Source organism: Lontra canadensis, unplaced genomic scaffold, assembly GCF_010015895.1.
Source record: "Lontra canadensis isolate GAN:19392208 unplaced genomic scaffold, GSC_riverotter_1.0 scaffold148, whole genome shotgun sequence".
Taxonomy (NCBI): Eukaryota; Metazoa; Chordata; class Mammalia; order Carnivora; family Mustelidae; genus Lontra; species Lontra canadensis.
The window spans coordinates 2,638,279-2,926,636 of NW_022631142.1; the positions used below are offsets into that span (position 1 = coordinate 2,638,279).

At 42.4% G+C, this 288,358-nt stretch overlaps 8 protein-coding genes and 1 pseudogene across 21 annotated transcripts in view; 3 read left to right on the forward strand and 6 right to left on the reverse strand.

Annotated features, from left to right (window-relative positions):
- Positions 1 to 9,123: 9,123 nt before the first annotated feature.
- Positions 9,124 to 52,100, reverse strand: NDC1 (NDC1 transmembrane nucleoporin). 2 transcript variants are annotated; one of them, XM_032844115.1, is made up of 18 exons: positions 51,702 to 52,100; positions 50,062 to 50,182; positions 47,626 to 47,727; positions 45,235 to 45,409; positions 43,379 to 43,517; positions 39,119 to 39,227; positions 36,700 to 36,751; positions 34,214 to 34,349; positions 33,335 to 33,427; positions 31,543 to 31,624; positions 29,127 to 29,282; positions 27,113 to 27,358; positions 26,895 to 27,010; positions 24,552 to 24,602; positions 22,754 to 22,817; positions 21,860 to 21,960; positions 12,109 to 12,269; positions 9,124 to 9,442 (listed from the first exon to the last, which is right to left on the reverse strand). In XM_032844115.1, exons 1-18 carry the CDS (start codon positions 52,062 to 52,064, stop codon positions 9,379 to 9,381), a joined length of 2,331 nt encoding a protein of 776 aa, XP_032700006.1. In that variant the 5' UTR covers positions 52,065 to 52,100; the 3' UTR covers positions 9,124 to 9,378. The 2 variants fall into 2 exon arrangements, with proteins under 2 accessions (XP_032700006.1, XP_032700007.1); XM_032844116.1 differs by lacking the exon at positions 51,702 to 52,100 and adding an exon at positions 51,319 to 51,494.
- Positions 52,101 to 59,148: 7,048 nt separating this feature from the next.
- Positions 59,149 to 97,737, reverse strand: YIPF1 (Yip1 domain family member 1). 2 transcript variants are annotated; one of them, XM_032844109.1, is made up of 11 exons: positions 97,689 to 97,727; positions 97,340 to 97,411; positions 96,888 to 96,967; positions 91,906 to 92,066; positions 87,960 to 88,040; positions 87,630 to 87,717; positions 81,766 to 81,882; positions 78,157 to 78,323; positions 77,616 to 77,798; positions 72,683 to 72,778; positions 59,149 to 59,678 (listed from the first exon to the last, which is right to left on the reverse strand). In XM_032844109.1, exons 3-10 carry the CDS (start codon positions 96,916 to 96,918, stop codon positions 72,695 to 72,697), a joined length of 912 nt encoding a protein of 303 aa, XP_032700000.1. In that variant the 5' UTR covers positions 96,919 to 96,967; positions 97,340 to 97,411; positions 97,689 to 97,727; the 3' UTR covers positions 59,149 to 59,678; positions 72,683 to 72,694. The 2 variants fall into 2 exon arrangements, with proteins under 2 accessions (XP_032700000.1, XP_032700001.1); XM_032844110.1 differs by lacking the exon at positions 97,340 to 97,411 and having other exon boundaries at positions 97,689 to 97,737.
- A 15,311-nt stretch (positions 97,738 to 113,048) lies between these two features.
- DIO1 (iodothyronine deiodinase 1) lies at positions 113,049 to 127,544 on the forward strand. The gene is made up of 4 exons (XM_032844151.1): positions 113,049 to 113,416; positions 120,703 to 120,846; positions 124,373 to 124,572; positions 126,760 to 127,544. Exons 1-4 carry the CDS (start codon positions 113,095 to 113,097, stop codon positions 126,844 to 126,846), a joined length of 753 nt encoding a protein of 250 aa, XP_032700042.1. The 5' UTR covers positions 113,049 to 113,094; the 3' UTR covers positions 126,847 to 127,544.
- Positions 127,545 to 138,304: 10,760 nt separating this feature from the next.
- HSPB11 (heat shock protein family B (small) member 11) lies at positions 138,305 to 172,629 on the reverse strand. 5 transcript variants are annotated; one of them, XM_032844125.1, is made up of 7 exons: positions 172,573 to 172,610; positions 160,447 to 160,517; positions 158,918 to 159,029; positions 145,458 to 145,564; positions 143,571 to 143,639; positions 140,273 to 140,316; positions 138,305 to 138,521 (listed from the first exon to the last, which is right to left on the reverse strand). In XM_032844125.1, exons 3-7 carry the CDS (start codon positions 159,013 to 159,015, stop codon positions 138,408 to 138,410), a joined length of 432 nt encoding a protein of 143 aa, XP_032700016.1. In that variant the 5' UTR covers positions 159,016 to 159,029; positions 160,447 to 160,517; positions 172,573 to 172,610; the 3' UTR covers positions 138,305 to 138,407. The 5 variants fall into 5 exon arrangements, with proteins under 5 accessions (XP_032700016.1, XP_032700017.1, XP_032700019.1 ...); XM_032844126.1 differs by lacking the exon at positions 172,573 to 172,610 and adding an exon at positions 172,031 to 172,057; XM_032844128.1 differs by lacking the exon at positions 160,447 to 160,517 and having other exon boundaries at positions 172,573 to 172,629.
- Positions 172,630 to 172,732: 103 nt separating this feature from the next.
- Positions 172,733 to 193,845, forward strand: LRRC42 (leucine rich repeat containing 42). 2 transcript variants are annotated; one of them, XM_032844117.1, is made up of 8 exons: positions 172,733 to 172,917; positions 178,336 to 178,822; positions 184,733 to 184,864; positions 186,031 to 186,149; positions 187,346 to 187,434; positions 187,604 to 187,717; positions 191,446 to 191,530; positions 193,345 to 193,845. In XM_032844117.1, the coding sequence occupies exons 2-8, from the start codon at positions 178,350 to 178,352 to the stop codon at positions 193,617 to 193,619; spliced, it is 1,287 nt and encodes a 428-aa protein (XP_032700008.1). In that variant the 5' UTR covers positions 172,733 to 172,917; positions 178,336 to 178,349; the 3' UTR covers positions 193,620 to 193,845. The 2 variants fall into 2 exon arrangements, with proteins under 2 accessions (XP_032700008.1, XP_032700009.1); XM_032844118.1 differs by lacking the exon at positions 172,733 to 172,917 and adding an exon at positions 174,200 to 174,238.
- Positions 193,846 to 209,846: 16,001 nt separating this feature from the next.
- On the reverse strand, positions 209,847 to 218,083 carry LDLRAD1 (low density lipoprotein receptor class A domain containing 1). 3 transcript variants are annotated; one of them, XM_032844165.1, is made up of 6 exons: positions 217,961 to 218,083; positions 217,385 to 217,436; positions 214,775 to 214,900; positions 212,659 to 212,796; positions 211,102 to 211,230; positions 209,847 to 210,291 (listed from the first exon to the last, which is right to left on the reverse strand). In XM_032844165.1, exons 1-6 carry the CDS (start codon positions 217,979 to 217,981, stop codon positions 210,143 to 210,145), a joined length of 615 nt encoding a protein of 204 aa, XP_032700056.1. In that variant the 5' UTR covers positions 217,982 to 218,083; the 3' UTR covers positions 209,847 to 210,142. The 3 variants fall into 3 exon arrangements, with proteins under 3 accessions (XP_032700056.1, XP_032700057.1, XP_032700058.1); XM_032844166.1 differs by lacking the exon at positions 214,775 to 214,900; XM_032844167.1 differs by lacking the exon at positions 214,775 to 214,900 and having other exon boundaries at positions 210,194 to 210,291; positions 212,659 to 212,765.
- Positions 218,084 to 225,831: 7,748 nt separating this feature from the next.
- On the reverse strand, positions 225,832 to 254,634 carry TMEM59 (transmembrane protein 59). 4 transcript variants are annotated; one of them, XM_032844161.1, is made up of 9 exons: positions 254,309 to 254,634; positions 250,662 to 250,694; positions 249,539 to 249,644; positions 246,807 to 246,901; positions 243,602 to 243,754; positions 241,981 to 242,062; positions 241,093 to 241,177; positions 237,261 to 237,369; positions 225,832 to 226,478 (listed from the first exon to the last, which is right to left on the reverse strand). In XM_032844161.1, the coding sequence occupies exons 1-9, from the start codon at positions 254,495 to 254,497 to the stop codon at positions 226,323 to 226,325; spliced, it is 1,008 nt and encodes a 335-aa protein (XP_032700052.1). In that variant the 5' UTR covers positions 254,498 to 254,634; the 3' UTR covers positions 225,832 to 226,322. The 4 variants fall into 4 exon arrangements, with proteins under 4 accessions (XP_032700052.1, XP_032700053.1, XP_032700054.1 ...); XM_032844162.1 differs by having other exon boundaries at positions 241,093 to 241,174; positions 254,309 to 254,630; XM_032844163.1 differs by lacking the exon at positions 250,662 to 250,694 and having other exon boundaries at positions 254,309 to 254,619.
- Positions 229,334 to 232,191, reverse strand: LOC116859123 (annotated as a pseudogene).
- Positions 254,635 to 254,946: 312 nt separating the features above from the next.
- The window catches only part of TCEANC2 (transcription elongation factor A N-terminal and central domain containing 2), a 36,307-nt gene continuing 2,895 nt past the window's right edge, over positions 254,947 to 288,358 (forward strand). Inside the window, exons 1-5 of one of the 2 annotated variants that reach the window (XM_032844114.1) lie at positions 254,947 to 255,046; positions 255,661 to 255,805; positions 266,402 to 266,543; positions 283,228 to 283,421; positions 283,532 to 284,372. In XM_032844114.1, the coding sequence (XP_032700005.1) occupies positions 255,704 to 255,805; positions 266,402 to 266,543; positions 283,228 to 283,421; positions 283,532 to 283,606 (513 nt within the window). In that variant the 5' untranslated portion in view covers positions 254,947 to 255,046; positions 255,661 to 255,703 and the 3' untranslated portion in view covers positions 283,607 to 284,372. Of the gene's footprint in view, positions 255,047 to 255,660; positions 255,806 to 266,401; positions 266,544 to 283,227; positions 283,422 to 283,531; positions 284,373 to 288,358 lie in introns of those variants that run through there. The other variant, XM_032844113.1, reaches the window with a different exon arrangement.

The window sequence follows — 288,358 nt, forward strand, 5'->3', positions numbered from 1 at the left end:
TTATCCATTCCACTACAGTGATGGGCATTTGAATTGTCTCCAGCCTGGGCTACTGTGAAAAATCCTGCTACAAGCAACCTTAGTAAACGACTTGTGGTGGGGACGTGCTCTCATTTCTCTCAGGCATATACCAATTCGTGGAACGGATAGATTCTAGAGTAGGCCTTGGTTTCGTTTTAGTGGTTATTGCCCATTTCTTCACTTTCCAGCAATTCTATGGGAATTTTAGTCCTTCCATATCCCCAACACCTGTCATTGTCAGTCTTTGGAAGTGCTTCTGCTAGGTGTGTAATGGGATGTCAGTGTTGTGTAAATTTTTATTTCCCTCATAACTAACGGCACTGAGTATCTACCTCCTCTTTCTTATAAGCCATTTGAATACCCTTCTTTTATAATTACCTGCTGTACAGAAGCATTAAATCACTATACTGTGAACCTGAAACTAATATTAACACTGTCTGTTAACTAACTGAAACATAAATAACAACTTCATGGATAGGAAAAAAAGTGCCTCTTCATCTTTTGCCCATAATTTTGATTGAATTTACTTTGAGGCTGTTATGAGGTACATTAACATTTAGAACTATATCTTTCTCATGAACTGAATCCTTTACTTTGAAGTGCCCCTCTTTATCTCTGGTAAGTTTTTTGGCCTTAAAGTGGACTTTGTCAAAAATTAATACAACTAGGGCGCCTGGGTGGCTCAGTCAGCTAAGTGTCTGCCTTCAGCTCAGGTCATGATCCCAGGGTTCTGGGATAGAGTCCTGCATGGAGCTCCCTGCTTAGTGGGGAGTCTGCTTCTGGCTTTGCCTGCTGCTCCCCCTGCTTGTCCGTGCGCTGTCAGATAAATAAAGTCTTTTTTCAAAAAATTGATACAACTAGGTGAGCTCCTTTTTTGTGTTTGCATGTTTATCTTCTCCTATCCTTTGTTGTTCAACATATCTATATGTTTTAAAGTGGCTCTTGTTAGCAGCAAACAGTTGAATTTTGTTTATTTAGTTTGATAATCATTGTGTTTTGATTTAGTCCATTTTCTATTTAATTCAATGACATATTGGGTTTAAATCTACATCTTACTATGTACATTCTCTTTTTCCTGCCTATTCTAGATTTTCCCCCTCCTACTTACTTTTATATTTATATAAGTACATATTTATATGTATTTATATATGTATATATACATATATATGTGTATTTATATATTATTGGTATTCCATGCTTTTCTTGCCTGAACTTGAAAATTTTACTATTGTTTCAGTGGCTATCCTGAAATTACAATTCACATCCTTTAATATACCAAAGTCTACTGCTGGCACTTTCACTCTCTTTCCAATGTAAAGACATCAGGCTCCCTGTTCAGTGGGGAGTCTGCTTCTCCTTCTCCCTCTGCCCTTACCCCCCTGCTTCTGCACTAAGTAAATAAATAAAATCTACTAAAAAAAAAAAAAGTTAAAAATAGAACTACCCTACAATCCTGTAATCCCACTACTGAGTATTTACCCAAAGAATACAAGAATACTAATTCGAAGGGATACATGCTCCCCTACATTTAGTGTAGCATTGTTTACAATAGCCAAATTATGGAAGCAGCCCATGTGTCCATCTGTAGATGAACAGATAAAGAAGATGGGGCATATATACACAATGGGATACTACTCAGCCCTAAAAAAGAAGGAAGTCTTGCCATTCACTATGACAGAGCTAGAGAGTATAATGCTAAGTGAAATAAATCAGTCAGAGAAAGTCAACTTACAATCTGATTTCACTCATGTGGAATTCAAGAAACAAAAGAAATGAGCAAAGGAAAAGAGAGAGCAAGAGAAATCAAGAATCACACTCTTAACTACAGAGAACAAACTGGTTATCAGAGGAGAGGTGGATAGAAGGATGGGTTAAATAGGTGGTAGGGATCAAGGAGGGCACTTGTGATGGGCACCAAGTGTTGTATGGAAGTGATGAATCACTAAAGTTGTACACCTGAAACTAATATTACACTGTAAGCAAACTATACTGGAATTAAAATAAAAATATACATAAATAATTCAATTTAATTAGTCTCTTAACTCTAATCTGGAGCCCCTGTGGGTCTATTCTATTGTCTCTTGCTTTTGTTGTTCTCATTCATATTGTCTTGTCTCTTCCTGTGCCTGGTTATTTTTAATTGTGTGCAGACACTGTATTTGAAAACTCGTTTGTAAAAATAATTGAAGCCTAGGATGTTGTTTTTCTCCACAGAGGATTTATGATAGTTTCTCCCAGAACCTAGAAACACTGGCAAACAGGGATTACCACAAATCAATTTAATGAGAATTCTAACTCAACTACAGTTCATTCACTCTATCTCCTCTTCACCCTTCCCTCTAGGGTGTAGACTTTTGGGGTCCCAACCCAAAGCAAGGGGACTTAACTCCCTCTTTTTAGGCCTTTGCAGGCCCAAATTGTGCCCCTATCTTGGGAGGCTCTGGTAACTGCCCCTACCCTCCTTTCTCTCCTAATCAACAAAGGTAAGCTTGCAGAAGCTATGTTGGCACTGTGTGACCTTTTCCCTCAAGCCTAATTAGACCCTTGAATACTTGACCCATCTGGGCTAATTTCTTTCAATGTGGAATGTGGTTGGCCTTTAGAAATGGCCAGTCTCCATTATATGAACTCAGAAGCCAGAGGGCAGCTGGAGCGAGTGGTAGGCAGCCAGTAGACAGGCAGACAGAATAAAGCACTGAAGTGGAAAGAAGCAGAGAAGAACCATTTAGAGATCCTTAAAACTCTCCCGGTTCTTCATGGGACAGAAGCATATCTCTACTTGTGCTCACCAAGACTTTCCCCACGCCCTTAGGATCAACTCCCCTTTTTACACTTATGCTAAACTGAGGTGGGGATTGTGTCCTTGCAGCTAAGGGCCACAATGTTAGGGAAGGACTAGTGTTTCATACATATATATTTAAGATTTATGTATTTGAGAGAGAGAGAGAGAGAGCGTGAGCAGGAGGGACAGGGAGGAGAAAGAATTTCAAGCCCCTGACTCGAGGCGATCCCACGACCCTGAGATCACAGTCCAAGCCAAAACTAAGAGTCAGATGCTTAACCAAGTGGGCCACCCAGCACCCCTAGTGCTTTATATTTTGTCAAGACTATAGAATACTAGGGGCACCTGGGTGGCTCAGTGGGTTGAGACCTCTGCCTTCGGCTTGGGTCATGGTCCCAGGGTTCTGGGATGGAGCCCCACGTTGGGCTCTGCTTGGCAGGGAGCCTGCTTCTCCCCCTATCTCTCTCTGCCTGCCTCTCTGCCTACTTGTGGTCCCTGTCTGTCAAATAAATAAATAAAATCTTTTTTAAAAAAGACTATAGGCTACTGTTACTAATAAGCTGAGAGACAAATCAAGAGTCAACATATCTTTGAAAGACTTTCAAGGTAAAGGCCTGTGATTTCGAGGCCACCTTCTAATGTTTCTCTGCCAGGGACACCCCACAGGTCTTCCAGAACTGCTTTACCACCAGGATCACTTGCAAGGCACAGTCAACAGTATCTGATAAGATATGTGCGTGCAGGTAGACTACGAGCAGTTGGAGGCAAGGCAGAGCCATACAGCTCCTGCAAAATAATGCAAGCAGTGAAGTGGGCTAGCACCAGGACACTAAGAGTATGCTGCATTTAGTGCCGAAAGGGTCCATAAAGGAGGTGGGCATGAATGTTAGCAATAACTATTGCTTGGAATAGGCTAGGAGCAGAACAGGTGCTCAATAAACCACAGCAATAGCAAGACACATCAGTTGTGTAAATACAGTTCTTGGCAAACAAGGGTTGCCTCCATTTACTTCTCCCACGCAGGGTGGTGAACCCTTTGAGGACAAGGTCTATGACCTTGTACTATCAGTGCCCATCACAGGGTCTGGTATACAGTAGGCAGTGAGTGAATGCTGAATGAGTGAATGGAAGAATTAATAGCATTTTACAAGAACCGGTCTACAACACCTTGTCTTAAACTCCTGAGGCCATATGTTTCAGAATAAAGAACTTTTCAGATGTTAGAAAGTTAACAATGATGCATATTACATAACACCCTCGTGGGGTCTGGGGCAGCACTTCATAGTCAAATATGCTACGACTATAAGCAGAGTCATATTACATGGAATAAATTAAGTCTACAAATAGCCCCACATCCATTCAGATCAGGTTTTGCTGCCAAATACATTTTGTCACCAAACTTAACCAATAAAAAAATGCTCTAGATTCCAGAATTATAAAGATCTGCTAAAAATGAAAACTCAAGGAACCCTAGAAAGGACCGCTAATTTTCACTTTTTTATTGGGAAACTATTGTTAGCGGCGCTCATAGCCTACATGAGTTCACAGGTAAGTTTAGCTGCTGATTAGACCTGGTTAAAGAAAATGAAAGGTCAGAGGGCGTCTGGGTGGTTCAGTCAGTTAAGCAGCTGCCTTTGGCTCAGGTCATGATTTCAGGATCCTGGGATCCGTGAGGAGTCTGCTTCTCCCTCTCTCTCTCTGCCCTTCCGCCTGCTTGTTTTCTCTCTCAAAATAAATAAATCTTAAAAAAAAAAAAAGCGGGGGGCGCCTGAGTGGCTCAGTGGGTTAAAGTCTCTGCCTTCGGCTTGGGTAGTGATCCCAGGGTCCTGGGAACAGCCCCGCATCGGGCTCTCTGCTCAGCAGGGAGCCTACTTCCTCCTCTCTCTCTGCCTGCCTCTCTGCCTACTTGTGATCTCTGTCAAATAAATAAAATATTTTTTAAAAAAAGGGGGGGTTGAGAAGGAATTATCCAGAATAAAGCTTAGAAAGTAAAAAATATTAAAATAAAGAGACAAGACGCAGACAAGACTGGAAGGAGAGGGAGTTCATAGTCTACAAGAGGACACGAATTTGTAATCGGTTAAGGTCCAAAGAGGGATGACAAAGCACTGAAAAAAAAGCACTGAAAAAAACACATGGAAATCTATGTGAGAGGATCTGGAAAGGCTAAGCTCATTGTGAAGGATGGGAAGCGTGCCAAGACAGACATTCAGGCAAGGGAACATGAGCACAAGCACATAAAGGCATGGCCGGGCGACTCATGATCTATCACCTGCTCCGATTTCAAGGTAGGTCTATGAAACCTGACTACTTCTCAGCATTTCAACCTTACCTATGGGGTCTAACCAGATTCAAGCTTTCCAATAAGTGCATCGGATGGCAGAAGTCTACCCTATAGCAAAGGATAATTTGTGTGCTTCAGACACTCATCTGAGAGCCCCACGTGAAAGAGAAAATCCACCTGAGCTGCAGTGCAGTCTCCTAACTGGCAGCATTAGCCACCTGACACTTGCTGGAAATACAAACTCTTGGGTCCACCCCAAACCTACTGAATCAGAAACTCTGGAGGTGGGGCCCAACAATCTGTGTTAATAAACTTTCCCAAGGTTCTGAAGCATGCTAAGTTTTGATTAACTCCTGATCTAAAGTACACCTTTCTCCCAGTACGATTCAGACCACCGCTTAGAATTTGTTACAAACATCTCTTGGGAAGCAGTCCAGACCTCCTGAAGCCACTGTGCTGCAGGGGAGCCCGGCCTCCACAGCTCCAACAGGCACTCCCTGTGAATCTCGTGTGTCCGATTCCAAGTTTCCAATGTCACTGCATTAGATTATCAACTCCTCAAGGGCAAGAACTGTCTTGTTCACAGTTCAGTTTCTTTCTAATAGTGGGGTGGTAACAGACACTCAGTGACTGTTTTTAAATGATTAGCTAGCTCTGGATCAACAGGCACATTATTACAGCAATGTCAAGGTACCGTGACTGGGAACTACGGGGGTATGTGCTTGTCTGACCTTGTCTTATTTCCCTTAACACACAAAAAAGTTCAGCTTATTTAAAATGGTGGTCAGCAGCTTGTTAAGAATAGCTGGATTACTGGGGTGCCTGGGTGGCTCAGTGGGTTAAGCCTCTGTCTTCGGCTCAGGTCATGATCTCAGGGTCCTGGGATCGAGCCCTGCATCAGGCTCTCTGCTCGGTGGGGGGCCTGCTTCTCCCTCTCTCTCTGACTGCCTCTCTACTTGTGATCGTTCTGTCAAATAAATAAAATAAATCTTAAAAAAAAAAAAAGAATAGCTGGATTGTTAACTGTGGAATTAAAGCTATTTTTGTTTTAAGTTCTTTGGTTTTATTTTTTTTATTTTTTTTTTTAAGATTTTATTTATTTATTTGACAGAGAGAGATCACAAAGCAGGCAGAGAGGCAGGCAGAGAGAGAGGAGGAAGCAGGCTCCCTGCTGAGCAGAGAGCCCGATGTGGGGCTCGATCCCAGGACCCTGAGATCATGACCCGAGCTGAAGGCAGCGGCTTAACCCACTGAGCCACCCAGGCGCCCCAAAGTTCTTTGGTTTTAAAGAAGACTGTGGGTTGGGAGAGCAAAAAAGGGAGTTGAGGGCCTTCGTGCAACACCTCAGCTACCTTGAGGTGAAGTTCAGACTAATTAGAGTAAAGCTGATAGACATAACTGTTAGCCTGGGGGAATATGATCCACTCAGAAACACTACTCCGGCCCGAAAAGAGATGGCTTTCAGCACCGCATCCTTTGTTTAGATTTGGAAGAAAGAGACCCTCAGAATTCAGGCTCCTTAGTTCTTACTAAACACAGGTCACCCACCAAATCAGTTCAGTTAGAGGCAAGAGCTCCGCATTTCTCAAGAAGTTAAACATTTTCAAGTTTTGTAACCAACTGAGACTGAACTGAAATGGCTCAAGAAACACACACACACCAGAAATTAAATAATTGAACTCGAGGATACACGTATTTTAATAGTCCTGTTCAGAAAAACTGTCTATTTTTCTACCCAATTCAGTGTCAGTGATATACAAAAATATAAACAGATTACCATATTTACAGGAAGATATACAAAACAATCACCAAGGAACAAATCCGGCAAAGTGTCAAACTGTTGCTTATCCACAGCCACTCAAGTGTACGTGGTTTATTGTAGGACAGTTGCCCGGGAAAGATGCTATGTGAATTCATACCTTCCATAAGCTCAAGCAAACACTACAAGAGCTGACAGAACCATGCTTAGCACGGACAGTCAGAGAAAAGCTTTTAAAGAACATGCTCTAATTTTCAGGCCAATGTTATAGCAGGAGCGGGCTCACAGGCAGGATGTGGCTTCATCAAAGTAAATGCTTCCCTCCTCTTGGCCTTCCTAAGATCCTCTTCCTTGTATACAGGAGAAGCTCTCTTCGATAACAGGTGATTGAGCAACACCCTACCCAGAAGATGGAGCGTAGATTATCAACACAATGGGGAAAAGGAATAGACTCTCTTCTCAACTAAATACAATCCAGATTTGGGGAGGCAATTTCTAAATCTCCAGCAGGCGGACATTATGTGACCTGTATTTTGTACACAGCACATTCCCTTGAGAGAAAATAGGACTGAGCACCTCAGAAATGTTCCTATTGCTCATCAAATAGATCTTTTCCCAAAGTATATGGGGAATGCAAAACCCTAAACCAAGCCAGATATTAAAGGAATCATCCCATCGTCACTCTCAGGAATCCAATGGGTCACATAGCACAATTCTTCTTTACTGGAAGCAGGTTAAGAGTCCTTTTCTCCCAAAATTCCTCAGCCAGGGGCAGCCCAGAGAGTGGAACACAAAAAGCTCAACAACATGGAATGCAACAGTTTTCAGTCAACCTCGCCACAATCTTCTGGTCATCTCCAAGACACTACCACATTCAAAATTCAAGTTCATATTCAAAAAAGAGAGCATTCTACTTCAGATGACAAGAAAGAGAAAGAGGGAGAGAAAGAGAAGGAGGGAGGAAGAAAGAGAAAGAGAGAGAGAAAGAAAGAGAGAGAGGGGGAAAGGAAGAAATAAAGAAAGCAGGAGGGAGGAAGAGAGGGAGGAAGGAGAGAAAGCAGAGAAAGAAACAAAGGAACAGAAATTAGCCTAACTACTCCAAATGCTGGACAACCGGGGAACAGCTTCCTGAAGACACTCAAGGCCAGCAGGATTCACTTATAATTTGGCATGTGCTGGCTGAAGGGGCAACAAACAAAAAGAATAAAGATATAATGCATCAAGTAATCAGACAAATGGTAGACATACATACCACATTAAAGATTCATATACAATACTGTGCTGATTTTAAAGAAGAAATTGGGGGAGAGGAGAGGGAACAGACAATAGGAAAAGAATTACAAGGGAGCGTTTCAGCCCAATGCCAGTCCAGTGAATACTTACCAGTGGGACTTCCTATCTTTCATCTCCAAAGAAGTCGATCTAGTCAATTATAAAATTACCTTCTCACTTTTGGGACATACAACATACTCCCAAGTACAGTAAGCCCTCCAACATTTTGGTTTCACTTGCTATATGACTAAGTTGTTTCTGATTGTAAAGATTTTCCTAATATATTTTTATTAGCCAGTTAACACAGTAAAGGCTGCTCCCTCTGTGAGGCCAAGCAAGCTTCACCAAATAATTTGATCTAATGAAGATGAAGGGTGGGGACTGGGGGCATGAAGAGGAAAAAGGGAAAGTTTCCTGGTTTTAGTTGCAAAACTTTTTCTCTCACTTGAAAACCTCTGCAATCACTTAATGTTTTGTTCCAGAAAAAGAAAGCAAAACTACTTGGGAAAATACCCATATACTTATTGTTTACTAGCATGATACAAAACAAATTCATAGTTGTTAGTCAATCATCTTTCGAAAACCAAATGTGAATGTTTAATCTTGTAACTTAAGAACTGAATTTTTCCACATTCCTTTATATAGAGTTAGCATCTGTAAATTGAGATCTTTTTTGGACAATCATGCAAATTTAATTTGTCCCTGGAAAGAAAAACACAACCTACCAGATTAACAAAATATGTCCTTTAAACAATAATTTTTCTGCGAATTTTTCTGCACTGTTACCACTTTTATCCTTCAGTAAACAGAAACTACTCTTAAAAGGCTTATGGATTGCAAGTGTACAGGGAGTTAAAACTCTCCGCACAATTAGGAAGATTGAATCAAGTCAACCTATTTTACCTTCTGAGCGGGCTCTACTCAGTTCAAAAGTAAATTCTAAACATTTTCCAGCTATTATTATTAAGCTAGAGAAGCTAGAGACATTTTTACTGCCATCGAGGCTTCTGTAAAATTGAATAAAGATTTTATTATACCACACACACAAAAAGCAATCGGTACAGAAAAGGCAGTTTTCGGTTATTCTGTTGAGAATTTCTTTCCATGATTTCTCCCATTAAAGTATAGTTTTCAAAGCAACCACCATGACAAAGGAAGCATCTAATTAGTCCATTTTCTTCTGATCCAAGAATGCTGAACATTTACTGTCCCATCTGTAGCTGTATCAGCAGTGTAATGAACACAGTTTATATTACTGAGCTATTCTTTGAACTCCAAGAACTGTTGAAGTCTTTTCTGATGTTCTGCAGATGCTTGCACAGCACTAAATGAAACATAAATTCAAAGCATAAGCTTTATTTTACATTAAGCATATTAAGTGAACCACAGAGCACAGAGTCAATATTTTTCAAAACAATTAAAAACAAATAGAAATCTTCACTTATTGAGTACTTCTGAGAAAGCTGGATGAAAACCCTCCTTAATTTAATGAGGAGGAGGGCTTGCATTCAGTAACGGCATGCTTCTACCTTCTAAAAGACCAAAGCAAATTAAGACTGACAAGGGAAAGCATCGATTTGAACCTGCTCTGCTGTGGAACCTGCTGTGCAGAGTTCCAGGCCTGGCAGCAGATTTTCTGGATTTTATTATTTTATTTAAACCAGATTCCAACATTATCTTTGAGTTGTGGAGTATTTGAATTGCCTTTAATATAAAATCCTTTAAACTAAAATGTTTGGTTAAAACACAATGGACTCCACTAATCGTTTTCAAAGGTAACAGCTTGGTGGTTTAGATTTAGTTCTCCCTTTGAACGTAGTCGTGTCTCAGATGGGGAAATGGAGTTCTCTCCCCACGCTCGCCCCCACTAACGTACACTACCTTGATGAACTTAGAGCAAATATATCCCGAAACTAGTATAAAACCTCCTTTTAAACTTTTGGGCAAAAACCGAATACAGTGAAAGATTCTCGTTCTCTGGCTGTTGAAGATGTATTATTAAATGATAAAATTCCAGATTACAGAAAGTCACCACTTTTAAAAGTGCCAAAAAAAAAGTCTTATTATAGTAATTTCACTACAAATCATCCCCAATTGCCTTACAAATACACATCTCTGCTAGATTCAACCTTGCAGCTGCCTCCAATTGAACCATTTCAAGTACTTTACTGTGTGGACTGGTGAAGCCGGATTACACACCTCTTCCATAGGAGGGTCAACAGAGGTAAACAGACCTTTTGTGAAAAGGCCAGAGGTCAAGGAGACAACACCGCCTAGCAGTATAGTACAGACACCAGTGGACAGGCTCTGAGGTCAGAGGATTTGAGTCTGAATTCTGATTCTGCATAATCATGGGAAAGTTAAACCATTAGGTAACTTGACCACAACCACAGATTGTTAATGACGTAACTAGACATAAATCCAAATGTTTTAACTCCACATCTTCTTTTCCCACCATACCATTCTGTCCTAGACGTACAAAATAGTCTCTGCTGACCTCATCAAATTTCAAACATGGCTCTTCCATGTTTTAGAGAAAAGAAACTAAGGCAGAGTTTCATCCTCCTAATTTTTTTATCAGTCATCTATCCCCCTTTCATATCTAAAACTCTCCGCGCCCCCTCTCCCTGTTCTCGCTCGATCATCGGTACCCATATCCCAGGTTCCACAGCCATCCAGCATCCCCCACCTGACATCTTAGAGGCAGTCCTAGGCACAGGAAGAAAAAGAGGTGTTTTAAGAGTAGGAAGATCGGATGTCAGGTTCCCGTTCTAACACCAACTAGGTGGGGCTATTAGGCAAGTCCTTCACCTTCTTGAGCCTCAGTCTCTGCATCTGTGTGGTTATGATAACCTCTACACTTCACAGACTCTTTAAGGAAATGAAACGAACATGGATAAAGTGCTCAGTATATTGTCCAGAACAGTGCTGTCCCAATAAACTTCCTGTAATGACAAAAGTCTTCTAGACCTGAGCCATCTAGTACGGCAGCCACAAGCCATATGTAGTTATGAAGGACTTAAAATATGGCCAGTGTGACTGACCCACTGAATTTTTAGTTAATTTAAATTTAAACTGCCATATGCAGCTATCATATTGGAGAACACAGATCTAGAAGACACTCAATAAAATTTTGTCTGTTTTTAAGCAAGTGAATAAACCTTTCACGGCTCTTTACATTCCCACACAGAACCAAGTGTTCCATAAAAACCTACTATTTCTGCTGTGTATTATGGAAGTAAAAGCAAATATCCTGCTGTTTCTAAAATCGGGCAGTTTGAGGAAGCTCTGAGCTATTTATTGATAGTTCTGCATACAGGAAAAGCAATCTCTTGTGTCTTCTAAAGTTCATTTATAATTGTGATAAACACAGTTAATAAACTTGTATCCCTTATCCTGCCTAACTAGATTGTTTCATGAGAAGAAAGCAGTAAACATGAATGAAACTAAATATAAACAGGTCTGGCATTTGTGGTTTTCTCTCCGGTTCCGTTTCCGAAGGTGTTACGATCTGTCACTATTTTTCCAGCATGATTCACAAAGCACCAAGGACTCGTTTATGGAACACTCTGCTCACCCCAAGTCTTAACTAGCTAACCAAGATGTAATATCAGAAGTATTTTTACTATGCTTTTCTGTAAAGGTACTCCATTTTTTGCCTTTTTTCTCTCATAAGGATGTTTTGGTAATTTAAAAAAATTATATACATAATTCAAAATTATATAGAATATAATGAAATTACATTTACTGCTTTTATTAACTTTCTATATCCTCTTTTTTGTCTGTATGAAAGAAGGCCCCAAAGCTTATATGACAGGTCCAATTTTAAAATATAAATATTACTAACTCCAAACTGTTAATTCCCAGTAGGAATCATGAAAGCCCCAAAAGAACATGTTCAACATGTGAGCCTTTATAATTCTCATATCTATTTCTCAAGGGAACTCCCGAAAGTGGATTCTTATCATGGATTAAAACAGGTAAACTTACTTCAGATGTTCACCAAATGTAGTAGTTATTCGATAGATGGCAGTTTTTAGTGATGCTCTAAATGCAAATCTTAATGTTTTATAAGAAGTGTCCACAAGACTTCCGGAAATCCGAGGCGGTTTACTGGAAGCGTGAGGAAGCTTGAAGTACTTGTCCACTGCCTAGATCAAAAAAGAAAGAAAGAAAATAGTTCAGAATATCAAGGAAGCCATATTTAGTCCAAAGGATTAAGGAGATTTTATTTCAAATAGATGGACAGAGATACACACATCATACAGACATACTAGACAACATTTATTCTGGATCACAATCAGAAGTTGGGGGGGGGTGGGAAGCAAAAAAAGAACAGTGTGAGAAACAGCACAGTGGAGGTTCAGCCCCAATAGCAGTTAGCAGAGAAAAGTCCAGACCCGTCCTCTAAAAAGGAGCTATACTCCAATGGCCTTGAAAAAGCAAAGCTGGGAAGTGAAACACAGATATCCTACTCTGCTTACGGTGTGTGACCACTAAGAATACTTCTATTATAGATCTCAGCAAAAAGAGAGACAAGACCAAAACTATATGTAAATCAAGTTACTTACTAAACTAGCTTATTTTCCTTTTCATTTCTAGATGATAAAGCATCTCTGAACAAGAAAAAGTGGGGAGAACTGACTTTATTTATCCTTGATAATGAGATTTAAGTATATCTTTTAAAGGTCCAAGGTAAACAATACAATTTTTATATGATATAACTACATTTTAAAAAGGGAAAACTGAAGAAACAAAAGTTTAAGTGGATTAATCTAGTATAGGAAGATCATTTCTACAGGGAGAAGAAATAATAGTAAAAGCTTATTCTTTATAATTATGGATATAACCATCAAAAGAACTAAAAACAGTTAAAATGATTTCTGCCATCAAGTTTTTTTTTGTTTGTTTGTTTGTTTTTAAACTCATTTGACAGAGAAAGAGACACAGCGAGAGGGAACAGAAGCAGGAGGAGTAAGAGAGGGAGAAGTAAGCTTCCCACCAATGCAGGGTTCCATCCCAGGACCCTGTGATCATGACCTGAGCTGAAGGCAGACCCTTAATGACTGAACCACCCAGGCACCCCTGCCATCAAGTTTTTAATTTCAAGAACATTTTTGTATCATCTGAGTGATCCTGTTTATTTTAGCATCCTAGTTTTAAGGACACAACATCTTCTCCTATTTCTGAGGATTTTGATGATTTTTGTTGTTTTGGTTTTTTGATTTTGGTTCTTTCTTCCCTTCCTTTGCTTCTTTGGTCTCTATCTTCTGCGTTAGAGATTCTACTCAGAAATCTAGTGATCCCTGGCTCAAGACTGAGGGTGGGACCTCTTAAAAAATCTGACCGAAAGCTGGGTACACAGAGATTACCGACAACAGGCTTCACAACAGGTGATCTGCATGGGTTTTTTTTTTAGGGTGGGTGCCCAGCTCAGTCAACTTTTTCTTCTTGGATTAGTCAGAGTTCCCAGAGAAGAGTGTTCCAGTACCCTGTCTGGAGAGCCTGTGCTCAGGTGAGTATACCCCTATGCTTTTCAAACAAGACCCACAACTATGTCTGTTGTTATCTACTCACAACGCTGCCAGCCCAGAGCCCCCGGTGTTCTACCTTCTCTGAAGAATAAACCTCAACTGCTGGAGGGAGAAGCACCAGCAGCAGAGAATCTAGGGACCTAACCGATTTTCAAACAGCTCTCAACTCTCCTTATTCTGGTACCTGTCCCTTCACCCTCGGTTCCAGAGGCACTTGGTGCCTGTCCCACTACTGACTTCAGATTTGCCTCTGAGATCTGTTAAGTTAGTTATCTCAACCATCTGCTCTCCAGCTTTGAAGACTCTGTTGCTGTTGTCTCCTCTCCTGTTTATGGATTTATGTCTTTTTAAAAGTCCTTTTACTGTAGTTTAGCAGAGCTTTGAGGGGAAGGAACAAGATTTAATGCGTGTGTTCAGTTTGCCATGACAAGTTCAAGTCCAATTATTTATTCTTTCAGTAGTAACTTATAAGAGTATTTCCCAAGACTGGGACATATTTGAGAAAATTTTAGGCAGTATGGGAGGTAGTATTCAGTGACACACTTAAGCAACATTAGATAACACTGAATCATAATGGATAAAGTTACTTCCTTTTCAATTTTCTTGTAAACTTTCTGACTAACCCTCATCAGACAAGGAAAAATAGTCATCATCATTTACCACCTGGGTCCAATAGATCATTTCTATAATTTAAGGTTATCTTATAAAAAATTTACAAAAGAATGATACCATCAAAATGGAATATTTTAAAAAACTTTTGACAGGGGTGCCTGAGTGGCTCAGCGGGTTAAAGCCTCTGCCTTTGGCTCAGGTCATGATCTCAGGGTCCTGGGATTGAGCCCTGCATCAGGCTCTCTGCTCATCAGGGAGCCTGCTTCCCCTCCTCCCTGCCTGCCTCTCTGCCTATTTGTCATCTCTGTCAAATAAATAAATAAAATCTTTTTAAAAATTTTAAATAAAAAATAAATAAAAACTTTTGACAGCTCATAATTTTGTTGAAGAGAGACTAGCCATTTTCCTTGCACCGTAACTGGAAAACTCTTCATCCTCAGGTTTATAAAGAAAAATTCAGTGACCAATCCAGTGAGCTTTTTCATTTCAAAATCATTTATTCCCTTCCAATTACCTTTGTATACACCTTTGTGTACATTTAGCACTTATCCACTTATAAACCATATAAAGTAAATTTTGGGGTAAAATATCACAGAAAATGAAACAATACCATCACATGTACTTTCGACCAAGTGGGATGATTCACAGGTTCTTATTATAAAATATTGTCAGACAAGTCTTTCCTCTTGAATGACTTACTGGATGGGAATATTTCCTTTTTCTCCTAAAAAATACACTGTTCTGTCATTTATACTGGAGTTTGAGGAAATATACCTAGAATATTATCATCTGATTCACAGTCTGAAATTCCTCTTACATGATCACCATTAAAATCTAGAGCGCTGCTATCCAGTATGGTAGCCACTGAGATACATGTAGCTACTAAGCACTTGAAATGTGGCAGCTCTCAACTGAGATACGCTGTTAAGTGAAAAATACATATCAGACCTTGAAGACTTAGTGTTAAAAAATATGTAGATTATCTCATTAGTAATTGTGTATTGATTGCATGATAAAATTAAAATACTGTAGATTTACTGAGTTAAATAAAATATTATCATTAAAATTAACCTCATCTGTTTTTTTTAAGATTTTATTTACTTATTTAAGAGAGAGAGAGACAGAGAGAGAGGGAACAGAAGCAAGGGGAGTGGGAGAGGGAGAAGCAGGCTTCCCGCTGAACAGGGAGCCCCATGCGGGGCTCGATCCCGGGACTCTGGGATCATGACCCGAGCTGAAGGCAGACGCCTAATGACTGAGCCACCCAGGCACCCTCATCTGTATTTTTTTAATGTAACTCCTAGAAAAACGTAAAGTTACACAAATGTATTGCATTATATTTCAATTTGACAGGGCTGTCTAGAGTTCTATTTGCATTCATGTTCTGATTTACCTAAATAATTACTGAACATACTGGTAATTGTCTTCCCATTACCAGTGTGAACAAAACATTTTAAAATTCTGAATTAGCAACCATATTCAATGAAAGCTTAAAATTAAAAAAAAAATACTATAAAAATGTGTATCTAGGCCTTTTCTTGAAAGATGACATAATACTATGTGATTTCATCATTCTCCTGTTTTCTCGTTGGTCTTTTTACCACAGTTGGAAATAACTGATGAGTAATGATGAAATAATTTCCTAGGATGATCAAAGAGTAAACTGTTCCAAGATACTGGAAATGGAAAATCACTAAGATTCCAAAATACATCTTAGATTTTAAAAGGGTCCTAAGGGTAAATGCAAAAGAATGAATTTTATTGAATTGTTTCTTCTCTTTGTTCTTCAAAAGACCTCTAAGAATAAAAGTCATAAGATATTAGCTCCTACAAATAGTTAGAACAGCTCAAACAAGAAATGCAAAAAAATTAGTAAGGAACAACAGACCCTAAGGATACAGAGTTAAATGAGGAAGAAAAAATCTGAGTCTGGAGCTGGTATGTCCACAACGCATCTTTCATCCTCCTTAATCTCCTTTTATGACAAAGGATAAACAGGTTTCAGGTTCAGGGACTTCAGCAAACAGCAGTATCTACTAGCTAGAGCTTTCACTTACTGTCTTTTCTCACTTTGTCTTATCCCTAATAATGAAATCCAAAGAAGTCCTGAAAACAAAAACTTCTGTACTGTTTTGGTGGCAAAAGCTGACCTCACCTCATCGAGCAGTAAAGCCTGACCTGAGCTGACACAGGCTGTTTAGTCTTTATTTCACTTAATTTCACTTACTATGAATACTCATATATTTCACTGGTGAAAATATTAATGTATCTGATTAAAGGGACTCTACCCCAGATTCCAGTAGTATTATGTAATATATGGTATATATACAATGTTATATTCTTCAAATTTTTTAAATCTGAATTTTGAAATATTTCCTAGGGTATGAGATAAGGAACAGTACACCTATATTCTATTTGTAGCAACTCAAGTTAGTTATCCTTTTACAAAAGTAATATAAAATTTCCTTTTAAATAAATTTAAGTTAAAAATGAAGGACTTAAGGGGCGCCTGGGTGGCTCAGTTGGTTAAGCCACTGCCTTCAGCTCAGGTCATGATCCCAGGGTCCTGGGATCGAGTCCCACATCGGGCTCCTTGCTTGGCAGGGAGCCTGCTTCTCTCTCCATCTCTGCCTGCTATTCTGCCTGCTTGTGCATGCACTCTCTCTCTCTCTCTGACAAATAAATAAATAAATAAAATCTTAAAAAAAAAAAAAGAATAACTTAAAATACTAAGAAAATAATAGTTCAGGTGGCATATGACTAAAATTATAATAATATATGGTTAGTAAAGTTATAGCAAAAACTATGAAAGTCTTACATGAATAACTTAAATCTAGGAAATACCAGTTTATAATATTTAATGATGTGCCCCATGGTCAGAACTGAAGTACTCAATTAGCTGTGAGTTTAAACAAGTATCTCTGAGCACTCATTTTATGCACCACACATGGTTCCTGGCCTGAGGACTCAGATCACGTAACTGGGATCTCAAATACCTAGTTAAGGATTATCCCAAATAATTAAAAGGGTAAGTGGTAAGTACAGTACACCACTGAACAATACACTCTTCAGGAAAAGTTAAAAATTCCAAGAAGGACTTACCTTAGCCCTTACAGAAGCCTAAAAAAGGGCTATCCTATGAAAATAGGCACTTTGGGCCCATTTGGATTTATATGCAGTACTAAATACACAAAAGCCAAATGAAGAGAAAACCATAGTTGCTATCCTTTGAGTATTTATCTGTCAGTATCATTAACAAATGTCCACTGTACAGAGCCTTCAAAGTTCCTGGTCTCAAGGATCCTACGTATAACCCAGTTAAAACAACGGTTTATTCCACTAAAGCCAGAATCCCAAACAATTGGTAAGGATAACAGCTTTGTTATGGAATTTCCTTAATGGAAATCATGACTGCAGAGCAGAGTTTCTCAATCTCAGTACTACTGACATTTCGGACTGGGTGATTCTCTGTTGTGGCAGCTGCTCTGCACATTACAGGCCATTTAGCAGCATCCATGGTCTCCACACAACAGATGCCAGTAGCCCTCCCCTCTCTCTGTGCCATCACAATGTCTCCAGACGTTGCCCAAAGTCTTCTGGGAAGCAAAACCACCCCTGGCAAGAACCACAGCTACAAAATAATAAAAATATTAGATGACGATGCTGATAGCTACATTTACTGATTGCGGTTACTGTGTGCCAGAAACTGAGGTAACTGCTTTATGTATGTAATTTCATTTAAATAGTAAAATAATTTGCTAACAAAGCCATCATGCGAACATCACAACCATTTCATTTAATGAGATGTTTTTATAATATTAGCATCTGCTATGTATTGCATACCTCTCTTACGTTCTCTGATCATCCTGCATTTCTGTACATTGTGGTACTTATTATAATTGTAGTTAATTATTCCTATTTGTCAATCATCTGTTTTATACTCTGTAAGCTCCTAAAGGGCAGGAACCAGGTCTGTCTTTTTCTATTCTGTATCTTAGCACATGGTAACTGTTAGATAATTGCCAGGCAGTTGATAACTTGGCCAGACACCACTCCAGGCTTTTTACAGATATTATCTCTAACCTTCATAATAACCCTGCAAGGTACTACATTTTAAAGATGAAGACACAATGGGGTGCCTGGGTGGCTCAGTGGGTTAAAGCCTCTGCCTTCAGCTCAGGTCATGGTCCCAGGGTCCTGGGATTGAGCCCCACATCGGGCTCTCTGCTCAGCGGGGAGCCTGCTTCCTCCTCTCTCTCTGCCTGCCTCTCTACCTACTTGTGATCTCTGTCTGTCAAATAAATAAATAAAATCTTTAAAGATGAAGACACTGATCTAAAAGATATTTCATAAGTTACCCTCGGTTACTAAGAAAGTACTGGAGGCTGGACTTGAACTGGGCAACTGCCTGACACTCTGTCTCTTGGAATGCTTGCTTATAGTTATTTTTTTTACTTAAATTTAAATTTGTTTGCTAACATACAGTGCAATATTGGTTTCCGGAGTAGATGTTAGTGGTTCATTGCTTACATACAACACCCAATGCTCAAGTTTGCTTACAGTACTGACTGTAATACCTTTTTTTAAATCTTGAAAGACCTTTTCTCCTGTACACTATAAGAACACTGTCGTACAACATGGTAATAATAACAAAGTAATAAAACCTTATATTTGCTGGGCACTTAATATGGCACTTAACCTTGGGTGCTTTACAGAGATGGTCTCATTCAGAATTCACATCCCTGTTGTCAGGGATGAGGTAAGTACCGTTATCACTCCCTCCAATTTCCAAATACAAATGCTGACATTTAGAGCTTCCTGTATTTACTGGTTATGTAACATACTCACCCCCGTCATTTTATAATTTCTGAGTTGGAGCTGTATCTTCTAATTAATGATATCCTGGATTCAATGAACTATGATAAACGTTTTTCCAAGGTTGCAGAGCTAGGAAGTAGTAGGAACTAGGATGTAGACACAGGCAGAACTGACTGTAGCTCTGTCTTTGGTCCTTCTGACACACTGCCATTCCATCTTAGGAAAGGAGGTTAAGAAATGCATACCTCTCCAAGCCCTCACAGAGGCAAAGGACTGGGGGTCTGAAAGCCTAGTTTTCAAATCTGCCTCTACCATTTACTGAGCATGATCCTGGATAAGGCATATCAATAGATACAGACTCTTTGAGACAGACACAATCCTATAGTGCGCTGGGTAGAGCAGCACACAAATCTAGCAGAACAGAGAATGAACTATGACATATAAGAGAATATTGGTCAAGGGTCTCAGAGCCTTCAACCCCATGGTTCTCCACTGCTAATGCCCTGCAAACAGCTCAGGGTCAAGTCCTAGCTCTGCCACCTACGAGACTTGTATGTGAGACCTGAGGTATGTCACCACGCTCCCAAGCCTCCCTCATCTGTAAAATAGGCCTAAATATCTCTGTCCTACTTCCTTTACAAGACAGTTACGAGGATTAAAAACAAAACAAAACAACAAAAAAAAAACCAGAACCACCAAGAATGGCATGAGTGAAATCATATAGCATTTGTCTTCCTCTGAATTTCACTTAGCATAATACTCTCTAGATCTATCCATGTTGTTCCAAATGACAAGATCTCATTCTTTTTTAGAGCTGGGTGATATTCCTGTGTGTGTGTATATGTGTGTTTGTGTCCCCATGTCTTCTTTATCCATTCATCTATGGACAGAAACTTGGGTTGCTTCCATATTTTGGCTGTTGTAAATAATACAATATACATAGGGGTGCATATACTTTTTCAAATTAGTGTTTTCATTTTCTTTGAGTGAATACCCAGTAGTGGAATTACTGCATCATACAGTAATTCTATTGTTAATGTTTTGAGGAACCTCCATACTGTTTTCCAGGGTGGCTGCACCAGTGTGTATTCCCACCAACAGTGCACTTTTTTTCCAAATTCTCGCTAACACTTGTTACTTCTTGTGCTTGTCATTTTAGCCATTTGGACAAGAGTGAGGTCAGATTTGAGAAACAAACAAACAAGGGGTGCCCAGGTGGCTTAGTCAGTTAAGCATCTGCTTTCAGCTCAGGTCCTGAGATCAAGTCTGGAGTCAGGCTCCCCACTCTGGGCGGAGTCTGTTTCTTCCTGTCTCTCTGCCCCTCCCACTGCTCTCTCTCTCTCTAATAAATAAATAAGATCTTAAAAAAAAGAATAAGAAAACAAAGAAAAAAAGAGACAAACAAAAAAACCCAACTGACTCTTAGCTATGGAGAACAAACTGGTGGTTGCCAGAGGGAGGCTGGTGAGGGAATGGGTGAAACAGATGAAAGGAATTAAGAGTACACATATTGTACGAGCGATGAGCAATGTATAGAACTCTTGGATCATTATATTGTAAACCTTAAACTAATAACACTGTATGTTAATTATACTTGAATTTAAAAAGTTTAATAAAATTTAAAAAATAAAAAATCCCAGAAGTTTGGTATTTAGAGAATTTAAAATTAAATCTCCCTAATTAAAAAAATAAAATAAAATAAAATATAAGATGAAATCGGTCCATAGACTACAAACTACTGTCCTATTATTATTTTATTGTAAACTACATTGCCAGGATGATGAAAAACAAACTCTGCTATGAATGTCAAAGATACACCCAAAGCCTGGGAACCCGACAGTGTGGTTAGGCAAGGCGATTGTTAGATGGTGTGCAAAATACTAGGAAATTCTTTCATTACAGAAAGGTAGCTGGGTAAGAGTACAAATAATAAAACTATTCACGTGTTCCCACATGTCTTAAAAAGGTACATGAGAAAGTGAGCACAGAAAGAATTCAAAGGGGGAAAAACACAAATCACTGGCTTTGATGGGTAAAACTTTCTAAGAGGTAAAATAAATTGAGAGTTGAAGAAACGAACGGCAAAACATGTTTTCTTTTCAGGCTTCCCAAGACCCAGAGATGCACCAACTGCCCTCCTTTAAACCTACTTCAATACCACTGCCCCAGAAAACCTAGTGTGCAGCCCAGCTCCCACCTCAAGATGCTTCCGGCACCCAGTGCTCCTATTTCTCATCTCTCTTACAGCTACAGTGACAAGGCACCCAACATGAAGTCAGGAAAGGCAGCCTGTTCAAAGGCAAGAAACAGGTTTTCTCTGTTTTTAGATCTAGGACTAAAAGGATCTACTACTTTAAAATTGTGCACCCGGTCTGGCAGCAGGGATCCACCAGGCTCAGCTCTATCCTCTTGAGCCTCTGGCCAATAGGTAACTTTTATCTGCACAGATAACTTAACTACAGGTCACTTTTAGTAGCTGTAAGTTGTGTAAGGAACCAAATTTATATCACTGAACAGAGTCCTAATATCCTAAATAATCAGATTAATACCAGAGGGTTAGTAACTTCCTTTTTCTATTTCTATAAAATTATTATTAACAAAGGAATTAGTTTCTCTTCCTGGTTTCTCTTAGATTGTTGATTTCCCAAGGGTGAGAACAGTACCATATTTAACTTCTAACATATGCTTTGTCACTCAGTAAACATGAGCTATAAGAAACCGGAAAACCTGGGAAGGAGGGAAAGACACAACCTCTCCCAAACCCAAATACTGCTTACCTCTTGCAGCGTCAACAAGGTATTAAGAATAGCTGGTAGTGTAGTCTGGACAACTCCAAATCTGTCTTCGGTAAACGATGCTGCTACTAAGTGAGACAGACCTCAAGAGGAAAAGAAAAAAAAAATTTAAAGGAAATCCAAATTAGGCACATCTATTTGCATCAGCCGAGAAATGATTAACATCCTGAATATGTCAAGAGCTTAAAATATTGGTGGGGTACAATAGAAAAATGGGCAAAAGACTGGAACAGGCACTGGAAAGGTGCTCAACTATATGGAGTCATGAATAAGATGACAGTCTGCATTCGAGCATGAAAAAAAGCTTTTAAATAATATTGTGTTTGGTAGTGATGAGTGGTAGAAAGAAAACCAAAGCAGAATAAGGGAAGAGAGTGACAGCTGTGAGGACACTTTTCACAGGGGGTCAGGAAAGGGCTCTCTGAGGAAGTATCATTTTAAGCACTCAGAAGGCAGGATCTAGGAGATGAGAAAAAAAAAAAATCCACTTCTTTAACAACTAAGTTTTCATATTCAAGCTAAATTAAACACGTTCAAATGTTAAAAATGTTATGTCAATATAAGTTGACAGTTGAAAACATTCTATTAATTGCAGTTTTTTGAAGTAGAAAAAGACAAGCAAGAATCCCAGGCTCAGTTTCTCCGCTTATATCCAAGGATAATTTCTGCCCAAATTAAAGTATATTTAAATATCTAAGAAAATTGATCCATATAAAACAAAGACATAAAAATGTATCTAAAAATTCAAAGACTGAGGTCAAGATCCAGACCTGACCTTTCATGGATGTGCTTCAGTAAATACTTTTTTGGAGACGCTTCAGTATTTAACTGATAATTAAAGTCAGAGTTGGATTGTAGTTCACTGCGATTGCTTACCTTCTAATGCCCAAATATGCATTTGGGCATCTGAAAAAACAGCCTGAATAGAGGCCTCTGGGTGCTACGAATACAACAGAAACATTTAAGTAAGTTCCGCTGGGCATTAACTCTGTTATTTCATCTAATCAACTAGGCAGCCTATCACAATAAAAAATTCTCAGCAGCCTCTCAAGACTTAAAATCTGAAATTCTTATATAATAGGATTTAACTGCAATAAAGCATTCTGCCACCAACTTATTGTGTGACCCTTGCCCAATCTCTAAATCTGCCTCAGTTTCTCATTTAAAATAAGAGTTACACACACTCAACTCACCTCAGATTAGGATACAGATCAGAGAATGGCTACAATGCTTTTTTTTTTTTTTAACCCCAGAACTGCCTAAATACGTATTACCTCTATTAATTGTCTACCCTCAGCCCCACTCAAAAGAAACACCATCTAACCTTTAAGATAGCAAGGTCAAAGAGTAGGGCGCACCAATTGGCCCATTTAAACGAATGCTGATTTTGTGATGCACCCAACGAAGCCTATTAAGTACATCGGCATGTTACATTTCTCGACACCAAACAGCAGCGTGTACAACTCCTTATCATAAAATAGATCCCCACTTGCAAAACTAGAATCAAAGGCAGCCATTCACTTCCACGGAAAAACCAGATCTCGTTCAGCATCTGCTCTGCCACTTATTGGCTCCGTGCCCTTAGACTAGTTACTTGACCTCTCTGAGCCTCAGGTTTCCTTATCTATAAAATGACTACAGAGAGATATCTCAGAGGAATGCTGTTATTATTAAATGAGGGAACTTAAGAGGAAACAACACAGTGTACATAAGACACAAGGATGAGTCCTCTTCCTATCCTCTATAGTAAAACTTCGGACAACCCTTCTTCCTCTTGGTGGAAGACAAGACACCTTCCTCAGGGGGCTGATGGTTGTCCCAAAGCTCTGATAGAGAGCCTAAGGTAGACGCTTTTTGGTAAAAGTCATTGCTAGGTGGGTAGATCTTCTCTGCCACCAAAGTAAGAAAACAGTTTCAAGCGCCTGAAATGATTCTTTGTTCTGTGCACCTATATTCTGTCAGAGTCACTCTTACTCAGATCTCTCTCCCCACAGAATAAAAATGAATGATGCATGCCAGGGCCCTTGGAGTACAGTATTAGCTAATACTGTAATATCTTCAGAACGAAAGAAGCCAGACTAAAGTAACTAAAACAAAACAAAAATTCTTTCCCCTACATATGGGCAAAGGTTTTGCTCATCAAATGATTAACATACAACAGCTGTAGTGAGTGAAAAAAGGAAGGATTCTTTAGCTTCTGCCATTCAGTTACTCTCCTATGACAGCTGGAGCAGCTGACACACAAGTTGGAAAGTCATTTAGTTTGTGGCCTGAATTACAACTTTTTATCCCACACAAGCTTAACATCTGCAACTTAATCCAGTCATCTCTCTTCTGAACACCAAACTGGCCACAAAGATTGTAGCAAGACAATGAGCCATGAGGGACCGCCATGGATTTGACCATTTTGCAGGAAGGGGTTTCCCATCCCCACAAAGCTGCCTGCAACCAGGAGACTCAGAAGTCCAACAGAGTCAAGCCACAGGAAGTCCCTGAGATGAGCTGGGGGTCTAGGGCAGCTCTTACTCACACAGAGGTTCAGCGAAGCACTCTACAAAGCTGTCTGGCTTGCTAGGATTGAGCTCAATATTTAGAAGTCAAATCCAGGCTGGTACTTCCTTTCTTCTCTCATTTCCTCTCCCCCCATTCCCAACACTGAACTATATATTCTTACCTTACTGAAAAAATACATTATCAGCACCCGTTTTGATAAGAAATTCTTAACCTAAGTTGGAGAAAAGGAAGAATGAACACACTTAAAGTTTTCAGTTCTATTCAAATACAATGTTAATACATTCCCAGGTTCTTGCTGACACTAAATTAAATGAAACGCTTCACATCTCACAGAGAAAGGACAGTATTTGCAGTAAACCACATAAGTAAATACCTTTTGTACGTAAGTTGGATATCCAAGATGGATCGTCTAACCTAAACTGAGTCTCCATGTATACATGCTAACCCCCAAATTAGAGTTCTATGATAAAAGGAATTCAAAGTGGTTCCAGGGGTATTTTCTTACTCAGTTCTTGACAACTGTCTTGAGCTTTAGCCTCTTAATACCAAAAAAGTGTGTGTTTCCCTTACCAAGGGAAAAAAAAAAGAATCTTAAGATAGGAAATAGTTTTCTACTAGTTGACATTTACATGGGAAACAATTTTCTTAGTATTAAACTGAAAGCTACATACCCCAACTGACTTGAAAGTGAATTCATGATATGGCAGGATTTATGACATGTAAGGCAAATGGGATCCCAAAGTTTGTGAAATACCCACAGTGCCTCTATTAATCAATCATTCCATCAGCAAAGATGTTGTCATTCCTCCCATCTTAAAAAATAAAACCCTTCCTTGACCCCTCAACTCCCTCCAGCTATTAATTACCCCATTTCTTTGCACCCCTAATAGCAAAACCCCTTGAAAGATCCAGCTTTCCTTGTGGCCTCTGATTCCTCCCCCAATCTCTCCTGGCCCCATCCAATCCGCATTCGTCCCATCTGCTCCAGCCAGAAGCTCATCAAGGACTCAATGACCTCCACATTCCACCCCGCCCCCCAGCAGTTCGTCCTAGAGCGGCTCTCAGGCTACCCATCAGCAACATGTGGCACCACTCACTTCTCCTCTTCAGTTTTCTTCCCACCTCCACAGTCACTTGGTCCCCTCTGCCATTCCTCCTCATCACCCAGAACTGGAATCACTAGAGGATCCCGTTCTTGCATCTTTCTTCTTCTGTGTACAATCCCAAAGAATTTTCATGGAGTCTCATGGCTTTAAATACTGCCTGTATGCTGATGACTTCCAAATTACCATTTCTAACCCAAAACTTTTCCCTACGCTCTAGATATATGTCTCAGTTCTTACTCAGTATTTTCAATTGGTTGTCTAATAAGTATCTCAAATGGACATAAACCGATCTCGTGATTTCCCTACCTCACTCTATCAAATCTCCTCTTCCAGAATAATCAGCTAATTGCAACTATACTATATCAGAAGATCCTCAGGCCAAAAACCCGAAAGTCAACATTAACTCTCTTTTTTATGTCACAACCAGACCACAAGCAAATCCTATTACACCTACTCTCAACATATACCCAGACCTTGATCACATCTTGCAGTCCCCACCACAACCACTCTGGTTACCGATACCATCACCTCCCACTAGATTACCTCAACAGCTTTACAACTGTCTCTCTGCTTCTGTTCCTGCCCTCCGAGAATCTTACCTCAACACAACAGCTAAAGCAGCACTTTCAAAATGTAAGGTTACATCATGTCAGTCTCATGAACAAAACCATCCTGTGCCTTTCCATCTCACTTAGAGAAAATGTGAGTCTTCAAAACAACTAATGTGCCTGATAAGCTCTGAGTGCTGCTATCTCTCTGACTTCCCCAACACCTACCAGTGTCCACGCTATCCCTCATCCGAACCAAGCCCACTCTCACCTAAGACCTTTGCATTTTGCTGCTCCCCGCCTTCTGTTCAGGTCTCTAATCAGGTGTCACCCAAGCAACAAGACCTCTCATAACTGCTCTATTCTGTACAAAACTTAAGACATCAAATTTCTTCCCTTTTAAAACACATATTGTTCATATTTTGAATATAACGTATTGGGATCCATCTTATAATCAATAGCATGACATGATTTAACTGGCAACTTTTTCCTAATGGTACCCAAAATAAGTCTTACCATTAGTAGAATTTTTTAATACTGAAAGAGATACAGTTTAATACATTTGCTTATTCATCTATTTCCCTTCACTGGAATGTAAACAAATAGTCAGGGGCTTTAGTTCAGCATTTTCCCAGTGCCTAAAACCACACTCTGCATATATAAAGAACTCAGCAAATATTTCTTAGATGAAAGAATTCACAGAGCAAAGGCATCGCATTAGGTGAAGTCATATGAAGTTGCAACTTACATAGCTCCAAACCAGTCAAATACCAGCAACTTCATATGAGTCAGTCCTGGATGCTCTCAATGATACATGCAAATATAAATCCTATAATCCTATCACCCTACCTGTTCACGTTTATTCTGAATCCATGAATAAATCATACTGGGCTGTCTTGCTGTCTTACCCTCAGCACTAACAGAGGTACATGGAGAAGGATTAGAAAATTCAGTCATTTGCTGATCTAAAGAAAACAAAAAACAAAACAAAAAACCAAGAAAGTGAAAACTCGGGTTATCTGAGTCTCTGTAACTACATTTCAAATTTTAGAAAACAGTCCCCTTACCAGAAGCAGAAGTCCACAATCTTGGCCCTCTTCTTATGAGCTGAGAACTCTGAGGGGACCCATAGCAGGTATTCACATCAAAAATTCCAGCCATCCGATTCACCACACTAGAGCCAAATGGGCTTCCAAGGGGACTGGCAACATCAGGCGTAGACAATTTGGAGGAAAATAGTGACATCTTAACTAACGGTGGCACTGAAGGCCGAGGCATCTGGCTGGATTTTGGGGTCTGAAAAGTGGTTTCTTCTGTAAAAGAACAGATCCAGTGCTGAAGAGGCAGCCCGAACAAACTGTACCCATCTCGGGTTTTGGTTTCATGCATTTACCCAAGGCTCAGGAGCGGGTTTCCTTTGGGTTTACATCCTCAACATCCAGCTTTCACTGCCGCATTCTCTCCCCAGAGAATATCTTCAGCTTCAAGATTCTCTAAATCTAAGCTGTGTTGAATGAACTTACCAATTTATATTTCACTTTCAAATGGCAACTTCAATCACTGCACTGGAATATGCCCAGTGCTACCCCAAGTTCCTACAGCAGCTGTCACTTGACTAAAGCTGTGAAAGTGTACTGATAAAGGGTGCACACTCATCCATTTTCTACAGCATTTTTTTGAGTTAACAAAAGTCACACCAGAGATGAATTTGCCCAGGATCATCTACAAATATGATCTGTAAACACCTTGCTCAACAATTATCTTATAGTTGTATCTTATAACCAATTTATAGATTCTGTTGTATAAAAACAAAGGAATATTTTTCCAGCCACTTCAGTACAAGGCACAAAGACAAATAAATTACACTAGTATTCTATCTTCTTAATAATACCTTCTTAATAATACCTCCATAATACCTGGGTGGCTCAGTGGGTTGAACGTCTCAGTGAGTTGAGCATCGGCTCAGGTCATGATCCCAGCATCCTGGGATCCGGCCCCACGTTGGGCTCCCTGCTCATCAGGGAGCCTCCTTCTCCCTCTCCTTCTGCCCCTCCCCCTGCTTGTGCTCATGCTCATACTCTCTCTCTAATAAATAAAATCTAATAAATAAAAAATATATATATATCTACAGGTAGACAGAGAGAGAGGAGGAGGAAGTAGGCTCCCCGCTGAGCAGAGAGCCCGATGCGGGACTCGATCCCAGGACCCTGGGATCATGACCTAAGCCGAAGGCAGTGGCTTTAACCCACTGAGCCACCCAGGTGCTCCCATACAGGGATTTTTTTAAATATCAAGATCAATTGCCAACATTTAAAAAGTGGAAAATTTCACCCACAATATTTTTAGCTTTCAGGCTTCACCTAATGGCAGGGAGGGGCGATGCGGCACAGAACACCAGGTCCAAATTTCCACAGGGGAACAGTGGCCTGAAGCTTACCCCTTCCCCGTCGAGTGAAGCCAGCGCTCTCAAGTTTACCACATTCCTCACCCAGACAGTTTTGCTCATTTTCATTCAAGGCCTGCCTCCAAAAGGCATGTGGACGTTAAGACCTTTCATCAGTCTAACATTCCTAGGCCTCTTCTACTTAAGGAATTTGGTCAAATAGCCTCTGTCCCTCCACTGTACTTCTCAGCTTCCATCTTTCAAATATCCTATGAAGCTATCTTAAAACAATGAATGTGATGGCCCCATTGTGAAATTGCTCAGTCACTGCAGGTGCTCTCCTCCGGGCATTGTCCAGCAACTACCTGTCTCAGGGATACTGCGACGAGGACAGCACCCAGTATGACATATAATGCTTCACCTGGCTCTGCACTTGAGGAAGCTAAAGGCTTCTATCAGATGGGCCGCAGTTTGTTAGCCTTTCTAACACCACAGACACAGCAGACTTAACTTCTTCAATCTATAGTGATACCCAGGCCTTTTTCTTGGTTCAGTACAATATTCCATGTGTTAGATCAATTTTCCCTAAAAATAAATCTCTCACAGTCATGTATACATATCCTGAGATTAACTACTGCCATGTTTCTTAGGGAAAAAAATGTACATGCTTTGCCTTCTCACAGTAATATAGGAATTACCTGGAGAATTTGATTTCTTGGGTTCCACGGGGTAAGAGGACACCATTCTCCCATTCGTAGCAGCGGCTTCTTGGTAGAGAACCAGTTTCTGAGTCATATCGTTTAAAAGATTCAAACACTCCCTTGAAATAGCTGTCCAGTTGTGGGGATGTCCACCTAGGAGGTCCAAATACCAGCTTTTAAAATGTACATAATCTTACAGTCACCTTCTCAAAGTGAGGAGAAAATTCAATAAGAAACGCTAAATGGCAGGAGCACCTGGGTGGCTTAGTTGTTTGGGCATCTGCCTTCGGCTCAGGTCATGATCTTGGGGTCCTGGGATGGAGCCCTGCATCAGGCTCCCTGCTCAGTGGGAGTCTGCTTCTCTGAACTCTGCCTCTCCCCCCTCCCCTCATGTGCAAGCGCGCTCTCTAATAAATAAATAAAATCTTAAAAAAAAAAAAAGAAATGCTATGACACTTTGCATGAGGGCCCACTTTCCCTGGCTAAGCTACTATTTATACTCCTGTCATCTAGTACACAGCAGGAGTTCAATAAATATTTGGGCAAAATAATTTTCCAAAAACTCTACAAGCAAAAGCTTGCTATTTTAGCATAAAACAAAACAAAACCAAACAAAAAACTCTAATACTGGCTGCTAAAAATAGAGCCAAACACTAGAGTATAGGTTCAGTGAAAAAGAGGGTTACTTCCTTAGCACCACTGAACAGACTAAAGACTAAGACAATGAATACAAGCATGGCTAATGAGAGGTAACCCATGTTCCTCAATTACCTATATAAACTGTTGTGTCTGGCCCACTATGTTTTCTTACATTTTCATTAATAATAGCCCCTATTTGTTATTATATCTGTAGGAATAACACAGATAATAATCATACTTGATAACATAATAACAATCATACTTTACACTTAGAGAATTTACATTCTTTATTATTTAATAAACTACTGCAATCCAGAATCTTGTAGAAATTCCCTTACTTCTCATTATCTTTTCATTTTCTAAGACCTTATCACCTATAGCTGCCATGTAAAAATCAACCAACTAATCAATCTTTTTATGTTAAGAATAGCTGAGGAGTCCACTGAAAACTGGTTTCCCCAGCCTGGGTGACAAATAATGCTCCTCCCCTCACTTAGATCCCTCCCTAAACACTGTCCCCATTTACAGCTCAAGAGGAACACAACTTAACCTGCATGCAAACAAAATACTCCATCAGTAAGTTTCAAAAGGTTTTGTACTGCTCTTAACTCAGGACCACTAAGGAACTATCTAATGCTTGAGTTAAATTTTAATAATACGCCCTAGAATGTAAGTTCTCTAGCAGAGAACATGTCACCCAATTACAGTTTACTGTAACTGGTGAAATTATTTAATGCATAGAGCATTCCCTGGTGAACCTAAGTCTGATAGAAAAGACTTGGTTAATTTTCCACAGCATTAGCTCTGGATGTTTCATGCTACTAAAAAGAAAGTGTGGCTCAATCATTTTTACTTTCATGTAACTGAATTTCATTTCCATGTAACACTTAACTATAGAGGTTTCTTTTGGAATGTGGGAATTGGCAAATATAGTAAAATAATGAAAAGCCAATTACAGAGATGAAAAGCTACCTAGGTTCCCTATTCTCCATTGGTGACTGGGCTGAGATGCTTTCCATCCAGGAACAAGGGAGAGCACTGGCATAGTTGTAACAAGGAGTTTGTAACAAGTAAAAATGGAGAAGTCTTTCAGAGTTGCCAAGAGCATCCTTGGGTCACTATCAAATCTAGTACTCTTTTACTTTTTTTTAAAGGGAGGCAAAGTACATTGGGGAAGGTATGTGCTATGGTGAGTGCTGTGAAGTGTGTAAACCTGGTAATTCACAGACCCCTGGGGCTAATAATACATTATATGTTAATAAAAAATAAATAAATAAATAAACAAATAAATAAAGGGAGGCAAAGTAGCATGGCAGAAGGAGGGAGCTCTGTACTTGGGAGTCAAAGGACAAAATTTCTTACTCTATGACATTAACTTTATGTAAGCCACTTAATCTCTCTGAGACTTAGATCCCCCATCTAGGGATTAGACCACCTGATTTTCAAGACCCTTTGTAGCATTAAAACTTTGAGGATTCTTAAACTGTACTCTTTTGCCCTAAAACTGTCAACCTACCTCATAATTTTTTCAGGTTAAGGGAATGAGGCTGCTGAAGAAGATAACATGTAAGAGTTTAAAAATACTTTTCTGGAAATATAACTTCTACCCACAACAATGGTGGTTAGAATCTTACTTACATAAGATTTAAATCAATACTTCACTTAATGGACTCACAGCTGTGGGATATTGTATTAAACACATCTCTCTCACCAAAAACTTTAAGTGGAACACTTTCTGCACACACATGCCTGTGTTTGTTACTTTTAGCAATACCTGGCTGGCTAAGGCTAAAAACTTCTTGTCTTCGTGAAGGAGAATACTGAGAAAGCAACATCAGGTCCTGCAATGCCAAATACTAAAAAGAAAAAAAAAATACACATTATTTAATTTTTTTAACTTCTATATAAAAATCTTATTTATGAATTGGGCTCAGCATTATATATGTAAGGGGAAATTAGTTGAAATTTTTCATGAAGGAAATACTCTTCCACTTTCTAGACTCCCAGAACTTTCCTGCCTCTACCTTCTGTAGGCTGCCCCACTCACTGGAGGCTCCATCTATAGATCTCTTTGTGTCTTTTCCCACTTCTATGGTGGGAAACTTAAAACATCACTTCCTCCTGGAACTTCCCAGGTCCCCCCACACAAACATATACTCACACAGCTCTCAACTGTGGCACTTAACATAATTTATTGTAACTGCCTGTTTCCTTGTCTCATGTGGTTCCACCCACTAAACTGTGAGGCAGGGATAGCGTTTTACTTGCTACCACATCCAAAGGCAGTACCTGGCACACAACAGTACTTTACAAAAAATCATCATTTTGTCTCCTGGCAAACCCCTTCACTCATCATTCAAGACACCATAACTTCTGTGAAGGTTTCTTGTTTTGGTTCTAAGCAGAATAAGTGGTTCCCACTGCACTTACCACAGTAAATTTTCATTAGTTTGTATATCTGCCTTTTCCATTAGGCTGTGCTACATCTAATTCATTATTATGTCTTAAGCAACTAGCAGTGACTGACATCTACCAAGTGAATACAGATTTGTTAAGTAACACAATGAGTACCTGATATATTTGTTTTATCTAATAAATTAGTCATAATTGATGTTTAAAGATAATCAGAACCTCAGTGGGTCATTTTCTTATCAATTTACAACTTTTCTAGAGTGTATTCCAAACTCTGGGTTCCATTTTCTTTAAATTTTTTTTAAGCACTATGATCTCTTAACAGGATCACATATATTATAGATCTACTTTAAAATTTCAAAATGCAATTTAAATCAAAACAAGTTATTCTCAGTTAGTTTAATTTGTGAACTTACTACAGCTTCTTTAAACTCTTTTCATTAAAATTGATTTTAGGGGGCGCCTGGGTGGCTCAGTGGGTTAAAGCCTCTGCCTCTGGCTCGGGTCATGATCCCAGGGTCCTGGAATCAAGCCCCAAGTCGGGCTCTCTGCTCGGCAGGGAGCCTGCTTCCTCCTCCCTCTCTCTCTCTCTGCCTGCCTCTCTGCCTACATGTGATATCTGTCTGTCAAATAAATAAATCTTTTTAAAAAATAAAAAGAATAAAATTGATTTTAGGATCATTATCATTATCTATTTTGAGTTCACTGTATGTGTACCTTTGATCATAACAGCCAACAATACTACATGAGTAAAAATATACCTTGACTCATGATTAAAAACAACAGCAACAACAACAAAACAAACAAACGAAAGACGTTTTGTTTTGCTACCATGAGGAGTTTGTGAAAAGCTAACGCACATGGTTGTATATCATGGTATTTCATGGTTGGAACTATTTTTATATCTATCCTAAATACAGTTTAGTTTAGCTTGTACAAATACACTGAAATATATTCTTGTATTTTAGTCACTTGGAATAAAAACTGAAAGAGTAAACAGCATTCAATGCAGCATGTACTTGATTTTTTACAATATTGGTACTAGAATATTCTAGGCCCTCAAAAAATGTATCAAATACATTGCATATTAAGTCCATTCCATAAGACAAGTTAGAGGTGACTGCATGAAGACACAAAATGTACAGTTCAGGTACCTTAACAATGAGCGGTGGATTGCTGTTTAAAACCTTCGGGAGGCATTCATCTGACTCTTCTGAAAATGGTGGCTGAACAGGGAACAGATGAGCCTATCAAATATAATCAAATATAAAGACTATGAAATGATGATTTTCTTGACTTTATTAGATTCAGTAACTTCACACTAATGGTAATTTATTACAACAGGAGATAACACAACAAATTAGTATCTTCAGTATTTTAATAACAGGTTGCATTAAAATTAAATATACCCAAACACACTACTTTCCAAAATGTTACTTTCCCAATTTTATTAGATCCCTAGCTGCCAAAAATAGAAACAAATATTCTCTGAAGCCACTGATACAAACCTACAGAGGATACAAACCTACAGAGATGGTAAATGAAACATTCATTTTCTAAGACAAACACTTGGATGACAAAGACAATGGAAATCCCATTCATTTAAAATCATTTCAATACAAAATTTAAAACTTTCTCTCAAAGAACAATTATTGTCTTACATTAAATATTTTAATAGTAGTAATATCAATAGCACAGAAAACGGATTTAAAATTCAGGCATTTAGTATGTGCTCAATAGAGAAATGGAAACTTTCAGAATAGAATTACACTACAGATAAAACAAAGTAAGCTTCACTAGCAGTTCACTCAGCTTAGTTGCCAAAAATCAAGAACAGTAACACTGTTCCTTACAGACACAGACAGACAGCAGACACACAAATGATATATCCCTAATGAAGTCTCAGAAAAGAGACCGAAACCCAACTTACTCAAAATGGCTCTGGGCACAAGAGCACACTGCTCAATGCTCTGCTATAAATAAGTCTGTGCACTCCCAAACACAAAAGCATTAACAAAAAAATCAATACAAACCTCTGTGGCAAAGATTTTGAAGAGTATCCATGAGATATACCAAGTCATCAGAAGAAAGACACCACATAGCCAGACATGGTAGAGTAACGAGAGATTGAGGAGACCACGCACAGTGTCAAGAGGCCTGTGAAACTGCCTATGAAAGCAGAAATTACTGTTTAATCCTATGAGGAAAATACAATCTAAGCATTTAATAGACTTGGGTCTCATAATGAAAAACAAATAAATCTTACTTCTAAATAATAATGGTGATATAGATGCCTTTCCTTTTGCACCCCATAAAATTCTCTCCCTGATACCTTCTTATGAACTACATAAGGGAGCCTTAAAGGAAGAACAGACTTAAATTTGTGCTCAGTTTCTTCTGTTCCAAATCTTCACTGTCATTTACTATGAAGGAAGAATGAGTCAAGCCTATAAACCAACCCCTAGAGGCTGGGTAAAATTTTACTATTGTTACTTTGTAATTTGATACATAACCATTCAACAGGACTAGCACCTCTCCTTGGCCAGATTTCAGCTCTATCTGTACACACTAAAAACAGTTCCACAGTAGTTAACAGGACATGGCACTATCTAAAAATCACAATCTTCACTTTTAAAATAATTTAAGAAACTGTTAGAAGGCTTAAAGAAGGGACACCTGGGTAGCTCATTTTGTTGAGGATCTGATTTCAGCTCAGGTCATGGATATTGGGGTCCTAGGATCAGCCCCATGAGGCTCTGTGCTCAGCGGGCAGTCCACCCGTCCCTCTTACTCTGCCCCTCCCCATACCACACATGCACTCTCTGTCTCTCTCTCTTTCTCTCTCTCTCAAAAAAAGCTAAATAAAGTGAACACTCACTGTTTTACCAAAACATTAAATAGATCGATAGGCAAAGTCATCATAGCCCTATAAGCACACAACTAGCAATTTTTTAAAAAAGATATTATTTATTAATTTGACAGAGTTAGAGATCACAAGTAGGCAGAGAGGCAGGCAGAGAGAGAGGAGGAAGCAGGCTCCCCGCTGAGCAGAGAGCCCGATGTGGGGCTTGATCCCAGGACCCTGGGATCATCACCTGAGCCAAAGGCAGAGGCTTAACCCACTGAGCCACCCAGGCGCCCACAACTAGCAATTTTAAAAACAGGATTAGAACATCTGGCTCTGCCATTTATCAGTGCTGTGATTATGTTAACTGGTTGACCTAACCCACCTCAACTTCTTCCATATAATAGTGGCATAATTTCTTTCTACCTCTTATGGCTATTATGAGATTTGAAACACCTTATATTAGGAGTGCCCAGCATAGAACATTTCCTGGGAAGAAGCAAGCTATTTTCAGATTTTTAGTAAATTTTTTTAAGTTTTTTTAAATTTATTTGACAGACAGAGACCACAAGTAGGCAGAGAGGCAGGCAGAGAGATAGGGAAGCAGACTCCCTGATGAGCAGAGAGCCCGATGCAGGGCTCAATCCCAGGACCCTGGGACCATGATACGAGCCAAAGGCAGAGGCTTTAACCCACTGAGCCACCTAGGCGCCCCTTTAGTAAATCTTTATTGAGGGCCCACCATGTATTAAGGACAGTATATTAGGCACTGCCATATGAACAAAATACATTTTAAGTGAAAGAAAGAAAAAAGTACTATATTAAATTACAATCAAATTATCATTATTTTTCTTTTTCCGTTTGACCCAATGTAAAATTTGGATTAACATAATAAATGACCCATGCATTTAGTTTCATATCTAGCAATTAAGCAGAAGACAAAACTAAATTTTACCTAGGAATTTTTAAAGTTAGAAATTGAAATTCACAAAGTAGGAACCATAATATCTTAAGCACCCACAAATATCAGTATCTTCACTCCCGAAAAATGGTATTAGTTAAATCCATATACAATGCACAAAAAAACCTCACAGTAGAATAATCAATAATTAAAAGAACAAATACTACTAGAGAAATTTACACTTACTTGCCAAGTAAAGATTAAAGCTTTAACTATGTGCAAAGTACATTGGGAATAACTAGAACAATACACCCGAGTGCTACCCCTTGATTGCCACTTAATGACCTTCAACTGATTGCATGGCCCTGCTCAATTTTGGCTTCCTTAGAGGCAAAATTAGAATAATACCATAGCACTGTGCTCGACTACTACAACATAGCAGAGAATGATGACTGAGGAGAAAAGCAAAAGAGTGCAACTCAAGAAGCTCACGTTTTCATAATATAAAAGTTATATCTAACGAAGAACAAATTATCATTGCTGACTTCCAGGTAGAGGAACTGGGTGACCAGAGACTGGAGCAAAAGGATTCTTTTTAACTCTATACCCTGTTTTATGGCACTGGAATTTTAAATTATGCGAGCCAGGTATATTCCAAAATGAACACAATTATTTAAAGGCTAAATCTGAACACCACCATCAGGAAGTGGCAAACACCTAAAAAGGATGGAAACTAGCAGTGTTAAAAATCAGACTTTTCACCTGTCACTTACTCATCTATCTGAAGATCCATCGCAGTGCTAATCCAAGCTTTGGGAATATGGCCTGAAAGGAAAAAAATACCATGCTATGAACATAAAAAGTTAATACAGCAAATCTTAACCATGCTTTAGTATGAGGTTGATGAGATGACCAAGTAGACACCAAGACCTCGGTCAGAATGCTACATTGTTTGATTAGGAGTGGGCAGAAGGAGTGCCTAAAAGGCTCCATCAGTTAGGCATTCAATTCTTGATTTCAGCGCAGGTCATGATCTCAGCCCTTGGCTGTGAGATCAAGCATGACGTTCTGTGCTCAGCAGGGAATCTACTTGAGATTCTCTCTCCTTCTGCTCCCTAAGACTCCCACTCTCCCTAAAATAAACAAATAAATCTTTTTTTAAAAAATGGTCAGGAAAAGAGAATAATTCCTAAATACAGAAGTCCTTGCTTTGCATGGGTCAGATTACGCACATATTTCAGTGGTAGTTAAGTTAAATCACAATAGTCCCCCAACAAAACAATTCAAATTTCAGTTACCACAGTATATTTACTGTGAGGAACTGAACATAGTACTTCTAGCTTTTCAGTACACAAATCAGTATGTAGATAATGGATACACACCATAATTAGTGACTAATCACATCCCTTCTTTCTAAGTCTGTTGGTGACTGGTCATTCAGTTCAGGCACAGACAGCAAAACATGTAATTGTGCTGCCTCTTTGTCTCCCTGAAAAGCCCACACAACATTTTACAAAAACGAATAACTGAAAGAGGACACTGGCCAAAAAGACCAAAGTGCAACAAAGAAATGAAAAGTGGTAACACTTGAAATGAAACCTGAATGGAATATAAGTGGGTTATAGAAGATACAGCTGACCACGGAAATGCTGACTTGGTGCTACATCAGCCCAGTTGTACAATACAATTGTAGGGAACATCCAGACTCATGGTAGCAGGTTAATATAAAACAACCAAGTGTTAACATTAAATGACAATTATAAGGGCAATGTAGAAAAATGGGTTATATAAACTACAAGTGAAGGAAGGAGACAACAGAATGGCCTATGCCCAGCGAGAACAACTCTAAAATTATTCCATAGAAAAAAGTAGGAGCAGAAAGTTATACAGGTATCCCCTGCTTTTCCAAAGTTTGTTATGTCACTTCACTTTAATGAAAGGCCTATGCTAGCACCTGTTTTCACAACTGAAAGAAATCCAAATTTACAAATAAGGCACAAAAGGGAAAACAGCATTCAGCACTTGTTTTGTCCCAAGCCAGAGCTGTCACTGCACAGAAGCAGGGCATCCTGAATGGTGAGAGGGGTGCAGCCAAGTTCCTAACCTGCGAAGTACACTCAGCATCTCAGCATCAAGCCTCCAGAGCTTTCAAATGTGTCTGTGAGCATCTGTGCTTTATCCCCATTTGCTTTGTGCATCAGTTAGCAAGATGTGTCTGAAGGCATTAGAAAAGCCTAAGAGAGGTTATTTTGGGGGTTTGGAGATGCTCAAAGATCTTTCCATATAAATTAAAGCTAATTGCTTCTTCACTTTGTGCCATTTGGCTTACAGAAGGTTTCATAGGAACTCTCTACTTTCAGATGGTGGGGGAAACCTAGAGTCTGAAAAGAGTATTTTAGGATGTTGAATTTTGTTTATATATTATTATGTGTTGCTATTGAGCTTAATGTTTTCCACTCAACTTGAACTGCTCATCGTATTAAATAAGTACATCTATTTTTGTACTTAGAACTCATGTTAACAAATTCTGTAAGGTTCCCTCAGCAGCAGGATATTTCTAATATATTAGTACCAAGTTAAAAAAAGTTATAAAAAGGAGTAGGTTATTTATAGAATAATATACAATATTTTTTTAAAAAGCATTTTTTATTATAGTAAAACCACATAACAAAATTTATCATCTTAACCTTAAGTGTACACACACTATACGCAATTTATGCAACGGATCCGTGAACTTTTTTATCTTGCAAACTGAAACTCTCTACCCGCCAAGCAACAACCCTCCTGTTCCCCTTCCCACACAGCCCTGCCAAGCACAATTCTACTTTCTGTTTCTAAGTCTCACTACTCAAATAATACCTCAGATAAGTAGAATCATGCAGTATTTGTCTTTTTGCAAGTGGCTTATTTCACTTAGTATGTCCTCAAGCTTCATCCATGTTGTAGCTTGTGACAGGATTACCTTCCTTTTTTAAGGTTGAATTATATCCCACTGTATGTATATACCAAATTTTCTTTAACAATATTGTTCTTTAACTAAATAAATACTCTATGAAAATCAAAACAATGAATCAGTTGGACTAATCACATACCTACAATTAAGAAACATACAAATCAAAAATGACTTTGCAACTGACATTTTCTGAGCAATGAGCTAACACATACACTGTATCAAAAAGCAGAAATTCTTACCAAGAAAATAATACAGGATGCAAAAATTCCTAACCAGGAACAGTGACTCCACACAACTATGCTTAACTAACAAGAGCAGAGATCTCCTGAAGCGTAAGAATTTGTATTGCTATGAAAAAAGAAGAAAAACAGAATCAAATGACAATCCAAGTAGAGGTTCAATTTTATTTTAAAGCAAGCACATAACTAAAACAGACCACATATAAAAAAAATAATCACTGTATAAAAAGATAAAGTTTATTCCAGAGGTTAAAAAATCAGTAATTTCTGATGATAAAATATTTAATATCTACATTATACAACATCTCATTGATACGAGAGCAGAAATGACATAATTAACAATACTGATCTATACTTATACTATGGACTACAGAGACGGAATAAGCACAAAAAACATATGACCACAACAACAGCAGCTAACATTCTTTGGTTCTTGAGCACATACCAGGTACTATTCTAAGCACAACCCTATAAAGAAGGTTCCATTATTATCTGCATCTTATTTATGAGAAAACTGAGGCACACAGAACCAACTTACCAGCTAGCAAAAGGAAAACCTGACATTTTAATCCAGGCAGGCCAGTTTCAGAGAATGTAATCTTAAATATAATGTACACACTGCCTCTACACTAACTGTTTTTAAATGCTACCTGCAAGAAAAATAGGAGGCAGAAGAAGACACTAGACTGAGTCGGGAGACCTGAGTTCTAGTGCTTCTCTCTGCAGCGCTGAGCAAGGCATGCCTCCAATTATGTGTGCGGTAAGAAGGCTGACCCAGCTGAACAGTGCACTAATGAGTAGTACCTTCAATTCTAACAATCTAAGAAAGAAATACCAATTAAGAAAAAAGGTGAAATGCTTTTTTACTGTTAAAACTAAGCTTCTTGTGAAATAGAGTATTTGCACCCCCTCCCATTCCTGCCCCAAAAATACCAATGGAAAAAAATATTCTTAAATTATTGGAAAGAACCTAAGGAAATTTAATGCAGCAAAGATGAATTTCCCAAATTCTGGTCTTCTTTTATGCTGCTATTATGACTGTTCCTTCTTTAAGGAAATTCAGAAGCTAAAGAAGAGCAAATAATTACAGTACACAGTATAGTACACAGGTAAAAGTTTTATCTTCATACCATGTCTGTGAACTCCTACAGTATCTTTGCCAAAAGCAGCCCATATGAATACTTGGTCACTAACCACACAGCTTCAAGAATCCTGGTTTATTTGGATATATTCAAGTCTGAGATATGGAACTGCACAATTCCATGCAGCCAATGGATGCTAACCTTCTTGACACCACCACCACCACCACCCCCAGTAAAAAGAATATAGTTCCTATACTATTCCCACTGAAGCTCTCATCTCAACCATTACTACAAGGGTCCACAGAGGAGAGGGAAGCAGATAAGCATTTCAGTAGATATGCAGAGAACAGCTAATATACCCTCGTATTGCTTCCCAGCTGAAGTGTTTTTCAATTCACTTTTGGGTTTCTTCTGTTATTTGGCTAGAAACTACCCTCTACTGAGGATTTACTACATGCCAGGCTCTATAAATCTTATCTCATTTAATACTTTCAGTCTTGTTGGCCTAGAACTTGCCAACAAGCCCTGTCTTGTTGTTCATCCACTTCTTTGTCCTCTACTCCATGCTAATGTTCTGCTTTTCTCTATCAGTCTGTCATTAAGAGTTTGATAAATGGAATTGGCTTTCAAACTACAGGCTAGTTTAAAGAAAAATTAATAGGCTAATGGTAAACTGGTTAGAATTAGATCTCCAAAAAGACATAATCTTTCACAGTTACATGAAAACAGTAGTTACTGAATAATAGGGATAATATAAAACTGTTTATGGAAGCTCCACGTGACAAGATACATAGCGTTAGAGGCACTCTATATGTAAATGTACAGGAAAGGGTGTAGCAGAATATACACTAAAACTGGTCACAATTATCTCTGAGGTAAAGACTGAGATTGGCCCCAGAATGGCCAAAGGAATTTTCATTTTATCTATACTATTTGAATATTTTTTTAATTGAAATGTTACTGCTATACTCTTAGGAAGTAATCTAACACCACAAAAAATAATGATGATGATGCTAATAATAATGGTTGTTACTGTTTGTAAAAAAGTAATAAAAAATAATTTTTTTTTAAGGTCTAACATTCTCCGGTCAGCTTGCCCAGTTCAAGAAAAAAAGTAAATGGCTATTGCCATCATATCACTTTATGGAGGTTCAGAAGAAAAAATAGGTCTGATCTTACACTGAGCTTACAATTTCCTGAAAAATCAATCCTGCTTTCTTTAGCAACTTAAAGTACATAATGGAAGGTCATATAACGTAGATCAGGCTCTGGTATGTTGGAAAGCTAAGGTATGGTGTCCTTCTTCCCCCTCAATCTTCTGAGGAGGCATATATACCCAGCTGGGCAAACAAAGGCAGTTACAAAAGTGATAGATGAGAAGCTATGATCCTGGGCACAAAGATTCATCATTTCAACTGCTCCTGCCAAAATCCTGACCTCCCTTATTCTATTGCACCCACCCAACAAAACCCCTATTCCGGGGCACCTGGGTGGCTCAGTGGGTTAAGCCTCTGCCTTCAGCTCAGGTCATGATCTCAGGGTCCTGGGATCGAGCCCCACATCAGGCTCTCTGCTCAGCAGGAGCCTGCTTCCCTCTCTCTCTCTCTGCCTGCCTCCCTGCCTACTTGTGATCTCTGTCAAATAAATAAATAAAATCTTAAAAACAAACAAACAAACAAAAAACCCTATTCCAACCATCCGCAGGCTGGAGAGAGCACCCAGCTGGGCAGACCAAATAGCACTATACACTTATGGTTCCAAGAGATGCCCCCAAAACATATTTTGGCCAAATAGTGAATGACCAAATATTATAAGCTAAGCTTCTGCCAGAGCTGAACCTGAAGTCAAAGCTAAATATTACCATCAGAAGAGAAACTTCTGGGATACAAGAATAAATCTAAAATTTAGTCAAACGAAATTACAAAAAATTTAGTAGGCAAATTTAGTAGGCAAATGTGACATTGCATGGTAGGAACAATTTATTTGTACTATCAATTACTGGCCTGCCACTACATTTACTCTACTGACTATATGTGATGTTAAACAAATGGTCACTTTCAACTGAGGTTCAGGAAGGAGCAAGGTATTTGGGGGTATTTCATTTTTCTCTAACATTTTTCTTCTTCATATTCTTAATTATATTATAAAAAATGATTTAGCATGAATATTTCTGTACAGAATTTCAGGGGTTTTCTTCCTTATAAAATTTTAAAGTGGCAAAGCTGATACTCCGCTTTTAATTCATCTTCTCAAAATGTGAAGAATTTCTAAATGGGACTCTTTCTTCATACACTCACGGTCTGCAGGGAGGTAAGGGCCAGCTCCTTTTCTGTGAGCACTCCCTCCTGCCGTAGGTGGATTTTCAACAGACTGCTCTTCAGGGAAACCAGGAGAAGCCTAATTTACACACTCCCTTACTCTCACATTTGTTCACACATCACACCCTCCCCACCAGACTGGGTCCTAGTGGGAAGGGGCTGTTTCTAAGACTTTTGCTCCAAGGCCCAGTCCTTGGCCTGCCACAGGACAGGAATGAAGCAACTAAGAACACAGCCAGGAAGAGTGGGAACAGCCTGGGGAGAACCCTGATGCCATAGGAGAAAGCTCAACTGATACTTCTTTCTCCTGCTTTAGGAGGTAGTTCTAGTTGCACAGAAGGCTCCTACCAGATTAGATTTTTAAAAACCTAACTGAAAGAGAGTTCCAACTGTCCTAGTCAAAACTGTTTTATTTATTTATACACATCGTGCCTTGTTCTAGAAAAGATTTGAGACAGTAACTGACATTCTATACTTACTTGCATATCGTCAAGCCCATGAGTTCTTAGGTTCAAAAAGAAGCTGGCAGCTGCACAGAGGTACGCTGCATGAATGTCATCATCATCCTCCCCCAGCCCTGCTAGGTCACAGCCACTGCCATTACCTAGCAGGGAGGGAAAGAGTGGGCCAAAGCAGTATTCTCAGAGCGGCAGTGGCAAGGGCAGTGATGGCTCTCACACATACGCTAAAATCTCATGAAGACATATCTCTCCTCTCCAAATGGTACTTTGATGATCTCAGTCCTAAGTTTTACTGACCAAATGTTGAGTTAATCAGATGAGGCCAGTTATATATATACATCAAGGCAAGTTTACATCTGCCAAATTCTGACATAAGGTAACACCCAAATGCTATCTTACCTGTATGATGGGAAATGGCAGATAATTCATGTTGTTAATAAAATACAGGAGACTATAGCTGTAGCCCATAAATGCTCCAGCCAGTAGGAAAAAAAGGTGATACTCATTTAAGCAGGTCTGTGCAGCAGGGCTGTTTAAACTGGAGAGAAACAGGTTATTAATTCAACAGTCAGGGACACATATCACTTCTTTAGGCTCAAACTTTGACTTAATCACTTATTAAATGTCCCAAATTCTAACAAAATAGTTCATTTCAGGTTCAATGCGGGCAAGAGATGAACAAAACCCTCTCCCTGATGCATGAGAATTTGACCTTTCTAAAGGTTAACGTGTTAGCTCTTCCTCTGGAAATCTGAAAAGGGTAAGAATGTCCCTAATGCTGCTTACAGGTGGGTATGCTGTATCTAGATGGAGAGGAACTAGAACTGAACATATGGACCTGCTAGAGATGCCATCACTTTGGGTTTCTCGCTGTGTTGTCTCTTATAACTGGGCAATCCTTCACGGGGACCCTTCTCACTAAAGAAAATTGATTACATCAGGAAAAAAAAAAAACACCTGCCTTATGTAATAGTAACTGAGGGACAAAAAGAAATTAAATATTCAGTAGTATAGGGGCGCCTGGCTGGCTCAGTCAGTTAAGTGTCTGCCTTCAGCATCAGATCATGATCCTGGGGTCCTAGGATAGAGGGCTATCCTAGGACTCTATCCAATATGGGCTCCCTGCTCAGCATGGATTCTGGTTCTCCCCCTCCCTCTACCCCTCCATCCCCCACTCGTGCTCTCTCTCAAATAAATAAAATCTAAAAAATGAAGAAGAAGAAAGAAAATAGGGAACTTAAGATTACTACCGTAATCTTTTTTTTTTTTTAATTTACTTATTTGACAGAGAGAGACAGATCACAAGTAGGCAGAGAGAGAGGGGGTAAGCAGGCTCCCCGCTGAACAGTGAGCCCAATGTGGGGCTCGATCCCAGGACCCTGAGATCACGACCTGAGCCGAAGGCAGAGCCTTAACCCACTGAGACACCCAGGCACCCCTACTGTAATCTTTATTGATTTTTAAAGTTAGAATATCAACCTCAAATTTGTATCAATGTCATGTGTTCAAGAACTGTTAACAGTTTATGGGGTGCCTGGGTGGCTCAGTGAGCTGAGCTCGACCAACTCTTGATTTCGGCTCAGGCTATGATCTCAGGGTCATGAGATCAAGCCCCATTGGGCTCCGTGTCAGGTGTGAATCCTGCTCAAGATTCTCTAAGATTCTCTCTTTCATTTCTCTCTCCCCGACCTGTGTGTGTGCTCTTTTCCCAAAGAACTGTATCAGTTTCAAAATTATACAAGTACTCTACTGAAGAAGGTAGTTGTAATTATTTTAAAGTTTTTTTCTTCATTCTTCCCATACAATCCTTCCTTAAACTCCCAACCTAAATGCCTCCTCCTCCAAGAAGCCAGGGATCTTCCTGCCTCCTAAACTGCCACAGGTTTTACGTGCACATTTCACTTTCTTATTACATCCCATGTCACAGAAGTTCCTATTTCTCTCCTATCACACACGTTTGTGTCCATGGCTTAATTCCCCTCCTGTTCGTAAATCTCAAGCACCTTATAGTTTATGCATGAATCCCTCTCATAAATCCAACAGCACTTAGCACAGCGCCTTGCATAGATCATGTTTTTAAAAAAACCTGTTGAATTCAGCAAACATAAATATCAAAAACATTTGATATTAAATATAAAAGCACCTTCCATAAAAGTCTCGAAAGCAAAGAATGTCCATAAACTATTTATCTGTACAGGTCACCGTGGGCTTAGTAATTAAACAAGTTTCCATAAAAAGAATATATTTACTATTACCTCTCAGTACCAGTGCAGGGAACCACAAGGAAACGGTATTGACCCTTGGTTATCACCACAGCACACCAAGCCACGAGCATTCCCATTGCAGCATGGACAAAAGAATGCATGAGCTGCTGGGGGTGAATGATCTTCCCTATCAGTGCCAGTCTGGAGCAGGGAATGGAAGGCACAACTGTAAACAAAGCACATTACCATGGCTTTAGGCTGCAGTGAATGAAGTCAGAGGACCCGAACTATTATTCCCTCTCATACTTGCACAAATATTCCAAAGGGGAGGAAGAAACAGAGTCAATGTAAAGTACAGAAAAATTCCAAGTTAAATATTTGAACTTAAAAGATTTTGAAAAGGTTGAATACAAAAAGATGTACACAAAAAAGAAAAACCAAAGATTCTGAGAGATGAAGCCTAAGGATAGCATGATTAACATTTTTCAGTTCTTTTTAAGTAAAATTCCCTGACAGTTCAAATAGTGTCTACCCTGCCACTCTCTTAGGTGTCAGAAAAGAAGAAATTATAATTTTTAAAAGACAGTGCTTGTCCTCTGACAAGTTATTTTTACTTCAGCATTTGAACTGGTCAATATATAGTCCAACTGTGAAAAAATAAACCACAAAATACATAAATAATGGCAATACTGAATACCAAAATAAATGTTTGTATAGGAATTTCTAATGCCTCTCAAATAATCAAAATAAGTTTTCTGGGTGTATTCGGGTAGGTGAGTGTGGGTAGGAGGGATGTTGATCCCTGAAAACAGCTAGTAGAGGGTTTCCTGATCTAACCATATACATATCCTTCTTTTAATATATTCCAAGTAAAAAGACTGTAGAGAGATGGAAAATTCATGTGAAGGGAGAGGGCTTAGGTGCTTTACACTTTGAGAAAGAGGCTGCTATCACCTCTTCCTCCCCGCAAGAAATGCCCATTAGACCTAGTGAGTGTGCAACTGACTTATAATGCTCTGAACATACCAAAGCTTCTCGTGTCTCTAAGCCTTTTTACGTGCTATCCTTTTCCCTGGATCATTACCTTTCTTCTCAAATTAATACAATTCATCCTTTTAGCATCACCTCCTCCAGGAAGCTTCCCAGGCTGGGTAAATGGTGCTCCTATATTATATATTCCCATACTATCCAGTGTATTGTAATTAAATATATTTGATGTTTAGTCTGTCGCCCTATTAATTGTGATCCTCTCAGGATAACTGGGACCGTAACATTTATCTCTTATCCCCACACAATGAACAGCACATAGAATGCTTGCTGAAGGAATGAGCCAAAGTGACTAATCAGACTTTAAGAATGACAAGACAGAGAGCCCTAGTGTGGCATCTACATCAAGATGACCTAAGTATGTGAGACCATGTAAAAGAACACGTGCTATAAGCCAAGGAGATCTGTATATGACTTGAACAGAAAAAGAGATCCAGCAGTTAGGAGTGAGGGACTAGGAAAGCAAAGGAAAAGCGTATGTGTTATAACACCCACAGTAAGATTGGAAATTTTATACCAGCTCTAAGAAGCAACTACTGAAGAGCTAAAAAGAGGAATGATGTTATACTCGAATAAGAAGCTTCTCACTGTACCATAAGGACAGACACAGGAATCAGAAAAGGCACAAAAAGCAAAAAGAAAAACAGGAAAAGAAAAAGCCCTGGAATCTAGCAGGTGATTCTCCCAAGGCAAAACATACAATTGGGTTTTTTTAAACTATAGAATTATAGACTTTTATATTTGAAAAGGACCTTAGAAATCATCTGGTCCTGATCTCCTACCCTATAAAGGAGTTATTTTTATAATACATCTGCTGAGTCACAGCCTTAACAGCAGCTGTGAACTATTAAAAGGTCTAAATTTTTTTTATTGTGGTAAAACACACATAAGTAAAGTTTGCCATGTTAACCATTTTTTTTCCATCTTAACCATTTTTAAGCATTTGTTCTGTGGCGTACATACACTCACACTGTTGTGTAACCATTGCCACTATGCACCTCAAGACCTTCCCCCCAACCTCAACCACAACTGTGCCCAGCAAACAGCTCCCCATTCCCTCCTCCCCCAGCCTGTGGCAACCACTATTCTACTTTCTGTCTTTAAGAATCTGACGACTCTAGAACCTCCTATGTAAGTGAAATCATACAATGTTTGTCCTAAGAGCTCTAAATATCCTTTTTTTTTTCTAAATATTCTTCAAACAGAGAGAAACGAACCTTCAAATAAATTTTTAGTTAAAACATTCAAAGCAGATGATTCTGTAGGTACACTTTAGGCTGACACAAAACAAGCCTGTTACACACATCCACATACAAAACATGCTGAGCCTGCCATTAATAATAATAATAATATAAATTCACATACTTTTAAGATAATTAACATCTGAAAACTCACCTGCATAGAACTCCACATTAAAAATACTTATTATTACTACTACCACTGACAGCAGCAGGAGGTAAAAGATTACATAGGAACTATACAGATCACTGAAAGAATCTAAAACACAAGAGAGATGAATTAGTTAGTTCATTCAGTCATATAGTCATGATCAGTATATTGCAACAGAAAACAGGTTTGAACCACAACTGTAACTTTCCTTTTAAAAGTTATCTTTTCTTCAAGAATTCATTTATCCACTGTTGACAGGTCCCACAGGACATCAACTCAAGAACTACAGTGTGAGTTATTTGGACCAAGCTCTGGGTCCTTTAAAATTATACTAGAATTTCTTTTAGATGACCCAGATGTTAACATCAGAAAAATATTACCATATGTAAATGTCTTTCCTCATGTGAAACAGAGAAGTACCACATTTGGTAATATACCAACAAGGCTTCTTTTTACAATGTAAATAATATTTTTCAGATCTCTTCTTAACAAATGCAATTAGCTTCTATTACTAAAAAAGTAACATTTCTGGAAATAGCATAATCCATAAATCATTCAAATGCTGAATTAAAAAAAAAACAAAAAATCATGATATCTTTGTAAAAATACTAATATATTCACATTTTAGAGTAGTTCAACAAGCAATATTAAAAAATTAAAAATATTAAAAAATTTAAAAATTTTTAAAAAATTTAAAAATCTGGCCAAGTTTAAAACATATATATATATATGTGTGTGTGTGTGTGTGTGTGTGTGTATAAAACATATATATATGTGTATATATATACACATATATATAAAACATAAATAAAAATAAAAACAGCAAGGAAATACATTTGCTGAATAGACTAAAACTTAATGAAATCAGTAACTTTTAAGAGAATAATTTATTGACCAAAACTAAAAAGAGTATTTATTAAGGATTCACAATTAAACCCCAACATTATACTGAGCTAAGAGAATGAAAGAACTGATTCATGTGACTGGAAATAAGGGAAGAGTACAATTTCTCTAAAAAGACTTTGTGAAGCAAAAGTTGAACGAGATGAGCAACATTTGATGAGAAAAATGGCATAAATCAAATCTCATCTGCAGAGAAAGTATTATTAGAATTAAAAATACCTGAACCATGAAATGGCAAAGTTTTTTCTTGAGTGCCAAATTGGAACAATGGGTAATGGTTCTAGATTTCAGGACTGAATATTCCAAGCTTGTGACGAGACCGCTGAGATCAATGAGGGATCCAGGCTCAGGGAAGGTGGTTACAGAAATACCTGGCATGCCCGTGCTGGCTCATGGCTTAATTTTATCTGCCCCGTAGGTCCCACGCAAGAAGTAACTGAGATCTCTCAACAAGAACTTAACACTACTACAATTCTTTAGCAGCAATAGCTCCAAAGACCACAAGGTAAAGCTGCTAACTCCTAGAAAATTAGCACTTTTTTTCTGAAAATTAAATTAACAACACACTTTCCACTTCCCTAGGCAAAAGGAATTTGTTATTGTTGTGGAGAGGGAAATAAAAAGAATTTCTAGAGTATTTGTGCTTCTTAGCCTTAGGCAAGACTTTAAGAGTTCAAAACCTACTCTGGCAACACTTCTCTCTAATTCCAGTTGGCATAGTGGAAAAACAGGCTTTGAAGTCAGAGACCAATGTTCAAATCCTGGTTCAGTTACTCACTGACTGTATGTCTGCACAGACTTCTATAACCTTAGTCTCAGCCTCCTCATTTATAAAGCAGAGATATTACTTCTTTATTATATAGGGTTGTAGGAAGGATAACAATATATTTAAGATGCTTAGTACAGTACGTGGCATGCAGTACATGGCAATAATTGGAGGTTATTATTAATTAACATGATCATACTTTAATAAATTTAGTAATTTTACTTTGATCTCCACATTTAATCCTCTCCAAGCTTTTCTTCCTCATCAGTCTTTGTGTTCACCTCTACGCTTCTTAGTCTGTACCTCCTTCCTCCTCTTCTCTCTTCTCATCTTTTTATTAGCCACAATACAGAAATGAAGTATCTTATTTTTAGGCAGGCTTTTTAAAAAGATAAATGTCACATTTTCTACTCCAAATTTTTAAATAGACAAAGGAAACAGTTCTGGTCCTTAAAAAAGAAAACGTCAAAAAAGCAGTCAAAAAAGACAAACACATAAAAAAAAATTAAGCTAAGTTTTCAGTTATGTGGTCTTCTAATAATCTTTTTGCTCATGTGATAATACAGATCTCTGACAGGTTTACTAATCGTATAATTACACAGTGAAAAGGTGATCTATAAAGGGAATGCCTTAAGGTCACCTCAAGGGGAATGTTTTGCCATGTTTATCAATACGGGCAGTGATTAAAAACAAATGATCTGAAACATAACACAACTTTTATGTTGAGAAATAGGTCCTGTAAATTTGATTTCCCCAAACTGAGCACCACTTACCAGACAGCCACTGAATAGGATGAAATAAATCAATGCTGCTGAAGATGATAAATACTGTGGTACAGACGGGTAGAAGCAGCACTGACCAGATAATACTCACAACTATCCTCCAGCCCAAAACCTATAATTAAACAAACAAAATCCCTCAATCATGAAGTCAAGCTACTTCAGTTATTTCAGTTATGCAAATCCTATCTTTTCATATGGGATGTCAATCACTAGTATTTACACCAGATCACAGCCCGTGCAGCTATAAGCTCCAATGGTTACTTCTATTAATAACATGACATACAACTACCGCTGATGCTTGCGTTTAGGCCAGAGTCAGACGCTACATTAAACATCACACTCTGAGGGAGGAGAGGAATTGTCTTAGTTTTATAACTGTATTTTACAACAACTTATACTTGTCTCTTTTTTTTTTTAAGATTTATTAATTTATTTGACAGACAGAGATCACAAGTAAGCAGAGAGAAGACAGAGAGAGGGAGAGGCAGGCTCCCCGCTGAGCAGAGAGCCTGATGCGGGGCTCGATCCCAGGACCCCGGGATCATGACCCCAGCCAAAGGCAGAGGCTTTAACCCACTGAGCCACCCAGGCGCCCAGCCTTATACTTGTCTCTTTAGGTTTAACTGATTGATACGTCAATATCTAAAAGCTGTATACATTTTATAGGGATCATCTGCATACTGTGATTGTGTTTACAATTATTAGCTATGGCAGTTATTGGACAGTTAGCACAATGTATTCATGTGTGAATCACCAGTGCCTACCACTTAAGAGATACAAGATACACTACTGAATAAGTGAGTAAAGAAGAGATACTGAGGGGTCTGAAGCATGAAAGTGCTTTACTTTAATCGGATTTACATTTTGGAAGGTAAAATACTCTTGGGTTTGCAAGGTGCTTATGATGAAGGTGGATCAGAGGGGGCAAGACCCACACAAGAGACAACTAGGAGGCAGTCTACTACACCTGCCCAAAGCCAAAATTCACAGTGTACAAAGGAAGGCAGTGGCAATGGGAAAGAAAGGAGGAAAACAAAAACAAAAACTGCAGTCATATTTTCTGAAGTACATCTATAGAAAATCAGTAATTGATAATATAGGTGGTAAAGAACAGGCAAGACTTAAGGACTCAAAATTTTAGCTTTGGATACAGCCTCTGCTGAGGCCACATCATATTCTTTCTAATCCTAGACATTCTTTCCCACTTCTTACGCCAAGTGATCAACAAGTTATTCATTTTGCACCTACCAGGTACACCATCCTTGCATAAAACTCTTGACAATCCCTCCCCCAGTTCCCATGCAGGTCATCCCTGTCATTCTAAACAGCTTCCACTCAGGACTCCTCTCCCACCCCATGACAAGTCTGCACTCAGGACGTCCCGCCACTGCACACTAGTAACCAGCTTTCCCTAGCCCGCCCCGCCCACCCCGCAACCAGACTCCACTCGGGACACCCCCTACATCCCTGTAATCACTCCCTCTGGCCGCCCCCTCCCCACGCGCTCCCCACGCTACACAGGAGCCGGCCCCTCCCCCGCCCGGCGCGCACGCGCGCTCAGCGCGCGTCCGCCAGCCAGGACCGACTCCAGCTTCGGGCCGAGCGCGCGCCACAGTGCGCGCAGCACTCACGCGCCACAAGATGTCCCGCGACCCGCCAGCGTAGGGCCGACTCGCAGCCGTGGCCATGGTGATGGCGGTCCCGGCTCTGAGGGGTGCAGGAGACAGTGCGCCCGCCCGCCACCGCTGTTCAAAGGGAGAAAGGCCCCAGGAGGACCCTGTTGGGGCTGCCTCAAACGCTGCCTGAGAGAAGCCCGGGGCAGGGCCCAACCAGTCCCTTCGAGGCTTCGTCTGGACAGGCCTAACGCGCCAGAAGTGGCCCCCGGACACGTCCCCCAGAGGGAGCTGGGATTTCAGGACCCGCCCTCTGGAGTCCAAAAGGTCTCTCCGAAGCAGGGTCCAGCGGGACGCCAGAAACCGGGGGCGACGCTGCATGCTGGGAACTGTAGTCTCGATGGCGCTCTGGGCGCAAGGGAGCGTTGCATTCTGGGACTCAGAGTTCCAAAGTACAGCATGCCGGGAGTGGAAGTTTTCCCAGAGGTACCTTGTGACGTGCTGGGAATCGTAGTCTTTTATAAAGCCGTTAAGAGTTAACAGTGTCCATTGACCGGATTTTACACTTAGATCTGGCAAAATGACTGGCGCTTATTTCTCCCAATTTTCTTTATCGACTGCCTGAAAGAGAAATCAAACAATGCTGTGGCCCTCTCCACAGAGGTACTCACTGATTTTACTGAAATGGAAAATAATCTCTATGAAAGTGAATTTGGGGGCTTCTGGGTGACTCAGCCCTTAAGCGTCTGCCTTGGCCTCAGGTCAAGATCCCAGGGTCCTGGGATCAAGGCCCGCATCCGGCTCCCTGCTTCCCGGGAACGCTGCTTCTCCCTCTCCCACTTACTTGCTTCTGTTCCCTCTCCCACTGTGTCTCTCTCTGTCAAATAAATAAATAAAATCGTTTTGGTTTTTGTTTGTTTTTTTTTTGTTTTTTTTTTTTAAGTGTATTTGGTTTCCTAAGATCTGGTTCCTAGTTCCATCTCTGCCACTTGCTAAATGGAATGTCTTGATCCTCTCTGAGACTCCATTTCTTCATCTAGAAAACAAGGATAAAAATAAAGATGGCATCCAGTGATGTTGCGAAGATATGAAAATGCTACTACAAATACGGATTATCCTTAATTTCCTGCCAGTAAGGAAAAAGATTTTTTACCGATCCAAGTCCCACTTAATGAAGTCTTCTCTGATTGCATTAGCCCTCAGTTAGATCCCTGGAGGTATACTGCTAACACCTTTTAATACCCAATTATATACCACAGTCAACATTCAGTACTCTGTAAAGACAGAGAGATTTAGTGATTTACTGATTCTGGAGAAACTCAGTCTAGTGAGAGAAATTGAAATCACACACAGAGCTCTGTAATGTTTGCTATAATGTTGCTTTAAGATTGTATTCATTTCCAGGGGCGCCTGGGTGGCTCAGTGGGTTAAGCCTCTGCCTTCCGCCCAGGTCGTGATCTCAGGGTCCTGGGATTGAGCCCCGCCCGCATCGGGCTCTCTGCTCAGCAGTGAGCCTGCTTCCTCCTCTCTCTCTCTGCCTGCCTCTCTGAATACTTGTGGTCTCTGTCTGTCAAATAAATAAATAAAATCTTAAAAAAAAAAATATTGTATTCATTTCCAAAAACATGTTAATATCAATCATGTCTGAAGCCCTGCAGAATAAACCGGGAATACAAAGGTAGATCAAGTCTCTGCCAAGAAGAAATCTTTCTGGTGGTGGAGAAAGATGATAATCATTCTAAATGAGTGTCATTAAACACAGACAAGGTTACTTGCAGTCAGTTAACTTTGTTTAGTTCCTTTAGTACCTGGTTCAGACTACTAGTTGTCTACCCCAGCATATCTTTCTCCTCTACTTCTTAGAAATAGAATCCCTGATTTTTAACTGGGCATGTGGCTACATTTCCTAGTCTCCCTGGCCGCTAGGTGGAGCCAGGTGACTGATGAGTTCAGGCCAATAAAATGTAATCAAACTATTGCATGGTAGTTTCCCAGAAACTCCCCTTAGAAGAGAGCTAGCCACGTCCTTTGCCCCCTTCTTAATCCCTTCCTGCATCCAGCTGCATGGAATTTGGATGTGTCACACTCTAGGCAAAATCAAATACTGAGCTCAAAGTAAACTTGATTACTGAAGCAACCATACCAATCCTAGCTACCTGCCCTTACCTCCTGACTTCATTTACACAACAGAGACAATTATTTATTGTTTGCGCCACTTTTATTTTTAGAGCAACTAATCATATTCTGAAATCATCGTGTGTAACTACCTATTTATTGTCTGAATTCTAACTAGCACATAAGTGTCCCATGGGCAGAGACTTTGTCTATCTTGTTTATCATTGTTTCCAAAATGCTATAACAGGAGGAGGTAGTCAATAAATGGTTGTTAAATGAACAGAAGAATGAATGGAAGAAACTGCAGCAGAAAGTGTCTATTCAGGACAACAAACTTTGTTACCTAATTCAAAGAGGAACGGAACCCAGGGAATAGATAATGAAAGTATTCAAAGGGCTGAAAGGGCTTAGGGGAGAAAGAGTAGGGTTGTAGTAGCAAAGGAAGAAGGGAGTTATCCAAATATCATGAAGGTGCTACTCTTTCTATATTAGAGCCCACCAGCACACTCATGATGTGGGGTTGCTGGGGGGAGCGCCAGTACTGCTGTTAGAACTACCCCACTGCTGTTGAGCAGGAACTTGTATTATTTCCTTAATTTGCTTTAGCTTATTTTGAAATCTTACATTACAATTTTCATCTGGTTTTGTGGGCATGTCTTTCCAGAATGTTTTCATATCATTAGGGATATTATTCAGCTCCATGTTTTCATTTTTCCTATAATAACTTCATTATGAGGTTTGATTGCAGTCCTTTCCGCTGCTCATTTTTATATGAAATTCGTTTTCCTGCACATTTAGGAAGGAGGGGTGAGTTAGGACAGCTTTGCTAAATTTGAGACTCTATCACTTCTTTCTCTGTTTCCATGAAGTGTTCAAAAATATGGCTTCAAACTTTCTGGATCTTCTGGCTCTGTGCCCTTCCCCCACTTTCAACTGATTTCCCTTTTCTTTGCCCCAAATATCTCTGGCCTACTCTATCTGTATTCTATACCCTGCAGTTTCTACTCTGGTGTCCTGGAAAGCTACTTTGGCTGGTTTTCAGAGCCCAACTTCTTCAGATCCTTCTTCAGACCCCTTGCACTCATCAACTGAAAACTGGGTTGTACCAAACTGCCCCCAAATCTAGCTGCTTTTCTCCTATTGGTCCACTGTACTTTCTAGGGAGTACCTCTTGGCTATTTTGGGGTTTTCTTATTTTTAGATTTCTTAGACATCCAGCTGCTTCCTTTGCTTCTTTCCACAAAAATGCTGATACCATGCAAGTCTTTGAGTGGCTAGTGGTTTACACCTGCTTGAATTTTGGGTTTTGGGTGATATCTTGTCACCCAAGTTTGTTATTGATGTTGTCCACAGGTTTTTGGTTTTGCTATCCCAGATACTCTATTTTTATGGAGGAATTTGGGGAGATTCAAAAAATGTCACTGCCATCTTTCCAGAATTCTTTTCTCTTAAATCCTTTTTTTTTTTTTCTTTTTTAGGTAGGCTCCATGCCCGCTGTGTAGCCCATGAGAGGCTTGAACTCATGACTGTAAGATCAAGACCTGAGCTGAGAACAAGAATCAGATGCTTAAATGACAGAGTCACACAGGCGCCCCTTAAATCTTTATATACAAACCAGTGACATCAAACTGACAATAGAAAAACCACCATCCATTAATTTTTCTAAAAGCAGGGGTTCCACAATGTAATAGTTATGTATCTCAAACCCATTCTGGTTTCATTCAGGGTGGCAGTGTGCCCAGCTAAAGAGCATTTCCCAACCTCCCTTGCAGCTAGGGATGACCATGTGATACATTTCTGACCAATAAGATAGAAGCATAAGGCATTAGATGGGGTTTGGGAGAAAGCTCATTAAAAGCCAGGTCAATTCAACTGGTCAACACTCTTTGCCCTTTCCCTTCTTCCTGCCTGTCAAAAGTGGAACTGAGCTGGAGAGAGCGGAGCTGCCACTGTTCAGCTGTTCAGTGTCTGAGCAGCGAACGTGAAAAGTTACAGTCAAGTCTTTAATCAGTTACTGTGATGTTACAAGCAAGATACGAAATGAGAGAAAGCATTGGCTCCCCTTAGGTTTCATTTTTCTCCATGGCACAGTCCCACACAAGGGTCAGGTGGGTTGGTGTGGATGTGGGCACAGTCTTACTGCCTAAACGAAAATCTCCTGCCATTTTATAGTTTAGGAGGCAGGAGGAGGAAGCGGGAAGAGGCGACAGGTGGAAGAGTACTGAATACTGGGTCAGAGTGGAAAAGACATCTTTAAGGACCCCCAGGACGTTAGTCTCGGCAAAGGCACCTGAGAGAGGCCATGGCTAGGGCCCTCACCCCTTAGCTCCATTAGGCCTCCAGAAGAAGGAAGCTGGGCTAGAGATGTAGATTTGCCTAAGAACAAGGCTGGGGTGATGGTAAGGTGAGGCCAAAGCCGCTGACCACAACTCCCCTCAGAGGGCGCAGTGCTTAGGCTGTGCACCTAGTCTGGTGTGTGTAGGGGGCTTTCCCAGGAGGCCTGTCAGGAGGTAAAGGCCTTCAGGTCCATAGCCCCTAACTGCCCACGATCAGGCCTGAAAGAGCACACATAGGGTTCTGGCTTGGAGCCAGACTCTCCATTGCCTATACTTTGCTGGAAAACAGCACACGTCTTGAGATCAGATGATGGCAAACTCACACTAAGGACTGCTGAGCAGAAGAAAAATTTTAAAAAGCCAGAATCCTTAATGGCATCATGGAGTAGCTGTATTCATCTGGGTGGGGCTAGCTCTAAACTTCTATTTCCATGCGAAAAGTACAAGTGCTGATTTGTTTAAGCTACTGCTTTCAAGAGTTCTCTTACAGTTGAATACGATTCCTAAGCGCGATTCCTAAGTGCTTCGAGGGGATCCCGAGAATAGGGGCTCCTAAAGGGTGGTGCTGGCTGGTTCATGAAATTTTCACTGGTCCTTGGTAGGTGAGAAAAAAAAAATGAACAAAGTAGTCAGCTTTCCAGAAAGCTCAATTTATTCAAGTTTTTAGTACTGACATTATATCCTTCCAGATTATTTGAGATTATGATAGCCTCTCTTTTTATAAGATGATGGTTCTAATTTATGATGCTGATTGTGTCTGAAATCCTTACTTTAAAAATCCTGACCTCTGTATTAAAGAACCTCTAAACATTTTTTTAAATATTTTATTTATTTATTTGACAGACAGATCACAAACAGGCAGAGAGTTCCAGGACTGTGAGATCATGACCCTAGCCGAAGGCAGAGGCTTTAACCCACTGAGCCACCCAGGTGCCCCAAGAATCTCTAACCATTTTGGGGGGAAAACTTTACCAGTTACACCACATAAGTACTCAGTAGTAACTAAATTCCTCCTCAAACGTGGATATTTACATGTGCCTGGGAAAAACTCACTGCTTTCCTTCCCTTTAGCACTTACAACTCTTCTGTGACCAGATATGTGGATCTTCCACACCAAGCAATTCTCACGCTACCTGCCTGGAGGTAGCGCAGAGCCCAGAGGGTAAGGGCACAGGCCCCCAGGACTGCCCCCTCGCTTCAGTTGTCAATTGCAAGCAGTGGGTCCCCAGGTTACCCATGAGTTCTGTCCAACTTGGCTACAAATTAAGAGGCTCCCAAGGCCCCCTCCCTGGGTTTGGTAATTTGCTCCCAGGACCCAGAAAAAGTTTACTCATTATTGCTGATTTATTACAAAGGATGTTTTAAAGGATATAAATGAATAGCCCGGTGGAGAGATACATGGGGCGAGGTCTGGAAGGGTCCTAGGTGCAGGAGCTTTTGTCTCTCTTGGAGCTGGGGATGCACTACCGTCCTGGCAGGTGGATGTATTCACCAACCTGAAAGCTCTCCAAACCCGTTCTTTTGGGATTTTTATGAAGGCTTCATCATACGGGCCTGATCGATTATTACCTCCATTTCCAGGCCCTCACCTCTCTCCAGAGAATGGGGAGTGGAGCTGAAAGTTCCCAGCTTCTAGTCATGGCTTGGTCTTCCTGGTGACCAGCCCCATCCAGATCCCACCACCCCAAGAGTCACCTCATTAGAAAAAAAAAAAAAAATGCGCCACTACCCAGGAAATTCCAAGAAATTTGGGAGCTCTGTCATACACTGTATCACACAGGAAATAGCAAGGCTCTTAGCAGCTCTGTCAGAAACCGTAGCAGAGGCTAATATATATATATATATATATATATATATATATATATATATATATATTTATTTATTTATTTATTATTTCATAGTATCCTTCTATTCTTTAGTGGAGAAAAATCCTGCCACTTTTGGTGAGACACAGGAAGGGGAGGTTGCAGACGGCAGGTACCGGCCGCTCACAGGGTCCACATGCGTAAGAATCACTGCCTTGGGCAGCAGGCGTTAGGTGTTAATGAAAGAACACCAGGGTACCTGCTCAGAGAAGGTCTGGAAGGTAGAGACACCAAGTTCTCCAAAGAGTCCCTGAAGACAGAATAAACACTGAGCTGGTGGGGGGTGGGGGGAGGAGGGCAGAACAGCTGCTTTCAAACCTCTGAAGTCAACAAAGGGAAGAAAGCTCAGACTAGATCTGAGAGGCCCAGGGGAAGAGCTCAGACCAAGTGGCAAAAGCTGCAGAGATGTGCGCACAAGGACTTGTTCCCGGAGGAGACCATGACCTTGAAGAGGCTGAGGCCGGCAACCCCCCAGCCACGATCGTGGGCCAGCAGGATCCCTGGGATCAGGGTCCTGGTCTGTTTTGTTCACTGCTCCAGCCCCATCACCTATAATGCTGACCAGCACATATGAGCACTGCCTGCATTTGTGAAGTAAATTCATGGAGGGGAGGGTACCCTGTGTTTGAGGGGAGGCTTGCCAACTTGACCTTTAAGCTCACGGTGGCCTGAATTTGTGTGCCTCTTCCTTTTTCGGTGTGACCAGCCTTTTAAGTCCACGTGTGTCTTTGTAGCTGTCTCAGAAATACACTGGAAATTCCTGGCCTGAAGAGGACAACAGAAACAGTAGGGGATCGGCAATCCTGACTGGCAGAAGCCCAGCCTCCCAGAGGGCACACGTTTTGAATAAAAAAATAAAACAAGTAACTAAGTTGTCACTGGTTTCTCCCGTTAATGCACTAGATCCAGGAGTCACGCCACCGTGAAGGGCCCTAAAAATTTTTTTCTAAAATCTCTGTGTCAAAATATGTTATAAGGGAGCAAGTTCTTTCAACCCTCTGTTCCATACTTACAGGAGGAAAAATTCTGATGTCCACTTTGATCCCCACATCCCAACAGCTATCTCATTAAATAAATCCAGATTTACTGCAGCTTCCAGCATGCTAAAGATAAAACATCAAGGAAGAACTTGAGGTCAAAGTCATGAAATGCAGACAGACATTCTATGAGGTATTTATTTTGCAACAATCAGGTTTGGTTGCCCAGTGTCAAGTCACCACAGACAAATTATTCAGGCTCCCAATAAATCCAAACCAAAGTTCATACAGTTCGGTCAGTTTACGATGGCAAGCACTGGAGAGAAGAGGATCACCTTAGAGGATCATCTGTATACAATTCCGAAGAAAGTCATCAGACGTTAGGATGGATCCATTTCACATGTTAAGGGCGTCCCAGGACAACAAGAGGCAGATGACAGGCACACCTACCACGTTCCCTTGTATTTTGTCCTACATCGGTGCATAGTTACAACGATAACTGACAGGTGAGAAAGAAGAGCCGAAAGACACATGGACTGAACAACATTTAGTTACTGTTTGTTAAATTGGGTGATGAGACTTCAGCGTGGCACCTTACAGCTGCTGGAGGGTGGGCCATGCCATCAGTTTTCCTGCTGGCTTGCTTCCCTGCAGTAGATGCCATGTCCCAAAGAACCACACTTCAAAAAACAGAAAAGAGAACTGAAAAACAAAAAGAGTCACTTTTAAGAAAAAGACTCCCCCATTGGATATTACAATGGACTATTACGCAGCCATCAGAAAGGATGAATACCCACCATTTGCATCAACATGGATGGGACTGGAGGGGATTATGCTGAGTGAAATAAGCCCAACACAGGAAGACAATTATCATATGGTTTCACTTACTTGTGGAACATAAGGAATAACATGGAGGACATCAGGAGAAGGAAGGGGAAAATGAAGAGGGGTAAATCAGAGATGGGGACAAACCACAAGAGACTATGGACTCCGGGAATCAAACTGAGGGTTTTGGGATGTGGGGGATGGGTGAGCCCGGTGATGGGTATTAAGGAAGGCATGGACTGCATGGAGAACTGGGTGTTATATGCAAACAATGAATCATGGAACACTACACCAAAAACTAATAATGTACTGTATGGTGACTAACATAACATTAAAAAAATTATAATAATAAAGAAAGAAAAAGACACCCCCCCATATTTAGAAAGGACCTAAACTGTACGGAAGGGTACTTGTTTATGTTCAGAGGTATAGCTTCAATACCAAACAACCTGGAGCCCTGAGTCACCAACTCCAAGAAGACTTATTATGGGAGGGGAGAGGACATTTTTATAAAAGTTTTCCTCTATTACTTTGGAAAACCAGTGATTTTCCTCTGCCAGATCCCATAGCTACCTTCCCCCATCCTTCTTTGTCTCCCTTCCTTGTAACAGCTGTGTTAGGTGCTAGAGGAGGAATAAAGTAAATATGGAGGGACATGAAAAGATTTGAAAACTGGAGAGCTGTTTGTGGTTGCTGAAGCATGAGGTTGTGCAGGGGACAATGGCAGGATATGAGGTAGGACAAACAGATTAGGGATTGATCCTGCAGGGAGCGTAAATTTTGTCTTTTAGACGATCAGAGGCCAAAAAAAAAAAAAAGAAGAAGAAGAAGAAGAAAAAGAAGAAGAAAAGAAAGTTCTTAAGTGACACAGTTTTATAATTTTTTGAAAAGTGCTTTGGCTATGCATAGGATGGATTGGAAGAAGGAAAAGAAAAGAGATAGAGAAACCCACCAAGTTATTATCATAGTCCAAATGTGAGCTGATTGGGTCCTGAACATCAGGCATAGTACTAATAGGACAGACCTGAGAAACATTTCAGTGGTAGAATAGAAAAGTTGTACAGATAGGTAAGATATGGAAGGTTAGAAGGGGGATTCTACATTGATGATGAGGTTTCTAGGGTGACCAGGTGGATTTCTTAATTATTCCAACAAATAGTGATTAAGGACTCATGTGTCAGATGGGTTGGGCACTGGAGTACCATGATGAATAAAGCACCATGGTTCCAACTCTCAAGAAAGTTACACAGTCTGGCAGTGGAAACTACCAGGTAAACATACATAACATATTACTTATGTAATTGTAATTGTGAGGTACTGTGAGTCAGTATAATAAAGAACCTAACCTAGTCTAAAGTCAGGGGCAATGTGGATGGTTGTGCCATTCACGGAGACAGGAAAATATAAGGAGGATCTGGTTGCGGGGGAGATGGGTTTAGTCTTGAACGTAATGAATTTGAATCATCTGTTGGTACACCTAGCTGGCGATTTGCAATAGATGAAAATTTGGGAAGAGGTGCTAGATATAGTTAAATCCAGGGTGGGGATTAAGAAATGTGGCAGAGAGGCCGTTTCCTAATAAATGGCCTCCAACCTAAGACAATGTGCCAGGCCTCCTACTACCCTCGGGGGTAGGATCACAACTAGGAAGGTGGGCCTAAGGCAGGGGTATCTGCCTCAATGTCCCGGCTCTAGAAAAGGGAAATGTCAACAATATATCTGTGAAAAGTGGTTGGAGAAGCATGAATGCTGCAGTTTTCCGGACTGGAAGAATAGTCCTTCCTCGCCTTCTGGTAAACATTAGCTCGGGCTTCTGAAATGCTAAATAAAGGTAGAGACAAAGGAGCCCACAGGGCAGGCACTGAAGATTTTATTTTCATAAACATGCTCTTTTTCTCTCATCTCTCTAGCTGTCTGTTCCAAATTAATGTCAAGACCAGAGGAGGGATTAAAGACGGAAAATTTCCCTTGCCCGGCTGCCAACCTTTAGTAGGAAGCCTGACAGAGGCTGGGGATTCCTGGGGCTTAGCCCAGAGGGTGGCGAGTAAGATGATACTGTCCTTTGTGCCAGACTTGGTCCCTAATGCCACCATCAGCCAGAGCTCCCCTGCCTCTTACCTACCTACAACCCGACTGCTGGCCACTTCAGGCTCCCCATGTTGGGTGGTCCCACTGCGACCCAGGCCAGCCCTGAGCCCCCTTCGTGGTGGCACCCCTGCACCCAAGCCTGATCGGGGGTGTTCAAACCCAAAGTTCCCCAAGTTAGGGTTCTCTTTTTAATTTAGCAGGGCCTTCTAGTCTATCTGAAACCTGAGATAGAAAATGGGGTGTAAAATCTGGGAGGGGAAGGTCCAATCTCCACTGTTGACCCCAGTGACCCAGCAAAGGGTGGCCAAGGGTAGGCCCTCAATGAATGAACAAGTAAAAAGTGCTCAAGTCACCAGGCAAACGAACCGAGCATGTGTGCATGTGACGGGTCTATGAACTGTCAAGTTCAAAATCAGGCTTTCCCCAAAGCCTGTGGGATGCTGCAGCTATATTGGTCAATAAATCTTCACTCTCTAGGGATTCTCAGTCTATGTCCCTGTGAATAAGAAGTGCTCTAACAGAGGAACATACAAAGAGCTGTAGGAGAGCACAGAGGAGTAAGTAATTTAAACTTCCCCAAGGACAGGCTATCTGAAGGGCGTCCTGAAAAATAAATAGTGGGCTTCCAAGTAAACAAGCCAGGAAGGGGAACTCCAGAACTTAAAAACCTTAAAAAAAAAAAAAGCCTTAAAAGGTTTTAAAGCAATGTTTCCAGTAATTAATGGGAGTGCTGTTGCTGTTATTATTGGACCGTTACTAGTGCCTGGATAAAACAATTAGGTACTTATGTGCTAGCCCAATCTACTACTGCTGGTATTGTTGTAAAGTGAGATTCCCAGTAGGTAAGAAAGGAGATACAGATATAAGATAAAAGCAATTGAGAAAAAAACTCTGTAGTGCTAAATAAGAATTCAAAGTATGAGTATGAACCCATATTGCATCTCCTTTAAAGAAGGCATCAAGCACACAACACATCTATTTCCTGACTCTGAACAGTGAAAAGGCCTGTGAACAAACAACCCAATGGCAACGAGTACTGCTAGTGTCCAGATTGTGACCTGGTATGACTATCTCCCTAATGAACAGAACCAAGACTCCTTCAAGAAATGACTCAGTCTGGATCTGGGACAGGAAATGTTCAAGATGAGCCTGGAAAAGCCTGGAAAATTTTGTTTTAACAGATAATAACACATTTATCAGAGATTCTTAGGGCTATGCCAACAGGACTTGGGCCAATTTGAAGAGCTTCCCATTAGCCAAAGAAGGGACAACTTGAATATTGGTAAGCATAATACTTGCAATGGACTGAAACTAACTGGTCATTGTTGCTGAGTGCTAGCAAGCCAACTACTGTTTTGAAAGTAGGTGGGGAAAAAAGCAAAAGAATCATTTATCCTGCTTTTCTCCAGGAATTACATCACTGCCGAGCCAAATAGTAGATAAAAGGAAGTTTTTATGAAAGAAGTATTCTAATTAATAAACAAAGAAGCAAAGATAGAACTGAAATATCACCATTTTGAAAACCCTAATGATTTAACAGATGTAGTCATCGCTTAATTACTTTAAATATCAAAAAGCAAGAGAGTTTATGGGTGAAAGCATTTAACACCACATATCAAGTAGTCTTGCCAAAACCAACCAACCAACCAACCAACCAACTAACCAACCAACCAATGCTGAATCTGACCAAACCTTTAGACAAACCACCAGTTTACAGAAAACAAAGGCAAAGCAACATGATAAACAACACCATAGAAATACAATCAGCAAAATCCAGATAGTGAAAAACTATAGGATAAATCATTCTTCAACAAATATATGGTAAAGGGAAAGGGGGGAGAATGGAGTGGGAATCTACCATTTAAAAAACACTTAAGAGATACATCAACAAACTGCAAGGTGAAATTCAAACACTGAAGTACATATGATGCTTCAGAGAGATTGGGGAGACGCTCTAGACCAAGGCAATAAAGTGGATACCACAATAAAGTGAATCAATGAACTTTTTGGTTTGCCAGGGCATATAAAAGTCATGTTTACACTATACCAGAGTCTACTAAGTGTGCAATAGCATTATGCCTGAAAAATGTACATACTTTTTTCTCTGACATAATTTGTCAGAATCAGAGTGAGCATGAACAGGGGAGGGAAACAGAGGGGGAAGCAGGCTCTCTGCTGAGCAGGGAGCCCAATGTGGGACTTGATCCCAGGACCCTGGGATCATGACCTGAGCCAAAAGGCAGATGCTTAACTGACTAAGCCACCCAGGCATTCCAAAATGTACATAGTTTAATTAAAAAATACTTTATTGCTAAAAAAAATGTTAAGCGTCATATCAGCTTCCAGCGAGTCATAATCTTTTTACTGGGGGAAGGTCCTGCCTCAACGTTGACGGCTGCCGACTGATCAGGGTGGTGGGTGCTGAAGGCTGGCTGAGGCAATTTCTGGTAAGACAGCAATGAGGTTTGCCACATGGATTGATTATTTTCACAAACAATTTCTCTGTAGCATGCAATGCTATTTGATAGCATTTTACCCACAGTAGAACTTCTTTCAAAACTGGAGTCAGTCCTCTCAAACCTTGCTGCTGCTTTATCAACTAAGCTTCTGTGATATTGTGAATCCTGTGTTGTTGTTTCAACCACCTTCACGGCATCTTCACCGGGAGTAGATTCCATCCCAGGACACCACCTTCTTTGTTCATCTGTAAGAAGCAACTGCTCACCCTCAAGTTTTACCCTGAGAGGGCGGCCGCGCAGTCCTGCCTTCAGCCTCCGCTTCCCATTCTCTTGCTCCTTCTGCCCCATCTGCAGTCACTTCCTCCCTGACGTCCTGACCCCTCAGCATCGCCCATGAGGGCTGGAACCAACTTCTTCCAAACTCCTGCTCATGTGGCTATCCTGACCTCTTCCCATGAATCACGGATGTTCTAGGATGGTGAATCCTTTCCGGAAGGTTTTTATTTCACTTTGCCCAGAGCCACCAGAGGAATCACTGTGGCAGTGACAGCCTTATGAACTGAATCTCTTAATCAGAAGGCCGGAATGACTCCGTGATCCATGGGCCGCAGAACGGATGCCGTGTCAGAGGCATTCGAACACTTACCTCGTCCGTCTCCATCAGGGCTCTTGGGTGACCAGATGTACTGTCAGTGAGCAGGAATATTTTGAAAGGAATCTTTTTTTCTGGGGATGTCTCAACAGGGGGCTTAAAATACTCAGTAAACCATCTTGTAAACAAGTATGCTGTCATCCAGGCTTCGTTGTTCGGTTTACAGAGCACTAAAGTATAGATTTAGCAAAATTCTTGAGGGTCCTGGGGCTTTACGAATGGCAAATGGGCACCGGCTTTAACGTAAAGTCAGGAGCTGCATGAGCCCCTCCCACGCGAGTCAGCCCGGCCTTTGAGGCTTTGAGGCCAGGCGCTGACTTCTCTGCCGCAGTGCACGTCTCACACGGCATCTTCCCCGACAGAAGGCTGCTCCGTCTACACTGAACATCTGTTGTTCAGTGCATCCACCTTCACGAATGATCCAAGCCGGAACTTCCGGATCACCTCCTGCGGCGTCTACACGGGCATTGGCTGCTTCACCTTGTCCTTCTACGTTATGGAGGCGGCTTCTTTCCCTAAACCTCATGAACCCACCTCTGCTGCTTCCAACCTTCCTTCTGCAGCTTCCTCACCTCCCTCAGCCTTCACAGAATGGAGGAGGGCTCGGGCCTTCCTTGGGGTCAGGCTTGCCTTAAGGGAATGTGGTGGCTGGTTTGCTCTTCTATCCAGGCCGCTCACACACTCTCCACATCGGCACTAAGGCTGTTCCACCTTCTTATCATCCGTGTGTCCCCTGGAGCAGCGCTCTCAGTTTCCTGCAGGAACTTTTCCTTCGCTTTTGCAACTTGGCTGTTTGGTGCAGGAGGCTTCGCTTTCAGTCTATCTTGGCTTTCGACATCATTCCTCACTAAGCTTAGTCACCTCTAGCTTTTGATTTAAAGTGAGCGATGTGTGACTCTTTTTATTTGAACACTCAGAGATTATTGTTGAGCTATTAATTGGCCCATTTTCAATATTACAATTTTTTAATAGGGAAGCCCGAGGAGAGGGAGAGAGACAGGGGAATGGTTGGTCAGTGGAGCCATCACAACACACATAACCTTTATGAAGTTTACCATCTTACATATGGGTACAGATTATAGCGCCACAAAATAATTACAACAGTCACACCAAAGACCTGTGATCACAGATCACCGTAAGAAACATATTAATAATGAAACAGTTTAAAATATTGCAAGCATTACCAAAATGTAACACAGAGACACAAAGTGAGCAATTGCTTTTGGGAAAACGGTGCTGACAGACTCGGCTCAACACAGGGCTTCCACAAACCTTCAATTTGTAAAAAAACAAAACAAAACAAAACAAAACACAAAAACACACACAGTATCTGTGGAGCGCAATAAGCAAAGCTCAATAGCCCAGGGTATGCCTGTATTAAGAAGATACAATTTTTTTTAGGTGTGACTGTGGTATTATGGTTATGTTTTTAAAAGTTTAAAAGTGTCTTTTATAGATCCAGGATTTAAATATTTATGGATCAAATAACACATGTGCTTAGATATGCTTAAATATAATAAGGGGTAGGGCATCTGGGTGGCTCGGTTGGTTAAAGCCTCTGCCTTTGGCTCAAGTCATGATCCCAGGGTCCTGGGATCGAGCCCCGAATCGGGCTCTCTGCTCAGCGGGGAGCCTGCTTCCTCCTGTCTCTCTGCCTGCCTCTCTGAGTACTTGTGATCTCTCTCTCTCTTTCAAATAAATGAATGGAATCTTTAAAATAATAATAATAATATGGGGTATTAATCTTAGATGTGCTTCAAAATAATATGGGGGTATAGATGGGTGGATGGATGAAATAAAGTTGGCAGTGAGTTGACAACTGTGCAAAGTAAGCAATGGGTACATGGACATTCACTATACTATTCACTCTGCTTTTGTCTATGTGTAAAAACTTTGCACTAAATAAGTTTAAGCAAGAATGAAAAGTTACTGTGTTGTGTGCCTGGGTGGCTCAGTTGGTTAAGCATCTGCCTTTGGCTCAGCTCATGATTCCAGGGTCCTGGGATCGAGTCCTGCATTGGGCTCTGTGCTCAGTGGAGAGCCTGCTTCGTTTTCTCCCTCTGCCTCTCCCCCTGCTTGTGCTCTCTCTCTCCCTCTCAAATAAATAAATAAAATCTTTAAAAAAATGTTACTGTGCTGACCCACTCTCCAACCCAGGTTCTTCCGATTGACTTCAAAGAGAACCAGGAAGAAAACTGATGGAGAAACAGCACAGACACTGAAACTGGGCTCTCTGGGCAGGGACATCTCAGATGTGGTGTGGACAAGAAGGGGCTGGTGGAAAACAGCTTTAGTCATGGTGGAAAGTCATACAGTCTGGAAGCTTTGTTAAAGAGGATTATAGCATTGAGTTAAAACTGATTTCAGAATAAAAGAATTGATGTGTATAAACATAGTAAAATGGTTTGTAGCTTTGGCTTATAATATGAACACTCTTAACAGGAGTGAGTGAAAGGATAATTGCACATAAACCCTGTATCAAATCAGGAGGGTTTTTTAATTACAAAGGAATCTCCTAATCCCCTTTGCTCATCTCTTACTAAAGCCCGATCACACCGCAGTGTAATTACCTGCTGGCCACCCTCTTCCAGACAGACCCACTTGTCATAGCTCCTGGGAAGGCAGCCCCAATACAAATGTCATCTTTCAGATACCCTATCCCACAAGCCAAAGTAAGACTCCCAAGGCACAGTTTCTAGGCTTCCCCTGGGTCTTGGCTCAGAGAAGAAATGGCACTGGCCCTCAGGTGATAATTTAATTAAAAAAAAAAAAAAAGGAAGTATGGGGTGCCTGGGTAGTTCAGTGGGTTAAAGCCTCTGCCTTCGGCTCAGGTCATGATCCCGGGGTCCTGAGATCGGGCCCCACATCGGGCTCTCTGCTCTGTGGGGAGCCTGCTTCCTCCTCCTCTTTCTGCCTGCCTCTCTGCCTACTTGCAATCTCTGTCAAATAAATGAATAAAATATTTTAAATAAATAAATAATTTTTAAAAAGGAAGGAAAAGAGGGAAGAAGCAAGCCAGATATTCTCTGTAATATCTCCATGATTTATATAGGGGTGGTTTCCCTGATCACAAGTCATTGGAGGCTCCTCTGTGATCCCGAGTTTCCAGGGAGAGAAGGGGTGGATGTTCTCCTGGTAATCCACGCCAGGCTAAGCCCTCCAGTGTGCAGATTTACATGAGGAATGTTATCTGCGAGACTAGAAGCCATTCTTTTTCAGTGAAAGCTGCAAGTCTAGAGATTACAGAAGAAGGCGCAGGCAGCTCATAAATCCGCAGAGCCTGGGGCTCTGGACAGCCCTCGTTGGCAAAGCGATTGATGCTTCTGCCACGGAAGCTCCAAAGAAACTCTTCGTCACTATCTCATTTGGAGACCTGACACCCGAACGGAGACACTGATGCCCAAGTTTATAGATCTGAGCAAAGCCCAAAGGTGTCAAATCTATATAAATCAGGATGGGAGGTCTACAAAGGCCCGGAGGACCAGGCTTTTCTCAAACGCCAGCTTCTGACTCTCTGAAGGTTTAGAGCACCTGGGACACTGGCCTGGAGCCTTCATAACAAAATGCAAGGAAGGAACTTGAGTTCTAACACAGGAGCAGCCTCAAAGAGCCCCTCCCTAGGTCGATGTCAGGTATTTTTGGCCAAGAGAGACCCAAGCAATGGCTGCTACTGTGGGCTCAGATTTTCTTGTTCCCAGGGATAGGAGCCCACATCACATCATTGTGTCCCAATGAACCTATGACTTCACCTTCCCAAATGCCATGAGAAGCTAACTACTCTCTTCAGAAAAATAGGTAACTGATTGCTTCTGCCCAACCTTCAGGGTCCAGCTCAAACAACACCTATTCTATGAAGCCTTCCTTCAGGCCAGTGAGTCACAGCTTCTGTGCTCCCACCATGCTCATCAATTCACAATTTGGGTCTGGCACGTCTCTACAAACACTGCCTGTTTATTATTTGTTTAGCTGTTTTACCCATGGACCAAGGCTCCCTGAGGCTGACTGTATTTGACTTTCTGGGTCTCCAGTTCCTGGACCACGGAGGCCACAAAACAGCCTCAAGTAAATGCTGAGTGAAAGAATAAATGAGGGCTCCGTGAGCCAAGACACCTCTAATAAAAGCCCACATCCCCCCTCTTGCCTTAATTTTACAAAGGGTCACCTCCAGCCACCCAACGTTAATTGAGCACTTGCTCTGTCTGTGCCAGGCAGGCATTAGGCCAATGTACTGGGGAGTTCAAGCCCAATCAGACTTAATCCCTTTCCATGGACCTCAATCTCAGGAAGAGACCCACCTTGCCCCAGGGCCTTCTCTGCTAACAGTTAATGAAATCCATCTGCAGGAGGAGCTTAACAAGTATGTAGACAATCAAACCATAAGGCAAACAAGCTACCATACGCTCATTCTAAGGCAGTGGACTGTAAAAACCACCCACTGAGGTAATGGAAGAAAAATTTAGAACTTCTATAAATATTTATTTTTCATCAAAAAATAAAAAATTAAGCTTTAATAGTTACTATATGGATTGACAACAGACTATGCAAATATTTCAAATACATACATATTACAAGGGTGTGTGCTTGTGGCAGACTACACAATGGCCTCCACACAATGTACATGTAGATCAAATCATCACAACGTATACTTTAAGTAACTTACAATTTTCTTGTTAATGATACCATAATAAAGCTGAAACATAGTGTAAAATAAAAATGCCCTCCTATCGCTTCTTGGCCTTTTGGCTAAGATCAAGTGAAAAATGCCCTCCAATGATCCCTGCCTCCGTGTACTCATGCTTTGGGTAATTCTGTCTCACTGAGTGTGGGCAAGACTTGTAACTTGCATCTCATCAAAAGAATATAGGAAAACTCAGATGTGGTGTGGACAAGAAGGGGCTGGTGGAAAACAGCTTTAGTCACGGTGGGAAGTCATACAGTCTGGAAGCTTTGTTAAAGAGGATTATAGCATTGAGTTAACTCAATGTGATAGATATCACTTCCACAGTTACTTTACTTTATATTATCTCTGTCTTCCTAATAGACTGTCTGTTATCTCCACTTATGGCTTTGATGAAGTCAGCCATCCTATGTGGCAAGGAACTGGGGACAGCCTCCAGGTGACACTGAGTAAGGAGCACCCTCAGTCTAACAGACCACAAGGACATCAATCTTGCCAACAACCTGGTGAGCTTGGAGGAAGATCCTTCCAGTCGAGCTTTCAGATGAGACCCCAGCCCAGGCCAACACTTTGAGTGCAGCCTTGTAAGAGAACCTGAAGGACAGAACCCAGCTAAGCTATGCCCAGACTCCTGAGCCACAGAAACTGAACTAATAAATGGGTATTGTTTAAGGTGCTAGGTTTGAGGTAACATTGTTAGGCAGCAATAGATAATTAATACAGCCCTCAAATTCCTGGGAGGTTGTGCAATCCAATAAGTATGGATTCTCTGAACTGAAGCATCTCTAGAAAAGCAAAGGAAGATTCAAAAAAGATGCCAAAGTCCAGGAGTGAGAGCCTGCAAATTTTAGGGGTAAAAAGAACATCAACCTTAAAAGTGGGAAAGTAGAAAAACCTCAAGAAATGGCTCCAGAATACCTGGGTTTGAGTCCCAGCTGTGCCTTTTAAGAGGCAGGTGATCGGGCGCCTTGGTGGCTCAGTGGGTTAAGCCTCTGCCTTCGGCTCAGGTCATGATCTCAGGGTCCTGGGATCAAGTCTCCCACCAGGCTCTCTGCTCGCCGGGGAGCCTGCTTCCTCCTCTCTCTCTCTCTCTGCCTGCCTCTCTGCCTACTTGTGATCTCTCTCTGTCAAATAAATAAATAAAATCTTAAAAAAAAAAAAAAAGAAAGAGGCAGGTGATCTTAGTCAACTCAAACTTAAGTTCAGCTTCCTTATCTACACGATGGGGTCAGTAAGGCTGCTAACAGTGGACAAAGAGAGAGTGATCTAGATGGTATTTTGTAGAATGGAATGTGATATACACATGTTAGTTTACCACAAAACTCTGGGATGGCCTTGGACAAGGCACTGTTCTCTCTTGGCCTCAGCCTCTTTATGGTAAAAAGGAGAGAAGAGCCCACCCTATCTCCAAGGGCTCTGACCTTTGATTCTGACATCATCACATCCCCATGTGAAGAGGGGAAGAGGGGAAGGTGGGTGGTGACATTTACAATAGTTTCTTAGGCATTCCATTGGCCAGGGCAGCTGTCTTACCACCAAGATGGCCAGAGGTGTCTTTGGCCAACCACATCTTGTCAACTTGCAAGGCCTGCAACCCAAATTCCTCAACTAAGAAGGAAAATCTATTTGGTTTTACAGAAAGGAAATAAAGAGTCAAGGTAAAGTCTGTGAGAACCACCAAATTTCAGCACCAATACAGACCCACTCTCAGAGGGCTAGTAGCTTGATTCTGTCACTGAGCATCTTAACTATGAGCCAGGAGCTTTTATAAACATGATCTCTAATCTAGTACAGGTTGTATCATCCTTCTTTCACAGTTACGTTGGTTGAGGCTCAGAGACAGTAAGCTCCTTGTCCCAGGTACACTGCTAGTACGTGGTGAGGCCAGGATTTCATTTTTGTTCCACTTGACTGCAAAGGCCCTGGTCTTTGCACCACACCCTGTTGCTCTGGGAAAGGAGAAGGTCACCCTGTGATTACAAAACAGACTAGAGGTTCTCCATGGGCAGGGAGATCATGTGCAGAGTGTGGCTGCATTCATTCACCCCACAAACATTTATTAAGCACTCCCTATATACCAGGTCTTGTGGTGAGCAACAAAGAAGCAGGATAATACCCATTTCTTGTTCTCACATTGCTGAGTTGAACTGGAGAGGCATACCAGTCCATGGAGGACAAATGAATCAATGAATAAACAAATGACTGTGCAGATGGACACACAGACCGTGAAGAACTCGTGCTTCCAGCACCATTAACAGCGATGTCTAATACAAGGTGTCTCGGGATCACAAGGAACGTGATGACTGCTGGAGTAGAGGGAATACTCAGACATCTGGAACGGCAAGTGCAAGGGCATGTGTGTTCTGGCAGTGGCAAGAAGTTCAGCATGGCCGCAGCCTTGGTACACTGAGGAGCTGGAACGGGGAGGCAAGGAATAAGCCATGGAGGATTTGTCTCTTCTTCCTGGACGCAGACCTACTGAGCCAACCACTGAAACAGAATCATCTAAGAGGCCAGAGAGCAAACCAGCCATGAGCATTTGTAGGCTTTGGGAACCCTATGAGTAATTCAAGAGAAGTCATACTCAGGGTCTGAGGCCAGGTTGAGAAGTCACAGGGAAACTAGGAAAACCACCAGGAGTGTACCCAAATAGAACAAACCCATACTCTGCTCCTGGGAAGAGGACAGAGCGCAGAGGAGAGGGGATGCTGGGGCCAAAAGGCAGGAGCTCCTCCAGTGAAAAAGCTGAGCTCACATCTCCCAAATCTATCACGCCAGGACCATGCGGATTTCACAATGGAGGACTCCGGCTGGCGGGCCGCGTAGATACAGACATGCTCGTGCCCAAACACCATAGTGAGTCGTACAGAAAGACAAAAGGGTCTGGCCTTCTTGGTTCCTGATGTTAACGATTTCAGAAGTGACACACTTGCCCATTTGTTACTGTACCAAACCTCCGAAAAAAAAACCAAAAAAAAACCGAAACAATAATACAATCTCTTACTTTCCTCTTCAGCTACTTGGCTGCCGCAACTGTTTGGTTTGGAGCAACTGTAGCTGTTGGGAGGTGGTCCATCTCTGGCGCATCAAAAAAGTATGCCTGCAGGAAAAGGAAATGCATGCAGGCAGTTAAAACACAACAGTCCGCTCGAGTGTTCTAGACTCCATGCTAAGAGTATTTCTCATGGCTCCTATGTTTCCCTCTGCCATGCTTGTCATCCCACGGAACTACAAGTGACTTTCTGTCCATCTCACTTACTCGGAGTTACTTTTTAAAATGTAGCCACTGTTTATTGGCTACTTCCTGCGTAGGACTTAATCTGCATAAGAACCCTGTCAGGCTGCTATGATTATCCTCCTTGACAAACGAGAAACGGAGGCACAGAGAGGCTGTCATTCAATCCGGCGCACATGGCTAGTGAGTGGGAGAGCCGGGTCTTTCTGACTTCAAGGTTTAGGCTCTTCATCGCTACCTTACACAGTCTCTCTTCCAGGGCGAAGACAGTATCCTTCCTGTCCCTATGCCACCAGCCTCTCACTCAGGGCCTGGCCCATGATGTAAACAACCCAAACTCAAGGAACTGAGGCACAACAGATTGCTGCTAAACCAGCTGGCTCTTGGTAAAGACCTTTACAAAAAAGTGCCAGCCAGGCCTGACCTCATAATTCTCCAGCTTGGAAAAGAAAGGTCTGATAAGTGATTCCATTCACCATCTACGACTTCACTGTCAAAAATCAGGAGGAGGCAGGGGCGTCTAGGTGGTTAAGCGTTTGCCTTCGGCTCAGGTAATGATTCCAGGGTCCTGGGATGGAGCCCTGCGTCGGGCTCCCTGCTCAGCGGGGAGCCTGCTTCCCCCTCTCCTCCCTGCTTGTGCTCTCTCTCTCTCTATCTCTGTCACTATCTGTCTCTCTTTCAAATAAATAAATGAATAAAATCTTTAAAAAAAAAATCAGGAGATAGAAGAGGGAAAAAAAACAAGGAGGATCTTCCGATCTGTATCAAAGTCTGAGAATCTGGATTTTAGCCCAGGAAAATACCTAGGTCCTTCAAAGTAAGGGGAATCCCTTAATAAGTCAGGGGTCCCTGCACACTTGCGATTTCCCCCATGGAGTCAGGGCAGGAGGAAGATAAAAAGACAAAAACCCAAGCGAGGAACCATTTCAACAGCTCTACTCTCTATCAGCCAGAAGGGGGCACCAAGATGACGCACTGGAGCTTTCCCCAACACCCTCAGTGTGGACACTTCAACAGTCCATTTCCAGGTTTCTAGCTGCAGAGCCCCCCTAGCTTGTCACATTCCCAGAGGAATCCTATTAGCTCTAAAAGCTTTCTTCCCAGGGCCCGTTCTGGCACTTGCTTTCTGAGGTGGGAAAAAAACAGTTTTTAAGGGGGTCGGGGACAGCGGCCGTGCTGCCAGTGCTGGGCTCCTCCAGCTATCTTGAGGGTGCACAGAGCCACAAAGCACGCCCCCTGGTGAAGGAACCGTGCCTTTCTAACAAGCTCTTGGAGGAGGCCCTCATCAGATAGAAAGGAGCAAGAGGCCAGGGTCTAAACTTGGCTTTGCTAGTAACTCACACCATAACTATGGAAAAAGTCACTCCACCCCTCTGAGCCTCAGTTTTCTGATGTGTAAAACAAAGGGATTGGAAAAAATGATCTCTAAGGGCCAGCTATAATTCTAGAACTCATTAGTTCAAGAATGCCACAAATCCTTAGTAACAACCACAGTTACCATCTGGGGAGTGCCTACTGCGCACCAGGCACACACTTGATCATTAATAACAGGCAATGTTAACCCCATTTTAGAGATGAGCAAGTGAAGGCTCAAAGAGATGGAGATTTTCCCAAGGCTACACAACCCTGTGTGTCTGAGCTAGGGTATCAATCTAGCAGTGTCCAGCCCCAAGACAACGTTCTTCTCTTCTGTGGGTGACCTGAAATTTGGCACTTGTCCTATGTGCCCCATCTAGATCTAGGCACCGCGCAAGTGTCAGGATGAACCATCAGGCTTTCTAGAAGTCAGGCCAGGAATGTCACCTGGCAGAGTATGAGGGCACAGGACAGTCCGCTATCAGTAGTAACCCCTGCAAACACAGGGTTGTGCAGCTCAAACACGCCAGCCAAGCACACACCCTCTGTGGCTTCCTTAGTCATCCTGGCCAGGAGCGTCCCACTACCAACATGGTGTACAGCCATGAGCACCCGGGGCCCTTGGCAGGTAGAGGGCCGGCATACGCTTCAGAACACTGAGGGGAAAATGCGAATCTGTGCTCCCCAGGGCAGAGTGGGAAGCCAAGCTGTCTGGGTCAGCTGGTACCCCTCTGCTGCCAATTCTTCTTCCTGCCCTTCCAATAAAACAACATCCTAGGGCACCTGGGTGGCTCAGTTGTTAAGCGTCTGCCTTCAGCTCGGGTCATGAGCCCAGGGTCCTGGGATCGAGCCCCACATTGGGCTCCCTGCTCAGCGGAAAGCCTGCTTTTCCCTCTCCCACTCCCCTTGCTTGTGTTCCCACTGTCACTGTGTCTGTCTCTGTCAAATAAATAAATAAAATCTTCAAAGACAACAACAACAAAAAGCCATCTTGCATGTGTTCAGCTTGTGTTGTTCATGTTACACCTAACATTCAGTCTTTGCAAAAGATGCTCCTGCAGTTCCCTTTTCTCAGTGAGGAGGTGGGGTCCAGAGAGGGAAAATAACCAAAGCAGGGGTGAGGGAGCTGGAGCCAGACCCCATCTCCGTCACCTCTGCTTCAGCCTCTCGGCCTGCACATCTCCAGAACAGCACAGAAGAGGCCATCTCTGGCTGGAGAACGAGACCCCAGGCTAAACACCTGATGATAGAATAGTTCCCTTCTTTGAGGAGGAGAAAACTGCTTCCCCTCCAAGAAGGGGTCCTACACCTGCAATTCCCTCTCTGCTCCATCATTTAATGCGCCTGGCTCCCCAGAGTCCCTTAGCAGCGAACCAGGCAAGGCCTTCTCTCCTGCCTCTTTGTCTTCTCCAACTTCCCAACCAAGTGTATGATGGGAAAGACATTCTGGAGAGGCAGGAAGATGCCAGCAAGAGGCACCCATGGAAGGGCCCTATCTCTCTAGTTGTGTGGCCTCGCACCACCCTTCCTGAGGCACTCAGGAGGGATGAGCAGCAGAGGGCCCTGGCAGCTTCAGATGACATGAAACTCTTCTAGTAACTTCTTTACATCTGAAGAACCCTTCACAGCATATGAAGGGCTCTCACAGCCATCTCACTGAGGGTCACAAAAACCCACAAAATATGAATGTCCATGACAGAGGAGGAAGCCAAGTTTCTGAGAAAGAGGGCTCTCGCCTAGGCTTGCAGTACAGGGCTCTTTCTGCTTCCCTCTAATTGTTCTCTTCCAGCAAGTTCCTGAGCAGCAAGATGGGCAGGTTAAGTCCCACTGTCAGTGTCATTTATCCCAAAAGGGAGGAACAGGCATAGACGTAAAAAATTCCGCCACACACAGATTGATTCTTAGTAACACTACTTAGATTGAAATGAAATAGATTCTTAGCAACACTCTTACCCGTTACCCCCTCCTCCCTGATCCCAAGTCTGACATGCCATGCTCCTCTTGATTCTTTACGCAACTGAACAAAGAAGCGCTTCTTCCTGCCTCTTTCTCTCCGTCAATGATTCAACTAGATATATACAGAAGAAAATTCAAGGGAGACACGGGGACATGCCAGTGAGAGGGCTACAGTGAGAAAGGACATTCTTCCTCAGCAGACAGAAGGGTCACGGAGGTTTGCAGCAGCATTACAAGGGATCAGCCCAGGGGCTCCAAGTGCCAGAAATTAATGGTGTCACTCTGCCATGAGTCAAAACAACAGTCTTCTGGAGGTCTCAAAAATTTAAAGCTCAGACACATGGAAAGTATATGTAAACCAGCTCTGTGTCTCAGAACCTGGCCCTTTTTATGCGACTGGTTCGATGATCAAGTATCGGGATCTTATGCATGACCCAGGCTGTCTACACAAAAATAGTATAGATCAGATGGTGCCAAAGAAATATTTACTCCCACAACTGTAAAACCTAACCAAGGGTCTAGACATCCGTGATGTGGATGTCCTCCTGTGGGCATGTCCTTTCCTTCATCGGTGACCTTAACATTTTTGGAGTCAGAGTTCTTTTAAACCCTGTGTCAGGCCTTGTTAAGGCCATGGACTACAATTTTTGTGTACAATGTGCACAGAAAATAGAAAATCATGTCCCCTTATGATCAAGGGAAAGGGACCTAATTTACAGGCATTTATGGGACAAGTTCTACATTAAATATTTTATATGTACTATTTTATTTTATCCTCAGAACAACTCTATGGGGCAGGAAATACTATGTCCATGTTATCAATTAAGACGTTCAGATACAGAGAAGTTAGGTGCCATGGCCAATCTCACACAGCCAGTGAGTGACAGAGCCAGTCTCTGCTCTGGGCCGGTGCAACTCAAAAGGACATGCTTTCCCTAAAAAGACACCCAAATACTTAAACTCTAAGACTCTTTTAAATGTTATTTACTTTAAAAATATTTCCTCTTTCCTAATTTGACTCCATCGTCATGCTTCCCACCTATGAAATTTTAAATTTCAAAACTCTTTCTAGGTATGAGCAGAAAACCAGCAAAGACATCCAAAGGCCAAGCTCGCCCCCATCCCCGCACCCCAACCTATTAGAGACACTCAGCTACCTCCACTTCCTCTGCCCAGACTCTGAATCATAACCAAATTTCAGAAATTAGGCAAAGCCAGAGAATACCATCAAATTCTCCTAAATTTACCACTTCTCATTTAGGATATTCTATTTAAAACAATGTTAATTTTATGGAGCCGGTTTCAAAGGAATCATTGTGAATAACAGCTTGAGGTCTTTCAGCATTTCTATCTAAAGCACACAGGAAGATCACAGGAATAAGACCATTACCAAGCAGCCCACAGAAAGCAGCGTGTGAAGGAACACAATTGTCACAATTGTGGCCAGGGCAATGCGCCGGTTATCCTCACGAACAGCTGGCCAGAAGGTCATTGCCAAGACAGAGCCTGAGATCCCCAGGGCAATCATGACTAGAATCCACCGAACAGCCTTCTGGGGGATGATCCACAGTACCTGAGAGAAAAGGAGGGAGAGGAAGGCTTTACGGGAGGCATTTGGGAGACACATGTGTTCACTCCAGGCATCTGTGTTTATAAAGTCCCCTGAGCCCATCAGCAGGCAGGTGCCCCCTGCCACTCCGGCCTCTCTATCCCAGCCTGGACAAACATCCCAACACGCAGACTGAGGTGAATGCTTTCAGATCGAAGGGCCTGAGGTCCAGCAAAGGCATTTGGCTCCCTATCCCCCCTCCTGCTGACTTTCTAAATTCAAAGGATATTTCAGGTGCCCATCAATGCGGGGCTAGAAATGATGTCGCTGGCTGAATTTTCCACAAGCCCAGGGCGTCACGCAGAAGAAGTGTGGTACTTACTGCTGTGGGGATATAAATGAAGAGCGAATATCCATAGACGCACACAATCTCCAAAAACGAATAGGAAACGATGTTCATAACTTTGCTGTTTCTCCACATGAGGAAACCCCAGAGTGCGAGAGGAACCAGCCAGGCGTAGGCATAGATGATGGTGGCCGCTATGGACACTGAGGAGGACAGGACAGAGGTGGTAAGCCCCGTGTAATCATGCCTTTAACTACTATCAGAGCACGTCTCCCACCTTATTTCCTAGCATGTCCACCTGCTTCACTGGATCGTGGGGTCGCGTCTTAGAGCAGACACCTGAGGACAGTCCTGATTGACGAATCTTCAGCACCATCTTTATGGTGATGACCAGTGGTCTCTCATGTGGCTTTTATAATTTGTTTAATAACAGCTAAAGTATTAAACACTGCATTATGCAACTGAAAGACTTCAGAGGGCCTCACTACAAGCGTTGAAACATATCAAGCATTTCGAACAAAGGAAAGCCAACTATGCCCTTAGAAGAACACACCCTCTTTCCTAGTATCACAAGGGCTGATGCTGATTTCTCAAGCAAATTTATTAAAATCTGGGTACAGATTAACTGGCTCTGCATGCTATTCAGAGTGCCTTCTGTCCCTGAAGTAGGGAGTTTCAGTTCACCGACAAACTCGGTGAACATCGTTACTCAAAAAGTTCCTCACTTTCGCTTTCTGTGCTGGAAATGCCAGCTAGCAGCTCCTCAGAACAGCAACGTTCAGTATTTTGCTGTCCCTTCCTCCTCTTCCTCCAGGAGCACCATGCTCCAGAGGCTTCGCTTTCCCTCTTCTGGAGTGGAGAACCAGTAAGTGTGGCTAAACCCATGGCACCAGTCCTTCCCACAGGAAATCAGTAGGTGACGCACTTTATGCTCTTGGCAAGCACAAAGGCACCCCAAGTAATTTAGTCAGACTCTGGTTAAGACATATGATTGGCCAAAACATTTTTAGCTCCCAGGGGAGTTTTTTTTCACATTGGGAACTCCCTCATTAAGCCAAATGTAATTCTCCTGATACACTGCCTGCCTTTTTTTTTTTTTTTTTTTTTTTGGATTAAAGGAAGAGGAAGAAATTGCCTCTATGCCTATGTCCATCCACTAGGTGTCAGGCATCCCACTAAGTACATTACTGAGAGACTGAGAGGCAACACTGTGTAATAGTCAAGGGCACAGATTCCACGTATGGACTCCACGGGTTCTAACCCTAACTCTGCCACTTGTAGCTAAGTAACTCTGAGTAAGCGAATTACTTAACTTTCCTGCCTTAACTTCCTCATCTGTAAAATGGGAATAATCACAGTATACTATCATATAAGATTACTAGAGTTAAATGAGTTAAAACGAATCTTTCTGGAACACTGATTGATAAGTAATAAATGCTCAGTCAAGAATTAGCCTTTTAGGGACGCCTGGGTGGCTCAGTTGGTTAAGCGGCTGCCTTCGGCTCAGGTCATGATCCCAGCGTCCTGGGATCGAGTCCCACATCGGGCTCCTTGCTCGGCAGGGAGCCTGCTTCTCCCTCTGCCTCTGTCTGCCTGTGCTCGCTCGCTCTCTCTCCCTCTGTCTCTGACAAATAAATAAATAAAATCTTAAAAAAAAAATTAAAAAAAAAAAGAATTAGCCTTTTATATTATTAACTGATATGTAAATACATTATTTCACATAATGTACATCTTCATTTTAGAGATAAGGAAACAGGATCAAAGAAGCTAAGTGGTTTGGTCAAGGTCAAATAATTAACAAGTGGTGGAAGAAGGATCTTTGTATGTTTATGTAAATACTCTTTAAAGTATTCTAGAAAGTACTTTAAAGTACTCTATAAAGTATGTAAAGTATTTATGTAAATACTCTTTACATAAAATGGAAAAATGTTTAGGGGAGCCTGGGTGGCTCAGTCAGTTGGGCATCTGACTCTTGGTTTTGGCTCAGGTCGTGAACTCATGGGTCATGGGACTGAGCCCCATGTAAGGCTCTGCGCTCAGCGGGGAGTCTGCTAGAAAATTCTCTCCCCTGCCCCTCCCCCCACTCTCTTTCTCTCTCATAAATAAATAAATCTTCCAAAAAATGGAAAAATGTTTATTGATAGAGTCAATGACTATCTTACTTGTACATTTCTATCATGACTCCCAACCAAGGAGGATAAGAAAAGATAAAAACCTTCCTGAGCGTCCAGTCCCCCACGCAGGGAGGGCCATTACTCCTTCTCTGTCACTATACCTACACATACCTCTGATACAGAATTTAATACATACCACTTAACAGCAATACTCATTTATCTATCTTTCTTTAGTTAACCTCTGTACAACTTGAAGGCAGGGTTTATATCTCATGAATAACATTTATTGAGTTAAACCAGAGTCATTTGACAAAGGCAACTGAATCCAAGTCTGACTCCATGTAAACGGGCCAGGAGGGTACAAGGAAGGGGACATGGGGACACACACACACAGATACATGAGAGACATATGCACACAGAGGTAACTATGTATCTCCCTACACACACATATGTGTGCATGTGCAGGAACTCTTTTTTGTGTAGGGCATTATTCCAACCTCTTTACACATATCAATTCTTCATTCTCACAACAGCCCAACAGTATAGGTATTACTATTCCCATTGCACTCATAACGAATCTGAGGCCAACAGCAATGAGCTAATTTGCCCAATCCGTAGAAGCTAATGAGTGGTGGAACTGGAACCTGAAGCCTGTGACCTGGTTCTGGAGACTGTGCTCTTAGCCTCATCTATCTAGAGCCTTTCAACAGGACAGCAGGCAGGCAGAGGGACAGGGGGAGGCAAGAAGAGGGCAGAAGAAGTGACACACTCAATCTCCTACAAAGCCAAACTTCCTCACTGGGGAGCGGCTGTCCTCTGCAAGTCTCTAAAACACTGTTTGTTGCTTTCTTTGTGTAATAATCCAATATTGCCACAAGAAAGGAAGTTTTAAAAACAATGTCATCCACAAGCCCATCGCTAGGACAAACTCCTTTCTATGTTCTCCCTGAGAGACCCTCTGACCATTTGCAGACTTCTCTGTAACAACGTTGCCAACAGCACAGGCATAATTTTGGATTATCAGTGTCCCACATTGTTCTAAGTGCTTCATGATTAGGGGCTACCGACCCAGCTAGTTGAGTCACCGAGACTTAAAAAACAATGCCCCTATTGTTTCCAACATCTGGATAATACAAGTAATGCTACAATGGAGACTTTCATGCACACTGCTTTTTACTTACTTTGCACATTTTTCTTTGGATAAATTCCAATTGCTACTCGGCCTTGCCTTCCAGCTTCCCAAAAGAAACGTGGATTCACAATATCGTGCATGTACTCAAGGCCACTGAATGGTATACGTTAAAAGAGTTAAAATGGTCAATGTTACGGTATGCATATTTTACCACAATAAAATAAAAGATTATGTAGATTTATATAGATGGGTGGTAATTCTGAGATGATAAGTATGTTTGAATCCTTAAAGACAAAAAGCCGGGCTGCAGCACCTAGAGACAGGGGCCCAAGGGCTTAGTAAAAGGAACTCATGGTTACAAACTGAAAGCCTTCCAAATGACTGAAGCTATTCACCAACCTTTTCGGAATTCGGGCACATAATGGTATGTCTTCTCTCCCAGATGGATTAAGAAGTTGGAAAGATTCCCACTAATTGCTATGGCAAAGACCAGTGTGGCACAGATCCAAAAGGGGCCTGCAGAGAAAACCAGAAAATTCAGTCAAGAAAATGAAGCCCTGCTTCTGGACACTTACAGAGTAATTTCTTATCTCCCTCTCCCTATTCATGTAAGCAAGGGAAAATGAATTTTAGATGCAATCAATGCTCATTTAATGGGAATCTTCTTTTTTAAAAGGTCAAACACACAACTCAGCAATTAGGTGCACTGAAGACGGGAGACTGAATGAAAAGGCCAAAACACCTTCCACAATTAGGTGAATAAAGACACTAATTTGTTTATAGCTTCCTTCATTAGAGGATCGTCCAAAAAATCACGGACATTTTGTTAAATCTTCACCATCGGGGTACAGGAAGCAAAGGTTACTTCCCTTATCTAAGTGCCAAATGTTAATTGATGCCAGAGAAAAATAAATCAGGCAGGTCCTTCTGCAATCTAAATGGAAGAATAGGGCCAGCAGAACACTTGAGGGAAGAGTTAATTTAATGTACCAGTTTATCATGGGTGTGTGTGTGCAAGTAACGTGTGTTTAAGGCTCTGTTTTTCTAATGAAAAAGTAATACATGCACATAGTTCAGTGTTCAAAAGGTACAAAGGCAATCCAGAGAAAAATAAACTTCCTTCCCTCTCTCTGTTCCCTAGCTCTGTGCATTTCTCCTCCCCAGAGCTTGCCGCCATAACCCGTTTCTGGCAAATCCTGCCAGAGATTTCTACATACCTATAAACAAATGCGTATGTGGTGTGTGTTTATATAAATGGTAACATACATACGTATATATGTGTGTGTATGTATAATATGTACATACATATCTTGCTCTGTACTATTTCCACTTTAATATCTAGAGATTCTACCATAGCTATTCATAAAAATCAACTCACTCTATTTTTAGTGGTTATCAAATATCCCACTGCACGAACGAGTACACCATGCTTTGCAAATCCTTTTCACGATTTCACTTGATTTCATGAATGCCACCCTTGTTTCTCCCTATCTAGAAAAAGTTCTATGTAGAACAAACAGAAATTTTTTTTAAAGAATTTATTTATTTATTTATTTATTTATTTATTTATTTGACAGAGATCACAAGTAGGCAGAGAGGCAGGCAGAGTCAGAGAGAGGAGGAAGCAGACTCCCTGCGAAGCAGAGAGCCTGATGCGGGACTCGATCCCAGGACTCTGGGATCATGACCTGAGCTGAAGACAGGGGCCCCAACCCACTGAGCCACCCAGGTGCCCCCAAACAGAATTTTTAAATTGAGAGATTTCTAATAAATTTTAGGAATTTAATTTTCCAATTTCACCAATGTTTTGGGACACCTTTGGGAATAACTATAGGCGCCCTGACATATCACAAAATTCAGAAAATTATTGTGCTGCGGGAGATGCCTGGCAGAAACTGGTTAGCACTTCTCCAAGCCAGGCTGGTTCCTGACAGTGGGAAAGGGAGCACAAGCAACCGACTGAGACGCTCCAAGACTCACCAGCAGTGGCTTTCCACTAATTGCTACTGACTCGCTAGCCTGCACGCTCTCTGCTACGGGACTAAATCTTGTTCACTGTATTATTCTGCGTACTGACCATACGAAAGAGGCAACAAACAAACAAGACCAAAACACCTCCTACAATTCAGCAATTAAAAAACCCCCCAAAGCTCTGTTGAACAAATGAACAAAACTGACCCTGTGTTGTCAATGGGCCAAGACCACAAGTGGCCCAAGTATCATACTTTCTATCACTAGAAAGCAGAGAGCATCATATCCTACTGGCCGTTACTTGTAAGAACCCACTGTTCTCTTGACCCGGGCCCGGGTGCTGGGGACACCACGATGGACAACAGACACAGTCACTGTGTCCTGTGTCTGCGGGCACATAGACAGCTCAGATTCCAGAGGCACACAACCGCCCACGCATCCCAGGGCCTGCCAGGTTGCTTCATACTCCTTCTCTCTTCCTCTCTCCTGCCAAATTCTTACTCTTATTATGGGGCGGGGTGGGAGGGAGCCTTAATTTAGTTTGCATTATGCATTTTTATATTATAAAATATTTCTAACATCCAGGAAAGTACAAACAATGATAAAACCAACCCTGGTGTACCCGTCATGCTACTTTTTCAAGTCTTTCTAACGGGGTCAAACTTCTCACATCCTTCTATGACATACTTTTTTTCATTTATCTTTTATTCTGAGATTTAGCCACATTGATGCGTGTCGATCTCATTCATTCTTAAAAACTGCAGATTCTGTGTATGAACACACTGCAGTTCACGTCTCTTCTCCTGATGATGAATATGCAGTTGCTTCTGAGTATTTGCTCTCGTAAGCATTGCTGCTGCAGTCAATATTCTTCCATGTCTTCTTCTGTATTTGTGAGTTTCTCTCGGAGTGGAACTGCTAAGTGGTAGGGTATGAACATCTTCCAGTGGCTCCCATCCGCATACCGCTTACATCCCCACCAGACACACAGAAGTTTCCACTGCTGTGCACATTCTTGACAACTCTCGGTATTAACCCTCCAGTGGCTTTGCACTCATGAAAAAGCTGAAGTCCTCTTTGTTGCCAAGATTCTACACAACTTACCCCTGCATTCTGCCCCTCTGACCTCATCTACTAGGTCCCCTTCTTCCCTCCTGCCCAGTCACACTAGTCTCTGCTGTTCTCTGAGCATACCGAGCCAACTGTCTGCCTCAGGGCCTTTGTGGTTACTGTGCCCGTGGCTTCAGATGCCTTCCCCTTAGGTATCTACATGGCTTGCTGCTGATTCCTCCAGGCCTTTACAGTAAATTCACCTCTTAATTTTTTTTTTTTAAATTTCAAACCCCCACCCACCCAAACTTTCTTTCCTTTAAATTTTTCACCTTGGCCTTTAACACCAGCATATTTTTTTTTTAAGATTTTATTTATTTATTTGACAGAGATTGCAAGTAGGCAGAGAGGCAGGCAGAGAGAGGAGGAAGCAGGCTCCCTGCTGAGCAGAGAGCCCGATGCAGAGCTCGATCCCAGGACCCCAGGACCATGACCCAAGCCGAAGGCAGTGGCTTTAACCCACTGAGCCACCCAGGTGCCCCAGCATATATTTTTTTAAGATTTTATTTATTTGACAGAGAGAGAGATAGATCACAAGTAGGCAGAGAGGCAGGCAGAGAGAAAGGGGGAAGCAGGCTCTCTGCTGAGCAGAGAACCCGATGTGGGGCTCGATCCCAGGACCCTGAGACCATGACCTGAGCCGAAGGCAGAGGCTTAACCCACTGAGCCACCCAGCCGCCCTACCACTGGCGTATATTATCTGACTTTTCTTATGTGCTTATTGCTAAGCTCAGTAGATTCTAAACTGCCTCAAAACAAAGATTTTTGTCTGTTTTCCTCACTGCTGTGTCTCTGGTGCCTAGAATAGTGAAGTGCTCAATATTTGCAGAATTAACTGAATGAATGAAGACAAGCCCATTTGGACATGCTAGCTACAATGATGAGCACAATATAACATCGTGCTTTGTTTTTATTTCCCTGATTACAGGTGGGACTCAGCATCTTTGCATGTTTTGGTGGGCCATCTGGGTTTCCTTTTCTGTGAATTGCTCATTTTCCCCCAGAACTTATAACTGGTTTTATTCTCGTAACTGGTGGGAGTTCTAAATATAGTCCTGCTTTTCATCCTTTGTTGCTTATGAGAATTGCAAATATTACCTCTGGTTTGTTGCTTATTTATCTTTTTTAAAAATTTTTACTTTGCTTATGGTTTACTTTGTGGTATAGAAATTTTATATTTTAGTTTACATGCAGTCAAGTTCACCAATCTCTCCCTCCAATTCTGCAGACTGATGCTTTTGTCACCTTTTTCCAGACCACTGCCTCCACTTTCCTGCCAAGGCCCAGTCTTCTCCTCTATCAAGCTCTTTACCTATGTGGTACCTCCTTTTTCTTAACCATGTCTATGAGCCCGTGAGGCTAATAGTGTTGTGAAGGAAGTAAGCTTTGGGTTCAAATCCTGACTTTGCTATGAAAGGCAGCATACCAGAGTGGTGAGGGATATCGGTTAAGAGCTATGGTGCTGATTTGAAAACCGAGCCCAGCCACTCACCAGCTACAGGATCTTAGGCATGATACTTGACCTCTGCGTGACTCAGTGTCCTCCTCCTCATCCATACAATGAGATAATAAGAGTAACTGCCTCATAACATTCAGGTTATCATGAGGATGAAGTGAGTTAATCCAGGTTTTCCCCCAATGACAGGGACACACAGTTTGCTAGTGTCATTTTCATGGCTAAGTCTGTGACTATGGGCAAGCTCTGCTCCCCAAATTTCCATTTTCTCTTTTGTAAGACAAGGCTACCTCAGAGCGGGGGAAATAAAACTGTGAAACAGTAACACGGAGCTGAGCTCTTGGCACTTGGCTCAACAGATGTTCGTTCTCTCGTTTCTCTCTCCTTGGGAGTGGAGACTATGACTGCATCTTTGAATTCTCGGTCTGTAGCACAAAATAGGGTGCTCAAAAATTGTTGGCGTGCTTCCTCTGTGCCAGGTGCTGATGGCACGGATCTCAGACACACGGCCTGTCTCTCAAGATCTCAGGCTAGAAGAACGAATGAGAGAGCTGGAGAGAGACCACCTTGACAACACTTAGACGAGAGACATGGGCCAAGGCAGGATGTGTGCGCGGTGCTCCCTGGTGCTCTAGGCGCGGCACCGACATCTGGCTGGGGCTGCTGGTGCTGCCGGAGAGAGGAGCCAGCTGGGAGGTGCCTCTCTTCAGCCTCCCCCGCAGCCATTCCCCTTTCACTGGCTCCAAAGACTGGACATCCATGCCAGGTGATGAAAAGGTTCTGTAGCTTAAAATCATCAGGCAAAGAGAATAAAGATGGGCTTTATGGAACACTGAGCTAGTTCTAGTTTGACTTTTTTAGTTTGGTTTCCTCACAGGGAAAAGAGGGATAATCACACTTGATCTAGAGTCTTGTTGAAAGGACTAAACAGTGAATGCAGTCATTGGCACACAATAGATCCTCATGAATTCCTTTTCCTCTTATAATCAACATACGTACAAAATATGCAACATATTACTCTAATACTTATTTAGGACTCAGCATACATTTTCCTGAGCCTCATCGAGCTTCAGCTTCCTCATCTGAGAAATGCAGACAATGACATCTACCCCAGAGAACTAAAGGGGACCATGCACACAGTCTTGTGCAGAGAACCTACACACAGAAAGCACCCGGAGCCGTTGGCTCTCTTCTCTTCTTTCAAACACGGAAGGCCATGGCTGTGGGAGTCCTTGCCCTCAGGAGCACTGGGTGGGGGCCTCTCACCTTCCTTCAGTCAGTAGGGAGGTCAAGGCTGACACTCATCCCTCCGCCCGCTGCTCTTACAGACTTCCAGTGCCTCTGGCTGAGTCCCACGGGGAGCCAGCTCATTGGAGCGACAGCTGGGACTCGGCACAGGAATGAGTAAGTGCGAGAGTCCCTTCCCCACACTTCTCCCCACCATCAAATCCTCTAGAGTTAAAATCAACAATCTTTTCTTAGAGTGACTTAATTTGTCTCAAGTTTGTAGTGTCATTTTAAGACTTTGAAAACACATACTAATTACTTGTCATCGCGGCATTCCAGTAACACAGAATTGTATTTCCCCCAAAAAGACTGTCAGAAGAGCTGAATAAAATGTCCCATGCCCCACCAACAGTGCCCCTTTCCAACTTTTCAGGCAACCCATGGACTCATCTGGATTCAACCGGTACACGGTAAAGAATCAAAACGATGCTATACGTACCATAAAGATCAGGATTGCTGCGGATATACAGCCGCACGAAGTTTTTCCCTGGTATCGGCAAAAGAGACCCTTTTATCCTGTCAAAGACCTGGAAAATAACACAGCAGTAAGTCTACTGAAGAACTTCTTTAAAGTTTAATAAATTCAAATACTGTAAAACTGAAACTCTGTTATTACAGCTCTTACAATAAGAGTATTTTCAAATGCCAAGCTTTACTTTTGTAAGACCATATCCAGGATACAAAAGCTTTCATGTCATGTGACTGTTTAACCATAAAAGACAAAAGTTTCCACTACCAGCGAAAAGAAAGGTGAAACTGGTTTACAAACCTGGTAAGTGTCTACGTCAAAGAATGTTTGATAGTATTCAAATGTCCAGAAGGGGGAGCTTTTCTTCTGTCCAGCAAGTAACTGTCAGAGGTAAAATAAAATGTAATGAACACGGAAGTAATTTCCTTCTATCAGCTACATAGACACTGGGAGCTGATCTAATGGCAAATCAAGACGCATGGAAGATGGAGCTCTTTGGCATTCATCTACTTTGCAACAGCCGTGCCCAGCTCAGCCTGATAGAAAACAAGCGTCCGTTTTTGAAGTCACATAAAAAGGCTTCAATTCCTGGACCGTCCACCAGGGAGAGACTTGTCAAATCACTAGACTCTGTTCTCCCGAAAAAGCACTGTGAACAAGATCCCCCTTACAGGATTATAGGAAGGACTGGCTCAGTTCTATATAATCTGTATCAGGTACCGTAACATATATACGCATAGATACACACGAACATGTACAAACCTCCTCAAGATTCTTACACTATCACCACCTGAATTCTCAAAAAAATCAATCTACTGATTTACTTTCACATACTAAAAACTTAAAATATACTCCTCTGATGACAAAAAAAAAAAAAACCATACACACACACACAAAAAAAAGAAGCTAAAAAAACAAAAAAGAACATAAAAAAAACAAAAAACCCCACAAAATTCCAATTTAGAAGAGGCACATGAGGGCACATCGGTCCCAACAGCACCACTATTCGACAGTGTAATGAAGGCCCCTTGCCACTTCAGGTCTTTCATGAGGAGTCATACAGCACAAGGCACACAGATGGCCTATGAGAAGTTCTGCATGACAAGGGAAGGTGCTCCAGGTAGGTATTTTTTGTTCATTAAAAGGACAATTTTTCCATAATTTAAGTTGCCCAATAATGGCAGTGGCCGCTTTCCATGGTAATGAACAGCCTGCTTCTGGAGGTATTCAAGTGCTGTCTTTCTGACATACCACAAATGGCATTTAAATCCTGGGAGGGAAGCTGAGACAAAGGAAACTGAAGTTTCTTTTGAACTCTAGTATTGATTGATCTAGTATTGATCAAGATATTGAATTCCACATGTTCTGTAAGTTAGGACAAGGAATTCAGTATCTATCATAGACTATTGGTAACATCTTCCCAATTCCTAGATGAATTAAGATAATGGATAGAATGTTTCAGTTTTAAGATTTCTTTCCCCTTACACATTTCTCTAACTTTTGATGCCTGCTGTTGCTCAGTGTGATGGTTAATTTTATGCGTCACCTTGCTAGGCCATAGTGCCCAGATATTTGGTCAGACATTATTCTGAATGTTTCTGTGATGGTGTGTTTGGATAAGGTTTACATTTAAATTGGTGGACTTTCTGAGTAAAGCAGATTGCCCTCCACAATGTGGGGAGGCCATAGCAATCAGGAGCAGGCCTGAATAGAACAAAAGGGGGACCTCTCTGAGCAAGAGGGACTTCTCCAGCAGACTGCCTTTGGACTTCCTCTGCTATACCAGCTCTTCCTGGATCTACAGCAAAACGTCTTTGGACTCAAACTCCAACTCCTTCCTGAATCTCAGCCTACCAGCTACTTTTATCAGATTTTGGATGCACCAAGCATCCACAATCACATAAACCAATTTTTTAAAAACAAACCTCTTTCAGGATACCTGGCTGGCTCAGTCAGTTGAGGGTCCAACTCTTGATTTTGGCTCAGATCATGAGCTCATAGGTTGTGAGATCGAGCCCCGGGTCAGGGAGTCTACTTGAGGATTCTCTCCCTCTGCCCTTCCCCTCACTTGTGCTCGCATGAAATAAATAAATATTTTTCAAATATTAAAATAAATATGGGGGTGCCTGGTCGGTTAAGCATCTGCCTTTGGTTCAGGTCATGATCTCAGGGTCCTGGGATTGAGCCCTGAGTTGGGCTCCCTGTTCAGTGGGGCGTCCGCTTCTCCCTCTGCCTCTCCCTCTTCTCATGCTCTCTTTCTCTCTCTCAAATAAATAAAATTATTTTTTAAAAAATTAAAATAAATAAACCTCTTTCTCTATAAATATACATTGTTCTATTTCTCTGGAGGACTCAAATTAATTGTGTATACAGGGGCAAGTTATTTAAACTTTGTGCCTCAGGATTCCCCTTTGTAAAATGAAGATAAGAATAGTTCCTCGTATATGAGTTGTTTTGAGGATTCAATAAGATGATCCAATAAGGAACTTTAAATGGTGTCTGGCAGCTTAAACACAGAATGAACACCAGATATCGTAATGATGATGATGACAATAGTCAACATTGCTATTTTCTTATATTTCAGATGAGGAAACCCAGTTGTAGGAAAGTTCAAGTACCTTACCCAAGACCACATAGCTATTACTACTGGCTGGGCCAGGATTCAAAGTTAGGCTCCTAGGCCCAAGATCTTTTTTTTTTTTTTTTTTTTTAAGATTTTATTTATTTCACAGACAGAGATCACAAGTGGGCAGAGAGGCAGGCGGCTGGGGCGGGGTGGGGGAGTAGGCTCTCTGCTGAGCAGAGAGCCCGATATGGGGCTCGATCCCAGGACCCTGAGATCATGACCTGAGCTGAAGGGAGAGGCTTAACCCACTGAGCCACCCAGGCGCCCCAGAATAGGAGTTTTGTTGGGTGGGTGCAATAGAATAAGGGAGGTCAGGATTTTGGCAGAGGCTTAACCTACTGAGCCACCCAGGTACCCCTCCTAGGCTTAAGATCTTGCCACAGTATCTAGTATATAAGGATATTTAATTTAGCATAAACTTCAATACTTATTTTGATATTACATGGAGTTCCACAAAGACCACCTGGTACCCAAGAGCTAAACTATTTAATAAGCCTCTGGACTCAATGCTATAAACAGGGTACTCCTCTAGGGTATTATAATCATGACTGCATTTATGAAATATTAATAGAGGGACGCCTGGGTGGCTCAGCTGGGTAAGCCGCTGCCTTCGGCTCAGGTCATCATCCCAGGGTCCTGGGATCGAGTCCCACATCAGGATCCTTGCTCATCAGGGAGCCTGCTTTTCTCTCTGCCTCTGCCTACCACTCTGCCTGCTTGAGCCTTCTCTCTCTCTCTGACAAATGAATAAATAAAATCTTTAAAATATTAATAGAAATACTATTTTCCAGAACACACCAATAGTACACACAGAAATAAATCTTTGTGATCAAAACCAGCCCCCTGATATTTACCGTCCAACCAGATACAGAAACCTAGAGGTCTTCCTAGAACCCTCTCTCTCCCTCACCCATTTCTCACCAAGTCCTACTGACCCCACCCCCCAAACCACCTGTGTCCAACTCTAGTTCTGGCTTCATCACTTCTAGCCTAGACCACCTCCAGGGTCGCCTACCTGGCCTTCTGGCCTCCAGTCCATCTCCTTCCAATTTATACCTAAAAAGGCCACAGTATCTTTAAATTTAGCTGGCCATATCATCTAAAATCTTTCAGTAGCTCCTGATAGCTTTCAAAATACGATTCCTATTCATTCGACTGGGTCCCTGCAGAGCCATGTGGCCTCAGCTTCTGTCTTCACCTATATTTTGCTCCCAATGTAAGTGAAGACGGGAAAAATGCTGTGTGTGCCATGTTCTTCTCTGCCTCTTTGGCTTTGCCAAAACAGTTCCCTTTGCCTAGATCACCCTTCCCTGCCTTCTTCCCTTGGCCACCTCCTACGCTGGTGCCAAGACTCAGTTTAGGGGTCACTACTTCCCCAATGCCCTTGCTCTGCTCCCGCAGCCCTGGCGTCCCCTCTACCAGCATGCTTCCCATGGGTAACAATGGCCTGGGTACCTGTCTCTCCCCGTACCCCCACTCCGAGGCAGAGGACACATGTGACCCACCTTTGGGCCGTCACTGCCCGGCCCTCTGTGTGGCACCCAGGAGACAGTGAATAAATGCATGAAGAAGTTTTTAAAACGTTAAAAGGAAAAACCAATTTCAAAGGCAAGTTCAAACCTCGGTTTTGTCAGAGTCATCGTTCCCCAGCAACTCATCGTCCTCTTCACCCCCTGAGCCTCTGGGGAGTCCTGGTTGGTGTGTCGGGCTCTCACTAGGACCCTCCATGTGTATCATAGTGGCACCGGGGTTTGCTGCTGAAGTGGCTGCATCACCGAATTCTGAAAGCAATCAGAGGCCTTATCCACACTGGAAATGCTAGACTTTTCCTTTAAAGGTAAGCTGTTACAACCCCCACTTTGCTATAGACTCAACTTGATACAAATGGCAAAAGGCTCTGAAGAAAAACTCATCTAGAAATCAACCTTCTTAAAAGGATTATAAAGATAACACAATATGGAGTCAGACCTGGATTTTAGTCCTGGCTTAGTTACTTACTAACAAAATGAGCTTGAGTAAATAACCCAATGCCTATAAGCTTCCGTATTCTCACTTACGCAATGGGGAGAAAAATACTTATCTTCAGAGAACAGTATCTTCAGAGAATTTGGGGAAACTTCGAAATCATACCCGAGTCAAGTCCTTAGCTGAGTGGCTGGCCCACAGCAAGTACCCAATCTAAACCTCTCTTCTTTGATTCAAGGTCAAAAAATGTTAATGGAAGTTATTTTTTTCCAAGAATTCCTATGTAATTACCATGGAAAACATAGGGCCAAAAGTGAAAGTAGAAACCACAGAATAAATATCACTCACCAGTCCTGCTCCATAAAGGCAAACACTAATAATTTCTGGTATGTTTCCTTCTCTCTACACAGTGAATCCGTAGAGCCATGCCAGTGATGAACATTCATTCATTCAACAAATATTTACTGCCCGTCTCCAGTGTGCCAAGTACTGATCTAGGATGTGACACTATATAAACAATTTTGTATCCTGCTCTGTCGACTAGACATTATAGAAAAAATGATTTTTTCATTTTATATCAGTCTTTACAACAATCATGTTCAAAACTACAAAATCTTCCATCAGCTGGGAGGTGGAAAAGAGTAGGAAAGACTGTTAAGTTGGACATTTGGGGTGTTTCCAACTTTTCATTACAAAAATAACACCGTAAGAAGTATCTGCAGAGAAAAAGCCCTTGAGTTATTACTTATGAACACTGATCACTGCAATCACCAGGGCAAGGGGTACAAACCATTCATAAGGCTCTTAAGCCACGGTGATAAATTGCTTTCCAAAAGAACCTCAACTATTGACAACCACCAGCAATGATGGAGACTTCCTGTCTCTGGGTATTCTAACAAACTTTATTTAGCCGCTCTTGAATAAAACTCAAGGCAGCTCTGAACCTTGGAAGGATTAAGGAACAGTACCGGCAGGGCACTATTATAAAACTACAAAGCATGGGGGCGCCTGGGCGGCTCAGTTGGTTGTGCCTTTGTGCCTTCGGCTGAGGTCACAATACTGGGGTCCTGGGATAGAATGCGAGTTGGGATCCCTGCTCAGCTGGGAGTCTGTTCTCCCTCTCCCTCATTCCCCTGCTCGTGTGCTCATTCGTGCTCTCTCTCAAATAATTCAATAAAGTCTTTTTAAAAAATTAAAAAATAAAACTGCTAGCATAGCACGAATCCTACAACCAGCAGTTTTGTCAAGCGCTTCAACAGTCTGATGCTAAAGTTTTTAAAAATTACTTAAAGGTATTATTCTTCCAGAGAGCAACACCCTAAGGACTGGATCTCTCTGTGCCTACTTTATGATCAGAAATTCTAGTTGATTTACAAAGAAGCAGTTTTGTGTGCCATTCATGCTGGTCTTTTTAACACTGCTTTAAGCTTATTTTAGTATATGTATTGGGATTTTTTCTGTAAAATGGGTGCAATTTTCTCTGAATACAGGTATGTGACAACAAGAGAAGTTGCTTGCATGCCAGTTCAAATTGTTCTATATAAAAATGCTGTTAAAAGATACAGTTAGGTTATCCTAGTACCTTTTTTTTTTTACTTGAAATGTTAAATCCTTTATAAAGACCATAGCAGGAAAACGGTGTACTTTTTTTTCAATTGCTAAATATAAAATGTTTGAAAATTTTAATTTTCTTTTATGTGTGCTGTCTCAAAATATGAGGGGAATATAACAAATCAAAACTAATTTTTTGTAGATAGCCATTACATTTTTTAAACTGTTTCAATGCCAATGTGTGTTCTACAGAAGAGAATGGTTCTAGGATAACTAGATGGGAATGGGGCTCTAGGATAACTAAGCCCACCCTTACTGTCTTTCAGCTATGTAAACAGTTTTAGGGCGAGAACCAGAACAACTAAAATGAATTAGGTGGCTGGTGTGTAACAATTAGTCAAGCCTCAGTCTGCAATGTTAGAGCAGCACGGTGCTCTGGAGTGAGAGGGTCCTTTGTTTAAGTTAAGACTAACACTCCGTGACCTTGGGCAAATGCCTCTATATCTCTGAGTCTCTGTTTCTAAAATGTAGATAACACCTATCTTACAGAGAGATTTTGGGGATGATATGAGATAATAATAAATACTGTCATAGCTATCATTTGTTGACTGGACAGGACACTAACATTTAAAAAGATGGTCACAACTGAGGGAGTCAGACAGAGGAAGATACACTTAAGTCTCATATTTAAAAAGGAGTAGTTCAGTGGGCAGAAGGGCATGCCAGAAGGAGGAAGAGAGCATCACTTGAGAGGGAGAAAGGACAAAGATGTTCAAAGGAGGATGATGGGGTGCCTGAGTGGCTCAGTCATTAAGCGTCTCCCTTCAGCTCAGGTCATGATCCCAGGGTCCTGGGATCGAGCCCCACATCGAGCCCCGAATCAGGCTCCTTGCTCAGCGGGAAGCCTGCTTCTCCCTCTCCCACTCCCCCTGCTTGTTTTCCCTTCTCTCACTCTCTCTGTCAAATAAATAAATAAAATCTCTTTAAAAAAATAAAAAGGAGGATGATAATTCCTCTATTTGAGGGGATTAAGAAAGGCTTCTCAGAGGAGATGCCACACGAGGACAGCCAGAGGTGGGGTAGGCATGGCATCGCGCACAAAAGGCATGTGAGGAGCAAGAACCAGAAGATGGAGAATGTATGCCCTGTTTGAGAAACATCAGGTAGCATGGTTTGACTGGAAGGTAGCGTGTGTACCTCTCACTGTCCACACGTAATGCTACATATGAGTTATTCGTGTCCATCCCAGCTCCTCGAGGGCAAGCCTGGTGTGTTCTTTATTTCCATCACCAACATTCTCTGCTTCTACATGCTGGCATATCCTGGCATACGCTCTGTGTGGTCTCTGTTCCTTTTCTGACACAGTGTCTCCCACCTGAAGGGTCCTGATCTCCACTTTCTCACCTGAACTACCATCTGCCTCAGGAAAGCCTTTCACGACCTCCACAGCATCCTGTGTTCTCTTCTAAAGAGCAAAATCCTAAACACCATTTATCCTATCCTCTGTGATTTGGCTCCGGCCTCATCTCTAACCTCCCCTTGTGCTAGTGTCCCCGGCCATCTGTGCTCTGGCAGATTGGCCTTCCTTCAATTACTTGGGAAAAAAGTCAAACAAACTTCCTCCCTCCTCAGGGGCTTTGCATATGCTGTTCTCTACGCTGAATTTTCTCCCACTGTACTCAGAAAGGATGACCAAGGAGGGCCTCTCAAATGAACTGAGATTGGAACAGAGTGAGGGAGCAAGCCCCATGGCTATCTGGAAGAATTCCCAAACAGAAAAACGGCACTAAAGAGTGTACTTGGTGTCTAGGAGGGACAGTGACAGGCCCATGTGGGAAGGGCAGAGAGAGAAAGGGCAAGAGTAGCAGGAGAGGAGATCAGAGGATGTGGAGGGTTGGAGCACTTCGGGCCTCCTAACACAGAAAACGCTCTGGCTTCCATACTTAGTGAGATGGGAGCCACTGGAAAGTTCTGAAGGAATGACATGATCTGACTTAGTTTCAAAGGACTACTGACTGCAAAATACAGACTGCAAGGAGGCAAGGGAGGAAAACAGGAAGACCAGAAGGAAGGTAAGGGCTATAATACACATAAGAGGGGATGGTGACCTTGAGCATGAGAGGCAGAGGTGATGAGAAGTGGTTAGATGCTGGTTGTATGTTGAAGATGGAGGTGTATTTCTCTTTAAACATTCCATCTCTTCCTTAGGTAACACTGGCTGTGAAGCCAGGCTGCCTGGGTTCAAGCCCTGCTTCACCACGTGCTAATTATGTGACCATTAGGCAGATTACTTAATTTTTCTGTGCCTCAGTTTCCTTGCTGGTAAACAGGGAAAATAGAATAACTATTTCCTAAAGTTAACATAAAGATCAGATGAGCTAATATTTGTAAAGCAAAACAGCACCTAATATACAGTAAGTGCTGTGCTACTGTTTGTAAGACAAATAAGCATTTGTCCATCCCTAGTCTAGGTCGGGCTCCAGGTTATAAGTGATGAACTGCTCCATCAGCATTTTCATAGCTTGTGGATACATATTTAAGTGATCATTTACCAAATTAACAGCTCCCCCACTAGATTGAGAGCTACATAGGGGAGTGAACTGTCCTGCTCACTCTTCTATCCCTGATAACTAGAATGACTGCCTGGTTCCTAATCACACTCATGAGATATTTACCATTTCAATGAAGGAATGACCTGATCACCTTTCACCATGATTACCTTTTTACACTTTTATCTACTCCAGCAGGGTAAAAAACTTCTCTTTTATCTTTATATCTCCTGTATCTAGTAAGTTCGAAGCACAAAGTGGGGGCTCAGTAAATGTCTCTTGAACTAAAGCAGTAACTCTATAAACGTTTTTTGTAATCACTGTGTTCAATTAATGATGTTACCAATCTAAAGGGCTATTTGGCAAAAAAAGAACAGCGGGTGTAGATAAACAAAAAGACCTGGATGTGGCCGACATTGTTTTACCAAGATGTTTGAGATAATCTTCTTAAGTATAAATGCCAGTCTATCAATGAAAACCCATCCCTGTGACTGTGGAAATAACTGATCATAAAAGGCGGGTACCCAGCTAATGTACCTTCAAACTGCAAGTCATCTACAGCTGCCATTCAGCCAGTGGGTCTTCTCCCAGTTAGTAAGAAGAAAATGTGCAGAGGTCTAAAAAGGAAAAATAAATAAACTTCATAGGATACCAGAATAAAATAGATGCAAACAATTCTTATTTCACTGTTAGAAATGGTACTGATTTCCCCCGCCTCCTTTTTTTAGTGGGGTGTGATACGTCCTGTATAAAGACAACCATTTAGCATCAGATATTATGAAACTGTCATAAATAAACTAACCCCGGGGGGTCCAAAGGTTCCATCCAATATCACTCACTCTGAGTGTTGAAGAACCAGGTACAGATTGGAGATGTAAGGGTGAGGAAGGGGAGGCTACAGTCCGAGAGATGGTCATGAGGGCAGTGAAGATCAAAGGCAGTTCAGCCTAGCCAGTGGTTAAGGGCACAGGCTCTGGGGTCAAACAGACCTGGGTTTGCTTCCCGATTCTGCTTCTCCTCGCTGTGTGACTGTGGGCTCCTCGGGGCCTCAGTTTTCTCATCTGTAAAATGGGTTCGTAATGGTACCTACTCACAACGTGTCGGAGGCCATTAAATGAGTGTAAGGCGCTTAGTGCACAGCCGAGCAATTAGTAGGTGCTGGAGTGAGGGCCACCCTGCATCCTGGGACACACTGAACACCAAGCAGGTCTGGGAAAGAGCTGCCCAAGAAGCAGAGGCAGTGTTTTAGGGGGTGGAGCTGGGCCGCAGCTCGCCAGGCGCGCAGGAGACCGCGGGCCCCCTCTGTCCCGGGCGGGCCGGCAGACCCTGCCGCCTCACCTCGGGGGCCTCGGAGTCCAGCGGGTTCCGGGAAGGATCCGGACTCAGTTGCTCCGTTTACGTTCGTGCCCGGCCGAGTTGCCGGAAGCCGGAGATCCGGGGGGCGGGACTTCTCTGCCTCCTCCGGGAAGAGCCCCGCCTCCTTAAAGAGACCACAGCACCGGGACACTTTGTGGACCCGGACTCCAGAGCCGGCACTCCTCCCTTCCCTCCACAACCCCCCGCTCTCCGTCGAAGCCGAGGTTCGGGTTCTTAAAGAGACAGACACCGCCACGTCCTGTGGGGAAACTGTGGGGCAGGAGAGGGGGGGGTGGGCGGCACAAGAGAATTCTCAAGCGTGTGGAGTCTTCTTCCTGTTTATCTATACCCTTTTCTTTATTGAAATATAAAATAGTATAACGAAGGACGGTTGCCAAGAGGCAAAAAGTCATCAATATTCCTCGCATTATTTTTTGGCCACAAAAATTTAATTAACCGGTGATGGAGCGGATTAGTCAAATCGCTTCTGAGTTGCGAATGAGTGATCGAGGGCGGGTGATGTCTGTTCACGTGGACGCCCCCAGTAAGTGTGGCACTCCCGTGCCCCCCTCCTTCTGCCCCGGGTGGGGGCGGGGGCGGGGAAGCGGTAGGCTATGGCCTCCCGCATCCCCTTGTCCCCCAAGACGCTCACCGCCACCCCCAGCCCGGCAGGGACCCGGTAAACCACGGCGGAGGTGCACTGGCGGACCTGGTGAGAAACGTTTTGCCCTGCCTTCTGTCTTGGCCTGGTTACGCCTACACTGCCTCCAGCTTTGGGGACCATTTTCTCCTCACTGAGAAAGCCCGCCTTGGCCTAGGACCTCGCCAGAACTTCTGCGCTCCCCTGTCTTCTGGGCTTGCTTCCAGCACCGCGACTGCTGTTGTCTGCCCGTCTTTACCAGCTTGGGAGCGATCGGATTGCAAGGACCAGGAACGTCTCTGGTCTCTGGGTGCCCCGAGCCCAGCATGCAGTACTTGTTCACTGAAGGTTAACTGTAGAGTGGACAGGTTCTGGCTGTCTGAGTCCCAGAATCCTAATTCCGGGCTCACACAAGGTGGAAACTGTGGCTCTGGCCTCACCACACCCGACCCTTGTGATCAACTGAGAAGACTTTACATCTGACTAATCAATATATATGTATGTATTCTTATGCATACACACAAACAGTGTATTTGCTGAACTGACATCATGATCAGGCTTTATGTGTGCAGGATCTCTTAATTCTCAGGACAATCTTGCAGGCGTGAGGTGACTCTCCTCATTTTATAAAGAGAAAGTCGAGGCTTAGAGTATGTGCAGAGTTCTTTGGTTGAATAGGTACCAGGAATGAACCGCAATGCACAAGTTCAGGTGCCCAAATATGTCAAACGCCTCTTATGCCCCATTTCAGGTCCCCCTGGCCTCACCTGCTGTTTATTTCACCACTGTGGATGATACTCGGGCACCAGGAGTTAGAACCCAAGTGAGCTTCTCCTCAAGTCCATGCCTCAGGCTTCTCACTTGTGTCATGGCTTGTGTCTTGGCGGTCATGGGTCTGCTGCAATTGGTCAACACAGGGACAGGAGAAACCCAGGATTGCAGGGGTGGGCAGCAGACAATGCGTCATGGGACACCTCTTTAAGTAACAGTGAACAACTGATGCTTCTCTCGTTTTTCCCTTCAGAAAGACCCTCCTCAGATAGTTCATAAAGCTTTCTCTCTTGCAGGATCAAGCAACAAATGCCTTAGGAAGTGACCGATTTGATAATGCATCCTTGCCATGGCTGTCCTTCCTTCCCTGCTTTATAACCCCCATCCCTCACTCTTGGCTCTTGTACTCACACTTGCCAATAAAGTCCTCGTATGAGGAACCTACATTAAGGCGTGCTGGTACCAAGAACGGCCCCAGGAATTAGCCCTCAGGTTGGAATTTCTGAACTGGCCTGCTCAGCGGTGAGATGGCCAAAACCCCATTGCTGGGGTAAGTGTGTGTGTTGTGGGGGGCAGGTGAGAAAACCAAGGCTATGTATTTCTTCTCTTGGAAACAGAAATAAAAGTTATATGGATATATTAGTCATAGTGATATACAAGTTTTGGCTCAAAATGAGATAAGATTCAAAGATGACTGGTTTAACTAAATTCTCAACTGCAGGCTGTTTTGCTCTGAGGGGGTATTTGGCAATATCTGAAGTCATTTTTGATTGTTGCAACTGGTGGCGTGCTACTGGGGTGCTCCTGACCACCACAATTCTCAACATCCTACGGGCCACAGGGTAGGCCCTCACAACAAAGAATTATCTTATCCAAAATGTCAGTGGTGTCAAGGTGGAAGAACTGAGCTCAAATGTTCAGATGTTCTTATCTTGTCTGCACAAGTAGTTAAGCCCAAGTAGGTGAGCTCAGCGGGTGATGCTAATTCCACCTCTATTGCTCCGAGGGGAAGTGAACCACCGAGTAAGGGAACCCACTCTCGCTGTCCCTTAGTTAGAAGGAGAGAAGAATGAGAGGGGAGGGGGAGCTGAGGAGCAAGTCTTGCACTGATGGACAGGGAAATGGGGTGGACGGGCCACTCTGGTTAGGCATGCATGTGACCCTGGCCGAGTCCACCAGCTTTCTACTGGTGATCACACAGCTGAGCCATGCTCCAAAAAGCATCCCTAACACCCTATGAGTGACACCCATCCCAAGGAGCGCTGTGGGAGCATCTCACCCTGACTCTTGGGGTGACAAATGAGGGATGAGCAGTTGGTACCACTTTAATTTTTTTTCTTTTGGATTTTCTAACAAACAGTATTTTGTCCTTTTTAAAGTGTGCCTCTGATAATCTCTTCCCAATTCCACAGGCACAGTGACACCACCTTTGTAGTGGAAAGTCAGCGATGGTGGAACTAGTTACATTACAGAAATCAGCCAATGCTACATGTCAGGAGTTGATTTGTTGTTATGTTAATTGTCTAGACCAGGGCTGGCAGTCTTTTCCTAGAAAGTCCAGAAGAGTTAATATTTTCAGCTTTGTGGACTGCATAGTCTGTTGCAACTAGTTAACCCTCCTGTTGTAGCACAAAAGAAGACATAGGCTAAAGTATAAATTAATGAGCAGGCTGTATTCCAATAAAGCTTTATTGACAAAAATAGGCTAGAGGGCCAGATTTGGCCATGGCCCACAATTTACCAACCCTGTTCTAGATTTACGAAAGTGACTGAGAAAATGTTGAAGTTAAGATTAAATCTAAAAGTATGTGTTGTGCCTATAGTAGTAATATTCTGAATAACACAAAAAATCGAGGGATTATTCAAAAACAAGTTCCTCACATCTTGAACAAATAAGTCCAATTTTGACATATGTATTCACTTTCTTGCTTTTATTTTCCTCCTTAGCTTAAAGGAAAATACTACCAACATTCATGTCCAAATGATCCTGTTCGTCATTTGCAGATACTGGTGGGCTGCAGAAAAGTGTTTGTCAAAAATCAATGAATGCATCCTGTGAGGATCAACTGGCTATATGGAATTTGCAGTAAGGAACATTTTATATACATTTTTAAAGATTTATTTATTTATTTTAGGGAGGTGGGGAGGGGCAGGGGGAGTGTCAAGCAGATCCATGCTGAGCATGGAACCCCACTTGGCGCTGGATCCCATGACTCTGACATCCCGGACTGAGCTGAAACCAGGAGTCTGACGCTCAACCAACTGCACCATCCAGGTGCCCCGGGAATATTTTATATTTTATTATAATTTGTATGTCAGTAAAATTTATAACAAACTTACATACAGACATAAGCTTACTTTTTTTTTTCCTAAGAGAACCAGTGGTTAAACCTCTAGATTCAGGCCCAGGTTTCTCCGTGAAGCTCACAGGCCTTCTCCTTCCCTGGTTGTAGGGCCTGAATCTAGTTGATTCTCACAGGATGCGTTCATTGATTTTTTGGTCAGCCTCTTATTACCCCAAACTTGGATCACTACCCCAGGCAATTATACCGTTAAAGAGTTCCCACTGATTGTTTCAACAAATGCCCTATTTTCATAGAGTAAGCTCTGAGTCAGGTCCAATGAAGCCAAGACTTCAGAATGGAGCTTTCTAAGGAAGACGTTAGACAAGTCAAATAAGGTCAGTTCTCTGGGGATGGGACTTTTCTGAAGAGCTCCAAATCCATTCTGCCACCTCCCGCGTCAACCTGATTGTTACTTTTCACAGCAATCATGGTTGTGAAGCTGTTGTTTTTCAAAGGGACCTGGGAGAGGGGAATGGGAACAGAGCAAGTTAAAATATCATAAAGCTCACTGTGATAAGATTCAGCTGTTTTTCTTCAGTAGACACTTTGCAGATTATTGCAAGCTTTTCTTCAGTTAATTTAAAGAATTCTGAAAACAGTTGATTTTGACCATTTTTTGCCAGTGTTCTTATCGCCTTTATGAAGGAGTGGATTTTCCAAGATCCTTATGCATCCATTCCAGAAGTGCTTCTAGCTCATTTACATTAAATGCAATTATTTTCTATATTTAGACATGTCAGTCATCTCTCTTCACATTAATTACTTCTTTATATCTGCTTTCCTATTTCCCATTAGTTAGATTAATTTTTTTTCTTGCTAATTCGAAGTTATGTATCTCTTTTATTTTGGTTGTTGCTTCTAACTCATTTTCTTTTTCATATCAGCTTATTAAGCTTCTTATCATACATATACTATCTTACTGAATAAGGAAATACTTTAGCACATGCTCTAGGATATTAATTCTGTATTGTTATTATATAATAACATTATTTATTCTGATACTTGCTTATTTAGATGATGATAAACTTCACAAACATACTTCTTATTTTCCTTAGTTCATGGCATTTTCCTGGATTCACTTCTCTTCTTGCTGGAGAACATCCTGCAATAATATTTTGAAGATGGGTTTCTGTGTGGTAAACTTTCTGATTCCTCTACATGCCTTGTAATATCTCAGATTTACTTTACCTCGTGTTTCAGTATTAATTTAACAGAACATGAAATTCAGTCACTTTCCTTCAAGGAAGCTCTTTTCCTTCAACACTTGAAAAATATTATTCCATTTTCTTCTTGCCTCCAATGGTTCTTACCATTATTTTACTCTTTTGTAGATATCTGCTGTTTTTCTGGGTGGGACCTGTATATTGTATTGTATTATATTGCATTTGGATTGTATTTTTTAGAGAAGTTTTAGGTTCCCAACAGAATTGAAAGGAAGATACAGAGAAGATTTCTCCATATCCGCTTGCCCCTACATGTGCACAGCCTCCTCCTTTATCAACATCCCCCATGAGAGTGGTTCATTTTTACAGCTGATGAACCTACACTGACACATGATAATCATCTGAAGTCCATGGTTTACATGAGGGTTCACTCTTAACGTTGTATAGTCGTTGGATTTGGACAAATGTGTAATGGCACGTATCCACCATTGTAATACCATCCAGAGTACTTTCGATGCCCCCAGATCTTCTATTGTTCCTCCTATTCACCCTACCCTCCCCCACCCCCAAACCCCTGGAAACCCCTGCTGTTTGCCACTATCTCCATAATTTTGCCTTTTCCAGAATGCTCTATGGTTCAAATCATACAATACATATAGCCTTCTCAGATTGGCTTCTTTCACTTAATAATATGCATTTAAGTTTCCTCCATTTCTTTTCATGGCTCATTTCTTTCTAGCACTGAATAATATTCCATTGTCTGGATGTATCACAATCTATTTATCCATTCATCTACTGAAGGACCTCTTGGTCACTTCCAAGTTTTGGCAGTTATGAATAAAACTATCAACATCTGGGTGCAGGTTTTTATGTGGAGTTAGGTTTTCAGCTCCTAGATAAATATCAAGGAGTGGGATTGCTGGATTGCATGGTAAGGATATGTTTAGTTGTTTAAGGAACTGCTGCACTGTCTTCAAAAGTGGCTGTACCATATTGTATCCTCACCAGCAAAGGATGAGAGTTTCTTTTTTTTTTAATAATTGTTTTTCTTTTTAAATATTTTATTTATTTATTTGACAGAGATCACAAGTAGGCAGAGAGGCAGGCAGAGAGAGAGGAGGAAACAGGCTCCCCTCGGAGCAGAGAGCCCGATGCGGGGCTCGATCCCAGGACTCTGGGATCATGACCTGAGCAGAAGGCAGAGGCTTTAACCCACTGAGCCACCCAGGCACCCCAGGATGAGAGTTTCTGTTGCTCTCCATCCCCACCAGTATCAGGCGGTGTCAGTGTTCTGGATGTTGGCCATTCTAATTGGCGTATAGTGGTATCTCAAGGTTATTGTTGTTGCTTTAAAGAGTTATTTATTTATTTCAGAGGAAGAGAGCATGAGCAGCAGGGGCAGAGGGAGAGAGAATATAAAGCAAGACTGCACTGAGCGGGGAGCCTGACACGGAGACTCCATCCCATGACCACGAGATTATGACGTGAGCCGAAACCAAGAGTTGGACGCTTAACCAACTAGGCCACCCAGGTACCCCATGAATCACCATTTTATACACTTATTTGCCATCTCTATGTCTTCTTTGATGAGCTATCTGGGAAGGTTTTTGCCCATATCTTGATTGGGTCATTTGTTTTCTTACTGTTCAGTTTTTTTTTTTTTAAGATTTTATTTATTTGACAGACAGAGATCACAAGTAGGCAGAGAGGCAGGCTCCCTGCCCAGCAGAGAGCCTGATATGGGGCTTGATCCCAGGACCCTGAGACCATGACCTGAGCCGAAGGCAGAGGCTTAACCCACTGAGCCACCCAGGTGCCCCTGAATTTGTATACTTTTAAAAAGTGAACAGTATCTCGATAAAGCTGTTAAAATTTTGGTGTTGTAGCTAAAAAATCATCACCAAACCCGAAGTCATCTATGTTTTTTGCTGTGTTATAGTCTAGAAGTTTTATAGTTCTGTGTTTTACATTAGGTCCGTGATCTACTCTGAATTAATTTCTGTGAAAGGTATAAGGTCAGTGTCTAAATTCGTTTCCCCCTCACGTGAATGTCCAGTTGTTCCATCACCATTGTTGACAAGACTATCTTCTCTCCTTTGTGTTGCCTTTGTTCCTGTGTCAAAGGTCACTTGACTATATTTATATGGTTCTGCTTCTGGGTTCTCTCTTCTGTTCTACTGATACTTGTCTATTCTTTTGCCAGTACCACACTGTCTTGACTATTATAGCTTGATAGTAAGTCTTGCGTTTGGGTAGTATTGGCTTTCTGACTTTGTTCTTCTTCTTCAACATGATGTGACATCTGCTTTTTCTCTCTGGAAACTTACAGAAATTTCTCTTTGTGACTGAGCTTCTTAAATTTCACTATACTATGACTAGGTATTTTTTTTTAATCTTCCTTTCGATCTGAGGTCTTACATATTTCTCTCATTATATTGGTTTTTAGTCAGAATTTCACCCAAACCTCTATTTGTTTCCCCTCTGGGTCTGTGAATCAGGACAGGCTCAGTTATGCTGCAATAACTGATGACCCTGCCCCACTGTGTGCTTTGATGCAGATTGTTCAATTGAATGTCTTCCTTTATTGTAGCTGCACTCTTAAGACACTATCTTATTTTTCTGAATGAACTTACTCCCCTAAGGGTTTTGGTCCCTGTCCTGGTGACAAATACCTGAGAGAAAAACCTAAAAAACTGTGTTCTATGGGATGAATTGGAAAGGAAAGGTGTGGAGAGCTACCAAAGAATGGAGAGAGCTGCTGCGTTTTACTCTCTGTCACTGTCCTGGCACAGCTTATTGTCAAAACACTGCTCTCGTTAGCTATACACACCTAGTCTTTGGAGGGATGGAGACAGATGGCAGAAGTGGGAGCACTTAGGGCTGGCCAGCCTGCCAGAAACTCAGTTAACCATGCCCCCCGTTCTAGTCAGGTTCAGGCAGTAGTGATGGGCTGGCTACCACTTGTGTGTGTGTGTGTATCTGTGTGCGCACGTGCACGTGTGACAAGAGGGAGTGAGATGGTCTACCAGTGAAATGTAAGGGACAGCAAAGGACACACAGAAAGAGGGTAGTCCACCCTCTCTCCAGCCCCCAGTGCCTATCAACATCTGGGTGCAGGTTTTTATGTGGAGTTAGGTTTTCAGCTGTTGTCCGCTCTGTCCCACACCCTCACCAAGACCTGCTCACCCTCTGTTGCCCAGGAAGTTACCACAGCGTCCACATGAATCTGAGAGTGGGATCAACCACTTTGGCCTCTGGGGTGTTTTTGGAGTCTCCATCCTCTTAGGAATTGTAATATTTTCATCTACATCAATCAGTTTTGAGGAGATGGTGTGCAAGGCTTTGTTCCTGTTCTTGTTTTTCCATTTAGACAATATTTCTTTAGATTTACCTGCATATTTACCAGTTTCATTGTCACTATTCCTACTGGCATTTTAGACATTCCCCCCTGGGAGCATTTTCCTTCTTTCTGGAAACTTTAGAAGTTATTTTAATGAAGTCTGTGATTGTAAACTCAGTTTTTATTTATTCAGGAATACTTTATTTTTTTTTTAAAGATTTTATTCACTTATTTGACAGGCAGAGATCACAAGCAGGCAGAGAGGCAGGCGGAGAGAGAGGGAAGCAGGTTCTCTGCCGAGCAGAGAGCCCAATGCAGGGCTCGATCCCAGGACCCTGAGATCATGACCTGAGCCAAAGGCAGAGGCTTAACCCACTGAGCCACCCAAGCACCCCAGGAATACTTTCTTTAATCCCCATTCTTAAAAGACAGTCAGGCTGGGCACACAGTCCTAGATCGCAGGTTATTTTTTTTCCTCAGTATTTTGAAGATATGATTCTGATTTCCATTGTTGCTGCAGGACTCCACTCTAGTGGACGCTCTTGGTGCCCACCTAGATCTTCATTACTACCTGGTACCTCCATTCCCCCCACCTTCTGTGTTGACTGCTAGAGGCTCAGAACTCCCTTTTTCTCTGGAGAATTACCCTCAGCTGAAAGACGCTGTTATGCTGGGAATGCCTTGGAGGTTACACACGCAGCCAATAACTGAGTGATATGGGTATACTAATGGTTGACCCCTCTTTGCCTCAAATTGGTACAACTCTGGTGCTGCTCATGATCCAGAACTTCCTCATGGAATCAAGGAAAGACTAGACCTCACCTGAAACCAGCCTTCTTCTGAAAGAAGCTTCCTCAGCTTCTTCCCTTGTCCTACCCTGTTTTCCTCTTCCTTGCAGGTTCTCCTGAGAGCCCTCCCGCTGTAAATTATGTGCCGACCGATCATGCCTCAGGCTCTGCGGCTAGGAAAGCTGACTCATGACTGCTGTCAACGTATTTCTCATTCCTTTGTAGGTGATCGTTTCTTCCCTTGACTTCTTTTTTTTTTTTGCTTGCTTGCTTGCTTTTGCCTATTTCCTGTCCCCCAGGCCTGCTTCTTTTAAGATCTCTTTATTGTTGTTTTGCGTGTGTATATATTTCATAGCTTCACTAAAACTGTGCACTGATTACTTCTTTAAAAATCTTACTCTTGGGGCACCTGTGTAGTGCATTTGGTTAAGCTTCCAGCTCTTGGTTTTGGCTCAGGTCATGAAGATCTCAGGGTCTTGGGATCGAGCCCCACACCAGGCCCCATGCTCAGTGTGCATTCTTCTTGTCCCTTTCCCTCCTTTCCTCCACTGCCCCTCTGCTCCTTCCCTTGCTCACTTACAAGCCCACACACTCTCCCTCTCTTAAATAGTTTTTTTTAAATCTTACTCTGAATTGCTTAATTTCTCTGTCATGTTTTCAAATAACATTTTTTCATGCTTTTCAAATCCTTTGATTTGTTTGGTGTCCTAAGTAATTTCTTTTATATCATTCTAGCTTATTAATTCTTTTTTCAGGGGTTCCTAATCTGCTAAGTAAACCACCTCCTGAGTCTTTAACCCAGTTATGTATTTATTGTCTAAAAGTTCTGTTGGGTTCTTTAAAAATCATTTTAGATAACCTATGAATGCCTTTTTTTTTTTTTTTTAATTCAGTGAGGCAAATACTTGAATAGCTTGCTGGTAGGAGCTGCCCTGGCTCCTGTGAATGAATTAAACCTTTAATACACAGTTACAGTTATTTAAATAGTCTGTATTTGATAACTCCAAAGTCTGGAATTCCTAAGGATTTAAGTATTGTTTTTCTGCTGACTCACTCACTCGTGGCCACTCACGGAGGTAATCTTTGTGAGCTCATATCGGTTTCATCCTAATGTATGGAAATCCTCAAGGTCTAAATATTTTGTCTTTTCTAAAAGTTCTATTTGGCTCTTTTTTCAAATGCACACCGTCATTAATGAAAGGGTCCGTAGACAAAAGGACGAGACTGATACAAAGCGAAGGTCAAGCAAAGCTTTATTTCGCGCCAAGCATCGAGAATCAAACTGACCGGCCAGGGCCGTCTCTTGCAAAGAGGCGACCCCTCCCAGTCTCACAGACTAATTTTTATAGAGTAAAGGCCATGTGGTGGAGCCTGGCCACACACAGGTGGCCAATTGAATTACATTCTACCCCATAGTAGTTATTTGAACTAGCCTATCACCCTGGTCAGAATTGGCGCCCAAAAGGCAGGTCCCACATTCTTGGGTGGTTAGGGAGGTGCTTTCCTGATTGGATGTCTCCACCTGGCTGGACATGTCCTTGTATCTGGGCTCCGTTATTTTTGCTCAGCCTGACATGTCCTGGTATCTGTGCTCCGTTATTGGGGCTATTTGGCCATATTTCACCAATTCTGTTTCTAAGCGCTTTCCTCTTGGGGGGAAAGGGCAGGTTCAATCTAAGTTTACTGCATAAACAACAAAATGGCTCGATCTGGCTAACTAGGCCCTTACAATTAACACCAGGGTGCAGGAGATACCTTTTTAGAGAGGAGTGACTATTGCTTCTTCCAGAAGCCAGAAGTCCCTGCTGATATGGAACCACTTTCATATCCTTCCAGGAGTCTCTGTCTTAATTCAGGAAACTCCAATCAGCCGCTCTATTCTATAACATATTCAGGACTTCCTTGCACAATCACAGAGCTGATGTTGGTGTTTTCCCTCAGAGCTGCTCTAACTTTTGCATTTGCCCAAGACCGTTTTGCCCAGTTCCCTATTTTGGTTTTACCTAATGATAGTATTCACATGTGTTTATACTTATGTGTGGGTGTTTGGAGATTTTCCTTTTTCTCCCTTGAAAGTAGCTCATTAAAATAGTTTTTTCATGGAAAAGCTGGTTGTTTTGTGAGCAGAAAGCTGACATACTGCTAGAAATGAATTTCTCAAATATTTTTTTCTGTTATTCAAAATTCCAAGCATGCACTAAAGGACAATACAATGAAATCCCACATACCATCACCCACGTTCACTTACCACAGTTTTGTCATTTATCCTCCTTTCTATGGTTTTGTGAGCCCACTTCCTTTTTTTTTTTTTAAGATTTTATTTATTTATTTATTTGACAAAGAGAGAGAGAGAGATCATAAGTAGGCAGAGAGGCAGACAGGGGTGGGGAGGAAGCAGGCTCCCTGCTGAGCAGAGAGCCCAATGCGGGGCTCGATCCCAGGACCCTGAGATCATGACCCGAGCTGAAGGCAGAGGCTTAACCCACTGAGCCACCCAGGCGCCCCAGTGAGCCCACTTCTTAAACTTAAATATATTTATTTTAAAGAGAAACTTCATATTGACTCTATGAAATGGAAAACCATGTTCTTTTGCCATTAATAGAATGAAACTATAAGAAATACAAGGAAAATCAAAGTTATTAAAAATTAAGAAAATGAATAATAAAATATAAAAGCCATAATTAATTGATTTATATATACCTAAAAAGTTTCTCAGTGAGGATAATGGAAGAACACATGATCAATCAGTTATAAACGTATATGAAAGCTCATTGTCTCTTCATTTAAGACAAGGATTAGTTTCTGGAATAACTGCATGTCCAAAAGTGTTCCATCATCATACTACATAATTACAGAAGCAACAAAATAATTTTAGGGTATTTATAAATTTGAAATGTTTTAGGCAAATAGTCTGATTACCAGAAAATATTGAAAATTACTTAAATTTTTAAAGAAAATTTGAGACTATGGAAAGTTTAAAGAAGAAATAATAAAATGATTTTGTCTTTTAGTTTCAATATTATAGCACCAAGAATCCCAACTTCCCACATAAACCTGCAATTGGAAAGGAAGGGTGAAACATATTTAGTCCCTTTCTAGGTTTCAGTGATAACATATTTATACCTACTTTGCATTATGAGCAATTCGCGGCTTCTGAAGTGATGGTTAATGTCTCACTGAAGATAACAGAAGTACTGAATGTTTAAAATATTTATGGGCTGCCTGTGTAACATGGGTATCACAGATCCAGCCCAGGATTCACTGATCTGTAAGCAGTCACAGAGAACTGTGCATATCGTGCTACTCAAAGCCATGCTTTCACAGCAAAAGAATATAAAACAAAATCAGCAAAGGGACTTGGGGCAAAAGTCCAGAGAAAACAAAGTTGTGACAACACATGTGAAATATTGTCTCCCAAGGACGCGCATCAGAGACTCAGTTCCCAAGGGTTTTACTGGAGACTGGTCCCTTAGCCAGCACCTACCCGAGTTCCAGAGTCTCAGAAGGAACACAGCTATTCAGCATCAGGTGTTCCCATTGTTTTCATAAACCGTTTGTGCACAGGGAACCACTATTAGCAGTGGTGAGAACCCTTCTAAAATCCCGAGTTCCCAGGCACTAGCAAAGGGCCAACCTTAAAAGCAGGACTTTTTAGGGATAGTAGTCTCAGGTCTGCTACGTTAACTTTTCTCTGAAGACATAGCTCACTGCTATACTATCTACTTTGGTCTTATCCTAAGTGATAATACCTATGAAATCACAGTGTTGGTGTGGTTTTTATATGTAATATAAATTGAAATAAGTATATAAGTATTAAAATTGCAAATGTTAATGTGTGTACCATCTCATACCCATGGTATGGGATACACGTGACTACTTTAAAACAGAACAAAACAAAAAAACAGAAAATAACCAGTGTTGGCGAGGATGTGGAAGAACTGAAACCCTTGTACACTGGTGGTGGGAATGTAAAGTGATGAAGCCTCTATGGAAAACGGTTCCTAAAGAAATTAAAAATGCAATTACCACTTCCATTTCTGGGTATATACCCAAAAGGATTGAAATCAGGGTCTTAAAGAGATACTGGGACACACATGTTCATAACATCATTCACGGTAAAAATATGGAAGGAACCCAAGTGACAATCAACAGATGAAGGGATAAACAATATTTGCTAGATACATACATTGGAATATTATCCAGCCTCAAATTAGGAATGAAATTCCTTAATATGTTATAAGATGGATGAACCTTGAGGACATTAAGCTAAGTGAAATAAGTCAGTCACAAAAAAAAAAAAAAAACAAATACTGTATGATTTTACCTATATGAGGTACTTAGAGTGGTCAGATTCATGGAGGGAGAAAAACAGTGGCAGTTTCCAGGAGCTGAGGGGAGTGGGGAATGGGGAGTTATTGTTTAACAGGTATGGTTTCAGAACTGCAAGATGGAAAGAGGCATATGGGTAGATGATGGTGATGACTGTACCATAATGTGAATGTTCTTAATGGAAGTGTATGCTTAAAAAGAAGTTATCAAGTCCTGAAAAGACATGGGACATATTATTAAGTGAAAGATAGCAGACTGAAAAGGCTCCATGCTAGGTGATTCCAACCATGTGACATTCTGGAAAAGGTGAACTATGGACACACTAAAAGATTAATGGTGCCAGGGGTGTGGGGAGGGGTAGGGATGAATTAGAGGAGCACAGAGGATTTTAGGGCATCAAAACTATTCTTTATGATACCGTAATGGTGGATACATATTATTACAGATTTGTCAAAACCCATAGATCATACGATTCTGAGAGTGAAGTCCAGTGTAATCTGTGGATTTTGGGATACTGAATTGTAACACGGCCTCATCAGTGGTAACGCATGCAACACTCGGCTGGGATATGGATTGTAGGGGCGCCCCTGCGTGTATGGAGATGGGGGTTATTTGGGGACTCCCTGTACTTCCAGCTTAATTTGGCTGTGAATCTAAAACTGCTTGAAAAAATACAGTCTATTTAAAACCAACCAACAAAAATACTTTGTATGGCAAAATGCTATGTGCACACGAAGGGCAATTACTGCTTAAAGAGGCAGGTGCTGTACTTTGCCCGCACAGCTCGGCATTTCCAGGGAGATACTTAGAAACAGAACATCTTTTGGAGCTGTTTTTTTCTTCTCTGAATAAAGTTAGTGTGCTAGAGGCCAAGGGCAACACCTTCATGACGGGGGCAACCAGCTTTCCCGTGTTCCTTCCCTCGGCCCTCACACACAGGTATGCGACTGGAAGCTTCGTGAACTAATTCCTGAGAGATGAGTTAACTGCAGAACTGGCCTTCAGCCACTTCCTCTCTCTGCGCTTCAGTTTCCCTACTTGAAGGGAAGGACATTTTAGATGTTTTCTAAAACGCTTTCCAGCTCTGGGCTTCTAGGAGTCTTCTTTTAATTTTTCCAGGGGCCCTTGCTTTCTCTGGCTTCGAGGCCTCTGGACATGTGGTTCCTTCCGCTAGGATCACCGTCCCCACTTGCCTGGCTAATGGCTTGCTGTTCCGCCTTTCTGGTCTCAGCATCGGTATCACTTTGGGGGAAGTCCTCCTGACCTCTCTACACAGGACTAAGTGCCCTTCTCCATGCCAGGAGATCTCCACTCATCCTCTGTTTCTGTGCTTAATATACTAAATGATAACTTTCTGTTTACTTGTCTCCTCTCCACTCTAGACCGCCCCCCCCCCGTAGACTGTTGTATTTATATCACACACACACACACACACACACACACACACACACACTACAGGGAGTCTCAGGCCCAGGTTTTCTTGGGGATGGGCCAGCTCTGTCTCTGCTTGGGGAGCTTCCAGACCCAAATCCTCCGGGAAGGACTATGCCTCCAGAAACACTCAACCACCAGCTAGAAGCTGTGAGTGGGAGAAACATCTTTCATTCGTAAAGGAACACTTTACATTATTGAAAGAATCATTACTATTAGAACTTACTTGCAACAGAGCCTTTCTAAAGGACCACAGGGTCCCTTTAAGTGTGACCTTTTTACGTATTTGTTTTTAAAAATTTATCAGAGGGAAGATTTAAGATCTGCAGTCTCCCAGCCCAAGGATCTTTCAAAGGTTAAGGCGAAAGATCAGAAATGATAATAATTAGAACAGACCTTTGAGCACTTGGTTTGGAATTTTCCATTGCATTGACAGGAAGGCAGACACCTTCTGTCCTGGCACCTTCCTGCCGTCCCGGGTTGGCTTCGTCCACCCTGCACCTTTGTTCAGCTCCGCCCAATACCGCCTGGCTGTTTCCTCTCTGCCCACCAGCCTCAGAGCCAGCTCTGGATGTGCCAAGATGGGGCTGCCTGGGCCAGGGCTGTGGCTGAAGAGGTTCTGGGTCCTCTTGCAGGTGGTGGTGCACGTGGCCGTGGGCAAAGTGTCCCTGATACTGTTTCCGGAGAGAGTCAAGCAACACATCTTGGCCATGAACCAGAAGAACCCCCACTTTTCTTATGACAACTGGGCCCCGACCTTCTACAGCATGCAGTATTTCTGGTTTGTCCTGAAGGTCCGATGGCAGCGACTAGAGGACAGGACAGAGCCCGGGGGCCTGGCACCCAACTGCCCCGTAGTCCAGCTCTCAGGACAGAGATGCAACATCTGGGACTTCATGCACGGTGAGGAGATGGTTGCAAACTTGAGATGTGCTTGGAATGGGGGTGTAGAGGTGGGTGGGGAGGTGGGTTGGAAAGTCCTGACTTCTCCTACTCTAGCTGCTCCTTTTTTTGGTTTCTTGTCCTCTTCTCACTTCCTGAAACTGAGATTTCTAGATTCTGTTCTTCTGAGCGGCATCGCCACCTTCCCAGGTCCTTAACCCGCAAACCAAACACACTGACCTTCAGCGCCTTCCACACACTCTTCAGCTTTGCCTGGTGGGCTCCTGCTCACCCTTCACACTGCTGCTCGGTGACGCTACCTGCGATGAGCCAACCCTGGCTCCCCCAGACTAGCTCAGCCCCTCATCCAGACTTAATGTCCTCAACTCTTCTTTATCACGTCTGACCGGGTAGGTAGTTACACATGGGGGTGTTTGGTTACTGTATCCCGCCCTCACTGACCTGCACATTCTGGGCACATAGAGCCCGTGGATGAAGCCCAGGCTCAGCCTTGTATTCAAGGTCCTCCCTGGGCCAACTCCTGCTCTCCTTCCCAGTCTCACCTACAGGTTCCCCCTCAGTTCTAGCCTCCGGATGAACCCTTGAGCCTAGCACGTCCCTCGTACTCTCCCTTCTCTGCCTTCTGGTGTTGTTGGCTCTTCCTGTATCTCACCAACAGTCCAAAACCCCACACCAGCCGAGCCTGCTCTCCTGTCCCCCTTCCGTGAGGACCTCTCAGATCCCTACAGCTAGGCACACGCTCACTCTCCTGGGCTCATGGCTCTGCATCTGCCCCTCTCCACAGACTCTGAGTCTTTCAGCCCCACCTCTGGCTGACAAGCACAAGTGTTTTCTTCCCACCTGATGGGGAGCCTCATGACAGAACTGTGTCTGATTCATCTCTGAGTTCCCAGGACCTAGACCCAGCAGACTGAGTAGAGAAGGTTCCTGAGGCAAGTTATAATAGGCAACCAAATCTAGTGGTTTCCAAACATGTTCTTTGGAAGCCAAAGCCTACAGGTATGCTTTACCATATTGAGTTTCCTGACTGAAATAGTTTGGGAAACCCTGCACACCCTACCCTCCTCCTGGAAATTCATAGAACACACACATACTTAAAAAGCTCTGAGAAGCTCTGAAGCTTAAAAACAAACAAAACTTGAAAAAACTGAGAAAACTTGTCTGATTTTCCTAAAGTACAACCCCTGACTCTCCACCTGAGCAAATGCCCAGGTTCCAAAGAACAACCTTTGGGAAATGTTGGCCTAATCCAATCCTCTCACTTTAGAAGGGAGACAGAGAACACTGAGAGGCAGACGTAACGAAGCCAGTGAGTTACCAAGTCAGACCCAGAATTTGGACTTCCTCATCTCATTCTTTCCAGTGGACCTTGGCAAAAACATTCATGAGCCCAGCCCCCAACTAGATGCCAGGGGCTAAGAGTTAGGTAAGAGCTTCATCCTTCCCTCGACGAGTCTATGGTTTCATAGACTCATCTATCTTCATAGATAGATGTCATAAACAGATCCTCACAGTTCTATGAGACGGGGGAGGCTGTAAAGGTATAAACTTTGCCTGCAGGGATTGGAAGGTTTCCCGGAGGAAGTGGTTTTGGAACGAGGCCTTGAAAAACGAGAAAGATTTTTGTAGCTTGGGAAGGGAAAAGTGTTTCGAGCAGAGGGAAGGGCACGAGTTTTTTGCTCCTGACTCGATGACTGCAGTACACAAATGACCTCCTTCTATTCAATATCCACTAAGTGACCCCTGATAATAAGAGCAATGAGAATAACCACGAACTTTTATGGAGTATCTCCGGTGGGCCAAGTGTTGTGCTAGAACCAGGCCAGTTTGCCAAATATCCAGCTAGTGAACGGTTCTGTGAAAGTCAACTTGCCTCAGAGCAGTTTCCAGAATGTACTTGCTTCTTTTAACTCTTCACTTTTGTGGACCAGTTTACGTTTTAAAGACTGTTCTATTGGTCTCTGTTCCCTGCTATTGCACCTGAGACTGAAGAATGGAAAGAGAAGGAGACCAAGAGACAAAAGAAAACTCTACCCATAAAACAGAGCTGGCTTTTGGCATATGGACCCAGAAATAATGGTACTGAATGGTCCTGAAATAGTAGATGCTGGTGGTATGGACCTCAGCATGACTGGTCTCTGCCCTGGAAAATCTCATAGCCCGGAGGGGGAGATGGTGTAGTGAGAGAGGGAACCGGAGGGTTCTGGAAGAAGTGGGATGACATAGGGAGGCAGGCAGAGGAAAGCTTCTCGGAGAAGAGGATGGTGAGCTCTATACCTAGGGACAGTGAAGCCTTGGGATGGATAGGGTAAGGGGCGGTGGAGAGCAGAGTAGGGCAGAGGAGAGGAACTACAGAGGGCCAAGCTGTGGAGGACCATGGGTCAGTTTTGGCAGAAGTGGGGCTGTGGGGGGCATGAAGCTGGGGAAGATTGAGGCTGGACACAGCATCAGGGACCAGTGTTTAAAGGATCTTATGTGTCTTATTGAAGAGGGTAGACTTCAACCTGAGAGTATTGGTGAATTCTAGAAGGATTTTCAAGCAGGGTGTTAACAATGATCAGGTATGCCTAGTAGAAAGCAATCCAGTAACTGCTTTGGAAACCCACCAGCCACTAAAAAACTCTGATGTATGCTTTGGGTATAAATCTGAACTCATTTTACAGCCATAAAGCAGAAGGTCTAGAAGACCTACAGGTAATCTAAAGCAGTTCTTTCATTTTTCACATGCAAAGGCCCAGAGAGGTAAATTACTTACTCAGAGTCAGTCGTATGGCAAGTGTTTGTAAAGCCTGAACTAGAACCTGTAGCTTCTGGCTCTCCAGTAGTGGACTTGTTGTTGGATAAGACGACAAAGGTTCAGAGGAATTCCCAGCCCCCTCCTATCCTCTGGGTGTACACACATGAGGTACACACACTCCCAGAGCAAAACACAGTTTAACTGGTGAGTGGTGGTAGAAGGCAAGTCTGGATCATTTATTTTCTAGGTACTTGGGAGTTGATAGGAAACCGGATTTATTTCAGCCCCTGTTTATTATCTTCTAAAATCTCCCCAAGTGTACTTAGGAGGGGTCATCTACTAACGATAAATGGGCTTTCTCTGTTAAGAGAGCCTGACCTGGAGGTCACGATGGTGAGTTCAAGTCCAGCTGCTATGGGGCTGTTTCCCCATTTCTACAGACAAGATGGACTTGACAGTGCTAGCCCGATGTCTGAAATGGTGTCCTCTGCCCCGTGGCCTGTGCACACAGGCAGACTGCCAGTGCTCTGTCCTGTCACCCCCTTGCACCCATCCTTCCTCTCTGCTATCAGGAAAGCGGGGAACTAAGCTTAAACTTTGCCCTCCATACTGATCACTGCACCTAACCACACTATAAATAATTAAACACATGGCTCTGTCTCATCCAGTTTCCTAATCAGTGATGTTGAATTTTTTTTTTCCAATTAAAAACAAAATTCCAGATAGCTAATATTTAGTACTGGTCCTGACGTTGTCTTGAGGTTCTTATCAAAAGCATGACTCTCTGGGGTCATTGGAGGCCAATGGCTGGCCACTTAGCCTTGACTTGCCTCTGAGACTACCCTGATGAGGCCTGGGCAGTCCTGTTACATGGGCGAGGACTTGTGTAATCATCCAACAGGGACTGGGGCCCACTCAGTGCCCCCTAGGGCCTCCTAAGAAAAAATCTATGAGCCAAGGACAAGGAGAGCTTTGTATCTCCTGGCCAGCTTTCTCCTCATGTACTGAAAAATGAAGACTCTATAATCAATCACTTCTCTCTTTACTTGGCCACCAGGAAACTCAATCAAATATTAGTTCAGTTATAATGAATACATGTGACCTTAAGACCGCTTTGTTTTCCATCTTTCCCTTTTGTTCTGTGCCTCCCAGAAGGGCATGATTTTTTTTTATTAAAAAAATATTTTACTATACGTATAGGCTTCTTCAAACCCATTGCACAATGAGGTGAGGGTCTAACTAACGAAATACACCATCAGCAAGTTAAGATGCCCTCGGTTTCTCTCCATTAGCAAGTCCTGTCAGTTTCATCTTTCACCTTCTCCGTGGCCCTCACACTAACCCGGGCTCCCATTATCTCTCATGTGCATTTCTCCAGCACCCCCTGACTGGATCCTCCCCACTTCCATTCCCATCCTCAGGCCTTTCCCCATAGAGCGATCTTCAGGTGTAAATCTGACCACATTTCATTATATCTCTCTACCGTAGGAGTCAGGTCTGGCCTGCAAGTCACAGAAATGTACTCTGGCTTTCCTAGTCACACACACACACACACACACACACACACACACACACACACAGACACACACACACACACAGACACACACACACACGAACATATTAAGAACGTGTTACAAGACCCCCAGAATCAACCACACCCGGAGCGCTGGGCCTGGACTTTCAGCATTGAAAGTCAGGCCTGGATGCTGCTGTCACTCTGGTTGCCTTGGAAACCAACACTCCTGCCCCCAGGACTCCCCCAATCCACACAGGAGCACTGCCACTGGGCCACAGACCAGTTCTGCTGTCTCAATGACTTCAGGACCAAAGATCTCTGTGGGATGGTCCAATCAACCCAGCTGGGCCACTGCTTACTTATGCCTTGGCTGCCCGGCACAGAGAATAGACCTGGCCCCTCTGTCCTCCATAGAGGCATACGCTCCTCTTAATAGCATACAAAATAGGGAATTCTACCTAGGAAGGACGGTTAGGAACCAGGCAGCCAAAAATGCAACAAATATCTACCATCCTTGCTTTATATCTCCACGATGTCCCACTGTACCCAGAATAAAATCCAGATTTCTCACCAAGGCATAGGAGAGCCTGCCCCCCACCACCCCCGCTCATACCTGCCTTTCCAGTCTTGCCTCTTGTGATCTTCCCTCCCCCACCTCCCACCCGCTCCCGGGCCTGGCTCTGGTCATAGTGGCATTGCAGATCCTTGAACTCACCAAGCTCTGTCTTTGTACAGGATGGAGTCCTTTTGCCTAGAATGCCCTCCTCCTCCCTTTGCCCATGGCTGGCTCTTTTCCTGTCCTTCATTTCTCAGGTTAAATGGCGTGTCCTCAGAGGCCTTTTCTGACCCACCTGTCTAACGTAGTTCACTCCTTTATGGACTCTTTCGAAACACTTATCACAAGTTGGAATTACCACATTTGTGTGTTGACTTGTTTTTTTGCCACTGAATAGACCTCAAATTGCATGAAGGCAGGGGCACCTGGGTGGCTCAGTAGGTTAAGTGTCCGCCTTTGGCTTAGGTCATGATCCCAGGGTCCTGGGATCAAACCCTGCGTCAGGTTCCCTGCTCAGAGGAGAACCTAGTTCTCCCTCTCCCTCTGCCTCTCTGTCAAATGTGCTCTCTCTGTCAAATACATAAATAAATCTTAAAGAAAAGAAAAGAAAAGAAATTGCATGCAGGCAGAGCCAGGCTGGCCTTGTTCTCTGCTGAACCACTCCCCAGCGTGTGTGGGGAGGACTCTGCCCTGCAGGGGCAACAAGTAGCCTGGGCGACACAACTCTCTTACAGGCCACGTCACAGTGCACGACCTGCTGTGCTCTAACAGATGTGAGGTGAGGCCTCCACCGTGTCCGCTCTGGCCACAGGGACCCCCAGGTGCTGGCAGCTCCCAAGGGCTACTCCCCCTCGAAGGTGGGGCAGTTGCGGAAGACTCCCGCCCAGGGTGGTTTCATGGGTGTGGGACCAGTGAATCACACAGGGGAAGGCCCTGTGCTTGGGGTTTAATGCTCTGCATTAGCCATCTTGAAATCCTTAATCATTTTGTCTTAGAATTTACATTTTTTAAGGGAAGCCTCATGGGACAATAGAACCTGTCAAGGGACTTGGAACCTTGGTCGTGTGGGATCCGGCCTCCCACAGCCTTCTTGCTCCCTGGGACATGTCCTCCCTGGCCCGCTCTTCCACCCTCTGAGGCAGGGCTGGTCCCGCCTCCTTCCCGCTCCTTCCCAGTGACGGCCACTGCCTTCTCACCCCAGAGAGGACCTGGACACAGGCACAGGAGAGGCTGGGGTGGTCGGGTGTGTGCCTCCCGCAGCCTCTCATGGCAGGGCATGGAAGTGGCCATCTCCATCCTGGGCTAACGGTGCCATGGGGCAGTGTGTCAGGTGACTGAGGGAAAGTGGTGGGAGAAGCCTCTTGCCCCCCCGTCCCCCAGCAAGGAGCCTAAGCATTCCTGAATGGCAGCTGTGATACCCTGTGGGTGGTGGGCACGTGGGGAGGGTAAATGTCTAGTTCCGTTTCTCATGATAACGCTGACTGGGGCATTGTGCATTGGCCTGCTGGCTGGAAGGAGAGGAAAGCTGGTAGTCGGTGACCGTAGTCACACAGGCATGTATGCACTTTTAGGCTTCCTGGCTGACTATGAAGGACTGCATTTGCCCTATGACTATCCCTATGTCCGTGAGAGTCTGACATTAAATGGTACCTAGAAAATACCATGCCAGTGCAAGAGAGAGGCCACCAAAGCAAATCTTCTTATTTTCATATATTTAACGGCAATTCCCCCACCCCCTCCACTTTTAAACAAGGGGCCCAGCATTTTCAGTTTGCGCTGAGCCAGCAAATCATGTAGCCAGTCTTGGGCCTACCCCTCATTCCCTTTGTGGCATCCCCTTCGCTGCCTGTCCCACTTCCTAGCTCAGGGACAAGATAGCTGATAACAACAGCCTACATTTATTGAGTACCTACTACTTTAAGGCCTTATCTGTACTCCCTTATCCGTACTACCTATAATCCTTATAACAATCCTATAAGGTAAGTTTTATTATTATGTCCATTTGTGAATGAGGAAACAGGGGCTTTGAATGAGAAGAACTCTGAATTGAGCGTCTAGAAGCCAGAGTACTAATTTTAACTCCACACTTGACTTGCTGTGTGACCTGAAGCAAGTCTGTAAACAAGGAGAAAAATGGCCTACCTTGCGGTATTCTAATCTCATCACCTGAGAAGACAGATCTGTGCCTACCTTATAAACTGCCTGGGAGGGACCCTCACTATTTGAATTACCACCTAGTAGCTGCAGGTGGTCCACTGAGACCCCCTGATAAAATCCCCTCCTTGTGGAGAGGAGTAAATGGCTCCAGCCTCTGCTAAGTCAGGCTCTGTAGGCGTCTGTCCCCTCACTGTGGCCTGGCTCCGTCTTAGAGGGAAAAGGAAAGTACCAGAAGTGAGAGCATCCAGAGTGAAGACGGTAATGACGAACCAAGGCTGTGTGTAGAGGACTGGTTGTTGATGATTCCATTCCTGTTTCAGGCAACAGGCCACTGGTGCTAAATTTTGGAAGTTGTACCTGACCTTCATTTCTTTTCAAACTTGACCAGTTCAAGAGACTTATTGAAGACTTTTGCTCCATGGCAGACTTCCTCATCATCTACATCGAGGAAGCGCACGCATCAGGTACTAAGAGACTCCTTGCCTCTGCCTCTGCCTACCTTCTCTTTCCTGCCTCACTTCCCCAGGCCCAGGCTCAAGGTTGGGGAGTGGGGAGGAAGAGGAATGAGGGCAAGAGCCGCTCTGCACGAAGTACCTGCTTCTTTCAGTCCCTGCTGCCTTTACCCACCACTTGGTAACTTCACAGTCTGTGCTTTCCACCAGCACACAGAGCAGAAAACCTGGAGGCGGTGCCGGGGTGGCTCGGTTGGTTGGCTTCCGCTCAGGTCATGATCTTGGGGTCCTGGGATTGAGCCCGGCATCCGACTTCCTGCTCACTGAGAAGTCTGCTTCTCTCTCTGCTCTCTCTCTCTCTCTTCTTCCCTCTCTCTCTACCTCTCTCCCCCTGCTCCTTCTCTCTCTCTCAAATAAATAAAATTAAAAAAAAAAAAAAAACCTGGAGGGACGGGTCCAGTGGAAATCAAGGAGGAGGAGCTAGTAGGAGGAATTTAGACCTGAAACATCACAAGGGAAATGCCCACTCCATAGCTACGTGTGCGACACCTCCTAAGACTCTCCAGACTCAAAGGGACACTATGGTTCCTCTCTGTCGATGGTTCCCAAGCATTAGTGAGCATCAGAAGCACCTGGAAGGCTTGTTAAAACAGACTGCTGCACCCCCCCCCCCCATCCCAGAGTTCATCAGTGAAGTCTGGGATGGGGCCTGAGAATTCACATTTCTGACAAGCTCCGGGTGATGCTGATGCTGCTGGTCTGGGGGCCACACTTGGAGACCCACTGCCCCAAGCTGGCTTTCATCCTGGGCAGGCATTCTTTCTTCACCCCGACAGGTGGTCACACATTTTCATTACTTCACGGGACATCTTATTCCTTTGCTGGAGAGTTCCATCCAGGAGAGCGCTCTCTGAAACTCCTACACCTTGTGGGCTAAGCCCGTTGAACTTTACCAAATGGTCCACCGATCCCACAAAGCCTAGGGCCTGGGGCCCAAATCAGGTTCCCACACGCCACCTGTTTCTCCAGGTAAGTTATGGGGAGGCATGAGGCATGGTGGGAAGGACATGAACTTCGGAGTTTCAGACCTGATTATGGGTCCTAGCTCTACCATGTGACCTTGGGGAACTCGCCTTCCATGCCCACTTTTGCAACAGTGACAAGGGATGACAAGACCAACCTCACAGGGTCACTCATTTGACAATATTTAAGGAGCACTTGTGCTGGTCCTGGGGATATTGAGACAAAAGATAGGCACAGTTCTTGCCTCTCAGGAACTCACAGTTAAGGTTGGGGAAGCAAGTCACTGCTCCTCTCCTGCCCTCCATGTCCTCAGATGCAGGATGAGGGGCAGAATCCCAGTTTAGCCTCCCCTAGGAGGTCCTTGTGAAGCTAACAGTTGCACAAGACTGACTGCCTAAACATGACACAAAGGTAAGCTGGCGTTGTTGTCATCTACAACGTTCCGATGTCTTGGGGCAGGTGATAGTTACTTTACACTGTGGCCAGGCACTTGTATCTTGATGTGAATTTGTCCGGAGAACTGGCTTCTCTAGGAGGAAGTTTCCTGAGCAGAGCACGTTGAAGCACCAAGGAGGTGGGGCCATTTCCGCTGATAGACTTTTCCAACTTCCCTTACCTTGGGAAGCAGCTATTACTGTAAACACAGGCCACGTGGCTTCCGAAGGCTCCCATGACCACATTAGCTGGGTCCAGGTTCCCCAGAAATGGGGCAAGTAGAAGGGCAAGGCCAGCAGCACTTTATGGTTATTTTTTTCAGCCCATTAACATGAGTACCACTTCCTGTAAGAAGGCAGAAGAGCACCTTGGCAACGAGGCCATTTGAAAATCCCCTTCCAATTAACATTAACAAGCAGCCTTAAATGGGTCTGATTTGGGGCATCTCCAGAGCAAAGTAGCAGAATACCTGTGGCATAGAATAAAAACTGGGTTCTTTCCTACCTGTCTGTTATTTGAGGGAGTCAGGCAAGATAAACCCGTATTTTTTAAGCAGCTTCTGTGAAACAGGCCGAGTACTAGGAATTCTAAACGAGTTACCTCACAGTCATCTGCAACGCTGGTCCTATTAATCCCATAACAGATGGGGACACAGAGTTAACAGAGGCTTCAAGAGCTTGCCCCCTAACACATAGCTGCGTGTGTCAGGGAAGGCTTCCTGGACGAGAGGGGTTTAGAGCTGTGGTTCTGAACGGAGGGTGATTTTTGTTGTCAAAAACAAATTGAAGGGAGGGCGGGGTGCTTAGTGAGGCCAAAGACACTGCCCAATGTCCTGTTACACACAGGATGGCGGCCCCGCCACAAATGTCAACAGTAGCAGCGTTGAGGAGCCCCGTGTTAGAGCTGAGGCTTGAAAGGACAGGTAGGATCTCAAATATGGAAAAGATGGTAAGGAGACAGGGAAGAGGGGGTCAGCCTCATTTGAGGAAGTCGCTTCAGCGAGATGCGGAAGGACCAGCGGCCGTGACTAGAAGAGCAGGTGGGGAGAGATGGTCAGCATCGTGACATGTTTGCTAAGGAGCTGGTCCTGTCATTGGTTTTCAAGCAGAGAAAAAAATCTGATTAAAGTTTGTGTTCATAATGTTGTCAGAGATTTTTGGATGATGAGTTAGAGGGTAGCAAGATCAGGAGGTAGGAATACTCCTTAGGGGTTGAAAGGAAGTGTGGTTGTCAGGCTAACAGTTGTCCTTGGCTTTGAGTTCACCCTGAGGGGCAGGTATCATGAGGATGTCTGTAGAGCTAATGGCAGCCATAGTGGCCGAAGTCATAGGAGAGAGAAGCTCCTATTCTCACACTGTGGTGGAGGCAACCCCGTGAGGAAGAGGGTGGAAGCAAGAGGCAGCTCGGGGGTGGTGGGTCAAGGAATCCCAGGTGTTTCACCCACCAGTTGAACAGAGGCGGGAGGTGTGCAGGGCAGACAGGCCAGGTCACTGGGGAGCTTGGGATTTCTCCTGCAGATGACAGGGAGCAGGAGAGTGACATGGTCAGATTGGCCCTTTGGAAAGAACATTCTGGTGGAGAATAATTAGAAGAGGGAGATTGTCTAGACTAGTAGTTCGTAGACTTCTGGTGTGTTGTTAGAATCATCTGGAAGGCTGTTAAGACAGATCGGTGGGCCCCATTTCTTGTCAGTCTAGGGTCGGGCCCAAGAATTACCAACAAACCCCCGGTGATGCCAGCACTGCTGGCACCAGCTAGATCCTCAGTGATAACCTGGACAGATGAAATCAGAATCTGCCTTTAACTGTTCAAATACACATTCCAGTTCAAGAAGCATGGGACTAGTCAACTCTCCCATGCTGAAGAGCTGAGAGTCAGGAGTCCTGGGTTTCTGTGTTGGATCAGTCAGTAACTCCCTATGTGAGCTCGTGCCTTCACTCATAGTAGGAAACTGGGCCCAATCGAGCTAAGGGCTCCTCTATCTGGGACCCTCAGTTAAAGGTGGTGGGGATGGGAGTTTTTAATGGACAGGAAATAGCGCCCTGCCAGTGAGGCTCACTGCCCATCTCTTCTTTTGCAGATGGCTGGGCTTTTAAGAACAACGTGAACATCAGGACTCACCGGAATCTCCAGGACCGCTTGAGGGCTGCCCGCTTGCTGCTGGACAGGAGCCCCCAGTGCCCTGTAGTGGTGGACACAATGGAGAACCAGAGCAGCCAGCGCTACGCAGCGCTGCCTGAGCGGCTCTACGTGCTCTGGGAGGGCAGGATCCTCTACAAGGTGACCAGGGGTATGGGGCCCAGGATGGGGATGGGCAGAAAGGGCTTTGTAGCAGGCAGACCTGCATTCATGTCGCTTCCTGGCCACGTACCAGCCATGTGGCCAGCGCCAAGTCCTCTTCTCTCATGGAGTTTCAGTTTCCTCTTCTGCAAAAGGGAGGTACCCTCACCTCACAGGAGGTGAAATAATGCACAGGAAAGTCCCTAGCATATTTGGGCTGGAGCTGCAGCCTCTTGTTGCCTTCGAACCCAGAAGACTGGCCCAGCCCTAGCTTAGCTTGGAGCTGAACAAGAGAAGGTTGTTTCCATTTCATAAACAATGCTCAGAGAAGGACACTGACTTGCCCAACGTCACACCACACTAGGCTCTGATTCCAATTCTAAGTCCTTTGGATGGGGTGGGCCAGGGGTGGGCCAGGGGTGGGAGGGTCTGAAGCCACTCATCTCTGAGGCCTGAACCTGGAGGGGGTTGTAGGAGTGGGATAAGAGCAAACCCTACGGGCAGCAGCTGGAGATGCTGAAGCAGGGATTCGAGGCAGGAGCTGAGTCCCGGCTCGCTTACTGGTGATTGTGCCCCTCTTAGGGCTTCCAGCCTGGCCAGGGTGGGGGACAGAAGCACAGCCTCTGGCCACTTGGGCACCATTGGACACCCCTAAGAGGGCAGGAACTGTTTCATAGCTGCAGAAAGGATTTCAAACCGTGGCCCCTGAAGCCCAGCCACATGGCTGCTCCTTGCCCACGGGTCAAGCTGACCCTCCTGTGGCAGGGAAATGGGCAACAACTTGCAGATGAATTTCCAAGGTGCCAAGGGTCACAGCACAAGGATTCAGGTCCTTCTTCCTTTCTTCTCCCCAGAGACATGGCTCTAAGGTGGCATGGTGGAGGCCAGCAGGGCTAGGCCCCGAGCCAGTACTGGCAACACAGGAATGAATTGCGAATGGCCCACCCCTTACTTTGAGTGCTCCGGTGTCCCCAGTACTAGGAGACTCCAGAGCAGGGATCGGCAAACCTTTTCTGCAAAGGGCCTGATTGTAAATATTTTTGACTTTGTGGGCCAAATCATCTCCGGTCACAACAATTCAATCCTACTGCTGTGGCACAAAATCAGTGTAGACGAGACATCAATGACTGTGAAGCAACAGGACAGACTTGGCTCTCAGATTGGAAATTTCCTGACCCCTGAGGAAGGGTAGGCTCTTTAGAGGTGGGGACAACTGCGTGGACTTCAAGGGGAGGAAGCCAGCCGCGTGAGCGGGGTGAGTGAAAAGCATGGCAAATACAGGGAAGAAGGTGGGCAAAGGCACGGAGGCAGGTTATGGCAGGGTGTGAATGGAGAATTGTCACCATGTCCCCAGTGGTGACAGGAGTCTCATTCTGGACCAAGGAGTTCAGCGTGCCTCTTAGGACAAAGGAGAGCCACTGACGAGTTTTGAGCAGGAGGGAGGCATGATTGGATCTTATTTTATTTTTATTTTAATTTTTTAAAGATTTATTTATTTAGTAGAAAGAGTGTGTGCAGGTGAGTGGGGGGAGGGGCAGAGGGAGAGACACCCAAGCAGACTCCGTGCTGAGCATGGAGCCCGATGCGGGGCTTGATCCCAGGATCCCGAGATCATGACCTGGGCCAAAATCAAGAGTCAGAAGCTCAACTGACTGAGCACCCCAGGTGCCCCTGGATCTGTATTTTAGAAAGATCACTGGCTCCTGCGTGATGCATGGACTGGAGGGAGCAGGGATTGAGGACTGGGAAAAGTCAGGAGGTAGGATGGCTGTCCAAGTAGGAGACGAAGAGGGCTGAACTAGGGCATTGGGACTGGAGAGGCAGAGGTGGGTCTGATTTAGGACGGGTGGTGCTTGCTGGGAGGCGTAGAGAAGATAAGGCCTGTATGAAAGTCTAATTATGGAAGATAATTATTTGTACAGACCCCTTTCTCCTCTTGGAACTATTCACTTCACCCCCTCTGGTCTTCCTTGTACTTCTCGGTCCAGTCTGCCCATTAAATATTGGCACCATTCCACACCCTCTCCCTGGGTGACCTCATCCACCTGAGGGTTGTCTCTGCCATTGAGGACACCATCCTGACAAGTCCCACGTAGCCATCACCAGCCCAGTCCTCTCAACCCAGCACCCGACCCACCGATTCCTGCAGGCTGGAAATCCGGGAACACTGATTCATTTCTCTTGCAGGGGAAATCGGGCCCTTGGAACTACCATCCAGAGGAAGTTCGTGCTGTTCTGGAAAAGCTCCACATCGAATCTGGAAAGATCCCCTAGTGCTAGGTGATCAACAGGAGGGCTCCTCAAGTTCTGGGGTCTCCTCCCAGCCTTGGTGGCTTTCACCTCTGGACTCATGCTGGTCAGACTGGTCTCATCTAACCAAACAATTGTAATCAGAAGACAAAGCAGCAAGTAAGCAGAATGTTAAAATACCATACAACTCAATGCTGTCCCCACGGAGACCACATTCATCGCGTGACATCCCCATGTGAGAGAGGCCCCGCTCCGCGGGCAGCCTACCGAGGCGTGGCATCTCTCTCCAGCCACTCTGACACCAAGCGGTCAGATACGGCGGTCCTTATGTGAGGCAGACTCATTTTCCCCAGTTTGCCATTTATGGACTTGATCATCTCAGACACTAAATTGGCTTTTAGAACCAAGCACGGGGAAAGCGTGCTGGTTGTTTAGAGAGAGAGATGAGGAATTGAAAGCCGTTGTTCTTTTAGGCAGAAGCTCACACTGGAAATGGTTTCTCTGATGTCTTTGCAAGTCTCCTAACGGTCATTTGTGTTCGATTACATCAGACTAATGGATTGCCATTGCTATTCATCTGTTTTAACTCTGCTTCTTTTCATATTTGTCTATGATGGCCACAGCCTAAAGTACACACAGCTGTGACTTGATTTGAAAGAAAATGTTTTAAGAGGCAGCAAGCTAATACAGAGTGATTAAACTATCTCAGGCTGTTTGAGATGGCTTCGGTGTGATTCTTACATTTTCTTTTCCAGTTTGTGTCAGCCTGTTTTATCTTGCATTATAGCCCAGTGTAATCTGATCAGCAAAAATACCATATGCTTGGAAGTGCCTCATTTGGTGGGAAGAACATTCCTTCTCCGTGGGTTACATATTAAATGTCCCTTTGTCTTGTGAACTCCTGCTAAAGAATGTTTCACACTGGACTCAAACTACCTTCACAACACGACATAAAAGAATGGACTTGGGAGACATTTTTCTACCAAGAAAACACATTCTCCTTGGCTTGGCCATTGTTGCTACAATGTGAACACTATTAACGCTGCTGTTTTATTCTTTTTTTTTTTTAAGATTTTATTCATTTATTTGACAGAGAGAGATCACAAGCAGGCAGAGAAGCAGGCATCCAAGCAGTCCTTGGATGGAGCCCTGCATCAGGCTGTCTGCTCAGCAGGGAGCCTGCTTCCCTCTCTCTCTCTGCTTGCCTCTCTGCCTACTTATCATCTCTGTCAAATAAATAAATAAAATATTTAAAAAAAAATTCTTCATCCTGCCAAAGCAATGCATGCATGAGTTTAGATGGGTACACGGAGAGTGAGGAGCTGGGCAGTGGGGCTGGAGCCCAGCCGAGCCCCGTTCTTCCTAAGCCCCGTTTCCATAAAAGGAGACAGCGGATAAGCCTGTGCTCCTCTGAATCACTCCTCAGATGGTCCCCCGATTCATGCCTATAAATGCAGAGAAAGCTCCCAGTTTTCAGTGAACAACAGTAGCTAGAGCTGAGTTTTCAGAATGGTGAAGTAGATCCCAAGCGTTCCAAGTCAATTCTCTTCGGTTTAATGCTTCAGACTGTCATTGGGCACCGATTCCTTACTGGGTGCTGAGCAATGTCCAGTAGGACAAGGTCCCGCTTAACCTCACGGGGGACTAGGCATCCGTGGTGATGACTGTAATTCAAAGTGAGGATGATGGGGGAGAGCTGAGATGAAGACTCACTGCTCAGGGAGTACAGATGGGAGGGCAATTGTGTGGGGCTGGGTGGGGCTGGGTGGGACTGGGAAAGCCTGGAGGAGGTGGTAGCATTTAGGCTGGGGCCAGGCCTCCCACAACCTGTGATGGGAACCTGCAGAGCACGGGAAGGGAAAGGGACACTTGTGGGGTAACTCCGCATGGCAGAGGTGGCAAAGAACTGTGCACGGCGCTCAGCAGGTTTGGACTCTCATTCTGCTAAACCGGCCACGGATGACTTCATTTCGAGTAAGTTCCGCCATGACATTCAGCAGGTGTGTTAACACATTTTCTAAGGCATGCGTAGATGTCCGCTGAAGAAGGATTCAGGATACCTGTTCTGCCATATAGATGACATCACTGAAAGTCTCAAGTAGTTTTTTCAAGAAGGGAACACGGTGGCGCCTGGGTGGTGCAGTGGGTTAAGCATCCAGGCACAGGACGTGATCTCAGGGTCTTGCGTTCGAGCCCTATGTTGGGCTCCACACTCAATGGGGAGTCTGCTTGAGATTCTCTCTCTTCCTTTCCCTCCCCCTGCCCCTCCCCCAGCTCTCTGTCTCTCTCTTATAAATACATTAAAAAAAAAAAAACAACAAAAAACGGAAGGGCACATGGATGCTATACTCCGGGACATCTGACATGCTTACCCCTGCCAGCCTGTCGTCTGGAGCCCGCAGGATCCCTGGCTGGGATTCAGACTCTTGTATCTCAGCCTCTTTAGCTCAGAGATTCGCAGACACTGCTCCCCTGCGGTCCAGCAGTCATGAGAGGAGGAGAGTGAGGCCAGCCCGAGTGATTGCTCCCAGCGCGTGTTTTGCTTTTGGAGACCTGGAGACTGTCAGATTCTTTCTTCAAATCTGAGATTCAGTAACTTCACCAAGACCTAGTCCCAGTGTCGATTGTTCCTATATCAAAATTTCTGTAATACTGCTATATTCTGAAGATTTGTGTCCCCCCGGATTCATACCCTGAATCGTAAAGCCCAGCATGATACTGTTAGGGTAGGACTGGGGGGAATGTTCAATGAGGGACCCCTTGGGAATGAGATTAATGCTGTTATAAAAGAGGCCTGAGAGAGCTAGCTTGCCCCCTTCCCCTGGGGGGAGGATACAAGCAGTCTGCTGCCCCAGAAGACAGCCCTCACCCGACCTTGGTGACACCCTGATCTCAGCTTTCAGGCTCCAGAACCCTAAGAAATGTTTCTACTGTCTATAGGCCACCCAGTCTGTGGCATTTTTGTTAAAGTGGCCTGAACAACTAAGGCAAATACAGTATCCTCTTCTGGTCTAAGATTTAATTCTTCTTCTCTTAAATTTCAGGAACATTCTCTTCAGTTGCCTTGATCATCTTTCCCTTGTATTTCGTCCTACTCTCTAACTCAGGAAGTAGAATTTTGGGTGTCTTGTATACCCTGTTCTTCATAGCTGTTATCTTCTCTATAACTATTTTTTTTTATTCTTAAAAAAATTTTTAAAGACTTTATTTATTTGAGAGAGAGAGAGAACATTAGCAGGGTTAGGTGCAGAGGGAGAGGGAGAAGCAGACTCCCCGCTGAGCAGAGAGCCCAACCTGGGACTTGATCCCAGGACCCTGAAATCATGTCCTAAGCTGAAGGCAGAAGCTTAACTGACTGAGCCAGCCAGGCGCCCCTCTGTAACTATTTTTAAAATCCGTTCTTGTCTATTTCATTTTGTAGTTTTTCTCAAGCTCTCTCCTCTGACCCGATTCTTCTTAAACTGGGTTTAATACTGCGCCAGTTTCTCAGCTCTCGCCTGTTTCCATTTGTCCACACTCCCCTCTGGATCTCAGGGAGCCAGAAGCCCGGAGGCCGCATTCTGATTAGGTTTTGCCACTGGAAAGCACTGGTGGGAACTTAGAAGGTGGGCAGAAGTAAGAAGCCATTTTTTTTCACTGCTGGCTGGAGAGATTGCTGGGGACCAGGTCCCGTGGCTGTGCTGCTATCACCAGCCAAGGCAATGGGAGGCTTCTGCTCAGAGACAGCGATGTTGCCTCCACTGGTCAACAGGGAGTGTGGCTCATGGGTGCCAACTCAGGGTCACATCCCCTCTTCTATTTGTTTTCCCAGCCTCTTCAACATTTTGTAACAAACCCTCTTCATTAGTTCCTTCTCTGTTTTAAATAGAGATCTGGAGCCAATGTAGTTCTCCTAATTGAACGCTGACTGCTACAATTACCATCATTATCCCTTTGCTGCTTACATGGCTTTAGCTCCGAAACGGTTTGCTTTCTTGCTTCCGTTTCTTTTCTTAGCGCTGGCAGCTCAGTGTTCATCTTCTGTGCCTTATAATTTTTTCTTTAAATCCTTGTATCTCTCCTCTGAGCTCTTTTTAAGAGATAACCATGAGTCGCGATTCTTGTCTTCTTTCACTTCTCTTGCAACATATGTTGTGTATCCGCCTCATTTTTCTGTTGTTTTTTTTTTTCCCCCCTCCATTTCTTTCAGTCTCTGGTTACAGTTCCCTACAGTACAGCGGCTCCCAAACTTTGGCATGATCAAAATCACCTGGAGGGCTTGTTAAAATACAGATTCATGGGTCCTAAGCCCAGCATTTCTTTCTTTTTTTTAAAAGATTTTATTTATTTACTTGACAGAGATCACAAGTGGTCAGAGAGGCAGGCAGAGAGGGGGAAGCAGGCTCCCTGCTGAGTAGAGACCCTGATGCGAGGCTCAATCCCAGGACCCTGGTATCATGACCCGAGCCGAAGGCAGAGGCTTTAACCCACTGAGCTACCCAGGTGCCCCAAGCCCAGCATTTCTGATTCAACAGATCTGCAGTTGGGATAGGAGATCTGCATTTCTAACAAGTTCTCAGGGGAGGGGCTGCGGCCGCTGTTGCAGGGACCCCACTCCAAGAAGCACAGCTCCAAGTGGATTGTTGCTGGGGACCCACCCGGACCTCTCTCACCAAGCCAGTGCACCCATCTGCCACAGCTGCTCTGAGTATTTGAGGCTCATGGCTCACAGATGCCCTTTTTCCTGACAAGTTTCCTCAACGGCAGCTCTGCCACCCAGAAATTCCTGAGAGATTATGTTCCCCTGAGGGTGACCGATGATAGATGCATTTGTCCAACAAAGTCCTGGTCCCTTGCCTCTAGGTGAGAGTATACCTACCACTCAGGGGCCATTCATGATCCAGAGCTCCTTATGGGATCAGGCTGGGGCTCCAGCTGAAGCCGTATCTTTTTCTTCTTTTTTAAAGATTTATTTATTTATTTTAGTGGGGAGGGCCAGAGGGAGAGAATCTTCAAGCAGACTTCCTGCCGAGCGTGGAGCCCAATGTGGGGCTCCATCCCACGACCCTGAGATCACAACCTGAAGGGAAACCAGGAGTTGGACGCTCAACTGACTAAGCCACCCAGGTGCCCCCGAAGCCATATCTTTGGTTAACTTTTTCCCCTTGCCTCATCCTGCTTCCCAAGAGCACTTACTCAATAAAGCACTCCTACAAGAGTCCCTACTTCAGGCTGTTTCTGGAGAAACTGACCTAAAGCAGTCCCCTTCTGGGTCTTTTCTGATCACTCTTTAACAGGGCTTATTTTTTGCTGGGAACAGAGTGTAGAAGGATGAGGAGGAGTCAGCTGGGGCAATCTGCAACTTTCATTTAGATTAGCTGTCTTAAATACCTTCGTATTAAGTTTATTACCTCCTTTGCAATGGGGCTGCTAGAAATCCCCTTCAGTCACACGCTCTCTGCTTCGATTGCCTTCTTACCACCTGCCATGCAGAAGCTCTAACTCCCAATGTGACTGTGTTTGGAGAGATGGCCTGGAGGTAGTGATTAAGGTTAGATGAGGTCAGGCTAGGCCACTGATACTAGAGGATCAGTGTCCATTTAAGTAAAGACACCATAGAGGGGTGCCTGAGTGGCTCAGTTAGTTAAGTGTCTGATTTTGGCTCAGGTCATGATCTTAGGGTCCTGGGATCAAGCCCTGGGTCAAGGTCCCTGTTCAGCAGGAAGTCTGCTTGTCCTTCTCCCTCTCCTCTGTTCCCCCAACCCTGCTCACACTCTAATAAAATATTTTAAAAAAGAAAAAAGGGACCTCAGAGAGCTCTCTGCCCCACTCTGTACAAAGAAGAGGTCATGTGAGCACATAGGGAGACGGTGCTCATCTCCAACCTAAGAAGAGAGGTCTCACAGGAAACCAACCACACTGGCACCCTGATCTTGGCCTTTCAGTCTCCAGAACTGTGAGAAAATAAATGTCTGCTGTTGAGGCGCCCTAGCCTGTGTTATTGTTACAGCAGGCTAAGCTAAGACGCCCTCCAGCAGGCTTCCTCCAGCGGTCCCCTTTACTGTGTCTTCCTGTCTCTCCTTCAGCTCCATCTCCCCTGCCATTCTGAGTTAGTAACCTCTGGGGACATTCCCCCTCCTCTGAAGCTACCTGCAGGCTGAGAAAGCTTCAGTCTAATAAAAAAAATTGTTTAAGTGGCCTTCATGTCTGTGACACGTTCAAGAAAGTCTCTAGTTCTGGGAGAGCATAGCAGTTCTCAGCTTCCTTTTCACCAAAATCCTGATGTCATAGGACTTAGTGAAAATCCTTTCTCGTTACAGATGAAATTCTTTTTTCTTTCTTTTTATAATTCTTTTGTTGTGAGTAGTGAGTCTTGAGAAAGGGGATGGAGTAAAAATCCCTTTACCATCTTTAACCAGAAGTATCCATCCTATATTTATATATGATTAATATCTCTTGATAAAGTACGATATTTAATGTCTATATATATGCTTTCTAATGTACAAATGCATAGTCATTTCCAGCTTCCTGCCCTGAAGAAGCATTGCTATCAATCTTTGTTCATTTGTCATTTATCTAATTATTGCATTAGAATATATTTAGAAATAGAATTTGTGTCCAAAGCTATGTGTATGCTTAAAACTGCATACTGCCACATGTTATTTTTTAGAAGGCTTGCTACAGCTACAAAAGTCTGTTGGAGCATCACCTAGAAGGTGAAGTCCCCAAAGGATGCCCCCCACAGAGTGGCATTCCTGAGACAGGGCTCCTAACAGCAAAGTTTTTTTTAAAAGTTTATACAGGGACCCCTGGGTGGCTCAGTCAGTTAAGCATCTGCCTCCAGCTCAGGTCAGGATTTCAGGGTCCTGTCAGGCTCCCTGCTTCTCCGTCTCCCTCTGCCCCTACACCCCCAACTTGTGCGCTCTCTCTCTAATAAATAAAATCTTAAAAAAAAAAAAAAAGTAAAAACTTGATACAAGGCACCGTGGTAGGCACTGGCCCACAGTAAGTGATCCAAAAATGTATATTTTATTAGCAAGCTTTAGTAAAAACTCCTCAAGGATAAATAGTATAAAGAGAGAACAATGCGTCAACACATCTTAACTGAAAATCTACTATGCGCAAGGCACCTGTTTTAAGGCCTGAGATTACGGTCAGAAGCAAAAGCAACAAACATTGCCTGCCCTTTGGGAATTTACCTTCTAGTGAGGGAAAGAGACAATAAACACAAAATACATGATAAAGAAGAACAAAAATGTGTTAGTAATAAGTAGGGCCATCTCTAAAAGGTTGTGGGAGCTGAAGGTGATTCAATCAATTGAGCCCCTACCCAAGATACTCACACTTGAAAGGAGACTGCACTGACCTCATCTCTCACAGCACGCTTGGGATATGATTAAAGGGAAAAAAATCTCAGCTGGATTTTAGTGGTAGTGAGAAGAGAGAAGTAAGGTACCAGAAGCCCTGCAGCACAGGAACTAGGGTGGCCAGTCCCAGAACAAAGGAGAAAAACAACCCAGGAAGGAAGACTGAATGTTTATGTTGCAATGGTGTGTGTGGGTGGAGAATGGCCAGGGTGATGAGAAGGCCTCACTGAGACTTTGTGTAAGGATCTGAAGTACCCAAGGAAGCTAGCTGTACAGATAGGTAAGGAAAAGAGCCCGCCAGGCAGAGGAGGCAAACTCAGAAGTCTCAATCACAGAGCACACACAGCCCAACGGGAGTCAGGAGTCAGTGGGTAGGTGGAGATAAATCCAAATGAGGGATAGAGGAGACCAAGGAAGCTGACTAGGGACAGATGAGACTTTAAAAAGATGATGGGGTTTAGCAGTGAAGAAAAAAAGAAAAAAGATAAAGCCACATATTATGGTACCTATTGCTTGAAACTTGGTGAGGTTTTTAGAAGGTGAAATAAATTTTTAAAGTCCAGGAAAATGAAGGCTAAAGAACGCTGTTTTTAAATATCATAAATGGTATTATAAGCACTACGCTGATGACTTGTCCTCTGCATCCACAGGAGACAGACACAGAGAAAAAAGACTTAAGAGATAATTTACTAGGCCTGAGCCAAAGAGATCAATCAGACAGCCCCTGGAGATCCTTCCAGCAATCTGCGAGCCTTAACACTGTTTCTTACACAAAGAATCATTGACATTTCAGTTTAGGAAGTTGGCCAAAAGAAAATCCTTAGCATTTCATTTTATTGAACATGAACACAATTGCTCTAAGTCACCTTCCTTCTCAAAAGCCTTAAATGGCTCCAATGTTAAGGGAAAATATTTGAAAGCATTAAAAGCTCTCTGTGATCTGGCTGTAATGTACGGTTTTAGTCTTATTCTTTGCCCTTGTCTGACTTAAATACTCATCACTCCCCAAATGTGTTTGATGAGAGAGTCCTCCTCCTCCTCTTCATGTCTTCGGTCACACCAACATTGCTCTTGAAATACCTTTCTTACTCTCCTCTGTTTATCTAAAACCTACCGTTCTAAGAGTAAATTTGTGCAACAAATCTTGGTAAGTGGTTTATCAGGAAGTATTAAGAACCTTAAAACTGTTCCTGACTTTGACCAACTCCCCTCTGGGAGTCTCCTCTAAGGACATCTCTGAGGGGCAGGCAGAGATTTACACACAAAGATACCCTCAGTAGCATTATTGATTTTTATTTTTCTATTATGAAGAATGTCAAGCGAACACAGAGGTGGGTGCAGTGAAGTCCCGTAGACCCACCATCCAGATCTAACCATTTATTGCCATACTTGTTTCAACCAATACCTTTTCCCTTAAAACATCTGCTTATTTTAAAGCAAATCCCAAATATGAGGACATTTTACCCCTATATACTTCGATATGCATCTCTGAAAAATATGAGCATTTTTTTTAGCTAAGCTTAATGCCAGTAACACAGCTAGCAAAATGAACAGTAACACCCAATCCATAAGCATATTTCCCCAAATATCTTTAAAATGTCTTATTTTCAGCTGTTTTGCTCAAATCCGCATCCAAATAACATCCACACATGGCAGGTGGCTATTAGGGTCCTTAAAGTCTTTTTGAATCTAGAGTGGGCCCCTTCCTTAATTAATTGCCATTTTTCACGCCACTGACTTGTTGAGGAAACCAGGTCACTTGTTCTTAGGGTAAGCCACAGTCTAGATTTGTCTGTGAATCAGTCGGGATAGGCCAAGTTATAGCCCAAATTTCACTGGCTTAAAACAACAACACTGTGTTTTTCCTTCTTTCTGTCCATCTCACATTGAGAGGGGTCTGCTCCCTGCTATCATCAGGTTTGTCTCCAGACCCAGACGGGTGAGGCGGCTACCGTGCAGAACATCATTGCTGGTCATCGTGACAGAGAAAGAAAAGAGCTTTGAAGGCTCTCGTGTAGACCTAGCTACCCCTTTCCCCTCATCTCATTGCCCACAGTTGGTCATATGGCCCTACCCAAAGAAGGCCAGGAGGTCTATCTCACCATGTGCAGGAAAGGTACAGATCTGGCCATTTCGGTGAGTTACAAAATGGCTACTAGTCTATTTGCTGCCCTGTGGTGTCATTTTACTTGTTTTTCTGTCCCTTGTATTTCCTGAAAAATGGAAGTTAACTCTAGAACTTGATGCAACTCGGGCTCAGTAATTCTGGCAGAAGGACTTCAGAGGCTAGCCCGAGTGCTTCATAGGGCATCACATCAGGAGCATAGAATGATTAACTGCAGTGGATTGTAGCAGCAATAGACGCTGCCTCCATGGCCTCCCATCATATATATGCATATACAAAGACAATGAGAGGGAGGCAGAGAGGGAGAGAGACTGACTGTGAGAAACTGGCTCAAAGGAGTATGAAGTCTGGCAAGTGCAAAATCTGTAGGGTTGGCTGACAGGCTGGAGAGCTGTTGTGCAAGTCTGAGCGCGGTCTACTGGCAGAATTCCTTCTTGTCCAGGAAAGGCCAATTTTTGTTCTATTAAGGTCTTCACCTGATGGAATGGAGGGCAATCTGCTTTACTCGAAGTCCATCCATTTATATGGACATTGGGGAGGGTATGTGCTATGGTGAGTGCTGTGAAATGTGCAAGCCTGATGATTCACAGACCTGTACCCCTGGGCAAATAATACATTATATGTTCATTTTTTAAAAAGTCCACCCATTTAAATGTTAATCTTATCCCCAGAATACCCCATACATAAACATTCAGAATGTCTGAACAAACTCCTGGGCACTGTGGCCCAGTTGATGTAACACATAAAATTAACTATCACGAACTAAACTATCACACACTTTCACTAAGATTATGTTATGGGTTGAACTATGTCTCCAAAAAGACATGTTGAAGTCTTCATCCTTGGTACCTGTGAATGTGACCTTACCTGAAAATATGATTGTTACAGATGGAACTAGTTATGACGAGGCCATACTGGAGTAGGGTGGGCCCTAATTCAATATGACTGATGTCTTCATGAGAGGAGAAGATACATAGAAACAGATATGCACAGAGGGAAGATGATGTGAAGACACACACAGAGAATGCCATGTGATGACAGAGGCAGACCCTGGAGCTACAGGGCCACTAGCCCAGGAATGTCAAGGACTGCCAGCAACTCCAGAAGCTGAGAGAAAGCCATGGAACAGATTCTCCCTGAGAACCTCTAGTAGGAACAAACCCCGTCAATACCTTGATTTCTGAGTTCTAGGCTCTGAAACTATGAGACAATAAATTTCTATTATTTGAAGCCACCAGGTTTGTAGTACATTATGGCAGCCCTAAGAAACTAATATGAACCACATAGATGAAATACCACGTTTAATGCCACGGTTTCTTGTGTACTTATCTTATCAACTTGTGATAAAGTTAGGTTCATGCATTTGTCTGTTTTCAATATTCTGGACTTTCTTTTTTGTTTTAATTTTTGGCTATATTAGTTATTTGTGTTTCTAAAAGTTAAGGTATATAAAGTATTTTCAGAAAAGCTTTATTTTCGCCTAATCTGTCCTATCCTGTTCTTTACCTCCCGAACATATACCAAAAAAAAAAACAACTAATGTTAATAATGGTTGGATGTGGAAAGTCAGATTATGGTTTTTTTTTTTCCTAATTCTTCTCTGAGATTTTCAAATCAAGGCAAAAATTAAATTAAAAGAAAAAAATAAATTTTTTTGGACAAGGCCCAGTTCAAGTTCCATGGCCTCCATGAAACCTTCCCATAAATCCTTTCTCTTTTCTGAACACATACATTTACTGTCTATGTCGCTCACTTAGCCCTCTTCATCAATCAATCAATAAATAAAAAGTTAATGCACTGAACCTGAAAAAAATTAATGCACTGACATCTGAAGAGCACCTTGTGAGATGCTGGGAGGACACAATGCATTTATCAGTTAAGTTTTCATATATAGTCATTTCCTTTATTAGGCTGTATGAGAGCTTTCTTACAGCCCATATGGTGGCCATCACTCCTCACTAATGAACCAAATTCCTTCACAGAAAATGTTGAAGAGAAAAAAAAACTGAAACAGATTGATACAAATCCCTTTAATAAAAGCATATCAATGACAACTTCATGTTTAAATAAATATATTGTTAAAAAAATCATGCAAGAGTATTTGGTTATAATTACTAAGAAAGATTTGAGACTGCTAGTCCCTCTGCAGAAACACTATGCACAGATGCAAAATGATCAAAGGCTGATATAATCATGAATCTCAAATAAGTGGCGTGGCCATCTCGTGTCTGCAAAGGAAAAATCAGTATGGAAGCATTTAGCAATTCTAGTTAACTTGTTAAACAGCAGTTAGCAGAAGAAAGGGTTTGATGCAAAAATGATATCCTAAATATATAATATATAAGATATAATATTCAGTAGAGAAGACACCTGAGTATAACAGTAACGCTGGATGATGTATCATCAGGCAAATATCAGCATTGGTTTGATGAAAAATAACGGGTGGAACTAAAAATCGCAACTTTACATTTCTGATTAATTTTTTAAAAGTGTCTTTCTAAAGTATTTTTCATGTTAGGAGACTTCCTTTGTTTGAGGATTCTTCTAACTATACTACTCTGAAACATTATTATACTTTTACATTTGTATAATTTCTCTGGAAAGCAATTTGGCAATATATATAAGCAGCTATAAATATGTCTACCCTGATGGACCCAGTAATTTTATTCCTTGAAATTTAATCATAGAGAATAATTTAAAAGGTGAAGATCATGGTAGTGAGAACATGCGTAAGATGTCCCCTGTAGTATTACTTATAATGACAGAGGGAGGAAAAGTGAAATTAGTGAACATTTGTCTATTTTTACACATTTCATTTTTTAAAATTATAATTATGAACTTATAATATTGGTTAAAAAGATACAAAATTCTTCACTTTTTACTATTAAACTATGTGATACATACTGACAAGAAGAAGAAAATAAGTGTAATAAAAGCTCTTGTGGCAGGGTAATAAAATCATGGGTGACTTCCAGCTGCCCACTCCCCCTTACTGTTTTCCAAATGTTCTATAATGTTCTATTATGTTGTTGATTCACAGTGAGTCCTAAAACAAAATACTTAGCAGAGGATTACTAATCATAACCCATTAATAAACATGGAGAAAAACAGGCAGATAAAATTCAGCCTAATTAATCATTTTCTGGCCCCACTGGCCTCTCCAGTCGCTGGGCACATTTGGGTGGCGGAGAAGATAATTAATAGCATTCAAAAACTTCCTACAGAATCTTCTGAAGCACAGATTTCATAGCAGTGCCTGGTTAAGTTGTGAAGAAGGAAACTTAATGGACAAGGTTCCTCTTTAAGCCTCATTTACAGAAATCTTAAACAAACACTACCACCTAAAAAAAAAAAAAAAGCCCACACATTCAGTTGTTTCACTTTTTTGTGTTTGTCTAAAACCAGGGCCTGATTAACTAGCAGGAACAGAGGAACCCCTGATGAGGCAGCAGCTTCCTCATCAACAGGCATTCATTCCACTTGACAAGCAAAGCCCAATGGAATGTTGTCGAAAAATGCTGGTTCTCTTTCCACCTCATCTCTCTTTGGCTTATTTGTTGCTGATCCTATGCTCCAGTTCCCCTTCTGTGAATCTCCCTTGTCCTTTCATGCTCAAATTAACATCCGATTTTGGCATCTCAACCTTTTTTGATTCCTATTCTAAAAGGCCTACAGAATCAAATGAATGAAAGCACAGCTAGTAAACACTTCTAAAAAAACGAACAAAATAAAAACAAGTAAGTGAATTGTTTTACCCTTGCTGTTAGTCTATGACAGATAAAGGCCTAGTTGATGCATGCTTTATTTAAACTGTAGTATCATTGAGAATGACCTTCTCCATGGGTTATTATATACAGAACCTATAATACATCACAATAATACAAATTATTAACTTTATGACTGAGGAGATAGATTTAAAACGTAAACACGTTGCGCTGACTAAAGATAATGTTTATCTCTACAAAGTATGTTGGCTTACCATAATTTCTTCATTTTGAAGCTGCCCCTCTGTGTGGACTAGATCTAAACCAGAAATTTAACAGAAATGAGTTAGGATTCAAAATACATGAGGACAGCTACTGAAATTTAGGCTCAGCAAAACATGATGTCTGGTAAACTACAGTTAGATCAGACTTACCAGGGGTTGGGGGTTAAAATTCAATATCAAAATAGGAATATTTGATGTAAAAGGCATGAAAGATAAACTGTGAGCTCTAAAACATCTGTAGTGAGTATAAACAAAAGGAAATGTAAATCAGAGTAAAGGAATATAAAGTAAGGAATTGACAAAATGTGAAAATCCCTTTTAAGGATCAAGCCACAAACAGTTATCACAGGCCTGAAAGGAGCCATCTTATTACCACTCCCATAGGTAATGACTACAGCTCAGTTTCTCACGCTGAACTTTTACTGTGACGTTGAATTATGCTGCCTGTGAATTGATCTTTCTTGGTATCCAACTTTAGAAAACATTTACTTAATATAATTTTAAAACAGATTAACTTAGTTGGTCATGAGTCATATCAAACATTCTTTTGGAAACATGAAATATTTGATTGATATAACAATAAACACTGACATTATTTAGAAATTAATTTTATTTGTATCAGAATAGTTAGTGCACATAATTTTTAAGGCACATATTACAAAAGGGATAGTCTCTGGGAAGTAAGACAGTGTATGACTTCCGGTTTCCTAACCTCTCTCAGAGGTAATGAATGGTAGTAATTCCCTGCCTGACCCTTTCTTTCCCTTCCAGTCCTGCTCCTGAGAGGCAAATGTTTCCAACTCTTTCAGTGCTTTTTCCCTAGAATTGTAACATGTTTATATTCCTTTTCTCAATTTATCAGTTTTACTGACTTTATATTATGGTAGGAGAAAATTAGGTCTCTGAAATTGATATCCTCTTCCTCCTCCTGCAACTTTTCCCTCCTGCCATCCTCTCAGTTTTGAAATCAATACTTGACAGTTACATTATTGTCTATGTAATGTTATTTACTACTGAAATAAGTATCAAATTATGATCCCATTTTCTTTCTTATGCAACTCCTCCTCTACCAGGATTTAATTATAACCTCTTCTTTCATTGCTTAGTTTAATTATGAAAAATTGGGGGTGCCTGGGTGGCTCAGTTGGTTAAGCAACTGCCTTCAACTCAGGTTGTGATGCTAAAGTCCCAGGATTGAGTTCCACATTGGGCTCCCTGCTCTGTGGGGAGCCTGCTTCTCCCTCTGACCCTCTCCCCTCTCATGCTCTCTCTGTCACTCTCAGGTAAATAAATAAAATCTTAAAAAAAAAAAAAAAAAAAGGAAAGAAAATTGGAAAATCTCACTTACATCAAAAAAGACCGATACTATTCCTGTATATACCCATCATCTTGATTTTATAATTACTAACATTTTACTATACTTGATTTATGGAATTTTTTTGCTAAAGTATTCTTTTTAAGATTTTATTTATTTATTTATTTAAGAGAGAGAGAATGAGCAGGAAGGAGGAGTGGAGGGAGAGGGAGAAGCAAACTCCCTACTAAGTAAGGAGCCAACGTGGGGCTCGATCCCAGGACCCTGGGATCATAACTTGAGCTGAAGGCAGATGGTTAATGGACAGACCCACCCAGATGCCCTTGCTAAAGTATTTTAAAGAAATCTAAGACAACATGACATTTCACCTCCAAATATTTGATTATCCATCTCTCAATAATAAGGATATTTTCTTACAAAAGCATAATACTATTATCATACCAACATTTAAAAATGCTTTAATATCATATAATACCCAGTCCACATTCCAATTTCCCAACTGTCCCCAAAATGTCTTTTTATAGTTGGTTTATTCAAATCAGAATCAAGTCTCCTTTAAGAAGGAGACTTTTGAATTGCTTTCTCTCCCCCACACACATTTTTTTCCCATGTCACTGACTTATTGAAGAGATCAGGTCAGTTTTTCTGTAGAATGTCCCACATTTTGTCATCTTACCTCCTCCTAGTTTCATTACATTTAATCCTCTATCCTCTATTTCCAATATACTGGAATTAGAGCTAAAGGCTTGATTCTATTCAAGGTTTGAGGCCTTCATCAAATGTCCAGTGAACTTTGGCTATCTTTTGTTACTTATAAATAAATCATTTGAAAACCGTGTGCACGAACCAGGCTCACTGACTAGGGCTTCAACAGAGCGACCAGGAATGAGCTAGCCTTTGTCCGTATCCATAGATCTTTATTCTGGAGCCATTCGGTTTCTCCAAAAATGTTTAGTCTCCTGGGTGGGGCTATATTCTTGATTGCTGTCATAAACATTAGAGCACAGAAGAGTGAGTTCTCACCATTAAATTTGCAGGCTTCCACTTAAATCCCCTGCTTTCAACTGCACAGCTCCCTTACTTTCTCTACTCTGTCTGGCCTCGTTGAGTTCTGAGCCTCAACACACAGTGTTCCTCATTATCCTTTGCAGGTGGTTTGCGGGAGGAAAGAGGAATCATCCAGCTTTGTGGAACAGGAGAACTTACATAGGGTCAAAACTCTGTATATAGATGTTCAACTAATTACCCTTGTTTTCCGGTCCACGTCTCTCTTGCACTTTCCCTGGTACCTTCTGCCTTCAAATTCTAGACCTTTCTGGGGTTTTGTTGGACAAACTGGCTTGCTTTACATTGCTAGTCTCCTTGGATGGCACTTAGCTACTACTCCATTCAGCGACGTTAGTTCCTTCTCTTCCATCTGCGTCCTCTCTTCCATAATATGGATTAACTCCTCACATCCTTGTTGGTCTCCTGTTTTTTTCATTATTTTCGTTTTTGTCCTTGTAAGTTTATGCCTCCTTTAATTCCTTTTCTATTATTCTGATGGTATTTGGGGAAGGAAAGGAAACAGACACACGAAGGCAACATGTTGTGTTTAGCTAGAGGCAATTCTGATGATGATATTTAAATAGTACCATTAGGAAGGGAGGAAGACAAGAAACTAATACTTATTGTCTACCATGTAGAGTTTGGTAGATGATACTATGTTCATAAAAACCTTAAATGGTGGGTTACTGTCCCCATTTTTCAGATAAGGATTCTGAAACTCAGACAAATTGAGTATTAACATGCTAACAGTTACATAACCAGAAGTGAAGCAGCAGTCTTGTATTCAAACTTGGGTTTTTCTAGGCTCTACTTAAGTCACAAGAGTCACCTTTTTTCACCAAAACGCAGCGCAATTGGAAATACAGAATCAAAGGACAATTCTCCACTCCCTCACACCCAGAGCAATGCTGGTGAAAAAGCACATACCTCTTTCAATCCATGGCTCAAAATCAACTGGCTCTTTAGATGTGGTCTTTTCAATCCTCAAGGTCCTCACTGAAGTTGGGAGTAAAAAAAATAAATAAAGTGTTAATTACCTACCTAATTTTATGTTGCTGTCCCTACATTTCCTTTTTTTTCTCTGAAAGTGTCAAGCACTGATGGGACTACACAATATACTGGGATCAGAAATACCTGGTCTGGGGGCACCTGGGTGGCTCAGTCAGTTAAGCGTCTACCCTCGGCCCAGGTTATGATCTCAGGGTCCTAGGATTGAGCCCCACATCGGGCTCTCTGCTCAGCAGGGAGCCTGCTTCCCGCCCCCCGACTGCCTGCCTCTCTGCCTACTTGTGATCTCTCCCTGTCGAATAAATAAATAAATTCTTAAAAAAAAAAAAAGAAATACCTGGTCTGAAAATCATTCACATACTCTGTTTTTCTGTAGGGCCCAACGCTAAAATGCAGTCTTGTGTCACTGTAATCTTACAAATGTTTGCAAAGCACATAATACAAAGTTAGTAGTCTTTCCGAACTTGGTTATCATCCAGAGTTTTTGTGTACTGGTAATAGTAATAATAACAGTAATCATAGTAAGAATACTGTTAGTGATCTTGGTCATAAACCTTATGGAGAAACTACTGTGAGTCAGGTATATTTACTCATTCACTCTTGACTATAATCTTCTAAGAAAAAGTATTACTAATACACTTTACTGATGAGGAAACAGGCTTACAGAAATCAGTCCCCTTAGAGAAGTCAGGCAAAGTGTTCAATGATAATAGAGCTAGTAAGGGTCAGAAACAGAATTCAAACTTAGGTGTGTTTGACTCTAGAGCCTCTACAATTAATGACAGGAGAGAGACTTAACCAGAATCCAGGCATCTTCCTTCTGCATTGTTTTTTCTCCATTATCCCTAACCCAGATCCTGCTAGAAACATTCTTCTCTTCTCTTCTCTGTTCTGTGGCCTGGGGGAGGACGCCTGTGGATTGCACCACTGGCTTCTGGTTGGATTTGGCCAATGGGAGGCACTGGGAGGAAACTGGAGGGCAGTGGCAAAGTGAGATCAGGTTGTTTTTTGCCCACTCCCTTCCTGCTTCCGTGCCCTGTCTGAGACAGTGGTTGGGTCCTTTCATGCTTACAGCCACTGCCGGGCAGGCCATTAGACACAGGCTCTAGCTCTCATTGGGCTCTGGTAACACAATTTCTGTCCCTTATCCTAGGGGTGGTAATGGCTTATTGCTGTGGCCAGTTTCAGGGCGTTCTCACCATCCTAGGTTCCCTTACCCAGACCATAATTTTGTAAATAATCCCGTCAATAAAGTCTTTTCATTTGAACCATCTGGGATGTATTCTCTCCTGCCATGATTTTTTCTAAAATATTTTATCCTTAAGTAAACACAACACAGGATCAGAATGATGTTCCAAAGGGAGAGTCCTCTCCTAAATGCCTCAGAAAATGCCATTATTAAAAGAAGAATAAAAATTATCCAATGCAAATAATCAAGGTTATCAGATTTTCAGAAAGAATTTGACAGAGAACCCAAAGCCAAATGAATCTGGAATAAAGATGTTGAAGAACCGAGTGTTCTGGCAAGCGGCTTCTTAAGTTCATAATAGGGTTTTTTGCCAAAGATTTTCACATAGTAAATTGCATGGAAATTATTATGCACTTTGGAAGGACTTCAAATTTGCAATTTTAGAGAAGCTAACTGTGCTCAAGGCAGTTAACCCATACTCCCCACACTCCCAACCCAGCCATAAAACTGGATTCCATGCTGCAAAGAAAAGTTAGTGTTTTGCCAAAGTTTACATATGTGCTCTCTGCCTATGGGAAAATGAAAAGATGATGAATATTAATGTATTATTTGCTTACCAAAGTAACTTTGGATTACAAGTCTTTCAATCCTTACGTGTTTGTGAAAACAAATAATGAACTCTTGGGGAAACATTCCTGTTGTGGTCCAAAATGTTTCTGGATTCCTATTGTTAATTTTAAAGGAAAAAGAAAAAAGAAGAGCCAAATAAAAATATTCAATCACAAAATTCTAGTGGGTAAGTATTTTCAATAAACAACCCTCGACTCTTAAGATCCCTACCTCTTCCTTCTGCCTCTAATCTCTCCCCAACTTTAATAATTCTTCTTTACTATTACCAGATACATTTTTTAAAAACACAGAAACAGAACTGATGTCACTCTCTTGTCTAAAGCCTTCAGTGGCCCCTTAGTGCCTATAAATCTGCCCGTGAAGGATGGCATTTTACAACCCTGTACGATCTGGTCACATTATTAAAGTACACTGTCTCCCGTCATGGTATGCTCTCCCGTTACTGTAGTCACATCGGGCCAATTAAGATTCTGCAAACACATCATACAGGATCATATTTCTGTGCCTTATTTAGTTCATGAATTTGACCCAAAGGCCTTTCTTCCCTTACGAGTATATTCGCTCTTTGGTCCTATCTCTCAGCCCCAACAAGTCAGAATCACTTCCTCAGGCCTCCTTTGCACTCAGAATCCATTTTTGCACTGATACTTCTCTCGTGCTTTTATGGCTCATGCTAGATGCTGAGTTCTCTGAGTCCAACCACTTTCTCTTCATTATCTTTATACCCCAGCAACTATCACATTGGCTAACCCATAGCAGACGCACAGTTAGATGCGTGTTGAAAAAAAATGCATTCAATTTTATGTCATATATATAATTAAAATACATGTAATATATATAGTACTGTCCACAGAAATAACCATTTCTATTTTAACTATACAAGCTGCTTCTTTCCTTTTTGTAGGTAAAATTTTACCTGCAGTGAAATTTAAGTATACAATTCAATGAGTTTTGACAAATGTATATACTCACATAACCATTACGCTAGGGCAACAAATATCAAGATATGTAACATTTCCATTGCTCCAGAAACTTTCCTTTTCTTTCCTTCCAGACATTTCTTACCTCCCTTAGGTAACTATTGCTCTGATTTCTGTGACCATAGACTATGCCACAATTTGGTTATTCATTCTTCTGTCTGATTATTTTGTTGGATATTTGGATTGCTTCCAGCTTTTTAGTATTATGAATAGGTTGTTATAAACATTCTTATACAAGTCTTTTGGGGACATATTTTCATTTCTCTTGGGCAATTATTAGAAATAGAATTGCTGGGTCATAGGGCAGAGGTATGTATAACTTTACAAGAAGCTGCCAGATTTCCAAAGTGATTGTACTATTTTATATTCCTACCAGCAATTTAAGAGAGTTCTAGTTGCTCCATACCCTTCCAAAACTTGCCTTTGTCAGCCCTTTTTTTTGGCTATTCTAGTAGATATAAAATGGTGTCCTACAATGATGTTCATTTGGATTTCCCTGATAACAAATGATGCTAAGCACTTTTTCATATGTATATATGAAAAAATTTTTTTTTCATAAATATGTATCAGAAGTTTTACTGACAACATAATTGATACATATCTTACATATGTATTATACTGTCTTCTTATAATAAAGTAAGCTGGAGTAAAGAAAATCTCAAAGAAGAGAAGATATATTTACTCCTCTGTACATGTATTTATTGAAAAAAATCCCACGCAGTTCAAACCCATGTTGCTCAAGGGTCACCTGTACTTTACTATGTATTCTTGTCCTTTATGAGATATATGTATTGTGAATATTTTCTTGTCTTCCCATTTTCTTACTTGTGTCTTTCAATGAGTAGAAGTTTTCTTTTTGGTGAAGTCCAGTTTTATTACCTGTTTCTTTTATGTTTAGTGATTTTTATGTCGAAGAAATCTTTGCCTACCTCACAGTTACAAAGGAACTTTCTGATGTTTTCTCCTTGAAGCTCAGTCATTTTGGCTCTGAGTGGAGATCTATGATCCATCCTGAATTAACTTTTGCGTTTGGTATGAGGTAGGGGTGGAGGTTCATTTTTATCAGTATATTTATTCAAGTATTCCAACACCATTTATTAAAAGAGTTTCCTTTTCTTACTGAGCTGCCTTGGTGTCTTTGCCTAAAATTAATGGACTATAGATGGGTAGATCTGTCCCCTTCATTTTACTCCATTGATCTGTTTCTATATCCTTAGGCTTCTGTTGAAAACTAATTGACCTTGTATATGTGGGTCTATTTCTGGGCTTTCTATTCTGTTCCATTGGTTTGTATACCTATCTTTACAAAAACACCACACATTTTGATTACTGTAAGTTATTAAGTCTTGAAATCAGATAATGTAAGCCCTCAAACTTTCTTCTTTCTCAAATTACTTTGAGTAGATTGGGCCTTTGCATTTCCACATACATTTCAGAATCAACTTGTACTTTATACTTGTAAAGTATAAAAAATGCATTTTACATGTAAAAGTTAATTGAGATTTTGATCGACACTGTACTGAATCGACAGGTTATTTTAGAGAGAAATTGGCAACTTAACAATATTGAGTTTTCCAATCATGAATGTAGTATATCTTTTCATCTACTTAGTTATTTAATTTTCCTCAGCAGCATTTTATGGTTTTCCTGTAAAGGTCTTGCATATCTTGTTAAGTTTATTCTTAACTCTCTTTATGGTTTGACTGCTATTGGAAATGGAATTTTTTAAACTTCAATTTCCAACTGTTTCCTGCTATTATATAGTAATATAACTGATTCTTGCATATTGACCTTGCTAAATGTACTTATTAGCTCTAGTAGGCTTTTTTAAAAAAATAGGTTTTGTTTTTTGTAGATTCCTATGAAACATTAATACAACCTGTAAACAAAGACAATCTTTCTTTTTTTTAAAAAATGTATTTATTTGACAGACAGAGAGTGTGCGAGCACAAGCAGGGGACGTGGCAGGCAGAGGGAGAAGCAGGCTTCCCACCGAGCAGAGAGCCCTATGTGGGGCTCGATCCCAGGAAGCTGGGATCATGACCTAAGCTGAAGGCAGAGGCTCAACCTACTGAGCCACCCAGGCAATCCCCATTTTTCTTTTTCTTTCTTTCTTTCTTTCTTTTTCTTTCTTTTCTTTCTTTTTTAAGATTTCATTTATTTATTTGACAGAGAGAGAGAGATATCACAAGTAGGCAGAGAGGCAGGCAGAGAAAGAGGGGGAAGCAGGCTCCCGCTGAGCAGAGAGCTCAATGTGGGGCTCGATCCCAGGACCCTGAGATCATGACCCGAGCCGAAGGCAGAGGCTTAACACACTGAGCCACACAGGTGCCCCTAATTTTACTCTTTCTAATCCTTATGCCTTTTATGTCTTTTTTTGGCCTTACTGCGTGGGCTAAAACCTCTAAAACAATGCTGAATAAGAGCAGTGAGAACAAACATTCTTCTTCCGTTTCCAGTCTCAGGGGGAAAGCGTTTATTATTTCACTACAAGGTGAACATGTTTAGTAGATGCCTTATCAGATTGAGGAAGTTCCCTTCTCTTCTTTATTTGCTAAAAATTATTATCATGAATGAATGTTGAATTTTGTCAAATGCTTCTTCATCTTTTGGGATGATCATGATTTCTCACCCTTCTTCTGACAATGCGGTGAATTACACTCAACCTTGCATTCCTGTGATAATGTGGTAAATATGCCAACCTCGGCATTCCCAGGATTAATTCCACTTGCTAGATTCAATTTATAAGAATTTTTGTGTTTATGGGCGCCTGGGTGCCTCAGTGGGTCAAAGTCTCTGCCTCCAGCTTGGGTCATGATCTCAGGGTCCTAGGATCAAGCCCCACATTGGGCTCTCTGCTCAGCAGGGAGCCTGCTTCCCCACCCCCTCTGCCTGCCTCTCTGCCTACTTGTGATCTCTGTCAAATAAATCAATAAAATCTTAAAAAAAAAAAAACTTAAAAAAAATTTAAAAATTAAAAAAAAATTGTGTTTATATTAATAAAGGATGCTGGTCTTTAATTTTCCTTTCTCTTTTCCATTCTTTTCTTTCTTTCCTTTCCTTCCTTTTTCTTTCCTCATAATGTCTTTTTCAGGCTTGTCGTGGTATCAGGGTCATGTTGTTCTCATGAAAAACAATTTGAGAAATGTTTCCTGCTCTGTTTGTGAAAGATTTATATTATTTTTTCCTCTAAATATTTGATAGTATTTAATTTATACAATAGATGCATGGCTATTCAAATTTTCTATTTCATCTTTTGTCATTTTTATAGGTTGAGTTTTTTAAGGAATCTGTCCACTTAAATTGTCAATTTATTAGCCTAAATTTGTTCTTTTCTTAAAAACATTTTAAAATTAAGGTATAATTGACATATAACATTTAGTTTCAGGTATATAACATAATGATTTGATATCCTAAATTTATCCTTCATAGTGACTTATTAGTCTTTTAGAAACTGTAGTGATCCTACTTTTTTCATTGCTGGTACTGGTGATTTACATTTCCTCTATTCTTTCTGGGTCAGTTTTCCTAGAGATTTAGAACTTTCAATATTTCTTTCAGATAATCAATTTTAGCTTTGTTAATTTTTTCTAATTGTCTATTTTCTATTTTATTGATTTCTGTTCTTACCTTTATTATTCACTTTCTTTGGGTATAATTTGCTCTTCCTTATCTAGCTTCCTACTGTGGAAATTTAGTGGTTTTTAAAAATTCTTTTTTAAAAAATATTTTATTTATTTGAGTGAGAGAAAGAGAGAGAGAGAGGGAGTAAGTGGGGAAGGGGCAGAGGGAGAAGCAGGTTCCCTGCTGAGTAGGGAGCCTGATGTGGGGCTCGATCCCAGGACCCCAGGATCATGACCTGAGCTGAAGGCAGATGCTTAATCGACTAAGCCACCCAGGTGCCCCTAAAAATTCTTTTTAAGAAATATTTATGCTATAAAAAATTTCCCTGGAAGCATCACTTTAGCTGCATCTACAAATGTGGATATATTGTGTTTTATTATCATTTGGTTATAAATATTTTCTTTTTTTAAAGATATTTATTTATTTATTTGACAGACAGAGATCACAAGTAGGTAGAGAGGCATGCAGAGAGAGAGAGGAAGGGAAGCAGGCTCCCTGCTGAGCAGAGAGCCCAACTCGGGGCTCAATCCCAGGACCTTGGGATCATGACCTGAGCCGAAGACAGAGGCTTTAACCCACTGAGCCACCCAGGCACCCCAGAAATATTTTCTAACATACCTTGTGATTTCTTCTTTGACCAATGGGTTATTTAGAAGTGCCATGTTTAATTTCTAAGTTTCAGGGATGTTTTTCCAAAGGTCTTTCTAATATTTACTTGTAATTTAATTACATATTGGTGAGAGAACAAATTCTTTTTTCTCCAGCTTTAGTGCAATTTAATCAATACACAACATTATGTATGTTTAAGGTATACAACATGATGATTTGTTTACATATATGTTGTGAAATCACGGCCATAATAAAGTTAATCAACACATCCATCATCTCACATGTACCATTTTTTTTCAATACATATTCCCTAAGGTTTTCATCTTTTGAAATAGACTGGCTTTATGGACCAGCACATTTTAGTGAATGTTTAATGGAGACTTCTTCCATGTGCCACTGTTGATTATAGTGTTGTATAAATGTCAATTCAGTCAAGGTGACTGACATGTGCAGGTCACCCTATCTTTACCATGTCTTTACTATGTGTATCTTTAGAATCTTTGGCTGGCTGCTTTATCACTCCTAAAAGAAAGGTGTTAAAATCTCCAACTATGATTGTGGATTTGTTTATTTCTTTCATCTGTCAGTTTTTACGTATTTTGAAGATTATTAGGTCAGTATACATTTAGGATTATTATCTATTCCAGATGAAAGAATTCTCAAAACATTAAAAATGTCCCTTTATCTCTGGTAATTCTCCTTACCCTACATTCTACTATGTCTGATAGGAATATAGCTAAGCCACTTTCTTATGTTTAGTGTTAATAGGATACATCTTTTTCATCCTTTTATTTTCAACCTATTTGTGACTTTACATTTAAAGTACATCTCTTCCAGATAGCATATACCTGTGTGTTATATTTTTACCCAGTCTGACAAATTCTGTCAATTTCTATCATTTAATTGAAGTGTTTAGCCCATTGGCATTTAATGTAATTATGGGTTGAAGTCTATCATCTTGCTATTCATGATCCATTTGTCCCTCCCATCTATTTTTGTCTTGTTCTATTTCTCCTTTCCTATCTACTTTTGACTGAAATTAAAAAAAAACCTAAAATCCCATTTAATTTTCTGTGTGTGTGTGTGTGTGTGTGTGTGTGTGGTTATTTTCAAGGCCATAAGAACCTATGATAGCCATTTTACATTGAGTTCCACTTTTGTGCCATTATTTTAATAAATTTTATATTTACATATATAGCATTTATTACATATATATGTAGTAAATCCCAGAGTACAATGTGTTTTTTCCCATTAAGTGGTCAGTTGACTTTTTTTTTTTAAGATTTTTATTTATTTGTTTGATAGAGATCAGAAGTAGGCAGAGAGGCAGGTGGGGCAGGGGTAGGGGGTAAGTAGGCTCCCCACTGAGCAGAAAGCCTGATGCAGGGCCCAATCCCAGGACCCCGAGATCATGACCTGAGCCAAAAGTAGAGGCTTAACCTGCTGAGCCACGGAGGCACCCTGGTCAGTAGACTTTTTTTTTTAATTAAAAGAAAAAGAATAGTTTTTTTTACATCTACCACTTCCAATGTACTTAATTTTTTGGTAGGTTTGAATTTCCTTCTAGTATCATTAACACTTCAACATGCAGAACTTCAACATTTCCTGTGATACAGGTCTACTTGTGGGGAATAAAATGTTTCTATTTCACCCTCATTTTTGAAAGATACATTAGCTAGATACAGAATTCTGAGTTGACAGGGTTTTTTTGTTGTTTCTTTTTTCAACATTTAAGGTATTATTCCATTGTCACCTGTATTCCACTCTTTGTGATACAAAGTCAGCTGCCACTGGTACTACTGTTCCCCTGTAGTTAATGTATTTTTTTCATAGCTATTTAAAATTTTTTTCTTTACTTTTCAGCAGATTACAGTATGGTCTCTTTGTGTGTATCCTGGTTGGGGTTTGCTGAAATTCTTGGATTTATAAATTGGCATTTTTTAATAAGATTGGAGAACATTCAGACAAAAAGTAGAAACAACCTGAATATCCATCAGCTAATGAATGAATAAATAAAATATGCTATATCCATAAAATGGAATATTATTTGGCAATAAAAAGGAATGAAGCACTGATATGTGCTATAACATGGGTGAACCCTGAAAACATGTAAGTGAAAAAAGGTATTTATAAAAGACCATATATATGATTACATTTATATTAAGTCTCTGAACAGACAAATCTATAGAGATATAAAGTAGATTAAAGAATGCCTAGGGCGGGTGGTGATGGGGAAATATAAGGTGACTACAATAGGTTGTAACCTTTTTTTGGGAGGTAATGAAATGCCCTAAAATTGATTGTGGAGATGACTGCATAACTCTAAATATGCTGGAAGCCAATAAGTTGTACATTTTAAATGGGTGAACTGCACACTATGTGAATTATCTGTCAATAAAGCTGTTACCAAAAACAAAACAAAACAATACAGGTCCAACTCACAATTTTGGATTTTTTTATACTATGCTTATTTCACAATTTATTTTTCATTTATATGTATATGGTTTTAAGTTTTACTTATTCAAATGACTTTTAATTGCCCTCTGTCTCTCAGGTGATTTTAATGAACATGACCAATATAACAACATCAAATAGTATGTAGAGATGTACTGGTTTTAAATATGACATAGGGGCAGGAGTGGCCTGGGTGGCTCAGTCGGTTAAGCATCTGACTCTTGATTTGGGCTTGGGTAAGGATCTCAGGGTGGTGAGATCAAGCCCTACATCCAGCTCTGTGCTCAGCATGGAGTCCGCTTGAGATTCTCTCTCTCCCTCTGCTCCTCTCCCTGATCACACACTCTTTCTCTCAAAATAAATAAATAAAATCTTTTTAAATAAAGTGACATATAGGACACTAATCAATTAATCTATGACAAAAAAGGGAAAAATATGCAATGGGAAAAAGAGAATCTCTTCAACAAATGGTGTTGGGAAATTGGTCAGCTAAATGCAAAAGAATGAAACTGGAACACTTGATTATACCACACAAAAAAATAAACTCAAAATGGGTTAAAGACCTGAATGTGAGACCTGAAACCATAAAATTCCTAGAAGAAAACAAAGGCAGTAATGTCTTAACATCTACGGTAGAAACATTTTTCTAGATATATCCCCACTGGAAAAGAAAACAAAAACAAAATTAAACTATTGGGCCTATACCAAAATAAAAAGCTTTTACACAGTGAAGGAAATCATCAAGAAAATAAAAAAGACAACCCGCAGAATGGGAGAAGATATCTGCAAATGATATAACCAATAAGAGGTTATATCTAGTGGGCCTGGGTAGCTCAATGGGTTAAGCCTCTGCCTTTGGCTCAGGTCATGATCTCAGGGTCTTGGGATCGAGCCCCGCCATCGGGCTCTCTGCTTGGCAGGGAGCCTGCTTCCCCCTCTCTCTCTGTCTGCTGTTCTGCCTATTTGTGAGCTCGCTCTCTCTCTGTCAAATAAATAAACAAATAATCTTAAAAAAAAATAAAAAAGAGGTTAATATCCAAAATATACAAAGAACTTACACAACTCAACAGCAAAAAACCACAAATAATCCGATTAAAAATGGGCAGAAGACATGAATAGACATTTCTCCAAGAAGACATACAGAAGGGCCTAACAGATACAGGATCAACATCAGTAATCATCAGGGAAGTGCAAATCAAAACCACAATGAGAAATCACCTCACACCTGTCAGGATGGCTAAAATCAACAACACAAGAAACAAGAGGTGTTGGCAAGGATGTGGAAAAAACGGAATACTCATGCACTCTTGGTGGAAATGCAAACTGGCACAGCCACTGTGGAAAACAGTACAGAGGTTGCTTAGAAGCCTAAAAATAGAATCACCATATGATCCAGTAATTCCATCACTGGGTATTTACCCAAGGAAAATGAAAACACAAATTCAAAAAGATACATGCACCCCATGTTTATTGCAGCATTATTTACAATAGCCAAGATATGAAAGCAACCAAAGTATCCATCCACAAATGAATGGATAAGAAGATGTGGTGTACGTATAGTGGAACAATACTCAGCCATCAAAAAGAATGAAATCTTGTCATTTGCAACAGATGGGTGGAGCTAGGGAGTATAATACTAAGTGAAATAAGTCAGAGAAAGACAAATACCATATGATTTCACTCATATGTGGAATTTAAGAAACAAAACAACTATGAAAAAAAAGACAAACCAGACTCATATAGAGAGCAAACTGGTAGTTGCCAGAGGGGAGGTAGATGGGGAGGTGGGTAAAATAGGTGAAGAGGATTAAGAGTATACTTGCGATGAGCACTGAGTAATATAGAGAATTGCTGAATCATTACATTTTACACCTGAAACTAATAAAATTTTATTGACATATAACTGAATTCTCATAGTTAGGTATAATGAAGTCATAAAAACAGTAGTTTTCTTTTAAAGATTAATTAATTAATTTTAGAGAGAGCACGCATGTGTGAGAGTACTGGGGTGTGGAAAGGGGCACAGGGAGAAGGAGAGTTTCAACCAGACTGCACTGAGCATGGAATCCAATGCAAGGCTTGATCTCATGGCCCTGAGATCACAACCTGAGCCAAAATCAAGTATCCAATATTTAACCCATTGTGCCTCCCAGGCTCCCCAGTAGTTTTCATTTAAATATAAAGCTTTACATGGGGTGCCTGGGTGGCTCAGGGGGTTAAAGCCTCTGCCTTTGGCTCAAGTCATGATCTCGGGGTCCTGGGATCGAGCCCCACATCGGGCTCTCTGCTCAGCGGGGAGCCTGCTTCCTCCTCTCTCTCTGCCTGCCTCTCTGCCTACTTGTGATCTCTGTCAAATAAATAAATAAAATAAATAAATCTTTTAAATAAATAAATAAATAAATAAATAAATATAAGGCTTTACAGATAACAACTGTTTAACATCTATTATCTCATGTGATTTTTTCCACAACTTTGAGGTAGTCAGGGAAGGTGGTGTTATCCCCATTTCTCAGATAAGAAAAGTGAGGTTCAAAGAGCAACATATCCTTTTAGTCCAAGGTAACATATATAGTTCACTTAACCAGGAATTTTAACTGTAAATCTAGTATTATACATTACACTGAAAGGACTAATTCTCTCTTACTATTTTTTCTCTTAACTCTTTTTTTTCTAGTGTAGAACTTCCTTCCTCCTTTTTCATTAACATATTAAATACTGAAGGGCAAAAGTAAAGTCAAAGACAAGTAGATATATAATCACTTTAAGTCTTACTTCTGTGGAAATTGAGAACTATCTAATGGGGGCAATTTTATGGTACTGTTTTCTCCAAATAATTCCATGGTTACTTCCATGTAGACAAACCAACTTATGAGCAAAGATTATTTTTTTTTAAAGATTTTATTTATTTATTTGACAGACAGAGATCACAAGTAGGCAGAGAAGCAGGCAGAGAGAGAGGAAGGGAAGCAGGCCCCCTGCTGAGCAGAGAGACCGATGTGGGGCTCGATCCCAGGACCCTGAGATCATGACCCGAGCCGAAGGCAGTGACCCAACCCACTGAGCCACCAGGCGCCCTAATTTTTAATACCTACTATATAAAGTCTGATTGTACTTGCTTGAAATGCATAGGCATTAAAAGTCTCTGGGGGCGCCTGGTGGCTCAGTGGGTTGAGCCTCTGCCTTCGGCTCAGGTCATGATTTCAGGGTCCTGGGATTGAGCCCCGCATTGTGCTCTCTGTTCAGCGGGTAGCCTGCTTCCCTTCCTCTCTCTCTGCCTGCCTCTCTGCCTACTTGTGATCTCTGTCAAATAAGTAAATTAAATTAAAAAAAAAAAAAAAGTCTCTGATGTGTTCTGTTATCAGGTCAGTAACTACTTTTATTCTATATAGTTTTCTGTACTAAGGGTTATGTTCTTAATCATTCATTAATATGGACTGGTCTTTGGAAATATTTCTATTTCTTTTTTAAAAATTTTTAAAAGAGATTTTATTTATTTGGGAGAGAGACAGAGAGAGACAAATAAATAAAACTTATTTATTTGGGAGACACAGATAGTAGGGGAGGGACAGAGGGACAAGTGAACTGCCTGCTGAGCCTGAGGCCCAACATGGGGCTCGATTCCAGGATCCTGTGATAATAACCTGAGTCAGAGTCAGATATTTAACTGACTGAGCCACCCTGGTGCCCCAGATATATCTCTATTTCTGAAAACAACTTAAGGTAAATCTCATTATATCTGCATATGATCACACAGTTTCCACATTAATTTCTCTACTCTTGAGGCAGAATGGGATAAATAGCTATTACCTGAATTCCAGGAAGTAACAAACCAAGGATTAAGAGGCACAGGCCAAAAAAATGGATGTTAAGTTTTGGATTCAAATCTAGAGTTTGAGTTATCATAGTATAGTACAAAGAACCCCAAACTGGGACTTAGAAGACATGAGGTTAATATTGATTCCACCACTTGGTTATCTATGTAATTTTGAACCAGTCATCTTTATCTCCGATTATCCTTTTCTTCATCTTTACAATTAGGTTGAAAATACATTTTTAAAATATTTTGGGAGTGCCTGGGTGGCTCAGTCAGTTAGGTGTCTGCCTTTGGCTTGAGTCATGATCTTGGGGTCCTGGGATCAAGCCCTGAGTCAGGCTCCCCGTTCATCCGGGAGTCTGCTTCTCCTTCTCCCTCTGCATCTCTGTCTCAAATAAATAAAATCTTTAAAAATAAATAAATAAATAAATAGATAAAAATATTTTGCCTCCTATTTCCCAAGCTTATGGTGAGGGTCACATGACATAACATCTGTGAAACTATAAAGCCCTATTCAAATTAAAATAATACATATATACATATATATACATAAATATATGGTTTGTGTATATGTGTATATGCTCAGCTACTTTCCAATATTAATTGAATTTGACTGATATTTGATGATCTAATTCAACAAGACATTCAACTATTCTAAGACATTCTAGAGTCAAAGATGAGTGAGTCATATCTCTAACTTCTAGGAATTCATAGTTAAGAGAGGACACAAATATTAAATAAGCAATTCTATAATAAAGGGATAAAAAGGTAATAGGTGCATACACTAAATTCTTTTAGAGTCTGATGAAAAGGTACACTAATCCTACATGATGCCAAAGGGACAGATGTCACAGAGGAGATAACAACTAGGCTTAAAGGAAGGGGTTAAGTTGCTAGAATTTTATCCAAATACATGGAATTCATGATAGAATACAAAAATACCACAAGATCAGTGTTGTAACTGGCTCTGCCTTCAGCAGTTAAAATAGTACTTGACCTCTTTAGACCTCTCTCACCACAACTCTAAAATGAAAGGTTTAGGTAAGACAAATTTCTAAGTCCTTCCAGCTCTAAAATTATATGATTTTATAAGTTAAACTCTGGTCCTTGTAGAGATATCAAGAAAGAGAAATCAAGAGAGTAATAAAATAGTCACAACTATTTAAAAAGGAGTTTTTCCATTAACTACTTTTTCTTGGAATTTAAAAGCCTGACAATGATATTGATCTCTACCTTGAAGAAGCTGTAGCACAGTAAAGACAGGAAATTGGAATGAAATCAACAAGCTGAGAACCAGACAATGCAAGTAGATACCAGGAAGTCAGGCATTCAGTTCAGCAAAGATATCGCTTAGACCACTAAGGAAATAGGCAATAATGAGAAGTTATAATGTTTTTATTCATATTTACTAAAAACTTGGAATAAAATCACAACCAGATACTACAATGTACTCTTCCCTAAAATGAGGTAGTTGTTTAAAGTTTTGCCTTGTTAAACTACTTCTTAAAAAGTATTTGTATAAAAGGTCGGTTTAAAAATTATAAAGAAAAGGATCAAAAGCAGGCACCTGGGTGGCTCAGAGGATTAAGCCTCTGCCTTCAGCTTGGGTCATGGTCTCAGGGTCCTGGGATCAAGTCCCGTATCAGGCTCTCTGCTCAGCAGGGAGCTTGTTTCCTCCCTCTCTCCCTGCCTGCCTCTTTGCCTACTTGGGATCATCTCTCTCTGTGTGTCAAATAAATAAATAAAATCTTAAAAAAAAAAAAAAAGGATCAAAAGCCTAAATATGCACAACTGAGTTTGCTTCAGGAATGGTACCAAAGGCAGATACTATCAAGTAATGTACTTCACCAAACACTTATTAAACTATATTTAAAAGTTCTAGTTGTTATAAATCATAGTCCCAGTACTGAAGGGGTTCACTGAACTAATATCAAGACTTTAAGGAAGAAAAAATAGTAACTCTTACCCATCAATAATATTTTCAGGTGGGTGTTTTTCATCGCTTGATGTAGCTAAAATCACTTCAGTCCCCTCAGAGCTCAAACACAGATCAATTTTTCTCATCTTAAGGTGTTAATCTGCAAATAAAACAATAATAACAAAAGCAAATTCTTGATTCTCTGAACTTCATCTGAGAAAAGGGAAAGAGAAAGCCTGTTGCCTAGCACACAGCTTAACAACCAAGCTATTCAACAAGTGGGAGGGACTCTAACATGGTTATTTATATAAGTAAACTTCTAACCTCCCCCAGGACTAATCTGTAAGATAATGATTATTTCCACTATTCTACTCCACAAAACAAGATACTGAGTATTTGGGGTGCCTGGGTGGCTCAATGGGTTAAGCCTCTGCGTTTGGCTCAGGTCATGTTCTCAGTGTGCCTGGGATCCAGCCCTGCATCTGGCTCTCCACTCAGTGGGGAGCCTGCTTCCCCCTCTCTCTGCCTACTTGTGATCTCTCTTTCTCTCTCTTGAATAAATGAATAAAAGCTTAAAAAAAAAAAGACACTGATTAACTGACATCATTATTCTAAAATTAAAAGTCCTTAATAATGATACAGAAACAGTTAAAGGATAAGGTAACATGATTAATGGATAAGTTTTTGTTTTTGTTTTTTTAAAGATTTTTATTTATTTATTTGACAGACAGAGATCACAAGTAGGCAGAGAGGAAGGCAGAGAGAGGAAGGGAAGCAGGCTCCCCGCTGAGCAGAGAGCCCGATGCGGGGCTCGATCCCAGGACCCTGAGATCATGACCTGAGCCAAAGGCAGAGGCTTTAACCCACTGAGCCACCCAGGCGCCCTGGTTAATGGATGAGTTTTTAAAAATTATTTGTATCATTCTATTTCTCTTTTTTCTTAAGACTTTATTTATTTATTTCACAGACCGGGATCACAAGCAGGCAAAGAGAGAGGGGGAAGCAGGTTCCCTGCTGAGCAGACAGCCGGATGCAGGGCTCCATCCCAGGACCCTGAAACCATGACCTGAGCCAAAGGCAGAGGCTTTAACCCACTGAGCCACTCAGATGCCCCTGTATCATTCTATTTCTTCTAAATTTAAAAAAATCTGGAACATAAAAACATGTTTTTGTGACTTTTTTTTCTTTTTTAAAGTAGGCGCTACACCGAGCACAGAGCCCAACTCGGGGTTTGAACCCAGGACTGTGAAATCAAGAGTCAGAGGCTCAACCAACTGAGCCACCCAGGCATACTATGTGACTGTTTATCCATACATTTATCAACTGAAGTAGCAAATAATATTATCCACATGTTTAAAAATATCTTACCATCATTATTTTTGGAGCAGAATGTAAAATAACAGAGAAGACAAATTTTGTTTATTTTTAAATTCTGTATTAGTCACTTGGGTCATGGATTTAAAGACATTTCTATTGCATGGTAATATTTTGAGTTTAATAAAAATATCCTGAAAAGATAAGGACCTTGGTGGATTAGACAGAGAAGGCAAGAGAAGACTCTATCAGATCTCACTCACCTTCCTCCTTGATCTGGTGGTGACAGGGCACGGATAAATATATAGAAACAAAGTGACTGTAAAAGCTGTATCTATAAAGAATTAATGGACAGAGAGTGTTTGGAAAAAGAAGGCTTCCAATACCCTTTATACCCCAGCCTCCAGCTAATATTTTATCTTTTTTTTTTTTAAAGATTTTATTTATTTATTTGAAAGACAGAGATCACAAGTAGGCAGAGAGGCAGGCAGAGAGAGAGAGGGAAGCAGGCTCCCCACTGAGCAGAGAGCCTGATGCGGGGCTCGATCCCAGGAGCCTGGGATCATGACCTGAGCCGAAGGCAGAGGCTTTAACCCACTGAGCCACCCAGGTGCCCCTCCGGCTAATATTTTAAAAAATGAAGCTATTGGGAGGGGGGTTGGGAGAGGGGGGGGTGGGGTTATGGACATTGGGTAGGGTATGTGCTATGGTGAGTGCTGTGAAGTGTGTAAACCTGGAGATTCACAGACCTGTACCCCTGGGGGGAAAAAAATATATGTTTATAAAAAATAAAATTAAAAAAAAAATAGGGATGCCTGGGTGGCTCAGTTGGTTAAGCAGCTGCCTTCGGCTCAGGTCATGATCCCAGCATCCTGGGATCGAGTCCCGCATCGGGCTCCTTGCTCGGCGGGGAGCCTGCTTCTCCCTCTGCCTCTGTCTGCCTGTGCTCGCTCTCTCTCCCTCTCTCTCTGACAAATAAATAAAATCTTTAAAATAAATAAATAAATAAATTTAAAAAATAAATAAATAAAAGAAGTTGAAAAAAAAATGAAGCTATTTCAAATAAATAATCAACAAAGTACAGAGAATATCACATATGTTAAGCAACTATGTACTCACTCCCTAGATTTAATAAATGTTAACATTTTTGCCTATTTCCTTCCTTGTCCAGAGGTAATAGCTATTCTGAAGTTGGTTAGTATCTCTCCTTGTTATATTTTATTATACTTTAATCATATATGAACCCATAAACGACATGTACTGTCCTTTTAAAAGCTTGATGATTTCTTAGGGGCCCTGGGTCACTCAGTAGGTTAAAGCGTCTGCCTTCAGCTCAGGTTATGATCCCAGGGTCCTGGAATCGAGTCCCGCATTGGGCTCTCTGCTCAGCGGGGAGCCTCTTCCCCCTCTCTCTGTCTCTGCCTGCCTCTCTGCCTACTTGTGATCTCTGTCAAATAAATAAATAAAATCTTTAAAAATAAATAAATAAATAAAAGATGATTTCTCAGTATTTATATCCTTATACTACTTGCTTTTTTCATTCAATATTATGTTTTCAAGTTTTTTGTTTTTTTTTTTTTTAAAGATTTTATTTATTTATTTGACAGACAGAGATCACAAGTAGGCAGAGAGGCAGGCAGAGAGAGGAGAGGAAGCAGGCTCCCTGCGGAGCAGAGAGCCCGATGCGGGGCTGGATCCCAGGACCCCGGGATCATGACCTGAGCCGAAGGCAGAGGCTTTAACCCACTGAGCCACCCAGGTGCCCGTTTTCAAGTTTTTATCCTGTTGATACATGTAAATCTACTTTATTCACTTTAACTGCTGTCAGGTATTTCTCCATTTCTGTAATGATGAATATTAAGGTGTTTCCAATTTTTTACTGTTATAAACAAATTTGAAATGTATATCTTTGTGTATATATCCTTAGCATATGTGGTAGAAAGTCTTATGATAACAGTACCTTTCTTATGTGGTGCTGTCTACTTACTGCAGGTGAACGTTGATTTCAGATCACAGAAAACTGGCAGCTAAAGCAAAAAAGACAACCATATGTAATTAGGTGTGATTTCACTGTTTCTTAAGACAAGGCATCCTATAAGAGCTTAATAAAAATGTCATCAGGAGGGCTAAAAAAAAGTACCTTTATTTACAGAAGTAAAATTGCAGAAACTTAGAATCAGCATATCTTCAAGTCAGTAATTGATCAATTTAATCTTGAAATTTTAACAATTTACATTACCATCTATAGTGTTTGAGAGTTTCTGCTTCCTCATATTTTCACCAACTTGGTATTATTAGAGGTTTTGGCTTTAGCCCATCTCATTGTTGTGAAATAATATCTCGATAAGGTTATAATTTGTATTTCCATGATTATTAGTGAGGTTGAATACTGTTTCATATGATTACGAGCCATTCAGGCCTCTTTTTCTGTTATTTGCTTTTCCTCATCCTTTGTTCATTTTGCTACTGCACTGTTTTCTAAAAATTTTGTCCATTTCTTTTTTGATTTGTAGGAATTTTTAAAAACAAAACCTTCTGAATACAAATTCTTTGTTACATGTGTTGCAAGTATCTTCTCCTTCTCTGTAGCTTGATTTTCCCTTTTAACTTTGTTTTTTTGTCTTTCTCCAACCCCCGCACACTTTTTTTTTTTTTTTGCCGAACTATAACATACATAAAGAGGAGAACACGAATCAGAAATATACAGAGCAATAACTTTCCACAAAGTTAACACACCCAGGTAATCACCAGCCAGGGTAAAGAAACAGAATATTACCAGCATTTGAGAAGCCATTTGCACGCCCCCCCCCCCCCGCCACCCAAACACTTCCCTCTCTCCTTCCCAAAAAGCAGCATGGTCCTTTTTTCAAACAGATTAATATTGCCTGAAATGTATATATATAGAATCATACAGCTTGCACTCATTTGCATCTGGTTTCTTTCACTCATCATTATGTTTTTGAGACTTAACCATATTGCTGTGTCACAGAGTTAAAGTGCAACTAAGTAAAGTCAAATTACTACCCAGCCCCAACCCACCTCAACCCCTAATAAGATCAAAGAAACCATCCCCTAAGTGGAGCTGCACAGGATTCTGGGTATATGAACTGAAAAGCAAAGAAAGATTTATGTGATCTTGGTTACTTAGATCTCAAATCCCTGATGGAGGGAACTGATCTCTCTCCCAAATATCTGCAATTAGAGGTAAACTGAAGTCCGATCTCTAGGAGGACTGAAGTGATGTGCCCCTTATCCTGGCTGTGAGGCAAAGAAAATGTTGTGTTCTCTCTGGGAAAAAGGCATTACCTACTTCAGTGTCTATTACTCTTTTTTTTTTTCTTTTTCTTTTTTTTAAACATAGAATGTATTATTTGTTTCAGGGGGACAGACCTGCGATTCATCAGCCTTACACAATTCACAGCACTCACTACAGCACATACCCTCCCCAATGTCTATCACCAAGCTACCCTATCCCTCCCACCCTTCTCCCCTCCAGTAACCCTGTTTGTTTCCTGAGATTGAGTCTCTTAATCCCCCTTTGTCTCCCTCTCTGGTTTGTCTTGTTTCATTTTTCCCTCCCTTCCCCTGTGATCCTCTGTCTTGGTTCTCAAACTCCTCATATCAGTGAGATCATATGACAATTGTCTTTTTCTGATTAACTTATTTCACTTAGCATAATAGCATCTAGCTCCATCCACATCGTTGCAAATGACAAGATTTTGTTTTTTGATGGCTGCATAATATTCCAGTGTCTATCATTCTTTTAAAAACAACATTCAATGTACAAAATCACTTCAGCAGATCTACAGATGACCCAAGTATTGGAATTAGCAAAGACAGCTACTATGAGTCTGTTACATAATTTAGTGAAAAGACGGACAAAATGGGAGAATAGAAAGGGAATTTCAGCAGAGAAATGGAAACTCTAAAAAAGAACAAAATGAAAATTCCAGAACTGAAAAGTATAGTATCTCAAAAAAAGAATTCATTAGGGGCGCCTGGGTGGCTCAGTGGGTTAAAGCTTCTGCCTTCAGCTCAGGTCATGATCTCAGGGTCCTGGGATCGAGCCCCACATCGGGCTCTCTGCTCGGCAGGGAGCCTGCTTCCTCCCTCTCTCTCTGCCTGCCTCTCTGCCCACTTGTGATCTCTGTCAAATAAATAAATAAAATCTTAAAAAAAAAATTCATTAGATGGACTTAGCATTAGACTGGACTCAACATAAGAATGGGTCACTGAACTTAAACATAGGTCAACAGAAATGATCCAAAATGAAATATAGAGAAAAAAATGAAAGTAGCAGAACAGAGCATCAGATACCTGTGAAACACTATCAAACTATTTAGATAAACATGTAACACATAAAGAGAAGAGAAAAAGAGTAGCTTAGGAGAAAAATCTGAACAGATATAGCTGAAAATTTTCCAAAATCTATGAAAGACATAAACCCAAGATCCAAGAGCTCTTGAACCCTAAGTTGGATAAATGCCACAAAGAAAACCCCAATTAGACATATCTTAGTCAATTGGTGAAAATTAAAGAAAATATTAAAAAATATTAAAAATTAATCAAAGCAAAAAACACATTACATCTAGGAGAACAAGAATAAAAATTGTCTTCTCATCAGAAACAATGGAGGCCAAAAGACAGTGGAATGACATCTTTAAAGTGCTAACACAAAATTTAGAATTCTTGGGATGCCTGGGTGGCTCAGTTGATTAAGACACTGCCTTCGGCTCAGGTCATGATCCTGGAGTTCTGTGATCAAGTCCCACATCAGGCTCCCGGATCTGCGGGGAGTCTGCTTCTCCCTCTGACCTTCTCCCCTCTCATGCCCCCACCCCTCTCTAATAAATAAATAAAATCTTTAAGAAAAATAAAATTTAGAATTCTACATCCATCAAAAATATTCCTTGAAAATGAAAGCAAAATAAAGGCATTTTCAGGCAAATGAAAGCTGAAAGTATTTATCAGTAAACACATGCTACAAAAAATACTAAAGGAAGTTCTATAGGCTGAAGGGAAATGATTCCAGGTTGAATCCTGGGTATATGGAAAGGAAGAGCACTAGTAATAGTACAGGTCTTGCTAACATAAAAGACTTTTAAAAATAGCAACGAATGGTAGGGATTTAATAGATGTAGAAATAATAAATACAGTAATAGTACAAAAGCCAAAAGGAGGATAAATGAGACTGTACTTTTTGTATAGTCCTTTTATAAAGTTCTTATGTTGAACATTAAGTGATATAATATTAATTCAAAGTAGACTAGGATGTTAAGGATACATGTTATCATCCCAGGATTAGAATAAATTCACCACTAAAAGCCATAAAACAAAAAGTTAAAGGAAGCCCAACAGAAAAGAAAAAATGAAATATCATAAAAATACCTGATAAATCTGAAGGCCAAAAAGGAGAAGAATAAAGAGAAACAGGAAATAAACAGCAAGAAGATACTTTTTTTTTTTTAAAGATTTTTTATTTATTTATTTGACAGAGAGAGATCACAAGTAGATGGAGAGGCAGGCAGAGAGAGAGAGAGAGAGAGAGAGGGAAGCAGGCTCCCTGCTGAGCAGAGAGCCCAATGCGGGACTCGATCCCAGGACCCTGAGATCATGACCTGAGCTGAAGGCAGAGGCTTAACCCACTGAGCCACCCAGGCGCCCGCAAGAAGATACTTTAAAACACAAATACATTATTCCATTAAGCGTTAATAAACTAAACACTATTTAATCAGCTGAATTTAAATAAAGCCAACAGATACCCCTTTCAAGAGACACACTGTAGGGTGCCTGGGTGGCTCAATGGGTTAAGCCTCTGCCTTTGGCTCAGGTCATGATCTCAGGGAACTGTGATCCAGTCCGGCATCGGGCTCTCTGCTCAGCGGAGAGCCTGCTTCCCCCTCTCTCTGCCTGCCTCTCTGCCTACTTGTGATTTTTCTATATGTCAAATAAATAAATAAAATCTTAAAAAAAAAAAAAAAAGAGACACACTGTAAATATAACAACAGACTGAACATAAAAGGATAGAATAATAAGTCTTAACATCTGATAAACTCCTCTACTTAATTTTAAAAATTCTATGCTTTGTACCTTAATTATTAGGAAGATTTTTAAGTTCAGGAAAAAAATTTTGAGATGTTGATTGTAATTCAATTCCATTTATAAATTAATTTGGAGAGGATATCATGATAATGAGTCTTCAAATACACAGATATTCATTTATTCATTTATCTTCTTCATATCTCCCATTTAAGATTTCTTTTAAGTCCTGAAATTATTCTCTAGTTTTCCCCAAACATATTTTCACCTCTTTTTTCAGATTAATTATTAGATGTCTTATGGTTTCTGTTGCTATTGTAAACGGGGTATTTTTTAAAATAACATTATTTTTAAAAAGTCTTATTCTTTACCATACAAGGAATATTTCTAACCTTTCCCCATCAAATGTGATGTTCACTGAAGATTTTGCTAGACACTGTTAACCAGGTTGTAGAGATTTCCTTCTCTTTTTGTGCATTAAATTTTATTTTTCCACAAATAAACTGAATTTTATCAAATGTTCTTCTAACATCTACTAAGATGGTTATGTAGATTTTTGTACAGGTTGATAATGTGATAAATTATATCAAGATTTTCTATTGTTATAGTATCCCCAGTTCCTAGCATGAACTCTATCTACATGGCCAAGGTATATTATCATTTTCATCCATAGTTGGGTTCAGTTTGCTAATATTTTACTTAGAATTTTTACAAGCATACTTCTAAATGAGACTGGCTTATAATTTTCTTTTGTTATTCAGTCACTGTCTGTTTTGTTTTTTTTTAAGGTTTTATTTATTTACTTGAGAGAGAGAGAGAGGGTGCGGGATGGAGTTGGATCAGAGGGAAAGAGACAAGCAGACTCTCATCTGTGCCGATGGGGTAGGGTCTTGATCTCACAACCCTGAGAACATGACTTGAGCAGAAATCAAGAGTTGGACGCACAATGGACAGAGCCACCAAGGCACTCCTGTATCTGGCTTTATAATCAAGATTGTAATCTTGTTGTATAATCAACATAAATAAGTTAGAGAGCTTCCCCCTTTTCTAGTTGTTGGAGCAATTTGTATAAGACAGAGGTTATTTGATCCTGTAAATCTGCTAAAATCTACTGGCAGGTAGATTCTTTTTACTATTTCAAATTCAACTGTTCTTTTCAGGCTTTCCCTATCACCTTGAGTCAATTTTAAAATATATATTTTGGGGGTGCCTGGGTGGCTCAGTTGGTTAAGTGTCTGCCTTTGGCTTGGGTCATGATCCCTAGGTTCGGGGATCGAGCCCCACGTTGGGCTCTTTGCTCACTGGCAGCCTGCTTCTTCCTCTTCCTGCCGCTCCCCCTGCTTGTACTCTCTGTCAAATAAATAAATAAAATCTTAAAAAAAAAAGAAATTTATATTTTGTAAAAAATCCATTTCTTCTTAATTTTTATATTTATTGGCATAAGGTTCATTTTTATTATAATTTAAAAATCTAGTATGATAGTGTTAAAAGCCATGGTAAGATTGGTCAAGAAAAAAGGCATGCGTTCTAACATTTTCTATTTGTGCCTCTTTTCTTGGCTTTTTTTCTTGCATTTAATACTGTTGATACCAGAGAACTAGTGTTAGATGAACACTGTTAGCACACAGTTTGAAGTAAGATGGTAAATTCCTAGAAATACAGATTGATGAACTTGAATGTTAATTCTTAACAAAATTCTAAAATTATTAAAATATCATTATTAAAATGATAGCCCTGAAAATGTAAACAAGAGAATAGTAGTACAATAGAAAGCAGGAGTAACATTAGTTCACAAAAGTTATGCCAAACCTATACATTTCTTTTTGCTTGTTTGAGTTAGTACCAATTAGGGACATGTTCTGACTATTTCAACAAAACTTCAGACAAAGCTTCTCAAGATTCCATATGGACCAGATGGAGAAATGTAGGTTGGGTGACAGGCATTACTTTAAGTAAATATTTATAACTCTGAATGGCTACGCTCAAAGAATGATGATTAATAGAACAAAATGAACTGTGGAAAACTTCTTGTCTGATGCCATTCAACATTTTTATTAATTAAAGATAGGAAAAGTATTCTTATCAACTTTGCAGATGACACAAAGCTGGGATGTCAGCTAATATGTAGATGACAGAATTGGCACACAAAAAGATCTAAGCAGGCTTTTAGAAAGATGGGATATGATGAATAATATATTTAATAAGGGTAACAATAAAGGTCTGTACTCAGGCTTAAAACATCAATCAAACAAGGATTGATTTTAATTGGGGTTGGCAAACTACTGCTTATGAGCTAAATCGAGCCTGCCACCTGTTTTTGTATGGCCCATGAGTTAAGAATGCTTTTTATTTTAAAATGCTTTTTGGGGCGCCTGAGTGGCTCAGTTGTTAAGCGTCTGCTTTTGGCCCAGGTCATGATCCCAGAGTCCTGGGATCGAGTTCCGCATTGGGGTTCCTGCTCCGCGGGAAGCCTGCTTCTCCCTCTCCCACTCCCCCTGCTTGTGCTCCCTCTCTCACGGTGTCTCTCTCTCTGTGTCAAATAAATAAATAAGTAAATCTTTGAAAAAAAAAAAAAACTTTTTAAAATTATTTTGTGATATATGAAGGTTATATGAAATTACATGAAATCCATACTTCAGTATCCATGAATAGTTTTTTCTTTTAAAGATTTTATTTATTCATCTGAGAGAGCGAGCGAGGGAGAACACAAGCAAGGGAAGTGACAGAGGGAGAAGCAGACTCCCCACTGAGCAGAGAGCCCGATGTAGGGCCTAATACAGGGCTCGATGTGTGCTAGATCCCAGGACCTGGAGAACAGGGCCTAAGACGAAGGCAGATGCTTACCCATCTGAGCCACCGAGGCACCCCTCCATGAACAGTCTTATTGGAACTTTGCCATGGTCATCCATTTATACATTGTTGATGGCTACTTTTATAACACTTATAACACTTTTGTGTTATAAGTGTTATATATATACTTTTATAACACTTATAACACTTTTGTGTTATAGTGACACAGGAGCTTTGATAGAGACTATAAGGCTCATAAAGTCTAAAACATTTATTATCTGGCATTTTACAGAAAAAGTAAAAAGGCTGACCTTTGATCTAGATGTGTAAAACATAAGGTTTTGTTCATTACAAAGTCACACTATAAGGCAAGAGTGTACTGTATTTGCCCCCAAAAGTAAAATAATATAATCTTTGATTATATTAACAGAGTTAAGGAGGAACTACATGCATCAGAATTTTTAGATACCAGGGCACCTGGGTGGCTCAGTCAGTTAAGCATCTGCCTATGGCTCAGGTCTTGATCCCAGGGCCCTGGGATCAAGCCCCATGCTCAGCAGGGAGTATGCTTCTCCCTTTCCTTCTGTTGCTCCCCCTGCTTGTGCTCTCTCCCCCTCTCAAACAAATACATAAAATCTTTGGGGCACCTGGATGGGTCAGTGGGTTAAGCCTCTGCCTTCAGCTTGGGTCATGATCTCAGGGTCCTGGGATCAGGCCCCACTTCGGGCTCCTTGCTCAACAGGGAGCCTGCTTCCCCTTCTCCCTCCAACTGCCTCTCTGCTTACTTGTATTCTCTATCTCTCTGTCAAATAAATAAATAAAATCTTTTAAAAAAATACATAAAATCTTTAAAAAAATTTTTAGATACCAACTAAGGACCAGGCACTGTGCTTGCTAGTTATGCAAAGATGACTACAACCTAAGATTATAATGGTGACTAAAACTTGGTTCTTGCCTTCAAGATCAAAGTCAAGAAAGATGGACAAACATATTAATGCTATGTGCTAATAGTGTGATCTACATCTAGATACTACATCAGTTCTGGGTAATATATATTAAGTAGGACGCTGTCAGGTTTAATATTGTCAGAGGAAAACAAAAAGTTCAAGACGATCTATAAGTTATCACATGGAGAAAGTTGAAATAATTGGCTGAAATATTTCAAAAGAGATCAGAGAGAAATGTAATTAATATCACAAATGTTCAAAATAGAAAAAGGACTAGAATTTTTCTTTTACAACTCCAAGTGGGAGAACTGAACTCAACAAACTTTAAGCAGGAAGACATCAAAGATAAAAGAACTTACTAGCAAAGTAAAAATTTTAAGTCTTTTCCATCCCTGAAAGTATCCAAGAAGAGTACATGATAATTTATGGAGGAAACTAAAGAAAGGATCCCTGCATTGGTTCTTTTAGACTGGATCAAGTTCTAGGAAAGACAGATTGAGAACAGATAATGAGGAATCTTAGAAGCCAAGTTGAAGACAATGGGTTCTATCCTGTGGTTTTTCAAGAGGACTGGGGGTGATTTTGCCCCAGAAGAAAATTTGACAATTTTGAAAGACAGTTTGGCTGTTACAACTTGGAGGGGAGGTGTGTAATGCTCCTGGCATTTAGTGGGCATTTCCGGAGGCTTCTAAATACCCCCATGCACAAGACAGGCCCCCACAACAAACAATTACTTAGCCCAAAATGTGAATACAGAGGTGGAAAAACCCTGTGGTAATATATTTGGGGATGCAACTGTGGGGGTTGGAGACTTAGGGAGAGAACTTGCTTTCAGTTAAGTTATATTTTAGGGAAAAATATCAAGCACTGATGTCGAGTGTAAGAATAAGGAAAAGAATGTCAAAATGTTCCGTTCTTTCCTTGCCTCACAGTCTTAGCATCTAAATTGTCTGAGGGAAGTCAACATGTACTTTAACATAAAACTCATTTCGTACCTCCTATATCCATCAGTATCCTTCCTATTTCCTGTGTTGGGTGTTCATTATTTAATGGCAGAAGTTGAGTTCTCTTTAAGGTTCCTTGTTTATGGTTAACGAGAAAGAGGCAAACCAGCCCCAGAGAATGCTGCTTCCACAACCCAAGGTGCAGGCTTGTGCTACACTCTAACCAACCCCCCCCCCAACCTGGGATAACTTAACTCTAAATCAGTACACACATATTCCCTCAGGGCCTTGATTACTAAAGGGGGTGCACTCTGGGGTGCCCTCCTTGTCATTTTTCAAGGTCCCTGACCCTGGACATCCCTGTCCCAGATCCACTGAGCTACCCTTTCATCTCCAAGTCACATGCCCTTCCTGGTCCTTTCTGAAAACCTCGAGGGGTCAAGTCCACAGTTCACTTTATCCCTGACTTGGTACTCTCCACATGACTGACTGGGAGCTTTTATGTAAATTAGAAAACGGCCACCGTCTGTCTTCCAGGGCCCGGACCTACAGCTTGGTATATCACTACATATACTGTGTAATGAATGGCTTTGGACCGAGATGGGTTTGGGACAGAGGCGAGGAGGTGGTGTCAGTGACCAAAGACATTCATTTCAAGACCTCCGAGGGTCCTAAGCACTCAGGCTACTGGACGTCCCACCCCAAATTACATAAAATACATTAAATGAACCCACATCCTACATTAACTATAAATCATTATATATGGGTTACGTAGCAGTTTAAAGGTTACAGTTTGGTAGACTTTTTCATTCCAATCTGCAATTGTTTTTCCCTTTTAGGAATGAAACCATTATTTCGGGGCTCAAAAAAGTTCGTGGACTGGCACTGATGTCTCTAGGACTGAGGGAGAGAACAGATCTGGGTCAGAGTTCACCCCTCCCTGTACCCTCTCCAGCCGCCACTCAGCGCCCTCCCTCCGTCCGCCTCCTCACAACCCTCTCCACCAGCTCCCCGCTCCGTCGGTCCGGTCCAGCCAGGCTCCCACCTATCCCAGCGCGGGCCCAAGTCGGCCCGCCGCCCCGCCGCCTCGCCGCCTCGCCGCCCGGCCGCCCCGCCACCCCGCTCGCCTGCGCCTCCCGTTAGCTCCAAGCGCGCGGACTGTCCGGAGTCCGGATCTCCCTTCCACTCCTCCCGGAAAAGCGCGCCCCTGCCCCCAGTTCGGCCCCCCACTCCCGGCCTCCTAGGAGTCTCCGGGAGCGCGCACCTCTCTGCTCTAGCTTTTCGCTCCACCCCACCCGCCGACCCCGCCCCGCGCAGCCCATCCCGGCCCTCAGCCCAGCCCCCGGGGCGCGCGCCTATCCCGACTCCCGGCTCTTCGACCCTCCCCGCCCACAGGTCCCGCCCTGCGCAGCCTGGCCCGGCCCTCAGCCCCGCCCCCAGAACGCGCGCACTTCTCGACTCGCGGTCATTTGCCCCACCTCTCCCGCAAGCCCCATCCCTATGTTCTCCTTTACTTGGTGGGTTGAAGTGCGTAGCCTCAGCTTAAGGCCTTTCCCCAAGCAAATGCCTGAGCCTGCACCGTCTACCCTCCCCCACCTCAGATCAATTCCAGGGGCTTGCAGAACCCAGGAGACCCACCCCCACGCGAGCACGCACGCGCAGTGCCCACCTCTCCCGGACCCGCGCCTCCGACCCTCAGGTCTTCTCCCAGGGGCCGACCCCGCCTCCGGTCCAGCCCCGCCCCCATCCCGGCCCCGCCCCTCATGCCGGGTCCCGCGCACGCGCATCTCCCCAGCCCAGCCTTTTCCCCCGCCCCCCCCCCCGCCCCTCGCCAGCCCCGCGGTCCCAAGGCTCCAGGTCGCCCCCAGCCCCCTCCCTCCTCCCAACCTCTCTCGGTCCCACCCTCCGTAGCTTTGTGCCCGCGGCGTCGAGCCGCTTCCCCCTTCAGGCGCGCCGCGGGAGGAGGGAGCCGCCACCGAGAAGCTGCCGCTCGCAGCCCCGGGCAGGGGCACAGGTAGGTGGCGGCCGCGGGCTGGGCCGCTCACGCAGCCTGGGGCTGCGAGTGGGGGCGGGGGCGGGGTGTGAGGGAGGGGCGGAGTGGGGGAGGGGAAGACCGGGAAGGACGGGGTTGGGGTGTGGTCCGGGTGAGATGTGAGGATGAGGATTTAGGGATGTGGGAGATGGGTTCAAGGGTGGGGTCGGGGTGCCTCGTAGGGTAATTGGGGGCAAGGTGGGAGAAGGGAGCAGGGTTACTTTGGGCGGGCTCGGGGAGGGGCATGCGTGGGAATTGAGGGAGGGATGGAGATTGCAGTACTGGAGAAGGGGAAGACAGAGTGGGATTTGAGAAGTGTAAGAAGGAAAGGATCCAGGATCGGAATAGAAGGAGTGGGGTCTTGGGGGTAGGGAAGAAAAGTTGGGGCTGTGGGTTGTGAGGTTGGGCTTCTTGAGGCGTGAAGGAAGGGGATTTTGAAGGTTATAGGCAGAAGACAAGAAAAGGGATGGGGAGATTGGAGTCCTAGGAGAGGGAATCCCAGAGACTGGGAGGAAGGGAAGAATACTTGAAGGACAGAGGAAGAATGCCTGGAGGTGGAACCGTGTAGGGAAGGAAGAAGGAGAGGCAGGTGAAGGTGGGATTGGGTGTTTGGGACCAGGAACCTCATTTCAGAAGGGCATTGGTAGGGTAGGATTGGAGGGGCCTGAGGTGTGAGAGGTGGGGACAGGGATGCTGGGACTGGGTGAAGGGAGGGGAGTTAGGATTTGGGGTGTAGAGATTGGGTTTTATGTTAAAAATTCTAGAGTTGTCAGGTAGAAGAACTGTAAGAGTGTCAGGATGTAAGAGAGATTGGCGTGCTCCTGGAGGGAAGTAGGGAGCTGGGTATGGTGTGGCCCTCTGGAGCTTAGGGGGAGGAAAGGGTTTGGGTGAGAAGGCAGGTAGGAAAGTGCACTCTGTAGGGAAAAAATAATGAGAGGGGTGGAAAATTGAATAATGGTGGTGACACAGAACAACCAAGGCAAGATCATTAGTTGGTTATTGGTGGTTTGGAACTTGTTTCTGTTCAAGTTTTTGTGTAGGAATTTTCTCAAGAGTACTGCATTTTCAAATAAACCAAGGGTGTCTGAAGCCTTGGGATGAAGGCCATGGCTTGACAGATGTTTTCCTGGTGTGTGGATGTGGGTAATTTCTGCCCTGGCAGAGGGAGGAAGGGAGGCCTCAGTGTAGCTCTGTCCTGGCTCTGTTCCCACCAGCTCTTTCCTCAGATGGCCACTAGTTTTTTTATCTCCTCCCTGCCCCCCACCCCCAGCTTAAGCCAGTGAACACCAGAGGGATCAAACAGGTGGGTGAGATTAATTTTTAACATCTTTTTTTAATCCTTAAGGCTGATGTCATATTTTTATTCTTGAGAGACAGCATCATGCAGTGGAAAGAGTCTGAGCTTTGGAGTAATACAGGTTTGAGATTGAGTTCTGGCTCTGTCACTTACTAGTTCTGTTCCTTAAGTTACTTAACTTCTCTGAGCCTTGTTAACCTGTTAAATGGCAATCCTGACCTAATAGGATTGTTGAGGGTTATGTGAGATCACTTGAGTACCTAGCACAATGCTTGGCAACTGGTAGGTACTTAAGAAATGCTAGCTATCACACCTAGTATCATTGTCATCATCACTGTTGTTACTATGATTTATTTTTAGGGGATTGTTCTTTTGCCTGCTAAAGTTGGGTGCTTTCTTTTTTCCTTCACATTAGAGAGCCATAGACTCAGCTCACAATTTGGTCCTGTGGCCTCTGCCTCTGAATCCCCCCCTTCAGTCTACTTGATTGGCAGGGTCCTGCTTCCTGCTTGGTAAACTGGCTTCAAGATCTAGAAAGTTGTCATGTTTAGTTATCAGTTATTTTAGTTCAGAGACTACAGAGTACTGAGTTCTTAATGTGGTAAGGTTACATTTTATTCATTTGACAAAATGACGTGCTTGAAAATATAGTTAATGCAGATCTAAACTGGACATTCTTGCAGATACTAATTATTTTGATTTTCCAGTTTGTAGGGGATTTTTGCCATGGTGTAGAACAGGCCTTGTCGCCTGAGGGCCTATTTATAATAGACCACCATGTACAACAGCCAGGCGTAAGCAAAGCCAAATATAGAAGTTGTATGTGGAATTCTCTTGCTTTTATGGTTCTTAACCTTGCAAGACTTAAACATTCATTTAATTCTTAGCTCATTTTATAGTATCTCACAAACTCTCAGGAAGCTTCTTATTGAGCGAATGCAAGATGCAGGAATTTAGTAGTAGAAATCAAGGGTTACCAGGATTCCCTGAACCAAGTACCTCAGGTATCTCAAGTACCTCAAGTACGTTCATTGAAGAGCCAGAGGAGCCTTGGGGCTTCTGGACAGAGACTGTGGATTTTACTCTTCAGGAAATACTGGATTTTTTTTTCCTTTTCATCATTTAGAAAGACATTCAGCATTTTGTGAGTAATTTAGAAGTAAAAAAACCAGAACTGGGCCTTTTTTTTTTTTTTTAATATTTTATTTATTTATTTGAGAGGCAGAGAGAGACAATGAAAGAGAGAGCATGAGAGAAGAGAAGTCAGCGGGAGAAGCAGACTTCCTGCTGAGCAGGGAAGAACTGGGCCTTTTTTGAAAGTGATCCCTGCAAAGAGAAGCTTGCCAGGATTTGGGGCAGCCTGGGTTAGCGTCCTTGCTCTGGTCCCTGGCTGCTTGTGCCCTCTGCTGGATGGAATCAAACTTTTCGGATTTACACCTGAAGTGGTCATTTATCCACTTGTCCGTTTGACTCCAAAGCTTGTGGAACACACTGTTGGGGTGAGGGTTAGGAGTAATGTGGATGGGCAGACCCTGTTCCATTGTCAGGGAGCTTATGATGTGCCGATCCATTAGAATATGTTCTCCCCATAGAATTTGCCTTTCCATTATTACAATCAAGTTATTGCTTTTTAGGGCCATGCCTGGTGACTAATTTCTGATCCACAGGTAGAGTAGGACTCCAAATGTGCAAATCCAGGGATAAAGACTGAGGGGATCTGCTTTATCTCCTCATCAAGATTAAAGTATGTGAAGTTGCAGGGGCCAGATGCTTACCTCTGCTGGAAGAAGAGCTTAAAATACGTGAGGCATCTCAGCAGCAGGCCCTGAATACTGGCAAGAGTATGGGTTATGAGAGCTGGCACCGTGACAGGAGTTTTTTGTCTGGGTTTTAGGGTTTTTTTCCCCTGGTAGTACCAGTAGCAGTATCCTGCCATCATTTGCTATGCTTCTACCACCTGCAGAAGGGTCTGGCGAGTCGGGGAGGAGCCTGCAGCTGTTGCCTGGAAGAGGAGCTGGCTCCTAGCAACAGTATCAGCAGGCCCAGCAGCTCTGAGCACTGTGTCTGTCCCTTTGAGGTCTCACCCTTCCTCTCATTCAGTTCAGCACCTACCTGTTGAGGGCTTACTCAGTACTAGGCACTGTGTTGGGCCTGGGGAAAAGAGATTAATCAAGTCAAATAAGTGCCTTACCTTCCAAGAGCTCACAGCTCTGGGAACATTAGCAAGTGAACATAGGACACAGGGCTAAGTGCTATATAGAGAAGAGACACGGGTACCCTGGGAAAACCAGAAAGGCGTGCACTGGTGCAGGGGTTAGTGAAGATTTCCCAGGAGAGAGATGATGGTTGAGCTGGGTTTTAATGATGAGTAAGGATTAGCTAGGTCAGGAAAACTGAGAAGGATGTTCCAACCAAAGGGAGCAGAATGGGCAAAGACCAGTGGGACAAGAGAGCGCAGCCAACTTACTTGGGTGGTATGGCATGGCCCTAGGGCGAGAGAAGCTGAGCAGGAAAGGGTGAGGCTGTCAGACTAGGTAGAGCCCTTCTTTCTGATGTGCTTTTACCCACATAATTATCCTCAGGAGAAACAGGGATCGTACCGATGCCCACAAACAGGATCACTGTTTGATCTCCAAAGACTCAGCGTTTTTGATCACTGACTTGATTGTTTGCTGACACTTTTACGTGGCATCAGAGCTATAGCCCAGCCCTGCATTGATGCAGAAGCTGGGTTACTTCACTCTAAAAGTCAGAGTCTTTTAAAGATAATGGCAGTTATATGACATATATAGAATTTTAGCTCTCACCTCTCTTTAAATTGTTGTGGAAATGATAATCAAATATTTCTATTTAGTGTAGGAATTTCTCCTGTACTTTTGAGATCTCACGGTTTCTCAGGAAAACAAAAATTTATTCCAATTAATGCTTGAGCACAAAATGGCACCCATAGGATTGCATAAATGCCCAATGTTTTTGGTGTTTTGTCTTATGTCAAAAGTGTCCCAAATAGAGCCTTAAGAGATATGATGTTTCCAAGGGGTAGAATACTTTTTTTTTTTTAGCTCTTGTGATGGAGGTCTTTCTTTGTAGTTCCAAAAAACCCTGCAGCTGGTGGTCCATGCAAGGCTTAGCAAATGAGTAAACTTTAGTTCCACAGATACCCACTCAGGGTCTATTATATGCCAGAGCTGTTAGGGAGTCTGGATGAATGAAACATGGTCCCTCTCCTCAAGGAACTCAAGCTGGTGAAATGAGAGGAAGGCCCAGGAATAAATCAGTAGCAGAACACTGAGACAACAAAGATGTGGAGGGTACCAGGGTAGCAAGGAAGTTACTAGTTTCTGGTCTTCATTCCTGTGCATAGTTATGTTTTTAAAAACAGTAGTAGTAGGGGCGCCTGGGTGGCTCAGTGGGTTAAGCCTCTGCCTTCAGCTCAGGTCATGATCCCAGCTTCCTGGGATCGAGCCCCACATCGGGCTCTCTGCTCACCAGGGAGCCTGCTTCCCCCATTCTCTCTCTGCCTGCCTCTCTGCCTACTTGTGATATCTGTGTCGAATAAATAAATAAAATATTAAAAAAAAATAAAAAATAAAAAAATAAAAACAGTAGTAGTAAATTCTATATGTACTGTTTGTAACCTGCAAAACAATAAAAATTTTATGATTTGAATAGCTGCCTAACATTCCATGGTGTGGATGTATCATAACTTACTTAATAACACCCCTGTTGTTGGTCATTTAGGTTGTTTCCAGTTGTTTTGTGATTATCAACTGTGCTGCCATGACTTGTAGATGACTCTGTGTGCTTCTGTAACTTCCCCAGGGTGAATTTTAGGAATGAGATTTGAGCTGCCTTTTGAAAGATGAGTGGGAGTGCACCAGATACAAAGAAAAGGGGGAAAGTAGGAGTCAGCATTTCAGGTAGAGGGAGTAGAAGCAGCCTGTAGATGTCAGAGTTTACAGGCAGCTGGGAAGCTTTAGTTCCCCAAACCAACCAGAGGGCCTTCCTGCTAGGCTCGTAAAGCCCTGGGCACAGCACAATGAAGTTTCATGTACAAATGGCATATTAATTGGATTTGCTTCCTCTGTGCCTTGCTCTTACAGGTGCAACCAAGGCAATGTCTTACTACCTCAACTCAGAAAACCACCTGGACCCAGGACCCATCTATGTACGAGAAAATGGTCAGCTGCACATGGTCAATCTGGCCTTGGATGGTGTCAGGAGTAGCCTGCAGAAGCCAAGGCCTTTCAGACTGTTTCCCAAAGGCTTCTCTGTGGAGCTTTGCATGAACAGAGAAGATGATACTGCACAGAAAGAGAAGACTGATCATTTCATCTTCACATATACCCGAGAGGGGAATCTTCGGTACTCTGCCAAATCTCTCTTCAGCCTCGTCCTGGGCTTTATCTCCGACAATGTTGATCACATTGATTCCCTTATTGGCTTTCCTGAGCAGATTGCTGAAAAGCTGTTCTCTGCTGCAGAAGCCAGACAGAAATTCACAGAGCCAGGTGCGGGGCTGAGGGCTTTACAGAAATTCACAGAGGCCTATGGAAGTCTGGTACTTTGCTCCCTATGTTTGCGAAACAGGTGGGTATTCTGATTAGGATAGTGAATATTTTATAGGGTGTGTTAATTCTGTCTAGTTCTGGGGCTTCATGGGCGTGGGGGCTTCCCCCATCAAATAGCACTTCAATTTAAAACTCCCAAATACAAAGTGGCAGGCTATTTTGAGAAAAATCAGTCTTTCTCCCTACCTACCCCCCCCCACCAGAAAACAGGTTTATTTTGAAACCATTTTGCCACTGCTTGATGGCCACCACTCCTCCTTTCAGTTAGAAAAAAAAAATACTCTTCTACCAACTTTTCTAGTATGAGAAAATAGAAACGACAGGGTATCATCTGCCAAGTATCTTAGTATGCTCCTAGGGATAAGAAGATTAGTAACTAGAGTTCTGGGCCCTGTTCCAATTTTCAAACTTCTAGATATTGAGCATTAGATAAAAGGTAACTTTAAAAGAGTTATTAAAATTTCAAGTATCCTAAAGTTTGGAAATTTTCAAATAAGGTCTGTTCATTTTAAAAATAGAAACTGCCAGTTATTTTACCTGGGTTTATTCAGGAATAAAAGAATTGCAATCTGGGACAATCAAGCTATGGCAAAACCACAGGCAAATCTGGGGGAACAAAGGAGAGACATACTTTTTTGAGGAGGACAGAAGGAAGCTGGGAAGGTTGTTACAAACTAAAAATCCTTTGGAGTAAACTTGGAGTTTGAAGGGTGGAGGCTTTTCATTGATGATGCTATTGCTAGGCAGGATGAGGAAAGCATTTCTTCCTTTGGCTGGGAATAGTAGAGTAGTATTCACGTGAAAGGTTAAGTCCGTGTAAGGTCAAGTTGGGCTCTTCCTCGTGGGTCAAGGGCCTGAATGCTCCACCAGCAGAAACCTCACGACTCCCATTTTAGTGAGGCTTCCCCATGACACATTTTGACAGGTCTGAACCCCAAGGTCTATTTTCTGACAGAGAAGATGTTTTCTCTTCTGACTTGCCTTTGCTTATGTACTTTTATTGAAGTATTTAAAGTTTCTAGGGCACCTGGGTGGTTTAGTTGGTTGAGCATCCTAGACTCTTGTCCACAGCTCAGGTCTTGATCTTGGGCTCATAAGTTCAAGCCCCACTTTGGGCTCCACTTAAAAAATAAATAAAGTTTTTATTCTACCATAAAATGACTTTTAAAGCATCTACTAATTAAAAAAAACAACAATGAAACTTTAGGGGTGCCTGTGTGACTGAGTAGGTTAAGCCTCTGACTTTTAATCTCACCTCCTTTCTTTCTTTTTTTTTTTTTTAAGATTTTATTTATTGATTTGACAGAGAGAGATCACAAGTAGACAGAGAGGCAGACAGAGAGAGAGAGAGAGGGAAGCAGGCTCCCTGCTGAGCAGAGAGCCCGATGTGGGACTCGATCCAGGACCCTGAGATCATGACCTGAGCCAAAGGCAGCGGCTTAACCCACTGAGCCACCCAGGCGCCCCCTCACCTCCGTTCTTAATCTCAGGGTTGTGAGTTCAGGCCCCATGTTGGGCTCTACTCTAGGCATGGAACCAATTAAAAAAGAAAAAAAAAAAAAACCTTTAAAAAATGTGGAAAATTTAAAAAATAGAAACTGCCATGGAAAATAATTTAAACACCAAAAGGTACAAAGTGAAACATAACCTCTCTCCCATTTTATCTCCTATTTCTCCAGAGGCAGCTACTGTTCATGATTTCTTTTACGTCATTTCAGAGATAACCTGTACATACACGTTCATCTATAGTTTTCCCCTTTGCTACACAAGTGGACGCACACTGCTTACACTGTTAACGCACCTTGCTTTCTTGATATATTTTAAAGATCATTTGCTGTCAATACCCATAGATTTTAAAAATAACTGAAGTATGCCATTGTGTGAACGTTTTTTGTGATTAGAAAGTGTGAAAGGTAGCTTACTATTAAGAAGTACCATCAAGAGGACCATTAAAACAAGGCTAAAAAAAATAGCATGTAAGAGGAGAAAGTCATACCAGAAAGCATAAGCTAAACTCATATGGTTTAAAAAGCAAAAAAGAGGGGTACCTGCGTGGCTCAGTTAGTTAACCATCTGCCTTAGGCTCAGGTCCTGGTCTCAAGGTCCTAGTATTGGCCGCTGGTGCTCCGCGCTCAGTGGTGAGTCTGCTTCTCCCTCTCCCTCTGACCCTCCCTCAACTCCTCTCTTTCAAAAAATCTTTAAAAAAAAAAACAAAAAAGAAGCAATATTTATTTAATTGGCTCAGAAATAATGGTTTCAGCCTAGTCCAAATATTATACTTTAAAAAGACAAGGGATAAACACATGCAGACAGGAGCAGAGCCGTGGACTTGGGAGCTGAGCCAGCGTCTTCTGAAAGCTCCATCTCTGTGCTGCTGCTGGTAGAAAAAAGAATTACGTCGCCTGAATGAAAAAGCTAAGCAATATTTAAATATATAACACATATATTTAAAATAACATTTTAGTCTTTCATGTATTGTTTCAAGTTATTTATGTTCATTGTAGAAAAAATAGAACCATGAAAAGTAGAATTACGATAGATGTTTTAAAATTATAAAGGCAGTACATAGGGAAATAGATACAGCTGTAATTTTAAGAAATTCGTAATCCTACTGTTCATGATAATCATTTTCAAATATATATCTTTATAATTGGGGAATATACTCTGTGTACAACTTGTATTCTGTTTTCCCCCATGTACCACTCTAGCTTAAGTATTTCTCCTGATAGCAAAAATGCTTTCTATTCATTTGTGATGCCTGTGTACCACTCCAGTAGTCAGATTGAAGGAGAATAGCACTTTCATTCATGTTTGACAAGCACGCAAATTAGTGACATTTCTGGAAAGCAGCTCAGCTACTACGTGTATCAGGAGCCTTAAAAATATCCATATCATTCGATTGACCCATTAATTCCATTTATTGGGAACCCTGATTTTTAATGTAATACACAGACATGGGAACAAATACTTTCATATAAGGGTGTTCATTACAACACTGTAATAGTGAAAACCTGAAAGCTGAATATTTAACAGTAAGAATTGAATTTAAGCCAATTATGGTACATTCATATGGTGAAATATTATATAGCTGTTGAGATAATACTCAAAGATCATTTAAAATGGTGTGAAATGTTCATATATGACACATTTAAAAGGATTAAATTGCATGTACTATATGATCCAATTTTTAAAAAATCAGGTATTTTTATATGTGTTGTATATATAGAAAGAAAAAAGAAATCTTTCAAAATGCAATCTAGATAGTGGGATTGCTGTTTAATTTCCTTTATAACTTTTCACATGTTCTTAATTTTTTCTATAAGGAACTTGTATTTTATAACCGGAAAGATAGAAGAAACATTTTTAATGTGATTTTGATCTTTTGATTCATATTTTATTGCAACAATTCTAAACTTTGTTGTCTTGTTCAGATACAAGATTAAGATTTTCAATTGTGGGGGCGCCTGGCTGGCTCAGTCAGAAGAGCATGGGACTCTTGATCTTGGAGTCTTGAGTTTGAGACCCACCCTGAGTGTAGAGATTACTTAAAAATAAAATCTTTAAAAAAAAAAAAAAATTTCCACTATGATCCCAAACTTCCCTCTCCTTTTGAATCCCCAGAGGGAAAGAGGAAAGAGATAGGAGATTTGGGCTTGCTTTTATAATCCAAGGCTGATGCTGTACCAGCAAAGGTTTTACCAGCATGAAAGGGTTCAGGTCAAAGGGAAGGAGAGTAAGAAAATTATTGAAAATAAGATAATTGGGGAGGTTTGGGCACTTACTGTGTAAGGGTACGTCACAAAACTGCTTGTCAGAAGGAGAATGTAATATCTTTGCAACTGCGTTCTGACCCTATAAAAACTATTTCCTTCCTGTGTTGAAAGCCCAGTGATTTTTAATCCGACCAGTGGTACTGGGAGATAAGTATGTTTCCCTTAAAATACCACCCTATGTAATGAAGTGATTATAATAACTACCATGAAATGAGGTTCTATAAGATGCCTGTACTTCTGGAATATTGTTTATAGTTTTCTTAGTAATCCTTAAAAGAAGTAATCATTTGCCCCATTTTCAGCTAGAGAAATTGAGGATCAGAGAGGTTGAGTAACTTTTCACAGTCACACAATTAATTAGGGTTGTTACAATCCAGACTTAGGTGTATCTGACACTAAAATATGTCTGTGTTCTTTCTGTTGCTTCTTTATTACACTATTCTGAACTGGTTAAGGGATAAATTGGAAGAACAGCATTGAGCAAGACCTGAGAGCTTTGATCATGTCCTAGATAAGCATCTAGTAGTGTCTGTGGCTTTGCATGTTGGTTTCTCAGCCTTGATTTTTGTAGGTTGTTAATCACATTATACATTGTTATGTCCTTTGCAGATAACCCTTGTTTCAGAATTACTAAAAATCTTTTGGTTAATTCATCAAAGGTGGTATGTTTTCCTTCCTCTGATTGCCAGTAATCCCCCAAATCCCCATTAACCCACTTCAACTCTGTGATTGGAAGATGGAAAACAGCAGCTTTATTTACAGTGCAATTAAAATACGTCTGAGTAAATAAGGCTCAATTGTGTACCCAGCTGAGCTCTGTCACCAGGCAGCTTAGAGAGGATATCAGTGCCCCATGCCATCTGTACCTAGCAGTCAGGCAACGATCAGCTTCAGTACATCTTATTTTGATTGGAGATAGGAAGAAAAGAGGTCTCACTTCCCTCTTGCTCTCACATTATTCCATCTCGTTTTTGGTAATTATGATCCTACTAACAGAAGAGAGAAGTGAACACTTTTAAGTGTTAACTCCACAGATCCTAGCATACCATTTTGCTCTGGAAACTTCTAGACACCTATGAGGAAGGTCGATGAGAACGGCACACTCTTACCCAAGTCAGTTTTCCTTTCTCTTCGGATCCTCTCCTATTTCCTGTCACACCTAATCCCTTTTCATTTTTTTCTCACTGACATCATCTGAAATAGATGAACAACTAGAAAGCAGGGCGGAGGCCGCAGCCTGGGCTGCGGAATGCCCTTTTGATGTCCTTTTCCTCTCCAGAGGCCTCCCTGATGCTTCCTGATAACAGTTTGCCAAGGTGCTCCAGTGTAATTAAATTGTTTGTGCTCACATGTTTGTCTTAACCATCTAGATGAGATGGAGTCCTTGTAGTCTGTCATACTGCACTTACCTTCAGAGAAGAGTTAACAGGCGCAGTGGAGAGGTCAGCTACTGAAACGTGTGTTTGAATAGAAACGATAAAACACGATCTGCCAAGTATCACTTGGTATATTCTTGGGGATGTGCAGAGATTAGAACCCAGAGTTCAGGCCCTATTCCAGTTTTCAAACCAGTAGATACTGAGCCTAAGATAAAAGGCAACTTCAAGGGGTGCCTGGGTGGCTCAATCAGTCAAGCATCTGCTTTTGGTTCAGGTCCTGATCCCAGATTCCTGGGATGGAGCCTCACATCAGGCCCCCCACTCAGCAGGGGCTCTGCTTCTCCCTCTCCTCCTGCCCCCTCCCCCTGTACACACGTGCTGTCTCTTTCTTTCTTCCGCTCACTCAAATAAAATCTTTAAAAAAAGGAACTTCGAAAGAATGAATGATTACGTTTTTGAGAATCCCAAAGTTTGGAAATTTTCCCATTAGGTCCCAACACCAAGGTCTGTCTCCTGACAAAGCAGATATATTTTCTCTTGTGTCCTGCCTTTGCGTGTGTATTTTTATTTAAAAGTTTTTCCTCCACCATCATGTAAAAAGACTCAAGGTATTCACTGATGAAAAAATTCAGCCTGTGCCCACATAGAAATGGGTGAAGTCTGCTTATTTCATAGTTCCTTGTCCTGATGGAATGTTGACTGTATCACAGAGCCACAAATGGTAATGTTTTAAAAGAAGGAAAAGAAAAGCTATTGATTGCTCTCCATGCCCCACAGATACCTGGTGATTTCAGAAAAGCTTGAGGAAATTAAGTCTTTCCGGGAGCTGACCTGCCTGGATCTTTCCTGTTGCAAGCTTGGAGATGAGCATGAGCTTCTAGAACATCTCACCAATGAGGCACTGTCTAGGTATTGACCTGCCACCCCTTGTAGATGAATTGTTTTGTTTTTTTTAAAGGATGATCCGTGGGATCATCTTGAAGAATGCTGATTACTTTCCAATCCTGTGTTTATTTGCTACTTATTTTCTTTCCTAAAACATTTTCATCTCCTCTACTGGGCACAAGCAATATAGATTGAACAGTTCTTAGGAAGGTAAGTCAGTTGGTTCATTTTCTAAATAATCTTTATTTCAGCATGTAATAAACGAAACTACATGGAGTGAAAATGATTCTGCCCTTGGTCTGTCCAGTCCTAGTTTATTCTAACAAGAGATATTATACAGTTGTCTATAAGCATTCTTTTCAATGAACTATAGATTATTTCAAAAGTAAACTATTAAAGAGTACCTAATTCTTTTCAAGAGCCATAGTTTAAAGAAATCACCCAGTACCATTCACAAATAGTCCAGCTGATCTCCAGTTGCTCAGTCTGGCCAGCAGACAGGAGGCCAGACAGATTCTTCTGTGGTTTCATAAACAGCCGGAAGCATAACAGCATGACAAACTTGAGTCTAACCAGCTTCCTGGGGCCTGGCTCAGACTGCAACACCTACACACTGCCCCATACAAAGGTATTTCTGTGTGAGGTTTAGTAAAGTTTCAGATGTCTTGTGTGTGGGACAGTGGAGGAAATTAATACACTAATTTCAGGTTAGCTGGATGGATTGGGCTATGGGTGTACCAAAAAACCAATCTGAAAATCTGGATTTATAAAGCTAGTCAAAATTAAAGGATTGTTTGCTTTGCAAAAAGAATTCTCATAGGAGTTATTCAGTAGACTTTCCTGACATATTTAGAATTTTCTGGTTTTCACATAGGATTTGTCGTGAATGCAGCTTTTGTATAAAACAAGGTATATTTATCCCCTTAATGAAGTCCCTGTTTACCTCATTTGACCATATACCCTTAGTGCCCTCTGCCATCTGAGATTAGTACTACATGACACTTTGATCCCTAAGTTAACCAGTTAGTAAACAGCGCCAAAGGGTTTCTAACTCTGCTATATGCGTTGGGTGTGAATAAAACAGGACGTAGAAGTTCCTTTTATTTTTAGGTGAAGTTTACAAAAGCCTGTTCTTGCACATAGGCTTTCTCAAACTCTAAGTGATTTACTTACGGTCTTTGTTTCCAAAGTGTAACTCAGCTCCACCTGAAGGACAATTGTTTATCTGATGCCGGCGTGCGGAAAATGACAGCACCAGTTCGAGTGATGAAAAGAGGCCTTGAAAATCTAACATTGTTAGACTTATCTTGTAAGTTTCATTAGACATTATAGTTCTTCATGTTGGAAGAATGCCTTAGAAATCACCTAGTTCTTCCCTGTCATTTTAGGGGTGGTAAGATGGAGGGTGGTGACTTTCCTAGGTGCCACAGCCAGCTAGTGGCAGAGCAGGAGTAAAGCCAGATGCTCTTGACTCCTGACCACGCACCTTTCCCGGTGTGTGGCCGAGCCTTGCCACATGCATTCGGGCCACTCCCGGTGTGCAGACAGGGCAGCCTTTTATCCTAGTCATGGCGCATATAAAGGACATTTGGCTCACCTTTACTCCCTGAGTTGCTGATTTATAGAGTCTGTCAGCTGGGTCTTTTAATCAAGACTTGCTTGATGAAAATCTGGATAAATTCACAGTTGTGATAACATACTCAGGATTAACCAGATGTGGACTTCAGTGGTGGAAAGTCAATAGAGATCATTTACAATTTAATTGAGCATCCATTCAGTATACGGCAGGATGGTGTGGTGTCGGAAGAAGGAAAGGAACAGCGGTTTAAGGTCAGAGAACACTCCTTGCTCTGCTACTTTTTTTTAACAACTCTGTACCTTTGAGCAAGTTATTTAACCTCTCCGAGCCTCAACTTCTGTAAAATGAAGATAGTAGTGAATGTCCAGCCTCCCTCCCAGGAAAGTGTATGTATTCAGCAAACATTTTTTGAGCATCTGGAATGTGCCAGGCATTGTCTTCATGGCTTTGAGGACTCAGTGCTAACTATAGGACTCTGATTTGAGAAGGTAATGTGTAAGAAAAATTTCTGAAATAGTGTAGGTTAGTAAGAGTAGTAATAGTCTCTATGTCTAAATGCCTTTGAAAACCTTTTAAAACTATTTTTACTTTGGAGGTGAAATAGCCATGAGCAAAGTCCGATAAACCATTTTAATACATGTTTATGTATGCTGTTTTCATAAGGCTCCAAATTAAACCCTTCGGAATAACTTCCTGGTTGATTTTTCTGCTAATCCCCCCCCCCCTCCTAGAAAGAGCTTTATATAAAGGATCTTAAGGGTCATCTAGCGTGGCTGTTCCATATTACAGACAGGATGAAGATAAGATCCTAATAGTATTTAACTCTGAAAAGTTTGCTCACTCAATACTTTATATTTTATCATTGTTTGGCCTTTTTTCTGAGCTCTGCTGAATACTGTTACACCGCCTATGTTTTTGACATCTAGGTAACCCTGAGATCACAGATGCGGGAATTGGATACCTCTTCTCTTTTAGAAAACTAAACTGCTTAGATATTTCTGGGACAGGGCTCAAGGTAAGACATTTGTTCCCTTCTCTTATTTCTCCAGACTCACAATTAGATATTTTTGGCTCCTGCTAATTGGTGCTTAGAAAGGACTGGTATTTGTGATGGTGTTTATTTCCTACTGAAAGCAAGCAAGAATTGACCAGATGTGTGTGCCTTCTTGTTCTTTCCCTCGTAGGACATCAAAGCTGTCAAACACAAGCTCCAGACCCACATAGGCCTTGTCCACTCCAAAGTGCCTTTGAAGGAATTTGATCACAGTAACTGTAAGACAGAGGGCTGGGCTGACCAGGTACTGCAGTTTTTCTCTCTCACAGGCATATGACTTCTCGTTTTAAGTCACCAGCTGCCTTAGTCAACACTTTGAACAAACATTAATCTTCTGCGTAGTCTGGCTGAATTATCATCTTCACATCAAATCATAGGCACTGATGGCCCCTACCTGACCCAGCTATGGAAGGCAGGGTGTCAGATGCCGGTCTTTAGACCTCATGCTCTGATCTCTAGGTCGGGCCTCATCCTTATTCACCCTAGGAGAAAATGCCATCTTATAAACAACTCAGAAAATAAGCAAATTCTGGCTTGCTTTGCAAAAAAACAGGATGTCCAGCTGCAGAAGGACAAATTGTCTTAGCAGCGTGTAGATGCTGGAAAGAGAATAAGGCACACTGAGAACAGTTCAAATCTGACTTTCCTCCTTAGTTTGGGCAAATTTCTTAGAGCTTTAGTGAGGACATGTCTTTGTGTGTGTGTGTGTGTGTCCTCTCACTGAGCGAACCCTCCCATTTTCAACTTCTTGGCTGACTTTCCTTTGATTCTCCCTTGTCTTCTTGGTGGTGTTCCTCAACTTAGTAAAGTAGAGACCTAAGGAGGAAGTCAGAAGGTAACCAAGTCTTAGGGCACCAATAGATGGCGGCTTGCCTGGGGCTGGTGCCTTTCTTCTACAGACACTTTAATGTTTCTAGAAGACCCAGCAAACTGTTTTGTTTTGGGTTCCTCCTTGGTCCTGCTCTAATGTGTGATGGTGAACCTATCCAAGTGCCTAATTGTAGCATCACCTCCATATAAGTAATCAAGAAGGGGAGAGTCAGGATTTCAGGAGCACTATGATGTTTGTCCACACTATGAATACTGAAATCATTATGACAGTTTGTAGCATCAGATGAATCCTGCGTGTATGCAGTGGAGTTCAGGCAGGTACGGGGTGGACATACGAAATCTTGATGAAGTTTGATAGCAGGGGCATGGTAGAATGAGTATAGGCTATGGAGTTTAGGAGAAATGGGTTTGGGATCCTGACTAAGCAACCCAATAGCTGTATCACTTAACGTAACTTGGAGTTACTGTTTCTTCATCTAGAAAATGCAGAAAACAGGACCTCTCTTATGGAGCTTAGTAAGGATGAAGTAAAATACCTAGCTGGTATTTAACCCGGCCTAAACGTACAGGTGTACCGTGGAGATACTGTAGGTCTGGTTCCAGACCACCTTGATGAAGCGAATATTGTATTAAAGCAAACATTGCTGGGTGCATGGGTGGCTCAGTCAGTTAAGTGACCGGCTCTTGATTTGGGCTCGGGTTATGATCTCAGGGTCTTGTAATTGAGCCCTACATTGGGGTGGGGCTTGGGAGGGAATCAGTGCTTGAAATTCTCTCCTTCTCCCTCTGCCCCTCCCCACCATACCCTCTCTCTCTTTCTCTCAAATAAATAAATCTTTTTAAGAAATACAAATATTGCAATAAAGCAAGTCAAGTGAGTTTTTTGGTTTCCCAGTGCACATAAAGTATTTGTGTATCCTTTAGTCTGTTAAGTGTATAATATCATGTCTAAAAAAATAAGGTACTCACATTAATTAAAAATATTTTATTGCTAAAAAATGTTAGCCATCCCCTGAGCTTTCAGTTAGTTATCACTAATGACTATAACATATATAATAATAATGAAAAAATCTGAAGTGGTATGAGCATTACCAAAATCGGACACAGAGACATGCAATGAACAGCTGCTATTGAGAAAATGATACCAATAGACTCGCTTCACACAGGGTTGCCACAAACCTTCCGTGTGTAGAACACGCAGTATCTGCTTAAGCCTCAGTCCAAGGTGGCCTGTAAGATGATGAGGCTCCTTCCCACACGCAGCGTGTGATCATACACCCTGCTCGGGCACCTGGAGGGTGGCCGCAGCGTTTTCCCCATTTCTTGCTGATCCCTTGTTGAAATGTTTCAGGCTGACTCCAGTCTCCTCCTGCCCTGCTCTCTGCAGGTGACAGGAAATTAGGGCCAACTAATAGCAGTCCCCTTACTTCCCTGTCTCTGTCTCAGAATGTCTCCATTTCTTCAACCATACCCTACCTCCCTCCTGTCCGAAGGGCAGGTATGCCACCGGCTTCCAGGGGTGAGCCCTTGCATGTTTGTGGGTTCCAGTCTCTGGGGTCTCCCTCTACTACCCTGCCCGTCAGTCTTCAGTCTCACACTGTTGGCTACTTGCTTTCTGTGTATAAATGTGACTTACCCTTTTTCTAACGTGTTCTTCATCCCCCAGTGCAGCTGTGAAGTGGTTTCTAGGATCTTGCTCACTTCCTCACCGCCCACCCGGTTCTTAATCCCTTGTAACCTAGGTCTGGCCTCCACTGCTCTTTGGCGGGTGTTTTCTTGCAGGTGGCGTGTGATCTCATTCTCCATCTCTCCTGGGCTTTTCTGCACTGCTGGTATGAACACGCCCGCCTTACGCTTCCCTCTCCTGGCTTTTCTCCTCACTCCTCTCTCACTTCTCCCTCTGGCTCCTGCTGATTCCCCTCTCCTCCTCTGTCTTCTCTTACTTTCCTGGTGATCTTAACTGTTCTTACAGCCTTAGCCTTCCCTGTGGGAAGATTTTACCCTCTCTGACACATCGAACCTGTTCCTAAATACTGTCCATAAATCTCTACTGGGAACCCCAGACTCAGTGTGTCCAGAACCAAGCTTATTTTCCTCTTCCCTCTCCCCAAGCAGCTCTTCCTATCGACATTCCTGTTTCTGTCCGTGGAAGGACTGTTTTCCGTATTGCCTGCTGAGTCACCAGGTTTGGTTTATGCTGGCGTTCTCTAAGATCCGACCTGTTCCGCATAGTCAGGGAAGTATTGTAGAACGTATGACACCTAGTGTTTACTGGGTGCTTTCTGTGTGCCAGCCACTGCTAACCTCATCATTTAGTCCTCACAGCAGCCCCAGGTAGCTGTGTCCTATTGTTAATACTATTTTACAGATGAAAATATTGAGCCTAAAATATTAAATCACTTGCCAAGGATACCCTGGCTAGTAGACAATGGCGCTAAGCTTGGAACTGTATTCTTACATTCTGGAACTGTATTCTTACATTCTTACATTACATTCTTACATTACATTGTCCTGTCTCTGTCCTGAAGTGTTTTCTTTGGCTTTCTTTATGATCATTTTATTGCATACTATGATGAGAAATAGTAAGTTAAAAGTCATTGTTACTTGTGGTATATGTGAAATAATCACTTTATTTATGCATAGTTTATACTCAGCCAAATTTCCAAAAGAATTTGTAATAGTTTACTGTGAAAATAGATTTGTAACAGTTTTGGAAAATGGAAACCTAGCATGGAATGTCATGAGAACATGGAAACGTGGGCATTTTACACACATACAAGAGTTTGAATTATATTTGATATATTTTAAGGCATGAAAGCGAGTCTAGGAATGTGTGAAAATTATTTAAGGCTATACACTTCTTTCTGGCTTGCAGTGGAGATGAAAATAGATAGGGAATCAGCTTGATAGATTTTTCCCGAATCCTGCAGATCCATATGTCCAGCATGATTGTTCTGATCAACTCTTGCATTAAAACAGAAAATCCGGTCTTGACTTAGTTACTCTTACCACCACCTGTCATCTGAAGTGAGATTACGACAAGGGTTTGTGTTTATGGAAGGGAGCTGGGGGAACAAGGAAAGCTAGAGATTAAAAGCTTGAGATATTGTTCAGATTCAAATCTTTCCAAATATGTTTTAGATTGTTCTGCAGTGGGAACGTGTGACTTCAGAAGCTGTGAAGCCACGAGAAACCGGGGAGCCTCGAACAGCAGCTCAGCACTTCTGTGAGAAATGCCCTTTTCTTTGGAATTTTTGCTGTTAGGTTATTTGCACCCTTAAAGCAGTCAGCCCGTTTCACCCAGTGGGCAAAGTAATTATGATAGTATGGACTTAAACAGATCATCAGGACTTGTATTCTCTCACCATGCTACGGTGTCAGTTCCCACTTGGCTTTGAGCACCATCACCAGGAACATAGTTAAATGTCTGTGTATCCCATCTATGTGGCGGCACAAAAGTAGATCGAGTACAGAACATTAAAAAAGGAATTAAGTCTAGCCAAAAGATGGAAGCATCCCAGGTGTCCATCAGAAGATGGATAGGGGCACTGGCTCAGTCAGTGGAGCCTGCCACTCTTGATCTCGGGGTTGTGAGTTTGAATCCTGTATTGGGTGTAGAGGTTAGTTAAAAATAAAATCCTTAAAAAATTAAAAAAAAATATGGATGGGTAAACAACATGAGGTGTTTCCATATAGTAGAATATTGAGCCTTAAGAAGGAACGAAATTTGGGGGCACCTGGGTGGCTCTGTTGGTTGAGCTTCTGCCTTTGGCTGAGGTCATGATCCTGGGATCCTGGGATCTAGCCCCATGTCAGGGTCCCTACTCAGCAGGGAGCCTGCTTCTCCCTCTCCCACTGCCCCTCCCCCACTCATGCTCGCTCTTCCTCACTCTCTCCCTCTCTTTCTCAAATCTTTAAAAAAAAGAGAAGGAAATTTTGACATAGTGTTATAACGTGGATGAAATTTGAAGAAATTATGCTAAGTGAAATATAAGCCAAAGAGAAACATGTTTTGTGATTCTTATTAAAAGTTGTTCCTGGGGCGCCTGGGTGGCTCAGTGGGTTAAACCTCTGCCTTCAGCTCAGGTCATGATCTCAGGGTCCTGGGATCAAGCCCCACATTGGGCTGTCTGCTCAGCAGGGAGCCTGCTTCCCTCTCTCTCTCTGCCTGCCTCTCTGCCTACTTGTGACCTCTGTCTGTCAAATAAATAAATAAAGTCTTAAAAAAAAAAAAAAAAAAAAAAAGTTGTTCCTAAAATAGTGAAGTTTGTAAAGACAGAAAATAGAGTGGTGGGTATCAGGGGCTGGGGGGAGAGGAAAGGGACTTACCCTTTAGCAAATACAATGTTTCCATTTTGCACTAAGTGAAAGTTCTGGAGAAAGATGGTGATGTTTGCACAACAGTGCGAATGTACACAGTGCCACAGAGCTATACACTTAAAAATCATTCAAGTGGTAAATTTATGTATATTTTACCAAAACTTTTTGAAAGGAATCAAGCAATAAAATCAAAATGAAGGAAAAGTAAAGGTAACAAAATAGGAATTCAGGGCCTACCAAAAACTATAGAATAAATTGGTATCATTTGTTAGGGTTGTGCCCCAAATGTGGCTCTTGTTTAGAAGACAAAATCCGTATTTTGAATAATAATAGGTAAGCTTTTCTGAGCTTTAATTGTGTGCTGAGCACTTCATATGTTATATCATTTATCTTCACATCACGCTGATGAAATTAGTTTTATAACCTTATAAAGATGAGAAGAGTAAATCTCAGAGCAGTTACTTGCCCAAGGTGACTTCTCCAGGAGACAGCAGACCTGGGATTTGAATCCAGATCTGTCGTCCTCCTGTGTGAGGGTGTGCCTCCAGCCTACACTAGTGCGCAGGCCAGGGTCACTCGATAGGGCCTTCAGAAGACAATAAAATGAATCCAAGCCTCTCCATGTTTGTCATCTTCCTTGGATCATCTTTCTGGACTCGGGCAGGCCTTCGCACCCCAGCATGGTCAACTCATTGCCCCTCCCTTCTGTCACTCTTGCAGATGGCAAGCGGACTCGAACAGAAGCCCCTGTGAAGTGTCCCTTGGCAGACACCCCTGTGAACTCTTCTGAGAAACTCCAGTTCTATAAAGAGAAAGCCCCAGACTGCCATGCGCCATTGTTAAAGCGGGAAGCTGTCTCCAGCCAGGAGTCCAAGAAGAGCAAGAAGAGAACTTTTGAAGAGCCAGAGAAGGACCAGAGCAACTCTTCACAGTCTTCAAAGCAGAAATACGTGTGTCTTGCTGTGGAAGACTGGGACTTGTTAAATTCCTACTGATTGGTAGATAGGAGTTGACCTCTTTCCCCCTGACTCTAATGTATGAGGAAAGGGGGCTGTTGGTGTTTTCCTTTTTGTTTGACTTTGCCTATGGTATTAGCATAGCAAGCGGATATTTCTACTTTTTTGGTGGGGGAGGGGAATGCTATGGAAGTATGTAATAATTTCTAATGTATATTTTCAATACATAGTAATTTTTTCAAATAAACGTTTTTGCTGTCCTTAAGTTCTGCTTGTGAAATATAGACTGGAGCCACAGGAAATAACACTCTGGTGGTTTGGGAGAGAAGGCATGTGAATTAACAAAGTAGCTGAGCATGATTTGTTACTATAAGGTGGCCCAGCTAAGAAGGGGTGTGTGTGTGTGTGTGTGTGTGTGTGTGTGTGTGTGTGGGCGTGCGCACGCGCGCACCAGTATATGGCTACCATCGTTGAATATCTCCTTTGTGCCACACCCTGTCCTCACAACAGCAATGAAAGATAGGTTTTAGCCCCACTTTAGAGTTCAGAAAAGTCAGCCTCAAGGAGCACCTGGGTGGCTCAGTGAGTTAAGTGTCCGACTCTTGATTTCAGCTCTGGTCATGATCTCAGAGTTGTGAGATCGAGCCCCGTGTAAGACTCTATGCTCCATGCTCAGTGGGCTGACTGCTTGAGGATTCTCTCTCCCTCTCTGCTCCTCCCTCCACTTGTGTTCTTCCTTTCTCTCTCAAATAAATCTTTTTTTAAAAAGGAAAGAAAAGAAAACTCAGCCTCACATTAAGGGAGTTAATGAAGGTCACAGAGCTCATAAGTGATAGAACCAAAATTCATACTCTATTCTGTCCTAAAGTCCACTCTTACATTGCCTTCTTAAATAACAGCTACCGTTTATTAAAATCCCAACTATTAAGTCCATGAAGTAAACCACCAAGAATCTTCACACAGTCCTGCCAAGTCAGGATTATCACCTCTATCTGACAGAAGAGGAACCGGAGACCAGTAACTTGCCTGAGACCAGTAACTTGCCTGAGACCAGTGCTTAAGCTCTGTCGTGCATGCAGATTACTTGGGGATCATGTTAAGATGCAGATTCCAGTTAGTAGATCTGGAGTAGGGCCCGAGAGTCAACATTTCTAACAAGTTTCCGGAAGATACTAGTGCTTCTAATTTGTGGACCACTTTGGATAGCAAGACTCAAAATCTTCCCTATCCCATACAGGAGACCCTAGTGGTATGTGACCATCGAGCACTTGAACTGGGCTAGTCCAAGTTGAGATGTGCCATAGAATACACACCGGGTATCCTATCAAAGCACAAACAAGTGTGAACAAAAAAATCTTCCATTTTTAAAGTATTGATTGCATGTTAGAATGGTAATTTGGGGGTTAAAATAGGCATTTCTCCTGTTTTTGTGTCTGATAGGACTACTACAAAGTTTACATGTCTTACATTTATGATATGCTTTATATTCCTACCGGACAGTGCCACTGCGGACCATCCTCCATCCTCACGGTGAGCTTAAAGCAAGACTTAACCGACGAGTACAAGGAAGGCAGTGGATACCTCGAGGAATTAACGCATTGGCATGACATACATCAGTGTGACAGGTTTGACATTTGGAAATGCTCTGCGGTTCAACCAGGATTGTAATAAAGGGGCGGATCTCGAGTCTGATACATGTTTTGTTTGCTAGGCAAGCTGCTCCGTCCGTAAAGGCCTGTTGCCCTGGATCATGAAAAGTTCTGATTCTAAAATTTGTGAAATGAAAAAAAGCAGATTAGATGCAGATTGCTTTCTTTTTGCAGAAGTAGAGTTTTGAAATGTCATTGGGGTGGACATTAACACACCTTGCCAAATTCCAAGTGCAAATACACAGCCTTCCTTGTCAAACTTCGCATATGTCATTGGTCTAACTAGAGTCTAATTTGATGATCGCCCCAGTCCTCCCACCCCCATTGTTGCCCTAGGGCGACACTGTCAGAGGGGGCGTCGGAAATGGCTCTTCAAACAGCTCCCTGCTCTCATCGTTTTGGAGGGCAAATCTTCAAAGCCACTTCTGATTACCTTCACTTTCATAAACACAGTGTTCTTTTGAAGTGGACATTTCACTTTCTTTCATCCTTTTTTTGTTTCAAGGTTCTCGTTTTCCTCTCCCGATGATGCCTTTAAACAGATTATTTATTGTTCGATCTCAACAGTTTGTTGTAGCCATTCACACGGAGTTATGAAAGTCTAGGCTCTGTCTAAATGATTGAAACAAAGGATCAAGGCCAAGAATTTATGACTAGCATAAAATAGATGGGGTAATTTGCTTATGTGTTTAGCTCACCTGCAAGAATTAGCTATTTTTAGGGCGCCTGGGTGGCTCAGTGGGTTAAGCTGCTGCCTTCGGCTCAGGTCATGATCTCAGGGTCCTGGGATCGAGTCCCGCATCGGGCTCTCTGCTCAGCAGGGAGCCTGCTTCCCTCTCTCTCTCTCTCTCTCTGCCTGCCTCTCTGTCTACTTGTGATCTCTGTCTGTCAAATAAATAAATAAAATCTTTAAAAAAAAAAAAAAAGAATTAGCTATTTTTAAATTAGAGTTTCTTGTTCCTTCTTCGAATTCACTTGCTCATTCTTCATGATCTTTAGACAAGTGAGTTAATTCCTCTAAGCTTCAATTTACCACTTTAACACTAAGCCATTTACCTACTGGTGCTTGTAAGAATGAATAAATCAGTATTCTCAAAAGTATGGTCCTTGGACCCCTGCCCCAGCATCTCAGGGCACAGTGAAGGGGTGGAGGGGGTGAGTATTCCTGTGCTCCAATTGTATTTGCTGAATCAAAATTTTTTAGTTGATTGGAAGTATATAAAAATCTAACATGAGGCCACCTTTTCTTCTCACTCATTTGTAAAATGCTGAGTACTCATTTATTCACTTGGAAAGGTATCTGTTGAGCATTTAACATGTACCTGGTGCTGGGGTAGGGAACAAGACAAGAGACGGTGCTTGCTTTCAAGGAGCTTACATTCAAAAAGGGCAAGGAGACCGAAAGGACAGTGCATCAATAAGCTAAGTCCAGGTGGAGAGCAGTACTTTAAAGAAAGTGGAGGGTCATGGGGAGGGTTAGTTTAGACTTTAATTTACGGGATTATAAGAGGCCTCTCAGGAAGTGACAGTTGAGCTGAGAAGTATGAGGAGTTAATCATGCAAAGGTCTGGGTGAAGGGGGTCTTGGTAAAAAAGAACAAGTGCAGAAGTCTCCAGTGGTGCATGCTGACTGGCACGCTCCGGGGACAGAAGAAGAAAAAGAATAAAGGCCAGATGACTAGTGCTTGGTGAGTAAGGAGTAAGTGAGTAAGACAAGTTTAGGAGAGGCAAGTGGCAGATCACCTAGGCCTTGAGGGTCGTGGAATTTGAATTTTTATTGCAGTGTAACAGGAAGCCACCAATGAAGCCTAAAACACATGTCATCTGAGATACATACATTATACATAATATAGATAAAAGATGTATTTATTTATTTATTTGAGAGAGAGAGAGCACGCATGCATGCGCAGTGGGGAGGGGCAAAAGGAGAGGGAGAGAGAAACTCAAGCAGACTCCCAGCTGATGACCGTGGAGCCAGATGTGGGGGCTCCACACAGGGCTTGATGCTGTGGCCCTCAGATCATGACCTGAGCCAAAACCAAGAGTCAGACACTTGACCAACTGAGCCACCCAAGTGCCCCTGATTTATATTTTGAATAAGTAACCCTTGCTGCTCAGTGGGCCCCATAGGTGGAGCCTGGATCACAGCAGGGACACCAGGGGAGCAGGGAGTCCCATGGGAACCATGACAGAAGTCTGGGTGAGAGATGATGGCAGCTGCAACGTGGACAGTAACAGTGACGATGGGAAGAGCTGGATTCAGGGGCTTTTTTGGAGGGGGAGCTGATAGGTCATGTTGTTGAAGTTGGTGTCAGGAAAGAAAGGAACAGAAAGAGTGAAATCAAAACTGACTCATTCCTAAGGTATTGCCTGAATGGAGTGAGTCCTGGTGCCATTTACTAAGACTGGACAACACAGGAGAGGAACAGGTTTGGGGTGGGTGGGAATCAAGAGTTTTGTTACAGGTGGGCAACCAGTGGCTCAGGGGATATGCAAGTAGGCAGGCACCTGGGCAGAAGTCTAGCTTAGGGGATAAGTCAAGTTGGGGTTCAATACTGTAGAGCTGACAGAGCCCATGACTGCCCAAGAGCACCCAGAATGAGTATAGACAGAATTAGGAAGAGGGCTGAGACATGGCATGGGGCCTTCCCACACTTAAGATCAAGGAGAAGACGAATGGGTGTTGAGGTCGGTCTAAAACCAGGAGAGCGTATAATGGAAGCCTAGAGTGGGAATGTTTAGACAAGAATGGGGTAGTGCACTATGATAATGCCCTGAGAGGTCAGGTTGGATGAGAACAGATAATTCGGCAAGCTGAAGGTTGTTTGTGGCCTTTATTGGGTTGAGGGGAGAGGTCAGTGTTAAAAAGCCAAATGGAATAGATTAAAGAGAATGGGAGGTGAGGAAACAGAGATAAGAGCCACACAGAAATTCAAAGAAGTTGTACTCAGTAAAGGTGTATAAGTTCCAAATTTCTATGGTAACTGAGGTCTTGGGGTCAAAGAAGTGTTTCTTTCATCATTTTTGATTCAAGTGTATTTAAAGGAGAGAGTAGAACAAACTCCTGTGTACCCATTATCCATTGTGGTAGTCTGAATGATGCTTCCCAAAAATGTCCAGATCATAACCCCTAGAACCTGTGAATACGTAATGGGGACTTTGCAGGTGTGATTAAATGAAAGATCCTGAGTGAGGGAGATGATTCTGGAGCATCTGAGGGGGCCCCATGTAATCACAAGGGTCCTTCTAAGAGGGAGGCAGGAGGCTCATGGAAGCAAGAGATTGGAGTGATATAGGGAAGGGACCACGAGCAAAAGAATACAGGTGGCCTCTGAAACAGGCAGGGAATCAAGTCTCCCCTGAAGCCTCAGGCAAAGGAAAAATAGAAGAGAATGAGAAAGCATGAGAAGTGTTAAAAAAGGGCAAGCAATTAGCTTTCCCAGCCCTGTAAGTGCTTGGGACACCAGGCTTGCAGAATTAGCTTGCAGGTTTTTCCCTGGTTTAATCCTGTAAGTAAACAAAGGTAATACCAAATCAAAATAAACAGAACATGTTACCAGAAGGCCTTGCTTTCTTTCTAGTCCTTCCCCTGATAGTCTTTTTGTACCTTTGGTCTGGAATAACACAAAGGCTTAGCTTTGGAATAGGTTTTATAAAAGAATATTCTGGCAACATTAAATGCTACATGCCTTCTGGTGAATAAAGAGCTGTGACCACCTTTTCTGGCCATATTTAACATGCATCTTTTATCATCTTTACTTACCGAAATTTATCTTAAATCCCAAGTTCGTAGTTCTTAATACACCAGGTGTTGAGCTCTGGCTATACCCATACTCTCCCAGTTGGAGAAGAATAATTACATTCTGGAATTCCTAGACTGTCCTCACCAGGCTGATTTGGACATCCAACCCTCCTGGCCTTACTCTGAGTTTCCATAGCGAAATTTTCCCCTCTGCCGCTGCTTCGGCCTCTCATTCTTGGCAGCCTCCTCTCTTTCAGCTGTCACAGATGGTTCTCTGGCCAGTGAAGAATGAGCTCTAGGTGAGGAGTCAGAAAACCCAGGCTCCAGTCAAATCCCTTCCTCTCTCTGGGCCTTCCTGTCCTCATCTGTAAGAAGAATACAGTAACGAATTTGCTTAATAGGATTATTCTAGGGATTAAATCATACAGTGTGAGTGAAAGTGCTTTAAACTAGAAAGAGTAATCCAGATGTTATCTAATTGTCATGGTTTCTAGAATCCTAGACCATTATTACAGCTCTTTATTTTACAGATGGGGAAGCTAAAGCTCAGAGGGAAGTTTATTCATTATGGGTGGTAAATTTTATGTGTCCTGCTGGCTAAGCTATGGTGCCCAGGGGTTTGGTCAAAAGCCAGTCTAGGTGTTGCTGTGAAAATATTTTATAAATGTGAGTAATAGTTAAACAAGTAGGTTTTAAATAAAAGAGATTACTCTGGGGCGCCTGGGTGGCTCAGTGGGTTAAAGCCTCTGCCTTCGGCTCAGGTCGTGATTTCAGGGTCCTGGGATCGAGGCCCACATCTGGCTCTCTGCTCAGCATGGAGCCTGCTTCCACCTTTCTCTCTGCCTGCCTCTCTGCCTACTTGTGATCTCTCTATGTCAAATAAATAAATAAAATCTTAAAAAAAAAAAAAAAGATTACTCTGCATGATGAGGACAAGCCTCATCTAACTAGTTGTAGGCCTAAGAGAAAAGACTGAGATTCCCGGAGTAAACCTCTCTCCACCTTCCTTCTCTGTCTGTGTGTACACACACACGCACACGCACATGCACACACGTTTTTTCTCTCTGTAGACTGCTTACTAATACATTCATCTTTTCACCCATATGGCGAACAATTATTGGGCACCTACTGCGAGCTCAGTTAGGCAGAACAGATGAAACAGGGTCCCTGTCCTCAAGGAGGACAGACAGGAGACAGACAAGTGACTTCCAATGTACAGCTTTGTGTGATCAGTACCATGATTTGGGGGTGCTTTGGGAGTGTTGCGACCACAGTGAAGGAATGCTAAAATGAGTAACCAAGAGGTGTGACGTCTGAGATGTTTCCTAAAAGATGATGAGACTGGCGTGACTTTTGAAGAACGACTGTGAGTTAGCAAATCAGAGGGGCTGGGCAGTTCCGGTTCTGTGGAGTGTGGGGAAGAGTGGCCCAGATGAGGCTTTCGGGAGTTTGGGGGCTGAAGGCAGTGGCAGCTGGAGAGAGCTGAGAGATGAAGGGGGACCCGTCAGCCAGGACCACTCTCGGGGAAGGCCTTGATCCTGAAAATCCTAGGGAGCCACACAGGAGAGGAAAGCAGGGATGACAGAAACACATGTCTTAGAAAGACTCCTCAGGCCTCTCCGTGGGAGCAGCTGCCCAGGACAGGGAGCCAAGGCAGGCTTGAGGGAAGGGACAGAGAGGCAACAAAAGGGATGCCAGCGAGATGTCTTCATGCACTCCTGTTCACAACACAGACCCTGCAGCTGTGGAGCTTGGCGGGGGACCTGGGAGGATCTGGTGTTGATCTCCTGGAGAGGGAATGGTCAAAGACTACGTCCAGGTCTCTAGACTGAGGACAGCAAACACCCAGACAGGGAGTCCTGGAGAAGGAACAAGTTTGGGGGCCAGATAAGTTAAGTTTGGGGCTTGTCAAGTTTGAGGTGGGACAATCAGATCAAATTGTCCAGGAGATCGCTGATCTGTGAGTCTAAGGGGCCAGAGAGTTATGGGCTGGGAAGAGAGACTGGGAAGAAGCCAGGGTGGGAATGAGATCAGGCAGGAAGAACAGGCTTCAGGCTCGGAACCTGGAATTACATGCAAAATATTCTGTGTTTGGATCCTTGTGGGATTCCTGCCACCCTAAGGTGGGGCTGCATAGCTCTTATCACCTTCTCCCTGGGAGGAAAAGACTCCGCCACCAACATTAGGAGCCGCTGAGATAATAACGGGGTGGGCAGGTGGCTGATGAGGAGACCTCGGGAGTGGCAGCATTGAAAGGGAAGCGGAGGAAGAGCCAACTGAGAAGAAAGGGTGGAGGGCGGGGGTAGCTAGAGCAGGGCCCGGTGATGGAAACCATGAGAGGGGAGGGAGGACAGAGACAAGCAGTTGCACTTGGAGTTGTGAAGGTAGCCCAAGGAGAACTTGGCATAGAAGCAGGCTGTTTTAACATCAGACAGACTGACATAGGACATGTGTTTATGCCCTGAGGAGCATTCTAGTAGAGGAGGGGGGCCATTGCGACATCAGCTCCCCCCACTTCAGGAAAGCAGTCAGCTCCCACAGAGCGAGGGGAAGCCAAGTGACAGGCCAGCAAAGGCAGCCCTGTGGGGCTCTGCAAGTAGGCTTGTTCAAGAGACTAAAACCCTTGATCCCAGGAGGGGCAGCAGGTGACCTGGGGCTTGTGCAGCTGGAGAGGCCTCAGGGGGCAATGGGGATGGGTTTTCCTGGGACAGAGGGAACAGATACATTTTCTGGATCCAGAACTAATTAGAGATCTGAGTCAGTAATGGAAGGAAATTTCTAAGCTCACAGCTACTAGGAGACTTAGCAAGCTCCTCATCGTCAGAAGTGTGCAGGCAAAAGCTCAGGGATCATTTGGCAAGGTTGGTACAGAGATAATCCATAGACAATCAGGTAGAGGGTTGGATAGATGACCTTGAAAGTCCCTTCTAGGCTTGACAATCTCTTAACACTTGTCAAATTTCCCTGGTCATTTCAAACATTTCTGTGAAATGGTCAAAAAGACCATTTTGATTCATTTTATTATAAAAATTCATGCCACATAAGGCTCATGAGGTTAGGAGTAGAAAGGGATGATGTAACTTAACAAGATAGCACATCTAGTTAAGTGTTGTAGCTCCTGGGAAGAAAATCACAGGCTTAGGTTTTGGATCCGTGATTCCTAGAAGCTTCCAAAGGTCACTCGAGGACTCTGTTTTTTAAAAAAGTGTAGATAAGCTCCACCACTCCATTCTGATTCTTGATTGCTGGTTGGCCCCAGGAATCTGCATTTGTAAAGATTGATTGATTGATTAATTGATTGATTTGAGAGAGAGAGAGAGCGTGCCATGGGCAGGGGCTTGGGCCCGGGCTTGTGCACGCGTACATGTGCACCTGCGCGCACAAGTAGGGGGAGTGGCTGAGGGAGACTGAGAAGCAGACTCTGCCCCAAGCACGGAGCCCAACTCTGGTCAATCCCACCACCCGAGATCACGACCTGAACCTAAATCAAGAGTCTGACGGAGGCTGAGCCACCCAAGCACCCTGAAACCTGCATTTTATTTATTTTATTTTTTTAAAAAGATTTTATTTTTTTTATTTGACAGAGATCACAAGTAGGCAGAGAGGCAGGCAGAGAGAGAGGAGGAAGCAGGCTCCCCGCCGAGCAGAGAGCAGGATGAGGGGCTCGATTCCAGGATCCTGGGATCATGACCTGAGCCGAAGGCAGAGGTTTTAACCCACTGAGCCACCCAGGTGCCCCCAAAACCTGCAGTTTAATCAAGTAACATGCCCCTTGGCCCAAGAATCTCAGGTGTCAGATGCCAGGACTCCTCTTCTGGAAACTGAATGGAGATAATGGTGTGAGAACAAAGATCCTCCAAGAGAAGTGCTCTGTAAATCTCAGTGTGCTGCGCAGATGGGAAATAGCTTGGCCGTGCAGGAGGCTTGCTGGCAAGTCAGGGTGCTCCCTCGGACTCTCAGGTCCAGTATTTCCCCACAGCACTGAGCAGGCTAAGTGGGGAATTTTGTGGGCATTAATCTCGTCCATTCCCAACACTCCCCTCTGTGGAGGCTACCTTGCATCCATCTCCCAGGCTCTAAAATGAAGCAGTGATGGTTGGACCCCTGCTTCTTGATGAATGAGGTAGAACGAATCTGCAAGGGAGTGGGGCTGGAAAGCTCTGGGAATACGCCTTCCTCCGCCCTGCTCAGAGGATTCAGAAGGCAGCCAGGGTGTAATAATGGGACCAGCTTTGCTTTCCTGCCTGGAACAAAACAAAAAACCAGGCAGAATACGTGAAGCAACAATTTTAAGACACTGGACATTGGGCAATGAAGGATAGTGATCCTCAAGACTGAGTGCTTTTTCCTCGTGATCAGGAGGAAGGCGAGCCTGTCTCCTCTCACCGCTTCTGTTCAACCTTGTAAAGGTCCACTGGAATCAGAGGAAAAATAAAAGCCATCCAGATTGGAAAGAACAAAAACTGTCTTTATTCACAGATGATATGACTATGTATATGGAAAATCTGATAGAATCTACAAAAATATAGAACAATAAGAGAGGTTAACAGGTTATCTGATACATGATAGATGTACAAAAATTAACTATCTTTATATACTAGCAATGAAAAATCAGAAATTAAAATTTTAAAATGCCACTTGCTATCAAAAAACAGGAAATAAGGATACATCAGACAAAGGATGTAAAAACCTGTACAGTGAAAAACCATACAACATTGCTGAGAAAAAGCAAAGGAGAACTAATAGAGAGAGATGATGTAATCATGGATGGGAACACTCAGCAATGTTAAGGTGTCAGTTCTTCCCAAAACTCGTCTATAGTTTCAATGCTATTTCAATCAAAATTCCAGCAGAGCTTCCCTATAGAAATTGGCAAACTGATTCTAAAATTCATATGGAAATGGAAAGGATCCAGATAGAATAGGCAAAAAAGACTTTTGAAAAAGAACAACATATGAGGACTAATACTGCCTGATTTCAGGGCTTCTTATAAAGCAACTGGAATCAAGACAGTATGATACGGGCATCAAGGCACACAAACAGATCAATGGAACAAATAGACCACAAATATATAGATTACTGATTTTTGACAGAGATGCAAAGGCAATTCAGTAGAGAGAGGATTGTCTTTCCAACAAATGACACTGGAACAATACCATGGGCAAAAACAAAACAGAAAGAATGTTGATTCATTCCTTGGACTTTGTACAAAAATTAACTCAAAATGGATCATAGACCTAATTAGAGAACCAAAACTGTAAACCTTCTAGAACACATAGGACAAAATCTTTGTGACCTAGGGCTAGGCAATTATTTTATATATACAACACCAAAAGCATGACCCATAAAAGAAAAAAATCTGATAAATTGGACTTCAACAAAACAAAGAAATGTCTGCTCTTGGAGAGACAGTGTTAAAAGAGTGAAAAGACCAACCACGAACTGGGAGAAATATTTGCAAATCACACATCTGATTAAGGTTGTGTGCTCAGAGTATGTAAAAAACAGTCAAAATCCAGTAATGAAGAAACAAACAATCTAAATAAAATGGGTAAGAGATTTGAACGAACCCTTCACCAAGGAAGAAATGTGGATGGCAAAGATATGAAAGGTGCTCAACATCAGTTCGTTAAGGAAATACAATGTAAAGTCACACTGAGATGCTACCGCACACCTATTAGAATAGCTAAAATGAGGGGCACCTGGCTGGCTCTGTCGGAGGAGCCTACAACTCTTGATCTCGGGGTCGTGAGTTTGAGCCCCACCTTGGGGGTAGAGAGTACTTAAATACGTAAAAAAATTAAAAAAAACACGAATAGCTAAAATGAAAAAGACTGACCATAGCAAGTATTGGCAAGAATATAGGACAATAGAACTCTCATATTGCAGTGTGGGAATATAAAACAATACAACTACTTTGGAAAACAGGCAGTTTCATAAAAAGGTAAACATACACCGATCACATCCAGCCATTTTACTCCTAGGTATTACCCCAAGATAACTGAAAATATTATGTTCATATAAAGATATGTACATAAAGGATCGTAGCCATTTTATTTGCAATAGCCAAAATTAGGAATAATGCAAAAGTCCATTTGCAAATGAATGCGTAAGTAAAGAGTGCCTCTCTTCAGCCTGGAATGCACCGATTGTGGTATATTCACACAAGGAATACTAGACAAGAATAAAAAGGAAGACCTGTCAGGCATGCTACCACATGGGTAAGTCTCATAATAGTTATTCCGAGTGAAAGAAGCCAGCCAGACAAGAAGGTTATATACTGCGCGATTCTATTCATATAACATTCTAAAGATGTGCAGATGATACTGAAGAAGGAAAATCACTGGCTGCCTGAGTATGAGGGGGAGGACTAGAGAGGGGGCAGGCTGAAGGATTACAGAGGGGCACAAGGACACTTGAGGGCAGACGACTATGTTCACTATCTTGATTGTCGTAGTTTTGTTAGGTGTATACATATGTCAAGTTTACGAAAATATATACTGAAACTATGTGTAACTTATTATATGTCTTTATACTTCAATAAAGCTGTTTTTAGAAACTCTTGGACTGGGGTGCCTGAGTGGTTCCATTGTTAAGTGTCTGCCTTCAGCTCAGGTCATGATCTCAGGGTCTTGGGATCAAGGCCTGCATTGGGCTCTCTGCTCAGCAGGGAGCCTGCTTTCCCCTCTCTCTGCCTGCTTGTGATCTCTCTCTCTGTCAAATAAATACAATCTTTAAAAAAAATAAAAAGAACTTAACATATACTTAAGATCTATGCATTTACTGTATGTAAATTATACTTTAGCAAATTATTTTTTTGAAAGAAGATTCAGAGAAATCTTTTCTTCCTTGACCCAGAGTTGCTGGGTGGCTCTCAGAATCCCAGTGATGGCCACCAGACGGGTGCCACTTTGAGGGGCTGCCGGTGTCCTCCTGTCAAAAGCCTGGCTGGGCTATGGGTTTCTCCCAGGTTCCAACATCCGAGGTTCGGTGAGTCTAAGGATGAACGGAGAGTCCTAAGCAAACAGTGACCTCAGAGGGTTAATCCAGGCCAGATTTCTAGTCCAAACCCTGGGGCAAAGGCTGAGCCTTTTTAAATTCCATTCATCTATCCCTGCGTGTTTGCACGGCAAAGAACCTGTTGTTCTCACAGTACTGATCTCAGAGCCTGAGGGGGGCAGGGAAGCTGGGAGATGGCAAATATTGACGCTGGCTGCCTGGGTTCCCCAAGCAGGCTTCGGCATTCAGTCCCCACCGCCCCTCTGCTGATGTGAACCTGGGGAAGGGCCTGGCTGGCTGCCCTGGGCTCCGTGTCTTTCTGGACCTGGCTTATGGAACATTGTTCAGGAGGTTGCTGTGGTACCTGTTTCTTTCTGAAAAGAAGAACCAATAAACAAGAAAAGAGCAAACGCCATTCTGTCAGCGCCAGCCACCTCCCATTTACAGGCTGCTACCCCCTGGCCTGGGCTCTAGCTTTCTCTTCCAGGGACTGCTGGCTGAGAAAGAGCGAGACGTCAAGGAAGGGGTGTGGCAGCCTCTGGATTTGGACCTGTCCGGGTTTGATCCTGGCTCTATGATCTCAAGCAAGCAACTTTGTCTCTGTGTGCCTCTGTCAAGTGTGACTAACCAGACCGGTGCTTGTGTGTATTAGGGAAAATGAGATACAGGAGACAAGGCGCACACACACACACACACACACACACACACACACACGAGACAAGGCACATATACGTTGGCAATATTGCTGACTAATTACCTCCTTTTAATACTCATTAAAGCCCCTGGCGCAGTGCTCAGCACTCCTCTTTCTTCTGCTTAAAGCTTTAAGGTTTCCAAGTAGCGTTCACATTCTGGATCTTTCTTCTCAATAAGGACGCAAGATAGTTTGCCGATGACATCATTCTTCCTGAGGCTGGGAAGAGAGCCTTTATTGCAGCCCCTCCTCAGAAGGAAAGACTCAAACGTGTTCCTCCTGCTGAAGACTTCTGCCAGTGTCACGTAGCGTTCAGAGTCAAGTTCGCTCCCTGCAACCCAACCTCAGAGGTTCTTCCTCACCCAGGGGTACTGGTTCATGTTCCCTCGGCACCGGATGCCCTCTCTGCACTCTTCAGCCTGGGCTGCCCCAGGTTGGCTTCCCACTGGGCTCCATCATGGCCCTGCGCGGGCAGCACCACTGCAAGAAGCTTCCCAGACCTCCCGAAACAGAGCTTTGGACAGCGGACTGCTGCCGCTGAGCCCCCAGATGCTTGGCTCCACCCCCAGCCAGTGGAGGTGCTGGCCTCTGGGTGCGTGTGCAAATAGTAGCTCCCTCAGGGCACTGTTGGGAGAATGGGAGGTGAAGCTCTTAATGAGCTCAGTACCTGGTTCCCAGTAAACACTCCGCAGGGACCAACTGTGTGCACATGGGAACCTGGCTTTAGGTCCTGCTCTGCTCCGGACACACCGAGTGGACTGGGACCAGTGTGTCCCAGCCTTGCATCTTGTCCTGTGAAACGAAGCTTCTTAACCCCTAAAGGCTGGTGGGTGTGTTTGGTTAGGAGGGGCGGGTAAAGTGATGGGGCAGCCCGTGGTGCCAGTGCCTTGGCACTTTGCTGAAAAGGGCCACTGAAGCAGCCCAGGACAGGAGGGCCAGCGGGGCCAGCCGCCCATCCCCTGCAGGGCCCATCTGAGGCACTGGCAGGATGCGTTCTCCCGGTGGGAACTGGGCACGCTCCCGCTGCGCGAACCACTGAGGCTGACCAGCATGAGCACACAGGGGCGTATTCCCATAGCCCCCTCCCAGCAGCCTTATTTCCAACAGCTAGAGCACGGCATGGGGAACGCATTCTGAGTGCTGGAATGAGCCTCTGGACCTTTTCTTGTTCCCCAGGGACCAGATAAGCCCTCTCTTCCCCTGGAGACTGGCATTCTGTTGGAGAAGGCACACCCATGGCAGGAGGACTGGTGCTCCTTCTCAGGTCTGGACTCCTCCCCCTCCCCCTGTTCCCTCCCCTCCCCTGCTCCCTGAGGTCCCTGTGTTCCACCAGTAAGTAACCCTTGACCACCCCCTGTGCCCACTTGGTCCGGGTGCCGGCATCTCTTTCTTGGACCAGTGTAATTAAAGGTCATTGTAGGTCCAGGGTGTTTCCTGGCTTATCGCCCCTGATGACACCCACTGCCCTTAGGAGGGAGTGTGATGGGCTGTGCCCTGAAGGATCACATCCCGGTTCACCTCCTCACCTCATCTCCTACTGTCTCCTACCCCCAGATGGTGCTTTGACCACTCGGACCTGCTATGCATTCCTGGGTTCAGCTACACCCCCAGATCCAGATCTGCAGTTACATTGGCCCCTCAGTGGGGAATGCCCTTCCCCTCCCCGTCTCCCCTGGAAATTCTCCTCCTCTCCAGAGCCAGCCCAAGGCACCAGAACTGACAGTGTCCCCAGCGAGCCCTGAGTGTCTCACTTGGGCTGTGGTTGCAGGGAAGCTCAGACAAGGGGGACTGTTCCTCAGCCAGGATCCCTGACGCACCTTGTCCCAGGAGTGGGTCCTCAGGTCATCAGGCTCAGGGACAGGATTGTGTCCTCATTCCCCAAAGGCACCTCCTTGGTGGCCTCAGCCCAGCCTTTACTGCTGCCCCAACCATGGGGCATGAGGGGTTCCCTTATGCATGAGGGGTTCCCGCCATGAGACCTTGGGCTCCTCGTGTGCTGGGATCAGGTCTTTCTGCTCCTGGGTGCCTGGAATGGCCTTGGCCCACAGCAGGTGCCTGGAGACTGTTCTGTGAGAAAATGGACTGGAGCTTAACAGTCTCTCAGATGCTCATGTTTAATTCAAAACTCAACAAAGACTGTTTTATAAAACCAATTTTATTAATTTCCAATGAGGATATATCTGTCTTCCTCATCAGGAACTCTCCTGTTGGCCAGATTCCAAATTGCAAGTCTGTCTTTTGGAATAGGGGTGGACCACATTCTCACCTTCAAATTGTTTATTTTTTTAAGATTTTTAAAATTTTTATCTTTTTATTTTACCTATTTATTTATTTAAGATTCATTTATTTGGCAGGGGTAGGGACAGAGGGAGAGAGAGAATCCCAAGCAGAACCCACACTCAGCACAGAGTCCAACGCAGAGCTCAATCTCACAACCCTGAGATTGAAACCAGAGTTGAAACCAGGAGTCAGATGCTCAACCCACTCAGCTGCCCACCAAGGTACCTTTTTAAAGTACCCCAAGGAGATTCTGTCCCTGGCCAAGATATAATCCCATTGGGAGTGGAAAGGCTTCAAAGCTGGGACGCCAGAGACCGTGCTTGGGTTCCAGTTCTGGCACTGACTTTGCTGGATGACTTGGGCAAGTCATTTCTTCCTCTAGGCTTCAGTTTCCTCATCTGTTTAATGGGGATACCCATCCTTGTCTGTCTGACTGTTGTGAAACTGGAAAGTATCAGAGAAACTGCTCATTCACTCAGCTTCCGGGACCAAAATGCAATCCCTTCCTCAGGAGAGTTGGGCTGTTGGGTTGGGCAACAGGTCACAGGTGGCAGGGTGCAGAATGGGATAGACAGAAGGGCAGTGAGGAGCACCTCAAGCTGCTCTTTCTCCTGACCTTCTATTCTCCAGCTCAGAGCCCCTTGGGATGGCTTCCAAGGGTAGGATAGCCAATACCCCACCTCAAGTGCCATCTCCCGTGATCAGCCAGCGGGGCCTGCTAGGATCACTGAGTGGAGAAAAATGCTAAGGCTGCACGTGAGCCCAGCAATATCTGTCTTGGGTCCCCAAGGGAGCAGAAAGTGGCAACCACTTCACATATATGTGGCATCTATGAGATCTGAACTCTTTGGCTTTTTTCTAAGGGGTGATAGGATCAGGAGCTGCAAGCCTCTTAGGGCAGAGAACAGATTTGTTCTGTGTGGCCCCAGAGACATGCCTAAAATCAGGAAAGTGGATCCCCTTCATCTTGGTCAGGAGTGGTCTGACCTGGTAGTGTGCCCCTGTCCCTGGAGGCATTCAAGGAGAGGCTAAACAATTTGAAAGCAAGGAGAGGCAACTCTAATTCAGAGACAATGGTGCGCGGATCCCCTAGATGACCTTGAAGCCTCCTTCCCGTTCTTATGTTCTTGCATTCGATGCTCCTGTGAAGGCCTATCAGTGCCTTTCCAACCAGCCTACCCTCCGGCCTGGGGGCACCCTCAGGGTCCAGGACAGGAGTACTCATCAGACCAGTCGGAGCAGTGCTGCATGTGGTCGCGGCAGAGGCTCCTGGGGATGCAGCCGCAGTACCCGAAGACAGTCGAGGGGCAGCGCCACCAGCCCGGGCCACAGGGTGGGCATGTCGTCACTGTGGGCACAGCAGAAGAGCAGCTCCTTTGGCCCGGGGCACCCCGGCTCCCCAGAGCCCACTCTCTAAGGCTGCTTGAATACAGCCTTTTCTGAAAAACCTCCCTTGATTCTTACCTGCACTCCTCCCCGCAAAGTACCCCTCCCTAGTTCCCCAGCACGTCCTTTTGGCCTCAGCACGATGTTAGTCCTGAAGGTAGGACACGGGTTGACTCCTGACTATCGCCCACCGGAAGCTGGCACCAGGCACAGCCAGCCCTTCCCAGGGCTTGGCACACGTTTGTTGCTTGAACAATGGTGAAGAAATCGGAAAGAAAGTCTGGGGCAGTGAAAGAGCTCCAGACTTGGAGCCAAGAGACCTGGGTTTACATCCCTGCTCCTTTCCTATCCCTTCTTCTGTGAAGTCCCTTCTCTGCTCTGGCCTCAGTTTTCCTACATAGAAGTTTGGGACCAGTGATTCCTGCCCTGCTTTCCTCACAGGGTGATTGAGAGGTGCAGAGGAGAGGAGGGAAACTCATGCTGAAATCCCAGTTCAGCCTTGTATGTGCTCCTTGCAGGACCCTCTGGGCCTCGGTTTCCTCAACTGTGCCCTTGGTAGGTGCCCCACCATGGAAGAATAGGCCTCCAGAAGGAGCCACTTGGAGTGGTAGTGAGCACTCCACCACTGGAGGCATTCAAGCAGTGGTGGAAAACTTCTTTACAGTATGCAAGAAGGGGAGGCAGGGGAACCTTTGAGATTCTCTGGTCAAACTCTGCCCTTTGGCCACTGCCTAGCTCCCTGCCCCAGCCGAGCCTGTGCCCAGACCCCTACCTGGGCTCAGTTCATCTGAGCAGTCCCCACAGTTGTTGGTCCCATCACACTTTTGGTCTGAGTAGATCCAGAAAGATGGGTCTCCACAGCGGGCCACAAGGAAGCTGGGGAGGCTCTGGGGCATATCCCCTGCATGGGGACAGATGAAGCAGGGAGAGGTTCACATCTGGCCTTCAGACGTCTCTCTGGAGGTGGACTGTCCTGCCCGCCCCCCCAAACCCTGGATCACAAGGAGAAGGGCTCAGGAGAAGGTTTTCTGGGGAGGAGGTCAAATCAAGGGGAGAGGAGGATTCTTTCCATGTCAGCACAAGATGGCCAGAGAATGGCATCTCTCTCTTGTTCATTCCTGGCTTAGTTCCGGGGCACGCCCACTTCACACCACTGCTTGCACTATTCCTTCCTCCAGAAGTGTCTTTTCTGACACCTCTACAAAACCACTCCACTGTCAAGGGCAGGCTCAAGTTCCTTCACCTCCAGGAAACCTCCTCCCAACAGCAACGAAACAAGAACAAATGTGAAGTCTTGCACTCGGGGACCAGAACGCAGAGGACGTGGCTTCACAGACTTTGTGAGAGAGGGAGTCAGAGCACTCTCCTTGAAGGTGGGTTCTCTGTTAGGCGGTGGTGTGAAGGGGCTACCAAAAACGAACATGAACTCAGGCTACATGGCAAGAGGCCTTTGGGAGGGGAAAAACCTTTGTCCTTTGGACTAGCCAGGGCTGGCCAGAAGTATGATGGATGCTTCTGGAGCCAGACCGAGGAGCGGGACGAGGGCAGCTGGTGTGTGTCCTGTGGTGTGCCGGTGGAGCGGAGAAAACCAGCCTTGAGGGGGGATGACTGTAGGAGTGTGGAGTGTGGCTCTGGGAGGAGGAACCTCATGGCGGGCAAGAAAGCAATCTTCAAATCCATGCAGTGCCCCCATCATGGGAGGTGGATTCAAATGTGGTTCAGATGAGGGAAGAGAGTTGGGACCAATCAAGGATGCTACAGGGGATAGCTCTAAATTCAGTCCAAGGGAGACATTCCCATGGAAACCGTGTGATGAGGGAGGGGAGCAGCTGCCTCGGGCTATAGTGAGCCCCCCATCGCTGGAGTATGCAAGCAGAGGCTAGGTGGCCTCTGTTGGGTGTGTGAGAGGATTTGGGCATGAGCTCTGACATGGACTAGATGAACTTTAACATCTCTTCTAGTCTAAAAGGTCCTTGATGCAGTGACTTCCCCCATCCACTTCCCACCACATGCGCTCCAACCCCCCAGACTCTCTCCTTCCTACATGGAAACTGCCTAGTCCATGTAGCCATGGCTTTTCTCTCCTGGGTCCTGTCAGGTCTCTAAGGTCTGGGACCCATTCATTCACTCATTCATTCATTCATTCATTCACTGTCACTCATTCATTCATTCACTTGTCACTCATTTATTCATCGTCTGTTCAGGAAATAAACGCAGAGACTCTGCTACCAGGCACAGGGGCCCCCAGGCCAAGGAGAACTGGCATGGGGGGCAACCCTGAACCTGGAGGGGTCCACCTGGGGCAGGGCAAGACTGTGCAGGTACTCACGGCACATGGCCTCGTCCTCATCCTCGCCGTGGGCACAGGTGCGGACGCCATCACAGACACTGCTGGAGGGGATGCAGCTCCTCCGGTCATGGCACAAGAAGCCCGTCCTGTTCGTCAGCGTTACACAGGTCTGGGCCTCTGAGTTGGCAGGGGGAGACCCCAGAGGGGCAAGAGTGGTGAGCACAAGGGCATTACAAGTTCCCCCGACTCAGCTCCACACTGAGCTGTCCCGAGGGGCTGGGGTGGCCAGGAGGATGCTGGGCTGGGCGGTGACAGAGGTGAGGTCAAAGCTCCCACTCTGTCATTTGCCAGCTGTGAGACCTTGGGCAGATGACTTGACCTCTCTGAGCCTCACATTCCTTGTTTTTACGGTGGGGATGAGAGCACAGACCCCGTAGGATTGCTGGGGAGATTACATACAAGCTTTTGTGTGACCAACCCTAGAACACAGAATGTACAGGCTAACTCACGGTTCTCTCCTTTACTGAGAGCTGATTGCCAGCCTCACAGAAGCTCCTGAGGATGAGGCTCTAGTCAGTGAAGTGGTTTTAATGGTGGAGCTCCGGGTGCTGGGTCAGGCTGTCAGAAGCAATCTCTTGGGCTGGCTGGGGACTATTATGCCACAATCCCTGACACCTGGGCACAACTCCGGGCTGTAGAGCACTTTGATAGTTGTAGTCTCTTGTTTCCTCAAATAGTTCTGGGAGGTGTCATCCTTAGCCTCGTTTTATAGATGAGAAAACCAAGGCTCAAGAAGGTGCAAGGCCCAGTCACTCGGCTGACAGCTCAGGCCCGCTGTCCCCGCTCCTCCCTGAGGCTGGGGCCAGCCCCCCAGTGTCCAGGAATGCTGGGCAGCTGAGAGTCTTCCCTTCCTTCCCATGGGGAGGTGCAGAGGGAACCCACCCAGGGCTGCTCTGAAGAATTAAAGGAAAGAAAGTGATGGCGGGAGGTCAACCCGGCCCCACGGCTGTGCGTGGGCGTGTATACACGTGTGTGCCACCTGGAGACGGGCTTGGTCTGCGCATGTGTGTTTGAGCACCCAACACCCGCCTCTCACCTCCTGGGGCAGCCTCAGCCAGCGGGAGAGGGACTGAGTCTCAGAGACATTCCCACTGGGGCACATGCATACACACACTGACACGTGTGCACACACACAGACGTTCACACACGTGCACACAGACACACACTCTCAGACAGGTACGTGCATACACACGCACACAGATAGACGTGCACATACACTGACACACAGACACATGTGCATGTACACGGGGCGCGTGAGGGCAACTCCTCTCGTGTGCACTTCTACTTGGTGCCCATGTTCTTGCCCGGGGGGGTAGAGTACTGTGGATTTTACCCCTTGTCCCCACTTGTCCCTTTGTACCCCCCCAACCTGGCTACAAAGCCATCTCTCAGAAATGACAGCCCACCCCCAGCTGGAGCCTCTGCCCATGGCACTCTGGACGGTGACCCCTCCCCAGCACAGGGCACCTGCCCTGTCCACTGCTCTGGCCCTTGGAGCTCCCCGGCCTCCTGTGTCTTCTTCTCCTCACGTTTCTTCCCACCCTCAGGATTCTGCATCTGGCATTCCCTACTCCCGGGAGGCTTTTCTGCCTCCCTCTCCGCTAACCATTGCCCTCCTTTTCTTCATGGCCCTTCAGCTCCCTTTCCCTTTCCAAGCTGCCCACCTGACTCCTAGCCTGGGTCAGAGGCCCTGGATCCAGACTCGCAGAGCCCCCAGTAACCCCGCCTTAATGGGCTTCTTTGATTAATGTCCATTAATCTCCAAACTATCAGCTCCATGAAGCAGGGCTGTAGGGATGGACAAGATATGTCCCTGTCCTCTGGTGGAGGCAGACACACAGATGCATGGCACCCCACAGGAGGTGTGGGAGCCATGGGCGCCGAGGCACAAGGCCCAGCCTGGGGGTCAGGTCAGGGTGTTTGAGGAAGGAGACATCAGAGCCGAGTCGGCTCAGTAACTCATCATACAGATGGGCAAATAGCAGCTCAGAGTCCCGTATGCATCTCATGGCGGAAACTCACAGCATTAGTGTTCCTCATGTGCTCCCCATCCCCTCTGAGCAAGCCCAGCCCACCCACTCTGGACCACGCTGACCTGGTGTATGTGGTGGGAATCCCAGGATGGAGACCAGGGCGATCAGGGCAGCGAGAGTGACCAGCAGGAGCAGCAAGAAGGCTGAGAGGCAGGCACCCTGGCGTGAGCAGCATAGGGGGCCGCAGCCTGCGTGTGGGGTGGGAAACCAGTGGCGGATCCCCCTTGCCCAGCCCTACAGGTGCACCTCCCGCCTGCGGGGTTGGGAGCAGGAAGGACTCCCTGGAGAAGGGGGCTCCTGAGACTTCCATGATGCTCCTGGTTCTGCCTGTGGGCCCACCTCCACCAAGCACCCGTCCCTCGCCCAGGCCACTGGCTGGTGAGCAGCAGTTGGGGTGGGCATCCAGGTCTCTGCATCATGGCCCTCGCCCCGCTGTCCTCCCTCGAGGACTTCTCCTCAGGAGGCCAGGAGAAACAGACACCTGTTTAGTGAGCCGCTGCCTGCGGAAAAAGTAAAGCAGGCCCTTCGTAGCTATTACTTCTATTTTTCAAAAACCTTTACTTTATACATGAGGAAACTGAGGCTCAGAGAAGAAAAGGTCCAGATCACCTCATGCAGAGCTGGGACTTGAGTCAATGCCAAGTGACCATCCATTCTGGAGCCAGCCAGGATGCTGGCTGGACTCCCAGCTGGACCCCACGGAGAAGTCACTTGACTTCTCTACGCCTGTTTCCTCATGCGGATGGCGGGTGGGTCACGATATCTCCCTTAGGCTTGTTGAGAGGACTAAGCTAAGCTAGTAACTGGTTAGAACAGTGCTCGGCACACAGTCAGTGCTCTAAAGGTTTTAGCTACTCTTAGTGTTTATTGAGTGTTTACTATGTGCCTGGCTGTTTCATAAGCACGGTGGAAATAACAATGAGAGGAGACATCCGCTCCTTTAACTTACCTTGTACCTTTAATTTTTGCCTGCTTGCGAAAATCATGAAAGAAAGCTTTATTGAGGACCTACGAGCATCCTGCTGTGCAGAGGACAGAGGACCGTCACAGTGCGGTCCTTACCTAACCCTGGGAGCTTGCTGTGGCACTTGGGAGGACAGGCATGGGTGGGGAAAGGGAGAGTGTGGGCGTCACTGCTGTCTGCAGGTATCTCAGAGAAAGGGGGGGGCAGGTCTCGACATCTGTATGTCCCCAGGGTCCAGTCGCGAGACTGGGCACCCAGTGAGTGTTTTGTGACCACTCTGACCCAGACATCCAGGAGACACAGGAAGGCGCCCATTTCAGGTGAGTTCGAGGCCCTTCCCTCTGATCCACTCCCCTGTCCAGAGCTTCCTACACTGCTTGCCTGTGCTAGGCAGACCTGTACCTGGACCCCCGCAGCTCTGGTCCTGGGTGCTGAAGTGTCAACAAAGTGTGAGCCAGGGGCCGCGGGTGCTGGAAGGAGGGGTGAGATAAGCAAGGGTGGGATTTGCACAGGCAGGGTTGGGGGGGCGGGCGTGGGGGTGGGCAGGGGAAGGCATTCCGGGGACAGCGTGTAGGAGGGAAGGCCTGGCGCTGGGTGAATGGGGAACTGAGCTGAAACCCGCCACCCCTGCAGGGCTGTTCTGTGGCTCCCTAGTCGTCATCAGCGAAGACAGGGCCAACTCAGGTAACCAGGGAGAGAGCGTGGAGCCCGAGGATCCAAGCAGCTGCTTCTCAAATATTTGTGCAGCACGCTGCCATGGGCGGAGGGATCCTGGGAGGGACCTGAGATAGGACTGGCAGCACCGGGGCCGGGCCCCACAAAGGCACCACTCTGCAGGGCTCAGAGCCCTTCCACACCAGCCCTCCCTGGACACATGGGAGAAGGAGGCCATTTGCTCCACAACCACGCCCAGTAGGAGCCCCGCTGGAAGAATGAAGGCACGGCGATTTGCCACCAGAGGAATCCCAACTTGAATTTGAACTCCATCCGCCTCTCCCACCTCCCAGCTGTGTGCGATCCCAGTTTGGCCAAGCTCCCCAAATTCCCTTAGCCTCAGCTGCCTCATCTGTTATTGTCCCCAAACAGGCCTCAATCTCAGAGGTGTCCTGGGTACTAAAAGAGGCCATACACTGCCAAGCACAGACTAGGGCGGGGTGGGGGGTTGTGGGGTTTTCTGATCCTTTAGAGCTGTTATTATTACTACCTACCTCTGGTTTCTGTTTCCTCATTGATAAATGTGGGCCAAGATGGGGCATATAGTAGGTGCTCAATAAATATGTGTTTCTTCCTTTACTGCATAAAGGCAAAGCAACCTGTCCTTGGTGCACGGTGAGTTAGTGGCACACGGTAGGAGCTAACTTAGTGTGTGATCCTGTCTACTTTATCCCTCAGAGGTACAGAGAACAGTCCACGTCACCCACTGAGTCAGGGAATTGGCTGCAGATTTCTTTCAGTCATCATGGAAACAGTATGTGGGGCAGGGTGTGTGATAGGCAGCACACACAGGCGCTCAAGGCATAGAGAGAAAGAACAGCCCTCTTAAGCAGGTGACTGTCAGCCCTGTGGCCAGGAAGCTGGGAGTGGAAGACAGGACGTCAGCATGGGGGCAGAGGTCTGAGGGACAGTGGGGGACTTGGGGAGCCCTGTTCATGCCTCTGAAGAAGCAGCCCAGCCTCAAGGGAGCCCACTGCGGAGCTCTGTTCTTTACCTTCCCCTCCGGGGAGGGCTTTGGTTCCAGCAGCATTGTCATCGCTGTCTCCCTGCCCAAGAGAACAGAGTGAGGGCTGGGCTTAGGTGGGCCGAGGGCCAGCCTCTGGGAGCCAGCCAGAAGGGGTTTTCAGAAGGTTCAGGGAGAGCCTTGTGTGGAATCGTGGGCCCCACACATGCCAGCGTTCTGAGCACCTCAAGCCCATCACACCCGCTTCATGATTCCACACTGCCCTCTGCCCACAGTGCCCTTCTCTCCACTGTCCACTTGGCCAACACTCATCCTTCAGACCTGCTCAGACTCATCCCTGGAGGGGCTTTCCTTAAGGCCCCTTCCCATAATGCTGACCGCTCCCTCCCCTGGCCTCCTGTCCACCCGGCTCCTCTGTCCCCCTTCCAACGCTTGCCACCAGAACTGTGCGGCTGGTTCACCTGTGGGGTCCCCTACAACCTGGGAGGGACCCTCCAGAGCAAGGGAGACCCGGGCCACCTCAGCTGCTCCCCTCTTCACTTAAGCCCACTCTTTATCCCAGGGTTGGCCTCCCTAGGTCGGGGAGCATTTTAAAGCCGTTCTTACCTGGGGGAAGATTTTGTTCATGTCTCGGGCCTCCTGCTCCCAGCTCCAGGATCCTGGCCCTGGGGCCCCGTGCAGAGAACTCAGCACAGGTTCTGGCCCGGTTGCCAGGGGCAGCCTGGCGGAGGGAGGACTGAGGCCTGGCCTGGCCACACCCTCCCTGTGGGCAGTCTCCTCCCAGGTTCCTGCTTGGCCCTTCCTCTCCGCCCTCTGACCTCCAACAGCACACTCCAAGGCTGGAATCCTCATGCCCACATTATAGACAAAGAACCTGCGGTCAGACAGGATGAAACTGCCCCTAGGTCACACAGTAGGGAGGGGGAGGCAGGGTTCAGACCTGCTTTTTCCTCCACATCTGTGGTGAGACCAGGGGCTCTCAGGGCCCTCAGCTGCATGAGCGTCCAGGCAGAAATATCCAGAATTAACATTTTAGTTAAAACAGGAATCATTTTCTTATTGTTCTAGTCAATTTAATAGGTAATCTATGTGGCCGGAATATGCATTTTCCACTAAAATTATAAAACAAGCATAACTTTAAATTATTTTCTTTTAAAAAGTGGCCATGTACCTTTTTGTCTTTTGGGGGACAGTGCCCATGATGGGGGAAGGGCAGGCAGGTCACTCACCTGAATAACCCTGGCTTCCTGCCCTGCAGGAGGCAGCCTCATCCCAGGGCTGAGGGGACCAAGGCTCTGGGAGCTCCAGGGACTGGTTGGAAGACCAAGGGAGGCAAGGCGTCGACCTTGGGACTGAGTGTGGGACCTCCTGGGAAGGGCACTGGGCAGCTTGCCCCGATGTCTAGGGCTTGTCTACCCTGGGACTGGCCTTCTGTTTTGCACTGGGATATGAACCGCTGGAACCGCTGAGGTGGGGGTGGGATGGATTGATGCTGGAGCAGCCCTCCAGAGGGATCTGCCCTGGGAAGGGCCAAACCGTCAGCCAAGAGAGAGGGCCCTGCCACTGGTGCTGGTGTAGGCAAGTTGCTCCTCTTTTCTGAGCCTCAATTCCGTCATGCATAGAATGAAAGGATTCAGCCAAATGAAGGGGGCACTTGGGGACCCCTATAATCAGACCATAAGACCAGACTGGGAATAGGTTTAATTGGGAGTGATCCTTGGAAATGCCAGCTGGGGAGAGAGGGGAGTGGGACAGGGAAGGGAAGGACCCCATAATAGGCATGTGACTAGGCACATTCCTATGAGGTGCAAATGGAACTTTCTCCTGCTGAGGAGTTCGAGGAGACAAGGGAGAAGGCACACCTCCAAGTTACCCCGCCTGAAGGTGAGGGCACGGAGGGGGGCTCTGCTTACCAGCTCTTGCTAGTCGTTGGCTGAGAATTGCCGGAGGTACAGCCCGCTGGCTCTGCTGACCTGTCGTGGGTGAAGAGCTGCCGCTGTTGGCAGTGGCAAGCCAGGTTTCGTGCTCTGAAGAGGAATGGGTGGGGGTGGGGGGTGTATGGCAGGACACCCCCACTGCGGCTGCCAAAGATGCTAACTAGATTTCATTTGTCCGCCAACGGCAATCGATGGCGAGATGTCTGGATGTGGGGTTCATGAGGGTTCTGAGGTCAGGATTCAGGGTTTTGTGATTAACTAGAGGTGTCTACCGTGGGTTCCCTTGGGCAACCCTGCTGAGCTCCCTTGGCTTTGGCTGGGGCCTGCTCGAGCCATGCCTCGGTACACTTCTAGCAGGAGTGGGAACTTGGGTGCTGATAGTCCAAAGCGACCCCCACCGCTAGCTGTGTGACCTCTGAGCTAACCTCTCTGAGCTTCGGCTTTCCCACTTACCTCTCTAAACTCCTTTTCCATTCATTCCTGAAGAAAGCGGTGCCCCAATAAAAGGACCTCTCTGTGCTTTAACCTCTCCCTTCTTCCCCTCTTTCCTCCCCTGGGAAAAAAAAGGCCCCAAAACTTATTACAGAAAAGTAGGGAAAAAGTCACATAACAAGCAATAATGAATCTACCCTCCAGAGTTAAGATTTAGTTATTTAGATTTAGTTAAGATTTAGTAATTTTTGCTTTAGACTCTTTTTTCTATTAAGTTTAGTAAAATCAAAGGCCTCTTTTCTCCCCAGTTGTATTCCTTTCGTTCTCTCCCCAGAGTCAACCAGTTTCCTAAATATGCCGTGTATGCTTCAGGAGCTGCTGCTGTCTCTAGACACACAGACGCGCAGACGCACAGACACATGGTAGGGGCACCTAGATTGTAGCACAATTGGCCACGCCGCTCTTCCAGGGGGCCATACGACTCTGCACTCCCATTAGCAGCGTGTGAGAGTTTCCAACTTCCATCTCCCCAGCCTCAAAAACGGTCATTCTCAGACACCTGGTGGGTACAGAATGGTGTCTTCGGGTGCCGGTGGTTTCATTTGTACACCTCTAGTAATTACTATTGCTACGACTAATCACTATTACTGAACACTCACTTTTACCACACACTGTACCAAATGCTGTGTGTATGTGAACTCATTTAGTCCTCCCAGCCACAGGGTATGGGGGCCATGATCTCCATTTTACAGATGAAAACACTGAGGCACAGAGACATTTAGTTGCCCAAGGTTCACAGCTGAAAAGAGGCAGAGCCGGGATACAGGTCTGGCTCCTGTACCCACACCTTTACTTCTGTAAAGCGTTCCTCAGACCCGCAGCATCTGCATCATCTGAGAGCTGGTTAGAAGTAGGGTCTCACTGCAGCCCAGTCGAAGAAGCTGCATCTTAACAAGGTCCTCAGGAGATTCAAATGGAGAGCCTTGCCTGACTCCATGTATTGTGCTGCCCATTTTTGTATATTGGTCATAAGGATTTCCTCCCTGGCATGTTGCTTTTTCGTATCTGTTGTTCATTTTTCTACAGGTGGTTTGTCTTTCTCTTGATTTGTGGATTTATGTTGGACTGTAGCCTGTCACTTGCTTAGAGTAGCTTCTGAGGGCTCCCTCTGCCTTTCTAAATCCATCTTTTGTGCCCAGAACCAACTAAAATACTCACTTCATGAAGCCTTCTTTGACTCTTCCTCCTTCCCCGGATTTACCTATCCCTCTATGCCTTCCTGTCTGAGGCTTGTCTTGGCCCGGTGTTGGCTAGGAGAGACTGGACACGAAACCAGCCAACCTCAGCTTGGCAGACAGACCTGGGTCTTCATCCCAACTCTGCCCAACTAATTTAAGGTGTGAAGTCACAGCCTCTTGAAACTCATGTCCTCACCTGGAGAATGAGGACAAGAACACGTGCCTCAGAGCATGGTTGTTAGATCATTCTAACAGTGCACGTATGTGAAAATGTTCTGTTCCCTTTGGGGGCACAATATTGTTTCTGGAGGCCTCGGTTTGTGGACAATTACGGAGAGCTGCAAGGAACTGCTTTTTAGTCCAGGGCCCATCTCTGGGTTAGAGAATCCTAATGGGCACCACCATTAGATGGACCCAGGGACTTCCTCCCAGACCTGCCTAGCGGGGAGGCCTGTCCCTGGCTCAGCATTTATCACTCCTCCCCAAGGCCTCCTATAACTTGCGGAGCCCTGACTGGTGCCTCTCCTCTCTCAGACTGTCTATTCAACTCTGGAATGGAAATGGCAGGCCCCAGCCTGCTTTCCTAAGAGAATGTGGTCAGCACCCATCAAAGGGGATGGTGAGACTGCTCTAAAGGACTTGGAGGAGGGTGAGGACAAACACCATCATGACAGAGCTGAGCAGACCCTGTTACAAGACAGCATTACAATATTGTTTAATGCAGATGATCCAGATTTTATTGAAGTTTACAGACATATGTGTCATGAACCGACAGACGCAGGGCCCCAGCAACGACTGTGTGACAGTGTATCTTGAGGTAACATTATCAAGCTTTTGTTGTCTAACCAGTTGCTGAATTCTTTCTACCCAAGCCTTTAATTATTGCTGTCCCAAGGCTGTAGAACAATTCAAGTATGAAAAGCACACAAGAAACAGTAAAAAAAAAAAAAGGGAAAAAAGGCCCAAATAATTTAGAATTGAACAGGCAAACAAACATATTTTGCTCCTAAAATGACAAAGTAAAACTGTGTGCGAACTAACTGCAATTTAAATAAAAACTTAAAAAAAAATGACAAAAGTTAGACAACCTATAACCCAGTGGTTTTAGTGCACTTGGATGGGAAAAAAAAATAAATCTTTATTCTCACTAACTTCTAGCTGAAATGTAGCATTTCCTTCAACTATGACTAGAGCCACAATCGACAGTCTATGAGCAGCACCTGCGACTTTGTCACCAACAGAAACCACAGAGATTCAGGTATCACATTACAATGGTTGCAGGTATTTAGAAATAATAATCTGAAATTACTTTGGAATCACAGAGGCTCTAGAACTACCACTAGACCTTAATTTGAGTTAATAAAGAAGTACATATATACACAACCACAAAATTTTAAAAATATCTTAATAACTATAGTTTAACATCCTTTACAGTCCTTCATATTTAGTGTTTGGCATCTAAAAACACGATTCTGAAGAGTCCACAGGCTTCACCAGATCACTGGAACGGTCCATGGCGTGAAAAAGGTTATAAACACCTGCTCTCAACGAGTTAAGCCATCAACATCACAGGAAGAGAACACAATCGGGAAGTACATGGAGCTTTGGCAAGCATAAATTTGAGAAAAGGTATATAAACTGTGCTTCCCAATCTAATTATTGCAAGGCGTCGGAAAATCCACAGATTGTACAAGCTAGTTTCTCCCAGAAGGCCACATTTCCCACTATTTCACTCTTTTATCTCTATTACTGTACAGACTTCCACCCCCGGACTCAAGCTTAATAAAGTAGTCAAGGAAAGAAAGGTTAAAAAGGTAGCTCGGATGTTGATGATACACAAATGTAAACACGACAGTCTTAGCAACTGGCCACCTGGTGGGAGGGGCTCAGGATCACACTGGGTTCACAGAGTCTGGGTTAGCAAACCTACAATTTAAGCGTGGTGGTAAGTTGACCTAGCATTGTGCTTTTTTAAAAATTTAGCCCAGCGTTCGTCTGGTAAAAAGCTTGGGCTCCACAAAACAGCCTTCCCAGTCTGCTTGGCAACACTCAGATTGTGATGAGGACCCCGAGACCAGTCCTAGGATTTATCATCCAAAAATAGAGTGGGGGGATAGAGAGACTTATAGATAAGGGCTCAAAAATATATGTGAAGTAAAATGAAATAGTATTGGGCATTAAAAAAAAAGAACTTTGGGAAGGGAATGGAATTTCCCATTTCAGTATGGCTGGGTAAGTATATAATTTAGTAAATCTTATTGGTTACTACAGAAAATGATATCTTCGACTTCTGAACTTGCCCGTCTATTCTATCCTCCCCATCGTTGGCAAGTATATGGTTCTAAAACAATGTAACTCTCCTGCTTAAAACCTTCCTATGGCTCCCACTGTGCTCAGGATCAAGTCCAGGTTTTATAAGGTCCTTTATGATCTTGCTTGCCCAGCCACATCTATAGCTGTGCTTGTGCACGTTTTATCACAACCTAGGAACCAATTTGCTGTCCCCAGCCTCCAGTGTCTAGGTCTTTGAGTGCACTGCTCCCAATGCCTGGAGTACTTTTTTGTTTGACTTTACCTCCTCCTCCAGATTTAAGCTCGGATACCACTTCCTTCCATAGGCCCTCCTATGTCCTCCTACTATACTCTATGCTTATCTTGTCATAGACCTTCTCACATTAACAGTCTGTGAGCAACCAGTCTTGTTTGTTGTTGAAGTCCTATTGCCCAGCACGGGGCATGACACTCAGGCTCTCACAGGGTTGTTGGATAAACTGGGAATGTGAAACAGGATACCTGCACAAAATCCCTGCTATGGTGTGGTGGTATGGGGACTCAGATCAGACAGGTTTTATAGTCTGCTCCAAAAGTGGGATGGGGAGCGGGACCTGGTTAATTTTATCAGGAAAGGTCTAAAGCCTCTAGATCAATAATTCCCACTATGCATCCTAAGATGCTTACAGGCCCATAAAAATCTTAACAGCTAATTTATATATTTCAAAAATAATGGAAATGACACATATATCTAAGATAAAGCCAGGCCAATAACAAAGGATAAAGTTGTTTTGCTTTTGGCTGGACTATCAAAGTAAAAATAGTAGGTTTCATGGGGTGATCAGCAGCTCAGGTTGGCTGATAATGCATCGCAGAAATCTCTGAGACAAGACTGATAGGCCAAATAACCTAGTAATTTCTGGTTTACTGGGAAAATAGATCATAAATAAAAGGGTCTGTAAAGTTTTGTTAAGAGACTGGCAATCTTGGGCCTAAAACATTCATTATGGTGGTTACTACCGTGTCTGCAACTGCCTGAATTAGTATGTCTCTTAGACCAGGGACCTCATACAAGGACCTTAGGAATATGGGAGGTTTGAACCAGAGACTCAAGGGTCTTGACAATTTGCCTAGGACCAAGCTAAGATTCTCAAGATGCTGTGTGGCAGGAAAGCAGGGCTGCCTGTCTCATGGAAGCAGGTGAAGAGGAACCCATCCAAGAAGGGCTAAACTTTAAAAAAGGGACTGGTTTTGTTGACTGTGTTGGAATTTCAAGTCAAACATGCTTGTGCGTTTTTAGAGGGGTGATGAGTTTTTTGTTTAAAGTAAAACTCTTTTCAAAAACGTCAGTCTGATTTAATGCTAAACTAAAAAAGGCACAACACGAATATTTGAGCGCCTACTAAATAAAAGGAATGACTGGGTATTTCCACATATATGGAATTGTCTCTTAAACAAGGGAAAAGTTTATCTAAACTTGAATCAGGAACTTTCAAGAGAAATGAGAGTGTTGTAGGGACACTTCATTCAAGAAGCAAAGAGGAAAAAAAAAAAAAAAAAGAAAAGAAAAAAGAAGCAAAGAGAAACAAGACCAAAGGAAGGGGGGCGAATCTGGGAAAATTACTCACTTGCTCTTTCTTACCTAGGCTTCACTTTGCGCTTCACTTCCCTCAGAGGGAAGGCCTTTCCTAACAGCGGCCTCTCAGGCTGCTACACACACGCAGCACTTGGCAGATCTCCCCCTCCGCTTGCTTCATGCACTGCATTACTAGGAAGCCTGTGCCCAACCAAGGGACATAAGCATGTATCACAGTGGGGGGGGCAGTTTAGCTGACTCCAATCTTTTCCTCATATTTTCAACTGTTTTCTCACAAAAAAAAATAAGAAAGAGACAACGACCACTTGATGACTGCCTTGTAATTCCTTCCCTCCTCTCCATCTGGATGTGTGCACAGAATTTCAAACCCTCCTGTCTTCCAAATCTAGACCTATCATTTGGTGACCGAAGTGTTAGTTGTGTAGTTAACTGTGTGTCCTCCTGACTCCGAGAGAGCTGGTGGCCTGGCTGGCAGGTAAGGTGTGACTCCCTGCGGTCCAGTGGCCCTATGGCCCGTGCCAGCAATGCCCTGTGTGCCCTGGGCATCGGGAAGGCACTGCTCTGCAAAGTTCTATAACACTTCGTGCCGAGACTGTGGTGTTCTGTGTCATTCTTCCTTTTAAATCTGCATCACTGTATGTTAAAAGAATGATAATAACAAGTCTTTGCCAAGTGAAACCTATACTTAATACTGCATCGCAAGAGTCTAATTCTCACAGGCAACATGAGAAATTTTCTCTGAAAATATCTTTACCTTACATATGCTATGCTTCCTAACAAAGAAAAATAGTTCTTTGTAAAGACTCATCCAACAAAAATCTGATAGCCTACACAAAATAACATACAACGCACTTTTTATAGGGTCATCTTCGCTTCAGTTTGTTCTCTGACCATCCTGTTACAGAGCAATAGACAGAACATTTCAAAATTCTTTTCTGGTTGGGTAGGGATGAAAGGAACAATCTGGAAAATCGGGAGTATATTAACTCAAATTTCAGCACATAATTATTCAAATAAAATTTTAATGATTTCAGTCAATACAACTGAAAGTGTAGTGTCATTAAAGGGCATTTCCTGCTAAATTTCAAAATACACATTGTGGGCCATTTCTGAGCAAAAGCATCAAATCTTATCGAGTATTGAGTTTATTAACTAAGGTGACAGACAGTATCAGGGCAGGAGGTGGGGAAGAGCAATGATTAGCTCACAGAATTTGGCTAAGAAAGAAAACAAACAAAAACAATGTAAATAATAAAAGAGCTACAGGTATTAGTAAAATAAAAATGCAATCCCAATTATCCATCTCTTAAATTACTAGAAAAGAAATTACAGATAAAGTTACAGCAAATACAGTCTTCACAGATTTGGGTAACTTTATTTGCATTTTATAGTGATTTTTAAGACCTATCCAATGAAACCATCTTTAGAAGCTCTATGAGGAATGAAAATTTAGATGTCTATTACCCTTACTTTAAAAAAGAAAAAAAAAAAGCTTAAATTTCTGAATGAGCAAGATTCACTTTTGTAGGTAGAGGCCCTGCTTCTTCGTGGTCTTCAGCTTTAGATCTAACAACCACAAGAGAAGAAGACGGGTATCTGTTTAGCTTTTGTTCATTCACAAATTCCAAGTCACCATAAATACTCAGCTTCTGCAAAAGAAAATCAGTGCACATTAACGATTTGAATAGTTAAGAACCTCTCTGAGTACGTCTTCAAATAACAATTTAATCTACAGGTATTTGGTAAAACAAAACCAAAAACTCTATACAGACATTTCAAGAATGAAGAACACTTTTACTCAGTGTTACTGATACATGATTCAGCTTCCAATGGATGGCCAAAGAAAACTTTTCCACATGTCCCAACTTAAAATACTTAGAAATATAACAACTAAGTATCAAGAAATATTGCTCAGGTTTAAATGGAGTTAGTGTGGGCCAACCAAGAACACTGATGCTGGATGTTTGATGTGTTAGGTGATCAATTCCTTTAAGATCCTTAGCTCTCTGAACAAGTGATCAAATGATTTGGGCTAAGTTTTGACTTTACACACTGGAAAAAGATATTTCAAAAGGCTATGAGTAGAACAAAAAATATACATGAAACACTTCAACAACAGATACAAGTCTCTTCATAAATACATAAAAGCTCCTCAAATTATTTCTATCGTATCTAAGAAAATACTAAAACAGAAGGATGAAAACATAAAACAGAATCAAGGTAAACAGCATAAAACTTCCTTGAGTATAACAGTAATGTCTAACATCTTTTGAAAGTAAGTCTACTTGGATTAGGTCTATCTCCTAAAGGCCAAAAAGCAAAGTGAAAAGTTTTTACTAGGGAATGGGTAGATTTCATTAACTCATAAAGCAACAAATCTCTGAATCTATCAATTAAAAACTGAAGTGCTGACATGATTGCCAGGGGCAAAAACCACCTAGAAGTACTTGATATTGGAAAAGTATTTTATTTTATTTTATTTTATTTATTTTTTTTATTTGACAGAGAGAGATCACAAGTAGACAGAGAGGCAGGCAGAGAGAGAGAGAGAGAAGCAGGCTCCCTGCTGAGCAGAGAGCCCGACGCGGGACTCGATCCCAGGACCCTGAGATCATGACCCGAGCCGAAGGCAGCAGTTTAACCCACTGAGCCACCCAGGCGCCCCTGGAAAAGTATTTTTTCAAAGATGCCGAATAAAGAGCCCTTTCAAGAGATTAAGTATCTACCAATACCGCTACATGCTACAACACGGATGAACCCTCAACCACATCATATGAAGTGCGAAGGGTCATGAGAGACCACATTTTGGGTGTCTGTGGCTCAAGGTGGTAGTGACTACTAATGAGTATGAGCTTTCTTTTTGGTGTAATGAAAATGTTCTAGAAGTGCTTGTCATGATGGTTGCTGACTTGAACATGTTTCAGATGTGGTCTGCTGCCAATTTTTCAAGCCAACAAGTATTCTGCAACAAAGAGGCAGCCCAGTACCTTATACTTTCCTAGTAAGGGAATATCTTTCAGACAAATTCAGCAGTTGAAGGACTGGACATAAATCTGATATAATGTGGCCTCCTTAAAACTTAGAATTAGCATGCGATCATTTGCTCTGGGACACTGGGCAAGAAAAACTTTCAGAAATTTACCTAACAGCATTTAAAGACCTTTGAACGGCAACCGGGAACTGTTGTAATGATTTCAAACACTGACATGGAAGAAGCTATCTAGAGCAGGAAGAAAGTGTAAAATGTGTGCAGAGAAATGAATGGGAGCATTTGGATAATCTGTAGTATGTATACCGATTTTGTGTCTATTCTGCATTCTCAAATTACCAATTAAATACAAGGGTACAACAGAGATTTTCAATAATATTAACTTCGTAAGTTACCACCCAAGCATTCTTTATGAAAAAATTACTTAAGAAAGTGCTCCAGCAAAAGTAGTTCAAGAAAGCAAAACATACAGAATACAATAAACAAGCAGCTGAGATGACTTAGAAAATGGGAAGAAGGCTAGAACAAAAGAAAAAAGATTCCTTTAAGCAGAGATAGTTGCAAGATTCTCTTGAGAAAATTTTAAGTAATTCAGGATCTATTTGCTTGAATGTGACTCTATTCATCACTGTATCTGGTTCTGTTTTGAATATTTACATAATCACAATGCTGTAAATGTTGGTTATTGGATTTTAATTTTTCAAGTCAACCTATAGCAAAGCACTGAATTATATATATAGAAGAACTAACATCTGCATTTTATTGTCAAGGGTCATAATATCTAATGAAAATTGAGATCAAGAGTGTGAGAAGAGGGAAGGAAAGGAAGTAATGAGGAGTCAACTGAAATTTATAAAGTGATCACTAAAAGTCTACAAAATTTACATTACAAAAACCAGAATGTGCAGAGATGAAGGTGATGTGAGAAACAGTATGAGCGAACCAGGCTTCTCATCCTTCAGTAGGAAGACCTTAGATAATGTCTAAAGTTGATAAAACAAAAAACAGAAGATAAAACTAAAATGTGGTAATTAGAAAAATTGCTTAAACTACTAACTGGTTTACCTGAGAAGTGAAGAAAAAGAAGACAATTTAGGAACACGTATTACTTTTATTTTTTAAAGATTATTTATTTGACAGAGAGAGAGAGAGAGAGAGACAGCAAGAGAGGGAACACAAGCAGGGGGAGTGGGAGAGGGAGAAGCAGGCTTCCCGCTGAGCAGGGAGCCTGATGCGGGGCTTGATCCCAGGATCCTGGGATTGTGGCCTGAGCCAAAGGCAGATGCTTAATGACTGAGCCACCCAGGCACCCCACACGTATTACTTTTAAAAGTTAAAAAATTAATAAATATGTATTTGGGCTTTAGGCCTAGCTCTGCCACTAACCAGTTAAATGATCTTAGATAAGCTGCTTAAATCTCTAAAACTCAGTTTCTTAACAGAATTTGGATTTGAAAACCGTGGAATATATGTTGTTTTCTGATTTTCTGACTCTTAGCAGACTTAACACTTCTGAACAGCAAGGTTCTTGGTCTTTTTTTTTTAAGACAAAGAAAATAATGCTTATTACAATTTAAGACATATTCACCCTACTTCCTGAGTCTTGGGAGCCTTCGTCATTTCACTTTGTTCCACCTTGATCATCATATTCTCAATTGTATCTCTTGTCCCCGAACACAGCCTGGCACATAGTAAGTTATTCCCATATGTGACCATCAGTTATTCAACGTATGGGATTTACTAATGTAAATGTTATTAGGAACCTTCCAAAACCCTTCTTCTTTTTTATTTGTATAAAACTGCATCTTCTTTATTTCACATACTTTGATGTCCGAACAAAATAAATAAAAACCCCACGATACACATCCAAAATCCAATGTCAGATGTTCAAGGCCCTTGTATCCTGACTTAGAAAGAGAGGAGGAAAAAGCCCACTTGGAATCAGCAGAGGGAACCAGGTGGGCCAGGGCCACCGAAGGCCACTGGGTAAGCCATGGGGACACTATACAGAGGGCACAAGGTCTGCAGGTAGAAACTCCTAATCTACTTGTTCCACAAGAAAGGCATCCTCATCACCCTCAAGGGGGAGGATCTCATCAGGAGGAGCAGCGCTGGGTTTCTGTGCTGTCACTTCATCTGTATCAATGCCCAAGGCCTAACTTGACTATGAGGCAGATGCCGCTGGAGTGGGTCTGGGGATCCTCAAGTGAGAAGCCAGAAGAGAGAAGTGTAGTTTCAAACACCATCGTCACCAGGTCCTTGACAACCTCATCATTCTTGTTGACCTCTGCCTTCTGCTGCTGTATCTCCACAATGGGGCGGGCAGGGCTGAGCTCCAGGGCCTTTTTGGCCATCCTGCAGCTCATTGTCGAGTTATTCCAAAGTGCCTGGGCTTTTCCGATCTCCTCTGTGTTAGCTGTCCAGGGTTAGGTGCTAGTCAGTGCAGCAGGGTGAAGACCTAAGTCCACTGGAAATTGTCACCTTTTTTTTTTTTTTTTAAGATTTATTTATTTAATAGAGAGAGACAGAAAGAGAGAGAGAGAGAGAGAGAGAGAGAAAATCCTCAAGCAGACTCCCCTGAGTGCAGAACCTTATGCAGGCTCAATCCCAGGACCCTGAGGCCATGACCTGAGCCAAAATCAAGAGTTGGATCCTTAACTGACTGAGCCACCCAGGTGCCCAGAAATTGTCACCTTCTTATCTAAGATTTCTTTCATGAATTTGCAGATGTTTTCATACTTGGCATTGCTCTCCTCCATTTTCTTCTTTTCGTCTTCATTCTCAGGCAGCTCCATGCCCTCCTGTGTAACAGAGACCAGACTCTTCACATCGAACTCCTTGAGATGCTACATGCAGTATCTGTCAATAGGCTCAGTTCTCTAAACTACCTTGAAGCCCTGCTTCTGCATCTGGTCGTCAAGAACAGAGGTGACAATGTGCTTCTTGCTCCCACCAGTGACGTTAGCAGATGGACTTCTGGGTCTCCTTCATGTGAGAGACATATTCTGAAAGAGAAGTCCTCTCCTGACTGGGAGGTGTGACAGTGCAGCAACTCAGAGAGGAGTTGCCAGTTAGTCAAGTCCTCATGGGTTCCAAGCTTGTAATTTTTAGAGATTGCCTCATATAATTTTTTATATAGTTCTTGTCTTCTGCCAGCTCAAAGAGCTCAAGGCACATGCTCACAGTACTTTTGCAGATGACCTCAGAGATTTTGCTCTGTTGCAGTGTTTCTCAGGCAATGTCCAGGGGTAGATCCTCAGAGTCAACCACAGCCATGGAAGAAGTTGAGATACTTTCACGTCAGCTCATCACAGCTGTCCATGATGAACACACAGCAAACGGAGTTTGATACTGTTCTTTTTATTCTTGTTCTCAGAAATCAAAAGGAACCCAAGAAGGAATGAATAGCAATGCTCTAAATTCCAACTCACCTTCTAGAGATAAGTGCTTGACTACCAAGTGGTCTTCCCAGTTACTGGTAAGATTCTTGTAGAACTCTCCATATTATTCCTGGGTGAGGTCATCGGAGTCTCTGGTCCAAATGGGCCTAATCTTGTTCAGTTCTTCCTAATAAATACATTTCTCCTTAATCTTCTTTCTTCTCTTTTTGTTGTCCTTCCTGCTATCATCCTCCTCATCTGAGCCCATATATTCTGTCTTGGGCTTCTCATTATCTTTCTTCTTCTTTCTCACCTTTCTCTTCCTCTGCCTTATCAATGATTTCTTTCTCTTATTCCTTCTCCAAATAAAGGGTGATGGGATAACCTATGAACTGTGAGTGCTTCTTGACCACTTCTTTGACCAGCCTCTCCCAAGTACTCTTGAAGATGGAGGACAACTTGGGCAGCCCAGCCAATGGGCTCACCATGGCCCACATGCATAGTGCAGGAGCCCCCAACAGAAGACTCCCAGGCATTCTGCTCGTCATCACCATGCTTTGTGATCACAGTCACTTTCTCTGCCACCAGGGAGGTAGAATAACAGCCAACACCAAACTGTCCCGTCACGGAGAGGTCTGCACCAGCCTAAAGAGACTCCATAAATGTTTTAATATCTGACTTGGCAACGGTTCCCAAATTATTTATTTTCATCCCAAATTTGCATCCCAAATTACTTATGAGGTCAGCTTTGGTTATGTAAAGGACTGTGTCTACCAGAGTCAGGGTGTACTCCTAGGGGTTGGGAATGTCAGTGTTCAGTTTTTAACACTGTCCAACTTGGAAGGGTCTGTCAGGCTCTGATAGAGAATCTTGTTTAAGACATCAGAAGCATTACTGATCAATTCCCAAAGGAAAACTTCCTTGCTGGAACAGAAGGCATTGGTGACAAGAAACATGAACTGGGCAATTTCTGCCTGGAAGGTAAGTCTCCACTTCCTGCTCTCCATGGTGCACTTGCTCAGGCACTTCGAGGGAGAGGAGCTGCAAGCACTAGAGACCATGGTGGGCAGGGACTATGTCCGGCTCACGCTGAAACCAGGCTGCACAGGAGTTGCTCAAGAGAACTAAAACCCTTTTTAACTGACCACATGAAATCAGAGGATCACGATCTTAAAAAATAAGAAAAAAGGAAGCACAGACGATGAGATAACACCGAGGAAGCATCTATATCATCACCTGTTACAATAGCATATTTCTGCCTCATCTTCAGGAAGAAATATCCAATACAGCTGCATCCTGTTCTCACATGTCAAGTCTGAGCTGCCGGATGAGGACTATTACGGATGACAACTCCTTATCCTAAATAGATAGCTCAACAAGACCAAGTGTCATCCCATAAAATTTCAAAAATTACATCTAAAGTCATTTTGATGAAAAAGTACAGAAAAGAGAATAAGCCTTTATAAGTCAAGTCACTCGAAAATGACACTGCTTTAAAATCAGCCAAAGAGGGGCGCCTGGGTGGCTCAGTGGGTTAAAGCTTCTGCCTTCGGCTCGGGTCATGATCCCGGAGTCCTGGGATCGAGCCCCACATAGGGCTCTCTGCTAGGCGGGGAGCCTGCTTCCTCCTCTCTCTCTGCCTGCCTCTCTGCCTACTTGTGATCTCTATCTGTCAGGTGAGTAAATAACATCTTTAAAAAAAATAATAAAAAGAAAAAAAGACTATAAAATCAGCCAAAGAGACGAAATTCTTTGCCACCTTTTCCTGGTCATTACAATCAAATGATATATGGTGAGTACCTACTATGTGCAAAAAGCAGGCTAAAAGGAATTATTACAGAGCTTTCCTAAATAAGAAAAACAAAGCCACTCATATGTTTGTTTCTAGGATCACACTCCGGATCTTTATCACCACCATTTTAAACTTTGTAGTGACTAGAAAGGAAACTTGTTCTATTTCATGTTTGAGCTCCCAAATACGAGGTCAGTACTGAAGAGACACACATTCTCTCAGCAGGCTCATGATTTCCTACAAACACACAGGATCATATATGTAAGTAATGTAACAAAATATAAATAACATTGCTCACACCTGAATCATACTTGTAAAACTTAAAATGAAGTCTCAATTTACTAAGGAAAGGGGTAAAAAATAATTTATGTTTCAATGATAAAATCAATGAAAATGTTTTATGAAAGTGAAAAATAGGTGGATTTTAGCCAAGAAAACTGCATAACTTTTGTAATACTAAGTTTTCAGCTATTTTTAGGGTAAACAGAGGAAAAAAGTATCAGGGACAGAGTATTTACACTGCAATATATTTTGAAACAAAAACCAAAATATTAGTATGTATTAAAATTATTTATGCTGAAAAAAAATCCACTAAAATGGAAACACTACTCAGTTGGTTAAGCATCCAAGACTCTTGGTTTTGGCTCAGGTCATGATCTCTTGGTTGTGGGATCGAGCCCCGTGTCGGGCTCTGCACTGAACATGGAGTCTACCTCAGCTTCTCTCTCCCTCTCTCTCCCTTCATTCTCTCTCTCTCTCTCAAATAAATAAAATCTTAAAAAAAAAAACAATGGAAATACTATAATAGTTCTGGATGATGAGTGATTTTTTTCTGCTTCTTTATATGTACTTTATGTGTACTTCTACAGTAAGTACACAGAATTTTTATAATTAAAAAACAACAGTTGAAACAACATTATTACCCAGCAAGAGGGGGTTTCACATAGAAAATAAAGCCTAAAAGTAGTGAATCTAAGGGGCTGTTTTCCATACATTTTCCCAGAAAACATATCTCCTTAGAAAAGTACAGGCCTTTTGAGGGTGCAGCCATAATTTTGATTATTAAGGATATATAGTAGAGTTCTAGAGAGGGGCAAGAAACATCCATATGGCAGATATCTAGGGGAAATATAACAGCTGCCATAGGACACCGTGTGTAGTGCTGATGCCTTAAGTTGTATGATCACAGGCTCTAAGCCATATGTGGGAACAGTGAGGTGTTTCCCCAAAGAACTTACAAAATAGGAGATAATTTCTCACAGAAGTAAATCTATACAATCAAAACAAAATTTAGAGCAGTGACAACATCTGAAAGAAAGAGAAGATCAAGAATCATCTGAAAGGGAGAGAAAGATCCCCAGGTCTGTAAGATATAACCAAAACCACAATGAGAAGAGGTCATTTCCATTAAGTCGAGTAAGGAGATAAGAGAGGAGAAACCATGAAATGCCCATCTGAGAACTGTTTGGGTAAGAGAGAATTTGAGGATCCTGGCTCAAAAACATGAACCACGTGGTCCAGCTGGTATCTATCTTTCTAGTGTCAAAGAGGGCACACAGGAGATCAGCTCCTGAATGAAATACATAATCAACTCTCCTATTTAGGATTTCAGGCTAATTAAAGAGACTTCAGCATACTACTGGCTTTGGAGTGAGAATACCTGGGTAAGTGATACTGGGGCAATTGTACACCCTCTTTTGTAGATTTCATATCTGGAAAACGGGGATAATAACAGCAGCCATCTCACAAGTTACCAAAGGACTGAATGTGCTAATTCAGGTAAAGCACTCGGAACAGTGCCTGGGAGAAAGTGCTTGACATCAATCAGTTGGCCTGGGGACCAGGATTCAGGTTGTGGTGGATTGAGGTAAATTCCACCTGAGGCCAGCCAGCCAGTCTTTCCTGACAATAACTGGACCAATCTCTATAGAGTCGTTCTTTGACAAGGGGGTACTTGGGGTATAATGAAAAGGAACTGTGCTGATACAAAAAGGAAGGAATGAAGTACCACAGGATGGGTGGGGGTCAATAAGGCTTTATTAATATGAGGATATAGAGAGCATAGGGCAGCTCTCTATAAAAGGAAGTAACAGGCAAAGACATTCCCATGTAAGGTAAGTAATTTCAGTTTTATCAGGAACAACAAAAAATATAGATATCAAAACTAAACAAGAACACAAGTAGGTAATGCAGCAAGAGGATGTTATCTGTATATTCATATCATAAATAGATGAATTCTATAGAAATTTACCTATTCTCTAATACTTGCACAATTCAAAGTTCTTCCCAATCCTGTCTAACTTTATCCATTTGATTTCCTAATGAAGTTCTTCTCATCAATTCCTTACAGTCCTTCCTTGATAGCTTATTCTTTTTTTTTTTCCAAGAAGAGAGCAAAAGAGAGCACAAGCATGGAGGGGACTCAGGAAGAACAGAGGGAGAGAATCTTTTTTTTTTTTCATTTGTATTTTTTTTTTATTTTTTTATAAACATATAATGTATTTTTATCCCCAGGGGTACAGGTCTGTGAATCGCCAGGTTTACACACTTCACAGCACTTACCATAGCACATACCCTCCCCAATGTCAATAACCCCACCCCCCCTCCCAAACCCCCTCCCCTCAGCAACCCTCGGTTTGTTTTGTGAGATTAAGAGTCACTTATGGTTTGTCTCCCTCCCAATCCCATCTTGTTTCATTCATTCTTCTCCTACCCCCTTAACCCCCTATGTTGCATCTCCACTTCCTCATATCAGGGAGATCATATGATAGTTGTCTTTCTCCGATTGACTTATTTCGCTAAGCATGATACTAGAGGGAGAGAATCTTAAGCAGGCTCCACATCCAGCATGGAGTCTGAATTGGGGCTCGATCTCATGACCCCAAGATCATGACCTGAGCTGAAATCAAGAGTTGGAAGCTTAACCGACTGAGCCACCCAGGTGCCCCATCTGATAGCTTATTCTTGTCTGTATTTGGGAAAATTATCCACTCTCCTCTCTCTCTGCTATTCCATGCCTTACTACCCGTTTTTCAAAATTCAGAGCAAGACCTTCATTATCCAAAAGCCCTTCCTGACAGTCTCAGCACACAGACTCTGCTTTCCTTAACACTTTATGCATTTGTTATTTGTGCCACCTTATCAGCCACAGGAAAGAGTACAGAGGAAAAGGACAGGAGTTGCAAGTCAAAAGACATGAGCTGAATTCCAGTCTCAATACTTTCACAGCTGTGCAAAACCAGGAAAGTTACCTGGATGAAGTAAGCCTATTTACTCATCTCTAAAGTGAATGACAAAACCTGCTCTAGAGTATTGCTGGATATGGAAGATACATGAAAATATTTTATAAAGTTTAAAGAACTCTATAAATGTTAGTGACCAACGTTATCCTGTTCCAGTTTCTAGCTGCTTATATCACATAGCATCTTAATAAAAAACATGAAATATATTATCATAATCATTACCCATATGTAAACCTTACTTTAAAAAGCTATCTTTAAACTCTATGAAGACTATCGTTCAAGCACCATGCTAGGCACATGCTAACTATCTGTTATTAGATTCTATTTTAATTTCTTTCCTTTCTTCTTTTAAATATTTTCCCATTACACTTTGGAGGCACAAGAAAACTAAAGCTTATTTCAGTTGGATTTGATGTCCATACACATTATTATCCTCTATTTAGTTACACAAATAACTTTCTTTTCTTGAAAGCTAAGCTGAGACACCAAATTATAGCCTTCTCCCAACACAAAAATCCTTTATATGGTTAGGTTTCTTGGGCCAGTTAAATTTTAATTACCAAAGAAGTCACAAGAGTTTTCCATCTCTCTTGGAGTTAGATATCAGCACATATTAACTCAAAAATCAAATACTCCAGCCTTGCTGCTCCTAAAGCAGCAATTACTCCTTGACATTTGTGGCAATTAATTTAAAATTCCAAGTAGTTTTACAAGTCTTTCTTCTCACAGATCACTTTAGAAACTGGTGTCAACAGGTTCTTTTCAGGCTCAGAAAACCAGGGAGAGAGAAACACCTTACTCAAACCAGCCAACATATTCGGCAGTCTGGTAGTTAGTGTCACAGAAAACTGGGGACAGTCATTCTCATTCTGCAACCCTGCCATTTCCATGTGTGATTAAAACCACCTAATTTTCTCTCATTCCATTAGTAGAGAGGCCTTGTTTTTCCAGTTAACAAATTAGGCATTTAAAATGGCAAATCACATGGTTCAGTGTTCAAATGGCCAAAGGGCTTGGGTTAAATTTACCTCAGAGGGAACATACTGCTCCACAGCTGTAGCGACGGTCGCACAACAGATCCAGAGCAATACCATCACCGAGAGGACGAGAGTCGTGGTTAAAATCCACCCGGAGTTACTGAAATACAAGGTAGTCGTGTTAAAATTTCATAATATAAAAACAACAGATTCTTAATAATGAAAGGCATCAACCTTATGCACTTAGTTTAATAACACAAATAAATCTTCACGTGTACTACCTTTAAAGCTATTTTAAAAACTTACCCAGAGAAGGAAATATCATAATAGCTTTTATATTAGGGTCCTCCGTTTCTCAAGTTTCTGTAACATGGCTATCACTTCTATAATTTAAAAAAATCATATATACTGGCTTTTTGCTAAATATATAAAAGTAAAGCAAATTATTATCAAAGTTATTTTTTAATTACTAAATGAGATAATGTAAATCAAAATGTCCTATAAATTGTATGCTGCTATTCATATGTCATACATATTTTGCAAGGCACTATAGTGAAACTTGCTTTAAGAAAACCCAGTATCTCAAAGATTTAAGGTATAGAACAGGTACATTATGAAATGATCATTTATTTTATAAAAGGATTCACAACAGGCTTCTAGAAGTTAGCTTCCCCAGAATATTTCAAATAACTAATTTGCTAAAAATTTACTTATATTTCAATTTATAAGAGCACATCTAGTATGAGGCATTCTGTACCCATTCTAGCATATCTTAGTAAAGAGATAGTTATATTTTTCTTACATTTAAAACATCATAAAGTCGGCCAGTTACAAGGATTAGCAACTAGAGTTTTTCCCATAATCTCCCATAAACCTATTTTTTGCCTAACTATAGGTTAAGATTTAAAGAATAGGAAAAAGTCAAGCTATTTTTAAATCTTTAATAGTCCAGTTCTGAAAAACTGTGGCAATTACTGCAGGTAGTCTGATTTTCGCATCTGCGCTCATCCAATACTACCTCATAGAAGGTCTATACTTACCACCATAACCCACTCACTTGATGGTTTGCCAACATTTGAACATGCTAAGGAAAAGGTATGCACAGGCATTATTTGTCTCCCAGCAAAAGAGGTGGACACTGGAAAATGCACTGCATCTAAAAGCAGGGAATGCCTATATGATGCTTTAAGTATTCCAATTCAGAAAGATAATAGAGTAAAAAAATATTTTTAATGAAAAAAAACACCCACTTTACATATTCCAGCCCTAACCCAAATACTAAGGAATTTCCTTCCATGAAATGAGAAGGATATATTTGACATTTGGATTCCAGTAACAACTATTTAAGCCAGAAAACTGGGGCTCACTTTAGAGTCCATCTGTTTCTTCCACTTCCACAACAAAACAATCCTACCGTTCTCAACTGTCTCCGTTACCTCTTGTTCCCTTTGTCCCTCACCCTGATTCATAGCTGCTTGCAAGATTCACCAAACTCTCCAACCTGATCTATCCTTCGCATGGACCCCTTGTCCCAATACTTAGATGTGATTACTTTTCTGCTCCTATCTAGCTCCTGTCCACCCAGTTTGGTCTCTGATTCTCCTGACTCTCCATACATACCTCATATATTTAGTAGGAAACCAGCATAGCTGAAAAAAAATTTAAAGAAATCTGCTACAACTGACAAAAATCTCTGGTCATTATTTAAGACCTCCGTCTATGCCCTCTGTCAATCCTCCCTTTGAAGGAATACTCTGTACTATGTGTATGAGAGGAATGTATGATATAGAGCAATCATCTCTGCTTGTTCATGTTTTCCATGTTTATCTCTACCATGCTAAACCTGAGAACTCCAGAGAGGCAGACACTGAACATCTTTCTTCAGGTTCCAAGTCCCTGAAACAGTTCCTGGCATATAACAGACTCTCTGAAAAGAAGTGCAAGTGAAAAAATGAGTTGACCTCAAATTCCACTGTGGAAGTTAAGGGTATCTCTGTAACAGCTATGTACACAATAAAAAGCACTGCAGTTAAGAGTCAAAAGACCAGATTCCACTGATTGGCTAGGTGATCTCGCATGTCACCATGAAAAACTCATGACCCTACAGGAAACAGACACCTATGGCAGAACAGGATAAGCAGAAGATGCAGCATTTAAAAAGCTAGGTTTGAACTTTGATGTAGTGGATCTATAATCTTAGGGGTGGGCAATTCACTTCTGACCCACCTACTTATCACAGGGTACTGTTCTAAGAGTCAAATGAGCTCAATGAAGGGAAAAAGCATTGAAAAAAAAAGTTATTTTTTTGCTAAAATGTAAAATACTACTATAATTCCTGTTTGTACACAGAAACTTCTAGGCGTTAAAGCTCTAGTTAAAAAGTTAGCTATTTCCTAAAGTAACCATTTACAAAATTACTTTTAAAATCTTAGATTTAAAAGAACGTAAAATATAATGACAAAATGCTAAAGGATATAAGTCAACAATAAGCTGCCCGGTGGTAGAGCACTGAGAATGAGCTGTAACTTAAGATTAAGTGATTACTTAAGTTTCATGAGACCCTCAAACTGCCAAAAATCCTAAATACCACAGAGAGAAAGATTATGCTGCCAAGGTTTAGAAATGAAAGAAAGGGAAAATTTAAAGTTAAACCCTCATTTTCTTACCCAGTCTTTAAAGCCTTTGTTTGGTAAAAGGAATTAATTTTGCCAAAATAATGCTGCTGATACCTGATAAAACCTGTCAAGAAACTCTTCCTTTTTTTTTTTTTTAAAGACTTTTAGTTATTTGAGAGAGAGAGAGAGAGAGAGAGCGCGCACAAGTAGACGGAGCAGCAGGCAGAGGGAGAGAGGGAGAAGCAGACTCCCCGGAAACTATTTCTAGTGTAAGAATGTACAGGAGGCAGGTGGTCTGGGTGACTGCAGCATCACACCTGCGACAATGGGCCACTAGAGCACACACACTGTGAGGGCATTTGTTTACCATCCCTACTCAAACGCTCCACCTGGTATCTGATGCGGTAGGGAATTATCAGTAAGTACTGTGGGCCACTGTCTTTCTCTTCTTTTGTTTTGGAGGGGTGAGTGGGGGTCTACAAGAGGAGAGCTCATATCAGAACTCTTTGGAGGAGGAGAAGCTTACGTATTTTAATAAAACCCCCCTCACTCTCAGAAGGGTTGATATTCCTTCCTAGGAGGGTATAACGTACCCATTACCGCTGTCATCTTTTTTTTTTTTTTAAAGTTTTATTTATTTATTTGACAGAGAGAGACACAGCGAGAGAGGGAATACAAGCAGGGAGAGTGAGAAAGGGAGAAGCAGGCTTCCTGCCAAGCAGGGAGCCTGATATGGGGCTCGATCCCACGATGCTGGGATCATGACCTGAGCCGAAGGCAAAGGCTCAACCCACTGAGCCACCCAGGCGCCCACCGCTGTCATCTTTAAGGATCCCTGATATAGAGCTGACATTCCTTAGGACAGAACACAAAGCTCTCCTTAATCTATACCCCTTACCTACCCTCCCTACTCTCCCTACCCTCCCACGAAGATTAAAAACAAAAATCCAACCCCAAACTATTCAGACATACTTTAAAGCTTAATTTAAACATCTGAAGAAGCACATTTCTTAACATAAATCAGGGCATCTTAACAAGAATGCTTCTGTACTGTGAAAGAAACGATCTACTTGGGTTTTATTATAGTAGTATGTACTACCTTTTAAGCAAACTAAAATATGCAAAAGTACAAGTTGGTAGGAAAAACATAAACAATTTTTTTTATTTTTGAGCAGCTAATATAATTTTAAAACAATAAAAAGGAATGCATCTGTCTGATACAAGCCAGATTTTATCACCTATACTTATAAATAAACAGGAATACATACAGAGACAGACATCTTAAAAAGCCATCACTTTCTCCATCTTCAAGATAGTTCCTATGTGTTTGTGAACTTCTCATTTGCAGATCTGCTGAAATAACAAGGTACAATTTATGATATCCTGTATCCCAAAAACTGGTCTCAAAACTACCCCTAGATAGACAGGCTCTACAGATACCCAGTTGCTTTTATAAGTGTAATCTGATACCCTGATAAGGAATGCAAGTTAACAACCAAATTGATATTCTACCACATTATGGATTTCCTATTTTATTTTCAAATTCTTGTTGACATTGCTGCTTTCTGCTTAATAACGTTCTGTTTAATTTCAATCTAATCACAAAATAATTAGAAAGTTAATGAAATCAGTATCTAAAATAAGGTATGAACTAGCACATTTTCAAAGGTAAGCTCAGCTTTAGATTGATGTTTTACATTCCTACAAGTTAAAATTTATTTCTAGCATGGAAGTAAAAATAGAACAAGAACTCACACTTTTGGGGTAGTTTCACTATTTGATTAGCATATCGGAAATGTCAGAATACCTCATTAGTTCATAGTGAAATATCCTTCAAAGTAAGCTACGTGTTTTTAGAATATTGATTCTCAAAGCATGGTCCCCTAACCAGTAGTATCAACAAAATCTGGAAATTGTTAGAAATTCAAATTCTCAGGTCCTACCTCAGATCCAGTAAACTGGAAACTTTGGAAGTAAGGATCAGAAATCTGTTTTAACAAGCTCTCCAGATCCTAATGCACTCTAAAGTTTGAGAACCACTGTTTAGAAATAATTTGTTCACTTTCTATTCGTGTAAGAACAATCACACAACCAATCCCAGACCACAACCAGATTTGCTCATGTTGTTATCCCAAGCTACTTGAAATAAAACTTACAGGACATTTTGCTTAGCGAGGATTCTTTCAAATTTGTAGGCTCCGGCTCCAACTGTGGTGCATACTGGATTTCTGGCTTAGACTAAAATGATAATGAAAGCAATTAAGCCATTTGTACTTCTTATGCTTTTCTCAGTAACAAGTTCTATAACACATCATCTGTATAAACATTCAAATTGAGGAAAAAGTAACAGAAGTCTGGTATAAAAAAATAAAACACATTAGCCACAATATATTTTAATTGCACTTCCTAAACATTAGATCCAGTGCCTTGCAAAGAAACAGACAGATTTCTGGCATCGTCAAGTATTTAGTCAGTTTAACTTTCTGACAACATTAAAAAAAAATTAAAAAGCAGGGACAAATTACAACATACTGCATTAAATAGCATACCCTGCAAAAATGAGTTCTAATTCTAGCAGACTGCCAAAATCTGGGGCTAAACACCTATTATCTCTATTTTTCTCATCTGAAACATTCCATTCTTCCCTAAGTATGAGTAATTCACACACTATAGCTAAATACTCCGTACTTCACATCCTCCATATAGCACAGACCCTCTGGAGCAGGGGTGTCTCCAGTCTAGTTGCACTGAAGTTAATACAAAGAGAGAAACAAAGCTAATCTCATATCTAATTAGGAATAAATGAGGGGTCCACCCTGAGATTGAACTTAAGCTTTAGGCTAGTTAGCTTTAGGACACAGAAATTATGAATTTAAAGAGAAAACCCTTCTGTGTGTTACTTATTACCAAGGTATGTATAGAGGACCTAAGACTCAGGATAGTACTAAGAATCCCATACTAGCCTTACAGTGAGCCATTCTATTAGCAATAATAATTAAAAGGTTTACTTTAATTATTACTTGAGAGAAAGTGCCACAACATAGTTTGTGGTACATTTGAGGAATTTAACTACCAAATTAAAAGGAAGATAGCATGATAGGGTGGGATATGAGCCTGGGAATGAAAGTAACCTGAGTCTGAAGCCTAATTCTGTTACTTACTGGCAGGGTGACCTCAAAAAGTTAGACTCTTGGTTTCCTTATCAATAAAAGAGGGATAATACAACCTCACGAAGGTGTTTAAAGATTTGAGACAAGATATGTAAACGCCTAGTACCTAAGAACCTTTAAGGAAAGAAGCTATTATCATCACATCACATGGTCAATAATGAGGTAGGAGAAAAGTTACTTCTCTAGGGGGGCAATATGCTTTCTCAACAAGCTCTTATAAGTGTTACAAAGAAAAGCACTGCAAAAAACTAAAAATTATGTCATAGAGCTCTTCCATATGTGATTTATATGTTCATGTCATTATTTATAGTCAAAGTACATTCATTACTTTTACCTTTCATATCTAGAGGTTTCATTTTATCAATTTAACCACTATAAAATTTAGAGGACTCAGAGTTCTTATTAGATAAGGAAAAACAGGCTTGAGATAGGCTTCCGATGGGCAGAAGGAAGTCACACTGTGTCTTGATGCCCAATGTTTTAATGTAGGCCAGATCAGTAATTATTATTTGATGATGTATATCACTCTATGCCAAGACATTCATCTAAGACATGTACACTTAACTATTGTCAGCATTTAAATGAATCTATGAAGTACAGTTATTACCTGGAATATAACTATTTTTCCATCATCAGCCTGAAGATAAAAAGTCCATGAAGAGGTTATGAAGCTCTGAGCAGAGTCCATCATGTCACTCCAGAATGACCTTACCAGAGTTAAAGGGAAGAGTAGATGCATTTTTGGCATCAGGGACATGAGCTTTAAAAAAAAAAAAAAAAAAAGTTAAATCATGAGAAATCTATTATTTTTATAGATTTGTATTCAAGAGAACAAACTTAATGAGCATTCCCCAAATCTTGGGACAGGGAATAAAAAGTTAAGTGATTCTACCATAATAACTAGCATTAAACTCTTAGTTTCCTATGCAAATAAACTGTGATAAAGCTTAAGATCCAGGCTACTTTAATTTGCCACCAAACACATTTATAAACTACCTGTCACCTCTATCAGAATAACAAACTTTTGAATCAGATTTTGAATCTTCAAAATTGTGAAGACTCTTAAGATTTGATTAATTTAGGATTAGTAAGTCCTCAAGAGGTTGAAGGGGGAAGGACAAATTATACTCTCCTCATCTTTAATGCTTTTATGTAAATATATCATGCTATAATGAACATCAGTGGAAAAGGATAGGAGAAAAACTCAACCAAAAGAATATATACATCAAATGTGAGACATCTGATAGCAGGGCAGGGTGAGGGGAGTACTTATGGGCTGAATATATATAGTAAGCTACTGATTTTAACATTAATGGGTATCATGTCCCCCCAGTTCTGACCTTTTCATTTACTTAGCAGCAGTGGGCCCCTCTAGAGCACAAGTATGGGATACCATTTGCTGCACTCTAGGGATGGCTTTGGTTCTGCTATATCTCAAAAGAGAGGCATTATGGAATAAGAGATCAGATTATAGAATCAAAAGATCTATATTCATGATTCAATTTTCCCACTAACAGCTGTGAGATTTTTCATTGATTAATTCACCAAACAGGTATTCACTGAGATTATAAATTTCAGGAGATCAGGGACCACATGTATTTTATTCATTGACATATACCTGTGTTTAATCGTGTAATCTATATAGGACAGAGGTTAAAAATAGGGTAATACGTGTGTATGAAGAAAGGCACCTACCCAAACCAGGATGAGAAGGGGTTAAGAAGGCTTCACAAAAGAAATGACACCTGCCCTGAATCAAGGGGATTCAACAGAACGATGGGGAGTAGAAGGAACAAAACCATGAAATAACTCATCATATAAAAATTAAGAACTAAGAACTACCCTATGACCCAGCAATTGCACTACTGGGTATTTACCCTAAAGATACAAACATAGTGATCTGAAGGGGCATGTGCACCCAAATGTTTATAGCAGCAATGTCTACAATAGCCAAACTATGGAAAGAACCTAGATGTCCATCAACAGATGAATGGATAAAGAAGATGTGGTATATATACACATTGGAATACTATGCAGCCATCAAAAGAAATGAAATCTTGCCATTTGCAAAGACGTGGATGGAACTAGAGGGTATCATGCTTAGCGAAATAAGTCAATCGGAGAAAGACAACTATCATATGATCTCCCTGATATGAGGGAGAGGAGATGCAACATGGGGGGTTAAGGGGGTAGGAGAAGAATGAATGAAACAAGATGGGATTGGGAGGGAGACAAACCATAAGTGACTCTTAATCTCACAAAACAAACAGGGTTGCTAGGGGGAGAGGGTTTGGGAAAGGGGGGTGGGGTTATTGACATTGGGGAGGGTATGTGCTATGGTGAGTGCTGTGAAGTGTATAAACCTGGCGATTCATAGACCTGTACCCCTGGGGATAAAAATACATTATATGTTTATTAAAAAAAAATTTAAAAAAAAATTAAGAACTACTCAGTAAGTATACAACTAAGAGAAAAAAATGGTTCTTAAAAATTAGAAAACATGTTTAACATTACTCATAATAAGAAAACACAAATTTAAAATATATTAAAAGTGGAACATTGTCGGGAGCTGGCGAAGAAGGAAAGTGGGTATGGGTTTCTTTTTGGGGTAATAAAAATGCTTGGAATTAGATAGTGATGATGGTTGCACAGCTTTGTGAACATACTAACAACTACTGAATTGAATACTTCACAAGGATGAATTTTATACAATGTGAATTACATCTCAATTTTAAAAATTGGTACAAATTCCACAGAGGACAATTTTGCTCTACTTCTCAAAATTAAAATACAGATACCTCTTGCTCAGCAATTCTACTGTGATTCTATTCTATAGATATAAAGTGCAAAGTATGCAACATCACTTATAAATGAAAAAGATTAGAAACAACCAACATCTCCAAATAAGAGACTGCTGAAGTAAATTATGATTCATCCACACAATGGATTGTACAATGAAAAACAGAATGAATTGACATTATTTATGTATACTTGTATTTTAAAAGAGAAGGAGTACATACATCCTTGTATATGCATAAAATACATCTGTCTTGGTAACACTGGGTACATTAGGAGGAAAACTGAATGGCCAGAAGATACAGAGGTAGGAGATTTTTCATTATATACTCTTTTTACCTTTTGAGTTCTATACCATGTAGCTGTACTTCCTCTGCAAAAGTTAATAAATTAACAAACTTTATCCAGAATGTCTAGAGTATAGAGTATGGGGGGTGGGGAAAAGAGATGACCTAAGAGAGGTAATCAGGAGCCAGGCAATGATAAGTAGTTTGCACTTAACCCTGTATGTAATGGTGGGGCGGGGGGGGGGGGGCAGCTCCTGAAGTATATAAGAGAGGAGAATGACATGATGAGATTTCCATCTTGAAAATAAATATCTGAACACATACTGAAGGATGGACTAGAAGGGGGTGAAGTAGAAAAATAGTTTGCAAGTTTAGTAATACAGATGAGAAATGATGATGATCTAGGTTAAGGCAACAGCAGCTGGGATGAAAAAAAATGACTGTCAACTACTGATTCTCAGTTTTTTCATATGCAAAATGGGGATAACATCATCACTGGACCGAGAGAAAATACGAAAGAGAGTATGGATATGAACGTAACTTTCAACAGCAAAGCATTATACAAAAGTAATTATGCAACTGACTTTTCTATCTGCAAACATTTAATTTGTTTTCTGAAAACTAATTATAAAATATAACACTAAAACAGTATCTAGTGGGCGATAAACATTTCAATACAAATCAGTGCAATTTAAGCAAGCAATTCTGAAAGGCAGTATTGTTTCGTACTTGTTCTTGTCTCAGTTCAGCGAATGGCAGCTGATTCTGGCAACCAAGATGGCAAGCATATTGCTCATCAGATTGGGAATATGCTTCTGTGCATGCTGTAAGAGAAAAACAGTCAAATTACAAGGAAAAAGAGAGAGAGAGACGGAGGAGAAAGAGGGAAGGAAAGAAAAAGGGAAAGGACAGAAAAGAAGGGATTTGGCATTTTGTAAAAAAAAATTTCTTATACTTAAAAAGCATTTCATAGATATGAATTTTCAAATTCAATAATAGTAGCAAATATATTATTATTATTATTTTTTAAAGATTTTATTTATTTATTTGACAGACAGAGATCACAAGAAGGCAGAGAGGCAGGCAGAGAGAGAGGAAGGGAAGCAGGCTCCCTGCTGAGCAGAGAGCCCGGCGCGGGGCTCGATCCCAGGACCCTGGGATCATGACCGGAGCCGAAGGCAGAGGCTCAACCCCCTGAGCCACCCAGGCGCCCGCAAATATATTGTTTTAATAAACCTCGCATCTTCTACCTCCCACACGTCAGATGTTTCCAGTATAAATCTACCGATTACACACTCAGGCTCAGGCTAGATGATGACAGTCATAATAAGGGTATCCTCATCACTAAGGTTTGCAAAGTGGAAAAAACACTGGTCTGGCATCCTGAAGTTTTGGCTTCATACACATTTGATTATGTATGTGACCTGGGCTGTGCTGTTTAACCTCTTCAACTGTTGATTTCTATATGTTTAAAATGGGAATACCATACTTCATGGAGTTGAACAAAACAATATATTTTAGTGATTTTTTTTTTTTAAAGATTTTATTTATTTGTCAGAGAGAGAGAGGGAGAGAGAGCAAGCACAGGCAGACAGAATGGCAGGCAGAGGCAGAGGGAGAAGCAGGCTCCCTGCCGAGCAAGGAGCCCGATGCGGGACTCGATCCCAGGATGCTGGGATCATGACCTGAGCCGAAGGCAGCTGCTTAACCAACTGAGCCACCCAGGCGTCCCATATATTTTAGTGATTTACACTGATCTGTGACATTACCGTTAAGATTTGGATGACTTTCCTGAGAATCAAGAGTATTTGCATGGCAAAGAAAAATCCAACAAAGCAATCAATTTAACACTCTAAATTCTGAGAACCTGAACTTAGAAAATGTCCTACAGCAGGATTCTAAAGTTGAAATGGGTGCACACCTTCTTCATTTAGTTCAGCAGAGCCAGTTCCTTCTTATGATATAGAACACTTAACCACTGTAACAATTTTTTCTTTTTTCTTTCCGACCCAGTCACGTATTTGTAATCTACTTCTCCAAGGTGCTAGATAATAAACTGAACAGCATTATGCACATATAAAGATGGCCAGTTACAAGACTGAGCCCTTAAAAAATAACATCATGATATCAAGGAGACTAGACAGGAGTCATGGCATAGTGGTGGGGAAAAAGGTACCTCCTGCTGTACTGAATAAGCAGCATAATGTAATGAATGGAGAAAATTCCACTATAGTTTCTTTAAAAAGTTAAATGTCAATTTTGTCTTGATTACAGGTTTCTTTTATTAAACACATCTCTTTCACCAAAAGGTAAGAACAGTGTTTTAAGAGATGACAGACTCTGGTTACTTCTTTTATCGGCATGACCCACAAAGAATACACCATTAAATAGTGAGTCAAATGCCTGATTCAGTAAAAAAAAAAAACAAAAACAAAAAACGTTGAGCTAAATCAACTGGCCTATGATTGAAAGGCTTAAGAAAATTATACTATCCACTGAAAAGGTAGTGATGAATTATGAGAAGGGTAATTACTACTGCATTTAAACCGAATGCCTGGTTACACAAAGGTGTCCTACCCACAGTACCAAATAAACATTGGCTCAACAAATAGAAGCAGCCCCCACTTTTCAGAAGTTCATACCTATTTTTGCTAACCAAAAGAAATCCAAAGAGGATTCATGCTTTTATGAAAAAGAAAGCGAAAACTTTAAAGTTCAGCATTTGCTCTGCAGTGAGCCATTACAGAGGCAGCCCGCGCTCCTCAGCAGCAAGGGCAGCACCGCCAAGCTCCTTCCCTGGGAACTGAGCTGGGCAGGCAAGCTACCATAGCTTTGACAGTGTCTGTGAGCATCTGTGTTTTATCTTGATTTACTTTGTGCCTCTTAGCAAGATGTTACCTAAAGTGCCAGAAAAGCCTAAGAGAGGTTATTTTTGGGGTCTGAGAACACTAAAAAAATTTTCCATGTAAAGTAATGGTAATTGCTTCTTAATGCTATGCCATTTTGGCTTAGGAAAGGTTTCACAGGAATGCTCTACTTTCATATAGCAGGGAAACCTATAGATGAAATTTAAAGTCCATGAAATTTGGGGTGCCTGGGTGGCTCAGTGGGTTAAAACCTCTGCCTTCAGCTTTGATCATGATTTCAGGGTCCTGGGATTGAGCCCCGCATTGGGCTCTCTGCTCAGCAGGGAGTCTGCTTTCCCAGCCCCGTCTCTGCCTGCCTCTTTGCCTACTTGTGATTTCTGTCTGTCAAATAAATAAAATCTTAAAAAAAAAAAAAAAAGTCCATGAAATTTCTAGCAGCAGCTGATAAAACTGTAACCTCATAATAACTAGAGATTAGTTTAAACTAGAAATTAGTTTAAACAATATGCTTGTCATCTTATGAGGAAAATACATAAGGAGTGTAACACAACCCAAAAAACTGCAATGCTATATACTGTTAGCATAGGATCTTACCAGATTCACATTCCATTTTGGTCCGATTTAAATCAATTCCATCATCCACAAACTGACAAATTGAAAACAGCCTGCAACCTCTCTGACATGCGTACAACTCCTCTTCCTAGGGAGTTCAAGAAGAAGGAGGATTACCAAAAAAATAATATTTTTCCCTTGGGGGGAAAAAGAGGTCAAAAAGAAAACAAAGTTAGTAGGGTTTATTATAAAATGTCCAATAAAAGTTTATAACTGAAAGCAAGAAATACGATAGGAGCCAGGTAATACCCAAGACCTGTGCCATATAAAGAGGTTTTAGTTTCTTAGTTTAAAAGTGATACCCAAGAAAGAAGCTTAGTGGGAAAAGACAAAACAAAACAAAAAAACCCATACCCTTTTCCCATATTCCAAGGTTACATGTTGTGGGAAAAATTTGAAAATAAAAATAACAGCGACATAATCAGAACTTTAACAGAAGTAGAAATGAGTAAGCAAGGACCTCAGGATGAATGGCATCCCTCTGCCACATAAGTATTTATACAATTCATCTGGCTTCTCAGGAAAAAGTATCCTAACTAGCTTCACATGGCAAATAGTGACATAAAGGCCCCACAAAGTGAGGCATACATCTATAAAAATGCTTTCATGAAAGGCGTTTTTAAACTTGGCTTACTTTAACTGAACACACAAACAAGAGCAAAAGTGCGGTGTATGGGAAAGTCCTCTGGAATCAGCCAGACCTGGATTAAAACTGTTCTGGTGAGTGACGCTGCACAAGTGGCTCTACCTATCTAAATCTCAGTTTTCTCATCGTGAAGGAGATAATAGCTATAAAGTATCTCCAAAGCCCTCAATAATGCTGGAACATAGCTACTCCTCGTATAGTGTGCCTGGGACACAGATGGTGCTCAATAAATGGTAGTAGTGTTAATCACGATAATAGATTTTTTTTAAAACAGAAAACAACAGTTACAGGCGTCACTGTCTATTTATGGGAGCTCAGGATAGGTTCTATTCTTCATTATGGGAAAATGTTAACTGCTTAAAAAGACTAATAACCATGTCTTCAACAGGCTTTTGTTAGATGAAATACACACAGTATTCGACACAAACCAGTACATGTGGGGGAGCCCCCTCAACTTACTGTGTGATCCACTGTGTACAAATTGGCGGGCACCTAATAAGGAGGGAAACAGCATGTGCATACACCAGTTAGCAATCAATGGAAGAGAAAGGTATGCATTTCTTTCCAGCGGAAGGATCAGTGAGATGTATGCAGCAGCAACAACCGATTCAGAAGAGATGGCTGCAGTCTGACATTAAACAAGTGTTATCATAATTCTGAAGCTAGAGTGTTTTTGGACCTCAGTTCTAGCTGCATTTATTGTATCTGGAGCATCACATATCTCCTTATACTGCACAGAGGAAGCTTGAGCTCATTAATATGAGCTCTATTACACGCCGTTTCATTTTCAGGTAGGTTTTCTTTTCTTTTTTTTTTTTTTTTAAGATTTTATTTATTTATTTTGACAGACAGAGATCACAAGTAGGCAGAGAAGCAGAGAGAGAGAGAGAGAGGAGGAAGCAGGCTCCCTGCTGAGCAGAGAGCCCGATGAGGGGGGCTCGATCCCAGGACCCTGGAATCATGACCTGAGCCAAAGGCAGAGGCTTTAACCCACTGAGCCACCCAGGCGCCCCAGGTTTTCTTTTCTTAAACCAAGCCAATAAGCCCTCCAATCCCATTTCCGAAAGACAGTATGGGATGCTGCAAAGAGCCTAGGTCCAGGAATCAGTCCTGCTTTGAAGCTCAGCTGCACAACTTGTCCTGTACAATCTTGGCAAAGTGACAATCTCTCTCAGCCTCAGTTTCCTTGGTTGTAAGATGGGGACAATACTCTCTTATGTCAATCTTGATTATGATAAGGATTATACATTTTATATCCACAAATGAATATTATGCTATACTATCTAATAAATAGGCATAATAGTAATGTATTTAATGAGCACCCACAATGTGCCAGACAGCATGGTAACATTTGAGGTATTATACAATGTCCAACCCAGAGTAGGGGCTCAACTGGTAGCTATTAAGAATCATATCCTTATTCCAACTAAGTGTTTCATGTACTAGATAATATTATTTTAAGTAAGTATTTCATGCTCTATGTATCTCAAATGATTGGCAAGCTTATCTTAAATGTATCTCCTCTGATTTAGAGCACAAGGAAATGGTGCTCCCCACCAAACTGAATGCCAGCTAAATAATCAGAAGGGACCTCAATGATACCATTTATAGAATATATGCATTTGCTTTCCCAGAACTGGTTTTATGTGCTAAGAGTGCCACATTCTTTATCTTTAATCCTCACACAAGCTCTGTAAGGTGTAAGGTGGTGGTGGTGGTGTTTTTTATTACAGTTGACAAAATGAAGTCTCGAGAAGTTAAGTGATTAGCAAAGATATACAGAGAGTAAAAGTGGAGCTGGGAATGGAACCCAGGCTTTTATGGTTCCAGAGCCCACACTCTTTAAAAATGACCAGGTTGGTTCTAATTAGCTTTGTTGTTAAAATAACACACGTCTCTCGTATTTGAATCCAGACAAATTATGCAATTGCGCTTCTGAGAAAAGCTAAATGGTAACTATAATGGAATTTTGAAATAGCTAGTTACAAACAGCTATTCTACTTTCTTGCAACAAATAATTCATTCTGAAAAAGAGCCATTAAAATGAGATTTCTATCTTCCAGTTGCAAATACCAGATGAAAGGTTACGTGAGCTTTTAAATTCATCTAATTTCTTATAACATGCACTGCTTTTTCCTGAACTGCAAAGTACAGTAACTTGGAGGGCCAAAAGAAATCAGTGAAATAAGTAAATTAAATCTTTTCAACACAACTTTATTAATAGAAGGCAGCACAGTATAGCCAGTTTTAGGACTGCATTCCTACCACTCCACTACTTCTTAGTTATGTGACCTTAGGCAAGTCACTTAACCTTTCAGAGTCTCCATTGTAAAGTCCTACTTTGCATAGTAGTGACCATAAGGGATAATGGGTATAAATCTCTCATCAAACTGGAGAACAGAGAGTCGACAGTTAATAAATTTTAAGTCCATCTAACATACAGGAAGCCAAATGACTTCCAAGTCCCTGGTGAGAACAGCTTTAATGAATAAGCAAAGATGACTTATAGATAGCATATCAATTGTTAAAAATTGTTAAATAGTGGATGTTTAAAAAGTGCCTGAAGTTTCCAGAAACGTTTATATTATTTAGTTATTCTCCCAGCATCCCGAGTCATACTACAAGTTTGCTAGGAAAATCTCAAAAAAGGAAAAAAAAAAACCATAACCAAACACCAGAAGAAAACAAAACAAGCCTCCACTCAATGCCAGGCCAAATAAATCTTAATGAATTTCCTTATACAATCTTCTTAATGATGACAGATTTATAAGTAGAGAACACAGTAATGTGTTTACGGCAGTACACATTGATTGAAATCTGGATGTCAGAATCTCTCATTTCTTTCTCCTGACTGTTATAATTTGTGTCTGACTGAAAATTTTAGGATAATCAATATCCCACACTTTTTCCTGAAAATTGATAAACCCCATGCAATGTAAAATCCTGCAGTAAACAGGCATATGGGAAGTGAGAGCATTTAGAGCTTTTCATTTCAAAGACCTGAAAGCATTTGCCAATAAGGAACATCCTAGAGTTCATTGGCCTTTTCCTCGTGGTTCCATTGTAGTCTGAGAGCACAAAGAGTGCTAGTCACACGGTTAAGCCAACAGCACAGAGGAGATGAAGGGAATACAAGGAGGAAAAGACCAGTAACAACAGCAAAAGCTCTTACAAAAAAAGCCAGTGGGGGGAAGGAAGCATATATCCAAATTACATATGGGAAAGGGTGGGGAATCACCACACAATTTAGAATGTGGAGTACACAGAATTCCTAAGCTGGAAAAAAACAAAAAAAACAAAACAAAAAACCAAAAACTTGAGAAGCAGAATGGAATTAAAGGAAAGGCATCAACCGCAGGCGAATGATAAGTGAAAGCAGGGTCACTCCCTTCGGTAAACTGGGACCCCGACCTCCCACGGGCAGTCTCATTTCTATACCCGCGCCACGAATTCCTTCTGTCTTCTGCACTGAACGGTTAAGTTCTTTGAACGCAGAAACCTGCCTGCTTCTTCTCTAAGCCACCCCAAGCCCTAGTGGCAGCGTCTCGCACACAGTAATTCAACAAAGGCGGAAAGCCCTTCCCGTGCGTCTCACAACTACTAGGTCTGGCTTAATATATTTCATACCACGGTGTAATTGTCTGCTTCTCTGACTCCCACAACAGTGTGTGCGCTCCCGGCCCAGAGAGGCGCTCGGTAAACACGGGTTATAAACTAACCTTTTGTGGGCTTGCATAACCGCTCCTACCCCCCACCATCCCTTACACCCCTCGAACGTGAAGACCCTGCATTAATCATCTATATCCTCTTCCCCATCGGAGTGCTCGTCTTCCCTGCCACCCCAAAAGCTGCCCGAGGAAATGGGTCATGTCTTGCTCATCTCTGCGTCCCCAGTCTATTATAGGGTCGATGCAGCACAAACTTCCGGTAATTACAGCACGAGAGGGGTACGGGTAGAATTAGGGAGGAAAACGGGCTACACAGGTGGGAGACAGCGGTTGAAGGGTGTGGATTCGACACCCAGGTTCCCAAGCCGACACAAGTGCGAGAGAGCGGAGAGATGGGCTGCCAGGGGAGAGTCGTAGCCCGGTTCGGACGGGACCTACCTTGGGGTAGGTATGCAAGGGGAAGGTCAACTGACAGGCCCGGTGACAAGACGCCGTATCACCCAAGATCGAGTCAAACGCTTCAGCCGAAGCGGTCCCCGAGCCTCCGGCCAGGGCCATGGTCAGCAGCAGCAGCGGCGGGAGCCCCAGCTGGGCCCTGACCCAGAGGCTCCCCTTCGGTGCCGCCATTTTGTTTCCCTCTGTCACAGCAGCTCCGCTTGTTGCTGTTTTCTTTTCAGGGTTTCCTCTGCCTTCCGGGGCCAGCCCCTTCCCCGCCCCTCAGGCCGCAGCTTCCGCCTCCGCCGTCTCCTCAGCTCCGCCCCGACCCGCCCAAAACTGCCGCCTCTCGCCCCACCTCCAGGTCTAAGAACTTCTCCTAGGACGGCAGGAAGAGGTGGATCCAATCATCGCGAGTATTAGAGCGAACAGGCCTCCCCGGCGCTTCCCTCCGCGGGGCACGCTGGGGCATGTAGTTCTCTGGAGGCGGGCGAAACATGGTGGGATGGGGAAAGTCGGTCTCGGAGAACTACAGTCGCCGTGAGCGCGCCTCACCCGCCCCTTTGTAGTGCATTCTGGGGAATGTGGTTTGCGGAGGTTCAGAGGCGCTCTGAGGTCGGAGAAACCACCGTCCAGGAAGGAAGCGTCGTTTTAATTCTGATCGCCGAGGTGCCGACAGGAGTGGATCCTCAAAGGGTGCACTCTGGAAGGGTCCAGCTACTGGCAGGGCTGCTTCTCCTGGTGGGTCTCACGTCAGACCTTCGTTAGGTTCCCCTTCCGGGACTCCTGAGTGCTGAGGGTAGAGGAGGATGGTGTTTCCTTTTGCTCAGGGATCTGGGGCACGACAATCGCGGTTAGGGTCTTTGCACCACCGAGCAGTTCCTGGAGATGGCTGCTGCTTGTTGTGAGGACCCTGCTGAGATCTGGGGGTGGTTAGTGATTGCTCGTTACTAGGCGAACCTTTAGGATTGTGGTGATGGTGGGGTAGCTGTTGATACTGAGCCTCATGGAGTTCAGTGAAACTCTTAACCTTGTCACAACCTCACCTAAGTTGAAAAAGGCTTTTAGAATCACCGGGGTCAATGCCTGGCCCAGTATTGGAATCCCCTGCACAGCGTGCACTTCTGAAAGCTAGGCACGTCTTAACTCGGGAATTACACCGATCATTGTATACAGTTTCAGTTCTTAGGAAGATAATTCTTTTCCGAGACAAAATTTTCTTTCCTGTAAATTCCACCCAAGAGTCGTCATAATTCAGGAATGCTTCTAGAATAGAAGTCCATTATGTCACTTTAGAGAGAACACGTCATAGCAGTTTTGATGACGTTTTAGAATCTTTCCTCTTTCTTGAGCAGAAAGCGCTGCAAGCACGTGAAGGTAGTTGGCAGTCCTCTAGCAATGGATAAATTCGTCATTCGAACGCCTAGAATCCAAAATAGTCCTCAGAAGAAAGCTCCTGGTGGAAAGATTTACAAGCAGGCCACGATTGAATCTCTGAAGGTGAGAGGGGATCTGGGGCTAGAGGAAATGTGGAAAGGACTGTGGTAGCAAGGCGGTGTGGAGTTCTATGGAAGACCTATGAATTCTTTCTTCCTATACTTTCTCCCCAAAGTGTTCCTGATCACTGCTAATTTGTTTCTTCCCTACTCTGTACAGACTTCTATTTACCAATCCCTGCATGCACTTCTATTACTCTTCTGATTACTTTGGCTATATCATATGTTTTGCTGGTTGAGAGAACGAGCCCCTTAAGTGTTTTTGTGTTTTTGCAACATTTTCTTTTCTTTTAGGAATGTGAAAATAGGAATATGATTCTGTGTACTCTGTACAAACTCAGTAAGCCTGGGTGATGATATTCTACTCTCCTGTCTTATTGACCAGAACTGTATCACATGGCCTGCAGCTGTAGCTGAGACTGGGGAACAGACTGTTAATGGACTCTTTGCAACCTCTTCATGTCTGAATTCTTTTCGCAAAGAAGAGGCAAGGAATAAGTACAGGATAGGCAACAAGGAATCAATGGACATGGGTACCCAGTTAATGATAAAGTAAGAATTATTTCCCTAAAAACAAACATTTGTAATTAGTTCCCTTTGCCTTCCTGACCTCTTATTTTATTTTCTTTCTTTCTTTTTTTTTTTTTTTTAGAATTTTATTTATTTGTCAGAGAAATAGATTGAGAGAGAGAACACAAACAGGGGGAGCAGCAGGCAGAGGGAGAAGCAGGCTCCCCACTGAGCAAGGAGCCTGATGAGGGACTCGATCCTAGGATCCTGGGATCATGACCTGAGCCGAGGCAGATGTTTAACTGACTGAGCCACTCAGGCATCCCAACTTCTTACATTTTCTTTTCAATTTCCTTTATTGGTTCCTCCTCCTCTACCAGTCTCCTAATATTTATGCTCCCCAAGCTTTGTTACGTTTTATGTATTTGGCCAGGGTAACCTTATTTATTGTAACGCTTCCCATGCGGATGACTGCCAGACTTGTACTTCCAGCCTTGGATCTCTGATGGTGAGAGTGGGATCTGGGGCTAGAGAAGATGCGCACAGGGCTGTGATAGCAAGGTGGTGTTCTGAGTACTTGATTTATGTACTCAGTTGGACTCCTCTTCCAGATGTGCCACAGGCTTACCAGACCCATACTAGAAAGCAGTACAGGAGTGTATAAACAGATGCCCAGAGTTCTAGGCCTTCTAGTCAACTGGGTGATCTTTGGCAAGTCATTTCCTTACCTAGGATCTCCCTTTGTCCTCATCTGTAAAATGTGGGGGTCAAACTTTATCAGTATTTTTTTTTAAGATTTTATTTATTTGAGAAAGAGAGAGCATGAGCCAGTGTGGATGGGCAGAGGGAGAGAAAAAGTAGACTCCCTGCTGAGCAGGGAGCCTGCTATGGCGTTCCAGTCCAGGACCCTGGGATCACAACCTGAGCCAGAGGCAGACACTTAACCTACTGAGGTCCCTGGGCACCCCTATTGGTAGTTCTTCAAAGGAACATTGTTGTCACGTAGGGCAAGGTAATTCTTCATTATTTGGAACTGTCCTGCGAGTTATTGGACATTTACCATCCCTGGCCTTCAGACACTAAAGGCCAACAGTACCTCCCACTGTGACAAGCAAAACTGCCCTCACATGTTTCCAGGTAGCCCTTGGTTGAGAGCTACTGAATTCTAGATGGTCTTTAAAAATCTCTCCCAGTCTTGGAGTTCTGTGCATAACCAAAATTTTCAACTGTCTCTGTTTTGTCAGAGTACTCATGGAGTTATATACCACAGTGACTCTCAGTGACAGAAGGTGGTGGGCAGGATTGTGATACCAAGCTGGAAGAAAAAGTGAAGGGTATTAATTGAACTACTCGTACACTCATATGCAAACATCTAGATTCTAGTATACTTCCACCTGCCTCTTCTCCCCTCTGTGTCCCCGCTTATGCCCCAGTTGAGAGTCCTTGTGTGAACATGAGAATATACCATGTAAAGATTATGGAAGCAGAATAAGCATTAGGTATAGAGAAAGTAACATTCCCTTTAAATGAAGTAGCTTTTCTCCCAAACCTATTCTTTATTCTTCTGTATTTATTTTTATTTATTCATTTATTTATTTATTCATTCATTCATTCATTCATTCATTTATTTATTTTGAGAAAGAGCACATGAGTGTGAGCAGGGGAGGGGCAGAGGGAGAGAGATAGAGAGAGAGAGACTGACTCTTCGGCAGGCTCCTTGCTCAGTGCAGAGATCACGACCTGAGCTGAAATCAAGAGTTGGACACTTAACTGACTGAGCCACCCAGGCGCCTCCTCCTGTGTATTTACTTTTAAATCCATATACCAAGTAACTGGGACTAGAAACTTAGAAACCATCCTTAACTTTTTTCTCTCTTATATCCAGTTTTCAGTTTTGTCTCCTAAAAATCATTCTTGTCCTTAACATCTCCCACTTTAAATTTAAAAATCTTAGCAGTGCCATGGTCTGGTAAATTGTCTCCCTGCCTTTGGCATCCTGTCTCATTCCCCTTCCACACTTAAGCCAGAGGAATAGAAGAAAAGGAGATCTAATCAGGTCACTTCCATGCCTAGTCCTGCAGTGGTTTCTCATTACCTACCGATGAAGACATTTCTTTTAATGTCACCCAAGGCCCTCTGTGACCTGGCACCTGCCTGCTTCATTCCTGCTGCTCTTCCTGTTGACATCCTTTTTTTTTTTTTTAAGATTTTATTTATTTATTTGAGAGAGAGACAGTGAGAGAGAGCATGAGAGAGGAGAAGGTCAGAGGGAGAAGCAGGCTCTCTGTGGAGCTGGGAGCCCGATGTGGGACTTGATCCTTGTACTCCGGGATCGTGACCTGAGCCGAAGGCAGTTGCTTAACCATCCTATCCATTCTATCAGTGGCAGCCACTCACAATTTCCCCAACATGGTGTGCTATTTCATACCTCCGTACCCTTTGCATATGCTGTCCTCTTTGCCTGGAATGGCCTTACTCTCTTGTCTTGGTGGCAGTATAGTGTGGTAATTAAGAACACAGACTCTGGAGCCAAACTGCCTATGTTTAAATCCCAGCCGTGCCACTTATTATTTGACCTTGGGCAAGTTATTTAACCTCTCTGTGTCTTTATCTATAAAATGGGATTAATGATAATATCTGTTTTATAAGGTAGTTATGAAGGATGAGTGAGTCAGTATATGATAAGTGCTTGGAACAAAACTAAGTAATATGCAAGTGTTTGCTGTTATCATCAATTTATCACCTCCTGTTTGTCCCCCATGACCTAGTTCAAGGGTCTCCTCTACTATGTGGCCTTTCCCAATCATCCTTCTGTCCCCCAGATAGAAAGCCAATCTAATCATTCCCTTTTCTAAGCTACCCCTATATCTTTTCTTTTCTTTTTTTTTTTTTTAAGATTTTATTTACTTACTTGTCAGAAAGAGAGAGAGAGAACATGTACAGGCAGAAGGAGAAGTAGGCTCCTTGCTGACCATGGAGCCTGATGTGGGACTTGATCCCAGGATTCTGGGCTCATGACCTGAGCTGAAGGCAGAGGCTTAACCCACTGAGCCACCCAGGTGCCCCTACTCTGAGCTTCTTGAAAGACTATGTCTTACTGATTTTTGTGTCCCCAGTACTTGGCACAGGGCTTGGTATATAGAAGACCACAGTGCATTTTTCTGAATGACCAAATGAACTAAAACCCTAAAAGCCTTGGCATGGCATATGAGTCCCTTCCTTATGCTCCCCAGGGAGCCTTCTCATTCCATGCTTCATAGCTCCCCTTTCCCAGGAATGAATTCCAGCCACACCCCATATTTTGCTGGTCTCTGTATAAACTATTCTCTTTCATGTCTCCAGGAATTTGACTTGATGCTGGTCCTTTTCCTAGAAAACCTTTCTCTTTTCTTTTTGTGAGGACTGCTGTGCTCATTTGTGAACCCACGCAAGTGTGACTTTCCCTGTGAATCCTAGATTGTACATTTTATGAGTACAGGAGCCTTTGGAATTTTATTTACTTCCGTATCCTTGGACCTATCACAGTGCTTGGCACATATCAAGTGGTCAATAAGTATTTGTTAAATAAGTGAATGTTGAAATGCTTTCTGGGTCCTTTGGGGGGAATTAATCCTTCCCTCTTCAATACTGTCTTAGTACTTGGTTCAGATATCTCTCATAGCACTTACCTCACTGTATTTTAATTATCAGATTAACTGTACTTTTCCGCAGTCTACTATAAACTCCTGATGACCGAGTGTCATATTAGGTTCCGATTCTGCTCCAAGGCCTAATGCAGTGCCTGCTACATTGTAGGTAAAAATTTATTGAATAAACAATAATCATTCTTATCTGGGGATGCCCTTGCGGGGTCTGGGTAGTAAACTGTTTAACAGATATTACTGCAAAACAACTTTATGCCCAGCAGTCAGTTGGATACTCCAGGGAACATAAAAGAAATTTAAGATGAAAGTATGAGCCCTCGTGGGACTTCCTATTGGGAGATCATATTATAAGAAATTAGTAAGTAATGGTAGAAAATCATATGTGGTCCATTACAAAATTATTGTTTAGGCAGTAAGGGTTAAGAGTTCAGAGGAAAGAGCTCAGTGTCTGTTTAAGTGCTCAGAGCACCTTAAAGGGTTGAAAAGATTTGGCTAGGTGGAGGGAAGTAGTAACACAGAACTGCTCAATAAGCAGTTCTGGCTTTTCTTTGCTGTGTGCACGCAAACGTGCTTACTTGATGTGTACACAATGACGAGTTAAAAATAAGTTGAGTTAAATGTGAGTTCTAGAGAGTTAGGTCTACTCTACTGAGTAACTTATTCCCACACACCAGCATCATACTTAAATGCCAAGGATCTGCTGAATGTTCAAGCCTCAATTTCCTCGTCAGTAATATCAGAAAGTTGTACATATATATGTATATACACATAAGTTATACATATATATAACATCAGAAATATATCTAACCTGCAGGGTTATCATGAGACCTAAATAGATAAATGCTTATCTAAAGGGCTAAGTATTGGCCTGGCATGCAGTAAAACTGACCAATAATTTCCTCTTTTCATGTGTGGAAAAGGAGAGGCTTGTGTAGGAAAACTAGAGCTGGGACTGGTGATGATGGGAGCGATAGTAGTGATTACTGCCGGTGTTTATTGAGCCCATGTCTATGGGCCAGGAATTGTGCTAAGTGCTTCACATATATTAACTCTTTAAATTCTGATAACACCTCTGTGAAATGGATGCTTTTATCATTCCTATTTTAGAGTTGAAGAATCTAAGGCACAGAGAGATCAAGTAGCTTGCCCAAGGTCATGTAGCTGTAAGTGGCAGAGCTGGGATTTGAACTAGACAGTCTGGTTTCGCTATCTGCCCCCTATAGGGTGAACTAAGAAAGTGGAGGCATCTGAATGTCCAGCAGAGGAGGTATAAAAATCTTGGAATATTAGGAACATTGGACTTCTGTTATCAGTTTGTTAGAAGTAATTTTGCAGTAGCCATGGAATCACATGGAATAAAAGTGAGACCCAGTAGAGCTCGTGTAGTATACATTAGAATTGTAAAGGTTAATTTGGTTAATCTCTTCTTACTCCCTTAAGGGAAAGTGATTTGTTCTCTTAGTTGTAATAGGAGATTTTTTTTTTAATTTTTAAAGATTTTATTTATTTATTTGACAGACAGAGATCCCAAGTAGGCAGAGAAGCAGGCAGAGAGAGAGAGGAAGGGAAGCAGGCTCCCTGCTGAGCAGAGAGCCCGATGCAGGGCTCGATCCCAGGACCCCGAGACCGTGACCTGAGCTGAAGGCAGAGGCTTAACCCACTGAGCCATCCAGGCGCCCTGGAGATTTTTTTTTTTCTTTAATTAAAAGATTCTAGGATATGCTAATTCTTTTAGATTTAATACTTTAGAGTGCTCTGTAAACCTTTGCTCCTTTTGTAGGATTGATCAGCCAGTAGATTGTCCCCTGCCCCCTCTGGTGGGATGGTTTCCATCTTGTCAAAAATTGATGTTTCAGCCAGCCACAACTGTAAGACCTGATGGTATAGGAGACAGCACATACTCTTTCTGGTGATGAGCTTCCCACTACTCATGTAGCTTCCCCTTTGATACCCTGTGTCCGCTTCCCTTGTCCCTCTAACTAATTCAGAGAACAACTTGAAATACCTATTTTGGGGCCCATATTTGGACAGAAATAAGGAAAGATTCTCAGATATATATGGAATTCTTCTGTTCTGGAATTGACTGTAGATTTTTCTATTTCTGACCTAAAATTTCAGATCTGAAAACTATACTGGACTTCAGTCCTTATGGGTAGAGATGGCTTTCTTCAATTACACCTACTGTGCATTGGGGCTAGCGAGACAGATAAATTGTACCAACCCTCAAATGGCTCCTAGTCAGAGGGGAAGACAGCCTTTAAAAAGTATGTGCATAAAAGGCAGATACGGTAATAGAAGTATGTCCACATTACAGAGGACCCAAAAGGGAGCGTGGTCAAGTTTGGTATGAGAAAGTCAAGAAAGGCCTCAGAAGGGATGTTTAAAAAGAGTCTTCAAATATAAACAGGTGTTTATCATATGGTTGAGGCAAAAAAAGAGCATCCCAGGCAGAGGGTGTGAAATACTGCAGTTCATTTAGGCAGCTTCAAATAGTTTGCTATAGTTGGACCAAATGTGAGGCTGAAAAAGATGTCAGGAGCCAAGTCAGGTAAGGCCTTTTATGCCATGCTAGAGTGTGGGTTCTATAGTTCCCTATACTGGAATGGTCTGATGTGGAATCCCTAACCTCTTTCCAACCATGTGGAAATGCTGGATAAAAGGTCTCTAATACAGAGCTGAGCTTGAAAGCAAGAAAGAGAAATCCTCAGATGCCAGGAAGAGAGAGGAAATTCAAACCCTGAGCTTTAAAGGGGAGCAGAAGCTAAACAGTTTTATGAAGCCAGATATAATGCTTGGGGTGTGAGATTTAGGGCCAGTATGGGAACTGCAGATAAGGGCTCAGGCTAATAATTTCCAACTGCAGCTGGGAGCTAAAACAGGTCTACCAAGTTGTGAAAAATGAACTAGAAACATGCCATCCACTAGTCCAAGGAAACAGCATGAGATTGTGATCTGCTCAGGGGTTTTGGAAGGGAAAAGAATTGACTACAATAAATTAGAACCCCACTCTTATGACTATTCATAGTTTTAAATTTACACTCTGGGCAAAACTGAAAAAAAAAATAGCATAAAAACTGGTATAGAAACAGAAATCCAGAGGCTTTGGCCAAGGCAAATGTGAGATTTCCCTGTTAAAACACCTCACAACCTGGGGCACCAGATTCCCATAGAGAACAGTCTCCATTAAAGATGAACTCATGGTGGGGCGCCTGAGTGGCTGTGGGTTAAGCCTCTGCCTTCGGCTCAGGTCATGATCTCAGGGTCCTGGGATTGAGCCCCACGTCAGGCTCTCTGCTTAGCGGGGAGTTTGCTTGCCCCCCATCTCTCTCTGTCTACCTGTGATCTCTGTCTGTCAAATAAATAAATAAACTCTTAAAAAAAAAAGATAAAAACTTGAAGATTTAAAAAAAAAAAAAATGAACTCATGGTCAAAATTATAAACTCTCCAAGAAAACGGATTTCCCGGAGGGAGGATGAGCAGAGAGATAAATAATAGCATTTCTATGCCAAGAATTGGCGATAAGAGTATAATATCAAAGAGATCTCTATGTGAATTTTCACAGAGATAAAAGACTAGAAATTAAAAGAACAGGATAGTATGAAAAGGAAGTGGGCAGATTTTTGAGGGAAATGTTAAACCATCTGATGAAAAAATTATGTGCTGATGCAGAAACAACGTTGAATGGATTAAAAGTAGACTAGCTGGAGCTACAGAAAGAAATGGTGGATTGGAAGCTTGATGTGAGGAAATCGCTTAGAATGCATCACAGAGAAATGGAGAAAAATATGAAAGAAAAGGTACACGAAGGACAGACAAGTTGTTTATATTTCTAATAGGGGTTTCCACAGTAGAGGCTTATGAGGAGGACACTGATAGATTTCACTGAGCTTACATCTTAAAACTTGTAAGGGTGAACACTAAAATGATAGCAATAGGATATATCATTTCCAACCCGTAAAGAAAAACAAGATCAAAGAAACCTAAACTTAAAAGCAAAGATAAGAAAGGAAAAGAAAAAGAAGCAAAGAGAATGTGTTTCCAGTTATATCTGTGCCTATAATAAGTGCAAATGGATTACCCTTGCCTGTTAAAAAGATAGAGATGCTCAGATTGGGTGGCGGATGGGTACAAAATAAAGCCACCATAGGCTATTTAAAGCGTAATGACCCAGAAAAGTTGAAAGTCAAGAGATGGAAGACAGTATTGAATACGTCACAGGCGGGAGTTCATCCGAGCAGTGTTTATAACTGGAAAAATGGGGTAGGGAGACCCTAGATAACCATTAGGGGAATACATTTTAGAATTCTAAGACATGTGTATATAAAAATAATGGAATATTATTCATTACTATTACATGGATCAGCTGGGTTTACGTATATCAGTATGAATGAATCGAGAAAATATAATGAGTGAAAAAGCCTTTTGCAGAATGTTATGTTTATACTTTACACCTTCTTCCTATGGAATATAACCCCTTACCTGTTTTGTTTATTTATTTTACATACCATTTAGTACTAATGATACTGCTTTATACTGTAGCAAATCATAACAAAGGACTTTTCTCATTTTTGGCTAAAGCACCTAAAGGCTGAGAACAAAGGAGAGTGTGTTCCCAAACGAGATTCTAGACTATAGACTGTAGAACTTGTGAAGGCAGTACATGAAGACCAGTTTTGGAATCCTGAACGCATTGCCTACTCTAGGCTATAAAGAAGGTTGAAGTTAAAGGAAGAAAGGAGGAAAAAAAAAAGCAGGAGAGGAGAGAGAGTTCATTTGGATAAAGTGGGAGGGCTGTGGTATTTTCCCTTGGAGAACTGGACCTCTGTTCCTGGAGCTGGTGCACACAGAGACCAGACCCATGCCTGGGAAAGTCTAAAAAGAGGGAGTGGCTGTATGGGAAGGCTGTTAACCCTTAGAATTCTTCAGGGCAAAGATGTGGGTACAACAGAGAAAATGCTGGCTGGCCTGGAGTAGAACTAAAGGGGTTAGCTTCAAAAGGATCCTTGGAAGGACAGTGACACCCCTACAGAGAGAGTCTGTAAAGTGGTTTGTCAAAAACCGGGAACGTGTCATCGGCTGGCTGAACGAGGAGGCATGGCCAACATTCCCAGAACTGCAGGTGCCGTCTCAAAACAATGGGAGGTCTCCAGGGAACCACAGAGGCATCCCATACGAGAAAAACAGTCCGAACAGTCCACTTAACATGGCTGCCGAGTCTAGAGAGCACACCTGAGGGAGTATCACAAAAGAAGTGAAGGCTTTCCCTTACTGCTCCTTTTCCCAGCTTGTAACTTGGAAGGGTCAGAGGTCAAAGCAAACAAGCAGATGAGGGGAGAAGGGGAAGCAAAGATGGGGCCAGGAGTCCAACATCTCCCTATGCTAGGCTGGAAGCAGACCCTAGCCAGGGAAGAGAATTGACACATTTTTTTTTTAGTTGCTTTTTATTGAACTAGAGTCTGCATATAGAAAAGTGGACAAATCATGAGTGGACATTTTGACAGATTTTCACAAAGTGAGCACATCTGTGTCACCAGTATCCAGAGCCAAGAAACAGAACGTTACCAGAATCCTAGAACCCTCTGTGCCCCCCTCCTTTCCCTAATTGGACCCACCTCCCCCAGCATAGTAACCATGCAAGATAAGAATTTTTTTTCTGTAATTATAAAAGCAACTTTACTCTTTTGTCTTCCAGTTTAATTTTTCTTTAAATTTGTAGTCAAAATAATTTCACAATTACAGAACAGTTGCAAAGATCACAACCCCATCCCCTTCACCCAGATTCCTTAATTGTTTCTATTCTACACTTAGTGCAAAGATGCATGTCAACTTTAAGGTGGCGATTTCTTTTAGAAACAGGAGAAGATAAAAGGAGACAAACTTTAGAATGTTTTGTTATTTTATGCAAAATGGCAAAATGTTAACTTTTTTCAATTACTGTTACTCTACCTTTTTATGTGTTTGAAGTTTTTAAGTTTTGTTTTTTTTTTCAAATAAGAGAGTTTGAATTTTATCATGTAGGAAGTGGGGAGCTGTTGAGGCATGCTTTTTATTGTTGAAATAAATATGCCTTTATGACTTCCTCACTCTCCATCCTTGCGTGTGAATTAAGACACTTAAGTGAGCTATAGGGTTGGTTCACCTTAGTATCGTTTTTCTTTTGTTCTCATCCTTATTGCCTCTCTCTGCTAAGTGCCCAGCGGTGTCTGACATGGTTAGATTAAAACTTGCACTTTTCCTAATAGATGTAACTCTCTTCCTGATTTGCAGTAAGCGGGACCTGCTTTTAAGCAATTACCCATCATTTGGGGCCATCATACACACTGTGCTTTGGTTCAGGTCATAATCAATAATTCATATGTCAATAGGAGCCCCATTAGCTCAGGTGAAGGCAGATATTTTTCTAATGAAAATGTTCCATTTTCCAAATGACTTTTCTTTTTCCCAGAGAGTTGTGGTTATAGAAGACATAAAAAGATGGAAAACTACGTTGGAGCTTCCTGATCAGACCAGAGAGAATCTAGTGGAAGCTTTACGAGAATTAAAGAAGAAAATACCCTCCAGGGAAGTGTTAAAATCAACAAGGATAGGTATGTTCCTTTTGAATTTTATGAAAAGTGCTTGTATTTTGTCTCCTTCCTTTCCTCCCTCCCTCAAACATTAAGTTATTTATCATATCAGTACTTCCCAAACTATCTGTGGTGAAGGACCATTGTTTAAAAAATTCTCCATTGGTTGCAGACCAGTATATTTAAAATATATAATAAAAATTGCCAGAAAAAGAAAATATACAAAATACAGGCCCTACTTTTTTTTTTCTTTTTCATTAGATTCAGCAGATACAGAATTACTTGGTTAAATTGCTATTAAAGTTTCTAAATGCTTACATCAGTTTCTGTACTTAACTCATGGACTGGTAACCATCAGTGATCTAAGGATAACTTTTTCTTTTTTTTAAATTTATTTATTCGACAGAGAGCGAGATCACAAGTAGGCAGAGAGGCAGGCAGGGGGCGGGGTAGCAGGCTCCCTGCTGAGCAGAGAGTCCGATATGGGGCTTGATCACAGGACCCTGAGATCATGACCTGAGCCGAAGGCAGAGGCTTAACCCACTGAGCCACCCAGGCACCCCTAAGGATAACTTTTTAAGTGTGTTTGATGCTGGTTGTGCAGAGATGTCTGAGACATGACCTCAAGGAACTTAGGGTTTGGTGGGAGAAACAAGCACGTAGACATCAGGAGCAGAAAATATTGTAGGTTATGAACAGAAACGTATAAATAATATCCTGGCTATCCTTCTGATCTGTACAAGGCACATGCTGGCACAAAGGACAGAGCAGTCACTTACATCTGGGGAATTCAGAAAAGGCTTCATAGAAGAGATGACATTTCAGCTAAATCTTGATGTTTAATCTCGGCTTTCTGTCTTGAGTTGAAATAACTCGCAGAGTGTGGTTTGTAAAAACAAAATGATAGCAACATTTGCCACTACATCATTTATTACAGCATTGAGATATTTAAAAGGTAAGTTGGGGACTTGGTTGAATTGCCATTTTAGTAGAGTACACAACTGTGAATAATATGCGAGGGAGGACCACCATGTGTTCCTCAAGCTGCTCCCAACTCCCTAGGGAGTCGAAGGTAGTCATTCACAGCTGCTGTTCTTGCCCTCGCTAGTGCAGCCATTGCCTTCTCTGCCTCCCCTTGACCTCTTGTTCATGAGAAGGAAAAGAGAGAGCAGCTTCAGACTGGCGCTAACAGCTGGCAAGAGCTCTGTGAAATCCCCCAGAGGGCCCCCCAAGAGTCCTGAGAGTTGCACCCCTGTAATATAAACCAGAACCTGAGAAAATTAGATGCTTAAAGAACGTAAAACCCTATCATGATGGCCAAGGAGACTCTCCCATCTGCTGCTAGATTTTCTCTTTATAGGTTGTGGTCACTAGAGGGCAATAAGACCATTCATATGGGCTGATAAGGTGTCTCCACCAGTAGAGGGTACTCGTGATTAATATTTCATGACGTGTGTATGTGTGTGTGTGTGTGTGTGTGTGTGTGTGTGTGTATTTAGGCAGACACCACAAACACCATTTCTGATCAGATCTTAAATATCGATGGAATAGGCTGGAATTGTCCTACAAATACAGAACAGGTGATCATTTAAAAATATATATATATATTTCTGTTTGTGGGGGACCTGGCTGGCTAAGTCAGTAGAGCATATGACTCATAACCTTAGGGTTGTGAGTTCAAGCCCCACTTTGGGTATAGAGATTACTTTTAAAAATATTATTTCCGTTTGTCCTTTGAATACAGTTGTAAGTGTGCTTTTAAGAATGGGTGTGTCTGGGGCGCCTGGATGGCTCACTTGGTTAAGTGACTGCTTTTGATTTAGGTCATGATCCTGGGGTCCTGGGATTGAGCCCCACATCGGGCTCCCTGCTCAGTGGGGAGCCTGCTTCTCCCTCTCCCTCTGCTGCTTTGCCTGCTTGTGCTCTCTCCTTCTTTCTGTCAAACAAACAAATAAAAAAAAAAAAAAAAGAATGGGCGTATCTAATGTTCATAGATTTCAATTCAAGGATCATAATGAAACCATAACACGGGCTTAACTTCGGAGGAGCTGGAAAGTATCCAACTTTTGGGTCCTAACCCTACCCCAAATCCTCCCTAAACCTGAGGTTATATGGAATATAGGGGTTTCTCAGTTCCACTGTAGTTATTTCAGTTCCTAGGCTGAAAATTGATTTGGATCATTGCCTGAGAATGTTTATATTCTTCTACCTTTAGACTCCTGCCTGTCTCTATCCTGTGGGCTATAAGGGACACATATTTACCGACTACTTTCTTTGTGCTAGGAACTGTGTTGGCGTAATAATGAAGGAGACAGATATTGTCCCCCTTTTTGAATCCTGCAGTCTAATGGAAGGGCAGACAGTTTAATAAGACTTTATCATAGTGTGATGAGTGTTCTGATGATGGGTAGAAGCTAGCCAACAGAGTATACACGTTGGAAGTAGAGAAGAAGGTGTTGAAGAACATGTTAGGAAGTGGGGAACATCATGTGAGCTGTACAGAGGTCCGGAGGTGGGGGAGAACATGATGCATTCCGGAAACTAAAAGCTTGGTGTGTTTGAAATGTAATAAGCTGGAAAGAGTGTGGCAAGAAGTGAAATGGGAGACAGTCTGGACCAGATGGAGAAGGTTCTTTGTAAGTCTGTTTGGTTTTAGTGTGTGTATTAGTTACCCATCCCTGGGTAAAAGGTCCCCCCAAATTTAGCAGCTTAAGTATTTGTTACCTCATATAGCTTTTCGGAGGGTCGGGAATCTGGAAGCTGCTTATTTGGGTGGTTCTGATTCATGGTCTTTTAAGAGGTTACTGTCAGGCTGTTGGCTGGGGCTCTGGTCATCTGAAAGCTTCACCAGGGCTTGAGCATCTCAAAATGTCTCATTCAGAGGAATGCCGGGGGCGCCTGGGTGGCTCAGTCGTTAAGCATCTGCCTTTGGCTCAGGTCATGATCCCAGGATCCTGGGATCGAGTCCCACATCAGGCTTCCTGCTCAGCTGGAAGCCTGCTTCTCCCTCTCCCTCTCCCCTTGCTTGTGTTCCCTCTCTCACAATCTCTCTCTCTCTCTCTATTAAGTAAATAAATAAAATCTTAAAAAAAAAAAAAAAGGAATGCTGGTGGGAGGCCTTACTTCCTCATCACGTGGGCTTCTCCTTATGGCTGCTCATGACATGGCAGCTGACGTTACCCAGAGCAAGCCCTCTGAGAGAGAGCAACCAAGATGGATGCCACAGCGTCTTTCATGGAAATCTTGATATTAGAAGTGGCATGCTCTCACTTCTGTCATATTCTGTTGGTCACACAGACCAACCCAGGTAAAATCTCGCCCCAGGGGCAACCGCATACAGGTTATGAATACCAAGAGCTAAGGATCGTTGGAGGTTATTAGTAGACTGGCTACCATAGCACGTATTTCTTATGTATTTTGCTTCCCAGATCTGCAGATTTATGTTCATTTGTAGAAATTTTACAGCCATTATCTCATCAAAAATGCCTCCTTCATTTTTGCTATTCCTTCATTTGGGAATTCAACAGTTAAATTATCAGTCATCCTATCTCCTTATCTCACAGAATTCCAGGAAATTTCTTCAGATATAGATCTTCCGAGTCATTAATTCCCTCTTCAGCTCACTCTCATCTGCTGTTTAGCCCATTCATGGAGTTCTTTGTTTCAAAGCCATTTTACATTTTTACAAGTTCCCCCCCCATCTGTCTCTTTTCAATAGCATTTGTATATCCTTTTCACTGTGCCTTTTATTTCTTTATTTTTTTTTTAAGATTTATTTATTTATTTGAGAGAGAGTGAGAGCCTGCATGTGTAAGTAGCGGGGGAGGGGAGGGAGAAGGAGAGAGAATCCACAAGCAGACGCCCTGCTGAGCGTGAAGCCCAACTTGGGTCTTGATCCCTGGCCCTGAGGTCATGACCTGAGCCAAAGTCAGACACTTAACCCTCTGGCCATCCAGGCACCCCTATGCCTTTTGTTTCTTTAAATATTAATGTATGGTTCTTCTGTATTCTTCATCTATTTTAGTATTTGTAGTCCTTGAGGATTTAAATCTTTGTTTCATCTGACTCCTGTGGTGCTTGCCTTTCCGAGTGCTTGCTGATTTTTAATTGTGAGCTCATTTTTTTCCCCTTTTAATCCATGGGAATTCTGTGGGGTTAGGTTGGAGCTTCCCTCTAGAGAATTAACTCTTTTTGTTTGTTTGTTTCTGCCAGTAGTCAAAGACCACTTCTGACCTGGAATATTTAGCACACCCTGCAAGGATCCCAGCCCAGTATCAGAGTCCCACAGTTAGCTCTCCCCCTTTACCACTGGCCCAAAGTTAAGAGTTTCAGCAGCATTGCTGTTAACATCATTCCTTAGGATAACCCCACTCCTTTAGCCTCTGCTTACTTTCTTGGAGGAGGGAATGAGGTGACTTTTATCCAGAATCTATTGTGGTGAGTAGCTTTAGTCCACCATAAAGCCCGAGATCTTAAGGATAATAAGTGGTTGTTATTGAAGGGTTTTGAGTAGAGGAGTGACATATTCAGATTTGCATCTTAGAAAAATCTGTCCACCACATGGTAAGAGTGTTGGAGAGAAGCAGACCTAGAGGAAAACCAGTTAAAAAGCAATTAAAATGTCTAGGTGAGAAATGAGAGTGGCCTGGATGGGATAGTCATCATGGGGATGGAGCCATGTGCTTGGAATCAAGAGATATAAATGGAATAAAATCCAAAGGACATAGCCTTTGATTGGATGTTGGGAATGAAGATAAAGAAATGAAGGTTGAGGCCCATATTTCTAATATGGGCAAATTGGTGGATGGCAGTACCACTTATTACTATAGAGATGGGGGGAATAAAGTTCAATTTTAGACTTACTGTATTTGACATACTGTGGGACAGCCAAGAGGAAATGTCCAACAAGACGTTGGATGGATGTACAAGACTGCAGCTAAGGAGAGACCATATATATCTATTTGAGAGTCATTATCAGCATATAGACAGACATTGAGGCAATAGAAAGAAGTAACCTTGTCCAGGGAGAATATATAAGAAAAGCTAAGAGCCAAGTCCCAAATCCTACAGCATACCAATATTGAAGAGACAGAAGGAAATTGAGAAGGTGTAACCAGAGAAACAGAAAGGAAAAAGGAGGGCATGCTGTCATACAGTGGGAAGGAGTCGGGTATTTGCTGGGGATGGAGGGGTGGTGGCCGAGATCAGCATGCCCATTGTTGTCAAAGGGCCAAATAAATGAGATCTAGAAATTGAATGTTGGATTTTGCAAAGTAGGGTCTTTAACGATTTTGGTAAGGACAGTTTCAAAGGCAAGGTTGGGAGCAGAAGCTTGAAGAGAGAGGAGGAGATAAGGAAATGAAACTGATAGTAGACAACTCTTTCAGGAAGTTTTGTTTTGAGGGGCACCTGGGTGGCTCAGTCAGTTAAGTATCTGCCTTTGGCTCAGGTCATGATCCCAGGGTCCTGGGATGGAGCCCTGCATCAGACTCACTGCTCAGCAGAGAGCCTGATTCTCCCTTTCCCTCTGCCTGTGCTCTCTATCTCTGTGTCAAATACATAAATAAAATCTTAAAAAAAAAAAAAAAAAAGGTTTGTGTTGAAAGAAAAGAGAGAGGCAGCAGTATCAGAAAGGGAATGTGAGATGGAAGAAAGTTCTGATTTTTGGAACAGAGGAGACACTAACCTGCTGAGTGACAGGCTCACAGAGGGACCTTGTCTGGGAGAAGGGACCAGCCTTAGCAAGGTCTGACTGTGGAGATGAGAGGGAATGAGGACACCAATATGCCTTTCTCTGTGTTGTCCTCTCCTCCGGCTCTTTCTTTTATAGCCACATTCCTTTAAAAATGATTGATACAACTCCCATTTCTGCCCCTCCTCACTCCTTCATTAAAACCCTTTCTGTCAGGGGCACCTGGGTGGCTCAGTGGGTTAAAGCCTCTTGCCTTCGGCTCAGGTCATGATCCCAGGGTCCTGGGATCGAGCCCCGCATCGGACTCTCTGCTCAGCGGGGAGCCTGCTTCCTCCTCTCTCCCTGCCTGCCTCTCTGCCTGCTTCTGATTTCTCTCTGTCAAATAAATAAATGAAAAATCTAAAAAAAAAAAAACAACCCTTTCTGTCCTGGCTTCTCCCACACCACTGTTCTTTCTTCGCAGGACACAAGGGATTTCTTTCTATCCAAATCCAGTAGTCTTGTCTCATTTCTCATCTTCCCAGAACTGTGAACTTGAGACCATTGATTACTCTCTTTTCTGTTGACGTTAATGGCACTGAACTTCTTCCCAATTCTGTGTCTATTTTTTTATATGTTAATTTCTTTTTTTTAATATGTTTATTTCTTTCATATCCCTCATCTGAGTTTATAATGACTCATTTATCTGCTTCTTTGTTATTTCAAAACTAGCAGCTCTGTGTTCGCAGGACATTGCTCTTTTATTCACCAGCATGTTTCAGCTGTTAGTGCGGCATATAGCAGCAGCTCGGGGTATATTGATCAAATCAGTGAAAATGACAAGGACAAAGATGTTCTCCATGGCTCGCTCTAGCTTTATATATCCCACTTCCTGCCTTTCTCTGTTTCTTTGTTCTCGTCCCTTTCCCTTAACAGACGGTGCTGTTCCCAAAATCTTAGACCTCAGTCCACTGCTTTAGAAGTACTTAACGAGAAGGGCCTCTGGGTAGCTCAGTCAGTTGAGCATCTGCCTTCGGCTCAGGTCATGATCTCAGGGTCCTGGATTCAAGCCCCTCATTGGGCTCCCTGCTTAGCCAGGAATCTGATTCTCCTTCTCCCTCTGCCTCCTCCCCGCCAGCTTGGTGCTCGTGCTGATGATCATGTTCTGTCTCTCTCTCTCTCAAATAAAGAAATAAAATCTTGAAAGAAAGAACTTAACCGGAGAGCTTGTCCACTTTTCCAGTTTAACTGAGGTCACTTAATTCAGGTGACTCTTGGGTATGTATCCCCTGTCCTCACTAATTTTTGAAACTTAAGACTTTTAGAAATGTTCCGATTTATATTCCTGCTGCTTTCTTAAAATCTTACTAATTTAATGGGTAAAAATAGCATCTTGTTTTCATTTGCTGCACAGAATAAATTGTCTGTGTTTTTTGGCACTTTGTCCTTTTTTGTGAATTGTTTTTATTATTTGCCTGTTAACTGTTGAGATCTGACCATTTTTGTTTTCTTTTTCTGAATTCTCTAAAGTCAATGTCATAACACTTTCAGATCCATTTAGCTCCTTCAATTTATAAACAAAGAAGCTCAGACCCAGAGAGATGAAGTGACTTATCCAGGGCCACTTAGTGAGGTTGGCACCAGAAATGTAATGAGAGCTCATGTCTCTTGGGGCAGGGTTCTTTCCTGGTTAGCAGACAGACTGCCATCGTGCCCTGGACCCCAGCCATATGGGCCTTTATTTTATCAGGGCATTTCTCTGGGTTCTGCCATCTGCTCAAACATACCTCCTTAAGTCAGAATTTAGTACCTTTTCCTATGTACCCCAAATGGGAGTTTTCTCTTGGTATTCCCATTTTAGTCAACATGCCTAGGATTTTGCTGGGACATAAACTCTTTAGGTAGAAAGGTCCAACAGGCAGCTGGAACAGTGGATTGAAATCAGATGAGAGATTTAAGACGGACAATACGTATTTGGAAGTCATCTGCCCAGAAGCATTTGCTTACAATCACCTAAGTGGTTGAATTCTCTGAATAAAAGTAAAAGAAAAGGCTAAAGGATGGAACCTGAGAGAATGTCTGTGGTGGGGAAGTAGGAGGAAGAAGAGGAGCCAGTGAAGAGACAGAGGGAGTGTAATTAAAAAGGAAGAGGGAGAGAGGCAGGGCAGAAAAATGGCATGCAGACCCTAACACGCAGAAGAAATGTGTGACCTCACTTTTCTCGAGTGGTCTGGAAAGTCAGGGGCTGGCTGGGCAAAAGCCTTTGGACCTGGCACTGAATTAAGGGTTCTGTGACTAGATACCTTGGTTATAGAGGAAATAAGTGGGCAAGGGGTATGGAGTAAATGTCTGGTAAGGCGGTGGGGTCAGGCCTTGCCCTCTTAACTGGGGGGAGCAAGCATGGCCCCTTTTCCAATACTGCACATGTGACTATTATGGGAAAATTATATGTCTGTCCTATTGATCTGATTTTAGAGATGTCTTATTTTCATTTATGATTGGTCAACAACACCGAAAAACCCTGTACCCACAAAGTACTTTCCCGTCTATGATCTCATTTGATCCAGATAACAGTTGTATGAGGGGAATGTTACAATTTTCTCCATTTTACAAATGGGAAAACTGAGGCTTAGAGAGTTTGAAGTAATTTGCCCTTGGTCAGAAAACCAAATAATAAGTGACAAAGCTATGATGTATTTATATCATGTTATGTCATCTCTTGAAACCTAAAAGTACACCTTTGTCCATGGAAAATTCTTGCTTGCCCCTCAAGACCTAGGTGAAACCCAGTCTTCTGTGTGAAGCCAAAAATGTTTGTTGAATGAATAAATGAGTTAGTGAGTGGGTGAATGAATGGGTTTGTGATTTAACTAGCTCAAGGTTATAGAATAAGTTTGTGGCAAGGACCTTTCAGATGGCCTGTTCTTTTCAAGTTGTCCAATAGATTGTGTCATTCCTTCAGCAATCTTGAACTTCTTATAGATTCTTGTATTCCTTTTCTATTGAATACTGCCCTGACAAATTGCCACAAAATTAGTGGTTTAAAACCTTGAAATGCAGATTTATTATCTTACAGTTTCATAGGTCAGAAGACAGTTCTCATTGGACTAAAATCAAGGTGTTGGCAAGGATACATTCCTTCCTGGATTCTTTAGGGAAGAATCGGTTTCTTTGCCTTTTCCTGTTTCTAGAAGCACCTGCATTCCGTGGTTCATGGTTCCCTTCCTTCATCTGCAGAGCTGGCAATGGTAGGTCGAATTCTTACATCTTATCTCTCTGACACAAGCCTTCTGTCTCTTCTACTTTTAAAGACCTGTGTGATTAGATTGGGCCCACTTAGATAATTCAGGCTGATCTTCCCATCTCAGGGTCCTTAACCTTAATCTTGTCAAAGTTCAATTTTCCACATAGGTAACATGTTCACAGGTTCTGAGGATTGGGGCATGGACATCCTTGACGATCATTACTTTGCTTCCCACAGTCCCTAAATTATACCATGCTAGTTCAGGTTCCATTTTCTCCTTCACTGTGCTCCTTCTCTTCTTGAATCATTATCAAGACTCAAGACAAGAATTGCCTCTTTTCATGGTGTTCCCTGGCCCTTTTGTCAGCTGAATCAACTATCTGTCCTTCTGACCCTCCCTGGAGTTCCTCTTCAATACTGTCTTAGGATCCTGGACCTACCAGTAACACTTTTGTGTATTTTGTTTTGTTTAGGTGTCTCCTCCTATGCTAAGAACTACCTGGGGCTCCTTGGGTACAGGATTGTCTTGTTCAACATTCTGTCCCAGTGTCTAGCACAAAGCCTGGTACATACTTCGTATTTCGTATTTGTCAAATGAGCAAAAGACTGCTTCCTGCAGGGAATTTGTCTTACTAGTGTTCTGGGATGCAGAAACCCCTTGCCCTTAAACCTAGGGGACTTGACTTAGATCATGAGACCAGCCAGTAGCACTGCCTGCTTTCAAACATAAACTTCATGGAGCAAATAATGACTTTGCAGATCATTAACTTCCTTGATGTAGCCACTGACCAACCTGTGACCTTGGGGAAAGGTCACAGAGTCTCACATTTTTTCATCTTGATCAGGAAGAGGTAGGAGCATGAGTATAGGGTTAAAGCATGAGGTCTAGAGCCACACTGCCTACATTTGAAAACTGGTCCCACTTCTTACTTGCCATATCCCACAAGCCACTGAATTTCTAGGTCCTTGGGTTCTTTATCAAGGTAAAGATTCCAAAATGGGGAATCATAACAGCACCTACCTGTTCTGAGGCTTAAACGAGATGAAGTAGGTACAGCATTTAGCACAGTAGCACAATAACTGTTGTTATTGTTACCATGAAATTCCCTCTCTGATCTAAAATTTATTATTTTGTCTTGTTTTGTTTTTTCTTGAGAAAAGGGTTTCCTAGATGCCCTCTCTTCTCTTTTCCTGCCCCAGACCGACGGCCTTTCCTGCTGTCACCTGCTTGCTGGCAAATCTTGCATCCTTCTATGCTCCCTTATGGTACTGTCCTTTCTGGGAGGGCTTCACTGGTTTGGCAGCACATCCTGACCAGTCTGGGCGGGGACCCTGTGGGGCATCAGTGAGGTGACCCCATTGCCCTGGATTGAGAGGTGAAGCCTTCTGCCCTTCAGCCAGTGCTCTGTGCTCTCAAGGCCTGTGCTCTTTTCTGATTTGGGAACAGCAAGAAGTTGAAGAGCAGTATGTCAACAGAGCTTCGTTGAACACTCCCTATGTGCCAGTCCCTAATGACAGAGAGGTACAGAGAATTCCGGGTTTAGGGTGCAGGCTCTGTCGTCAGGCCATGTGTGTTCAGATCCTGGCTTAACACTTAGTAGATGTGAAACCCTGAGCAGGTTACTTTGCCGAGCTTCATTTTCTCATTGGTAAACGGTGATATAATACTAGTATTTAATTCGTTGTTTATTTATAAAAATTAAATGGGATAATTCACATACAATCTGGAATGGTAAGCAGGAAGAATTCTTCACAATGGGTAAGAATTAGAAACTTTTCATTTTCCCAGTGCCTTTGGATTCAGTTCTTTGTAGTATAGTTCCATTATTTTGTTTGCAGTTGTGTGATTTTTCCAATCAATTGCATCCATATTCAAATGTGAGTACATAAGCAAGCTGAAAGCCAGATGTTAATGGTTTTTATTTAACTGTTTGATTCAGTTCAGCAAACATTTATTGATTGTGCTCTGCTAGGCCCCATGCCAGGAGCTGGGACTATAACTTGAAGTAATAAGGTATGGTGTTCTGCCCTCAAGATGTTTACAGTTTAGAGGGGAAGGTGGGCATTTAAACATTCTAGGCAGAGGGAACAGTGTGAGCTAAGGCATAGAAATGGAAGAAGGCCAGAAGGCCTGACCTGAAACAAGGACCTGCAAGTTGCTCTCCACAACTGGAACTTACTGCATGAAAGCCAAGGGGCAGAAGGGCTGGGGGTGACCGGAAGGAGGAAGCGGAGTGACAAGGTGAAAGGTAAGGCCAAAGAGCTTCCAGGTCATTGAGAGCTTGAATGTTATACTTAGGAATTAATTTAAGGGCAGTGGAGAGAGCCGTTGAAGGGCTTTTGGTAAGGGCGTAATGAGATCAAATTGTGTTTTGTTTTGTTTTAAAGATTTATTTATTTATTTGACAGTGAGAGGGGAACAGAGAGAGCATAAGCAGGGGGAGCAGCAGGCAGAGGGAGAGAGAGAAGCAGGCTCCCAGCTGAGCAGAGAGCCTGATATGGGACTCGATCCCAGGACCCTGGGATCATGACCTGAGCTGAAGGCAGCCACTTAATGGACTGAGTCTCCCAAGCGCCCCTCAAATTGTGTTTTTAAAAATTTATGTTTTATTTGAGAAAGAGTATATGTGTGCGTGTGTGTGTGTGTGTGTGTGTGTGTGTGTGTGTTGCGGCAGAGGCAGAGGGAGATAATCTTTAGGCAGTCTCCCCACTGAGCGCAGAGACTGATGCCAGCTCAGTCTCAGGACCCTGGGATCATGACCTGAGCCAAAACCAAGAGGCAGATGCTTAACTGACCGAGTCACCCAGGTGCCCCTCAAATTGTGTTTCTCAAAAGTTATTTTGACTTGAGTAATGAGGATGAGTTGGAGAAGGCCACACTAGCGACAGAGTTTGGTTAGTATGTCTCTGCAGTAAACCTGCAGAAAGGTGGTGAGGACGTGAATTAGGGTAGCAGTGAGGAAGAAGAGGGGGTGAGGAGGAAAGGAAAAGATAAAAAATGTTAAGGAGCCTGAAATGATGGGTGAATGGTGGTGCCAAGTACAGGAAGTACAGGAAGAGGGACTGTGGGGGATAATAATGCGTTCCATTCTCCGTTTTAGAAATGTTGAGTTACTTAATCATAGGAAACAAACTGAGGATTGCTTCCGATCAGGGGATGGGGTAACTGGGTGATGGGCATTCAGGAAGGCACGTGATATAATGAGCACTGGGAATTATATACAACTGATGAATCATTGAACTCTACCTCTAAAACAAATAATATACTATATGTTAATTAATTAACTGAATTTAAATAAATTTTTTAAAAGTATCGAGTTGAGGCACTTGCGAAAGAAGCAGATGGAGGTGTCCAGAGACTAGACATTTAGGTCTTGTGCCCAGTGAGAGCCTCTGGGCTAGAGATACATATTTGGGAGTCATCTGCTTGCGGATGGCAGTTGGACCACAGGAGTGGGTAAGATTACTCAGGGAGAGCAGGTGGAGAAAGAAGAGAAGAGGCCAAGGACAATGGCCCAGCTCGGGTTCACCAATAATTAAAGGTTAGGTAAGACATACGTAGCCAGCAGAAGAGAGAGAAGGAACAGTCACAGGTGGTGTCTCAAAAAGCAGTGGAAGAGAGTATTTCAGAAGACAGACAGCAGCGTTGGAGGCCACAGGGGGAGCATGTGACATCAGGGTGGAGAAGATCCATCGGATTTGACCAGCAGAAGGACTCTCGGTTTGGGAGACTTGTGCACCTTCATTTCTCACATATAAAGCTGGATCAACAGTGTCTTTCTTGGAGAGAGAAAAGGACAAGAAGGGGAACACATGGAAGTGAAGGATCTGCGTTCGGAGAAATCTGAGTGTACCTCTGTTACAGCACAGCCCGTGCTGTTAGGATTGCTTATAGGTTGAGCCTGTCCGCGCGATGAGCTGAACTGCGCAGACGCGCGCAGTCCTACTGCTCAGAGGAGACCCTGGTTAATGATTTTGTTATAAATTCTTTAGACTTATTTCTCTGCCTATAAACAAATCTGTGTGCTTATATGTATACACAAATATAATTTTAAAAGTAAATATTGGCTCATACTGTGCGTGCTCTTCAGAGAACCTGAATAAAGTAATCATCTTTCCATGTTACTACATGTAGAGCTCTTCCAGTCCTTTATGGCTGCAAGGTATTCGTGTTCGAATGAACTGTAGTTTATTTAACAGATTGGACCCTTAATGATGGATTTCTAATTGTTTCTTGCTTTTCACTATCACATACAGTATTGTAAGGGTATTTTTGTACACATTTCTGTGCACACTTGGGCAAGGTGAGTTTAGGTTAAATTCCAGGAACTGTGTCTTACTCGTATCTCTTTGTACTAACCTTTCTATCTTATAATATGGTGCATTTCCCCCTTCATTGCATTTCCTCCTATATTTTAGTAAAAGATGTTATTCTTCATATGGGTCTTTCATTCCACCAACATTTACTTCACACTCACTCTCCCAACCCCTCCCTCCTGTACTATTTTCTGCTGGAGAGACAAAGATGAACAAGTCACAGCTCTTGCCTTCTGGCTCTCTTTGGTGGGCTAGAGAGGTAGTTGATCATCTAATTACAACTAATTACCACAATTATTATGAGGAACAGAAGCACAAGGTGCTAAGGAAGCACAGAGGAGGAGAGGTACCGACCCTAGATGGGGGGTATTACAGAGGACTTGCTAGAGGAGGGGACTCCTGAACTGAGTCTTTTTTTTTTTTTTTTTTTTTTTTTTTTTTAGATTTTATTTATTTGACAGACAGAGATCCCAAGTAGGCAGAGAGGCAGGCAGAGACAGGGGCGGGGAAGCAGGCTCCCTGCCAAGCAGAGAGCCTGATGTGGGACTCCATCCCAGGACCTTGAGATCATGACCTGAGCTGAAGGCAGAGGCTTTAACCCACTGAGCCACCCAGGCACCCCTCCTGAACTGAGTCTTAAAGGCATAATGGAAACTAACCAGATAAAGGGGGAAGCAAGGGTATTCTAGGCGGATAGGATGTTCACTGGAAAGTAGGTGGGAGGGGACAGGTTGTGAAGGAACTTGTGTGACAAGATACAAGTTTGTGTACAGCACTGAAAGATTTATGTGGAGGAGTGAAATGGTCTAATTTATGTTTTAGGAAAAATATCTCTTAAACAGGAAATAATGAAGTTTTAAAAAGGCCACTCTGGCTGCATGTGGGAGATGCCATTAAGGGGTTCGAAACTGGGCGCCTGGGTGGCTCAGTGCATTAAGCCTCTGCCTTTGGCTCAGGTCATGATCTCAGGGTCCTGGGATCAAGCCCCACATCGGGCTCTCTGCTCGGCAGGGAGCCTGCTTCCTCCTCTCTCTCTCTCTCTCTCTCTCTGCCTGCCTCTCTGACTACTTGTGATCTCTCTGTCAAATAAATAAATAAATTCTTTTAAAAAGGAGGGGGGGGTTCGAAACTTAGGCAGAGAGGCCTGTCAGGGCTGTTGGGAGTCAACTGGAGGCAACATTTTCCAATGTTAATTAACATTAACATACATGTTAATATATTGTTAAGTGCTTTATCACTTTTACTTATGTAAGCAGGATTTTTCCCCACTGTATTCATACTAGCTATTACAGACGTAAGGAAGCTATTGATTTTTTTAACAATATAATATTTCTCTGTAAGTTTTTTTTTTTTAAGATTTTATTTATTTGACAGAAAGAGAGATCACAAGTAGGCAGAGAGGCAGGCAGAGAGAGAGGGGGAAGTAGGCTCCCCGCTGAGCAGAGAGCCCGATGTGGGGCTCAATCCCAGGACCCTGAGATCATGACCTGAGCTGAAGGCAGAGGCTTTAACCCACTGAGCCACCCAGGTGCCCCTCTCTGTAAGTTTTTAATTCCAAGTGTTTAGTTGATTTCTTTGGCTTTTCTCTGTAATTGTTTTTGTCTAAGTACTTTTGTAGATCCTTTGCCTCTTTTTCCATTTTTATTGTGCCAATCTCAAACACACATAAAAATAAAGAAAATAATAGAACACACCCCCATATGCCTTTCACCCAAATTCAGTAACTATTAAGATTTGGTCCCACTTACTTCATCTTTCCTATTTTTGTGTTTTTGTGCTGTTGCTTAAGTATTTTAAAGCAGAATCCCAGAACTCTTTCTTTCTTTCTTTTTTTTTTTTTAAAGATTTTATTTATTTATTTGACAGAGATCACAAATAGGCAGAGAGAGAGGAGGAAGCAGGCTCCCTGCTGAGCAGAGAGCCCAATGCAGGGCTTGATCCCAGGACCCTGAGATCATGACCTGAGCTGAAGACAGAGGCTTTAACCCACTGAGCCACCCAGGCAGCCCTCCGAGACTTCTTTCAATTTCAGCTCTACATACTTACGTACTCTACGTACTCCATCTAAAAATACAGATATTTTCTTACATAACAACAGTGCCATTATCACTCTTAACAAACAGTAATTTCATGGTATAATTTAATATCTAGTGTAAATTCATATTCCTTGTGTATCTCAAAATCTCTTTTTAATAGTTGGATGATTTGTTGCAGTGAGGATTGGAATCACACATTGAATTTGGTAGTTTGAACTCAAAAGACTCTTTTAATCTATAGCAGTCCATAACCTTACCCCCTTTAAGAAAAAAAAAGCCATCAACAAATGAATAAACAAACAAAAAATAGAATCAGAACCTATAAACACAGGAGTATAAACTGAGAGCTGCCAAAGGGAAGGGGAGTGGGGACTGGGCAAAAAGGGTGAAGGGAAGAGGGAGATACAAGTTTCCGTTATGGGAGGAATAAGTCATGGAAATAAAAGACTCAGCAGAAGGAGTATAGTCAGTGGGATTGTCCTAGTGTTCTATGGTGACAGATGGTTGCCGCACTTGTGAGCATAGCATAGTGGAAAAACTTACCGAATCACTATGTTATACACCTGAAGCTGATGTAACACTGTGCATCAACTACACTCAAATAAAAAACTTGATTATAATTTTTTTTTTTTAATGCCAGTGACTATTGAAATCAGGTCTGTGGTCCTACGGAGTGTCTCACATTCTGGATGTATCTTTTTCCTCCTACTATAATATAACTCATTCCTCTGCCTTTTATTTTCTGCAAACCAGAGGTTAGCTTTGAAAGACTGGTTGGATTCTGGTTCCTCGTTTTCTTTGGGAGGAAGGTTGCAAGACTATTAATAGGTAGGGCTGTGAAGTGCCACCTCTGTCTGAGAGTCCCACTCTCAGGGGTGCTAAGATTGATTAGTGGTTCTGGTGCTGACAGCTCATCCCTCCATTATAAATTTCTCCATCAACCTTTCATTGAATGAGTTCATCCACTGATGCTTGTCACCCGAATGAATTGCTTCATCACGGGCTATGAAATGTTTAAAAATTCTGTCTATCTTTTCACACTTATTAGCTTAATAAAGAACATTCCCTCAGTAAGTAAGGCTATTTGGTTGTTCTGAAACATAATATGTACCAGGAAGACAAGATAAATGCTTAATTCATTTTCTTTTCTTGCAATTTTTGAATGAAGGAGTTGATACTTTTAATTGTTCCATGTTAAGTATCTATTGATCATGCTTCCATTGTTTGACTTATTGCATTGGCTAGTCCAGTGATTCTCCCTCTGTGATTATCTGGTTATCTCAGCCTTTGAGAAATGGGTCTTCATTTGCACAAGGGCTTTTACAGCTTTAGGTATGTGAATGACTTCCTACGTGCCACACATCAGCTCATCTGTTCCTGTCCTTTTTAAAAGACACCAGAGCCACCTTTCCCTTGGTTTCTCCTTTCTTGTTCCAGGTCACACCGTGAATAAGATGCGTCAGCACTCAGATCCAGAAGTGGCTTGTCTTGCCGGAGAAGTTTACACTGAGTGGAGAACTTTCATGGAAAAACATTTAGACAGACCTTCTATTGAAGTGCGTAGCGACCCCAAAACGGAGACATTCAGGAAAAATGCCCAGAAGTTACTCTCAGAAGCCTTGGAATTAGAGGTAATGTCCTGGTTGGAACATGATTCTCTTAGTTAAATGAGCCTCACATTTTCATAAATCTTTCGTGGTCTTAGTGCTATAGCTTTATTCTAACTAATTTTTTCTTTAAGGATTCTGGATTTGTAAGTGTTCTGGGAGATAGTATGCTAGAAAGATTGCAGGCTTTGGAGCAAGACCTGGATTAAAACGCTGGCTCTAGTACGTACTGGTTGTGTCATTTTAGGCAAACCCCTGAACATTTCCAAGACTTGATTTTTTTTATCTGTAAAATGAGTGTTCTAATTCCTACTACCTGTTATTATTGGAAAGATTAAATGAAACATTTATACAACGGAATAGTAGAGTGTATGGTGATTAGAAGTTACTCAATGGATATTGGTTCCTTCCTATTTAAAATTTTTCCCCTTCCCAGCAAAACAAAAATTCTGGTGTGGACTGTGCTGTGGAATTTTGTTGGCAAAATAAATGGTGTCTATTGGAAAGACTCTACTCCTCCATTTTTTGTCAATGCTCATACTTTTAGTTCCAAGGCATATAATCAGTTGGCTAGACATAATCTCTGTCGTCTTCACAGTTCACAGTTCAGACGTTAGTAGTTTGAGGTACAGGTGCTAGAAGAAGGATTTCTGCTCATTAACAGTGATATTAATCATCATAAACAAATTTTACAGGTCAGTTAATATTCCAGAAAAATCAGACATAACATCCATATTTTTTCCTCCTCTTTAGGTATCCCTATTAAAGTGTCCTTGAAGAATAATTTAATATTATTAACAAAAGAAACAGTTTCAAAAGTCTAGGTCTAAATGCTAGAACTATCACTGCATTCTCTGAAAAAATATTGTAACCTCTCTGTCTCAATTAGGAATCTATAAAAGAAAGGTAAATGGACGTGTGGTATGTTAATTACTTTTTAAAACTGGAGTTTTGGGTCTTATGCTAGAAAATGAGAAAATATAGAAAGGAAAAGCAAGGGACACCTGGGTGGCTCAGTGGGTTAAAGCCTCTGCTTTCAGCTCAGGTCATGATCCCAGGGTCCTGGGATGGAGTCCCACATCAGGTTCTCCACTTGTCAGGGAGCCTGCTTCCTTCCCCCTCTCTCTCCACCTGCCTCTCTGCCTACTTGTGATCTCTGTCTGTCAAATAAATAAATAAAATCTTTAAAAAAAGAAAAAAAGAAAGGAAAAGCAAAATCACCATTGAGCCTACTGCCAGACATAATCTTGTTAACATTTTGGTACATTTCCTGTTTGTTAAATTACTATAGCTCTTTAAATGAATATTGGGCAAGTTAATGATTATACCATACTTATTAAGCGCTACTCATATGCCAAATGTTCCATAAGATGCTTTTATTGGTTATTTAAATAACTGCAGAAAATTGACAATTATTTACATTTGTGTTTTATTTTACATCTCAATATCAGGGTCATTTTGTATATCCTTTTCTATATATATTTATTTTTCGTATTTATAATTTTAATGTCTATTTGATATTTACAGTGAATTAATATTGCTGTAACTTTGCCTAACTTTTCCTATAGGAAGCTTTAATATGACTATTAAACCCTTGGAAGAAAGAAAAAAATGTAAAGAGTATAAGCCTTATTTTGCAGAGTGTCGATTAGCCAACAAGATTTGCTATTTAATATTTTACATAAAGTTTATTTTTAAAATAAGCCAAAATTATTGCAGAAACATAGATTGTGGGTATATAATATGTAGTTAATGTGGTGGTAAATACCAGCTCCCTGTGGTATCTTTTTAAATAAATGATAATAACGAAGCTATGCTTGTAAGGATTAATGAGCAGTTTGCCTACTATATTAAACTCCATAATAATTATCCTTTTAGTTTATCCATTAATTATCCTTTAAATGGCACATCAAGTGGTAAGCACTCAAGTGTTACAAAGCAAAGTTAAAAAAGTGATACATTCGTTAGTGCTTTCCAATGTAATTGGAAAAAATATCAGATTAAGCATAGTTGAATGGTTTTGTTCCCAAAGAATAATTTTTTTAAATTAAAAAATGTGCATCTTACCATCTTCCTCGACAAAAAAAAAAAAAAAAAAAAATCAATCTGTTTTCCTTGCATAAACAGCATTTGATAGTACTTTTATCGGTTTGATATGTCAGGGAATATAAATATAAACACTTTTATATAACGTAAACTCCTAGCACCTATCATCATCTGAAACATTTCCATGTTAGGGTAAATCAGTGAACCATCTCATCTAGTATCTGGTCTTTACAGTAACCAGTGTTGAGTGCATTCAAGTCAGACATCAGATCTCTAGAAATGTACTTTATCAGGCAGGAGTAAACCACTGGGTAAGTTACCGGCCCAATGACTTAAAAGCCTTTACAATTTAATCCTAGTATGTGTTTTTGCAAAATCACGCATTATATTTTTGTGGAAAAAAAATGTTTCCATGGTGTTTGTTTTGGTCATATCCTTTAGTAGTAAAAGCCACAGATGAAGAATATACACATATAGCCAAAAGGTGCGTCTCTTTATTACTCTGTATAGGTCTTGCTTTCCAGATGTATGGATTGTTTCCTTGTTCTTGGAATAATGGGATAGATGAATAAAAACTCCACTTTTGAGACCCATGCCCCATTCCCCTTTACTTTCTCTCCCTTCCGGATCTTCTTTGTTCTTCCCTGTCTTTTAGATCTTTCCTCATATGAACGTCCCCTGTGGTGTCATTCTCTTACTTCCCCTTCCTCATTATCCACTCTCCTTCCTACCTCACGGCCTGTGATCATTTTCCTATTATGTCATTAAAAAAAATGAACCTGATTCTCAAAGTGAGCCTGTATCATTAAGAGTTATGAAACACTGGCTGGTTGGCCCAGTTGGTTGTCAGATGGTGCTAATGAGATCCAGGTCAGGGGTACGTCCCCATATGGGACTGTTAGTTTTCTCTTTGTTTAATGGCCTCAGACTGCACCTCTGGCTTTGACCAGCTCTCTCATAAATGTATTCAAGTGGTCAAAGAGGAGTGCGGGTAGATGTGTACAAATCCAATCATGCTATTGGAAAACTCATACAAAGTTTGCTTCCAGTGGATATTCAATTCAACAGATGTTTAGTACTACTACTGCTGGTGCCAGGAAGAATATAAACATAAATGAGTCGCATTCCCTGGGCTTAAGAAAGCTTACTGTCTCCTGGCTGAGAGTCTGTGAACGACTAACTAAATATAAGGCAGGATGAAAATATGTCTGAAATAGTGGTACTAGCAAATGGTACAGACACACAAAGGACAGAACAGTGAGATCTGATGAGAGAATCTGGGAAGGTTTCATGGAAGAGATGACAGTTGAATTGGCCTTTGTTAATGGGTAGGATTTTCCAAGCCAGAAAATATATATTAAAGTAGAAACATTATATTTCATATCTTATCTATTGGGTCTAGAATATCACCAAAAGAACAGGAAAGCAGGAAGGTATACACACGGAAGAAGGATATTCATTTACTCGCTTAACTCGCTTAACAAATAACTTCCGGAGCACTTGCTGTGTGCCCATACCAGTGCTAGGGATAGAGTAGGAATTCAGAAATGAACCAACATGGTAACAGCTCTCGAGGGGCTCACAGTCTCCCGAGGGAGATCGGCAAATAAATAGTCACTGGACAATGTGGGAAGCTCTGCACTTGAGGTAAACACGTGAAGACCACCTCACCTCGCTTTTAAAGAGCTTACCGAGGTGGCAGACATCACTAATCGATTACGACACCATTTCCCACTGGGTCCAGAATCCTTGAGGAAAGACAGCACTGGGTGGTCATGTCTTAGATCTTGCCCAACTAAAGCCAGTTCGTCTGTGACAGGACAACTGAGTAACACACAGTTAACTTACAGGTACAAATAGATAAGCTAGGCACATCAGGTGCTCTGTCTCTGAGAAGTGCAAACTAGGAAATAGCAAGGACAACAATGGTGGGAGCGTTGAAGCAGAACGGATGTTGGGGGAGTTGTGAGGGAGTAGAAGCTGGCTAGAGATGTGTAGCACAGGGGGAGAGAATAAGGCGCTTAAAATTGGTAGTGAGTAGGGGCGCCTGGGTGGCTCAGTGGGTTAAAGCCTCTGCCTTGGGCTCGGGTTGTGATCTCAGGGTCCTGGGATCGAGCCCCGCATTGGGCTCCCTGCTCAACGGGGAGCCTGCCTCCCCCTCTCTCTGCCTGCCTCTCTGCCTACTTGTGATCTCTGTCTGTCAAATAAATAAATAAAATCTTAAAAAAAAAAATTGGTAGTGAGTAAGGCAAAAGGAGAGGGGCAAGAAGATGTGAGAAAGAGACCAGGTAGATCTCGAGACCCACAAGAGAAAGGATGTGATTCCTGACTAAATCCCTAGGTTTCTTGTTCCTATTCCCCTATGTTCAGATGTATCCCATTCCTGCTCCCATTCCCACTCATATGGATGTATCTCACAGCAAAACCTCTCTTTCTCAAGGTCTCAGTGAGACTCTGGTCCTTTCACCCAAAACTTAACTTGAATCACCAGATTAGGACCCACTGGGAAGGACTCAAGAACTCTCAATAACTTTGGTAAGCTTGAAATATCCCATGGCAGTTACAAGATAGACGCTCTTGTACGGGTGGGTGTGTGATGACTTATCTTCCCTTATGATTTACATTTTAATACCACTGATGTTTTTCCTCATTGTGATTGGCCTTCATTTAACAAGAGGCATGCATGAGAATTGTTAGGTGCTTGCTTGCTTTTCCCATCACAGCGCTGGTACAGAACCCACCCTTTTCCCCCTCCACTATCTGTATCCAGGGCCTCCTCTCTCCACTGTGAGTTCCTGGAGGGCAGGGGTCAGGTCTTTCTGCTCAGTGTCTCCAATACCCAGATCTGGCCAGACTCAGAGTAGTGATTCAGTAGCTGTTTGGTGAATGAAGCATGGATGATATCCAGTTATGTG

Excerpts from the sequence above, each read along its gene's own strand:
- NDC1 (XM_032844115.1), bottom strand. The coding sequence starts at position 52,064 with ATGCAGCGTCGCCCCCGGTTTCTGGCGTCCCGCTGGACCCTGCTTCGG. Across the intron at positions 43,518-45,234 it reads CCCTGCACTGGTACTGAGAG|TTTAAACAGCCCTGCTGCAC; the intron begins GTAATAGTAAAT and ends GTTTCTCTCCAG. Across the intron at positions 39,228-43,378 it reads TGCCATTTCCCATCATACAG|CAATACAAATTCTTACGCTT; the intron begins GTAAGATAGCAT and ends CTTTTTTCATAG.
- LDLRAD1 (XM_032844165.1), bottom strand. The coding sequence starts at position 217,981 with ATGAACAAAATCTTCCCCCAG. Across the intron at positions 217,437-217,960 it reads TGAACAAAATCTTCCCCCAG|GGAGACAGCGATGACAATGC; the intron begins GTAAGAACGGCT and ends TCTCTTGGGCAG. Across the intron at positions 214,901-217,384 it reads AGCCCTCCCCGGAGGGGAAG|GCTGCGGCCCCCTATGCTGC; the intron begins GTAAAGAACAGA and ends CCCCACACGCAG.
- LRRC42 (XM_032844117.1), top strand. The coding sequence starts at position 178,350 with ATGTCTTACTACCTCAACTCAGAAAACCACCTGGACCCAGGACCCATC. Across the intron at positions 187,435-187,603 it reads TTTCTGGGACAGGGCTCAAG|GACATCAAAGCTGTCAAACA; the intron begins GTAAGACATTTG and ends TTTCCCTCGTAG. Across the intron at positions 191,531-193,344 it reads AACAGCAGCTCAGCACTTCT|ATGGCAAGCGGACTCGAACA; the intron begins GTGAGAAATGCC and ends TCACTCTTGCAG.
- TMEM59 (XM_032844161.1), bottom strand. The coding sequence starts at position 254,497 with ATGGCGGCACCGAAGGGGAGCCTCTGGGTCAGGGCCCAGCTGGGGCTC. Across the intron at positions 246,902-249,538 it reads CAAAATGGAATGTGAATCTG|CATGCACAGAAGCATATTCC; the intron begins GTAAGATCCTAT and ends TTTCTCTTACAG. Across the intron at positions 237,370-241,092 it reads TTTTTAAGATGTCTGTCTCT|TAACTCCGGGTGGATTTTAA; the intron begins GTATGTATTCCT and ends CTTGTATTTCAG.
- YIPF1 (XM_032844110.1), bottom strand. The coding sequence starts at position 96,918 with ATGGCAGCTGTAGATGACTTGCAGTTTGAAG. Across the intron at positions 78,324-81,765 it reads TGTGCCCGAATTCCGAAAAG|TGTCCATAGCGGCCACCATC; the intron begins GTTGGTGAATAG and ends TGTCCTCCTCAG. Across the intron at positions 77,799-78,156 it reads TCATTTATATCCCCACAGCA|GTACTGTGGATCATCCCCCA; the intron begins GTAAGTACCACA and ends CTTTTCTCTCAG.
- HSPB11 (XM_032844128.1), bottom strand. The coding sequence starts at position 159,015 with ATGAGAAAAATTGATCTGTGTTTGAGCTCTGAGGGGACTGAAGTGATT. Across the intron at positions 145,565-158,917 it reads CCTGAAAATATTATTGATGG|GAATCCAGAAACATTTTGGA; the intron begins GTAAGAGTTACT and ends AATTAACAATAG. Across the intron at positions 140,317-143,570 it reads TGAGCCATGGATTGAAAGAG|ATCTAGTCCACACAGAGGGG; the intron begins GTATGTGCTTTT and ends TTTCTGGTTTAG.